This window comes from Apiospora phragmitis (genome assembly GCF_038363925.1).
Source record: "Apiospora phragmitis strain CBS 135458 chromosome Unknown utg000010l:1.0-9815664.0:1.0-9183399.0, whole genome shotgun sequence".
NCBI lineage: Eukaryota > Fungi > Ascomycota > Sordariomycetes > Amphisphaeriales > Apiosporaceae > Apiospora > Apiospora phragmitis.
In genome coordinates, this window is record NW_027117409.1 from 8,152,040 (window position 1) to 8,382,664 (window position 230,625).

Below are 230,625 nucleotides of genomic sequence, written 5' to 3' on the forward strand. Positions count from 1 at the left end.
GGTGAAGAAATAATCGCGTATCTAGATTAATAATATATCGAAGAATTAATTCCTCTTTAAAATTAGAAAGCTTTCGAGAGTTTATAAAGATTTCGGATCGTGATCGAATTCCGCGTCGTCGGCTGCGTAACGTCGACTCTAAGACATAATATATCGCTATAGCTTTTCGTATACTTAATTTCGGGTTATTTTAAAACGCTTAAAGCGTTAAATTAAACCTTTTTTCTTTATTTTTTAATTCTATACTTATAAAAGGAGAAAAGTTAATATAAAATTAATTATAAGAAAATTAATTAAAAATGCGTAGCTCGCTTATATGCGCAGCTCGCTTATAAAGTATATTAATATTATTATTATTAATAAGTTATAAACGTTAATTAAGTAAAGTTAACTTATATTAAGTCTCGTATATATTTTCAAGTATTATAAAGCTATATTAAAAGTAAGTTTAAGTTATATAATTAAACTAAGTTATAATATTATAATACATAAATATATATATATAAAGTATATAATAAAGTAACGAATTAAATAAAAAGTAATTTTAATTAATTTAAAGTATTATTATTAAATATATTTATATAAAAATATTAAAAACATTAAAAATAAATAAAATAATAATAAACTATATTAAATTAAATTATATTTATTATATTATTATATTAGAAAAATCTTAAGTATAAATTATAAATATACAGGCCATGGTGCACAGACCACCTAAGTAGAGCCGTAACACTCTTAATGCTACGCCGTGAGCGCGTGATGGCGGTACTGTACGAGCTGAGCTCGCAACTGCGTCGGTGAATGAACAATAACGATATCCTATTACAAGACGCCAGTGGTGCCTAACTCGGATCTTTTCGATCTTGTCAAGATTGGGCATGGTCTTCCGTGATGAATATGAGGTCGTATTTCGTATATGGACGGGTTGCTCGGAGGCTCATGTCATTTGCGGCTGACACCTAGTGTCTGTAAGGCACTGGTGGTTGCGTCCAATATAACGGCTTATAGCTTGTGATTCGGTTCCGACGCGTGCCTGATTGGTAGGAAGCCGTCAGCTCTAGAAAACCCGAGTATTTACGTGAACTTGGGGCATAGGAGGGAATTGGTTCTTCCCGACTCGGAACAGATCAGCGACTGTTGCTTACTTGTTCTCGCCCAAGGTGTCTATCGCTCTCGGGAGCTCATACTGTAAGCACAAGCAGAGTATCTACACACTATATACACGCAGCGTAACTCCTTGAAAAATGGTAGCAATGTGGAATTCTTCCCATATGGCATAACCTAGGATAGGGGCCAGTTTTAACAGTTTATAAACCGTAGGGCCTCTGAATCATGTAGTAACAGAAACCATCGTGTGACGCAAGCCAATTTGTCGCCCAACGCTTACATGAAGCAGGACGCTGACCGCGTGTTTTCTGGGAAGGCTCATTGAGCCCATTTACTCAACAGTCCACACCTTCATGACTGGATTACCCCGGTGGATGGAACTTTACAACGCCGTACTGGGTGTAACCAGCCCCCTATAGAGCCTTTCAAGGTTACTGGAAAGCGGACCTAGAGACAAAATGCCCGGAATATGTAACGGGACCCGTCAGAAGTGCTTATACTCGATTGACTCAGCTGGCGAATGGGTATGGGAATGGACAGAAGGGACCTCGCTTCGATGTTGAAGTAATCAGGGATGGGGGAAGTAGTGGGAGTGGCATCTTGACTAAGTAACTTTACTTCTCGACGGCAATATCTATATGCCAAAAGCGAGAGTCCTTTTGGTTCATGCCACACTTATCGTGCGCCCAGATAGCGCTGCGGTTAGTGGTGTCACGAAACGGAGGCATGCACATCGAAACTTACGAGATGCTTTATAATAAATACTCTGGCTAAGCCCAACATGGCGGTGCCTGGCAACTTCATCCACAAGTTCTGATGTATAATGAGAAGAATGCGAACTATCATCCAATCTCAAAGTAGATATCTATCTACTTGGTTAGCCCCTTTTCTTTAAAACAACAGGTTAGCAAAAAGGCAGCATACTGCCATACCAGTAGCTGAATGACATGTTGAATGTTTTGATATATGGGATGATCAGAAAACTTACGGCCCTGGACAGATGGGATGGAATTTAATGCGCGAAATGTCCAGCTATAGGCACTGGAGACCTATACCGTTAGCCTGGCCTGTACCTTACTGATATGATCTACACCTAGGATCAATCATTGCGCCTGTAACCCTTCAAGGAAAGGGAGTATCACAGTATCTCATGCCAGAAATCCGAGGCGTCGACGTTATACTGGCCTCCGACTAGATTTGTTGTGATATACACAATACACATTTGGCCTATACACGGGATTTACGCTAGGGAACTAGCTTGGCATCTGAGCCACGCTATAGCAAGTGAGTGGGTTATATATGGAGGATTCTGCGCGTGTGGGAGAGCGTGCGGGATACGGTCGACGGAGTAGGGAACAGCCCGTCTGACGAGACTCCGTGGGGCCGAGATTGATTAAACGAGCTCCGCATTGATCGGCTCACTTATTCGGACGAGCGATGTTGTGTTCGAGTATAAAACATAATCATGTCCTCCTACCTATTTAAGCCGCCATGAATATTTTACATCAAAGACTGACTGACTTGTTTTGTTGCGTATTATTCCCCCATAGCCCCTTAAAAGCACGGCAGAAGCAAAGCCATCCAACATGGGTGCCGAAGATCTCCCCATCATTTTATACCATTATGGCCACTCGCCGTATGCGAGACGGGTCGTATGGTACCTGAATCTCCGCAAGATACCATACACACAATGCGTACGTAAAGCTGGCCCCAGCCGTAACTCGCGAGCACCGGACTGACCGTCGTCCCACATTAGCTCCAACCCATGATCCTGCCGCGCCCCGACGTCGCGCAACTCGGCGTGGCGTACCGGCGCATCCCCCTCCTGGCCATCGGCCGGGACGTGTACCTAGACACGCGCCTGATCCTGCAGAAGCTCGAGGCGCTCTACCCCGCGAGCGCGGCGCGCCCATCTTTGTCGGCGGCCGCCGCCAACGCCGAGGGCCGGGCGCTCCATAGCGGCCTGCTGTCGGCCTGGACCAACGACGCCGGCGGCCTCTTCTGGAACGCCGTCTCCCTGCTGCCCGCGGACCTCCCGGGGCTGAACGACCCCAAGTTCCTCGCCGACCGCGCCGAGATGATGGGCCTGCCACGCGACGCGCCCTCGCCCCTCGCCCCCTCGGCGCGCGCCGCGCGCCGGCCCGAAGCCCTGTGCGAGGTCGCCGAGGCCATGTACCTGCTCGAGTCGACGCTCCTGGCTGGCGGCGGCGGTGACGGCGGCAAGGACTGGCTGCTGGGGACGGCGCGGCCCACGCTCGTCGACATCGAGGCCGTCTTCGTCTTCGTCTGGCTCGCGGCGCTGCCCCAGGACACCATGGGGCCCGCGGCCTTCCCGCGGCTCCACGCCTGGGTGGCGCGGTTCGTCGAGACGGTCGAGGCGGCCGAGAAGGAGAACGGGGCGCCCAAGACGGCCGGCGGCGACGAGGCGGCGAAGACGGTCTTTGGCGCGGCGTTCGCGGAGGGGGAGGGGCGCGTGGACGATAGCAATCCCATCGTCGTGGCCGAGGGGCTGAAGAAGGGCGATTGGGTGAAGGTGTGGCCTGCGGACACGGGCTCCGGCCACAAGGAGTCGGGTAAATTGGTGAGCATGACCTTAAAGGAGATCGTCGTCGAGGTCCAGGGGAATGAGGGTAGTGTCAGGGTGCATGCGCCAAGACATGGATTCAAGGTGAAGAAGGATGTCGACACGTCTTCCAATCTGTAGAGGAAGGCTGCGATGCAGAAGATCGACTAGGTCACCATGTCTGTTCTATGTCGCTATGGAACATCCAGGTTTGCCCATGGGATAGCCAAGTATCCATATCAAAATGTAGACATAGTGAGTAACAACTTACATTCGTCCAGCTAGACGTGATAAAACCCCTGAGCTTCCCATTGCGAGGAGCAGGATATGGTGGACTCTTCAAGCGTATCCTAGACCATGCCACTTTGCAACTCTTGGATCTTGTCATCCTACCGGTGTGTAGTCAACTCAATGACGCCGAGTTGGTTGAATCGGCGTTTCCCATATTGAAGGTGGTGTTAATATGACTTGCTCGTTTCTTTTCATGAGTTTGCAAGGCTGCTGGTGTTTCTCACTTGGTAGGTGGGTTCCACAGGAAACTACATACTTCGTCTATCAGCGGACTGTAGCGAGTTACTGGAACTTGTCATCTTTCTACGAGTATACTCCGGATACCAAGCTGATCATTTAGTGGTTGCTGATGTGAAACCCAATCCGGCCAGATCTTCCCGAGTAATAAGCAGGCCGGAATTGGGCCGGTAGGAGAGCTGTGACATGCCCCCTGAGGATTTTATAGAAGTCAATTGGATTGCGACAATCGACAACTCTCTACTTATTCAGATATGCCGAATTGATTGTCCGCGCCAGGAGCTAAATGAATGTCATGACCCCTTGCATCAACCCCGAAGTTTGCTTTGTTATATGACTTATGACGGCGGGAGCGCGCACGAATCGGGTACGACTACATATTGTGGACCCCTGGAGACATCCCAGAACAATGACAGGGTGCCATAGATTTGCGACACAAAAGGTACAGTCATGCATTCGTTTCGGGCGACTTTCCAGTCAATTACACTGTCCTGCACCTAACATGTATCCTTTTCCAACGTGTGGACGTGAAAGGGGGATGCAGGTAGCAAGCACTGACAAAATAGCGAGCCTGCGTGTGCGAGCAACGTAAAACCATTCGACTGTGCGCATTATCGCATCAAGCAGCAGTGAAATGGATGATTATGTAGCTGAGGTTAGTAACAGAGGAGACCTGGACGGCCAGCCAAATACCCAAAGGAGCACGTGCAGTATCGAGATAACAGATCTGGCCAAGGTGTACTAATAAGTGGTACGGATGAATATATGTATGCTGTCTTGGAAATGCTACGGAGCAATCGTTACGGTACAAGGCAATACGGCAGACGGCAGTTGGGGGAGGCCAAGTTGCTGATCAAGCGGCCCGGAGCGCCAAAGCAGGGGGACAGATACCGTAAGGCTCTTTTCACCAGGGTAGATAGAGAGACAGTTTAGGTAATAATGTAACAAGAGCACAATTGGCATCTTCAGCCTCACTCAGATCCTCCGCACACAGCATCTAACCGTGACTCGGAGGACTCGGGTCGCGTTCAGCGCTAGCCGACGTGACGGATGAAATATTAGTAATACAGCAAAGGCGTGCTCAATTCAGCAATCGGCAACTTATCTCCGACGATCTTCGTAGGAACCGCCTGGAAGAAGCCACTTTTTGCTTGGGTTCTGATGACTTCTGAATCCGAGTTAGTGCATTTTACTAGGATCTGCCAGGTCATGTCGTATGACGCTCATGTCACGTGCGATTCTGCAGACCAGAACCTTGGTTCTGGACCTTATGTATGCCGATGCGAGGTCAAACTGCCTGGGACCACAATCGAAATATCGAGGATTCGAGGTATGCACTGCGAGCTTCGAGGGAAGCTTATTCATTCGGAGCGACTGGGTCACTCAATCCAAGCAATCGCATGCTTAGAAATCGCAATTCTTCATTCATCGAGACACCTCAGGCACGCGTCGCTAGAATGAAAAGGCCCGGAAGCACGCAGCCGTCAGAACACGCTTCGGATTCGTGATTGGGTGGAGAAACACTAACAAGAGTAGAACACACTATGCACCCCCATGCGTCATAATTGCTGGCAGCCACTGATGGTTACCCTTGCTAAAAACATTATTAACATGGGATGGGCATGACATAGCGCAGACGCCAAATGGAACCGTTGAGTTTTCTCTTTATTTCTCGTACTCGGTAGTAGTTGTTACAGCTGGCCGAATATGAAGTATAAGATCTGGTGGAAGAGAGAGCCTCGGTCTGGTATGAAAGGCTGGGTAAACGACAGAAGACTAGTTCTCGAAGAAACTAGGATCTGAAAGCTAGGCTTCTTTTGCAGCGACGATCAAAACGATCAGCACAGCAGTTTCAAAGGAGAAGATTTGGAAATCAAAGATTCGTCAGACAAGCCGCGATTGTTGCGACGAAGTAGGGAGACACAGTCCACGCTAGTAAGCAGACACTGGGCGAGTGACTTGGGAGACATGGATCACAAAAGAATGACGTAACTCTGGCGATATTATTCCGACCTCCCTGACATGGAAATTTTCTGGCTCTCCCCCGACTGGCCCGTCTGATTGGACAACCAGGCCTACACGAGCGGATTCCCTAAGAAAGGCTCCCAGAGGCCAGAGTCCCAGGGGTACGCTACCGGTACCGTATTGGCCATGATTGATCAAAATCCCCTCCCAGAAGAAACTAAGCATGGGTGCGTCATACGGAATAACGGGCAACGGGGCGTAAACTGAACAGCAGCGACAGTCAGCACATCAGAGGTGAAACTGTAGAGATAGAAAGGAACGAATAAACCGTTCGGCATGGTGTGGTCATCGCGTGTCTTCTGGCGTGCCGACTTGTGGTTGTGTCTCCGTTTTGGCCTGCTTTAGTTACAGACGAGACACGGAGACACGCACACACACGTGTGGACTCCAAGATTAGGTACATACGGAGTATGGACGTGTTCTTTGCCAAGCCAAATCCTCCGCCCTGAACTTTACCCGCCGCTACGTTACTCCCCAAGACGCGGCTGAAAAGGCAAGCCGGCCATACATAGCATAGACGACTGAAGGAAGGACAAAAAAAAAAAGATAGAAATGCTGGTGGGGAGTGGGCTTGTCTGCCGGGCTTGGCAGTGATCTCATTTGAGGAACAATAAGTGGACTTTATCATTACAAACCTGAACGCTCGGGTCTGCCTTTCACCTTTCAATTTCGATGTTACCAACTTGGCACGTCTGTCACATTCCCTGGGGAGCCAGACGCTCCTTTTTGTTGGCATCGTAGCATACTCATATACAGCACATACAAAATCTGTTTAGGGACATCAAATGAATGGCCGCGAATTGGGTCGAGTAATCCCCAAGCTGCCGGTCCTCTAGCGGAGTCTGTAGGAACCCGCAGCTTCGGTTCATGATAGCCCGCAAGGAGGTTGCGTCAACTCTGAATCACTCGGGTCAATAGCAAGTCTCCTCGACGGAGAGCACGGGGAGAGTTCAGCATCAAAACGCTCCGCAGATAAACAATACCTGTATTTTTATATATACAGGAGGTTTCATCCCGGCGTGAATTACCTACGGTAGACTCGTAAGCTAGTTCAGTGGCCCGACCCACTGGCTTGCTGGTTCGGTGGCTAGCAGCTAGTGGTAGTCGCCTGTTTCGGGGCATAGTCTTGTGTTGTTTTCTAGTATCACGATTTCTCGTATCGAAGATGATTTAGACACATCTTGTCAACGCAATGTCGACGAAACAACTTGATCATTGTATGCAGAGAACCTCCAGATCATGGAGCTACTAGTCCGATAGATCGCAGCAACTAGTTGAATAGATCGAGCTAGAGTCGACACAGATAGGCGATGGCCTTCCGTGAGTGCCGTCACGTCCCTTTTCCCGCACCGGATGCCGTGCCCATGCAAAGCCGGCCGCATGTGGGTGTGTGGTGGGTGGGTGTCTATACAAGCTGTAGTATTAGTAGTATTAACCCTTCCGCAAGTGTTTTGAGAGTTGACCGGCTCGACCAGGCTCTGTCCAGGGCTACAATACTTGGTAATAGCATTTTAGACGGTGGCCGAAACGACGTGACGAGAGCGCGGTCGTAACAAGAAGGGAAGGAAAAGAAAGAAGGGAAAAAAGAGATTGGGCGGCCCAATGGCGGATCGCGATCGCACTCTATACTCGCACTGTCTCGGTACTTTGGCACGTCTTTGACCCTGGTCCAGCCTGAACATGCGCCAATCAAAACGGGGCCCGCCTTGGCCACCATTTGGCTCCAAGCAGCTTTCGGGGGCTTTTACGTCTGCTGTGCCTACCTTTTTCCCAAAATTCACCCCTTATGTCACTTCTTCTCTCATGACCTCATCGCCAGCCAACTCAGACCTTCCCTTCACGAACTACGAACCGCCATCCGCAACGCAGCCGTCCGTACCGTACCGCAAAAAAAAGAGGACTGCAGCCAGCAACAGCAGCAGCAGCATCCCATCTATCCCCCTCCCGATCCCCATACTCACTGGCTTGCCCAATCGAGGCCCCAACAAGCCGAATAAGCCAAGAAAGGAAGAAGAGGCCGCAGAGGAAGAGCAGTAATCAACGTTTTGAATCGTACCTGTCCGATTTCAATTGATTGAATCAAGAAGAAAAATCCGCCACTGCGGGAACTTCCCTGGGCTGTTCTTGTCTTGTCCGGTCTTTTGTTGCGTGTAACCTCCCCGAGCCTAGAGGTGGTTTGCCCTTTCGCAGACTGCCTCCGAAGTGCGCTGCCAATTGCTCTTTGGTCTGCCTTGTTACATCATACTCCTTCTCCCGCCCGAGTCAAAAACACACAACCACCACCCAGTCCGCTCCATAAGACCACTCCGTCATCATGGCTGCCACTGAGACGAAAACGTCAGAGAAAACATCGCCAGGTGAGTTTACGTTATACTCTGTCGCGCGCACATTTACCTCGTTGCCTGCATGTACCCCAATGCCTGCCTGTCCTGTCCCTCCGCAGTAGCAGTCTACTCTATGGTCACACGTCGTCGCCCATCATCGTCATTGGATCGACCGCCACTCTACCTTTAATGCACACCACCGCTATTGACATCATCGCTAACTCACCTGCCCTTTCGTCGCTACAGTTACAAACGGCGACAAGAAGGCAAGCGACGCTGCTGCTAAGGCCGATCCTGCCAATGCTGAACCAGGCCAACCACTTGCACCACCACCTAAACCTAGCGAGACAGGCGATAGCTATTTCAACAGTAATCTGAGCCTCGAGCCGAACCCATTTGAGCAATCCTTTGGCAACGGGGGAACCGTCGAGACGCCCGGAGGAACAAAGCTGCCCAGCGTGGCTGCATTGACATCTCCGTCCTCGCTATTACCAGGAGGCACAGGAGGGACACCGTTTAACTGGGGTGGAGGCTCTCTTAGGACGGGACCCCTCAGTCCGGCGATGCTCTCAGGACCGACTGGCGATTATTTTGGCGATACTTCTCATACTCTGCGTGGCGGTTTTACGCCAAATGAAAGTTCGTTGCGCACCGGTCTAACACCCGGCGGAAGTGGTTCTATGTTCCCTGCCCGAGTCCCAATTCTCAAGCTCTTTATGCCCAGCTTGCCAGCGGAGGCGCGACTCCGAATACTTTGGACTTCCATCGTACTGCTATGAATGCGGCGGCAGCAAAGGCCCGCGAACAAAGCAAAGCTCCTGTAACTTCAGCTCCGCAAGAAATGACCAACGGAGTAACTGTCAAGGCGGAAGCGAAAACTGCCTTTGATCCCCACGATAACGACGCCGCCAACGGTCTTTTCATGCTCGCCCAAGGAGCTCAACAACGAGACGCCGCCCCAACAACAAACCAACAGCAGCAGCAGCAGCAACAACAGCAACAGTATCCTGTTGGTGGTACACAGCCTAGTCACGCGCACCCAGCACCTGCCAACTCAGCCAGCACGTCTCCACAGATGAATGGTAACGGGACAGCAGTATCGGCTCGGGGTGTGAGCGAAGCAGCAAGCGGTGCGTCAGATGAGGTCGAGTCTAGTCGGCCTGCGGCGCGGGGCAAAGGCAAGCGAGGCTCGAACGCTTCTGCTGCGGCGACAAATGGGAGACGGAAGGCCGAGGAGGCACCCGCTAAGCAGCCTGCGAGCAAGAAGGCTAAGACGGCCCCATCTCCTGAAATGGATGAGGACCACTCTTCTGATGAAGACGGTGATGAGGATGGGCACGATGCCGACGGCAAGCCCAAGTCTAAGATGACTGACGAGGAGAAGCGAAAGAACTTCCTTGAGAGGAATCGGTATGAACACCACCCCTTTGCACACCAAGTCGATACATGCTAACTCTTTTCCAGTGTTGCCGCTCTCAAGTGTCGCCAGCGCAAGAAGCAATGGCTTGCCAATCTCCAGAACAAGGTTGAGATGTTCAGCAGCGAGAACGATGCATTAACAGCACAAATCTCGCAACTACGCGAGGAGGTTGTGAACCTAAAGACACTACTGTTAGCACACAAGGACTGTCCCGTCACTCAACAGCAAGGCCTACATGGTGCATTTATGCAGCAAGCCATGGAGTCCTACAACCCTCAGATGAACCCTTACGGCATGGCGGCACCCATCCCGAACCAACCGGTCATGGCAGGCCAAGGAGTGCAACGGCGTTTTTCATAGGAGGAAGACGTCGCCCCATTCATTCAGGACCCTGACCTTTTGAAGACGGAGACCAATACTGATGACTAATCAGTGACATGAGCCAAGATTAGGATACGGATTAGAAGAGCCGGCCTCGCCATACCATTTCGAGCCATGGCGGGGTTGGCTCAGCTCTTCAAGGCTCCCGTAGCTTGCTACTGAGTGCGGGGGTATTAATGGGTATGAAATTTTGAACGGTCCGGGGGTGTTTGACCCTCGGGCCTGTAACAACATTCTTGAATTGACGAGAATGACGGAAATGGCGTTTGGGTTCGATGGCTGTATAGTAACAAAAGACAGCCGGAGGTGGCATCATGGGGGACTTGAGACATCCTCGGGATAGCTGATTGCCATGGTTCCTCTGCGAGATATTGACAGACATGGCATATACATCAAAAGTGGTGTTTCGGAGTCGAGGAATTGTTTGTATTGCTTTGGTAGGCGTTGATAGGGGACGAAGCGTTGTGAAGTTTTTGGTGCGCAATAATTGCCGCCAGATTCTTGAGACTTTTACAAACACGCCGTTCTAGTTCAGTAGCTGAGATACGATGAGCAGTATTATACAGATAGGCAACAACAAATATAAGACGTTAAGAATTCTTTCTACCTTGATGCGTATGGAACAATGACTGAAAACATGGCCATGTTTTGTGTGGCTTAAGTTATGGTATTTTCGTCACGATTTCTGCTTGTATGAATTACCTAGCTGGCCAGATGCGATATGATACTCGAGATCAGTACATAAAACCGCAGCCACTGCATACAGTAATTGAGAATTGAGCCCAGGATGGTTTAGATATCATTAGGAATTCAAGTCAATTGACTGAATGATGTGCCAAGGCTAAGAAGCATGAGGACCATAGGGGGATCGCGAAGTGGGGCAAGTCATGAGGGAGTTTAAACGGTGTGTGGCCCGTGCACTTTTTGGTGGTCGCTGCCACTTCTCCAAAGTAAACATTGGAAAGACGCCTCGCAGCCTCACCTCTCAATTCGCGCCTCAATACCGCCAGCCCCACCTTGGAACGACTCTACGATTCGGAGCAAATAGCAACATTAATACCAATGCCCGGCGATATCCATGCCTTCGAACCAATCGACTGAAATACATCTCCGACACGTTACTTAATTGACGACGCGACTGCTTCATCTTTTTTTTCCGCGCGCTACAACCATACATTCGTGGGTTTCGAGGGGGTCACCGCATACCGAGGGATCGCGACTTGAGAGCTACACCACCACGACAACGCCGACGACACCGAGGTCGCCCCCAGTGACGCGTTTATAATCGATCTTTATGTTTTCCCTTGGATTGAGCGACATTATCTTTATCCATGACGACGCTTGTGAAGACACGGCAGCCGCTACAAGTACTTAGCATGAGCAATCAGCCGGGCAAGCGACGCCGCAGCTCGCGCCTCGCCTGTATGTCGCGTCTTTTTTTTCGTCCTATCGGCTTAGAGAAGGAAATACAAGCTGCGGGAGGAATGGATTGGAATGAGTGGGGTAGATGTGTTGGAACTATATGCTGACCTTATCGCTTTTGCAGCATACGACGAGCAAGACGGCGATTTTCTCTTTACGCGGGGGCCGAAGAAGGCGAAGACGGCGCATCCAGAACCGATCCCTGAGGATGAAATAGCATCAGTACCGGCTCCGGCGCCGAAGAAAGCCGGGCGGCCCAGGAAGACCAAGGCTCCCGTGGCCCGTGTGGTGGAAGAGTCGCCACCCGCCCCCTCCTAGGAGAATATCTACGCGAAGGTCGAGTCAGCAAGCAGTCCACCTAGAAGAGCCCGTTGCAGCTCCAGTTGCACCGGCTACCACGCGATCCAAACGGAGCTTGCAGGGACGGCCGCGCTCCCCAACACCACCTGAGCAGCCGGTGGAGGAACCGAGACCGAAAGCTGCCAGGAATGGAGTGACAAAGAAGACGAAAACACGCGAAAAGCCGCCGCCACTTCCACCTACACCACCACCGCCAGCGGCACCGCCAGCAAAAGCGACATCAACGCCGATGGAAGTCGATGGAGTGGAGGACAGCGCGCATACTAAGACATCAGACACCAAGAAAATCGCGCTGCCCTTCAGCGACACGCCCATAATCAACCGCAACAAAGACATGCGAAGGAAAACAGGCGCGCGGCGTAGCAGTCTGGGCATGCGGGGGCGGAGAGCCAGCTCTCTAATCGATAGCGGGCATAGCGCCATACCGCATCGTGAGGTCGCTCCGAGCGAGTTTTACAAGCATATCGAGGCTGAAGGGCTTAGCGAGCCGCGGCGCATGAAGCAGCTGTTGACTTGGTGCGGGGAGCGCGCTCTCAGTAGCAAGCCGCCGTTGGGCAATCCGAATTCTAATGCTATTCTCGGTGCCCGGGCGATACAAGACCAGCTCCTGAAGGACTTTGGGTCGAAATCGGAGTTCTCAGACTGGTTCACAAGGGAGGATGCTCCGCGGCCCCCGGCGATTGAGAAGCCCAATCCCGGAATATCGAGCACGAGGAGAAGATTGCAGAGTTGGAGGAAAGGATAAAACGGTAAGTGTTGACCCCCAATCACAGTGACTCTCATGATGTCGATCTAACACAGGCTACAGATTAAAAGCCGAAAAGAAGACATGGCAATCTCTAAAACAAGCTCCTCCGGAATTGCCGCCCCTTTTCCCACCGTCAGAAACTTCGTCTGAGCAGCAGCCGCCAGACCCATCTCTGCTCGATGCGGAAGAAGCACAGATACTGGCTTCCCTGACAGACACGACGACAAACTTTGCGAATCTGAGGATCCAGACGCAATCACGGGTGCAAGCGCTCCAGGCCTCCTTGGAGTTCAAGGTGGACCACCTGGGCGACAGCATTCACAAGGTAGAGCAGCGGGTCAGCACGGCCGGGCGCGAGGCCGACCGGATCCTGGCGCTCAGCGCAGTGCGGCTGAGGGAGCGCGAGCTGAAGGAGAAGACGGCCGCCGGCACCAAGGAAATGCCCGTTATGGAAGTGTTGCGGAGTCTAGGTAGGATATTACCGGAGGCCGACGATGATGGTAGCTGATCGATTGATGGATGCTCATGAGGCATAAATGCCATACTCTCTCTCTCGTCAGTTGGCTTCCCTGGGCGGGCGGCAAATAGAAAGAGAAGAAAGCATTTGCACACACACACATTGGACTTGGCGTCGTTTTTGTTTTGTTTCTGTTTCTCTGGGATGGGGGCGAAACTGCTGCAACCTTTTTTAACTTGGAAGATACCACTTTTTGTTTTCAACCCGAACTTGAAGAGAACAAGCTTGATGGAGAAGAGGGAGAGGAAGTCGAGGAGGAGAAGGAGCAGAGGCAGACACACAGTCATGAGATGACCTACCTACTCACTCACTTGGTGTCAAGAAGCAGTAGAGTAGCAAGGTGGTTGGTGTTGCTGTTGCTGTCGTTCATCTTGTCATGTTTGTGGACCGTATATGAGATAATGACGGAATGAGAATGGGACCCCTGATAACATTCTAGACTCCTCTCGAGTAGCCCTTTTTCGCCTTTGCTCCATGTGTACAGCTCCTTCTTTGCCAAACTAGTGGTGGGGAGAGATGGGCTGCTTCGGTCACGTTCTCTCCGAGCCGAAGCGCTACCCAAATTTATGCGACAATGCTCATGAACACCGGGCGGTCGGTCGGTCGGTCCATACAATGCCAGAGAGGTATGAGATGACACCACGAGTCCTTGAGGTTGCTTCTGCACACATCGTATGACAAGGTCCTCCAACTTGGAAGCGGTGTTGTATAGATACACCAAGCCTTGGACCAGTTCTGCCCCAGCAAGACGACTGGACCATCCGAGTGCTGTCAAATTGCAAGGCGTCGCCGTAGAAAAATAACCAGGTACGAGGCCGTTTTGAAGGCCGACGAGGACAACAACTACAACAACAACAACAAACCGCTTGCCATTGAAACTAGTAACATCCTCCTACTTTTCAATTCCCACTGCTCTAGAAAAGAAGTGTGGCTTCGAAGGAACGGCTACTGCGAAGAAGTGCAAGCTACCTCGACTCTTGCGGCACACCACAATCTATACTTAGTAACAGTAGAGTAAGTCTTCCATATGATCGTTCGTTCACTTGACCTCAATCCGGTGTTAGGTGGAGGTGGGATAATTAGGGACGAGATAGCCGGCAATGGGATGGCTGGCAATGGGTTACTCAGCCTGTGATTATCAATGGTCTGAACTAGGACACAGTAATTACATCAATATGGAAAAGTCTGGTTTATTTGCGTAGGGTAACTATATTCATTAATGCCCGCCTATGTACGGTAACCGTGTCTAGGATAAGTAGTGAGCCCAGGATTCCGACTCGAACAGCCAAAACAGTGGTATCAACGTTCCAACCAATTACTTCCGCTCCCTGATATACTTCGAGGCCTCCCCATCGCTTTAAGGCAAATCGAATTCGAGGTTCTCGTAAGAATCGTTGGTGGTGTCAAACACCTTGTTGGAGTGAAGGTCATAGTTTTTAGGGCCCGTGGTATAGTTGTCTGGAGCATGGAAATACGACCCGTGGCACAGTAGGAGGTAGTTGACAGTACCTAACACACCGTTCTGGACGCATCCGCGCTTGCTATATCCAGGGTTGGCAACTTGGCACTTTCCCATGAGTCGGTTGTCGAGGTCCCAAAGCCCGTGATCTTGGCGACTCCCAAAGGTGTCCCGGCGGTAAGCTTGTAGGCAAAGAGAGACAAGTCAGCAAGTCGGTTTATTGAGGTCTCAATGAGATGAATGAAAGGAGCTTGTTCGCTTGATAGAGAAAGGCGATTGAGTGAATGAGATGGAGAGGGAGAAAAACTTACTCCAGTGCCTTGGCCCTTGCCCCAGTTGACCTCAACTGCTTCGGGGTCCGTATAGTTGCCAACGACTCGGACGCCGACGTGTTCATCATCGTTCACAGTTTCCTTGTAGTCCCAGAGTTTGCCTATCTCGCAGGGGTTGGGGGCGAGGCCGGCTTTGGTGACTGGCCAGAAGAACGCACTTCTGTTGCGGGGATCGTTTCCGTCCACAGGTAGAGGCGGTACGTAGTCCACCATGACGAAGTCAGTGCGCTCGGGGGTCTCAGCACCTGCGACCATGAGGGCAGCCGAGGTGGCAATGAGCACGGCAGACTTGGTGGAGAACATTGAGAACATTGTGACGAAGAGTTGTTGGTTGTGTCTGTGGAGTTGTGGCGGAAGTAGACTGGTGAGAGTGAATGAATGACGTGAGACCTGAAGAGCCAAGAAAGAAAGAAAGACAAGAAGAAGTTGAAGTGTTGATGCGGTAGTGGTAGTGCTGCTGTGATAGTTGTGTTTGGTGTTTTGGGATGAGATGAAGAACGGGAGTCCTGAGAGCCTGAAAAATGGGAGAATAAGGGCCCTTTTATATGGCGGCCCAGAGGGAGGGAGGGAAAGCTGATTTGTATACACACCCCAATGATGAGTACCTGTTGGGAGTGTTGAGCTGCGTTGAGGGCATGTGCCTGCTTTCGTGAAGCGAGTAGGCATGCGTTTCGTGGACTGGATGGAAGTTGCGTTTGATAGAAGACAGCAGGTAAGAACACCACATTCGCGTCATGATGCCCTGGGCTCTGGCACGTGCGGCACCAAAGCAAAGAGCCAGTAAGTAGCTGAGGCAAGTGGCAGCAGTCCGGATGGATACGTCTGAGTCACTGAGAAAGGGGTGCCTTCTCTTTCCATCCTCGAGACTGTGCCAACCAACCACCAAACCCACCAGGTCATGGTGGGACCTGGAGGCAGTTCCTACTGCACTTGCAGGTAGGGCGTAGACTTCAACATCCAACATTGGGTCGGCAGCAGGTGGTTGGGAGTGATTTTGTTAGTCTGGTAAGAAGTAGGCAAGTAGGTAAATTTAGGTAGATGATGTCGTTGCACATGAAAAACCAGCGTCATCCTGGGGAAGGTGCTTGGTATGGTCAGGTCTAGACGCACGTGAACACCTGGGTAAGGGGCACCTACCTTCTGTGTTTTGTTTCAGTGTTAGGAGGGAGAGTATGTGTCTGATGTCACTGCATGTGAGTGTTGGTGTGGATGCAAGTGAATCGCAAGTTGATATCGAGGCAAGCACTGGCAACATACCTCCCAGACTAGAACAGTCTGCAATACCCGTCCACCTGGTTTGTGGACATTCACATGAATCAATGTGCCTATATGCAATGCAGTTGGACTGGAAGCTGGCTGCCGTTTGGGCATGACGTGTTCAATGTGCTCATGCTGTTTCCATCTAAGATAGTCTATCGTGGTAGAGAAGGCTCGCTTCCACCGACTGCCTTTTCATGCGTTTGGTATGTAATCGAATTGACCTAGAGAACCATTCGCATCATCGGGCACTTGGTACCGCATCTCAACGTTTGGGAACATAGTATATGACATAATGCAAATGTAGCAATGCCTCCGTCGAGTATGTAGTCACTTCTCTCAATGTATACCTTGGATGCCGTCAAGCAGGAACTGTAAGGCCATATGAAGTTGCGTCATTTGGTACCTGCATCAGGCTCGCCCGTCATGCCATCCGGGCATGTTCTGCATGCCTATGTACCTAGGTAGTCGCCGTTCATCTCCAGCCCCCCTATTCATAACCGGAGTAGAGTGCACGGCTGGTCTCAAACTGTGAATCCCCAATCCATCTGCGGCAATCACGGATAGCCCGCCATCGATGTTCCGTAAGCACTTCCATCCTCCCCTCAGACAGGATAGGCCACATGACTGCGTACGTAGCAGCCCTTCGACTCGCGGTCCTGGCCACAGCAATCCCACACCCAGACCCGACCACTGAGCGGTAGGGTATGCCGGCGGCGGGCTCTTCTTCTACCCCTGGGCGGGTTGCGCTGATAAGGCCGGTTGATGAGTATGCCTATGAGAAGTCTGCTGTCACTACTTGCTTTCCAAGGGGGGTTGTGCGATAAGAGGGTGTAGGTTGCAGCGTGCGTGGACTTACCCCAATGGTAGACACAGGCGCTGGGAGCATTGTATTTCTCCAAGTACCTTTGTCCACATTCAAAACACTCCTTCGGCTCCGGCTCGCATGCCGAGGCTGATCCGGAACTGTCGTGGTAGAAGTAGTTGTGCTTGCTCTTGCTTGGGTTAGGATCCGATCGAACAGCTGCCTTGACCTCCGATGGAGCAGCCTCGATCATGTCAACCTTCTGGCCATACTGGGTGGTATGGTCAGCACACGAATCTCACACGAATAGCAAATGAGTTATGAGTTACCTTGGATGCACCATAGTCATCGCCAAGTTCAGCCTTCGTGCCACAATCAGGGGTGGCGGGCAACTCCTTTCCACATGAAGGGTCAAAGGGGGTCGGCGTGAAGGTGTCAGGAAGACTGGCCTGCTCAACAGCGTGTGACGGACGCAGGGGCATATGATCCTTGCGGTAGAGGAGCTTCGATTCATGCCGTGTCTTGCATCCATCACTGAGCGACATGTTGGCCATTTTCTTGATCAACTGTTGGGGAGACAGACATTTTGGCAGATGGTGGTTGGAGAACGCAATAAGTGGTGTTGAGATAGTGAAGCCAATGTAGCTCGAGATGCTCTCGGTTCGCGCTTATGGGATATTGAGTGTTGCTGTTTATTCCGCTGGAAACCGACTCGAGAGCAGGAAAACGAAGCAATAAGAGCAGGATGCCGGTGCAAGAGTGAAACCGAGATATTGTGAAGCCAAGGAAAAGGCAGCGATTGTTGGGTTTAGCAGCACGATGGTGTGAAAGCTGTGTGTTGGTGGTGGTAGGAAGCCAGGAAGCAATTGAGTGGCACAGAAGGAACTCTTGATTGATGGATCTGCTCCTAAGTGGTGCTATTTGTACAGTCAAGGGCAGGAATAAGAAAGTGAATGGCATCTGAAGTGATGTTGAATACAATCCGCGATTGATTGTTATGCTGCCGTTGGCTCCTCACTTGGGTGGCACGCCGGCTTCAGATCGAACTGGCGGCGACATTGAATACAGATCGAACTGGCGGCAACATTGAATACAATCAGCAGGTATACGCTTGCATGAGAACAGACGAACAATAGATACAATGGCTTCTTCCTCTGCGCAATGTCGATGTGATCATACAACTTGTTCTTTGTAATTTAGGGAAGGGGTTCACGATGCCATTGAGATGAACACAAAACTGCATGAAGCCGGCACACTCATACATACAGTGGCCACTCTCATGATATAGACGTGATAGGATCAACACAAACATGATATTCTGTCAAAGTTGAAGTCAACAAGGAGACTTTCATCAATGGCGTGCGATTGCGACAGGCCGATGAAGATACCCCCTCTTGAATCTGTTCAATGAGTTCGATCCACAATTCAGGATGAAAGCAAGCAAAATACCAGGCCAGGTACACAGCTGCCTGAATATACATTCTAATATCTCAAGGTCTGTCCTGTGAAATGGGCAATATCAGCGTACAATATCTTACTACACCATGATAGGCCTTCCGTTCTATCTCCCTGCTCTACCCATTCCGCTGTTTTACAAGTGCTAATACACAAGACAACATACACAAATCTCTTACAACTCCAGCAGTAAAAAAGTCCTGCTGGCACACACTTCCCTTTTGACCTCTATCAGCTTCAATGAGCAAACAGAGCGCGGTAGATAGCCCTCTTCACAGGCCGTTCCAAAAACCTGACTGTGCCGCCACATACCTCCTTTCCCTCAGCTCAATTTCCTTAGTCACGCCCCCATCAGTGCTTCAAGCTGGGCATGAACCCCATCCCACCCCCCTCAGACCCGCCCTTGCTCCGCCGCTTGACGTGCTCCCCGCAGCAGCCGCAGCACCTCGCTGTCGCGCCAGCGCGCGGGCACGGGCCGGTACGCAGGCTTGAACGTGCCGACGGTGGCGGCCCACTCGCCGTTCTTGGGCTGCGGCGGCACGTTTCCGCCCTGCGGCGACTGCGCCAGCGTCCGGCCGCTGCCGCCGTACAGCTCCTCGCTCACGGCGTCCGACGCCGCCGCCGCGTTCTTGCCCGTCTTGCCCGACTGAATATCGGCGACGGCCTCGGCGAACGGCGAGACCATGGGCTCCCACGTCGACTGGGTCGTCGTCGCGGAGTTGGCGGCGTGCTGGGCTTCGACGCCGCTTCCGTACGAGGCGGATGAGGTGTCTGCGCTGTCGTTGGAAGGTGCTGCAGCCGCCTCGTTGGCCGGGGACGGCACTTCTTGCGTCGCCCAGTAGTAGATGTCCCAGTCGTTCTCGTCGAGGAACATGTCGTACTGCTGCATCTGCTCTTTGGTCATCTGAGGCAGGTAGGCATCGGCGAATGTGGAGAGAAGGAGGTCGGACTCCAGGGTGCCACGTTTGCGACTCTGGTCTATTGGATCGTATTCACTTCGGTCAGCAACACTGTTCTTTGTAAAACCGCCAAGATGTCGCGTATGTGGTGCAAGGAAAATGGGAGAGTATAGGAAGCACATACACATGAGTCGCGCCCTCATGGTTCTGTCGTCCTCGCCCACCCGACGCATCGGCTCGATCTTGAATTTGGCACCCTCCAGCTCGCCGACACCGATGTCAGCCTTCGCTGGGGGGTCGCGAGGCGGCGCATTGCTGACGCTGGCACGGAAAGCGGACGTGGTAGAGAGAGGACGGAAGAGCTGCCGGGCGAATGCGGCGCGGCATGCTGCGGGACGTAGGACTTTTTGCAATGTGGCCATCTTTTTTTTCTTTCTTTCTGTTTGTTGCCAAAATGTGAACGAGTAGCAACGGATTGAAGAGAAGAAATCAGAAGATAAAACCAAGAATTGGTATATTTCTCATCTGTCAAAGCCACAATGGATGGTCGGGTAGATGAATCGTTGACGTAGAGGGATTGGTTTTAGCTCCAGTAGTCCCCGAAATCTCCAGAATCCAGGGTGCAAGCTCCGGTCTTCGATCGCCCAGGGATTGCCGAGGGATGCCGTTTCGGCCCACATGCACCGGCTGGTCGGGGGAGCAGAACCCCCCTTGCCGTAGATCTTGGCACCTCTTCTAGAATGGCCATTATGAAAGAAAAGCAAAAATGCAAAGTTGGCCGAACAGTCATATGCCGATGACCGGATTTCATATATATATATATATATATTTTGATTATAGTAGATGCGTGCCATAATTACGCACACATCGAGAGTGTGAGGGACTACCAAGCGTACCGTTCATGATCCCTTATTTTTATTCTCTAAACCCGTAATATCATGACTCCTGTAGAGGCTATGCGTACAATTACATGAGTTCCAATCGGTGCAGGTATAAGTCATCGGAGAGCCCAAAGGATTTCCTAGGAGCCAGACCAGGTCCAAAGCCCATCCCATCAACACGCCCCCATGCCCAGCCATGCCATTCTCCATGCCTCCCCCAGTTTAGATCAAGTGCTTCGATCGGAAGTAGGCGCGCAGGTACATAATCTGCCATCCCCAGAGGCCGATGAGAAGCATGGTGGTGCCGACGCCGAACCACTTGACACGGGTGTTGGTGCTCTCGTTGGTGTCACGCAGCTTCTGCTCGCGCGAGCGCAGGTAGTCCATCTCGCCCACGATCTCGCCGATCATCTCTTCAATGCGGCGCAGCTCGGTTTCGACGGGCTTCAGCTTCTCGCTGGCCTGAATGGCCGACCAGTCCTTAGCGTCGGCGCCGATGTCGATGTCGAGCTCGATGTGGCGGTTGGGGTCGCCAGGTGTCCGGGCTACAGAAGTCATCGTGTTAGTTTGGGGGGCACAGTATATAGGAGGAAGGGAGGCTGATACATACATCCAGTCAGAACGTTCTCGAAGCACACATCGAACGCGGCATCGGCGTGCGAGGTGAAGACCTGTCGCTGCTCCCCGGCGATATCCTTGGCGCGGCCGTAGTCGTTTCCCAGAGCATCCCGGACCTTCATGTTCACCTGCATGCCGTCGTTCTTGTACCCACCCACAATGGCCGTCACGACGACCAGAGTGTCCTTTGCGACGAAGTTCCGGATGCAGCGCTCCTTGCGGTCATGTTGATGGGATGCTTGCATGTCGAACTTGAGAGCCTGTATCGAGCTGACGAACAGCACAATGCTGCATAGGTAATGCAGCAGTGACCGCGAGAACGCCATGGCTGCGGTGTGTATTGTAGTCGTGTGGTGAGGGGAGTCGAGGGTTGGCGTTTGCTGTTGCGAGTTGAGTCGAATCGGGATCTCGAGGTGATTCGATCAAGCAAGGAGAGGCCAGAATACGCCCGAGTCCTGGTCTGGTGCTACACTTGTCGATTGCTGGGTTCTGTTTCCCACTTGGAGCTAAAGTCACTTAATGGGGCCAGCGTGGCTTCGCTGAAGCTCCGTGGCCAATCAAAAGCCACAATTCAGCAGCTGTGACAGTAGCCTTGCAGGACGCTTGGACACTTAGGGGGGCTCCAGCCTCACTCAGCCTTGCCAGAGCTTAGGTACCCTCCCAAAATTCATTGAGCACCTGCGAGAGGCAAAAAGAGGCGCGACATTGGCCATTGTATCGCGCGTTCCCTTCCTTTATCCGAGTTTCGACACCACACTGCGCGTTGCATTGTACATCTCCAAACGGCGCATCATCCCGATACTTGACTACCCATACTTAATTAATATTGTGTGTATCACCATCCGTCAAGATGCCGAAATGTAAGTCCTCAGCTCCCTTTGCCTTGTCTCTGCTGGCTGTCCCCCAAATGACAGGCACCCAGATCGCTAACTTCTCGCGCTCTTTGGTACAGTCTTCTGCGACTACTGCGATGTCTACCTGACGCACGACAGCATGTCGGTTCGCAAGGCGCACAACAGCGGCCGCAACCACCTGCGCAACGTCGTCGACTACTACCAGCAGATCGGGCACGAGAAGGCCCAGTCCGTCATCGACTCCATCACCTCGTCCTACGCCGCCGAGGGCCAGGCCCACGCCAACCCCATGCTGCCCCAGAACCAGCCGCACGCCACCCACCACCACCTGTCGCACCACGGCGCCCCCGGCAGCGGCCCCCGCCGCCGCCCCCGGGAGTCAGCGCGCCCGGCTTCCCGCCCATGCCGCCCCCGGGCGCCGGTGGCCTGCCCTTCCCGCTGCCCGCCGGCATGCCGCCTCTGCCCGGTATGCCTGGCGGCCCGCCGCCGCCGCTGGGCGCCTTCGGTGGCCCAGGAATGCCTCGTAGTACACCACCTCTCCTCCCTCAAAGCATCGCCACCGTCGTCGTTTCGATCCCTACCCGGCGACGGCGACGACTACGTCAAGACCGCGTTCTAACGCTTCGTTCTCTAAAGCTCCTCCTGGTGGTCGCGGTATGCCTGCCTTCCCCCCGCCAGGTGGTCTGCCGTTTCCTCCTGGTGGCCTGCCTTTCCCACCTCCTGGTGGTGCGGGTGCGCCGCCCTTCCCCTTCCCCGGCATGCCACCGCCAGGCCAATTCCCGACGCCCCCTGGCGCTCCCCCCTTCAACCCTCCAGGACAGCAAGGCCCTCCCGGACGTTAGAAACGGCACAACCCTCCGGATCGAGATGGACGTCCTCGACGCCAGAAACCGTACAGCCCACCGGATCGAGATGGACGTCCTGGACGTCACAAACCATACCCATACTAAACCCTCGATCAGAAACCTCCTCCTTCGCGCCGGGGAAGACTGCGCGCATTGGTAAGACAGCTCTAAGAGACCCGCTATCTACCCTCGACCTATTCCAGGCAGCGGTGGCACGGAGATATATCATGTAGGCTATAAGGATCCAGAAAGGGGGGTAGGTATTATGTGCTTTTACGCTTTACAGCTTGGCGTTGCGGGGGAAAACTGATGAGTCCATAGCTCATGACGGCGTTGAAGGGGTCTTTTTGAGCTTCCATCAAGGCAAGCGAAGTATTATTCAAGTTGCTTACGGCACATCAGACGAGTGTCAAACTTCTGCTGAAAACTAGAAACCAAAGACATACTACGAGGTGCGACGACATATCTAGTCCTCAGCGTGTAAAGATAAGAAGTATCCTGCGTTCGATAACGGGACAAAGGTCAACTAGAATCAGTGGCATTGCATTCTGTACAAAAGCGGCCTCGAGCAGGGCTATAGTGATCAATTCATTACATACCTACTATCAACAGACTGAAATGCATTTATCCCGGCGATTTTGTAACCTCCTAAAGCCGGCCTTCTTGTTATGAGGGGATATTGCCTAAAGGTGCAGCTGGTTAACAGGCCCGGGGTAAACAATCTGGGGGAAGCAGCACTGTTAAACCCTGTTCACTGAGACAAGAGCTTCAGGCCATTAGCCTCATCGGGTCACCTTCGTCTGGCTACATTAATCATGATGGCAGCGCAGTTCCTATGAGAATACATTATCATGCATCCTCGATATGCTAAACATACTAGTAAAAACAACTTCGGCAATCTTATCGATATGGTATAGACGTACTGTTTAGGTATATGAGGAAAAGGGGGTGGAGGGCAACTGTTCTTGATCATTAAGTAGTCAAGTCCGACTTTGGCTGGACTCGACAGAGAAGACACAATCGTGAGAAAGCAGCAGCGGAATCATTATCAACGTATCGGATTAAGATGCATGGTATCTAACAGCAAAGTCGCCGGTAGTAAAAGCAAGAATCCAAACATGTCGTTTCTATGAGGGTACACAGTCTGGAAAGGCAGCGCTCGTCGTAAAACAAACCCCGTGCTACCTCTCTGTTCTGGGCGCACACACACACACACAGGAAGAGAGCCACTATCATCATGTTCAAACTTCCCAGAGAGGAAGAGCTAGAATCCATACCGCCGTGAGACTCCTTCTGCCTTCCATATCTCCCTTCAGATCTCTTTGGTGGAAAACACCAGTGGCAAGATCACAGCCCCATAAATGCAAACGCCGGAAAAGAACCTCAAGACTAAATAGCGCATCTTCTTTCTCTGTCGGAGATCTCGGAATAACGTCGAACCTTTCGTATAGCGTTTCGTTTCGTATGATTGCGAATGGTGGTAGTAGGATAATAAGTACAATATTTGTTTCTGGATGGCCGTGGCTCATTTCGTTGTATTGTTCATTTCGTTCATATGCGTCATATCATTCAGATAATGTGTGCCACTTTTGGGGCACACCGTTTTTTCCCATCATTCCTCTGCTGTAGTTGGTCGTATAAGTCAGGGCAGGAGACCTTTCAAGCGATTCGAAATGCGACTTGCACCCTTCGGAAAGCTTGCATAGGGAGTGCACAAGCTCCGTCCCCCAACCTCTTCATTCATCTTGTTGCAACGAGTTTCTCTCATCCGTTGAGTCCATTCCAAGGGTCCCTAAACCTGAGCCTGAATCTTAGGAGTTCTCTCGATACCTCGAGGTCCTGGTTGTCGCTGTTGCACCTGCTGCTGCTGTCCGGAAAGGCCACTATTGACAGCAGAATTGATGCGAGGGGTAGCCTGGTAGCTTGGACCTCTGTAGCTGTTTCGCTTGATCACTTCGCCGACACCATCTCGAACCTCGCGAGGTCCGCTAATCTTGCTGCGCAATTCTTGGCTCCTCTTCTGCCGCTTTCGTTCGCTGAGCCGACGGCCCAGTGCCTGCGGACTGTAGCCTTCAAGCTTGTCTTGCCAGCTGGGAAAGAACCGACGGCCTTGTGCATCAAAGCGTTTCTCAACACCCCAGGTACGGCGACTAGGTTTTGAAGGAGACGGACCTGGAGCTGTCGAGGGTCTTCCATCCTCACTAGAGCGACGACCCCACCGCATACTGCTGAGACTATCGCGATAGCGCATGACTCTCAGGCTGCCCGAGGGCGTGCGTTTGATGGTGCGACGCTCCGTACCACGACCGTCGGTAGTCGTGTAATGCGCGTCATCGGTGATGGGCAAAATGGCAAACGTGCGCTTCATTCGCGAGGACAAGGAAGGGCGCCGAGGCGACGGTCGGTTATCAATAGGAGGGTACCGGTAGACGGTACCCATGTCGTCGTCGATATCACGAACCCAGTCCTCGTCCATGTCCGGATCCCATTGAGATGATAGTGGCTGCCAGTGTGGATGCAATCGCCCTTCGTCCGGGATCGAATCATTGGTGGGATATCTATAAAGTGCTGGTCTCTGGCCGCTTGCCGACGAAGAAGAGTTATCAACGCTGCCCTTGCGAAGATTTCTCGATAAAGAAAATGTGCGGGTCAGAAAGCCTGGGTTGCGTGCTGTATCATCACCATCGCCCTTGCGAACACTGAAAGCCCGTTTGAGAACAGAAGGCCGCTTTTCTGGCGGTTCCTCAAAATAGTTCCCTAGCATCTTCATCTTTTCCGCCGCTGGGGTCAGACCGGATGGGGTTGCAGGAATGAATTTGATGACTGGTGGCTCAGGCGGTGCTCGTGGGTTTCGCAGCGGAGAGTCAACGTCTTCAACAGTGAAAAGAGGTTGAGGCGGTGTGACAGGGACGCCATCGGGAGCTGTTGTGGTTGTGTCGGGCTCTTCAGGAGTACCATCCTTGGCGCCAAGCAGATTGGCTGTTTGCAAGGCATTTGCATCGAGGATCTTGGAAGTATGGTCTACCATGACGACCGACTTGTTTTGATGCGGGTAAATGTTCACCGCCATGGCTTCCGGAAACCTCGGCTGCAAGTGTGTGCCGTTTGTCTCGATGGACGCTATGGAAAATGGCGTGTTTTGCGTAGCAAGTCGTTTGCCAAAGAACGGGTCTCCGTTGTGGTCAACCAGTGATCTTTGATCATGTGCGTCTCTGTGCGACTCGACGGACGGGGCCGGCTGCAGTTTTCTTTTATCATGGAAATCACTCTCGGCTGGGATGTATTCCACAGACGGCGCACGCTCCACTTTGACTCTGGGAAGGTTCTGTAATGTCTGCTGTAGCTGTTGTTGCCTTTGCTGCTCCTCGTGTACGAAAGTGTTGTGGGCTTTCAAACTCTCGGAAGTCAAGGAGCCAGAACGTGAGCCGGCCCGCGAACCAGCCACAGATCCGTTCCGGCTAGTCGGGGCCGAAAGAGAAGAGTTGCGAACAGGGACAATGGGTGGGTAATCTATGGTTCGTTGATCGCCGGCGAGTGACCCGTCAGATTCTGACATAGCTCTGCTTCGTCTCTGGGCACGCTCAAAGACAGGCGTGGAATCTTTCGCCTTGGATATCCCTGACAAAGGGACCGAACCCAAGCTGCTGCTCCTCTGCGATCTTCGACTACTAGTCGACCTCAAAGACGGAGTCGCGGCGCCCTTGACGGACGCCTTCCGGTCAGGTATGACCACAACAGGGATCGCTCCGGTTTTCCAAACATCACGGCGAGCTTTGCGGCTAGACAGAGAGTTAAGCGTCCCTGTAGACGCAAAACTCTCTGATCGTGCTGGCGGGGGCTTGTCACGAGGCCTAGGTCTCCTCGATGATTCTTCCAATCCCGTCGAGTTTGCTGCAGAACTTGACTGGGATACATCAGATCCCGAGTCCCTGAGAGTGATTTGTTTCTTCACATGTCGCAGCGTCTTCTGCCTTTGCGGCGGTGCATCTACAAGGATGGCCTCGACGATAGTGGACACAGTAGATTTCGAAGACATGCCCGAGAATCTCTTGACGTCTGTGCTTACCGAAGATGCTGAGGCGGATGGCGCAGCCCAACGTTTGCTGCGCTGGTCAACCGGTTCTATTGAAGGGGAGGATGCCACGTGCATTCGCTGCTGTAAGGGCATCGTGCGTAGAGCCTTTGTCGCGTTGGTAGGTGTGACAGTCTCATCCTCGATGACTTCGGCAGGCTTGTCTCGCCTGTCCTTGGTGTAGTTATTGGACTGTTTCCTTCGTTTCCTCACTATGACATTCCTATTGAGATTGTTGTCCCATTCCTGCTCGACCTCGCTTCCATCGCCCCATTCCCCGTCGAAAGTGAAGAAATCTTGTTTCGACTTCGGGGTTGAATTGTCGTCTGATTCCAGTCCCAGTCCGAGGCCGACGGTTTGACTCTTCTTATTATTCCTTACATCGGAGACCTGTCGCACCGTGTTCTGCGACGAGGTTCTCTCCGAGGATATTTGCCGTAATGCCGCCCTTTCGTCCTCCGATGAGTACGGTGTCTCCCGTGCCGTTGTAAAGGAGGCAGTTCTTGAGTCGTTTGTCGCCTTGGAAGGCATGCGATCGGCCAAGCTCGGCCGAAAAGGTTTCGGTTTCTTGGCTGCTTGCGGGGGTGTCACATCAGGCGTAGGCGGGCTTCTCTGATTCGGCGGCGTTCCCGGCGTCCTCTGTGCATCCGAGTTGCTCGCGACGCTCTTTACGGTGGTCTCGACATAGGTTGGGCTCGACGGTTGCACTGACTGGCCACTGGACGACGTGCGGGAGTGCGCCGGTGGAGTGGGTGGAGGATCAGGACCGCCGGATGCGCTAAGGTCGCGTCTGAGAGGCGCCGGGCTCGCGGTTATTGTGCCCGAACGCGAAGACGATGATGACACGGAGGATAACGTACTGTCGACTGACAGAGGATGTGGCGTGCGCAATTTGGGATTCACAGGCAACGGGGATTGTTTGGGCCGTGGCAGATGTTTATGTTTTTTGAAGGAAGGCTGAGGTTTTAGGCCCGCAGTGAAAGTCGCGCGTTCCAGTAAAGAAGGATCGAAATATAGGCCAGCTTGAGTGGGCGGCGACATGGTCTCAGTTGAAGCCAGCATTGTCTCCGATGGTGGGTGTGGGATATTATTGCACCACGTTGCCGCCCGCGTAATTAGCAATCCGTTCATAGAGCGGTCGACTCCGTCCAACCACAACCAGCTTCCCTCTGCATCCTGATAACGCCAATATCGGTTGGTGTGTGTTGGGGAACGATGCCGGAGTTTTGTCGTGCAGAGCGAGATTGTCACATCGATGGCGCGTTCCTGGTACAACTGTGCAGTGGCGATCGTATCACGAACCAAGTGGTTTCAATCTCCCTCCTTCGAAACCGACCGGGCGCCAGTAAGAACTCTCGGAGGGTAAACAAGTGTCAAACCCGATTTAAGATGAGAGGAAGTGAGACTCGCATCGAACAGGACGGCGAGGCGACTCAGCTCAGGCAGATCAGAAACCTGCAACACATGGCGCAAGATAAAGATAGGCTTAAAGAATAATCACTAGTTCGGCGACGGGCTGTTCATTGACCAACCCGAATTGGACTATCGGATGACACAGCTTTTTGCGCAGGCGGGTGCGAGTGAGATGGATAGGTTCAGGTCAGGTCAGGTCAGGTCAGGTCAGGTAGGTCAGCGTGGGATGTAGGCCGTTTCATTCGAGAAATAAGGCAGTGCGGGAATCCAATGACAATGACGGGTGTGAGAGTCGAGAAATCGTGGGTCAGCGGTTACGAGGTTCTGCTTCCCCCTCTATGGTCCCGGTCTTGGTCTAAGGTGTGCGGAGGAGAAAAGTGGAAGAGCAGACCAGAGGCAAGGTGGGCACACTGGAAGGGCGGGCAAACAAGACAAGACGTCAGAGGAATTGGGTTGGATAAGTAAAACCGGGATTGGACTGGGACTAGAGCTGCTTTTCCCCTTCCTTTTTTCTCAGGTGAAGGCAAGCAAAAACATGGCGGCATTCTGGCGTAGATTGACTTCCCGTCTACGTACAATGTAAGCTAATGCTGCAGTCCAAAGCGTCGGGGCGGGTCTATTGTATTGGACGGAAGAAGATGTGAGTCGTGACGAGGAGGTTGGTTTTGGGGGCGCCATACATACTACTACTGTACCATGATACCATCAATACGGCGAGGTCCTCCGTACGGACGCGAGCCATCTGTGCCAAAAAGGAGGAACTACAGTTCTGATCTATTCAGTGCCTGGCCCTGGCCCTCCATCCTCTAACCAGTGAGTGTTCCATTCAAACCTTGACATTATGCGATGCTGGGAGTCAAGGAACTCGACAACCTGTCACCTGTGCCTACTAAAGCTTGTAGAGGCTAGCTGCTATAGGTACAGTACATAACGCACAAGGTTAGTAGTATAGGCTCGCCGGAACGGCCCCCGCCTCCCGCGGCCAGATGAAGCCAGAAACGACAAGATCCAACTAGGTTGAGAGCAACGAGTGATGGCAGGATGACTGCTTGACTCGTTCTATTTTCAGGACGTACTATGGTGGTTTGGTGTCAAAGGTCAAGTCGGTCGCAGCATGCCATGATTTAGGATGATACGTGACGTTTCCCATGCTGGCAGAGGGGGCCGTTTTCGCCAAATCTCCCCATTCACGACACCGGAACACCGAGACTTGTCACGGAGCACTGCCTGCTTCCTACATACACCATGTCTGTGTCGTGTCCCCTCCGTTCGCCCCCTCTTCTCCTTTTGGGCAATGCGTGTGTGGTGTAAGTGCACGCAGGCCTTGACAGACTAGCGAATGACTAGAAAAGGTCTACAGCACTATTGCGTCGAATGCACTGCAGATATACACGACGACAGACAAATCAGCTTCTAGAAGCGAATAAGACGGTCCTTCCTTGATGCCAGACGCGCAGGGAGCAAGGGTGGTGAAACGAATCAAAGGCCAAACCATGAGCAGTACTAGTCCGAGGTGCGACCTCGGGGACACCACACTGCAGACCGTGGTGCTGCAGGTTTGTTGCACTGCACTCTTCCATACCTTATGTACAATAGGGCTCGCATGGCCCCACAGGTATTCCAATGCGTACGGTTAATCTATGTCCGCCGAAGCAGGTCTGGTGGAAGAATGCCAAGGTCAATATACTGTATGTTGCCATAGATTGGATTCCAACCGATAGGCTTGCAATCTGGAGGAAGACGTCTATCTAAAGGTCGGGTATTTTAAGTATAGTATATGCTGGATTAGGCAGGTGGGGTGACCCCGAATTTCCAGCGGACTCGACTCGACTGTCATTGAACCACACCCACCGAGTGCACCCACTACCACTACAGAAGATCGCCATTCGAGTCAATGGCTCTAGCACAGACCTTGCTCGCCATGATGCATGCTTGTGACTTTACTCGATACAGATGCCACCAAACACCAAAGTAACATTACCATGAGGGAAACGAGCTTCCTATGTCAGTCAAGTGTAGGAATGCAGGGCGGTTACTCGTGGCCTGACGTTTCGTTGTCAGTTGGGGGTTTCAGCCACGACTGGTCTGGTCTGCTGCACGTCAGTCGGTTGTTGCACCATTTGATCGGTTTCCAGTTTCCTAAATGGTCGTGGCCAATCGACATTGTCAAGGCATGTCTGCCTTGGCAAAGAACAAATCCCTCAGAAGCATAGGCAGAGGTGATTTTGTGAAGCGTACCTACCAATCTTGGACCTGATCTAGCGATGCTTTTGCTGAAGCTGTTAGGAAACGACCGTACTCTCTGCAGCACGCTCAACGGCAGCTTCTTCACTTTGCGAGCCCATTGCCAAGTCCTATACCAAGTAGGGGTGGCCCGTAAGGGCTTGCCGTTCAGTGGCCGACGGATTCTCGGCCCTTATTGTACTATAGACCGTCTATTCTATAGAAGTGAGACAATGTTACCTATGGTATCGAATCAGCAAATCTATCCAGAGCGATGTATATAGTTGCAGAAAACGACTATATATCCCGCTTTCGGCCTCGCCGCCCTTGCAGATACCCTTGAGTTTCACCATGGCTTGATCCCCCACCGATTTCTTGGCATCATGATGACTTCGCCTGGCGGTGGCGGCGCGCAGCTGAGGTGTAACTTGGGCTGGCCAGACTCGAGCAAACAGCATGAACCCCCAATATCAGACTTTGGGTAATTGATCACCCGAAGAAGGGAAAGACGCGCTTCTCGCGTTACACCGAGCGGAGGACCACATACAATCACTTCGCTCGGTTGATTAACCGACTTCCTACAGATCTGTATCCGCCACTTTTCCAGCTCTTCCTGGGTCCATTCGTAAGTGGACTATTGTTGACAATGCCAGCAAGGCCAAACAGAGATAGTACTTTGCCCAGGAAAACACTAAGAGGCATGTGAACCTTTCTGCTGCCACCGCAAACGCTCCATGGTTCGTCACAACGACACCATCATGACAACCCAGCAACAACATCAGAGTAATCAAAGCGATAGTTTACATCATCGACGTGGCAAATAAGGGAAAGTATTTTTAATTGACATACTACTAACGTTACAGCATGTTCGATTAGATCATTACACAAGCCTCCAAATTAAACCACAGCCAATCAATCTCCTCTTCTCAGTTCTCCAACGCTCCATGCTTATTTCATGAAACCCGCCTCACCGTCTCCAGTAGAGTCGGTCATGGGGTTAAGGCGGTTCAACAAGCCCGATTGCTTCCTACCACCCTCCTCGTGTGATGATACCTTCTCCGCGCGGCCATGCTCCCCGGCGCGGGTGGAATCGTAGGCGCCCGGCTTGCGCTTGTCGTACATCTCTGAGTCGTCCATGAAGCCCTTGCCCGAGTCCGAACGGGCGTGGCGGGTTCCCGACGACGTCGCATTTCCGACGTCTCGGGCGGACGTGCCAGTCGTGCCGGAGGTCGTAGTGTTTGTGGTGCGACCAGCAAGCCCAGCGAGGCCGCTTGTGGTGCCACCTGTGGTAGCGCCGGTGGTGCCGGTGGTGGAAGTGTTATCGCGACCGCACCTCATAGCCATCGCGGCAGCCGAGGCGGCGGCGCCTCCGGTACTTCCGGTGGCGCCACTGTCGTGGCTGATGCTTGATGAGGAAGACATCGGGTTGCGGCCGCCGGTCATAGACTCATCGACCATGGCAGTGCGACCCGTGGAGTACGTGTTGCCGCCAGTGGTGCCCATCTTGGTTGAGGAGGTGCCCACCATATTACCTGTGCTAGACGAAGACATGGTGTTTTGGTGACTGGCGTGGTGGGTACGATGATCCTTCCGGCCGCCCTCTTCGTTGAAGTCGCCGTGGAAAGTGTGTCCCTCAAGCGGATCCTTGTTGGACTCGTGGCTGCGGTGCAAAACCTTCTCCACGCCGCCGACATCCTCGGGCTGGCCCTCGAAGTTGTCGTAGCGTTCGTCACGGCCGTGGAGGAGGCCGCCCTGGCGTTGCCAGTCGGACATGGTGACGGTGGGAAGCGTGGTGGTCTGGTGGTGCTGCGCCTTGTTGTGATGCGTCTCATGGACGGGCACGGTGGTGTGGACGACATGGGGCTCGATGGTCTCCTTATGGACTACAGGCTGGATGGTCTCGTGGAGATGGCTGTAGGTTTCTATGTTAGTAAAGAGTTCATCGAAAGATGTACTGATGACCAAGGTTTGGGTTAACATACTGGTGAACATGCTCTCCCTCGACAACAGGGGCGTGGGCCTTGGTGCGAGTGGTGTCATGGACAACCCGCTCATCGTGGAAGCCCTCGGTCTCGGCCGCGAGCCGGCATCTGGTCTCCTCGATATTGCGGTGGTCAAACTCGCGGTGCTCTACGCCGCCGAGCTTGTGGTGGTGTTGCTCGGGCAGAACCTCTTGGGCCTGGACCGGCTGTATCGTTTGGTGGTCTAAGAACATACTCTGTCAGCAAATGCGTTTCATTAAGGAGTATTACAGGGGCTCGCTCGTACAGTGGTCTTGGTGTACTTCTCGGTCAACGGCTCTGTTGATGTTTTCATGTTGCTGGGGCTTGACCGTCTCGTGCTCGACTGCTGGGGCAGTGGCAGAGTGGACTGTGGTGTCGTGGTGGCCCGACTTCGAGGTGAAGTCGCGGATCGCTTGCTTGGCCTTCTCCATTACTGCGGGTTTGCGAGATGTTGGTGTTTGTGTGTGTGTGGAGGATTGGGTATTGGATAAGAGAGCTTCGGTTGGATCTTGGTGGCAAAGGCGATGATGGAAGTAGGTTATATGTTCTGATTGAATCAAGGGTTCTATCTGTTCCTCCTCCATGAGCCAGCAATGCTATCTATATATTGACAGTGTTTTGACGTATCCCTTTCGTGTAGCTCGAACAAGCTGGGACGTCATCTCCCACCCATAGCGCTGATTCGATCGAACTAATTGGAAACTGACGCAAACACTCTGGCGATGATGACAGATCGAAGCCAGTGGGAATCCTTACGGGTGATCCTACACAATGACTCCTTCATAGAGGTGCCAAAGCTCACCGGGTATCCAAACGACGCCAGAAAGAAGTCGGCGCGCTACCCCGATCGACGATCAGGGACTGCTGTTGTCACATAGCTCCAGCACCATCAGCCACCAGACGCCCAGCTCAGGGGCTGGGGCTTCTCTTGTGAGCTGCCAAGAAAGCTTGGTATCGACGGGATATATGAACCGATGTCGACATTTGCTGGTCGACCTGGCTAATCCGGCAACCCACTGGAGTCCGATGAGCCATGGGGTAGAGATGAGGGGGGTGGATCTACATCTACATAGGGCCAGACGCTATTGCAAGTGACGATTCTATCATTTAATATGGCATTTAACAATAGATCGAGTGGGCCGTCAAAAGATCCGGTTCTTCCGGCTGTTTCCCCGGCTCTCTAGTGGTATTATACTTCGAGCAGAGAGCAAAGATAAGCACGGTGATAGCCCCGTATGAGATATTCACGTGAAATTGATAAAGACACATAAACTCGCTGACACCTCATCAGATACCGAGTCGTTGAGATAGATTCTACAGTAATCGTGGCACGAGTACCAGGCTGATGGCATTCCGACGGAAGCCTGTCTTATGCTCTCTACAGTACGTCAACAAACAGACATAGCTCTTGATCCTCTTGTTGCGGGTGCGAACCAAGCCTCATCATCATTCCCGCTCGGGGAGTAGTCCGAGACCTGGTAGTATTATGCCCAAGACGTGCCTGGCCAGCTCCATTGGCAACCACGGACGTATGACCGTGTGATCTTGTGGCGTCCGCCCTCCATAGGAAGATTATCGCGTGGGACTAGCAAGATACTACGTAGAATATCCGTCCAGTAGAAACTCAACAGTGGCCTCTCATCATGAGGGAGTCTGGCCCTTCCCCACACTGGTCGCTGGTGGCGTCGACGCTTGATGGGCGCCAGTAGACGTTGAAGCTAAAATGCTAAGTTCGTGCCAATATATGATCCCCAGATGACGCACAGAGTTAGTGGGTTATGTAGTAGTAGATAGGTAAACCGAGAACCACGGGCTAAACCTTCCTCGAGGATCCTTGAACTCTCAAGACATCATAGGAACAGCATCATCATAGCTCGCTCTTGGATTTTGCTAGAGCATATGGGCATGAACCGTGGGCCCACCGACAAGAGCTAACGGCTAGGAACTACCGTTACGTCCGCATGCCTTCTCCTCTTGGGCACTGGAAAACACACCTCATTCGAAGGTAATAGCTGTGAACACTCAGGTAGGAAGCTTCAAACATCATATGCAGGCCATACTTTATCTCTCGGAAAGGCCCACATATAGCATTGAATATACACGCTGTTGCCGAACCCTTTTTGAGCTCCATACTAACCAACACCAGACCATCTGGAACTATGAAGCGATTTCTGTCTACTCACTTGGGAAGCCTGAGGCGGAAAAAGCGTGAACCCAAGGAAACGAAAACAACCCCAACAGCGACTGACCCGTTTTCTATACCAAGGAGTGTCTCCTATAGGAAGGCCAATCCATGTCTCCCCGAACCACGGAAAGTGTCCTCGCTTGGGTCGGTCCGGAGGCCAAGTCATAGACATCACGAGCATGAAAGCCAGCCGGCCGAGCAGTCTCAAGAGGCCGAGCGGCCCCTGGGGGCGAGAAGGGAAGATCCGCCCTGGGCCATTGCGGCTGGTCCTAAGCTGAAGCAGAAAGTCCACTCTCATGAGAGTGACTCTGGACAGCATCCTGCACTCAGAAAGGGTGCATATCAGACGGAACCGGAAAGCCAGCCGGCGAAAAAGGCCCCTCCGCGGCCACCGAGACCTGAGGCAACAAGTTCCAAGTCTCCGCAGGATACACGCTTTAAGCCTCCGCAGGACACAAGCTCGATCGGATATGGGCAGACCCTCGACACCGCTAAATTCATACAAAAGCAGAATGCCCCTACAAGCCAGGTTCCGGCGGAAAGCGCCGACGGTGAGAGGGGGCTGGCGAGCTCGTCTGATGAGCACAATAAAGCCATTGTCAATAAGATGGAAGACCTGTCGTGGGCGGTCGAGGCCGGCCTCGATTTGACGGATACGGTGGATCAAGACCAATCCATAAAACGTCTTCCAGGTACGTGATCGCACCACCCTCAAGGCCTCATGAGAATATTTGTGGCACACTGCTGACAAATTAACAGCCGTTACGCATGAACATGTCCGGCCACAGGTGCACGAGGTCCGCAAAGAGCGCATAGAGCGCCACATCCACAACTACGACATCTACCCGCAAATCCAGCCCATCTACGACCTCGAGATCCTCCCCGCGCGCCACTTCATCGAGGACGCCGACGGCAACAGGGTCGAGGTCGCGGAGAGCGACCTTCCGTGCTGCACGGGCGACAACCAGCGCTGGCGCGTCGGCTTGGAAGCGTTGAAGCACAGGTCAGCCCCGTTTGCCGCTCCGGCGCCGCTGAATCTCCAGAGAAAATCCGAGATGATCATGAGGAAGGAGAGGGAGACGGGCGCAGAAGTCCTCCAAACGACGAGAGAGGAGTACCGTAGAGGGTCGATAGGCCCCAGTTACTCTCCCGCTGCTGCTGAGGGTGTGCCTGCCATCCAGGGCGAAAGGTTTCGTCGAGGCTATCGCCCTCCTTACGAGGGCCTACAGACCGTCCCAAGGATTCTGCGCCAGGGCAGGGAGTCGTTGCTGAGTGACAATCAGATGGAGGCAAACGTGGCCGCAAGTGGGACTACGACGTTTGCTTAGATGTGAAAACAGGATACACGACAGCATGGCGTTGAGTCTGCATTTGATCAAATCAATATGGTTGAACCAGAACCAGAACTTCATAGCCCGTGGCCCGGAGTCCAGTGGAATTGTATTTTGCCGTCGTGACTTGTTTTGATAAGTGCCTGTCTAATGTAAATATTCTTCGATACCAACAGGGTAAACAAGCTTCGTGGAAGGATGGAGATTCGACCACGGATACAAGACTGCGCAATAACAACATTTGGCAGCATACCTAATTGAGCCGGCATATTATTCTTAGAGTATAAATCAGTACGTAATTACATGTAGCCAATTGAGGTTGAAAGGGAAGCCGAAAGAAGAGACGGGAAGGACAAAAGCAACAAAAGAAAAAAAAAAAAAAAAAAAAAAAAAAAGAAGCACCGAGGAAGACCAACGGCAAAGAATCCTACCAACTTGGTATTTAGCAGCATCAACGGGACGGACCTTTTTGCGGTGGAACTAGCGCTTGTAACCTTAACTCTCCCCTGTTGAAAATATTCACAATAAATCCTTCGTACTTAGATTCAATGGTGGAATATCTTCCTGGATATGATATAATGCTCAGTGACACACCAGCGAGGGCCGGCCCGAGTCGGATCCAACACCATCACGTATCTTTCTACTGGCACATTTAGATTACCATACAAATCAAGACCCGATCAAAACTATCTTTCCTGGGCAACGCAGGATTGCCACGTCAAAGGTTGCTTGAGAGTATATCCCCGCACAAGATATGCATCTCTGAGCGGGTAAGGCTCGGAGCCGCGCAATTGCATCCATCACCCTCTTCATACCTCCTCCACCTGCATCAGTGGTGACAAGAGTTTTTCTAAACATAGACAAGAATTCGGGCGGGCTCTCCGCTCCCCTACTCATGAATATCGTAGGAACTAGCTTTGGGCGGGCATTTCGGGCTTGCTGGCGTATGCCATGCCAGTCAGGCAAATGTCTTCCCAACCTTATTGTCCTGGCTTGGATGTACGGGAAACAGGCCAACAGACACTTGAAGGAAACTGGACCCATCTAAGACCAAGAACTTGCCTGAAATCGCGGCCTATCGTTCAGGACAAGACGGAGAATGACGGGGTAACCAGCAAATGCACAATAAGTCAGCAGCGCCAGGTCAAGTTCCCCCGCGAGGTCTCTCAAGCCATCTTTCACGTGCCTGCCCGACAAGAGGGGAGCGAGATAGGTCCCATTGTGACGTGTCTTGAGGTGGTATAGAGCTACGGCATGCGTCCATCTTTGCGGACGCTTTCTTCTGTGGATGGCTTGCAAATCGCCCAAGCAGAGGATCAGAACTATGGCCAGCACCAAGCGTCCTATGTAGCCTTTACCCCGGAAAATTCCCATGTCGGCTGGCTTCGAAAACGCTATGCTGATTTGAGCTTTGCGTCGACCGAAAGGCACAGGCTGCCCTGAGACATCGAGCCTTCTCCACTCCAACGGCTCGTCAGTTAACACAAAAAGCCAGAGCCTCTTGGATGTCTCGCCGATCAAAGCTTGTCCAACGACCCTGTACCATAATAAGAACATGCAGTGCCGTAGAGGGCTCAGGCATTGATGTGTAATCTAACCTTTGTGTCACGTTTCATACTGCCTGCACTCTGGGAAGAAGGTATTCTTGCGCCGGCTGAGTGTTCGTCAGTTTGCCTCAGATAAGGTTCTTCACTGAAAACAAATGATGCGGCTACATCATCCTTCGAGCTCTATACTAGAAGCATACAACAGCCCAGGTTGCCTATAAGTCTCCTGGAATCTCGCCCGAGGCCAAGTCAAGTTATCCTGCAATATCAAACCAAACCATCTTTTCTCATACAAGACGTGCTAACCACTCAACCCCTGAATCATACCAGTTCCAAGCCTCAAGCATCTTCCACAACTCCTAAACTATTCTTTCACCGATATACCTCTCTCTCCGCTAAAATGAATTCCTCCGCAGTCGCAATGGTTGTGGCCGCCACTACAGTTTCTGCTGATTACCCTTTCAACAACAACACCGCGTTCGGCACATTTGCCTCGGCATACTCCGGTGATAGCGTAAGCCCCCTAAATCCCTTGCAATCCCCCGACTTAAAAATACACCCAAGGCTGGCTGAGTTGCTGACCACGATCACCTCCCTAACAGTGTGTCTTCACCAAGGCCAACGGAGGCGTTTACTCCGCGCCTTCGGGCAAGTGCACTCAGACCGAGGCCATGGCCACCATCATGGGCAGCGGCTCCGCTGCCCCCGCCGCCGCCACTTTCGGCGGGTCCTCCTTCACGCCCAGCGGCACCTACGTCCTCACCGGCAGCTCGTGGACGACGACCTTCACGGGGTCCGACTACGGCGCGTGGCCCACGTCGGGCGCCTCGGGCGCGTTCAGCTCCGACACCACCGTTATCTCGACCGTCAAGGGCACCGTCACCGCGACTTTGCACAGGAGCGCGGCGCCCACGGGCGCTTCCTACTCCTCTGGCGCGTCTTGGGACTTGGCCTCGTCCTACGGCTGGGCCACGGTGACGGCCAGCAGCCAGCCCTCCGGCGGCGCTGGGGGGTATAACGGCACCTTTGGTTCGAGCTCCGCCGCGGCTACCCCCAACGGGCCCTCGAGTACCGGCGCCGCCAGCCCTACTTCGCTCCCGATCGACAGTGCAGCTGGCGCCTTGACCGCCATGGGCAGCATGCTGGCTGCGGCTGGCATGTTCGTCATGATCGCTCTCTAAATCCCTGGCCGCAGCAGCAGCAGCAGCAGCAGCAGCAGATATGGAAAGAGAGTTTAACCACCAGGTTTTCTTTCGGCGGGATCTAGCTTCATATCACGACACTTGCTACTTCAATAATGCTATGGTGCCACCTAGAAGCATTTTCGTTGGAAGCATTGATGACCTTTTCCTTATTTTAATGTCGCTAATGAGATTTTCCTTTGTCATTTCCTTACCGTCATTGTGTCTCTGGGCTCACTCTCGAGCTGCTGTTTTCGTTCCCATCAGTTTTCGGTGAGGCCACCCGTTAATGTCTGAGGGTGGTAGCATAGCCATACAAGCAAGGAAGCATAATGTTAGGGTTTGGGAGGTTTTCGATTCATGTAAATCAATCATGTAGATTTACCCACATTTACATTCCTTGATTAGACCCCCATGCATTTTAGGTAGAAGAAAGAGAAGAAAAAGCATTTGTGTTTCTACTTGAGATGCACCAATCGGATCATGCGAAGTGACCCTGGGACTGGGATACCTTCATCGTGTCGACGAAGATATTAACTTGTTTGGACTGTCTTTAATCCAGGGGGTGGAGGGCTTCGTCTAGATAGTTCACACAAACCTGAGCATATATAGGACCAAAGCCCTTCTTTACGCACGGGGAATTTAAGCAAAAGATCTGGTACGCTCCCGCTACCTTGTATCGAATCCATATGCATCCTGGGGAACCTAGTTGTGGCAATACTAGGGACATACGCCGTGAAGTAGAGAGTTTAGGTTCGGTCGGGGAAATTTATACATTGATGAGCCACACGCTCCCGGGGTTATTCACAGTGATGTTTAACAGACGGGCCACCAGGGAGTCTGCAAGGGGTTACTTTCAATTCACGATGTTCTAGTTGCTTTGCTTGCGTGGTCATATAGCCGGTGGTTTCAATAAACTCGATAACTCATAATATGTAAATGCCACTCACTGCCCCTGGAGTGTGGCGATATGTACATCTTCTGCCGTTGACTGTGCCCGCGCAAGCACCGCGGATTCAATATATGCTATCTTGTACTCATGGCTCGTTCTTCTCATTTCATCCAATACTATAGAATCGTCGGTGCGGCCCGCTAACTCTCCCTGAAAACTCCATTAAATGTAAAAATGTCGTATGCAGCCTCATTCGTTTCCTTTTCCACATAAACCTCCTCCTCCTCCTAGTAGAGCATCCCCTAAAGTAACACAGCCCCAGCAAGTATACCGCACGCCGACCAAAGCAAGCCCAACCAGATCGCCGCGCCGCCCCCGCTCTGCCGGTTGCCAGCGCCGGGGAGCTCCTTCTGCACCGTGGCCGTGGCCGTCACCGCGCTCAGCGTGCAGCTGGCGGAGCCGCAGTCATAGCCGCTGGGGCAGCACCCCGCGACGGGCCCGGCCTCGCTGGGGCAGAGGAACCAGCCGCCGGCGCAGGTGGCCTCGGCCGGCGGTGCCTCGGGCACGTCGGTGGCGGGCAGCACGAGCGTCATGCCGTTGGACGTCAGCGTCGTCTTGGCGATGGGCGGGCACGACGTCGTGACGCAGTCCCGGCCCGTGCGGCAGCAGCCCGAGCCCGCCGTCGCGAGGCAGGCGTAGAAGCCCGTGGGGCAGTAGTCGCTGGGCGGCGGTTCCGTCGTTGTCGGCGCGGGCTCGTCTGTGGTTCCCGGCGAGTCGGAGCCGCTGGTGGGCCGGTAGGGCGGTTGGCCGCCGGTGCTGGTCGGGGTGGGCGCGCCGTCCGTGGTCGTCTGCGTGACGGTGCTCGTCGTCGGCTTCTGCGAGGACGGGCTGACGGTGACCACGACGGTCGTGACGACGGTCGTGGGAGACGGCGCTGCTATAACCGTGGACGAAGTCGTCGTCATGGTGATGACGGACACCGAGCTGGCGACGCAGCCGATCTGTGCGCACATGTAGCCCGGTATGCAGCATCCACCGCCCTCTTCGGCCGAACACGCCGTGCTCCCGCTCCCGCAATTCCCTACGGTGCCGCCACAGTTCGCCCCGGTCGGGCAGCATCCCACATTCCCGCATTGGGGGCGTTGTTGACCTTGAAGCACGTCTCGCCCGTCGCGCAGCAGTAATTCGGCTGCCCGATTGAGTCGCAGCTCTTGGTGTTCTCCGGGCACGCGAACGCGCGGCCCTGGAGGCGGGCTAGGGCGTCTCGCCTCCGCCGGAACAGCGCCAATGCGAGGCTCGAATCCTCGAGGGCCTCGCCCCCGCTGTAGTGTATGCCGAAGGGCGGGCGGAACGGCAAGGTGGCCGAGGCGTTGGCGGCTAGGAGCAGCTCCTCTTCCGGGTCGAGGACGCGGCGCGCTTCGACGGGCGATCGGGCGGGCTCCAGTTCGGGAGCAAAGCGCAGGAAATGGGGCATGAGCTTCTCGCCCTCGTCGAGCGACATCTTCTTGACCTCGGTGGGTAGCAGTTGCTGCGCGTGGAGCTGGTTTGCGATCAGCAGCAGTAGCGACGCGGGCAGCCCCAGGAAAGCTTGCTGTGGAGAAACCATCGTGGATGAAGCTTGCGTCGTCAAGTGAGCTGTCTATGTGTTCCGAGTAATGGCGATGAAGATCTTCTTCTTTGGGTTCCAAGCAGTATGGCCAAACTAGTATTGTTTTGCGACCAAGCGCAACTTTGTTTTGACTTGGTCCGGTGGGTTGCTACGACGGTGTGTCGTTGTCCGATAAGACAGTCTAACGTTATTTCAGGGACGATTGTGCGATTCGAATTCGGCGCAGTATTTCTGTTGTACGACAGAAGCAATTTGGTTTCATTATGGCAAAAGCTGTAAGGTACAAGATCCCTTGCGTGCACAGAGGAGTAGGTAACCAAGGCGGTGACCACTGAGTGGCAGGAGGTGAAGCCCAGAAAGTGAGTGGCTGGGAGGGGAGCTTGATGAAGTCAGTGTTGAGCTGTCTGGTGTCCACCTCGGCCCAAATCCCAGGCACACCTGGTTACACTATCCTCACCGTCTCTGAGTTAATGCACAAAGGTGGTTACCGGAGTCATCATTTGTTGTGAGACGTGAGTAGGTATTCATTACAGTTTCAAAGACACGGCACATACAGAAGGTTGTAGTGCTTGCATCTGTCTTTAATGCTCACTTTAAATACAGGGTATCATATGGCGGCACAAAGTCAGTTGCATCCCAGGTCGGCCCCTGCATGCTAACCCGTCTGTCGGGCCAGGCACACCCTGTAGGTTAACTCCCACTGGCCCGACCCCCCTCATTAACATCCACACTATCAATCTGATGGATCGACATAGATGCCATAAATGGCATGATTACACAAAGATATCCGAGGGTAGATAATGATGAAGACAGAAGTGCTGTAAGTAATTTCAACTTCTATTAGGACTGGCATGTCGAACACTGTTCAAAAAGATAGATCAAAACGACATTACCAAGCTTCTTGCAGGTAATAAATACCATATGGGACCTAAATACATACATGTATCCTGGCAGCTCAAAACGAGATATCCGCAACAAGCCCCCTTACAACTTTAAGAATCTCCTCACTTCCTTCTTGATGAACTCAGTATCTTGCTTCGAACCTATGCCGCCACCGGCGAAGTGTCCCCACACCGTCTCGATAATCGCGAGCTCCCCATTCTTCAGGTGCTTCACTTCCTCCTCATTGTCCTCGGGCGGGAAGTATTGATCAGTACGACTGGGCATTATCAGACACCTGGCTTTGATGTTTGACAGCGTCTTCGCAAGATCTCCGCCATCTTCGGGGTGCAGCAATGAGATGTCACCCTTCTGCCAGGTCCAAAGCATGGCCAAAAGATCGTTGGCGTCAGGCCCGGTAGTCCATCTCGCTTCGAGATAGTCCTGAAGGGTCTCAAACGCAGCTTCTTTCCAGCATTGTTGCCGGAACCAGCCCTGGCTTAAGGCCCATGTTGCGTACACTCTCTTGAAAGCCTTGACGCCGTCGACAGCTGGCTTCGTGTAGCTTCCACCGTGGAAATCATGAGCTGTAATCAGCGCGTGCTTAGGTCCTTCCAGGAAAGACCAGTTGTGCCAGCTCGTTCTCGCGCTGGTTGCGAGCCCAACAATGTTCTCCACAAAGTCAGGGTATAGAGTGGCCATATGGTAGGCCTGCTGTCCGCCCATAGAGAAGCCGATGTAGGCGAAAATCTTATTTATCCCGAGCTCCTCCGTGCACAAGGCATGCTGTAGGTGAATGTTATCCTCGTAACTGACCCTTGGGAAGTTCGGGCCTGCAAAGCATTGGGGTTAGTTCTCTTCTCGCTCTTGCAGATGGCCTTTTTATTATCTTTGCAGGTCTAAGGACCGCCACGGGCCAAAATGCATGCAGTCGTGGAATATAATCATTACCAACCCAGGTACGTATTAGGAAATATTGAGCTCCAAAAGACGCTTACCATCAAAGGGGGGCGGCTGATTTGACGGAGAGGACGATTCGCCGCCGCCCATCAATCCCACGACAATGACGAAGTATTTCTCCGGCGGGAAGGGCGGATCAGAGTTTCCGTTTTCGTTGCTGTACAGGAAAGGCGTTGTGCCCTCAAGGTCACCCCCGAAACATGTTGGCATGAACACGGCCGGGTTTGATGGCGAGCCGAAAGTCCAATACGTCAGTTTTGCCGGGAACTTCTGCCCGGCTGGCTCGGACCGCGCCGAAAGGGTCAACTCCTTATGGAAGTACTTGGTCTCCGGCATGATGTCTGTTGTCTCTTCTCTATTGCTGTCTGGATAGAAGATGAAGAGGGGTTGTTGGAGCGGGGAAGTTGGAGAACACTTCCTATTTATATAGCTGCATCATGAGGACCTTAGCGGGTCAACTCAGTGAGCTCAACCTGGGGTATTGCCAGTTTACGACACACAAATCGCCCTCTTGTAGGAACAGTAGTAGATAAGACTGGCTGGAGTATGGAGGAGCTGATAAGCGGAGACGCCGAGTTCAATGATATACCAAGGATTATCCACAAACGGTATTTTCCGTTAGAAGCTGCATACTTGTCTCGACAGCGAGATCTCGTGAACTATATGGGTAACAGAACAGGACGATGACGATGGCTATGTTGCTACCGAGTTGGTGTGGATGCATTTTGAAGATGCAATTAATTTGATCAGTTGTGTGCTTCTACATAGGTAGGTACGTACATTGGGAAGCGTATCGACCTCCGTCAGGGGAAGGAGCGATTTGATGGAAGGTACGCCCAACAGGGCATTCAGATGCGTACCTTCCTCAACTGAGAGAAGACACCAACAAACCACCAAAGCCATTCAAATCCATTGAAGAATCTGGGAAATTTACGCTTAAATCCACCAATGGAGACAGTACTTCGTCGTTCACTACTTCGAACCTTCAAATTCTTCAGCATAATTCTTCAATACGGCGTCGGTAGACGGGCCCTGCTTTCTTCCACTTCGTGCAATCAGCGGCCGTAGACCTACCACCATACCCTCTAGAATCTGTATCGAATTGCAAGAGTGGTGTTCCAACTGCGCCATGTTATCACCTACGAGGGCCAGTCCTAACGCTTCCCAAGATGAAGAACTCCTTCGCACGGCCAAGTCTCTTAGGCGCCGTTTTGCCGAAGCCGAACCTGTCAATATCGATACATCTCCTTCACAGCGGGCGAGTGCTACCAAGCAGCACAAAACGATCGCATTTGCTCCATTCAGAGCCTCGCACAGTAATCTTCCTGGGCCAAAGATGCGAGATGCTGTCAAACAGGACCTTCAGGACTACAGCGTCTTTGACTACACGAAGGAGCATACTGGTGGCTTTGCGTCATACGCGAGAAGTGCGGTCCCCCAAAACACGGGCTACATTGAGGAACTCCTCAGGAAGAACGGCAGCTACAATGGAGCTCACATTAGGAACGAGCCGAGCCCCGTCGGCATTGAGCGACAATATCGCCACGAGCGCGGCTATCCTCAAGTCTACCATACACCACAGCCGCAACAACCCTATTACCGCTCACCACAGTCTTATTCCCATGCTCAACGGCACCTTGTTGACCCACGTCAACTTAATGCCAGCCAACAACAATCCTATTCCGCCTGTCGTTCGCGGTCACGATCTCCCTCGCCTGAATCTCCTGTAGTGACCGAACTTGAAGAGCGCTACCACAAGCTACGCCTTGCTCTGCACTCCAAGGCTATGAACGGGCTCGAGAAGGTTGAAAAGGACCTGGTTGGCGAAGTGACAACATCCATCAACGCTTGCATCAACCCAGTCGCCCAACTAGACCAGCAGTTTTGTCAGGTTATTCTCCTCTATCTGATGGCGAAGCACAGCTCAGCATCGTGTCCACCCAAGACAACGGAGAAGATAGCCAACGCTCCCAGACTATTCAGATCAGCACCCTGGTCTTGGATTTCGAGAGAGTGCTAGCCAATGGAAAGGACGAACTCTCGCGCCTGCGACAAGACTAGGAAGCAGCCCAGGCCGAGATCGAACTTATTGGCAAGGAGCTTCTGGCCAGGCCACCGTACGGCGAGGTTCCCGGCTCGTCCAAGGAAGGGCGTCGCGACAAGGGGACCAACGGAATGAAGTCCAGGCTCGACGGCCTCCTAGCCGAATTCAGTAAAGATCTGGAGTGTATGAGCAGAGATGTGGTCGAAGAGATGAGCAAGTATGAAAAGGTATGTGATCCTCGTGCCCGGACTGGCTGGTTTACTTCGCGTATATCGTAGACGGGGGCGACGTGCTGATTCAGTTCTAGAAACTTTGTGAGAAAGTGGATAGCGAGTTGGGCAAGATTATGGGCGCTTTCTTGGCGGGGTTCCTGTGAACTCTGTGTGGGCGGTTGTGGTTGGGGTTGTGCTGCTACTACGCCTCTCAAGCATGGCAGCGGTTTCTGTTTATCGAGAGTACGACGGATCTGATGTGCTGAGCGAGTGAATGCTTTCTTAAGCAGGCGGATGGCGCGTATGGGTCTAAGGTGGTGTCGGTGCATCTTACTCATCTCAGAAGGATTGTCTGCAGCAGTGACACCGAACAGTTCTAATGGTAATCGGTAGGAGTGAAGGGTGGGATCTTATATGCCCAACATGTTGGCTGATATACCAAGGGGCCATCTTGCTTGCACACTGTTGGGGAAACCGGGGCGTCCTACAACGCACAATAGCTATCTTAGATTGTATAGTAACCGGTTTCATAGTACTCTTAGCCATGTAATGAATGTGCCGCAGTATGATGGACACTGGTAGTGAGTGAGGTGAGCTGCATCGCCACCGATCTCGTGCGCATGTGGCTTCTGCATGCAAGCGTCACTGACAAAGTCCGGCACTAGATGCACATGTGTTACCGAATCCATCCTATGTCCGGAGTCAGCCCATGTTCTTGCAAAAATAGACGGGGTATTATCATAATCGTGGTCAATAACAAGTTGCGAGACAGACCAATAAATCAAAGTGCTATAGGTCGGTCATATTATGTGAGAAATTAAAGAATCTCTATTATTGTCTATAACGACTCTCTAGCCCAGCGCTCGCTCTTTGATAAAAGGTGGAAATCTGAAGTTCATACTCGTCAAGATAAATAATAAAAACACTCCAAACGCCAATTTGCTCCAACGATGCAGATCCGTAAAGAGTGCATCATGCTTGTTATCCCACCACCGTTCTGATGCTAGCAAATAAAACAGAGATCTATCGTCTTTGCTTTCTCTTTTTCCTCCCCGCTTCTGATATCCAGCTAATTCTGCTGTCAGCCAACGCCATGCAGCAGCAGCAGCAGCCAACGGGGATGTGGCAGTTGGGTGCCATAAGTTCGCCGTATTATGTTTCATTCTTCCCCCACTTCGAACTCCGGTGGTGCAGAGCCAACATGCGGATATCATTGGCCGGGGCCAACGACACTCCATATCCGTCTGCCTCCAAGCCCCTAATTGGATATGACATACTCAACAACATAAGAAGAAGGATGGCGGAGGAGGCTTGCTTGTTTGCTTGCGACTTGCTGCAATGCGACTAGGCGTGGTGCGGGTTTAGGACCTTTTCTGGAGGACCCGAGGGGCGCATTCTCCTCGAAAATGTGGCTGCGAATCATACGAGACGGGCTGCTGTACTGGAGATGGCGCTCATGTCTCACGTCGAACTCGCTGGCCCTACTGCTCCTCGGGCACCACGACGCCCCACGGATGCTGCTCGCCACCGTACATGATGTCCTTGAGCCAGCCCTTGACCTTGAGGGTGACGGCACCGCCCTCGCCAGCCTTGCCCATGGGGGAGGGGAGGTCTTGGCCTCGGTGGTGGATCAATGAGATGGGCATGACGAAGTATTACGAGGTTACACATTAGCAAGTGTGTGTTGTGGTTTAAATTTAGATGAATGGATAGTTTGGACGGGCGGTAATCTCCATCTGAAGTCCGCCCTAGGACTCAATCTGAAAAATAGGATGCCGAGCGTGCACCAGCAGATGGGACGAAAAACAAGAAAGGAAGAAAAAGAAAAGAAAAAACTTACAGCAGTGCCAGAAGCGAAGCACTCGAGCAATCGACCTTCGCTCTCGGCCTCCATGACCTCCCCAATCGTGTATTTCCGCTCGACGACCTCGACGTCGTCGGCCAGCCGTTCGCGGATGAGCTGCAAGACGCTGCGCCGCGTGACGCCGTCGAGGATCAGCCGGTCGTCCAGCGGCGCCGTGACGACCTGGGTCTTGCCCGACGCCTTGTCCTTCCAGACGACGAAGAAGTTGCTGGCGCCGGCCTCGGTGCAGTAGCCCTCCTGGCCGTAGAGCCAGAGGATCTGGCCGAAGCCGCGCTCGCGGGCCTCCTGCGTCGCCAGCAGCGAGGGCCCGTAGTTGGCGCCGACCTTGGCGTAGCCGAAGCCGCCGACCCAGGCGCGCACCATGTCGTCGGGCGACGTGTGCAGGCGCATGCCGCCGGCCGGGTTGTCCATGACGGGCATGTAGCTGGCGATGATGTACAGCAGGGCCTCGGAGGGCGCCTGGACGCCGAGCGCGGCCTGGGTGCCGATCATGGTCGGGCGCAGGTAGATGAAGGTGCCGGGCCGCTCGCCCGGCAGCCACTTGGGCCCGTCGACAGCCATGAGGGCCAGCACCAGGCGCTCGAGCTCGGCCGGCTCGAAGGCCGGCAGCGAGATGCGCACTGAGCTCATGAGCATGCGCGCGGCGTTGCAGTCCGGGCGGAAGAGGCGGAGCTTGCCGTCGAAGCCGCGGTACGCCTTCATGCCCTCGAAGCACTCGGTGGCGTAGTGCAGCACCGAGGCCGTCGGCATCAGGCTCAGGGGCCCGTACGGCTTCAGCTCCGGCGTGCCCCAGCCCGACCGGGCCTTCCACGGCACGCAGATCATGTGGTCGGTGCAGATGCTGTTGCCGTCCTCGCTCGTGACGCCCAGCGCGGGGATCGCGCGCGGCGCCGTGGTGAACGAGTAGGTTAGCTTGGACGCGTCGAGCCGCGGCAGATCCTCCCGGTGCACGCCATTGGTGATGTTGGACGTGCCATTGGCCTCGGCGGTCCCGTTGGTGCGGTGCTCGATGGCCGCGGATGTGAGGTTCAGATCTGGCTCACCAGCGTGGGTGTTTGCCGGAACAGCCGAAGGTGACATGATTATGATGATGATGATCCTCTAACGAGTTGTGTATAACAGCAAGTGTGACAGAGACGGGGAGACTGAAACCAGTGTTCAGACAGACACTCAGAAACGGGACAGAGTTCAACAGAGGGGGTTTATTTTAGTTGGCAGTGGTGGAAATGAGTGGCTTGACCACGAGGCAGTTTTCGGTTTAATTTGCTGGCAACTAGAGTAGCCGATGGAATAATAAGTAGAGTGCAAGCAACAAAGAAGAGAGCGTGACATGAAGGTAGCGCAATAAGTTACTTAAAGTAGAAGTATAAATTTCCCAACCGTCGGCCGCCCCCTCATAACCCAAGAACCAATTCTTCTGAGTCATTGGTCAATCCCTGAGCGTGTTGCGGGTGCTGCACGCGGTGGGCCCAGCCCAGGGCGAAAGTCACTTGAAGGGCGTAAGTCTGTTGGTAGACGATCCCACATCCCACATACCCCAAGGCGACGCAATCGACGATAGGCAATGGCCTGGGTCGGTTCCAACAAAATCTCTGCTGGGGATGGATCCATCCCGCATCCAGACGGAGAGGCAGCGCAAAGGCCGTCGAATGATTGCTCTAGCTTCCTCGTCATGCAAATCCCTTATCTATTACTATTGATCAGGTGGGACATCCGGGTGTCAGCTAACACCGAACAGAAAAAAAGGTCTTCGACTTCATGACTGCCTTGGACTGTATCAAATACAGACAAGCTTATATCGCATCCCCCAGCTGTTACGTACAATTCACCTACCTGAGGGCGTAAACGGCGATTGATGGGCGTTACGATGACAATTGGGGGTCCTTGTGTTCTTTCCAAGTCCATTGCTCGGTTGCCCGCGGCCGTTCCTGTGAGACCCGCAGCTAAGGGCGACGCGGAACTACGAAGGCGTTGCTGCAGCAAGTCTGAAAAAATTCCATGGCAAAAGTCGGTCGTCGGTGTAAAGTGGAACTTGGCTATAAGACGGAAGTCCTTGTCAGACCTTGGGTCTCCACTGAAAACGGAGGAACCGTTGAATCGAACATGTAGCGGTGGTAGTAATCAGAGTAGCAGTGCGTCACCGCATACGGCTACCCTCGCTGGTGTTCTAGCCTTCTGCAGCGGGAATTATTGTGTTCCCTCCTCTTGGGATGGCCGGAGAGGACTGATCTATTATATACCTAATGTATAGTAGTAGTCTAGCAAGATATAGTTACACACTCCCGTCTCTATCAAAGAGCCGGGGGATCACTTGCTGTTTCACCGCCATCCGCCATCCCGTCAGGAAACGAATACTGAACCTCACCACAAAATCTTTAAGCCGAGAGCCTGTCCACCGAACCTACTAGCTATATGCATCGTGTAGGTTTTTCCATGACAGCCGAGACGGGGTGGACCTCCCAACTAGTAACGGACATGTGTGTGGGCTTTTTATTTGGCGGAATTGGGACCTTGCATAAGCCGAGAATATGCGGCTCTTTCCACCTGCCCCCAAACAATCATCGGGTTTGCCTGCTTTCTCAATCAAGGACTCGCGGCCAATAAGTCACGTTCGGATGCAGAACTCGTGTTTCCTTATCACAAGGAACCCGGCTTCAACTGATCATTGGCTCGACTTGGCTTCATGCACCCTGGATTGCCACGATACATCGATATTTTTCGACTCTACCACATCTGGCATCTGCCGAAAGCCGAAAGTTGTCATCGCTATCAGCCGATCTCCATCGACCGGATCTCGATGCACCTTTTCCCCTCCTATCATGAATACATGTTAATATTGTGCGCCAGCGTCGCTCGTGGGGGCAATGCTCAGTAAAGTAGATATGTTGCTGACAGCAGTCCCGTGCCATCAATTCAAGTTGGCGAGGTGAGTGCAAACCCACGATGTTGCTGCCAGCAGTCCCGTGCCATCGATTCAAGTTGGCGAGGTGAGTGCAAACCCACGACCAGCGCTCAATACGAGCAATTGGTCTTTCGCCCGATTTACCTTGAAGCGTACCTATTACTAGGACTCGCGTTGTCAAGGATAGCTGCTCGTCGAGAACTGGTGCGCCTTGACAGCCTTGCGTCTTACCCATCGGGTGCTGATCATAGTGAGGATTTGGGGATATCAATGTTCCGATATTGCGAATGGCTGCGGAACCGAATATTGCGGCCGGCGTTCCTCAAAGTTGCATGTTCGCCGAGGGTGACCTGCTAGGACCTCCTCGAAGATGCGCGGCTGAGTTCTTGAAGAGGCTTTGCCAGATGTATGCTTCGCTCAGCAGAAGCTCGATGTCTTTCTCCGTCCAATCTTTCGTAGGCAGAGCCTGCAGAAACATCATAATCTCTTGGAAGTCCATTTTCAGGAGTTTGGCTGACCACTTCACAAGGAAGGCGGCGCACACATACAGATGGAACTCCGAGAACCCCTGTTCTTCAGCCTGTTTCAAGTTAACAGTTACTCCCTACGCGAAATGAATGGTTATCTGTACCAGATATGTATCCCACATGCGAATCGTATTTTTGACACTGACTTCCCTCATAAGAAGACAGTTCATCCACCGGAAGCTGAACTGGATGAACTCCACGTGCTCATTCTCCAAATGCTTTGCTAGATCGCTGTCAATCCGAGCGGTGAGATCCCTCAGCGCGGCAACCTGACGCTGAATTCCAGGCTGTGCAACTATGTAATGGTCTTGTATGCCGTCAAGTAGTTTCGTCAAACACCAAAATGAGTCTGCCTCGACCGCATCGAGGACTGCTTTGGCAACTGTCCAGGATCCATTCCGCTTTCGATATTGCAGTCGGTGATGTAGCTACCCAAGAAGACTTGCCAGAAAGGCGATACCAAGTCGTTGATGCCTTGGACGTAGCCACTTGCGGGGTGCCGGATAGCCCAAAGGTATAAGATCCGTTCGAGGGACCGCTGAGTCGCTTCGTATCCATACAACTCGATGTGGGGATTTGTTCGGGCACATCGATGCTGATTTGGTGCCATACGGCCTCATCTAAGCCCCTGGTCCGACCAGCAGAGGAGGGGGCACTGCCACCGCGCTCGAAGGCTTGCCGCACTCCGTCCAGATACTCTTTCCTCTTTCTCTCCAATGTCGCAACACGCCTCTCACTACTTGTTGGCAGGTAACTGAGCAACAGTTGCCATGTCATGGCACGGACCTCTTCGGGCACCCCGCCCCATGCCAAAGCTCTAAGGTCCGTGATGGGTATGGTTGTTGCTTGAAGTAACTTCTTGAACTTGTTGATCTTGGTGACGCGCGAGTTCATCACGTCAATCTCCTTGGGGGTTGCATTTGCTGGGATCGCTGGGTGATTAATTAAATGTAAAGCATTCGCCGGGTCTGAAGATGAAGTGTTAGCTTGCGAAGTCCGCAGGGAGCTGCCGTCAGCCTACCTTTCAGTATGTCTTTGTATTGTGGTCGGAGAATCTTCCCCTCGCTTTTCTTGGGCATCGGGTATGTGGTTGACGGCCTCTCAATCGCTATATCGGCGCTATCGGAATAGCGTCGGGAGTGGCCAAACGCATCATCCATCGGTGCATTGTTTCCTTGAGACGCTGCACTGCCCTGCGCTGCGGCCTTGCGCCTTGATTTTCTCTTCATGTTTGAAATACTGGGCAACCCAAAATCGTCTCCATCGTCGTCGTCGTAACCATACATATCTTCTCCTTCAGGGTCCTCCGTATTCCAGTCTTGATTGGTGTTGGAGAGGAAACTGAAATAAGTCTTGAGTGGGGGTGAAGACGTGCCCGATGATTGTCTTCCTGGCGGCGGCGGCGGCGAAGAAACGTCGCTGAGCCGGGGCTTCTGCGAGCTCGACGAGGGAGGTCTCGAGGATATATTCGACAAGCTCCTGATTCTTGTTGTTAGCTAGACCATCAACCCAGCTATAGGTGAAAAAACGACGGACATAGAATCGAATTTGAGCATATCAGCATGGGAATATGCGGCGCCAATGACCTTATTGGGATCTCGACTACTGTTGCTATTCTTCTTCGGGGTGCCGTCCCGGGAGGGGCGCCAGAAAGGCGAAGCCGACCTGAATCCATACTCAGCGCCTACTCAACCAGCACGAACAATAGGATCTCGAGTCTTGGGGGTGGAAGAGGTCTACATCTCGGATCTGTCTATTGGCAAGACGATAGAAAGTATTAGTTCTCGAACAAATCATGTCGCATCCCAAATACCAAAATTGCGTCGCGCGCGCAGGAAGATATCGCGGCTTTCAACAACGTACCAACTTGGACCATTTCCTACGTCATTTCACGATCAGCAACCAAGATCATCGAAGCCATGGACAGAAGCGGAGGGGCGCAACACTCTTACCTGCTGAGGAGGCGGCTTCTTGCCGCTACCCGAAGAAGAGAACATGTTTTTTCGGGTGTGTTTGGAGGGAAAAGCAGCAGCAAATTACATGTTCGGTGGCGTTGTAAGGTGTCTCTGGGGGGGTTTGGAGTGTGTCCGTCTCTCCCCAAATTGATACAAGTCCACCGATCGCCTGAGCAAAACCCGGCCCACTTGTGCCACGGGATGGATCAATGATGGAGCTTTGACGAGCTGCCCGCCACAATTCAAGGCAAGTACTGGGCGATATTGACCAATCATCTGACAGCTGTGCCTGGCCTGCCTCCCTACTGGGGGCCGACAACCAGACGACAGTACTGAGTCCTGTTACTCCCCACATGCTCAGAAGAGTCAATGAGCGGCTGGTAGGAAATATACTATTATTAACCAGTGTTTAAATATAATCAGTAAATAGGCACTCTGCTTGATATTTGGGCTCTTCTTTTAACTTGATTCCTGTCATTGTGATCCATTGCAACAGGTAGGATCATTGAATGTATGTACTCACAAAGCGAGCCGATCATCGCTTCGAGTGCTTCGAGCCCCACGTTCATTGCTTACATACTTCAAAGACCGTATCGCGTGCATGCAATCTCTTGCACGCTTGCGCTTCTCAATAGGCAATTAAGTAAGTAATGAGAAGGTTTCTATGGTATTAAGCATCTTACGGAACCGCTCAAGAGCTCAAGTTCTATTGTTTATTGTATTCGTTCCACCAAATGGAAAGACCTCCATACGGCCTGAGAACGGGGATTGAAGACGTGCATTGTCCAGTGTCCACTTACAGCGTGTTTCGAGCAGTGCACCACAAGTGGCTGACTTGCTGATTCAGAGCTGCTTGACCAGTGAATCAGTGACCCAATGGCAGTGTGGCCTGTGCCACAGCCAGTATCCATCAGCCGCCCCAAGACCCCACTTCATTACAAAAGTAGAAAAGCACCTTCTTTCTGCCTTCTGGGGGACTGATGCGCGACTGGAACCTCCTGCTCCAGCTCGCCGATTCTTTTTTATCTGTATCGGCTGCCTGTCCCATCTCCCATCTCCATTCAACAACCACAAATGCGACATCCACAACAATAGACCCTGCTGGTCTTTTCCCTCTAGACTTACCTTTCTTCACAGTGCTCTGGAATCTCTCGCCCCCAACATTTCTTGAGGGGTCCATCTTCTACGAGCGACTGCCTGGCTGTTGTTTACCGTTGCTCACTCGCTGCCTGAAGTATACTCCGTCCTTTAGCAGCTTCACATAATAGGTGTATTTCACACAAACACACTGCCCATCATGACTGAACCCGAGAACATGGAGGACGATCTCTTCGCCGATCTGTGAGTGCCTCCCTTATGCTGGACACTGCTGCAGCCCGCGCATTTCGTGGTTGATCCAATCGCAACCCAATCGCAACCCAATCGCAACCCATTAATCGCGACTGACCGCAAACAGCTACGATGATAACGAACCTTCGTCCGCTCCTGCCCCAGTGAAGCAAGAACAGCCAGTGGAACCCCCTGCCCCAGTTCCTGCGCAACCCGAAGCTCATGTTGAAGACGAATCGGCCTATGACCTGAATCAGAATGGCTATAACGACGACTATCAACAACAAGCCGAGTACGAAGATGACGACGACGACGATGTTGATTTCAACCTGGGCAACAATCCACCCAGGGATGTCGATACGTCCACACCCATGAGAGATGAAGTCTCTACTCCCAATTACCATTCCACGCGAGGCCCTAGTGCCAAAGAAGACGGGTAAGTTTGATGCTTTCCTCCATTGCTATTTTGTTGTCCCTCCCCAAATCCCTGCCTCGTGATCTCCAGAGAGACACTTCTGCCAATGTGGTTGGATCGGTCGTACTCGGTGTAGGTATGCGCGGTTGCTGCTGCGCGGATGGCGATTGCTGGTATGGCCAGGGCCACATATAAGAAGCTTGCTTCAGGTCCCTGGGGGCTCGAATCCAGATAAGATTGGACAAAAAGGAGATAATCCCGGGCTTGTTGGCTTCAATGGGAGGCTTGTCACAGTTGGGTTTCGAAACAGCCCGTGAACCAACCTATCGCCGAGATCACTTCAGCCTGTCCAAAATACCTAGTATCCATAACGATACACCCTGAGAGACTTTGGAAGGGTTGAGATGCAGGCAGTACAAGCTTGGCCCACAGATTTACTACCTGAGAAGAGGCCACGATATGAACATCATCGACTATAGTCAGTACAAGGTCACAGACACTGCCTTCCATAGCCGTTCGTCAAGAGATAGGCTCATAAAGCTAGACGAGACCATGTCTCTCTCTTTGATGGCTTGTAACAATCAATGGCAGCGAATAGCGCTCGAGGCCATATGCTAGCTTCACGGTAGCGAAATCAGCAAAACAAAGAATTCCGACAACAATATGGCAACTCCGCTACATAATCTTCCTCCAAGGAATATTTCTGTGTGTGGTGTGCTCTTCCGGACCCAGTCCCTAGGTTCGGCCACATCATCTACGCTTCCTGAAGATCGGCAAACTCTCAGCGCCGGAGATGCTCTCACAAAGTCCCAAGGCAGACCTTATACCACCATTCCGACGGAGTTGTATCATTGGCTATCCCGTTCTCAGCCCTGGGGCGTGGAATTTCATAAAGCGGCTGCTCGCATAGACGAAGAAAAACCTAGTGCGATGCTTGGGTCCTCTAATCACATTTCGCAACCTCATTGGCACACAGCCGAGACAGGCTTCGCATGTTTGCTCAAGTGACAACAGCTTAGCTAGAGTGTTGTCCGCCCATGTTCGATTGATCTCACATCACGCTGCAGCATCAGCACATCAGTTTGTGTCCAGGAGGCTGACTAACAATGTTCTTGCCACAGAAAAATGTTCATCGGCGGCTTGAACTGGGAGACCACAGACCGTAAGTTTTTTCTAGGCCCATCGCATGAGTAGCTATCCACTAAACGTCCTTCCAGAGTCCCTCCGTGAATATTTCACCCAGTTTGGTGAAGTGACGGAATGCACCGTTATGAGAGATAGCGCGACCGGTAGATCACGAGGCTTCGGGTTCCTCACCTTCAAGGATCCCAAGACTGTGAACATTGTGATGGTCAAAGAGCACTTCTTGGATGGAAAAATCGTAAGTCACTTCCGCTCCCGCTCCCACCCCTGGGCAGCACACTAATCTTGAGCTTAGATCGACCCCAAGAGAGCCATTCCGCGTGACGAACAGGAGAAGACGAGCAAGATCTTTGTCGGTGGTGTCAGCCAGGACACGACTGAGTCCGAATTCAAGGAATACTTTGCTTCGTTCGGGCGCGTTGTTGACGCCACCCTAATGATGGACAAAGACACCGGGCGGCCCCGCGGTTTTGGATTCGTTACATTCGAGAGCGAGGCTGGCGTGGATAACTGTCTTAGCGTCCCCCTGGAAATCCATGGCAAGCCCATTGAGGTGAAGAAGGCCCAGCCGCGTGGTAATATGCGTGAGGAAGAAGAGGCATCTCGACGTGGCAAGTTCAGAAAGGGCCCTGATGAACAGGCTAGCCCGCAAAACCCGATGGCAAATCCGATGACCCAGGGTGGCATGACGCCGCAGGTAATGGCGCAGTATATGCAGCGGATGCAGCAGTACATGACGATGATGCAGCAGCAAATGGCCATGAACAGGGGCATGGGTATGGGCATGATGCCTGGCGGTATGAATCCAGCCATGATGCAGCAGATGATGCAGATGCAGATGGCCAACCAGATGGCCCAAGGCGGCGGCGCCGCCGCTAACCAGGCCGGCCAGAACAATCCCATGGCCGGAATGAATCCAGCTATGATGCAACAGATGCAGCAACAAATGCAGAGCCAGATGAACCAGGTTGCTGCAGGCCAGGGTGGTGGAGACCAACAACCGGGATTCAACAATAACCACCAGCAGCAGTATGGTGGTCGTGGAGGCCGACGCGGCGGCCGCGGAGGCTACGGACAGGGCGGTTATGGTATGGGAGGAGGTGGCGGCGGTGGCGCACCCGCTGCTGCTGGCGGCGATCCGACGTCGTGGGAAGGTATGTACGACGATGTTCCGCAACCGAACCCAGGTGGCCGGGGCGGCTTCCGTGGAAACAGGGGCGGCGGTCACCACAGCCCAGGACCTGCTGACCCTAACCACGCTCCGCCAGCGAATGCCCCCACTGGCCCCAAGAACGCAGGCCGGCCCGGTGCCAACTACCGTGGTGGCGGCCGAGGAAGCAGCCGAGGATTCCACCCCTACCAGCGTTAGCATCGCTAGTTCAAGGTCCGTTGGTGAAGACTCAGCACCAGCACCGAAAGACTGTTACCTCCACCGTATCTCACATACCGTCTGCATCGCCGCTCTTCCTGGCGACTCCAGCTGAGCCAGATTGGAGATGTCGCAGCCTTCTCTACAGCTCGAGCAAACTCGTTCGAGAGTCTTCACTCAACGGGTTTTCCCCACGCAGATGACCAGAACCACCTGCTTGTATTTTATTATTTTCCCCCTTCTCGTTGATATTACGACAGCGACGCCGGATTCTCACTGGACAGTATGCGGCATCGGCATTGACCAAAGGGTTAGTAGATGGTCAAGAGCAACGTCATCCGACCGCGCAACCAGCGGGATTTGACGGGGTCATGGCAGCTCATCCCCATTTACACAGTGTTCTATGGATATGCACGCAGACTGCAAACAAAATGGATTGTACATCGCCTTGATTCTAGTATGGATCCGAAAAGTTGATGACCATCAATATAATTGTACGCACAATCGTCTTCTGTCATTGGTTCTGTTGTGAGAAAGGTATCCAGCGCCTCGTTGCTCGTCTTCTTCCTCTGCCCCGAACCACTACTTCAAGTAACGGTCCTGCAATAAACCCATTTATAATCTTGTCTCGTCAGCCTCATCGCACGCTGTCATCGAACGACTGTAGGTACAGAGTCAACCCGTCAGACAAGTCCCAGAAGTAGAAGTAGAAACTCAAATCTCATACCAATCCCTAGCGTCCCCTCCTCCTGGGTCCTCAGCTCCTCCTTTCTATCCTTGGCTCTTCAGGCTCTCATCATCCGACTCTCCTCCTTCGACCTCTCATCCTTCCCCATTCCAGTCACTGTCCGGGATCGACTTAATGGTGGGCATTGATTTCCTGGGCAGTGAACTCTGTAAGACAGCGGAACTTCCGGGATCCCTTGAAAGAAATGCAGTCGTAGTCGCCCTCTGGGTACACCATGCATTCGCCGTAGACTTTGCCATCCACTTTCAGGGCACCCAAATTAGTAATGCGGGCAAGGAAAGAAAGAAAGATGGAGGGGGGGTTAATTACACCCAACCATCCTGTAGCCCTGATCTTTATACAAAGCTGCAGCGCGGCGTTAGCATCCCCTGGCACTCGGGTATGTCGTGACTGATACGCACTCCAGTGGTAAGTTGGATTTGTCCCGAAGTTCATCTCGAACACCTCAATCTCTGCCGGGGAGGCCTTGTAAGTGGAGTCGCAGCCAACGCATCGAATTCCCTTGCTCTTGCTGACATCGTCACGGGGATCCCATTTTCTCCCGCCCATGGGCATCACCGCAATTCGCAGGCTCGGCCTCGAAAATTTGCCACTGTCCCAACGCTTGTGAGGTACTCTTGATCTCTTGGTGGTAGATATCGAAGTTGGCCATGGCCAGTGGCGTCAACGTTGCCAAGGAAGTGAGATTAGAGAAACGCATATTGTCTGAGGGAATGACGAATGGGATATAGAGGTTCAAAAGTCCTAGACTGTGAGTTCCTGAAGATGATGGTGATGAGATTTCTGGATTCAAGATGAAAAGCAGTCATCTTTAATTTATACATGTTCTATGTCAATTATCAAGAGTGAGGCCCCCAGGCTCCACCGCCTCTCTCGTATACACTCATCCGTGAATCCATTCAGCTCTCTCCCAGCACCGTCAATATTGTTGGCGATGTTGCGGTTGAACCATATGGCTGATCACATCCATGTATGGCTGACGATAGCCACACTGTGGTGCAAATATTCAGCCTGGCTCCTAACAAACCTACATGTGGCCCAGCTAGAAGCGTAACCTACCATGCGTCAGCCTGTACTTCAAGGGAGGCTCTGCAGAGCAACAACTTACTACCCCAGCAGGCAGCCGAAGTCCGTCTAACACTATTCCGGAAAACAAACACATGATACCTTCGTATATAAGCCTTTCCTCGATGACAGAGCCGGGCCAGAAGTGGTCCCGACGGCATAAAACCCCCTAGCTTACGGTAGATGACTGCTGCCTTACACCCACTCAACTCCTTCGCGGCTGAACTATTACTTGGGCTCCAGGGGAAACACGATACCTTGATAGATCTATGCCGTTCGGCCGTTTAAGGTAGCTCAGTTTTATGACAGGGTAAGCTGACTGATAGACAAAATTCGTGATCGATACACTAGAACGGTACCAACAGGGGCCGACACACAGGACCGCTGCAGCCCGCAGTCATAAGCATCGGCACTGCTTGCATGCTGATGGACATCAAGATACACGCGATACAATAGGGGTGCGATATGGTGTATCTTTAGATGGAGGAAAGAAGAATAGGAGCTGGTTTCGCGATACCAACCGCTTTGAAGAAGACGACGAACTCGGGGGAATAGCATAACCAGTGACCTGGGGATGACTTCGCAATGACGGCCTGGGTTGTGATAATAATCTACTTGGTTGACTTGGCTTGCATAGTTCAACAAATTACTCGAGATGCGAAACTCCTTTTCGATAACGTCGCGCAGATATGCGCCATGATCGTCGGACCCTCCGACCCGGTGTCCGTCCCACTGGTGACCGGGTGACCCCTGTGCCGTCGGAGCAGGCTCCGAGATTGTCTCCGCCCCGCTTGCGGATAGTTCCAGCGGTCAAGGGGCTCCAAACCGGTATATAATGTGGCCCGCCGCTTGTACGCGCACCTTCATCCTGACCTCCAGTCTTGGCGCGTACCATTCTGCCGGTTTGGGGCTCGAGATGGCTTCGCTACTGCTACTTGCGCCTATACTAGGCTTTCTTGGCCACGTAACAGCAGCGGCCGTGGCAGGTTGCGCTTCTCTCAGCGGCTGGGCTTTCTCAAACGATACCGCCAGCGTCTATCTCGCGACGGATGTGCCGCAAGGGACAAACTTTTCCACCAGCGATGGCCCCCAGACCAACGATCTGCCCGGCTTCTGTCGCATCGCTCTCAGCATAAAGACGAGCCCGGAGACCTCCGCCAAGGCCGAGGTCTGGCTCCCGGAACCAGACGAATGGAACGCACGGCTTCTGACCGTCGGCAACGGCGGCTTCGCGGGCAGCATCAACTAGGCCGACGTCGCGTGGGGCCTGCGCAAGGGCTTCGCGACCATGTCGACCGACACGGGCCACAACTCGAGCAGCGGCACCGCCGCGTGGATGCTGCACGAGCCCGAGCGCGCCATCGACTGGGTGCACCGCGCGCTGCACCTCTCCGTCATGGCCGCGAAGCAGGTGGTCGCCGCGTATTATTACCCTACTACTCAAACCGGGCCGCACCACTCCTACTCCTACTACGCGGGCTGCTCGACGGGCGGCCGGCAAGGGCTTGCGGCACTGCAGCGATACCCAGCCGACTTCGACGGCGTGCTGGCCGGGTCGGCGATCCCGTGGCAGACGCACACGAGCGCCTGGCATACCTACGCGGCGCTGCTGCAGTACCCGGCGTCGCGGTCGACGTTCATCCCCGCGGACCTGTGGGCGAGCCTCGTCGCCCCCGCCGTCCTGGAGCAGTACGACGCGGCGCTGGACGGGGTGGCCGACGGCGTCATCATGGACCCCTCCCGGTGTGCGTTCCGGCCCGAGGTGCTGCTCTGCGGCAAAAGCGGAGGAGGAAAGGCGAACGCCACCAGCGGCGACTGTCTCACACGAGACCAGGTGCTCAACCTCAAGCGGCTGTACCGCCCTGGCTGACGAGCGACGGCCAGCTGATCAACCCAGGCATTTCCCCCAGCGGCGAAGCCGGGTTCGCCTCGCTGATGAACTCGGCCGAGCCCCTATTCGGGCCCGAGTTCTACCGCAACGCCGTCTACAACGACACCGACTGGGACTGGCGCACCATGTCGGCCGCCAGCGTCGCGTTCGCCGACGCCGTCAATCCGGGCGGCGCCAACGCGTACGACCCGGACCTGCGCCCGTTCGAGGCGCACGGCGGCAAGGTGCTGCACTACCACGGCTACGCGGACCCGCTGATCCCGTCGCTGAACGCGGCAGCCTGATACGACGAATTCAACGGCTTCTACGAGCGCATCGTCGGCCGCGCGGGCGACGTGGACAAGTTCTACTGGCTCTTTATGGTCCCCGGGATCGGCCACTGCTCTGGCGGTGTCGGCGCTTGGGTGAGTCACAACTAAGCCTCGACCTCTTCTCTGTGGATAAATATGTGCTGACAACTCGTTCTCTTTTTCTCAAACAAAAAGGCTCTGGATGGCGCAGGCCAAGGAGGCTTCCCCCTGCAAGTGAATGGTTCGTCGCACTCGCTGCTCTCCTCGCTAGTCGATTGGGTCGAGAGCGCCGCCAGTGCTGCCGGGAACAAGAGCTCGGCCGTGAGCAACCCCTGAAGCATCCTCGACGTATGACAGTGGGTGCACCGGAATCCATTATCGGAACCAAGTTCGTCAATGACACGCCCACTCTTGGGGTGAGTTTCACCAGGCCTATCTGTCGGTGGCCGCAGACGGCGGTCTATGATGGCGTAGGGGATGTGAATGATGCAGCGAGCTGGTCGTGCCCTACTGCCGGAATTTACTAGAGTTTAGGCGTCTCGCAGCACTCGGACGATATCCAAACCCAACTTAGCCATTGGTGATGAAAACGCATACAGGTGTACCTTGGTCCATATTGCTCAACACTTCACTTTAGCTTTCCACCGCTGTTTATACCTAACTAGCTAGGCCACTCCTGAAAGCGATACGGACGCCTCAGCGCGATGTTGGAGATGGCCTGATTCCCCCAGTTCAGCAAAATTATTAGATAATGTCTTGTTTAATTGAGAACCCTCGATAATCTCTATATAGATGTCGATCTGATACTAGGGTTTACTTTATGCAGTGTGTCACACACCAGTGCCGTATGTGTTGCGCCAAGGATCTTCATCAAGATACGATATACGGAACCTGCATAGGTCTATCGGAAGAAAGGGGTGTGCCGAAAGAGAGCGAGAATTTAGTGTCATAGTTCTAGCCCTAACCCCGAAAATCAGCTTCAATAATATCATACAAATAGACCCCACGACTCCCAGTGACGAACATGGCTGTAAGTTCACTTAACACACTATACCAGATTGCAACTCACACCGTAACACCCGGGTCTATTGGTCCTTCTCGGTCTTTCCAATAGTACCAGCCCTCCTCATCCCTATGATACTTATAATCAGCACGCTGGCGGTGCTCGCAAAGATGGTCCAGAATGCGGTGCGGTAGCCGTCCATCGTTGCCGTCTTTCCCTCGGCGTGGGAGTGCTCCGTAACCGACGCTGCAATTGCAGCAGTCACAGCAAGCCCAACAGCATTGCCGAACTGCGCGACTTCGTTGAAGACACCGCCAGCAAGCGACTGGATCTCGGCAGGGAAAGCGTCGGATATGAGCAGATTGGACACACTGAAAAGGACTGCAAAGAAGAGTTAGATGAGTTCATGTTTCTTTACATTTCAGGTTTCGCTTCGCTGTGAAAAGCAAGATTCTTACCCCAGGATTGACCGGGCAGAGAAACAATGCCCAGAATGGTCTAAACCAGTAGTTCTCGTGCTCACCCACGGTGGCCATGAGAGCTGGCGAAATGAGAGTGATGCAAGTGGAGACGACGACAAGAGTTATGACCTTCACCCGCGAGATGATGTAAACCAGGACGACGTTCACGGATGTACCCATGACAATCTGTGAAAAGTATCGGATAGAGGACTGGAGGGCAGATAATCCCTGTACTTCCTGGAAACTGGAGCGAGGGGTGCTGTGTCAGCGAGTATTTCCACGGCACAAAACAAGTATTATTCAGAGACAGCGAGACATACTATAAAGTAGTGAAATACTCGATGCCGTTCAGCGAAGACCAGCAGAAGAAGACACATAGGCAGGCAGATGTGAAAGAGGCCTTACGCCACAGTCTGTTGGGTATAAGTGCCGGCTTTCCAACCTGCACTTGGTGATGCATCCAGAAAGGGAAAGCTATGAGAAGAAGTATCGACACGATGAGGAGGACTATTTGAGCAGGCTTCTGCACGTTGCGCCAATCCGATGTAATCATGGCAAGCACATACACTGCAGGTTTCCGATTAGCTTGGTCCCGTAACTGGGATGCTGGGTCAAGAGGACGGGCTAACGTAAGGAGTCAAGAGGGTTTTTTTCTTCGTTCCACAGACTTCACTTACTCAATAGTGCCAAAGCCACGCTGAGGATAAGTACCCCTATCCAGTCGACATCTTCTCGCAGTCGACGCGCCCACGTCTTCTTGGACGGATGCCGGACGTCGGGGAGGGACCAAAGCGAGATGACGGAGACGACGAAGTTTACCATGGCCATGATCCAGTAGGCCCAGCGCCAGCCGATGGTGTCGGTGAAGATGCCGCCGAGCACGAGGCCCAGGGCGTAGCCGAGCGGCTGGGCCATGCCGCTCATGGCGAACGCCGTGTTGCGCCAGTGACCCTTGGGGAAGGTGTTGGTGATGAGGCTGACGGTCGTGGGCAGGCACATGGCCATGGCGATGCCCAGGCAGGTCCGGAACATGATGACCTGGATCCCCGTCTCGGAGAAGCCCAGGGCGACGGTGAAGACGACGAACAGGAAGCTGCCCACGACCCAGACGCGCTTGGGGCCCAGGATGTCGGCGAAGGAACCGAAGACGTGCAAGAGGCACCCCGCTGCGAGTGCGTAGACGGCTGCAGGCCAAAGCATCTGTCGAATCTCGGCGTTAGTATTGCTGGTCCAAGGAATACACCATCTTTTCAGGAGGCGATGCAAGCAACACTGCGGGAGGTCGCATGCTCAACCCTCCCAAGACACCCCATAAGAAGTAACAAGACTTGAAAGTTTCTTACTAGACCATTGGGCAGGCCAACATCGTCGGCGATAAGCGGGAGTGCCGCGATGAGGATTCCCGAGCCCATTGTGTTAAGGAAGTTGATACCAGCGAGGGTGGTGATGACGCCCACTCCCTTAGTCTTGGATACTCTCATCTGGAGAAGCGGGGGCGAGCCATCCTGACCGGAGGGTTTCGTTTGGGCCTTCTCGTCCGAGGTAGTTCCTGGGTGTTCATTATCACTCGACTGCGGGTTCGACTTCTCCGTTATAACGGGAAATAACTCGCCTTTGGATGCCTTCTTGTCCATTTTGCTGTTGAAGCCTTGATGAAGCTCTGTGAAACGATGTACGAAAAGCTATAAACTGAAGAACTACAGCTGGTTGATGTTTCTTTTCTAGCACTCATCGGGATTTCTTGGCCACATGGGGGGAAAGATGATGCTGCCTCCTTTATGACTAAAGGTGGCAAGCTGGGCCTTTATTGCCCCGTCCTCTCCTTGTGGCCCTGACCCCCCATGTTCAATGTCACACAATATAAAAGAGCGAGAATAACCAGGCGACGTTTCTGCTCAAGGAAGGAAGGAGGGGGCATATTCTGCTAAGGGAAGGTGCACAACGAGGGGCAAAGACTAGGTGTCCATCGCTGGCCAAGCATGAATCTATTGGCAGTGAGGAGTACAACCACTTCGAAAAGCGACATACACAGTTCGGGTTGAGGATCCATCAGTGGATAGAAGCATGTTGTGGTGTACACCATCAGGCGCCTTCCTTTGGTGATTTCGTATGTGATAGGCATACATTGCATGCAAGTGAGCGACGCGGTCTGGTTTGGTCCAGATACGTCGTCACAAGGCGGTTGGGTCGGGCAATGGAATGGGCCCATTCCTGAAGATACTCTGGCTACGGAAAAAAAACCCGGTGTGATGGTTCATGTACGATTTCAGGAAATGAAATCTAAAAGCATGCTGCATGCAATTGTGCAACCACAGGCATGACTATATGTATGTATCAGTGTAACACACAAGTGCAATGGTACATGTATGCCCGCACTGCATATATCACCGAAATAGTTCACTATCTTACCTATACATCGATATACTAAGTTGCATTGGTTTATTTCACATCGCCACGATCAGGGGAAGTGGGATGTTTTCTTGGCAGCTGCGCTAGGCTGGAGGTACGATGATGCGAGGTAAGAAGAACAGGGGGTTGGATAAGTGCATTGCATATGCACCTTCGGAATCTCGTATCCTCATGCAACATAATATATAAGCCAAGCTGAGTCATCCATGATGACGGTTCCGGCTCATGACGAGAATACTTAAAGCCAACACATTGTAACTCCAGCCTGCAGAAACCAGGACACCATCACGATTTGTATTAATTGCCTTATTCGACCCCAAAATCATCCGAAGAGCCCACACAACGTACAAGGCCGACACAACATCAGATCAAAATGGGATCAACCGGCACCGATAAGATAGTTCTGTATACGAACCACACATGCACATGTACGTCGCCGCCCCATTGTATCACTCCCTTCCCGTTCCGGAACGTAGTAGCCTGACTCTATGTTGGACCAGGGGCGAACCGCGCTGACGTCGCACTGGCTGAGCTGGGGGTCCCCTTCGAGGAGAGAATCATCAACGTCGATGGGCCGCGGCCCCCGGCGTTCTTGAAGATCAATCCCCGCGCGCTGGTGCCCGTCCTGATCTGGAACGACGAGATCGTCATCGAGTCGGCCATTGTCTGCCAGTTCCTCGTGGACGTCTACCCGTCGCATCTGTGCCCGGTCCCCACGACCGCGGAAGGGGCCCTCCGCCGCGCCCGCATGGCATTCTTCACCGATGCGTACTGGGCCAAGTTCCACACCATCCTGTTCGGGCTCTTCGAGTCCCCCACTGCAGCCGATGAAGAGAGGGTGGTCGACCAGGCCGTGCAGGAATTGGTCCGGGAGGTCGAACCGCTGTTGGGGGACGCCGCCCCTTTCTTCGGGAAGAGCCAGCGGCTTACCCTTGCCGAGGTGAGTGACACCCCCAAGCACAGAGATGGCAGGGGTCCTTGTCTTGATTACTTAAGTACACACCTTAAGTCAAGTTCCTCCGTCAAGTCCCTCCGATGTGTACCATTTTGCTGATATTGTCTTCATTCTACCAGGTAATCACAGGCCCATTCGTCATTCGGGCCGTCACACTGTCCAAACACGGGGTCTATCCCACCAGTCTGAATCGTCAGATTGAGGACAAGGCGCCCAACTTCCACAAGTGGGCGATCGCAGTTTGTAACCATCCCAGCATCACCGCCGTCTTCGACGAGCAGGTCCACGTCGCTCGCTCGCGTGCTAAGCGCGAGCGCATGAGGAAGGCTGCCGGCCTGGCCCAATGAGGGGTCTACAGACCGACCTTGTTGGATGGTCAACCTACATTGGGAACTTTCCTAAAGCAGCTCTCTGCACCTCGGGATGGCAGACTCCCCGTGCCGTAACCCGTGTGACATACGGATACAGTACATAGGCAAGCGGTATTGAAGGGGGGTTAGTAATAAAAGAGAGTTTGGTGATCGCTCGTCCTTGTATTTGCCGCCTCTATACGATTGGGAGACTGTGAAGCCTACTTACCAATGACTAACCATCGGGAATATCCACGGCATCGTTACATTCTTAGCCCCCATCACCTGCGCCTTGCCTACCTGCCTACCCGTACGATACGATACATGCATTATACCTGTTCTTCCTACTTACTCGGCAACCTCGGGAAGTTGCGCCCGTGGCTTTTCCCCAAGGCTGTCCCGAATCTCCCTCTCGACTCGTGCCAGGTCACCCTGGTCCCGACCGCCCCACACGATATCAGCCATGTGCGAACTACTGTCGTTGTCACAGTCGCTTTCATCTATAGTCGCAGTAGCCGTGACGACGACGCGACCGCTCTGAACCAGCGGGTACAGCCGCTCGTAGATCTCGTCCGCGTGCCCCGCTTTGTACTCGAACGCGGCGAACTGGGCCAGCGGCAAGCCGCGGCGCTCCCAGAAGTGCCCGGCCATGAAGCAGATGGGCATGGACCCCGTGAAGCGCGCATTGAGGTCCACGACGAACTGCCCGCCGCCGTGCCGGTCCACGACGATGTCGATGCCGGCCCAGCCCACAAAGGACGCCGGCAGTTTCCGTGCCGTGTCCCGCAGCGTCGCGCGCACGTAGTCCGCCAGCCGCGCCTGCGCGCTATAATCGATGTGCCCGCCCGTCCACTTGCCGCCGGCCGTCAGCGTCTGGACCGTGACGCCCAGGATCAGCGGGTTGTCGCGGTCGTGCGCCGTCCCCGGCGCGCCCACCACGAAGTGCACCGCGAGGTCCTCGGCCAGGTCCACGTAGTCCGTCACGAGCACCTCGCCGACGCCGCGGCGCCGGTACGTCGCCAGCGCGGTCAGCGTCGCGGCGCGCTCGGGTTCGCTGCGCACCAGGTAGGTGCCGAAGCCGCAGCCGGCGCGGCAGAGCTTGACGACGAAGGGGACGGGCCGGGTGTGGAAGAGCGAGGACGACGAGGAGGTCGGGGACAGGTCCGTCGTCTGCAGGTCCGTGATGGTGGAGGGGGGGGTGCGCATGCCGGACGTCAGGAGGTACTTCTTGGAGTTGATGTCGTAGGCCTCTTGCGGGTCGAGGAGGCAGTCGTGCTCCTTCATCCAGCCCTGGGGCCGCCAGAAGAGCAGCTGCTTGTTCTGCCTTTCCGCGCCGCTTGCCGCCCCCGTTGTAGTCATAGTTGTCATGCCTCGAAGCTGCTCAGATACAGGGCCTTTGTTTAGATCCACGAAGCGGGGTATGTGCCGCTGGGTCGGGTGCAGCTGGGAGAGCGCTGTCTTCACGCCCTTGGCGGTGATGTTGGGCCCGAAGAAGAGCACCTCCATGTTTCCGAGTCCCCAGGCCCGCCGCAGCGGTTTGAGTCCCAGAATGACCTTCCTCAGACGGTCCTGCTCCGACGGATCGTCCGAGTACGGCACCGGCTCCTCGTCCTCGGGCCAGGTGAGCTCGCGCGGGAAGTTCGCGTGGAGGTCCAGATGGCCGAAGACGCAGTACATTGTCACGATAAAGGAGCCATGTATGCCATTCTCGCGGTACAGGTCCGCTAGCGTTGTGTCTAAGTGCACGACGGGTAACTTCGGAATGATCATGGTGGTGTGTAACGTTCGTTCCACGTGAGATCGAGAAGGTGTGTTGAGATGGAAGTTAGTTCTATGACAAGCAATCCCGTGCCAGTTTAGTTGACAAGGTTTCTGTTTCCCCTTCACTTCCTTTAAAGGATCGTCTCCTGAGACCAACTGGATCATTCTTGAGAATCTGTGCCGCCATGGTGCTTTTGCCAGTCATCCTGCTTGACGCTTACATGACAGTACGTCAGTTTCTCTGTTCCCATGACCCCGGGCTCGCTTACATCACGTCAGCTAGCGACGATATGTCGGTGAGGCTCAAAACTGAGATTCCGAGGTCTCCCACTCACCTTCAAAGTCAAGGCTCGTTACTACTGCTTGATGCTCGTACCCGAATTTCGAGGATTGTGAAATTTCTAGCCGTCGATCGGCCTGTGTTTTCCCGGCAGTACGGTCCGAACCCTGGTTTCGCAAACTGTTGCCCTCCTCCGGGAGGGGGCTTGGCTCCAACGTGGGGCCAACCCCTGATTGGATCGCATGTGCCGGGGTCGATTATAAGTTATCTGCCTAATGCGGCAAGACTTTTAGTGAACCAGGTTTGCGGAGGATCTGCAAGACAAGGGGGGTGCAGGTAAAGTATGCCAGGGCCCCAAATCCGACTCCCCTATCGCTCCATAGAATTCGGGTAAGGATATCCAATCTGCCTTCATCCGGCGAAAGATCGGCAACTGCTGCAGGCGCCTCTGTCCCGATATGAAATGCGCAAGGCCAAAGAATCCTCATCACATCTCAGTATTGACACCAAGCGAACCGTAGCATCCATCTCGCGTGTTGGTTCAGCTACATATCCTACGTCGTGGCGCCCCATAAATAGGATTCAATTCCCCAACTGAACAGCCCAGATGGATACATACTGTATAACCACTCTCGCGAACTATTTCCCCAGATTCGTGACCGGGGTTGCTTTGTTGGTAACTTGTTGGTCATGCCTCTATTTGCATGTTGGTTCACAGTGCAAGGGGCAACTTGCATATGCATCTACCCCGAATCGCACCCACTACCCGAGCAAAATCCGTCAGGCTCGATAATGTTGGCACTGGACCCAGTGCCATGGGTTCGCTACCATATCTAAGCGTGCGCATATATCGTTTGATAATACCTTTCAGGTAGGACGGTTTGATTAATATACAAGGCTATTAGGTGTGTCTGTGCTGGTTGTGGGTTTGACAAAACTATTAGAATAGGGGCCCCTTTTCTCTAGTTAGAGGGTTGGCACATCATATTTCCAGCCCGTTATTCTGATGAACTACTGTCAAAAAGTTCCGAATTAGAAATACTATGAGTCTGTTGCATCGGTACTGCTGGGAATCATGATGCTACTTCCGACGACTTTATAATATCAAAAGGAGGGTGGGAACTGGGGTAGTCCCGTGGCAGAGCTGAAAGCGAGCGTTTATACCTGATGCAAGACCGGGAGACAATTCCTTTGTACAGAATGCCGAGTACGAAATACATTTTCCGAACCTGCCAAGGTACTGATACATCATTTCGGATGAAATAATTCCAATCCGTGGCTACCTCTCGGGCACCCAAAACCATGTAGAGAAACCCCAGTCAATATCGACTCAACATTTGCCCTAGGGGAAATATGGATCTAAACCATGCTGTTTTAACTGCTACCCCGGAAGATAAAAAGAAGGATGAATTGTCCGAAAGAACATATTCTCTATCCCTCACCGCTGTCTTGGTCCCAGACTTGCCAACATGCCTGAAGGACACAAGCACACCAGGACGGGTAGATGTTGGATGTGAATCACCATATCATCGAACTTTTCACAGAATCGGCTACAAGCCGGTTACATTATTAAAAAGCGTTCCGAGTCTAGTTAACCAATCGCGTATTCTGTGCCCAAGATGGCAGGTTTGTGAAAACACAGCCCAAACATTAGTAAGCAGCTTAAGTATGGCATCCTCACTTCCGCTCTTCCGGATAGTGAAGAATTCTGTCTTCTACTGATTAATATATGAGTAGTTGCTAAGATCAACACCATGCTATTAGGGCTGGGGTTTGGGCTTCATATACGGAGTCTCGTATAGAGCTTGCGTAGTAGATATTCCAGTATGCATCTGAAGGTGTTGTATCGAGATTGTTATTACACCAAGCTAGAAAAGTCATGTTTGATATCGTGAGCCACTATCAAAAAGTGTATGGTTTCAGACTAATAAGTTGTCTCAAGGTAACGTCAAGATCACACCGTGTAAGAGCCAAGGAGATTTCCAAGCTACGCATTGATCTCTAGAGAGTCCAATCAAGGACATATTATAATGTCTCAGCTCAAGACTAACAAACTGACTGCTCCATTCGCAGCTTCTACAAACTTAGCTTCCACTTGAAGTTTGATCTGGTTCTTGGCGGAAAGATCATCTCTTGCAAGCTGGTAGGGACGACGTGCGTGTCAGCCACTCCATTTGGAGGTAGCAGAGCAGCGACGCCAAAATACATTTGAGATCGTAAGTGTATTGTTAGCATACTCGCGAGTCCCTTTGATGATGCAGAACTAGTCTACCATATATACTGTCTTTCATGGACGTACAAGGCGAACCGTCCGAAGCGATACCTAGGACTGCTACGTCGCCCCTAACTCCTGACGCGGACAAATAGGACGCGACCACAGCTGCCAATGGGCATCACAACCCATGCATTTTACGTCCTGAGGCAGGTTGATGTTTGAAAACCGGTGGATGGCGTATACGAACCTTACATATACAACGCAAAGTAAGTGCTCCTACTTACGCATCTGCAGACTTGAGCGTAGCAACGGTGCAGACACGAGCGATTGCGTATCCATACGTTCAGCAGACCAGGCCGAAGCGCTCTCCACAAGTTACCGGCCTCCTTGAGGAAAGCGCAGCTCACAACTCACGCTATACGATGCTTTCTTCTCCATACTACTACTGTCTGTATGTTGGCAGGAGGTCGTAATTCATTGTCTCTCATACACTTCGTCCAACTAATCACTACACGCAGGCTAAATCCCAACAATCAATCAATCTCGAAAAAGCTTTGTGAATCCATCCGCTGGGGGCTGCAGCCAGTTCCTCTCGTCGTACTTGGTGCCCTCGCCCTCTATCACGTGGAAAGTGTAGATGATGCGACCCTTCTGGCTCAGATTCTTCTCGCTCTTGTGCAGCAGGTTGCCGTGTATCAGGACCAAATCACCGGCCTTGACCTCGCCCATTACGTACTGATCCGTCTCCTTGGCCCCGCCCTGAAGGCCCTCGCCGTACTCCTTTGCGTTGGGGAACTTGGGCCCCCGGTTTTCCACGAACGTCGTCCCTTGCCCTCGGCGTCCCGCACGAAGCGCTGCTTCACGGGCGCCCAGCGGTGGCTGCCGGGCAGGAAGCTCAGACAGCCGTTCTCGGCCGTCGCGTCCTCGAGCGCGTACCAGAACCCCACGGCGCTCGGCGGGTCCGTGTAGAGAAAGGTGCTGTCCTGGTGCGGCGGGACGGCGCCGCCGATCTCGGGCTGCTTGCAGATGACCATGCTCTGCAGCACGCGGGGGTCCTTGAAGCCCAGCGCGCGCGCCGCCGCCGCCGGGTGCGACTCCTTGCGGCCGGCCTCGACCGAACCGCCCGTGGTGCCGGCGCCTAGCAGGTCCGGGTTGTAGACGGGGTCGAGCAGGGCCGCGAAGGGCGGGGATAGGGCGTGGAGGTAGTGGCCGATCTTGTTGATGGCGCGGGCCTTGGGCTTGGCGAGCTCACCCGTCTCGGGGCTGAAGGCGTCCTCCTCGAAGAAGAAGCGGACCTTTTCGCCCGAGTCGAGGAAGTAGTCGTCGCCGACGTGGGCCGAGCGCTCGCCCGTGCTGAACTTGGTCATCGGGTGGTCGGCGAGCGAGAAGCCGTCGAGCAGGGTGTGTGTCTCGTCGAGCAGGGCCTTGACCATCGTGGGCGGCAGAGCGTTCGGCAGGATCACGTAGCCGTCGCGGTGGAAGGCCTCGAGCTGCGACGGCTTCAGCCCGCCGTAGGGCCCATGGGGGCTGTCCCCGGCTATGGCTGTAGCTGGCATGGCGGCGGGATCCGAAGGTGCTTCCTGGGAAGAGGGTCTGTCGGAAAAGCGCGAAACACCGCCGAATAGTAGATCGTCTTGCATTGGTTTCTGGGTTTTCTGGGGAATCTGAGGAAATGAGTGAACACGCCGCGCCGTAGGGGACCAAATGCTTACTTGTGGTATCAGATGTTCGTACTTCGGGGGTTTGACTGGCGCGGGGCAGGCGGTTATTGTGCAAGGCAAGTCTGTTTCTCCACTGAGGGGTACTACTTGCTGTCCCCCTGTAACCTCACTCTTCGGTACAACGTATGCGCCATGGACCAGACTGTGCCCGGATGGCTCTTGCTACGTGTTGTTGCACAGTGCTAATCAATGGCGATCCCATACTGACTGCTTAATCCAACTTGCTTCATTTCATTGTCGGTCAAGCCGTTTGATCCTGTTTCTGTACTCATTCAATATCTTGGACAGGTTAGAGAATCATTTTGATTACCGACCGAACGTAATCTTATCTTTCAAGAGTACGAACATCCAAAGTTCACGTGCATTCTTTGATAGCATTCAGTATGGCGTCAACCAACGAGATCCTCGCAGGTACCCCAGCCCCTGAGATCTTGGATGACCGCATATGGGTCGATGGTTGTTGGGACTTCTTCCATCACGGCCACGCCGGTGCCATGCTGCAAGCTCGTCAACTTGGTACTGAGTTGTACGTTGGTGTCCATTCGGACGAGGACATCCTCGATAACAAAGGACCCACGGTCATGACTTTGCAGGAACGGTAGGGCAGCCTCCTTTTGCTTGCAATTCCCCGTGAATGTCGTTACTGATGATCTGTGATTTCTATGCGCTTGAAGACTAGCCGCAGTCGATGCCTGTCGCTGGGTCACTAAGTCGGTTTCACATGCGCCTTACGTGACGCAGTTGGACTTCATCAGCCATTACGGATGCAAATACGTGGTCCACGGCGATGACATCACGTCGGACAGCGGCGGCGAGGACTGCTATCGATTTGTGAAGGCAGCTGGACGATTCAAGGTGGTTAAGAGACCCCGAGATCTCCACCACCGACCTGGTCGGCCGGATGCTACTCTGCACCCGAACGCATTTCATCAAGTCATTGGAGAAGGTCCTTGCCGGCGATGAGGGCCATGGGACCGAATCCGAGAGGAAGGCCGAAGGCGACGCCATGTCCAAGCGCATCCAGCAGTACGCCACTGACGCATCTGGCAAGAACCCGGGTGCCGATGTCTGGTTCTGGTCGGCCTCCCAGGCCGCAAAAGCCGAGGCTGGGGAGGAAGAAAAGGGATCCTTCCGTCAATTCCTGAAAGGAGCCGGACCTCAGCCAGGACAAAGAGTCGTGTACGTTGACGGTGGTTTCGATTTATTTTCCAGTGGACATATCGAGTTCCTCCGTCTCGTCGTCGAGGCTGAAGAGAGCCTAGCCCGGAAGGAGGGGTGGTACGACCAGCAAGCTGTGGATGAGCGCAAGGGAAAAGGCGGCGACTATGGCCCGTGTTCTTGGTGGCAGGAGTGCACGATGACGAGGTCATCAACCAGTGGAAAGGGGTCAACTACCCCATCATGAACATCTACGAACGAAGCTTATGTGTCTTACAATGCCGCGTATGTTTGCCAAAATCCCTGTATCATGCATAACCCACCGAATAACTAACACATGGATCTTAGCACGTCAATGCAGTCATCTATGGTGCTCCTTTCTCGCCTACTAAGGCCTACCTCACCGCATCCCCATGGGGAACACCCGACGCAGTCTACCATGGGCCAACATCCTTCATGCCGCTATCGTATGACCCCTACGAGGCTCCCAAGCAGATGGGCATCTTCCAGGAGATCTCGCAGCACCTTTTCCAGGGTGTCAATGCTGGTACAATTGTTCAGCGCATCATGGAGAGCCGCGCCTTGTACGAAGAGCGGCAGAGGAAGAAGGGCATGAAGGCCACGGTTGAGGGTGCTGCACGAGAACGGGAGATACTGGAGGAGGAGCAGCGCCGTAAGGAGGAGAACATGTCAAAGCCATGAAAGCGCACCAAAATTTAGGGGCAACCAACCGGAGACTCCGACAAGGATACGAAGACCCTTCAACAGGAACACATGGCGGTAGGGATACAGATCCGAACCGATCAGCCTTTCAACCAGTAATAGAATAAACAATATCCCCAGGCTTCTGCCTAGCCCCCTAAACTGACACCAGAAATGCTTGGGAAATGCTTGACCGGCATCTCCGCGGTTGGGACAATGCTCAAGTTGAAATTATGCAATCTGATTGATGGAATCCACTCGTGCTTTTTGGGAACAGAATAGATCTACAATATTTGGAGTCACATGCGCCTCGTAAATCTTAAAAAGAAAACATTATAGCACCTTACACTGGATTGCTGTGTTACTTGCAAAGTTCGGCCTGATTGCATGAGAATGAAAATTGTTGAAGAGCGACGGCTGAAAAAGCGAGTCCATCCTTTTTCCAGTGTCTCCCAGCTGCTTCTTCCAGGGATTCAAGACAACGAACGTCAACTTGCAGCTAAATTTACAGTAGGCGCTAGGCCTGCCCGAAAGCACGGATTTATAGCTGCTCAATGCATTTCCCGAGTGCTACCTACCCTAGTAGGAGCTTGGGCCATTGTCTACGCAGCTCAACACGGGAAGGTAAGTGCAGATCAGCTCATCGCAGAATCACAGAGCAGAAGATCCAATAACCTCATGGGGACCGAGGACCCTGTGAATTGGAAATGAAAATGCGATATATCGAACCGAGATTGGGCTCGCTGGAATAGCTGCGTTGGCATTGGCAATCAATTCGAAGCTGGACTCGTCAAGGCGCACCGAGGCAGCGGCGGAAGCTTGAAAGGGGCTGCCCTGCCTGCTTTGTTCATGCACAAACGTTGCCACCAGGGGTCCCTGCTGTTAGTAAGAACTACCTGGCACTTGCTGCCGAACTCAGGGCTGGCTGGTCTGTGCACCAGACGGGTGCAGTGGATTTGTTCTAGAAGGCGTGAAGAAGTCCGAATCGAAGTTTGGAAGCGGCAATTGAAGGAGGGGAAGCAAGTCCTGAATGCAGAGCTGGCCGGCTGGAGGATGAGTGATTGGCCTGCAAATACGTCAATACAGGCAGGTAGTCAGTTTTACCCCACCACCATCACGACACACTAAGTTGTACGTACACACGCAGACAGCAGAGGTCTTCCAATCGCCCATCGTGGATCGTTCCTTGGGGTTCGGATCTACAAGGCTGTGTAGGTGCGTGTGGTGAGATGTCGTCTGTGCCTGCCACCTCTTGGTCTTACTAGATAGAAAAGTGAAGGCCAAGGTCAAAGAAGATGGGCCTAGGTTGAGACTTGAGTACATGCTTGATTGGGAAGAGAGCTTGAGTGAGCGACCTGCATTGCATTGCATCAAAGAACAAACAATGGTAAACAATGGTAAAAAAGACTTGTCGTCCATTGATCTGACCTCTTTCACGGGCTTCCCCCCTCCCCCTCCCCCCAATCCCCAAAAGACAAACCTCGCAATTCCTACCATTCTCTGCTGCAGTTTGCCAGGTATCAGTTTGTCTATATCATATATACCTATATTTGATCCGTCACCTTGCCCAGAGTCTCACTAAGATATCCTTCTGGAAATACCGAGACCCTTCGTCTGTCCTCTACCTACCCCTCCCACCACCCCCCTCAATCAACTGCTTTCCGACCATTGGCAACAGAAACCCGACGCATTGTAAGAACAGGCAGAGCACCAATGTGTCTCCCTCCTACTTGAAATAAACATCAGCTAGTTGTTGCCTATCCAAACTCTGTGGATTGCGGAGTAAGTGACGCATCTCTCTCTCCCCCGACTTCAACGAACCTCAACTGAATCTATGTAATTGTACATGGTGTCTGACTTGCCTCTGTCTCAAGCTTTCCCTGCTTTCGCTTGATTCACACTTCTTTCTTCCTACCATTGGATCGTCAGTATTAACATATCTCGTCAGTTCTAAAGCAATTTGAGAAACGTACGTTAGAAACAACGTTTTTTGGCATCTTCCCTAGCAAGTTCAATCTCCTGGCAGGCCCGGTCGTTGTCCTTCCCCTTCCCACACCCATTTCCGCCGATGGTCGCTAGTGCAGTTCGCTATCTTTGAAACCTGATGCGGATCACTTCTGCCTCTGCTTCAACTCCCCCCCAACAACACACATCTTAATGACCCAAGCAATACCAACAACACCCCTTGGATGCTGTCGCACAATTCGCAATATACCCTCGTCTTTTCCAGTGCCCGTCCCAATCTCCGCCTGGCCTTGCGTTTCTAAATGAAGCGCACACGCACCACCGATTAGCGTCCTGCCCACTCAATTGCACTCTCCACAGTCGGTAGTCCACCAGTTGGCATACCCCAGCTGGAACCAAACTTCCAATTAGCCACTACTTCTTTCTCCCTACTTTACGGTCATATAATAAGTCGCCTTGAGCCACCAGCCTCGAGCAACGCACCTACTACTAGGCACTGAGCCGTTAGCCCAAATATATTCTTTCTTTCTCCCCCTCTCTCTCTCTACCCAAGTTGCGACTCTGCATAACTTCATCCTTAATTGCTTGCGACGTCGCTGTCGCCATTCATTGGTTCTTGCATTCCCATCTGCTCAGTTCCTTTGATCACAGCTTTGTCTTCGCGGGGACTGTGTACCCCTTTTGGCGAGACATACTCGACCCTATACCTGAGAGCCTTGTGCTACCCTGCGCCACTCCCTTTTACAGCTCCTCGTACATCCTACGCCATGTCTGACACGGCCGCTTACCACAGAGAGTTGCAGGCGCTTGAGCAACGTCTTCTGCAAGACAAACCCACCGATATACTACAATTCTGCTCCGATTATTTCATCCGACGTCTTGCGGACGAGCGAACACACCATTTGTCAAAGAAGGCGAAAAAACGGGCATACCTCTGAGCCTATGAACATGTCTGGAGCAACCTTCACTAGCCCCTTTGCGGCCAATTCAAATCCGTTCGGTGGTGATAGCAGAAAGACGAACATTGGATCAGGGGCACCCGCACCCAACGAGATGCTGAACATTATCGAGGAGGACGAGAACGATGCGGTCGCATCTCCCACAGAACCATCCTTTTCGCTCTCCAGTTCAGGCAACGGCGGCGGCCATTCGCGTGGCTTGTTTGGTGGTGATGCTCCGACAGAAGGTCCTCCGCCATCAATGAGGAGCCCTCCGGACCCGAACTCGTATCCTCCCCAGTACAACTTTGGGAGGCGCACGTCAGTTTCCGCCGAGTCGCTCAAGCCGGTGGCGGATGTCAATGACAACTGGACTCCTCCAACCTTCCCCAAAACAGCCGAACAACTAGAGCGTCTGAAGAAAGCCATTTCAGGCAACTTTCTCTTTAACCATCTGGACGACGAGCAAAGCGCACAGATCCTCGGCGCGCTAGTCGAGAAGCCAATTCCTGCCAAAGACATCAAGGTTCGTAAATCAATCGGGTGATAACTAGATACTTTTGACTCCATTTGGTTGCTAACATTGTTGATTTAGGTCATCACACAAGGCGACGCCGGCGATTATTTCTACGTCGTCGAGAAAGGCAGCTTTGATGTGTACGTAAACTCATTAGGTGCTTTGCAGCCGGGCCTCGATGGCATGGGAGACCGAGTTGGTACCATTCAGGCCGGAGGCTCGTTCGGTGAGCTTGCGCTCATGTACAACGCACCACGTGCCGCGACCGTTACGTCGGCGGAGGCTGGCTGCAATCTCTGGGCGCTCGATCGCGTCACATTCCGCAGGATCCTAATGGAGTCCACATTCGCGCGTCGACGAATGTACGAAAACTTCCTTGAGGAGGTGCCGCTCCTCTCCAGCTTAACACCGTACGAACGCTCCAAGATTGCAGATGCGTTGGAGACGCAAAAGTTCCCCGGGTCATGTGATCATTCAACAAGGCGACATCGGAACGTCCTTTTACCTCTTGGAACAGGGTGAATGCGATGCTTATCTTGACCAGAACGGGCAAAGGAACCATGTCAAACACTACAAGAAGGGCGATTACTTCGGCGAGCTGGCGCTGCTTAACGACGCGCCCGGGCCGCAAGTGTCATTAGCACTACGGACGACGTGAAGGTGGCCACACTGGGCAAGAGTGCTTTCGCCAGGCTCTTGGGCCCTGTTGAGGGCATTATGAGGAGAACGAGGTACCATGGAGTGAAGTCGGGCGTGGAAGACGCAGATCCCCTTCAAGCCGCGGCGAGGGACTAGGACTTGGATGGGTTGATCAAATTGGGATTCGAATAGGTCAATGGCGCATAGCTTCGCGGTAGCTGGGGTACGAGATGGCAAATTAGAAACAAGCCGTTGGCGGCACATGTTCATGTATGGGTAGCAGTTTTACCATTACTCGGTTGAGAAGGCGTTCAAAGATACCTTCGCTTTCTAATTAGATTAACGCCTTTACCAATGCAATACGACGCGACTAGAGATAACAAAACTCCGCTCCTGCTCTCCGTGTACACATGACGGCCCCATGCTGGAAGTATTGTTGCCTATACAGACCCCAGGTCGTCATTCGCAATAACATTGCGTACGCGGAATTGCCCCTATATTCAGATTTTGTTTTCAATTACTAACCCAGCCCATATTTTAGTTGCTGGCGCTATTCCTCAGCGCCGTTTCCGCTTGCTACCGCCTGCCTTCGCTGCTCGATGTCGTGCCGTAACCTCTCCACGGCCACCTCGGTCTCGAGGACGCGGCCGACGCCCCGGCGCCAGGTGGCGTCGAGCCCGCGTAGTTCCTCGCCGACCTCGGTCTGCATCTGGCGGCGGCCGTGGTTGACGAGCTCGATGTCGCGCTTCACGGCGGCCAGGTCGCGCTCGAGGCCGGCCAGGTCGGCCTCGGCCTGCCAGTTGCCGACGAGCCAGGCGTTCTTGCCGTAGCGGTCGAGCAGGCCGAGGTGGGCGTGCCGCGCGGCCAGGTAGGCCTGCGCCGTGTAGGCGCGGCCCAGGGCGGCCTCGAGCGCGCGCGGATCGGCGCCGGCGGCGGCGACGTCGTCCTCGTCGACTTCGTAGCGCGTCAGGTCGATGGCGGACAGGGGCTGCTTGGCGGCGACGCGGGCGCGTTCTTGTTGGAGGAGGGGATTGGCGGTGGAGAAGGGGGATTCGGCGAGGGCGGTAGGGGAAGGGTGTGTTGTCGTGCTGTCGCCGTCGCCTTGTTGTTGTATGGAGGCGAGCTCGGCAGTTATGAGGTTCTCGGCGTGGGAGCGCTCGTCGGCTGTGGGCTCTTTGTCTACGTCTGGATTGGCTGTTAGTGGGCGATACGGATAGAGTAGTAACAGGAGAACCAAGAAAGAGGAGATAATCGAGATAGGGAGGGTTGCTGTTGGCTTACAGGGTAGAGACTCATGGACGGTGGTTCGGATCGACATGTTGACTGTCCTTGTCTGTTGGCCAACCACCTGATTGTACTACTGGAGCTGCTAGATCGTTTACTCAAGTATTGCTAGCAATTGCGTATTCTTGTTGTACAATTGCGATGCCGTCGTAGGTGGTGTAAGTAGTCTTCTCGCCGTATTGATGTTTGCAATTGGCCGTGAGCGCATCGCAAGTTGACCGTACTCATAATCCTACTCCGATAAGGCTTATCGGGGAATGCAACTTCAATGTTTCCCAGCAGGTGCCCCACTTGAAGACGACAGCCCTAGAACTGCTGCATGTACTGGCTGCAAGGGCCCTGTTGGCTCTAAGCTTTTAGAAGCTTTTAGGCGCGCAGCATTAACGGCTAGGCGTTCAATCGTCCTTATGACGACACTAGTTGGGGTAGCACCGGTTGTACCGGTTGCCAGCTGCTGCAGTTAGAGGAGTTGAAGCTCAGTCGTGGACAGAGCTGGCTGGCTGGCTGGAGAGCTTCCCGCCATTCGTTAGCCGTGTGTAGATGGATCTTGATCAATGTTCACTGGTTTGACTCATGATCGCGTAACAGCTGCACACGGCAATCGATGGACACAGGGAACATGAAGTTGAAATAAGACCTTGCTGTCCCTCCTAAGCGTCTTTCTTGGTTCGAACCCATTTCAGACTCATTTAACCTACATACTGTACCTACCAAGGAGAACCTTCAATTCTATTTATTCACTTTATCTTCAACTTTGGTTCCCCCACACCCGTTGACCCGCCGGGCCATGCCCGAGGTTGATGCTAGCTCACTCAACCTCTACAATCAACTAACCTACAACTACAAAAGAGAAGTTCCCCGGGAGACACGCACATCCGAATAGCAGGCGCCGTAATACTGTGCAAGTTCGTCGAGGCTGGGCCCCCTCTGCCAACCTCGAAATGGAGAGTCCATCTCATCCCAGGACGCCCTCTCGCAAAAATGCCATTCTCTTTACTGTTGTTGTGCTGTTAGTTTCCGCGACGACACTTGTCTCATTATTTCCCAGGAATTTCTCCCACAGACTTCCGTGGATTATACCGTCTGGTGAAAACCACGGCACAGAAGGAACCGGCCACTTACAAGACATTCCGGACTCTGCGCAATACGCAGGCACAGAAGAACATGAACATGGAGACGAATATCTGATTGGTGTCGGAAAAGCCGACATTACTGGTCCTTGTGTAGAGATCAACCTTATGGGCTATGCCGACCCGAATCAGATCGGTACCGGGCTGCGGCAAAGACTACATTCGCGCGCCTTTATCGTTGCTGATCCGCAGCACCCTGATGAGCGCTTCATCTATCTGGTGCTGGATACACAGTCCGGAGATACCGCCGTACGCTACGGCATCCTGTCTGGTCTGCAAGAGCTCGGGTCCGAATATGCCGGCTACGGGCAACACAACATCGCCGTAACGGGAACGCACTCCCATAGTGGACCCGGGGCTTGGCTCAACTATCTTCTTCCGCAAATCACTAGCAAGGGCTTCAACCATCAGAGCTATCGCGCCATCGTAGATGGTGCCATCCTATCTATCCGCAGGGCGCACGAGAGCCTTGCTCCCGGCTATCTGAGCGTGGGCTCAACCAAGGTGTTTGGTGCCAACATCAACAGAAGTCTGTTTGCCTACCTCGCAAACCCGGAGACGGAACGATCTCAGTACAACACCAGTGCTGAAGACGATGGCTCGGTCGAAAAAGGCCTGACCCTTTTGAACTTCCAGAGAGCTTCCGACAAGAAGAATATTGGAGTCTTGACTTGGTTTCCCACCCACGGAACCTCAGTCTATGGCAACAATACCCTCATCTCTGGTGACAATAAAGGGGTGTCAGCAACACTTTTCGAGAACAGCGTGAAGGGCGACGAGGATTCCGCGGAAGGCTTCGTAGCCGGTTTCTCACAAGCCAGCGTCGGCGACACGAGTCCCAACGTTCTCGGCGCTTGGTGCGAAGACGGCACGGGCCGAATGTGCAGCTTCGAGAATAGCACCTGTAGCGACGGCAAGTCACAGAAATGCCATGCCCGCGGACCCCTTTTCACTACAGACGACACCGGGGCCGCATCATGCTTCGAAGTGGGAAGGCGACAGTTTGAGCCCGCTAGGAACCTGTACAGCCAGCCGCACAAGCTGACTCCGATCCGCGGTCGCTGGGTCAAGTCCTTTCACACCTTTCACGACATGTCGAACCACAAGTTCGCGCTGCCAAACGGCACCGAGGTCACCACGTGTCCGGCGGCCTTGGGCTATCCTTCGCGGCCGGCACTTCAGACGGCCCTGGCGCTTTCGACTTCACGCAGCACGATGGCGGGCCTAACACGACCTCGCCCGTGTGGAGCGTCGTCTCGGGCTTGCTGAAGGCGCCGACGGAGGAGCAGAAGGCGTGCCACCACCCCAAGCCCATTCTCCTCGACGTGGGCGAGGTCCACAAACCCTACCTGTGGACGCCCAACGTGGTGGACATCCAGGTCTTCCGCGTAGGGCAGATGGTCATCGTCGTGAGCCCCGGAGAGGCGACGACCATGGCCGGTAGGAGGTGGAAGAATGCCGTCGCAGGCGAGGTCGAGGCGAGATCCAGGCGCGCCGAGTCTGGACCTGGGCCTGACCCTGAGGCACCGGTTGTGGTGTTGGGTGGTCCGGCGAACAGCTACACGCATTATATCACGACAGAGGAAGAATATGGGTATGTATTCAACTTTACTTTACCTCGCTCAAGTCCGACACATTCATTCGTTTATACCGTTTCTCTTTTTCGGTTTTACTTTTTCGTTTTTTGCTAATGCACAATCCAGCATCCAACGCTATGAAGGTGCCAGTACTCTATATGGTCCTCATACACTACATGCTTATATTAACTTGACCCTGTCCTTCGTGCCATATCTGGATGCGACTTCGCACCAGAACCCTCCACTTGGTCCCGAACCACCAAACAATGTCAACCGCAGTCTCAGCTTTGTGCCAGGCGTCGTGTACGACTCGCCGGGGATATTCAAGAGCTTCGGAGATACCATCACCGACGTACCTGACGTTGTTCAACGTGGTTCAGAGGCCACCGCTGTCTTTGTGGGTGCCAACCCGCGGAATAATCTAAGGCTAGAACAGAGCTATGCCACTGTCGAGAGATTGGTTGTCTCCGACAGTGATACCAGTGATGATGATACGACCACGGAGCTCCGTACCAAGCAGAGAGAAGAGGAGAAGAAGTGGCTCGCCGTCCGGGACGACAACGATTGGCATTTGGTGTTCCGCTGGCGCCGGACCAGTGAGCTGCTCGCGACGAGCGAGGTTACCATCACTTGGGAAACGGAGACTGAGACTGAGCCTGGCGTCTACCGTATACGGTATTTCGGGGACGCGAAGACTTTGGGTGGCAGCATTACCCCCTTTGAGGGCGTCAGTAGGGAGTTTACGGTCACTGCTTGATCCAGTTGGATTATTAACAAATTTAACAGGATCTTTATACATTCCAGTGGCTAGTAACAGACATTTAGTATTTACATATTGCTTTGATATGAGTAAAACACCTTCTCTCTACTTTCTCCTGGCTGTTTATAGCGTGATGACTGAGTGCTGTCGCCCTATCCTTTGCCGTCCCTCCATCTATGCTTCATTCTCAGAACGATACAAAAGCCTTGCCTCAAATAGCTCACACATGCTGATGATGCTATGATACACTGAATGTGTACTTTAAAAGGAGAACAGTATAAACCACCAGCTCACGGCTGACTACTATTCCACATCCTCATGCTTTATGATCATCTGGATGGACGACCTCGGTGAATGGGGCGTGTCGAACAAATTGTCCGGCTTTGACTCTCTCCTGTAGAGGTTGAAGGGAAAGGAAAGGAAATAATGATAGAAAAAGATGAGGAGCTAGGATATGAAGAGACTTGCCAGTAGGTACGAGCAAGAAGCCCCGGAAACCCATATTGCACGTTCAGACTGTTGAAAGCCAAGAGTGTTTTACTTATATATGAGGTATACACTTCATATCATCGAGACGACCAATTTCTGTTCACGCGAAATTCGCACATGCGATTCTTTGTCACTCCCGCGGACGCTGCATTGTTTGGTGGGCTCATAATGAGACGCTTTCGAACATGTTCCCCCCAGCTCGATACATGCATGTCAACAAAGGGCTTTATATACGTCTAGCGACCGACCAAGTAGCCTAGTATAGCCGTTCTATATCTCTGGCAAAGCAAATCCCTATAAATTTGCTTGCTATGCTATATATTCCATGTATTGATATGCAACGCGCCCGCTTACCACCTTACTCGCTTGAATGCCTGTAGTAGGGCATTATGCTAAGACAAAAGTGAAAAATAAGAAAACAACGATACAGGGAATTAGGGATCGTTTTCTCAAGCTCCAAAAATGGGTATCATCTGGCTTGACCGAATGGCCAATAGGATTCACGAAATGAATATGAAAATGTGATGTCCAACGGTGGAAAGCACCGCTTGGTGTTGAAGGCTGACCCCTCCCTAGCTGGGTAGTGCCAGCAGTGCGAAATGGCCGCCCACAACGGGCCTGGCATTAAAGGTAATACCGGGGAAGTCGCCGGTGTTCCCGTCGTATAGATCGGTGAGCGGCCTGTTGGTGGGCGTCGCGCTGATAAAGTTGGCCAGCTTCTTGATGAACATGTCTCGAGTGTCGGAGCTCGCGATGGCGGCGGCGAACATCATCCAGTCCGACTTGACCCACGAGTGACGTGTATCGAGGGGGACGCCATACTCGAGCGCCACGGTGGGGTAGAATGCGGACTGCATGTCATACACAGACTGAGGGACGAAAGAGGTCCCGAACCCAAGGAGGCTGTTCGCGTAGAGGTTGTATAGCAGTCCGTGCGAGTCACCGTCGCCGTAGGAGAGGGTTGTATGCGGCGGGTTGGCAGCCTGGTTGATGCCTAGGTTTTGCCATTGCGAAATGTAAGAAGTCGCAGTGTCGCCGAAGCTCTTCTCGTCATCCGAATTGCCCGTCAGTTTCGCAATCTCCGACATGGCCCGGAGTCCGATGATACCCTTGATGGCAAGATTGGTCTGGTTGGCCAAGGGGCCGGCGAAATCGTCCGTAGAAATCTGGTTCGCGGGGACAAGGGAGTCATTAACAAGGTAGCCAGCCCACTGCTTGAGTAATTTGTAATGGGTGTTCAAGTAAGCAGTATCGCTAGTCCGCTGGGCATAAGCCAGAGACATAATGATCATGTTGCCACACTCCTCAACGGGCATTAGTTCATCGTTCCCGGCTGGGTAGCCTTTGGCATTGGGGAAGGTACCCAAGTCATGGATCGCGTTGGTGTTGGGGTAGTGGCCACTCTCTTGGTTAATATATAAGGGGTCCATCAGATAAGCAAGCAGCTTCGGGTTTGTGTAAATAAGAAGAGGTATTGACGGGAATATTACGTCGACTGTCTGGATATCACTGTTGGAGCTGATCTCTTTGAGGAACACCAAGGGAGCAGAGTCAGTGCCACAGAATTGCAAGGCACCAAACGTCTGGCGAACGCTTAGACTGGTGATGGTGAGGTAGTCCTGGCCAGCAGCAGACAGAGAGTCACTGGCAACACGGTTGTCGAGATCCGTGGCAAGGCCCGACGATGTGGCGTAGTCGTTGTAGAAGAACGTCATCTAGTCAAAGTTAGTCCAGAGATCTCGCTTTGATCTACGGGTAGTATACATACAGCATCTAGACCGTTGGAAAAGTAACTCTTCCATAAAGACGGGACCGTTGTCAGTCCCTCACCCTGGCCTAGGAACGAGATGGCATTCTCCTGTGTCAACCCAATGGAGAAGAGGGTAGACACGCTTTCGGTACCAACAGATTCGAACCCTTTGGTAAAACCGAAAACTGGCCTGGTTGATAGCTTAGTATATGCTTCAAGGTTGATAAATAATTGCCACATGTGACCACTACTTACCACTGGTTGTTGACCGCGCGAAAGTTGGTGTCTTTGCTGTTTGCGAGGACTCCGTTATTGGCAAAACTACCTCTCACGTCCACATCTGACCCGCTCTGGTACGTGAGCTATTATAGATGTTAGCAATGGGCTACATGAATTATCTCATGACCGGGCTAAATGTGTTCTGCAAAGACTTACACTATCACCATCTGCTGTAGCCCAGTACCACGTACCCCAAGCTGCTTGCTCATTATTCTCGGCAAACTCATTTTGCTGCTGCCGACTGATTGTGTGATAAGCGACACCGCTGGCAGTGCTGTAGTCCCATTCAATGACCGCGCTGTCGTCGCCCGAAGCCCATTCTAGAACCCGGTTAGTATACCAAGAAACTGTCTGGCTTGTATATAGTCAGAACTCACCACCACTGATATCGGCGTAAACCTCAACATCGTGCGTTGAGCCATCCAAAGAATGCACAGCGACATCGAGGTACGAGAAGGTCAAGGATTGCCTTTTCAGGTCGTTGGGCGTCACAGGGGACATGAAGGTAATATTCATCCCGACTTTACCGCCAACATTCATGATGAAGGTGCTTCTGGTCGAAGTGTAAGAAAAGTCTGTCTGATCTACAGCTGCAGGACCATCGGCAGCAGCACCCATCCACGTGTAAGGAGTGCCATCCACGCGAATCATTCCAACCCAGGCGTTGGTGTGCTGACTGTTATACTTCGTTAGCTTCGGAATCCATATCGTCATTAGTAACATCGTGAACAAGATCGCACCTCCAGAACTGTGGCCATTCCCCCGCAAGATAACCACCATTACCGCCGTCCTTTCCTACAGGCAGCCAAGTGTTGATATATGGTGACCGGACTGCTAGTGGTATGGCTGGTGGCCGTGCCGGAGAGAACGTTGAGGCGGCATGTACTAGTCCGCCAGTCAGCGCCACTTGGGCAACTGCGGCAATACTGAGCCTCATTGTGGGAGGTGCAGTTTCAACAAAATTGCCAGGAGAAGAAGGGAGCAAAAGTAGCTCGACAAAGATGATGTCTGCCTTGAGAATATAAGGAAGGGCAGAGAGAAACCAGGACGGACTGAAGAAGTAAGTTTAGGGCGATCTTAAACAAGGGCGGGAGGGAGTGAGAGTAATTATATGAAACTGATTCATAACGGGGAAGGGGACCCATGCTAGTATCCGTGGTATAGTCGACCGACTAGGGGAAAGGATCTTCTCAGTAAGACCAGATGCTGCTTCTAAGCAGCCAAGTTTAGAGGTTAGGAGTGTGTAGAAGCCGGAGAGGCTGCCAAGTGGGTTGTCGGGGTGGCATTGCATATCGAGTCGGGGGCCATACTCATCCACCTTGGGGTGAGAAAAGAAATCAGGAGACTTGCGATTTCGACGTACAACACGGTCCTATTCGTCGGCCTGACCGCGGAAGCTGTTGTGTTAGGAATGGACTAAACTCGCATGTCAGGAGGGCCATCTCGCATGCATGCGAAGAAGGATTACTCGCGGCGTAGAGTAAGGTAGACAGGCCGGTGGGGATGGTTCACCTCCTGCGAGATCTGCCCATGCGCTCTCCATCGTATGAAAGTCTAGCAGGGGGCGCCAAAAAAAAAAAAAAAAAAAAAGGATCTTTGACGACACGAGAGTCAACGAGCCGTCCAGTTCCGTGAGGGAGGCGGTCGGGTGAGCCAGGCCCAGGTATGTGGGTTGAGTTTGGATATCTGGACACGCGGTAATGAGACCCTCATCAACCCGCTTCGTTATTGGGCCGAATGGTGGACATTGCAAGGTCTGAGAAACAACCCGAACGGGGCATTGTAAGTGGTGTAACGATAATTAGAGTACATGCATCTGTCTGTCTAATGCGTGCAACCATACGGTGGTAGAGTTCGATACGGGGCCAAGCTAGGAAAGTGATCTGCCAGTCATGGGAGGAAAGAAAGAGGTAGCATCATAAATCAAAGACAGACGGGATGGGTCACTCGACACGACAAATGCGTTCCGAGGGGTGTCAGCTACTACCCGACCTTGCAACTTCCTGAATCGACGAGGTATGGTGAGTGGGCTGGGGAAAAGGAGCTTGGCCGGTATTGTGTTGTTCTCGCCCCGTTATGGACTTGAAGGTTACATCGCAATGAAACAGTGGGCGAGGAAGATGTTCAGCACAGAACCTTGGAAGTGTAAAAGAACATGATTGATGAGGCTAGCCCATGGTACGAGCCGGCGAAAACGGGCTCGGGTGTCGGCCGCATTTCCGGACGAACACAATACCGAATAAGCCTTATTAGGCAAGCCACACCCATTTTCGTCGACGGCGTCATGGACGGCCTCCAATCTCCCCCAAGTACCTCCTCCATAGGTCAGCAAGTAAGGCACCTCTTCAGCTGCTGTTCGTCTGATCGAAAATTGTAGGACGTCCGCACGTTCCTGGACGAGCTCGCGACTAGCGTGTACTTGACGATTTGACCGCCTGTTTTACATGTTGGTACTACTTGAATCATGAGAGCGCATGATTAGGTGCATATCTAGATCACTTGGACGTTGGCATTCGCGACTCCGTAAGTCCGTAAGTATGTAGAGATGTGAAGAAGCAAGAAAAGGTCCCGCACCTCTCTGATTTGTCCAGTCCAGCTTGCCAGCGTTGCCTTAACGAGATGACCCTGCAATTCAAGGTGTGTCCCGTTGTCAGCATTTCCCGTTTCAGCATTAGCAATGCAGCGTGGCTGATTCGCATCGACACGTCCACAGCTGTTTCTCTGTAAGATTAGGCATATGGGTGAAAAAGAATGTCGCCTCTGCCAGACGAGGCATATATCACAACTTTGCCTACATGATGTAATTACATGGCACCTCAAACAATCTCGCCAAGGATTGGACGTGCAGCTAAAACGAGGTGCACCTAATCATGCCGGACCGTCTCAGGGTTCTTGTGGGGATGAGGCAATTCCCTCCTTCCCTTCCTTGATTTTTCAGCGCAAGGTAGGTACTTACTGAACGGACACACCAGCAACCCGCCAAGGATTGACCGGATCCACGAGATGGCTCAGGCGGGTGTGTTCGTGTCTATTGCCGCCGCCAGTTCTGACCCTGCCTACGGCTGTGGCGGCATGCATATGCGGGCGTCTAGCGATACATATATGTACATACATGCATCTTGACATGCTGCCTATAACTCGGCCGGCTGTCGATATTGGTTAGGCGTTGTGCTAAGCGTCCGCTACCCACCCCAAGCCTAGGTACGTAACCTAGATTATAATCTCATCAGACTGGGACAAATAAATGGAGTTACGTTCGATTCCTAACAGCGCTATTGGCACACCGTTGTCTTTTTCATCAGGGCCGGCCTGAAGATCCTGGGGAATCCTAGTTAAGTGGGGTCGAGGTGGGGGGCTTTTATGTACCACGATCTTGTGGAGGCGTTGGAGAAATGGCGCCCAGTCTTCGGCTAAGGGCTACATGCAGCCCAAATGCAGTGTCAAAGTGGCCTCGGCGCAGACACGAAGTTGCTTGCTGCTTGCTGCCATACAGTATCGCCTAACATATTTTTAGTACGCGACCGCGTTCATCTGTCGCCGATCGCAATCTAGGGCCCGGTGCCTGGTGTCGTCAACTTCCCAGCCTGCTGCCGGCTTTCTATCTAAGTAATTGCCCGGTGCACGCACGACCCGGTGACTGGCTGGCGTCTTTGCCTGGCCATTCTTGATCGACAACCCCATCGCCAGCTAGCATACAAAAACAATCGATCTAGCAGCATGGGACAGGACAGTATCGTACGCTAAAGACATGTCGACAGGCTAAGAGCTTTCTCCGCACATTCCACTTCAAATGATATGATACAGTGAGTGCCCCCGCCCTCCCTGCCTATCAGGCATCGTCTACTCGGTCACCTGCCGGAGCTAGTTGGATCACAAGCACGTTGCGTAGCTCCATTTCGCGGACTCAATTCCGTGACCACTCGTGAGAAAGCCGCGCCGACACCACGGCGGCGCAGACATTTAAGCAATAATTAACAAGTACTTAGCGACGGGAACAACTTGACAAGCTCAGTCAAGACGGTGAGCCAAGAAGCTTCTACATAGAAGGATTTGCGGGCTGGGCATGAAAATCCCAAACCCCAGCATGATCCATCTATCGCCATGTCATTGTTATTTTTGGCGACTCGGCTTTCCGTTTCGACTATATATGTTTCAAGCGAAAGTCGCATTTCATTGCTCGAAGTCGCTATCTCTAGAAGCCTATTGTTACGTAACATCGAATATCTTGGGCTTGTTCCTCTCAGCACGTGGGTGCTTTCCCAGCAAGAGGCTGCGATCCGCTTCTCATGATCTCATTTGTCCATGCCTTCCGGATTAGGAAGGCGAGCACGGTTGAGCTGTCAGTGGTATGTGTAAGTGGTCACTGGGTCGGCAGCTTGCTGCGGGGTGACGATCATCCAGACATCCCTACTAGATCCCCGGGCGCCGGGACTGCCCTCTTCACGTAAGAATATCAGATCCTCGAATGTGGTAGGCGGGCTCCAGAAGCCCGGGCTATTCAACGGGGGCCAACGAAAGGCGTACTCGGATACACTAATGGGTCAGCGTGACAGGAAGAATTTTGTGTGTAATTTCCGCTATACCTTCTCATTTTCTCCGCAGCCTCGCCGCAACCCTGCGCCCATCTTCCTCACCGCCGGGCGGGTCTATTTTGGGAGATGTTGGGGTAAAGAAGCAAGTACCCGAGATCGAGTCTCGGGTTCTAAGCCGAACGCCAATATGGAACGATGCCACTTTACTCAGCTGACCGCATGCATGTTTGTTAATGAGTTGTGTGATCAGCGACTATAGATGAACACACCCAATCTTTTGGGTTTTGATCGCGTTTGCTTGTAGCCCTATCCAGCTTATACCGAGGCTGCAGTAGTCGGGTATTGCTGGCTTTTCATCGTATGATGCAACCACAAACATGTAGTTCCTCACGAGGATTCCACAAGAGAGAGGCTGTCCACAGTTGAGCATAGCCTTGGCACTTCAGTGATTCGTCTCGGTATCTTCGAGGTGACCGAGATTGCGAGGCTTCTTTGGACTCATGCCCATGATCTTGAAGGATTTGGTTGGCGTAAGATACCATCACCTCTTTCCACCCCAACTTCCCAAGCTCTGCTTTGTACGCTGGAATCAAAGCGGTGTTTTGTTGAGCTGGCGATCATGGTGGCCATAATTCGGCTGCAGTATGTCATGCGGGCGGTGCCGTGCCAAGTGCAACATGAATAATGCAGTTATAGAGACGAAGAAGCTTATGCTGCTCGTTGGGTAGTGTGAGCCGAAACCGGTGTTTATTTGAAAGATGATGATCATGTAGTTCCAAATACTGTGCTGCCTCGTGATTTCTTGACAATCGGGATGTTTATGTCTCAGATACCCGGACCTGCAGATCGGCGCACGTTGTTGGTGCACCTTATGCCGACTTCACTTCTCCAGTATACCATGGGAAGATCACTGAAGATCACTGATCGGCTATGTTAGTGGCATTTCGAGTCCTGTTTTCGCTTAAAGAAGCACAGCCTGACTTACGTTGGATCTGTGAGGTGTGAAGAATAAGTTTCACACCTACCCATGGAAAATTCTCATCATACCTCTTTTCTCAGCCTCCAAGGCTATGAGTGGCGTCTTTCTCAGTTTTTCGAAACGACGCCAATGCGGCCACAATAAAAAACCTACAGCCGCAAGATGCGAGATAAAGCCAAAGTCCATTCATAGTTCTGACAGCAAAACCTCTCCCACAAACGATCGTCAAAGGCCAGTCTAGCCTTTTGACAGAAGATCGGCTTACCAGATGACGTGAATGGGTCCTGGCGAGACAGCCTGGCTTTGTAGAGCATGCACCCGTACATGGCCCTGTTCTGTGTTGGCGAACGATGACAGCTCCTAAATAGAAAGTCGGACATTACCACTTAGTACTTATAGAACCATCGCATCGGTATGGTTCTACATGAAACCACATCACGCACGTAGCGTAGTTCAAGCCAGAGAGAACATACGTGGATGGGTTGTTATGAGATGTTATGAGATGGAAAGTGCTATTTCCCAGGTAGAGTGTAGATTCGTTCTTTTTGCTTGGCGCAGGAACCGTCACTATCCAAATGAAATGAATCAATCAATCCTAAGCGGCCAGTTGAGTCGAATGACGGTAATTGCGATTCCCAGACCCGAGTATGTACTCACGAAGGCCCCATCAAGAGGTAGCGTACGTCTGCGTTTCAGATAAGCAAATAAACATGCGTACTCATCTGAGCGCCTTTGGTAGTGCCCGCCATTCATCAGTGATCGTGAAATGTCTGGGTTAACAACTATCGGGACATGGTGGGGCCACGAACCAGGTTGATATCTATCCCAGACTTGATATTAAATATGACGACTCGCCAAGGCAGCCCTTTTGAGAGGTTGCGCCGATCTCTTTCGGGATCGGGCTTACGACTTCCTAATCGTCGGGTCTCCCAGTGGGACGGGCGGCGATGCGTGCCTAGATCTGGTCTGACCGAGTCCTGAGCTTCATCGGCCCAAATGGAATATGGGGAATCGGGACAGGATGAACCCCTCCTTGAGGACGTGTGCTGTCGGCGACGAGATGAGTGTCAACCAACCTGAAGTAGCCAAAGAGATGAATTTGTCAACAGAGCGCAGCCGTATCCCGGCGTGTGCAGTCGGGTAAGCCACTTGATTATTGCAGGCAACATCCTGTTGTAGATAGAGCCAGGCCTTTTGCCGTTGTTAAACTTTGAACTGTTCATCCCAACGCTTGAAAAGGTTCTTCGGCTTTTTTCTTCATGCTCCAGGTTCGACTTGCCAAGTCTACATCAGGAGGAAGCGGAAAGAGTGCCAGAGGTGGTAACATTGTGAGTAGGGGTGCTGCTCAGCCGCGCTCTTTAGTTGGGGACAGGGGTTGAAACGAGGCTTAGTGGTTGCAGGGATTTGACTTCAGATATAGGTGGCACAGACAGAATACCTAATGTATTCTCCGTGATGGGACGGGACGACGGAGAGGAGGGAGACTTTGTTCGAGGACTGATGCGTGCGCGTCGAGTAATCGTCGGCGTCTGACTCTATCTTCAATGTCGTCAAGATATAACCTTAGAGAGATCCACTCTTACTGTTGTACAGTAAATGGGAAGACTTCCATGACTGACTCTAGATGCTTCTCCCTACTGGCGAATGAAGAGTAATCAGCGTGCGACTCCTCCGTGGTCGAGTTTTGTTAGTGCGCCAGATGGGTATGTATCTCACTGGCGTATCGCTGACTCGCTGAGTGTCCGAGTTGAGCATCAACACCCCTCAAGTTAGCCGTGATGCCCACTTCGGGACAGGTTGCCGTCGGCGATGTTGTTGAGGGCACTGGCGTGATAGGGCCGTGGCAACTGCACACAATGCATGTTCCACCCACCGAGAACGAACATACATAGCCACTGGCACCATTGAGTGATCAGCTCCAGGTAGGCGCTGCCGGCGTCTGGCTTGGCAGTTGAGGATTTGACATGTTGAAGGGGCATTAAGTCTGATTTCCCCCGCTCTATAAGCATACAACACGGTCTAAATGCCAGACAGCGAGTGGCCATGGACCATCTAGCTAGACGCGACTGTTGTGGACTCGATTGGGCGGCGGATGTTTTACAATGCGAGAACTGAGGCTAAGGGGGCTTGGGGGGGGAGTTGGTGGATCTGGCCAGGCACAAGAGGTCCTGTTCAGGTCCTGTCCAAGGCCTGTCCAGGGTCTGTCTTCCGAGGCGCCAGTTAATTCCCATTGGCTGCTTCATCTCTAACGAGAGCCCCACCCAATCGTGAGCCCGGCGTCAATTGCCGTAAGCTAAACCAGCCAGCCATCCTAACCAAGTAGGACCCTTGATCAGATCGTACCTTAGTTTCCGCGGATGCTCGCATGAATCCGCCCAAACCACCCCTGGCCCATCAATCATCTACCCACGGCAGTGTTGCCGGACCTCTGTCCAGACCTGGCTAGAGCGTGAGAGCTTCCTCGCTCACTGACTCTTCCAATCCCCCCAACTGCAATGTGACCTGAGGGAGTCCAATCCACTTCCAATCAATCCTTGGCAGGGGTAAACAAGCACCAAGCACCATGCCGGCGTTCTAGAAGACGCTCAGCACCAGGTTTCCAGCCTCGATATTATCCTTGCGCGATTGCAACAAGGTATGATCATCGTCCTGGCCACCGGCGGCCAACCGGAAAGCCGTCTCGAGGTAGTATTGCTATCGTCAGCAGTAGGTGAAATCCGCCCGCCGTGTTTCTTGATTCACATCTGGTTTGGTAAAGCTTACTGACCCTAATTCAAGTCCGTGATCTCGGCACGATACAGTAAGGCGTGCCGGTGCAGATGACATTCAATGTCAACCACAGCCTCCCAGCTCCTTCTCGACGCCGTCATGTCGTTGACGGAAGCTTAAAGACGCCGCAAAACTGCTGGTTGCCGCACGTCCGTTAGTGGCTGCTCGTAACATCTCTCTACCGGTCTCGCACCACGACCCCACGCTGTTCTCCTTATCGACGGCAGCGATTACTCAAGAAACCTGGTCAGACGAAGGCGCAGCCATGGCTCCACTATGGTGCCTGGATCGATGGTCAGGATATTGGCGATCTCTCACACAGCTTCTCCTGATCAGAACCCCTGATAAGAGCCTTTTGGGAAACACCCTGCCCTGGCGAGAGACTAGCCGGGGCTACCTACTATATACTAAGATCCACTATAGGGCTTTTTGGCGCAACTCAGCCGCCTAGCACGGGATGGAGATGATTACAGGGGTAATGGAGGTTCTCTGCAAACCCGACTATCAACATGAGACTTGTAGATGGCAGGCAATGAGGTCAGGAGTATTAAAAGAAGGCGAGTTGACCTCATCAGTCTCACTTCTTTCCCCTCCTCATCGCCTCTTGTTTCTACAACACTCTTTCTTGGTTCAGGTTTCCTGCTTCTATATCTGGTGTGCTCAGTCACCCATTTCTCTCTTTCTCTTCTTCATCAGCTAGCTTGATCTTTTGGACTTTTCCAACCCCCTCACTCAAAATGTTGTTCAACACTCGCAGCGTTTACGCTGCCCTTTTCATTCTTTCACACGAGGCACATGCCGCAGTTCAGGCAAACCAGACCCAGGCTGCCGCTCCCGGCGGATACCCTGTGGCACCTCCGCCCCCCGCCGCCGCGGCTCCCACTTCTCTATCATCGTCAGTGGCTCTGACATCTGCCGCCTCTCTGTCAGCCTCTTCTAAGGCTCTGACATCTGCCGCCGCCGCGTCTCTTTCCGCCTCTTTGTCGTCCTCCAAGGCAGTGACATCCGCAGCGGCATCTCTCTCCGCCTCGCTGTCATCCGCATCAGTAGCCGCCACCACACAGTCCAAGTCGCCTTTCGTTCAGCCTCCTCCCCGGCAGCAGCGAAGAACGAGACTGCCCCGGCCGACAAGGGGAAGCCCGCTCCTCCACCATTGGCAGCACCGGGTGCCTCTTACCCGGTCGCCCCGGCCCCTAAGGCCAGCGATAAGCCGGCGCCTCCTCCCGCTGCTAACCAGACGGCTCCCCTGCCGCCACCGCCTGCTGCTGAGGGTGCCGTCAAGAACGGAACCGCTCCCTCGCCACCTGCTGCCGCCATCCCTCCCCCCGCCGCCGAGGGTGCTAAGAATAACGGCACTGCTCCCCCGCCACCTGCTGCTGTCGTCCCACCTGCCGCCGAGGGTGCTGCGAAGAAGAATGGCACTGCTACTCCCCCGCCACCACCTGCTCCGATTGTCGATGCTAAGAACCAGACTGCTCCCCTGCCTCCTCCCCCCGCGGTTGTTAACGGTGCTGCCAACAAGACCTCCGCCGTCTCTCCGGCTGCCACCAGCTCTGGCTTGTTGTCTGCCAAGCCCTCTGCTGGAGTCGCAACACCTGCGCCTGCTGCGGGTGCTCCTTTTGCCAACGGCACAGCACCTTTCCCCAACGCGACTGCTATCGCGCCTGCTGGAACAACGACTATGGTTGTTGGCGTCACGCAAGTGCACACTGTGATCTCCTGCGCGCCTACTGTCACGAACTGCCCTGCTGCTACGCAAAGCGCGGCCGTGTCTAGCGCTTTCGCCAGCTTGCCCGCGGGTGCCATTTCTAGCGTTGTCATCACCAACGTTATTGACCTGACCACCACCGTCTGCCCCGTCTCGAACGCCGGATCTATCTCGTCGGCCATTATCTCCAGCATTGCCAGCAACAACCCTGTCGTGACCACAACTGCCAAGGATGGTTCCAAGGTGACTGTCACTGTTACTCCTGGTATGGGCGGCGGCGTCCCCGGTATGCCTGCTCCCACTCCTGGCCCTGGTGCTCCTGGTGCTCCCGGTGCCGGTACTCCTAAGGGACCTGGCGCTCCTGGCGCTCCTGGTGCCCCCGGTGCTGGAAACAACGGTGGAATTTTCCCTCCTGGCGCTCCTGCTGTGGTCACCACCACTCTTGCTGGCGGAGCCCAAGTCATTGTCACTGTCACTGAGGTTATGACCCACACTGGTGTCGTGACTGCCACCGCTACGGACGGCAAGGGCCAGAAGATCACTCTGACTGTTACGGCCAGCCATGTTGCAAGCACATCAGCAAATGACGCTGTTGGCCAGAACCCTGCTCCTACTGCTCCTGCTGGAGGCAACGGAGGATCTACCCGGCGGTTCCAACGGCGGCTCCAACGGTGGTTCCAACGGCGGCTCCAACGGTGGTTCCAACGGAGGAGCTGGCCAAGTCCAGCCTCCTGCAGCCCCATCCACTGTCTACATCACCGCACCTGCACCTCCCGCTGCTGTGGCTTCTACTGTCTACATGACCGCACCCGGTGGAGCTCCTGTCCCGGCTGTCACTGTCACCGCCCCAGGAGGCCCTGGTGCTACTGTCACTGTTACCGCTCCCGCTGGCTCTGCCGGTGCCGGCAAGGTCGTCACTGTCACTGCCTCTGGTGCTGGTGGAAGCGTTGTCACCGTAACTGCCCCTGCCCAGACAGTCGTCTCCACTGTCACTATCAGTCCAGTCGCAGGTGGCGTATGCACCTGTATCCCGGAGACTCCGGGAAGCGCAGCGCTGGAGAAGCTCGCCGGTCCTCCTGCCCCGAGCAAGCAGCCCCCTCGACCTATGGCTCGCCGCTCGTTCGCTCACCACCGCATGGGGTACGCCGCTTAAGGCTGAGCGAGGGCTAGTCACGCAGTACACATCTAAAGGGTTTTCTCTAACTCTCTGTATCTTTTAAAGACTAACACGTTCATTATGATATTCTCACTTTCACGACTCTCTTTGATGACAACTTTTTCACGGGATCTTTTGGCGTTTTTGATATACACGGTCTTTGCTTGACAACGAGAAAAAAAAGATGACAGGTTTCGCGATTCATTGTACATTATACTGGGAGAAATCCAGAACACGAGCCATATGGGGCAGGAGGATTCAGGAAACTGGTCCAGTCATTGGGCATCGCCAGGGGCGGGCCAGGAGTGCGGGAACGGGAGGCATCAACGGGTGTCGACCACTCGCCTTGTTTCTTCATAAATTCAATTTATCGATACCCATGCAAACATATCTTGGCTCATTCAATGTGTGTCGTGACCTGGTTTTGACTTGTGACACCTTAGCCAAAGTAATGCTCGTAAATAAGACATCATAGATTCTGTCTGAACATTATGGGAAGAGACGTGCTAATTCTAACCACCCCTTCCTTGTAAGTGCTCACTCACGTTTGCTTGGTTAACCAGCCTGCCAGGCCAGTTCGTCTGGGCATTGATCGGCTACGGTGCCGAGGATCAGTTCATATGAAGGCTCGAAGGCTGTGCTTCCCAGTTCATGCATGCCTCGTGGCCCCATAAGAGCGTGAAACCCGAACACCGGGCTCTAGCGAGGTGCTAGGCTGTTCCACGATGTGATCAAATCTCAATTTTCAAAATACTGATCCCCGAAAGTCAGGCTATATCTCAGGTCTGGCTATTGTCAAGGCGGCTTCATTCTCTCTTGCTTTTTCAACCCTGTTGCGGGTGGCCACAATAATGGCATGACGTTGGTTCCAGAAAGAGAAAGAAAAAGGAAAGACCAGGGTTTTTATGCATAATGAACCCTGGAGAGATTTTCGTCTCTTGGCAGGTTCGTCTTGCCAAGGATGAGACGAAGGCCTGGGCCGACCTGGGGAAAGCCGGGATACCGCGGCAGATCCCGATCGACGTCGGCTGTGGTCATCTGTTCTTCTTCTCCTGCTCCTTGTGGCATCATCTGCTTCACTTGTCTCGTTTCCATCCCCTGTCAATGATGTGATGAGTCTTTTTCTTCGCCTCAGAAGACTACCGGGTTGGGAAACCGGTTCGAAATGCCATTCCTCGATGCACACAAATCACCCGTCGTAAGGCCTATTCTCTCATTTGCGACACCACTGCGTCAGAGGAAAAGTATTCTAAAAGATGGTAGATCAGATACGACGGAAAACCCGCCGACAAAAGGGGAGCCTCTGAAAACTTAAACCCAGTAGCACCTGCTGCTGAATTTCCTGTCAGTCCTGCTTGAACCCTCTGCGAAGGTATGTCGAAGCACCCAGTTAGTGTTGGTCAGTAGAGAGGCAGGAAATGAATCAATCATTGCTGGTAGTTATTGACCTATCTGTGTCCTTGAGGGAAAAGCCCCTGGTTCCCGCCTAAATCTAGATAATTAAAGACTAGCTAAGCACCGGGCTAACTGATCGGTAACGTTCGCGGCGAATGCCTTATGAAACGCCGCCGGATCATCTACGCGCCCGGCAACCTCCTCAAGCTCGTCAGCAAGGCAAGTTCGCACGGCGGTGCTGAACCGGTCGCCGGCTCTGTGCCGCAGATCCGCGTCCGCGGTCAGGACGAGCCGGTCGTGGACGGCGGTCTCGTCTTTGACGTCTTCAAACCCTCTTCGGCTCGGGTCGAAGCTGGCGGCCGGCCCCAGCGCGCCGGGTGCGCGTACAGCTGCTGCGGCCGCCGGAACTCCCGTGTGACGTCGGACGGGTCGGTGCCCGGCCGCGACATGTCGAAGCCGAAGAGGTGCGGGCGCGAGAAGTCGTAAGGGGTAGGGGAATGGCCCGCGGGTCTGTCACCCGGCTCATTACCTTCAGAGTTGTCGGCTTCTGGGTGTTCCTGGGATCGGAAAAAGACAATGTTCTCGCTCCTGATGCTCTTGTGCAGCCAACCCACCACGTGCAGGCTCGAAAGGGCTCGGGCCAGCCTCAGGGGCGATGGTGACTCTCATGTTCAGGGAAATGATCTTCTCGCTTTTGTAGGCGTCCTTCAAGGTCATGAAAGGTACCTTGGTATTGTTACTGGAAGCCACGTGCCCCGGGACCGTGAAAAGTAAGCCGATTCGGTTTCGCGTAGGCTGGTCAATGTATCCTACGTAGGGCGCAATGTGAAACATGGGGTGCGAGACCTCCCGGAGGAGCCGAGCAAGCTTTTTTGCTTTGGCTACAACGGTCTCTTTCTCTTGTCTTCCCTTGCCGTAAAAGCGGCTCTCAAGTATAACCGAATTGTTGCGATATTTACCCACCGCGTACTGCCGAAACTCGTTAATATGAGTTACCGAGTTGAATGGCAACGCCGAAATGGTGGAATAATCGAAATTTCCAGCAAGCTTCTGGTTCAGCAGCTTTAGCGTTGCTGACTCGGCCAGGCCGATCGGACCTGTTTTAGGATCCTGAGAGAGTTCGTAGGCGGTGTTGGAGGAGAAGAATGAAGGGTCCAGAAGCAGGATTCTCTGAATCGCTTGCTGTACTTGCTCATTCCATTCCTGCAAGTCTCCGAGGGCTAATTTGGCCCTTGAGGGCTCCGCTTCATCGTCTTTGACATGAAGATCGGTATCGAACAATGGTGGCTGGAGTTCCACGGACTCCTTTTATCCCCTGGTATGCAAATCCCTGGCCACGGCAGCGTGAAGCTTAGCCTTCCGACTCTCATGTAACCAGGCCTGGACCTGCTCTGTTTGAAGGAAGACTTGGTCGACTGTGATTTATGAGATATCTTTAGGGAGATGCGTCCGCACCCACTTCTGGAACCTCTCCATGATAGTATTATCCGAGGGGCTCGAAATCGACACAGTCAGGGCCAATAGGGCCAATGGTCTAGAGTCGCCCAGTGATAGGCCTGCGTTGGAGCCGGACTTCAGAGGTTTTAGCTCGATGCTCTGCTCGCCTCGTAAAAGGCTCGGTGGGGAGTCGTATACACTTTATCATCGCCTATGAGACAAATCAGAGCCTTCCAAATGTCCCCTATCGTCATTGATTCCTTGGCGCCCAAATGGGATGATATGACCTTGATAAGCTTCGCTGTGAATGATCGTTCACCCGGCGGCGGCGTCCTCTCAGAGACTCCACATGCAGCAAGAATCTCAATAGTGTTAGGGCCTCTGTCGCGGAGGGCGTGGAGCGCGTAGCAGCAGTCGAGGGCCATGAGTACGTCCCCTTTCCAATGGTTTATTCTGGGTTGTACATCATACCAGTTCAAAGTCGGGCGGCCATGACCGCGCCTATGGGCATGTCAGAACTTCAGTGGCTATCTTGGATTTAAAAGAGGTATTCCCACGCAGCCCAAATTGCCTTTCCCTCGTCTGGATTTGCGTCTCCATGGCCGGCATAGTAGAAAATAAGCAGGTCGTTGGCGCCGTTTTCCCTATTGTACGACCTGCAAATTTCTAGGAGAGTGCTTTCGAGGTGCAGCTCGGGGTCTTCGGACGGTATCAGGTATTCCGAAACATTGAAGCCGAACTGCTCTTCGAAAAGGGACCTAAAGAGCTTGATCTCTTTCGCGATCCCATGATCGTCAGCGTCCGCCCAGGAAACCAAGATCGCGTGTGCCGCATTGTATCCCTTGTTATTGATGACGATGTTGGAGAGAGATTTATTCAACTGGCGTGATATATCACTCTCACTCATTCCAACGATGATACTCCAAGGTATTGTAGATTATCTGGTCGTGTTTGTGGGCAACGTCCCAGAACGAGCCGAGTGAATTGGCTCCATGTGATAAGACACTGCCCTGGCTCAAGAACACCATGATGCAGTAGGTAGTCGCAGCTAGATTTCTGAACCGGAGCTTCTACCGGTGTCGTCGTACTTTCTTGGGTTATACCAGTCTCCGAGTATGTCCTTTTCGCCCCATTGACTTGGAGCTAGTCTAGCCCAGTAGCGAGAAACATCTTGCTCCTCCTGGGAAATATTCGTAGGCCCTTTAAAACTAGCTGAGCCGACCAAGAACCCGGATATACGTCTCAACTTCATGCTTGTATTTTTCGACTCGGCGGTGTCCCTGCTGCGCAATCAGCCACGGCGGTTGTTCCAATGCTAGCTGCGCCAGGCCCGTCGTAGTGACAGTTGTGCCCCGAACAGGACAATCTGTGGCGCCCAAAAGGAGGAGGTTCTCGACGTTGGCACCACTGCTCCAGATAACCGCTTGGTGAAGAGCTGTGAGACCCCTATCATCAAAGTTATCCACTACACGGTCAAATCGATTGCAGAACTCCTCTTTAATTAAATTCATCGTTAGCTCGCTCTCCATTTGTGAAGACGTGCCTGCGGTAATTTCGTGCAGAAGTGTGGTTTCAGACTGTGTAGATGGTAGACTGAGCAAGCTTGCGTCTCGTCGCAGTAGAACACCAAGGGCCTTCCGCTTGCAGAATGCTGCCGCAGCTGCCGCGGGTGTACCGCGGGTGTCATGATCGATATTGGCCCTGTGCTGAAGAAGGAGCTCGATCATCTCGGACTGATCGTTCTCTGCAGCGAGACGTACAAGCTCCTCTTCGCCTATAACCTTTCCTGCATCTGGGGAGAGCTGCGACAGAATTACCCGTCCAGCAGCGATCGTGCCATCTTGTGCACAGGCTCGGATGGTTGCCCTGCACTCATCCATAAAACTTTCTCGCCTGAGATTCTGAGCGTAGTAGTCGGACATAAGGGTCATCTTTCGAGAGCCGGCGTGATCATGCTGAAGGGATAACGCTAACGAACGCAATAGAGAGTGGTCCAACGGGGCCGGGTTAAATCGAAGAAACGGAGCCAGGACCAAAGTAGAGTCGCTTGGGGAGTATGTAATAGCATACAAGGGATCTGGTTCTTCGCCTTCATGGCAGTTGAGGTCGGCGCCCGAGTCCAGCAGTACTTGTACGGTTTCCATCACCACGGCTTCGATAGAGCTTCCGTGGTACATCCACAGTCGGAATGGGTCTGTACAGTCGCCTATATGATGCAGTGGCATCTTGCCTTCGCTCCTCTTATCATTCGACCGAGCACCGAGGCGAATCAATAGTGCGACCACCTCCGGCATGAGTAGCGTAACAGCAAAGTCTAGGGGTTTAGGGCAGCCTTCAAGGCATTCCACCATCGGCCTCGGTATCTCCGTATTCACATCGGCTCCGAGGCCGACCAACACCTCGATTGCCTCGCACGTTGCGCGCCGCAATCGCCCAGTGCAGGGGACTGCCCACTAGTACAAGATTGAAGTCAGGAAAACTTCCGACGCCGACTCGCATCAAGTCTGCGCTGGGCTTAACTAGAGCTTTAGCAATATCTTCGATTTGGTCGTCTTCGAACATAAAGAGCCAGTGGAGAGGAGATACCCCTTCCGAGTTCCCCTGGACGCGTATTCCGGGCACTTGGTCAACAGGAGCCTCACCAAAGTGCTTGACCCGGCCGCACAAGCAACGATCAACATGGACATGAGATTGTGTGTGCGTCTTAAGGCATCACAGCCCCCTTCTAGCAGTGACTTGCGAGAAACTCATGCGTCAGGATTAGATGGTGCATCAACGGCTTACTGTGAGTTTTGCCCTCCAAGCTGATGTTGACAGTAGCATCGTCTATCTCGCCGTTACTGTGCCCCAGAAGGACCTGCTCTAAATTGGCCTGGTTATCCAGCACGATGAGGTCACCGCCCAGAGAAACTGTGATGGGCGCCTGTGCTAGCATGGCGTTTTGAAACTGATAGAATTTCCTGAATTGGTTGGCGAACTTTTTCTCCTGGGGCTGCGGCCATAACTCGGATCCAATGCTCTCCAGAAAACGACAAATGATCAAGGTTTATAGGATCGCAGGGAGGTGTGTTCGTCAACCCACCGGCCAAGAATGTGCTGCACAAGACTGTTGCTGGTAGATAGCCAAGAGAGCTTGATCGTTGAAGTTCCTTGAGCGACATGGGGTAGTCAATCTCACAGCCAAAGCCAGCAGCCAAAAGAGCAGCATTGTTGAACGCATCCTGGCCTTGAAACTCGTTTGCTTCATCGGTAGATCCGGATTGAAACCCATCTTTGAGTTCTTGGCGGGAGCCCCATGGGAGAGGCGATGCTGCAATCTATCGGGGCTTCAGTCTCGGAAGATGGAAAAGTGCATGTTTTACATACATCGAAAATTGAATAACAAGGTGTTAGAAGAGGATTTGCTATTTCTGGCTCACTTCTGCTAACTATTAGACAACAGGGGCATTAATACTCGATAACGGGGACAGACGTACTCTTCGGAAATGTCCAACTCTAAGCGGAATTCCCTAATATCGCATCTGTCTTCCGGGTCCCGGACAAGCGCCATCTCCAAAGCAGAAACCATTCTATTCCTCATATACGTGGGCATATCGAGGTTGCGGATAAATTCAGCCGCATAAGGTGTAATCTTGGCCTCCCGTGAATCCAACTGAGCCAGAAAGTCCCTGGCGAATTCGATTTCATCTTCTGTGGCCGTTTTACAAATAGAAGGGCTGTGATAATATCGTCCTCCATCATCCATAACCTCCCACATTGCCATGCCATAAGAGTACACGTCCGCCTTCTCGTACGCGACTATGTCTCCGATCGGTGCTTTCCCGGTCCGGACCTCGGGCGCACTTACGAGATGAGTTCCGCGAAAGTCCCTACTGCCCAAGGCGGTGAAACAACTCAGACCAAAATCGGCCAGCTTCGCGTCAAAGCCCCTTTTACTGCTGGAGAAGGCCAGGATGTTCTCCAATTTGATATCCCCGTGGATCACCTCACAGGCGTGGAGCATTTCCAACGCCGATGCGAGGCCTACCGCTAGCCTGTTCTTCTCTTCCCAACTCTGCAGATTGGCCTGTAGAAATTCTCGCAGCGACCCCAGATCGGCATATTCGAGGACGAGATAAGGCAGGGGACCCTCATCCCAGCCATAAGCCAGCAGGCGCACGAGCATTTCGATGGTGGAAGGTGTTCAGGTGCAGAAGTACTCTTAGTTCGAGAAGAACGCCATCGAGGATGACGTCTATACCCGCCGCAGCAGAACGACCAACGTGCGATGGGTTTCCTCGCCTGTGGACATGCTTGACGGCGACAAGCTTTTCCCCTTTAGCTTCCTTGCGCTCCACGGAGAAAGTAGCGCCGGTTCCAAGAGGCGCACCGATGGACGGGTAGATGCGCTCGTTTATGGATACGTCGGCCAGCTCACTACATGCGAGCGTGATGAGAAGGTTCTGATGCACGTCGGAACGACGGCTTGATGACGAGCTACAGCTTGAGGGATGGCTAGAGGTGCTCTCATATCGATAATTCGAAGAGTAATACTCCATGGCGACCGATTAAACCCATCTGGGGAGTCTAGATTAGTACCACTATAACGGGGATAGGCACGCGCGTGGAACTGAATACTCTTAGGCAAGGACGAATAAAACTGTGTGCGGGGAAGTGGGATGGCGCCTATCGAGCCGTGTATGAGGTGTACAGCTAAGACAAATCAAAGGCTGAGAAATGCACGGTGTCTGCAGTGACCGTTAGCCGGAAGCAATTGCAGACTCGGTTCTTTGAACGACACGAAAGAGTCGAATCAGAGGAGCCGGCACACCACCATCTTCTCGTCTGCCTACCTTTGAAAGGAGGCGGGGATGGGAAAGGCCCATTTGCCGGCCAGGTGGGATGGCATTCAACCACGGGCTCCTCTCTACGTTTCTTGCCCGTCCATTGTGCGTATCGGACATCATGTTCCAGTTATATTCAAGAGCTCCAGTGAAAAGAATTATATTTGGCTCATGGCAGAAGCTGCGCTGGGGGCTCTAGGTGCCTTGTCATCTATACTTCAGATCGCCAACAGCCTGATTTCTTCCGTCAAAGAGTTACGGGAGACCATTGTAACTGCAAAGGCAGCTCCTAAAGAAATATGTTATTTCTACACAGAGGCGTCAATTCTTGCGATGCTCATTGGAACCTTCCATGAGCTTGCAGACGGCGCACCGAAACCCACCGAGGCCAAGCCTCGACGTGAACGTGATAGCCTGTTGGGTGCTATAGAGCAGCAATGTTTCATTTTGCAAAATGGCGTGGACGTACTGATCAGCAAGTTCGGCAAAGCATATGGCACTGATGAACCGCGGATCATGTCAGTATGGGCACGCGTGCTCTGGGTGATCAGGAGACCCGACATGGTGGAACTACGGCTTGTGATGAACGAGATCAAGTTGACGTTGAGCCTTGCTACAGGCCAGCTTCAATTGGAAGAAGCAAGGCGCCAGGGAGACAATGCTAAAAGAGTGTATGCCTGGATTCTAAGCAAACTCACCCACTCCAATGACTAATTATATCGTAGTCGACTTCTCGAAAGACAGCTTGAGGAGATGACGATAGCCTCGAGACAAGCCAGAAAAGAGCTACAAGAGCATATAGAAAGACATCAATTCAGCGCCGAGAACATTTCGAATACGAAACTAAGTGAGATACTCGACAGTACTAGAAATATTGAGAAATGTGTCTCTCGGGCACTCAAGGCCGGAGAAAGATACCAGGAGCGAGCACGACGGGATGAGGAGAGGACATCATCCCAGGGCCGTGTGATTCCAAATACAGGAGAACGTGATAGAAGGTCGCCATCTCCTCCGCCGGACGATCCAAGCGAAATTGGTACCAGACCTCCGAGGCCTAAAGGTCCTGGCCCAGGGCCTCCAGGGGATATTGGAGAGGACGCTATCAATTCTGATCCTAGGTATTTTCCAGTACCACCAGCAGCCGAATGTAAACCCGGAGTTGCACGAGCTCGAGACCTCTCACACATGTCACATCAATTCCTGCAACATTCGCATGCACCATCACCATCACCTATAATACTACGAGGGCCGTCACCACCGCCGCCTCCTACGGTCCCATCAGGTAACGATATACTTCAGGACGAGTTGGCCGAAGCGCCGCAATGTCGAGGATCCCCAAACACGACCCCTGGAGTAAGGCATCACTCGCCTGTACCGCAATCTGTTGCAACCCAACTAGCCGATGATCTGCTTAGGGATGAGCTGATGGAAGAGGCGCGGCCACCAGGGCATTTACGCTCATCGCCTGAAGTGAACCAACACTCGCCTATACCATCGCCGCCTCCACGGCCCCCACCACCCCCGGAGCCGCGCAGGAGACTTCGACGGACGTTGATCTCGGAGGAGAAGAGCCACTGGCCGACCGACGCTAAGAATTCTACTACAAACACAACGAATGGCGTCCCGCCACCAAAAATCCACCCAAGAGAGGAGCAGCAGCAGCAGCAGCAGCAGCCACAGGGGCGGTCAATGAGACTAGCTAGAGACCAAAGATTGTGGAATTCTCATACTCGAGCGACGCAGATGTTGCGGCAAGCCTGGGAAGAGAAGGTGCCCCCGAGTTCGCTGCAGGAAGAGACAAGACCCGAGGCGATTCCGGAGGATAACCGCCGGCGGGGTTCGAGAAGACGCAAAAGGAAAGGAGCGTCATCATCGTCGCCTCCTAAGGACGAGAGGCCTGGGCGGGAAAGCAGACCGAGAGAAGATAACCGGAGGTCTGGTCGCGATGCATATACTGGAAGCGACGGGAATGGAGCACGTAATTATTGGTCAGGCTCATCTTGATGGTAGACTGAACATTGCTTTGGCAGTTGGCCAACTACTGCGTCGGGGCTTTTCAAGTACGGACATCAACTGAAAGCTATGTGGCGGGATAATGGCCAAAACCCCTTCAAATGTTATCATGCCAATTCAAGTTGTCGAAATCTAATCAACGGAGATTCAGCCGAAGTAGATCTAGGGTACGGTGGACTTCATAGACCGAGCCCCTTTTCATCCTATATTGTGCTATTTACTGCAGAACACCATTCCTGTAACCAAAGAAACTACTCAACCTCCATTGCATCCAATAGCCGGTCTGCTCTTCGGTTGACGAGACAAATGCAATGTCTTTTCGGATACAAAATCTTGGAGATGCAGCTCGGTCACAGCCCACGTTCCCACTGGACTGTTCATATCGGACCATCCAGAATATTACTCGAAGCTTCTTTCTTCCATGTCAACCAAGAGGGCCCCCACGTCACATCACTTCATGGTGCAGCGTGCAGCACAAACAGCAAATCATGAGGGGGTGCTCTGCCCCGATACGACATCGACAAAGCCAATGGACACATATCCGTCTGCATGATAAATGCAGTTGGTTAACACCGCGCAAGACTGTTGCATTCCAGCCGTTGAGGGCATATGCCAATGCCGCCCACACCACCAAGGCGTTTTGCAAGGCGTTCTTTTCAGGCCGCAATGAGGTATGCTTGTCGTTATAGGTCGTCAAGTTGAGGAGATACAAAACCGGCATGAGGCGACCACGATTGTTTTCGAGGTTGGTACATAGCATGCATGTTCAACCCTCTGACTAAAAAAGTGTTGAATTTGCTAATCTTGCTATAATTCTTCACCAAAGTTGAAAGAAACTTCAGCAAAATGGATCCATTCTCGGGCGTGACTGCTCTTATACCCATTGCTATTATGCTGCTGAAAGCAGGCCATGAGCTGAAGGTGTTTGTTGGAGCACTCCGTACAGCCCCCGAAGATGCTCAACATTTCATGGATGAAATCGTTTTTTACTCGAAATTCCTAGAAAAATTCGACAGGACGGTACATGAATCAGGTTATAACTCTGAATCCGACGATGGTGAACCCTAGGAGCTGGTTGAGCACGTGGTCAAGCAAGCCGCCATTGTGATGAAGGGAGTCAAGGAAGATGTCTTCCCGATATTTGAAGCTGTGCACGCTGAAGAGAACCTGGCTTCTACCAGTTTCATGACGCGATGGAAATGGTGCTCGAAGAAGTCAGAGGTTGCAAATCTGAGAAGGTGCCTAGCAGAAGCCAAGTCGACTGCGCAACTACTCCTAGGCATGTTCAGTTACGACATGAACCGGAGGAATGAACCCTCTCCCCCCGGTCTTGCAAACAATTTGGAAACCAGACCATTTTGCGCCGAGTTTGTAAGTGGGAGAGCAGCCCAGTATTCAAGCCATTATGCTACTATGTGCTGACCTGGGTAGAACAATGCGAGCTTTGCCGGAGCCTCGGCCGCGGCTACGAATCGATTTATCGGCGACACATCTATTACCTGTGAATACTGGACACGTATCGGCAATGAATTCTACAATCGGCCATAACCGCCATGATTCTATAAAGAAATCTGACGCACCCAGGAGACCTAGACGCAATCAAATATTTACCTGGCTAGGGGTGCAAAAGGAAGACAAGGAGAAAAGGGGAGGATGCAGAGTCTGATGATAGTGACGGCGTTGAAGGTTATCAGAGTAACGACCGGCGTACAGACAGGTATGTTGTTTTATTGTACACATGAGGTTTCCACCCCCCTTTTCATCATGGCTGACGGGTAAAACCTACCTACCAATTCACCCGCCCCCAGTACTAGTACGCTGAGCTCCCTCGAGTCTTTGGCGGAAGATGGCGCTCGGCCGAGGCCAGAAGGCCGGTCGAGCCTAGCTAGCCGACTGAAATATGCCATTCGCAGCAGCCGGAGCCAGCGCAGAACCGGGCTTACGAGGTCACCTTCGAGATCCATGAGCTCCTTGGACTCCGACGCGTCTTTAAGAAGCGCGGTGAGCACGAGATCGGTCAGATTGGCTGCAAATCTGGCTCCGAAACAGCGGCCCTCGCGGCTGCGTACTTGGCCCTTCCGAAAACGACGAAAACAGTCTCGGGAAGTAAACAAGTCCAATAGCTCGTTGGAATACTATACGTCAGATAGTGATTGAGCTTCCTACTTGCAAAGCTTCTTTGGCGTACTCAGGCGAGGATTAGGTATTCATTAGTTGGACGGGATGGACTTGAATCCTACTGGTTGAGATGATTGGCATGAATAGGAATACATACTCGCAACGGCCTCTAAATATGTAACTTGTCGCGTGTTCTGGTCTAGGCGCATCAATTGGATTTCAATTATGCTTTACCCCAAGTGCATCCATCTGGCGGTGATGAATCATGATGGAACTACTGACAAAAAAGCTTAGCATTCAGGGCATTGGCTTGATGTGCTGTCAGGTACCCAATTCATCAGCGGATAAAGATAGCGTAGCGAGCCGGCGCTATTTCACTAATACTGGTGATCCCTGCACCTGCTGTACGCCGAGGCAATTGGCTCTGCAAGTAATCTTTTTCTGCCCCTGGCCGGCCCATCCATATAAAAATTTGGGCCCTCGATAGCCTATCATTCGGGGGCGGACAGGAAATTGTTGTATATTTATTGTTTATTATTGTCCTTTATTATTGCTTCCGCTACTCTCTCTTCCGTTTCCCCATCTCACAAAGTATTGTACATTATACTATCCCTCCTTTTGTCCCCTCTGGTGCGCATCCCTTTCGTCAGACGCGCATTGGATTGCCCGTCGTCCATTCCTTCTCCTGTCTCTTTTTCGGAGCATTGCGCCGCTTGGCTTATACGAAAAAAAAAAGTTGCCCAAGATGTCGTCGGGTAGATACTCCTTGCGGGAGACCCCTCGGTATGTGCATGACCCTCTATGTTTTCCTGGAATTGACTTTGGGTTGACACACTTCAAAAATGCTTAATTGGGCACGGAAAGTGTCAACCAAAGGTGATAAGTGTCGCCGTTGCAGCTGCAGTGCAGCGGACACGATTCGTTGAAACCTTTTTTTTTCGTATTCGAAAAATGTGGTGATGTGGCTCCATCATGGCTAGAGCAAGCAAGGCATGGGAACACCTGCCGTACCATGCAGCAGTTCTCTGGTTCACGTCGCACAAAAAATCCGAGACCTGCAGCTGCTGACGACAAGTATCATAAACAGCAAGAAGGAGTTGTTCGAAGGCATGGTCCAAACCCCGGGCCGCCGCACCTCGCGGCGCAAGTCACAATTCCCCTCGGTCGATTCCGACGACGGCGACTCTAGCTCCGCCGCCGAAACTACCACTACCACTACCACTACCACTACCACAACCACCGCCGCCGCCAACGGCAGCAAGAGGGGTTTGCGCCGACGTGGCACCAGCAAGTTCGCCGAGAACCTTAGCGAGGATGATGAGGTAGCTACGAAGGAGGAGGAATTCAGCCCCGTTCCGGACGACAAATTGTCGACCATGTTGAACGGCGACGCCAAGGCCGGCACGGACGCTCCTCAAAACGGCCACACCAATGGAAAGGCCGGCGTCAAGATTGTCGATGGCTGGGCCGAGGGCCAGGACCCCAAGGTCGATTACTCAGGAGAGAAGGAGTTTGGCGGCAGCCTTGGGACCCTGTGCCTCATGATCGGCTTCCCTGCGCTGATGTACTACATGTGGATTGGTTCCACGTACTACGATGGCAAGCTGCCTTTGCCTGCCGAGGGCGAGTCCATCACCAACTTTTTCAAGCATATGGGCAACCTCATCTACACCGGTGCCTTCCCTCACCTCCGCGCGTGGCAGATCTACTGGACATACTACGTCTTCGAGGCCGCTTGCTACCTCTGGCTGCCCGGTTTCTGGGCCTACGGCAAGCCCCTTCCCCACGAGAGCGGCAAGCAGCTCCCCTACTACTGCTCGGCCTATACTAGCTTCTACTTCACCATCATCGTCATGGGAGCTCTGCACTTTTCTGGCTACTTCCGGATATACACCTTCTTGGACGAGTTCGGCCCCATCATGTCGGTGGCCATCCTGTCCGGCTTTCTCTGCTCCTTCGTCGCCTACTTCTCCGCCCTCTGGCGCGGCGCCCAGCACCGCATGACCGGCTCGCCCATCTACGACTTCTTCATGGGCGCCGAGCTGAACCCGCGCATGTTCGGCATCCTCGACTTCAAGATGTTCTACGAGGTCCGCATCCCCTGGTTCATCCTCTTCGGCCTCAGCGTCGCCGCGGCCGGCCGCCAGTACGAGCAGTACGGCTACGTGTCCGGCGAGGTCCTGTTCCTGGTCATGGCCCACTACCTCTACGCCAACGCCTGTGGCAAGGGCGAGCACCTGATCGTGACCACCTGGGACATGTACTACGAGAAGTGGGGCTTCATGCTGATCTTCTGGAACATGGCCGGCGTGCCGCTGTCGTACTGCCACTGCACCCTCTACCTGGCCAACCACCCGCCGGCCGAGTACGCGTGGAACAAGTACGCCCTGGCCGCCCTCTTCGTCTCGTACCTGGGCGTCTACTACGTCTGGGACACGTGCAACGGCCAGAAGAACTCGTTCCGCATGATGGAGCGTGGCACCTTCGTCAAGCGCCGCACCTTCCCGCAGCTGCCCTGGCAGGAGATCAAGAACCCGCGCGTCATCGAGACCGACTGCGGCGACCGCCTCCTCTGCGACGGCTGGTACGGCCTCGCCCGCAAGGTCCACTACACCTGCGACGCCTACTTCGCCATCACCTGGGGCCTCGTCACGGGCTTCAGCAGCCCCTTCCCCTGGTTCTACCCCGTCTTCTTCTGCGGCATGATCGCCCACCGCGCCATGCGCGACATCCAGCGCTGCCGCACCAAGTACGGCGCCGCCTGGGAGGAGTACGAGAGACAGGTCCCGTACCTGTTCATCCCTGTAAGTTCATCATGCCCTTTGTATATTTTTCTTCTTCTTTTTCCCTTCCAAAGATCAACCACAGCTAACATCTGGCCCCTTAGTACGTCTTCTAAACTCAAGAAAAGGCACACACGCCAAGAGATGACAAGGGCCTGAGCAATTGCTGTGACCACCCCCAAAACGGATCATATTTTTGGAAACATGCTTTTTCTTGAGCAACATCCATTGGCAGGCAAGAAACCCATTGGGGCATAACATATTTGCTTGCCCGGGGTTAGGGGGAGGGAAACCCCCTTGTATAAAAAAAGCATCACTTCTCTTCAATGTCTATACTTGAAACAGCACATATTTGTCTGCAACTTTATCCCTCTTTTAATAGTCCCCAAGGCGGCCGGAAGGGCGCGAGGAAAAGGGAGTGGCAATGGCCAGGAGGCCGGGCTAATGGGCTACGGTGCACATGAAACGGACAGTATATGTTTTTTATTCGTGTCCTGGGAAAGTGCTAGTGGACCTATAAGTAGCCATTGATGTGGCATACGATGAACGTAATAAATACAAAAGAAATTCAAACACGGCATGTCATCTGCAATGTATTATCGCTGTCTAAAAGGCAAACCAATCATGTAGAGCAGCTAGAAATCCTGGGTCGTTGGCCTTTGTCTGGGTATTGTATGAATATATGCTGGAGAGAGCAAGCATTTATGGCCAAGGTTGAAGTCTGATCTACTAAATGCATGTGAGAATACTCACCAGCTGAGGTATCGTGTATAGTCTCACCATGTCGTACAAATGCGTGATGGACGGAATTCTCACTCTTCATGAGCTCTTTGGATAGCAAGGCCCACTGGATGACCACATCGAGTAGAACAGAGACCCGAGCTCTTGGAAACTACCATCCGTACATGAACGTGGTATCACAATGATTGCGGAAGATCCGAGACGCTGTAAACTTCAAGGGAAAAAGTTCAATTACCAGCCTAACGTACAAACCTTTCCCCGTCCAAGCGTTCTATGATGAGACACCGATCCGAAGTGGTAACAATATGCAACAACAGTAATACATATGAGCTTTTACTCATCACCACGGCACACCTAAACACCCTCTTGTCTTTCCCGCCGCATCGCACACATAAGAGACGGCGTAACAACCGCTCCTAAGCCACTCCCCCTTTATTCGTAATATATTCCGAAATCTGCTTCCGCGATGATTCAGTCCCAGATTTCCTCCCCTGTTCGCATCGATCGCCTCGGGGGCGTTGATAGCGTTTTATCGTCGTGGATACAACTTGTCGGGATCAAGTGCTTCTTTCCTCTCGAAACATCGTGCATGCCGCAGTGCAACATATATTACACTCCCGACTTGTTGTGCAATCCTCGTTGCGCTTAGCAGCTGGAGTCGAGGGTGGCCTTGGAGTTCATGAGAAGGGCAACAATGAGGCCGTAAAGACCCAAGACTTCGGCGAAAATGAGAATCAAGATCATGCCGACGAAGAGACGGGGCTGTTGAGCAGTTCCGCGGACACCAGCATCACCAACAATACCAATGGCGAAACCCGCAGCCATACCGGACAGGCCGACGGCGAGACCGGCGCCGAGTTGGACGAAACCAGTGTAGAGGGACAGTTCCTGCTTCAGACCGTCCGAGATCAGGACGGAGACGACCAGACCGTAAATACCAATGATACCAGCCATAATGACGGGAACAATGTCTGGAGCGGTGTGTCAGCGATGAAAACAAACCAAGATGGATTTCGGACAGAGGATTCGTACTCTTGACGATCAGGTCAGGTCGGAGGACACCCATGGCAGCAATACCGACACCAGACTTGGCGGTACCGTAGGCGGCACCCAGGCAGGTGAAGACGATAGCGGCTGTGCAACCCATCGCACCGAAGAACGGCTATATAAACGCGTTAGCTAATCAAGGTTCGTGATGATGTCGCGAGCCCCCGAGGCATTTTCTTTCTTTCCGATCGATGAGACGTCGTCGGGAGAGAGAGCTTCGATGGCTCGGGACGTGGTAGGAGCGAGCGAGTACTAACCGCGTAGACGGGGCTAGAGAGCAGGAACTGTTAGCGAAAAAGCTCTATCATGATGAAAACCGAGATGGAAAGAACATTTCCAGGCCTCATAGCGATACTGCGAACTCGCGTGGATGGAGCTCGAAGCTCGACAGGCCATGGGCGAAAAAAAGGCGCGGATCGATTACGTACCATGCCTCAGAGAAGGTTACCGACGACATCTTGACGAGTGTTGTGGGTTGTGTGAATGAGGTATTTTGAAGGGGAAGAAAATGGAAGAAGAGGAATGGAAAAGAGAAGGACTGGCTTCGCGACAACAAGTAAACCGGGGAGGTGGTTTCGATGAGTGGTTTGGTTGGTAGATGGGAGAGGTTTTGTTGTTGTAGGTAGCTTCAACTGAAGGCGAGTTGCGGCTTGTGCTGGGAGAGCAGAGGTCAAGTGTTTCCAATGCGTTGCTCTCTGCCTTTGCCTGGTACGCTGCTGGGCTCTCTCTCTGGCCCTGCCCGTCCTTCCAAGCTTTGCCTGCAGTTCTGATTGGGCCGCAGGGGGCTTCGCTCGAGTCATTATGTCAGCCCGTGGAGACCTCGGAGGCCCGGAGAAATACTAGGCCGACTCGAGCGACATTTTTAGCGGGAGTCCTCTGCATGACTAGCCTAAGCGTGACCTACTGTAGCGTGACACTGCCAGACACACCAGCCTCGCACAGCCACAGCCACATAGATACGGCCGCCCCACCCCCGATTGCTGGGACTGGAGCTTTATCGCTAAATCTTTTTTTTCTGTCGCGAGAAGAAGTCACGAATCCACCAAACGAGCTATTCAACGTCTTTCAATCCCTTCATTTCCCCGTGCAATTCCTACAGGGCGAGCAATCGCAAGGAACCCTGACGATATACTTGTCCAGCGCTTCGGTATATTTATCTCCTCCGAACTCCAACAACATCAACATGTCGGCCGACCAGAACACCTCTGCCGCCTGGCCTTTGGCCTCGCCCCAGCTCGCCCAGGAGCTCCTCGACCTGACCCAGCAGGCCAGCCGTAAGTTGTATCTGCTGCTCCTTTAACATTAAGATGCAAGCTAACCAGTCCTTCGCGCAGATTACCGTCAATTGTATGCCCTCTCCTCGCAACTCTTCGAGACGACCGATCGTACGATTTACTAATAGGAATAATTCAATAGGAAGAAGGGCGCCAACGAGGTGACCAAGACTCTCAACCGTGGTATTGCCGAGATTGTCCTGTTGGCTGCTGATACCAGCCCTCTGGCTATTCTCCTGCATCTTCCTCTGCTCGCTGAGGACAAGAACGTTGTCTACGTGAGTGCACCAGCCTGGCCATAGAGGCATGCTTCCATCGTGTCGAGAAATGCCTACTAACGTTCTCCCGCAGGTCTACGTTCCCAGTAAGATCGCCCTTGGCCGCGCCTGTGGTGTCTCCAGGGCCGTCATCGCTGCATCGTAAGTCCATCCCGTTCAGTTGGATTCAGCCTAAACGGAGTTGCTAATGTCGTCCTAGAATCACCTCCAACGAAGCGTCCGATCTCAACAACCAGATCCGCTCCATGAAGGACAAGATTGAGCGCCTCATGATCTAAATCGCCAATTTATGACTGGTAATAGGCATATATTGTGATGACTTAGAGGAGCAGGCTATGCAGTCTGTGTACGGACCAGTGGGCTATGGCCCCCATCTATACTCTATAGGCATTAGTTGATAGCTGCTGCAATGGACAAGGAAATTGCCTGAACCTCATGCTACCTATGTTCGTGACGATCTCTTCTGCGCCGTATTGTATGAGAGGGTAACAGTGGTAACAATACCTTTTGTAGTGGCACAAGGTCGAAATGTTACATGTGACTGGGTGGTCTGCAAGCCAGATCCTGATTCTTTCCCAACATTGATTGAAACCTTGACCCCCCACCATGCACGCCATGCAGAGGAAGTTGACGAGCCGAGCATCTGCCCCACCATGGCTAAAGATCGATCGTTATGTCATCTGGCGCTATGTAGTAGCACCCCATCCAAGACAACATCATTCACTGCCTTCTGCTCAACACCACCACTCACTCTTTCACCTCAACTCGTCGGCTGACATCCCATTGGTTTTCTTTAATATACACTATTGTCCAAACCACTGCCGCCTTATCTGTTGCTCTCGGCCTATTCCTCGAGACTATACATCATACTAGTATAACTGTTTAGACGTCCGAACCTATCCACCTCATCCAAGAAAACATACCATGATCAGCCAGATGAAACACCAGCCCTCGCCCAACCGAGTTTAGAAATCATAGAACCTCCGGTGGTCATAACCAGAAGGCATAAATAATCAAAATGCCCGCCCCCCTTGGCACGAAAGCTCTTGATATGCGCCGCCGTCGACGGTCTGGTTATCCAGCCGCTCGCGCAACAAAAAGGCCAGAGAGCACCCTCACCACCTGTCAAAGTCCGGTACGGCGAGGCGGTGACATTGTCTTCTCTGCCGCGAGACCAGTTACCGGATGTTTCACGGCCAAACTCCTCGTTTGAGGCTTTTGGTATTATCGGTATGAGATCCTCACCTTGTATTTGCGGGGAAAGCGCATGTAGTCCTTTAGGCGCGAAAAGGATACTTAGGCCCTGGCGCATGGGCGGAGGAGGAGGGGCACCTCTCGAACGACTCTGCTTTGGCTGACCAGTAACTAACTTTCCAATCCCCAGGGCTCTTCACGGTCTCGCGACTCTCGGTATCTCATCACCATCACCGGCCGCCAACAGGTTGCGCAGATCCGTGGGTACCCCGTCTACGTCGTCACCGACGTGGCCCTGACGCCCTGCACCTCCCAGACAGAGGCCGAGTCCGCCATCCGGCATACGAGCACCCAGATCCGACGGGCGAACCGCGCGCGCGAGGGCCGCCACGAGGGCGACGGCACGACCGACGACTCGGACACCGATGCGGCGTCCATGCTGGACCCGGGAGGCGAGGATGACGTGCAGAGCGACAAGGAAGACCTGTCAGGCAAAGACAACAACAATGGCGGCGGCGCCCACGCATCCGAGGCGAGCCGTGGGCGCAAGAGCTCTATCGCCCAGGACGTGATCAAGCGGCGCGGTACTTACGGCCGTTTTGCGCAGCGGTGGTTCAGCCAAGGCGGCTGGATGGAGGACCAGAAGCGCAGCTTGGGCGTCAGCGACACTGCGCCCGCGCCCGCACCCGCACCTGCTGCCTTAGAGGGACGATCGCAGCAGGCGGCGGTGCCGGCCACGAGTGCCGGCGAGACTGATGAGCGCTCCAAGAAAGAGGAGAAGGAAGCCAAGTCGGACAAGGAGCTCGGCAAGGCCGTCGTGGCCGAGACGGCCGACAAGGGCGTCGCGACCGCCGTGTCCCCGGCCGAGAGCTTGCTGCCCAAGCTGCTGCGCATGGCGCATATCTGGTTCGGCGAAAGCAGGAGCTTTTATTTCTCCTATGACATCGATATCACGCGGAGCTTGGAGAAGAAGGGCACGCGCGTGGCAGAATCGCCGCTGCACCATACCGCCGACCCCTTATTCTTCTGGAACCGCAACCTCCTTCAACCATTCGAAGAGGCCAACGAGAGCGCTCTGCTCCTGCCCGTGATGCAGGGGTTCGTAGGCCAGCGCTTGTTCGTGATGGACCGTGATCCGCCCCAGGTCGACAGCGACGCCGCGCCCAACTCGGTGGAGCTGAGTGAATGGAAGCCACGGCAGGACTCTTCGCTGGACCCGGACAACCCGCCCGCGGACGGCGACCTGCGGTCGAGCGAGAAGAAATTCCTGCTCACCGTCCTCTCGCGCCGCAGCACCGAGCGTGCCGGCCTGCGGTACCTGCGACGCGGCATCGACGACGAGGGCAACACGGCCAACGGCGTCGAGACGGAGCAGATTCTGTCCGCCGCGGACTGGGCCGACGGGAAAGTGCACAGCTTCGTCCAGACGCGTGGCAGCATCCCGCTCTTCTTCACGCAGTCGCCCTACAGCCTCAAGCCCGTGCCGGAGCTGCAGCACTCCGAGGCGACCAACTTCCGCGCCTTCAGCCGGCACTTCGAGCAGCTCGGCGCGCGCTATGGCCGGATGCAGCTGGTCAACCTCGTCGAGAAGCACGGGGTCGAGTCCCTGATCGGGAACGCCTACGAGAAGAACGTCGAGGCGTACAACCAGGAGAAGAGGAAGCAAGGGAGGAAGCCAGGAGGAGGAGCTGGCCTTTGAGTGGTTCGACTTCCACGCCGCCTGCCGCGGCATGAAGTTCGAGAACGTAAGCTTGCTGCTCGACATCCTCGGCACCCGCCTCGAGGAATGGGGCAGCACGGTGGAGGACAACAACAAGGACGGCGGCGACTTCACCCAGAAGCAAAAGGGGGCGCTGCGGACCAACTGCATGGACTGCTTGGACCGCACCAACGTCTGCCAAAGCTCGTTCGGCAAGTACATGCTCGAGCAGCAGTTCAGGGAGGAAGGCTTCGACATGGGGGCCCAGCTGGACCAGCAGACGAGCTGGTTCAACACCCTCTGGGCCGACAACGGCGACGCCATCTCGAAACGGTACGCTTCGACCGCCGCTATGAAGGGAGACTACACGAGGACGAGGAAGCGCGACTACAGGGGCATGGTCAACGATCTAGGCCTGTCACTCACTCGATTCTACAATGGGTAGAAACATATTTTCCTCTGATCAAGAAGTCAAATGGATGGGCGAGAAGCTAATATTTACTCGTAACAGTATGGTCAACGACTATTTCAGCCAGGCCGCAATCGATTTCTTCCTCGGGAACGTCACATCGCTGGTCTTCGAGGAGTTTGAGGCTACCATGATGACCAAGGACCCAGCCGTCTCCATGGCCAAGATGCGCGACCAGGCTGTTGAGACCTCCAGGAAGATCGTGGTCGAAGAGGACAAGGAAGACTTCATCGGGGGCTGGACCTTGCTGAGCCCTCACCATTCGGATACCATCAAGAGCCTTCCCTTCGAAGAAGTTGTGTTGCTGCTAACGGGCACCGCACTATACCTGTGTCGCTTCGACTGGAAGCTCGACAAGGTCTCCTCCTTCGAGAGGGTCGACATGTCCCACGTCCTAGGTATCCAGGTTGGCGCCTACATCACCTCGACCATCTCTCCTGCGCAGGCTGACGAGTCCAAGAACATGGGGTTGGTGGTGACGTACGAGCCAGGGGAGAAGGATATCCGCCGCGTAAATACGCGATCGCTGTCCAGCGTGTCCGGACCGCCGCCACAGGATGGCGGCAATGACGACGCCAGTGGCACGCCGGCTACTACTTCTCCCACTTCTACTTCCGGCGGAGGAGGAGGGATCCTTGGGCCGATCTTCGGCGGAAGCCGCAAGCAGCAGCAGCAGGAGCCGAGACAGCCGCCCAAGAGGATCGCGCTCAAAGCTCTATACGCACAGTCTTCTTTCGCGGACGCGGCAAGAGCCAAGTCCAACAGCCATAGTAGGGACTCCAAGGTGCCCACGGAGGCGCAGCAGGTCGACATGATCGCGGCCGAGATCGAGAGACTGGCCTTCGCCAACCAACCGCTCGCCAGGGTCCAGGGGGAGGCGGAGCGGAAGAGTATCGTCGAGAGGAAAGATATTATTTCGCTGGCGGAGGCGAAGCGAAACACGGGGTTGTTGGAGCAGCTGGGTCATTCAATCAAGAAGCTGGTTTGGGCGTGATGATCCTCTCTCGTAGCCAGTTGGTTCAAACAAGGAGGGAAGGGGGCAAATAAGAAACGACCTGTAATCGCAGACATGGCATACAGCAGGCGGCGTACATATACTAGAGGCAAGGAGCATAGATACACATGGGTGGGTACCTGGGTTCAGCCGATTGCGGTTGTGTCATTTCCTTCCTCTTGGGAAGTAGTAGTACTGGCAACGGCCTTGTATAGATGCATTTGATACCGCATGTTCTCCAACTGGAACGGATACCGTAGTTCCGGTACCATGCGGAACCAGATCGAATCGTGTGACTCCAACCTCTCCCAGCGGCAACGACGAGCAGGCGTGGAACTGCTACTTGGCTGTTGCTTCTTGTCGACAGTAAGCAGCGTGTGGTCCATTAGCCACTGCATCGGGTACTTCTTCTTCTGCGCATCGTCGCCCTTCCCCACGGCGGCCTCGGAGTAGCTCCCCGGGCTGTCGACAACGAGCAGTAGCGAGCCCTCGGGCACGCAGGCCGTGAGGTTCCGCAGGAACGCCGTAGTGCGGGCGATGCCGCCGCCCGTGTAGAGCTCGTTGAGCGTGAACAGTAGCGTCACGAGTACGGGTCCGGGCTTTTCTGCCTTGCCTCCTACTACTGCCTCGGCGAGCTGCTCCGCCGTCATGCCCAGCGCGTCCTGCTGGGCAAAGTTGCACGAGAGACGTGCGGCCGGCTCGACCAGAGCCCGGTTCGCCTTGTGGGCGGCGGGGCTGGCGTGCATGGACAGGCGCGGAGGCGTCGTCAGGCTCTGCTGCAGCTTTGATACTACCGAGTCCCAGGGGCCAGTGTCCACGAGGTGAAGATGCCCATGGAGTGTTTTTTCGCTGCTATCGCTGCTGCTCTCGGGTGCATCCCCTCTGTTGTCGCCGCTATCATGTCTCAATAACGCCGCAAGGGCAACGATCTCCGCCGCGCCGCCGCCAATAGACAGCATTCTAAGAGGCCGGCGGCTAGCCTCTTTAGTGGTAGCAGTAGTAGTAGCATCAACATCATCACCCTTGGCACGAAGACGACGAAGACGATCCCCATCGACAACGAGATCCTCCAGCTGCTCCCGGATCCCTTCCAGGACCTTGGCGTAGCACAGCGCCCGCGTGGGGCTCCACCGCGCGGCGTAGACCTCGAGGTACTGCTCGTTGCCAAAGGCCTTTTCGAAGTCCCGGTTGTAGAGAGCCGACTTGACCTCCTGAAGCACCGACGTGAAGTTGTCCAGGCCCAGCACGTCGGCGAAAGTGTCGCTGAAGATGTTGAGCAGAGCCTGCTGCTGCTTGAGCTCTGCAGGCGAGATTTTGGAGGCTTTGGCTTTCGCTTCAGGGGCTTCCGAGGCTGATAGATCGTCTTCTTCCTTCTTGAGCTCCTTGTTACTGGGTTTCTTGGACTTGTTTTTCTGTGATTTAGACGACTTGGGCGGGGCGTTCTTTTTGGCCGCCGGCGCCCTGTCTGGTAATTTGTTGTGTTCTCTTGCCATGCTGAAATTGATGAGAGGTCAAAAAAGCGAAGAGAAGACACTGGCCTCACAACAAACGGCAAGAGTGCATGTGGTTGTTATCAAGAAGCTCGTTACAGACCGAAGAAGTTTGAAATGGTTCTGGAATTTCCTTAACCTCGACATAAGTTTAGTGGCGGTGGGGTCCGGCAAAAATGAACAATACGTCAAAAATGGAAAACAGGTAAAAGTCAGATTTATTGTGGTTTATCATGGATATATTGAATTGCAGTCTGAATTGTATGTGGAATAGATTCATAGTCACTAAACTGTCTCGTATAGTGCTTAAAATGTAACCTCTACTGATTCCTGGACTCTCGTCGAAATTCAAAACGATTTCTCGAATGCAGGCGCCCAGCAACGGGTCGATATAATCAATCTCTGCCAATAACCAACACACTCGCACCATAGAGAAGAGGCTGCGAGTGCCATGATACGCCGAAGCGTGTTTTGGCATGTTCAAAGAACATGGGAACATCAAATCACAATCACGAAATATCCTACATAGCGGGAGCCCAGGAAGGGGCAGCAGGAACTGCTTGTCAGTATTGGGGAGCTCTAGTTCCCTTGTGATACTACCTGAAGTTCTACTGATCTCGTCCATTTTGAACGGATCGAGCTGTCTGCAACAGGATTACACGTCTGTTGCTAGTGACTCTAGAGCCGGCCATCTCAGTCTGGATAGTGAGAGCCGATAGGCAGTACATACGGGGCCATCTCAACCGAGCGCCAGAGGCTTCCGGTACGTCCCCCTGGTATAACGCTCTCAGCACTACCCAGGGTTTACAGTTGCATAGAGCAACGAACGGCCCGATAATGTCATCTATTACCAGAGTCAGCGGTAGCTCTCTTAGTTAGTTTCCAGGAATTGAGGAAGGATGACGGACTTTCAGAAGAATTGAGAAGATTGTTGGATATGCGGGTTTCATCGGCATCTGCACTCGAGACACTAGCAAGCTAGGTCTGAGAGCACTAGGCTGGCCCCCGCGTATCTCATCATGCAAGTCGAATCAGGACGTATAAATAAACGTACCTTTCAGACAGTCTCAGCCTTCTTGGGTGGCATTCTCTTGTGTTGGACGGCATGCCCGACGCGGTGATTTGTTGTACTCGAGTGTTTGTAGAAGAGCCACAATACCTCAAGTGTCTGGCTGGACCTTGCGCCTCTTTTCTCGCATGGCTCTCAACTTGTTCTTGTCTTCCTCAAACTCCCTCAAGAAAGCAGCCTGTTCGGCCTTCTTCTTCTCCCGTAGCTGCCAGCGGTAGAAGTTCTGGGTCTCGTTCTTCCTCTTCTCTTGCCTCTCAAGCATCTTCCTCTTGGCCTCTTCGGCCTCGTCCATACGTGCAGGAGCCACGCGACCACCACGAGTGACTGTGACGAAGCCATCCTCGTCGGGTTCGTTGCGTAACTCTCTGGCCAGTCGTTCAGCTTCGGCCTCCTTCCTGTTGTAAACGGTGAAGAAGGCGTCAACGACGGCTTGCATGGCGTCATTGCCAGGGTACACGAGCTTGTTGTGGGCCTTGAGCCAGTTGGAGCCGAGAGCCGGTGCCTTGTCGCCGACGCCTTCGCCCCAGACAGGGTATTGCTTCGTCTTATGCAGCTTCTTGACTGCTTTCAGTACGATATCAACGCTACGTTCATCGGCGAGCAGGACGACAGCCGAGCCGCCGCTTCGATGAAGCGGCCGACTCCAAGTGGAAGGCATCTCAGCAGCCGCCTCATCTTTTATCCGCTGGGCTTCCTCTTCCTCTTCACGCTTCCTCTTCTTCTGATGCGAAGCTAATCGCAGAGCCTGGGCGGGCTCGATGGAAGACTTTGCGGCCTTGGCATCGCACTCGAAGGTGACGGCCTCGAACTTTCCGCCGCCTACCAGACTAGTGAACAGGGAGCGAAAGTGTGGCTCGGTGCTGTCCACGGGCGCATTTACAAGGAAAAGACTTCGCTTGTCGTCTCTGGTGAGAACCTTTGCATTTCGGCGCAGGTAGATGTGATGTGTCGTAGGAACGGGGAAGGATGGCAGTGGAGGGATCGAGATGGGAAGAGTCAGGAATTCATCCTGTGAAGAAGCTGGCTGTTCAGCCATGGTTGATGGGGGGGGCTTAACGATCACGACAGCTCAAGCATGTTGTAGGTGAGACGATTGGAACGGGGACGTTGCAATGGGAAAAGGTTGGAAGAGAAAAAAAGTTCGGACATGGATCAAAGGTTTTTTAAAGCTTCGGGGTGGGGCAATTGATTAGATAGGATGATAGGTAAATAGTGCATAAGTTTATGCACAAGCGCGGCAACACGCATCGATATATGCATGGGATCTAGATGGTAGTGCTGCATTAAGTAACCTTAGACTCCGGCTTTTGTGGCGTCTTGGTAACTACATGTAGGATATCTCCATTCCATGTCGTCGAAACGCAAAAGTGTCAAACGTTTACAAGATCTCGCGATGTTTTACTTGTTGTCGCCGCGCCTTCGATCCCCCAAACGCGACAAAAAGTTACTTGTATGTGCACTAGGACCCCTGGTGTGAGAACCCGGCTTCCCCTGCTGCCAAGACTGTACCCAGCAGTGTTAGCTGTTAGAACCCAAACTTTTTTGACCCCCTTGTCAACTGATACCCCGTTAGAACCAACTCCACCAACACCGCCATGGTGAAGAAATTGATGACTCCGAGCCCGAGGCACGTACTTACCGCTGATGGTTGCCAACAATCGGGCGGGCCCCGCGGGACCGATGTATGCTTATATCAACCAAGTAGAGTACTAGGTTGCAATACGGTTGGGGTTGACAAGTTGGTTCGGTCTGATATAACACTACCTTCGCATCATCCATTTTTTGATCTGCACTACTCAAACGGACGAGTGTGTGTGCTTGTATGTGTATATTTGAGGATAATATAGAGAGAACAACAGACTTAACTTCTATTATCTCACGATTCCGCTCTGATGGCTGCTTCATGAAAACAAGACTACGGTTTTCAGGATAATACCATGCGTGTTCTTGCCACCATCTGGCAGTTCCTGTCCGGCGCGCCCCAGGCGGGCGCCGCCTCCAAGCCACCCTTCCTCCTCGAGCAGCGCTCCTCCTCCTTCACCATCATCCTGACCGTGTGCCTGGCCATCTTCACCGACATCTTCTTCTACGCCCTGATCGTCCCCGTCGTGCCCTTCTCGCTGACCGTCCAGGTCGGCCTCGGCGAAGACCGGGTCCAGGCGTGGACGGCGATCCTGCTGGCCTGCTACAGCGGCGCCCTGTTCGTGGCCAGCCCGCTCGCGGGGCTGTACGCCGACCACACCTCGTCGCGGCGGTGGCCGCTGCTCCTCGGCCTCGTCGCCCTGGCCGCCTCGACGCTGTTGCTCTGCTTTGGCCGTGCCGTCGGCCTCCTCGTGCTCGGGCGCCTGTTGCAAGGTGTCGCCGCCGGCATCGTCTGGAGCGTGGGCTGTGCTCTCCTAGTTGATACCTTGGATACGGCCATAGGTGTCGCCATAGGTTATGTCGGTATCGCCATGTCCGTGGGCCTAATCGTGGCGCCGATTGTCGGGGGCGCCGTTTATCACGCTGCCGGCTATTATGCCGTATACTATATTGCTTTTGGTATTGTGTCCCTTGATATCCTGCTGCGGCTGTTCATGATCGAGAAGAAGGTGGCGCGGCAGTGGATAAAGGATGAGAAACCAGATTCTGCCACTGGGAGCAACAGAGATATAGAGCAGCAAGCAGAAACAGCCGGCAATGTTGGTGTCGAGCCCCCAAAGACACAAGTAGGAGCGACCAGCACGGGGGCGGGGCCGACGGAGCCTTCGGTAGACAAGGAAGGTAGCCAGCAACGGGACGCAGAAAAAGGCGAACAACCCCCAGAAGCACAAAGTCCATCCGCTGGAGCAGCACCTTCCTCCGAGCGGTCTAAGCTACGGCCAGTTCTGGTCCTGGTCAAATCGCCACGGCTGCTCGCGGCTCTGTACGGTTTGTTTGCCCAGGCTGGTATCATGTAAGTCTTCAATTTCGGTCTTGCACTGCGAGGCTACTTATTCTCTATTCTGAAGTGTTTGCTAACCAATCGACCGTAGGATGGGGTTCGATGCCGTACTGGCACTCTTCGTAAAGGAGACGTTTGGGTGGAACTCGACCGCGGCCGGCCTCATGTTCCTCGCCATCTTCCTGCCCGGCTTCATCGCGCCGGGCGTCGGCTGGCTCGCCGACCGCTACGGGGCCAAATGGCCGTCGTTCGGCGGCTTCGTCGCCTGCGTGCCGCTGCTGGTCTGCCTCCGCTTTGTGACCGAGGACACCATCGGCCACAAGGTCCTCCTCTGCGTCCTCCTAGCGGTCCTGGGCTGCGCGCTCGTCTTCTCGAACACGCCGCTGATGGCGGAGATCACCTACGTTATCGACGAAAAGGAGGCCGAAACCCCCGGCATCTTCGGCGAGAAGGGCGTCTATGGAATCGGTTATGGGCTGTTCACCATGGCGTTCGCCTTGGGCGGTACTATTGGGCCATTATTCGCAGGCTATTTGCACGCAGGTCCCGGCTGGGGCACCATGACATGGGCCGTTGCAGTGTGGGCTGCATCAGGAGCTGCAGTCGTGTTTTTCTGGCTCGGCCGCAAGCACACAAAGTTGGGAACAGACACAAACCCTCCTACTGGAAATGCGTCAGAGGAGCCGAGTGCCTTAGCATAGCATTAGAGCAATTATAACATAATGAGATCCGGGTCGAAACCCAAGAACAAATATGAATTCGAGAGCTTCTAGAAGAATCTATGGCAATGTGATCCTCGCCCGTCCATTCTCCCTTTAGTGGTAATTTAACTCCGGGTTCGCCCTGAGATTGCATCGGCATCGACACTCCGGCACTGGGCATTCAACGTGACGTGTGAACCACTGCCGCGCATGATCCAGATGTAATACGTGCTCGCATTTCAGGCAGAAGGTAGGGAACCTAGCCGCTACCCTCTTTTCGGGATCTGTAGCAGCCTCGGGCTTGTCGCTACGAGAAACGCCAACGACCTCGAGACATACAACGCAACGGGGCAGGTGTCGACCACAATTTGGACACGCCACGCCGGATTTCATACTAGTAGTCATCAGAGGGTTCCTGAGGCCTGTGACTGGTGGCTGGCTAGCCCCTGTTTTGGAGAGTTCGTATTCGGCGTCACAGTAGACACAGCGAAGCGCGATCTGTCGCGATGGCGGCTTTACTGTGGGGACGCCATCACGTTTGCTCTTCTTGGTGCTCTCAACCTCGAACTTGGTACGGTGGTAGAAGGCTTTGTGACGCTGCAGGTACGCTCTGTAGGCATTTCGCCATGCATGGCAACGGTAGTCGTCGATATATCGAGGCGCACAGATCGACGTAATCAAGGTTGCCGTCTGAACATCGTTAAACTTCTCGACGTACTTGGCCATGATATCCACTAGCCTCTCCGTGATGCCCGTCAACACAATTCCCTCAACATCGCCTGTGTGCACTGCTCTGGCAACTTGTTTGTCGAGCCATTTGGAGAGGGTCTCGTCATCGAAGTATCGGAAGGCCACGAATGTGCGCTCTCTCAACGGCAGCGAATCCTGGTTGGCAATTGTTTCCCAATTATTTGTGGCGATGAGGGATAATATAACCCGCAGATACGGATCCGTTTTTGGACGCGACGGCATCGTCGAAATCGAGTTGTTCCTTGGCCAAATCCACATCACCACGCCCAATAAGTTGTAACGCAAGTGATACGAACAGAAGTTCTGGGTACTCTGTACTGGCACGCTTCAGAATCTGAATGGCCTCTTTTGAATCACCCCTGAATAACGCATGAGCAGTTGCCATGGTATGCCACGAGGAGGTACGTTCGGATACGGGCGTCTTGGTAAAATCAGTAAAATCAGTCTGGTTGGATCTGCCCCAGCTGCAGATGCGCAAACATGCTTGTCGATGGGCTGGCCACTTCGTCTCAGCGCCCTCGTATTTCGGAACTCCAAATTGCTTGATGATAGATTGGAGGCACCGTTCCCAAGCTGCCCTATCAGGCATAGCCATTCCTTCAGCTAGTCTTGTCGAGCTTCGTTGCCCGAGATCATTGGCCCAGATGGTGCGAGTTCCCATGTAACTTATATCCATTCCCATGGCCATCATACCTTCGTCCTCTGCATCTTGCTCCGCGCCAGTAATCCAGTCCCATACATCTCGAATCCAAGGATCATCTGACACTATATCTCTGTTCGCTGCAAAATTAAATAAGTACTTGTCGCTCGCTCGAAGTAACGCAACATGATCCAAAAGAACCTGGGCATCTTTGGGAAAACCTGCGGTCTCCTGTGTCAGACTGAGCAGTCGCTCGTGTATGTGCCGATTGGAGGGCGGCCCAGGGCGATCTGTCGATAACTCATCCATCTCCTGGATTATATCGTCAACGGCGGGATGTCGTTTCCCATTTTTGCCGGTAGGTCTGCTTTCCCTCGAAATTTCTTTGGCAAATTGCCTTAGAGCGCGCATTTTCTCCGCTGTAGACGAGCCGTTTGTGTACGCTTTGGGCAAATCCTCGTTACTTGCCTCTACATCATGGGTTTTATGGTACTCTGAAGGTTGCGATGACAAAGTACGTTTCACTATCGCGTCAACATCCGCTGGTGTGTCTCCGAATATCGGTATGTCCGAAAGAGCCTCGTTCACAAGCAGCGGGCCAACCATCTCTGGGAATTGCGATGCTTCGAACTGCATGAGATCATGATACGAGCCAGGCTCTGTTATTCGTCAGCGGCGCTTGCTTACACGATGGGGGACCATGATACTGACCTTCAACATCTCTGTATGGCGGTTGCCAGGGAACCATATCATATAAATGGTCAGTAGTGTACGAGGGCTTCTCAAGGATGTCGAAAGCACCGTTCGCACGTAAGACGATAGCTCTTGGCGTTAGAGCTGGAGAATCGACGGTTACCCAGTCGAAAGACACTATCCGATCATTCCTCTTGTCGTGGCTAGAGTAGCCTAGATCAAGCTCGTACGACCTTCGCACCTGCAACAGTTCAGGACTACCTTCATGTTCCATATCAGGCGTCGTGAATTCTCTGTGCAAGTCTAGAACCTTGAGCTGACCAGTGCGAGACAATACACCGAGCAAGCCTCTCTGATCCCGACAAAAGCGTAAAGAACGAATTAGCGAGTGCTTATCTGCAAATTGTTCTGGCTGAACGTCGATAGCCTGATCTAGCTTCAAAGCAGCACCCCAAGGCAAATCATCGGAATCCACGGCTTCCAGATACGACGGAGACGACGATGGTCGAGATGTTGCCCGTCGATCCCAGATAACCACACTCGGCTGATCCAAAGCCGTTGATGCGAAGTAATTGGGATCTCTATAGTCAATAGACAAGTTGTTGTTCATCTTCGTCGGGTATGTGATGACGGCGCCGGTGGGATCTATAAGAATGTCAGTACTCGGTGTTGTCTTCCAGTATTTGGGAAGCAACGTACCACGAAGATCATATATACGGATGCCTTGGTTTTTTATTTCCGCGGCAAGCGTCTGAGGCGAATCCTCGAAGAACTTTACACTGGAGACGGCGACGCTTGGCTCTAGTCGATGAACAGGCTCGAGGATGCTGGAGTTGTCCAGGGCGAAGCCTGGGACATTGGCATCAATAGGGGAAACACGGCTGACATCCCATATATGAAGACATTGGTCATTTCGGACACGCTCAAGACCGACGGCCAGTAGGCTGCCCGTATTGAAGGCTACCGCATGGCACAAGCGAGATACACGAAGGTTTAATTCCATGTAAGCGTTTGAGTCATCGTCCACTCGAAGCAAGTTGACGACGCCCGAGGAGGTTCCGACGGCCACAAGGCCTGGTATGGACGGCGACCAGTCATATGTGGTTAGGGGAGGGGAAGTCATCATGCTTGGTGCGTTTCTTGAAGTCGAAATGGCTACGCTGTGCATGACCGGTAGCTTCATAAAACTGGACAATACGGTGTTGCAGATTGACGTGAAGGAAACTGTCGTATGCCGAGTTGGGCGACCATTTGATGAGTCCTGGCTCTGGGCGATCCATGGTTTTGGTCTTCCGAACCCTCCAGGTCTATAGGGTCATGTAACAGCTGTGAAGACCAGCGCGAACGTTCAACAGCTCGATTGCCTATACGATGCAACTCATATGGCCTCGGAAATGGTTGAGAGACTCGATTAGCATGTTTCTTTGGCTACAAACAAATAACGAGCCTCATGAAGAACTCGGCATTTCGCATATACTTGTTGGACAATTCAATTGAGCTGCAGGCTTGCAGTATGAGAGCTATATATCAATCATCCACCGCCGCACAGAAAGTACCTGGCGAGTGGGTGCGTGTACATTGATGGGGGCGCTTAGTCAGTCTCTCTGTGGGGCTATTTCTGTACCTATCAATTCCAAAGGCATCACTACCTCGCGCTCCCAAAATAAAATGCACACACCTCAGTTCCTTTCTACTTGGTCGATTGAGTAAAAGTTATAGATTAAGCTCGGGTTCGTAAGAGTATCAGTTGAATATATATAATCTGTCGAGGAACTTGTAGAAGTCTCTAAGACTGATGGATTAACTTGAGGTTTACGAACGGCGATACTGGAAGCTGTCCCTCATTGGCCAAGTAGAGCTGGGGTTTTGCAGGACCATGGCGGCAGCAATTGCTACTTTTCTCCGGGTCCGCCAAAAAATTCCCAAAAGTTCAATGTCCATGGGCAAGTGCGATTTACATGTTGAAAGAGACCCCTCCAAATTATCGCCGTAGACTTGCAGCAGGACCACCAACAAACAACAACGAATTCCGTTTCTAGTGAAAGAAATTTGCCGCCAAACACAGCCACCATCAGAGGATTAGCAGCCATGGGCGGCTTCAAGAGAAAGCATTTCGATGGCGACGCCGGAGAGAGCAGGCCCCGCGAGCATGCGCCCGGCTTGCAGGCACCGAAGCAACGCAAAAACACGAACAACAAAGTAGTCAAGGCCCGGCCAGACCACCTCAATTGGGTCAAGAAGCGCGCAAGAGACATCGAACGCCGCTTCAGGACCGGCCAAAATCTGCCAGCAGATAAGAGGAACGATCTCGAGCGGGAACTCGCGCATTACAAGCAAAAGATTCAGGAGGCCAGCGGTGGAAAGCAGAGGAAGCAGATGATCAAGAAGTACCACATGGTACGGTTCTTCGGTAAGTCATGGCTCTCAGCTTGGACCCTCAGCTGCCTGTTCGAAAGCATGGGCTGATTTCATCCATAGAGCGGAAGAAGGCCGACAAACTCGCCAAGCAAATCCAGAAGCAACTTGAAACATGTGAGGACGAAGAAGAGCGAAAACAGCTGGAGAAGGATCTCCACGTCGCCGAAATCGACGGCCAATATGCCAGGAACTTCCCCTATCTTGAGGCTTACGTCAGTCTTTACCCGGTCAAATCATTAGGCCTCTCGACACAAGGCGGCGAACAACCAGAAACGGCGAGCACAGCGGCGAAAGCTTTAAGAAACGAGAGGCCACCGCTATGGCACGCGATAGAGCAAGCAGTGAAAGAGGGCATACCCGCATTAATTGCAATCCGAGAACGCGACATACACAAAGGAGAGACCCCCAGTGCTTCGAAGAAGGCCCAGGCCGCCGCGTCGTCTTTGGCAGACGGCAAACAAAAGGACGTGAAAATGAAGGACGCGAATTCTACAGCTAAGTCTGACGACGACAGTAGCGATGATAGTGATGGCGGGTTCTTCGAGGGCGCGTGAGGAAGCGCTGACAAGGAAAACCCCCAGAAAGAAATCTGTATGCATGAAGATCAATTGATACCCCAAGCATCGAAGGAGGGAGCCTGCCGTTACAGTAGTCTGTAAGTATGGTCTAAGAGACGTGTGGTGGTGACGACTACGACGTCCAGGTTCAGAAGGAACCTGTCCTGCAAGGACTACGATATTGGCGAATTCATTCTTAGTTGAAAGCTTGTCCTTCCCGACCCTTTCTTGCTTGCGTCTGGGGAATGACGGACGAATGCAAGTGTATAAGCGGCTATTAGATGTACATGCATGTGGCCAACATACTGGATGCAAAGCGACCTCACCTCAGCTGTTAAGTGGCTATGTTGAAGCCGGCCTGCAGAAGTTGAGAAATCTGCCTCGTTGCCTATTGACATTGTTCGCATTTCCTGTCGGTGGACTCTTGAACAGTGAGTTGAGGATGAGAAGTGGTGGGCCTCCTGCCGCATGTCAAGATATAATAAGCGCCTGGTAGTGGCACTTGAATACAATTTCCTCCCATAGCAACTACACCTGCAACTTCACAAGCCGGGTTAAGAACAAATCTTGTCCCGCTCATTCACGATCTTCAAAAATAATCCCTTAAATCCCTTCAGGGCTTTCTTCTTTTACTTCGCGACGACCCATGCAGCCTGATCGCCGCATTGCAAAAAAGAAGCCGCATCTCACTTTCTGAAGGTAGGCACTTACCAAGCTTAACCCCACCAAGCAACTTTATATGATACCTTCGTACCTTCTGACTTAATCTCTTCGTTCGGGATACAGTAGATTGAATCGAATGTGACCCTTAGTGTCGACAACATCGTGGAAGTAGTAGACAAGAGAGAGGTAGAGAGCGTTGCCAAAATGTCTCCTTCGTTCGGCGTCAATGTCTACAATGACATCCTGCAATGGGTCAACACGCAGCAGCAGCTGGAGCTCTTGGGCCAGCCTCCCACCATGACGGTTGCCCAGTGCAAAGCCTTCAGGGAACTGCACCAGCTCATCAAGCCCCAGCCGCCGCCAGTGACGGAGCCTGAGATGGGAAGACAAGACTGGATCGGATTGCTGAACAGTGAGTTTCTATTTACTTTCTTTCACAAAAAACCGCAGTCAAGTGTAGCTGTATACACGATGGTCATTATGTACTTACAAGCTCCTAAGGCTACCGTCAACTCAAGCCCGACGTGCGCCGCACCCAGTTCAACGACGAGGCCGTCGAGGACCCCCGGAGGCCCCTGCGCTGGCGATGCTACTGCTTGATCGCCGAGCACCCGCAGGCCTTCCCCTGCGCGGCGCGGGGCGTCGACGCGGCCACGGGTCTCGCGCCGTCCTTCGCCAAGAAGCAGACGGCGAAGCACTACGCCGCCCGGTGCGCCGTCGAATGGCTGGTGCAGCAGGGGCTCATGCCGCCGAAGCTCGCGGCCGAAGTCCCCGGTGCTGCCGCTCTAAGAGGAGCCCCGCCGCCGATGACGACGACGACGCGGCCGTTGCTGGTCACGTCGTCGCCGTCATCACCCGAGGCCAAGAGGCAGAAGTTGACGGTGTCGGAGCTGGTGGACCAATTGTCTGCGTCGATAGCAAAGGCGGAGCAAGGAAGCATCGGACCTACTACGGCTACAACACCATCGAATTTTGATGGTGCTAATGATGCGGTAGAAGGATCATCCACCAAGACGGCGCAATGTCGGTCTTCACTGACGAACGATTCCGCCGTCACCAAGGCCCCACAGAACCATCAGCATAAGCAGCCCATGATAAACATGCTCGTCTCCTCGTCCGCCGACAGCAGCGCCAGCAACAGCAGCGGCGGGACGCCCATCGTACCGCCCTCGGAGCCCCGCACGTCGCCACCGGCCACTACCGCCACCAACATCAACGCGGCCGACGAGGAGGCGGAGGACGGCGGTGGCGGCAAAAAGGCCACCGCGCAAATGGCCGAGCTCTGCCGCGCGCTGGGAATCGGCGCGCCCCGCTGCGAGGTGACGCCCGACCCCGAGAACCCGACCTACTTCTCGGGCCATCCCGTCTTCCACTCGGCCCTGGAGGCCGGCCACTTCCCCCACGGGACTGGCCACGTCGAGAACGTCTTCGGTAAGAGCAACGCCAAGGAGGAAATCGCAAAGCGCGTGCTGGCGGTGCTGCGTAAGATCAAGCAGCAGCGCGACGACGTCAAGGAGCTGATGGGGGGCCTGGGTCCGACAGTCGGCTGAAAAGGAAAGGTTGTCTGGAGGTAAGATCTTTTAGCAGTCTGCTCTTTGATTTTATAATAAGGGTTTATGGGGCCCGCTTGATAGTTGTAGTAGGGTTTTCATGATGCTACGATGGATATGATTTTGATGACTAGGGGGGCGGCGTTCCGAGGTCTGCTACCCGAGAGATACACACTTGTTCCTTATACTAGCTGACTTTATGGGGACAAATCATGACCCGTCCGAGGCAGTTAGAGGTTTACTATAATTCAGCAATGGTACAATGGACACAGCTCAGGCGATTGATGATGTTAGCATTAAAGCTATTGGTTCTGATCTGTTGTGATTCTTGCCATAACCGTGTAATCCTGATCTCATGCAATTGCCAGCGAGGAAAAGTTTACCGCCCACTCCCCTCCTATGTATCACGTGTCGGCAAGCCTTCCAGAATCTTATGCAAAACCAAAGTAATAGGTAACCAAAACAGTCTATTCTACCGGGGATTCCTGCAAATTCGTTGTCGGTCTGGGAGGTCGAACATACATGACTTGCTCATTCTCGCCAAGCATTTGTGTTGTTGTTGTGGATATGCTCACTTTGCCTGCTTCTTTCCCACGTCGATCTTCCAACTCATTGCGCCGCGTATATGCTTGTAGCTCGTAAAATCTGGATAATCGTCCATGGCGCCAAAGCACTGAAAACCTAAAAGCGGTCTTTCAGGGGTATCATCGTCAAATCAAGCATCTCGAGCGCCTTGGGCCCTTGCACCTTTATTGTCCTTTCCTGCCAAGTATCCTCCACCCTCCAACCCCCATCTGCGTCGTTATGCTAGGCCCAACCTGCTCCAGTGTTCGTCGTCTACTCGTTCATTTGACACCAAGGGTGGTCAAGTACCTGCGTAATATCGTAACGCTGCGAGACGTCTCGGTTGAGCATGCAGCGTATGAGATCAATACTCTCATCGCTGATCGTGTAGGGAACCCGCAGATCACGGTCCATGATCTCATCAATGCTGTAAAACGGGTTCTCCTTATAGATGATGGTGTAAAGAAAGAATACCAAGAGCCCAGACATCTTGTTCTTTGCCACCGTAGGGTTTACCTGCCAAGACTTCGGGGGCCGCATAATCTGCAAGCTGGTTTAGCACATGCTTGAGTAACAGTACGGAGGAAATCAGAGTTAACATACCTATGGTGCCTACAAAGACATCAAATGGCCCACTCTTGATGTATGCTGCACTCCCGAAGTCGATGAGCTTGATATGACCCTCACCATCCAATATCACATTCTCGTCTTTGATATCACGATGCACAACCTTGGCCTTGATGTGAAGGTGGTGTATAGCTTTGGCCACCTGAGTAAAGATGCTGCGGCATTCGTCTTCTTCCATGTTGGCGCGCAGCTCGATGTAGTCGAAGAGATCCATCCCCGGCAAACCGTGAGGTACCATTTCAATATAGTAGTTTATGTCGTCCTCGAAGAAGTCTTCCATCTCCTGGATGTTGGGATGTTTGAGTCCGTCCCTGCGAAGGTAATCTAAGACGTGAATCTCTAAAGGCACCGTACCCAGGCGTCGATCTCTAGTCCATGTGTCGACAAGGATACGCCGCTTGGTGACGTACTTCAGGACAACTTTTCGGCCATCGCCATACTTATAGCGGGCTAATTTGACTTGGCCATAAGCACCCTGGCCCATTTCCTCCAGTATAACAAAGTCGTCGATCGTTTTCTTGCCTGGGTGTGGCTCGATAACCTGTGGCACCGGTGGCTGCTCTGATTTCGTAGTGCCTGTGATTTTAGCTGCTGCAGTCTTCGCAACCTCCTTGAGTTGTTGCGCCAACCCTGTAGCCACAGAAGACTTGCGAGGCTCGTCTGAATCAGACCCGGCGTCCTGTGGTGTCGGTGCCACTGTTTGTCCGGGCGAAGGCTGGTGCAATGGTGTCGCTGTGCCAGATAGAAGTGGTGAGCCAGTTACGGTAGCAGTCGTTCTCGGCGCATGGAGGTGTCTGGAATAAGTTATCCACAATGCATACACTATCTCCGGATCGTGTGCGGTTATCGCTTCCTCTATTGGACAAGACTCATCATCACTCGCACCACTGTCATGGCCGGAGTGCCTCTCGCTTTTGACGACTCGCATTTGGACGTCGATCTTGAGCGATGTCCCATCCCTGTGCTTCGCTGGCAACCCTTCGGGATTGAGGAAATTGGTTGCGGCATCGGGCCGCCCATCTCGAACAGCGTGGAATATGGCTGCTTTTCGGAAACTATGCTCGGGTATGACGATACCATCGTGCAAGTCGACACCTTCTTGCTCGATGAGGGTTGTGACAATTCGGTCGAAATCGGGAATTAACGTGTTGATGGGGAGGCCCTCTGATTTCTCGTAGCCGAAAAGAGCGCCACAGAAGACCGAGTTTGAGCTCTTGATCTTCATCTCATCCGGCTCAACTACCACGATACCCGCAATGTGAGGGGAAGCTCGACACACGCAGTTCCGGCTCGCCCATAGTCTGGTGGATTGTCGCCGGAATGTTGGCCATACCACTATTGCGGCAAGTGAAATATCTACGTTTTGCGATTTGCGCATAGTCAATAGCGCCGTGGCGAGGATCGATCCCTTGGCGTGGTATTCGAGGTATAAGCCTGCCAACGTCCATGCCCGGTTGCAGCATCTCATCGCCAAACAGGGGTCCTGTCTCGCCTCTGATCTTGATAACGGTACCCTCTTCATCCAGAGTCAGAAAGGCGACATCCTCGTGGATCTCCTCGAGAACCCATATTAAACCCACTCTCTTTTCTTTTACCCAAAGACTTGCTGATCCGGTCGCACCGTTTCGTTTTTGGATTGGCACCACATCACCGCACAAGAGAACGCCTCTTGATTTGGAAGAGCCGTGACTATTGTCTACCCGCGGCTTGGACGGCGTCGTATCTCCGCTATGGACAGTTTGCGCTCGGCGAACTGGTGCTTTTGGCGTTTGCGATCTTGAATTGGGCTTGCTCAATAACTGCGCAGTAATGCCGCCACGCCCCCCTAATAGGCTTGATCCGCTTGTGGGCGGTGGTGATGTGGGAGTTTCTTGCGTCTGGACTTTGGTCAACTCAGGTTCGGCATGCGATAGTTTGCTCTCAAGCCAGGCCCGCCTCTCCTCTTGCACGACTTCCAAGATGCCCATCTTCCGAACCTCGGCTTTGGTGACACCAAATACAAGGCAAGCTAGGTCATTGGCAGCTACAATAGTCCACGGAGGCTTCGATTCGGTGGTGAAAATGGCCTGCGCAGCAGGAACCCATCTCGTAGAGTGCCCATGCACCGCAGAGCCAAGAGCAGGAGGACCATTGAAACTAGGCTGTGCCGACAGCATCGGAGATAGTAGTGCCTCGGGATATGCCGATACTGTCGACCCAGCCTGGCCCGGTACGAATGGTTGAGCCATGGCGTCCATCAGCTTTTGTTGCATTGAGACGGGAGCCACGTCTGTGTAGGTTCGTTTCAAGCTCGGCTTTCTGGAACATGGCGGCGAAGTCTTGGCGGTGGTCGCAGTGGCGGCGCTTTCGTTTGTAGGAGTGCGAGATGAAGCTTCGGAATCTGTCTGGTTTTTCACTGAGGGCAGCGGTTTCGAATTCTGTTCGTCGTTGGTCTTGGCAAGCGTTTCCGTTGCCGATTCCTCCACGCGAGCTCTTAAACCGACTGGGGACGCCATTGGGGTCCCGTACGAGTCTGGACTACTAGTTCTGGGAATGAAGTCCTTTTCAAACACATTCTCCCCGGCCGTGAGAGCAGGTCCAGTCAAAGGGCCGGGTACGAAAGTTGAGTCCGAGGCCGATAGGTTACCGGCACCTACCAGCTGTGCCTTTGCCAGCAAATCGAGCATGCTCTGCATCTCTACATCGCCGGTCAATCTAGCCTGTGCGCTCGCCATTGCAGCATTCGATGCTGCGGCCCATCCCATTTTATCTCTCATGAATTCTAACGACCGCTTCAGGACGTTCTGGCGATTGTGAATGAAGTCTTCGGACTGGTGTGCAAACGAGAACGAGTGCAACGATTCGGATGGGAAGCGGGAGAGATCCTCGGTGAAGCTAGGAGAGGCCGGGCCGGATGATAGGCCTGAAGGCATCATGGAGATCATAGACGACGACCTCGGAATGCCAGCAGAGGGACTTCGGGAAGATGCAGCAGAGGAGGGCAAGGTGGGAGTACGCATGGGCTGGTGCTGGCGGATGCGTCGCAGACCAGAGAGACCGAGGCCATGATCGTGGTCTGTTATGAGGGAAGACCTATACTCGCAAATCATCAATACAACATTCGTAAAAAGATATATTTATTTCTGTCTATGTGGCATTGGCATGGCCAGGTGCGTAAGGTAATGGCAGTGCAAGACGTGGAATGTGACCAACGTAAGCAAGTGCAGGTAAGGGACCTGGTGCATGTGATGTAACCCAGGTGGTGAAAGGACGGTGTACAGACGACTAACACCGCTGAGCCAGCAGGCACATGTCTGCCGCTCCAAAGTACAGTGTACGGTGTGCTTCGGGGGAAGTCAAGGTCGGGGGATAATCGCTCGGAGGGGCGGCAATAATAACGAAGTTGGAGGGGGGAATGGAGACGTATTCGCACCTTGTAACCGAGTCATAGTCTGCACTAAGTCCTGATCCCGCGTCAAACGAAAAGCGTACTCTCGATGTTGACTCCTGCTGCTGCCTCTCGAGGGCCTCTGCATCTTCGGTGACGACAGCGAGATTTCCGGTGCTTCGGTTTTTGGGGATTTGCAAGGTAGGCGAGAGCTTGTTCCGGCCGCGGCCGCGCTGTGGCTCTCCGTCATGAGGCTTGTCGTCGGGGTCGGCGCCTTTTATCGAACCATTTCCATCAGTTCCCATTCCTAAAAGCTGCGAAGAAAGGCAAAGTTCCTTAGGAACGGTGCTGGGACCAGTGTGGAAATTTGCAGTTGCCGAAGGGAAGGTTGAAAATGGTGTTGGGAGTTTGTAGGTCTAGAGTCGCAACGATTCCAAAACTCACCGTGTCCCTGGTTCCCCCCATGAAAATGTTTCATAATTGATCGCAAATAGAAGGATTATACAAGGAGGCCGCGTGGAAGCTCAAAGGAAGAGCAAGCAGCGGGGGGGGGGGGGCAAGTAGTCTTTCCCAAGGAGGGAGGAATGGTCGATGAAGATTAGTAGGTAGGAATCGCTCCAATCCAAGCCTCGGGAAAACGACAATGGCGCAGGCAGGCAGGCAGGTTTGGGGTTTGGTCCAGTCAGTGCGCTGCAAGACAGGCAGTCAGGCCAGTAGGTCAGGCGGATGCAGCACTGACACCGACGAGAGTGGCGGCTATGTACCGGGTGATGGACGTCAAATGCGCGGGGTAAAAGTCAAGTAGGTTAGGTGTTTGGGTGCTTGGGTGCTCAGGTTCGTTCGTAGGTTAGGCAGGTAACCTTCCTTTTAGTGGTCGGGGTGACAGCGACGGAAGCCTTGAAGAATACGCTGGTTGTCGTACAAGTTTAATAAAAAGAGCTGGTACTTGAGCTAGACGCAAGTAGTTCCAGGAATGGAGTCAGTCTGAGGCCCAGCCAGGTGATTGAAGAGGAAGAAAGGTGCTCGCTCTCTTTTCACACTTAAGAGAGGTAAGCTTCGCACCAAGAGAGAGCAGGCCTTCCTTCGTAAGGCAACTCAATCCCGAAGGTGGTCACCTGTTGAGGGTATTTCGTATTGCAATAAGAAAAAGCCTTGCAGGCGGGTAGGTACCTACCTTTTGAATATACGTTTTTATATATATACAAAAGAATGTCCACGAACACGACGGACGGTTGATACAAATGTTCTTCGAGGTTGTTGGCTTGTTGATTCGTCTCGATTTTGTTCGTCTCATGAGCAGTCTCGGGGAGTTAAGATTTCCTGTCGGAGCTATGATTGGGTCCCCGATGTGTTAGTCAGGTGCTTTAAACTGCTACACGATGCCTGTTGCTTTACCAACAGAGGGGTAGCTCGCGGAACCTATTCCTCAGACTCACTCCTCAGGTCAGAGTTTTCCGGTCCCAATTCCGGAGTAGCAGATGCACCAAGGTAGGGGATCCTATTCCTGATATACTTGGCTTCTTTTCTTTGTGTCCGCTTAACTGCACGTACAGCGTACCTTGTAGTAGGGTTATTATTTGCTTTACTTCGCAAAGTAAAAGATTGCAGGTGCCGGCTTTTCCGTCTAACACCGTACGCTGTTGGGTGTGCTGCACGTGTAATGTAATGTAGGTCGTATTAGTCCACGGCCCAAAAATCTCAGGTTGAACAACACACGGCTAGAGCCGCACCTTGTGTCATGAAAACACAAAAGCTCACAGAGTGGTTCTATATTAATAACTTCCGGTTGCGGGTTCGTAGGTATGTTTTGTGTGGCCTCTTGCAACAAGTGTCCAACAGGACGAGGCCTGCAGGAGGCATCCAGCGCAACGTGGACCTAAATTGCTAAACCGTGCCTCGTATTAAGGCCTTGCCTGCCGTACTATTTAGTCGTTCTCCCTCCCGTCTCGTCTCAGTGGGGAAAAAGTGAGGCTTGGGAAAAAAAAGACGAATAAGTTGTGGAATCAAAGGCTTTGCGGTCCAGAGTGGAATAGAGGAGTCAGGCACAGGAAACCGATTTTTCTGATAGGATAGTAGTGTATCGACTATATGTGCTACTGAAAACATTTATTATTAGGTCAAACAGGCAATGTATGCTGGAAGTAGTTTCAAGACAGCAAGCAAAAACAGATGCCTTCGTAGATACTTGCAGTATATCCATTCGCACGAAAGGCCTCTATTGCTGCTTCACCGACCACAACATCCACCCGAGAATGGAAAGCCGTCATCTTGTGTTATGATGTCACACTGCAAAAGGCTAGAGGTCTTCTTCCCTTCGGTATCGTCTTCTGCTGGACCCGCTTCGCAGGTTGATGCTAAGTCAGTAGGGGTAGGCGGCCTTCGATTCCCCGCTGCGAACCCTTCTCGAAAACGTGCCAAGACGCGCGCCACAGGCGACTTTCAGGGTAGGATCCATATGGAGTAGATAGGGCAGGTCAAGCTATCTCGGTGCTAGGTGAATGCAGCAGTGCATCATTGTCACTTCTGGTTTGTCCGCGGAAGGGTGCTTCTGCAGCTGCAGTATTGCTCAACACAGTCCGATAGACGGCGGTATTGCTTAACACAGATCCAATGATCTATGTCGGTGGTGCAAGTGAGCATCATAGTTGGGAGTGTGGGGGGCTAGGAGTCCAGCATAGCTCACGGACAGTATGCGCTTTTATCCGAGCTGGCCATGGTTGGTGGGGTTGTCCTGATGTATGTATCCTACATATAGCTGGCCTACTTACTTCGAGCAATCGATCTTCGCAAATCTCATGATTGAGGCAAGTCAAGAATCATATTGATTACAAAGTCCCGAGTGGCCGTTGTGGTAGGAAAGCCAGTTGATCACCTGATCAAGCATCATAGGCAAGTGTCAAGTTCAAGCGTGACAGCTTCCTAGTATGTTTTCCCAACATCAAGGCCTTGGGAACTCCTAGATTGCATGTGGGCATCGATAGGAATAAGCGAAGGTAACTTCCTATGATGCAGAGAAAAATCGAATTTAGAAGACCCGGATCACTTATTACAGGTATGGGAACACTTGGCGTTTCGATGCCGCTCGGGGCCACATGTACTTCATGCTGAGTGCTTGTTCTCAGGGGTATTAGTTAACCCTAGGAAGCACTGCCTAATAGTATAGGTACGAAGTCCACTATCACATCTCTATAAAGAAATAACCCGAGGTAGTAGGTGTTCGTTAAGACGGAAGAACCTCGCCGGCTCGATACACTATTGAGAAGTTTACAGGTTTACCGGGTATGCTCATACTTGTCACTCTTGTCCTTATTGTGATAGCGGTCTGAGTGCTTAGGCATATAAGTTTATACTAAGACCCGGGCACGTAATATTACCTGTTTACCCAAAATAGTGTGTAGTTAATAGTGTGCCGTTCTCGGCCACATTGCACACGGTCATTTAAATTTAAGGGGAAGGGGCGGAAACATTTGATCAATATTTTGCTATATCTTCCTACTACCTTAGGCAAAGTCTCTACGAAACTGTGCCCTATGGACGGGCCATTGTGCGCTCACGATAGTTTGACTTTAGATATTTAAACGTCTGTTTGCCCTTCTGCTGGAGCTTCCGTACCCGCATCTTCGCAATGCCCGTTTCAAGCTTCAAACTCATTGCGAGTGAAGGTCACCAGGGCCAACCCAGCTGAGAACCCATAGGTTGGTACCCTTTCGATAGATCATTGTATACTGAAGCACTCGAGCGGTTAGGTTATAAGCACGAGTCATTTGAGTTAACAACCTCGTCTCTGAGCAGGTAACAGAAACAACAAACATGTTGTTCTTAGCGGTTGGCTAGAAATACTGCTCTGAAATTAACCTAGGCAACGCCCCTAGAGCGAATTCCACTGCTTGGGATTATGCCAGTGAGTGCATGGAGCTCTTGTGCCGTCAAGATGTATGTACGATTCTACGATGTAGTCATCGGGTGGTCTCGCACATTGGGCATGCGCAACAACGAGCGCAACTTTACCATTGCTTCAACCAATATATCGGAAACAACATTGAATGTAATACACTGAGAACTTACTTACATAGAGCCGACCTCTTTGACCCTTTGCCCCTAGAATGCTCCTATCAGATAGAGGCCCCTTCTGGAGGCTCCAGGGCCCTGTTTACTGGAATGGAGCTAGCTGAGAGAAACTGGAGAAGGAGGTGGGGGGTATTACATTTATGTAATAACCGAGGTATTCGGTATAAGGATAGTATTTTACTGGATATAATTTTAGTGATTTTTATTTAATATCGCTTTTTTATACGCCGTCGCTGGGCCGTCCAGAACGCCAGGCAGCCAGGCTCGTCCACATACTTCGTGGCTTTAAAGCGCTGTAGGTAAGTCGGGGTTCCGAGTCCGAGCCTGCAAGGTCAGCAAGCATATCACATCAGACCAGCATGGCGGGCCGTACTTCTTGCCGTACGGCTCCTTTTGGCACATTGTTTGAGCTGATAACTCTATGCCCATGAGGAAAGTCAGAAGGGGCGTATCTCGAAATGGTGAGACATGTTTAAACCGACGTTGCTTTGGCGTTTGTCCTGATGACAAGTCCTTGTGCAGGTGGTTTGATAAGAGCAGAAAGATAGCGACAGTCGATGGCCGTCCCGGGCAACACACATGATCCAACCCAGCCTTTTCCTGACCATCTGAACAACTGCCACCCGCCCCTCAGCTGGACAAACAGAGTAGCTGGATCGGAATTAGGAGCAGCCAGCCAGGTCGCTGGCCAAGTCAAGCGCACATCTCGCATCACATTCGAACGATGGATGTGTGGAGGGCGAGAAGCGCCAAGACACACCATGCATGGAATAAGAACATTCCTTCCCCTCCGCGCCCTCTAGTGGGCGTTGGTTGCATAGGCTACCCCCTGTCCATCCTCTGGCTCCCCCTCACGGAAAAAAACAAGGGTCTCGGTTCTGGGGGCTCACTCACCCCACCATTTGGTGTTCCTCCTTTTGCTGCCCCTCTATTGGATCAGTGGTGTTTGTTTTCTCCACGATAACGCCCGAGGTTCTGGACGGTTGGATGTTTCCCGTCTGAATTCTAGCATGGTCAGATGGGCAGAAATGGGGCCGTTACCTGGTGTTCCACCAAACATTGCCATGTTGATTGTACGCTTCTCGTGATAAGCCCGTTGCATCTTGGGAACCATCACTGATAACCCTTAACCTTACCGCTTTGCTTTGCTTCCACGGAGCTTCAACAAGGTGCGTTCTGAGTGTAGGAGAAGGCTTATCTTGAACCCGCAGGCCTGCTCACTCACTTCGTACATATAAGCGGGCGAGTCAGCCGGAAACGAGCCGACCTTCGCGTTTGAACCGACCGAGTCAACTACTAGAGCACAGTAGCTGCCACGCCAGACTCTAACACGAGGAGACAGGCAGCTCGTTTCCCCGGGCCTGGCCAAGCACCCAACCATTCAGACCTCCCCATCAGTGGATCTGCTTTGAGGTCTTTTCCAACCGTTTTTGGCTACTATTTATCCGTCTGCTACTAGTAGTAGCCATCTTCCCACGCTCCATATGCACCTCGCCTCGTCGGAATTCTCAGCCTCTAGTCTATACAAGTCTCAGGCACCCCGACTTTCTCCATCCTATCTTCCCTCATAGACGTTCATTCTTCCCTCTATCTAGATATTTCAGGGAATGTTCCTGCATCTAGAAACCTAACTGGGACAGCGCTGAGAGACACCAACAGCTTTTGACTCGTTCGTAAACGTCAATCATTCGCTTTTAGACTCCTTCGCTCTCCAAATACACGACCGCCCCGCATTCCACCCACCCAACCCTTCTGAGTCTGTCCTACCGACGACAACAGCATCATCTACTGCTGACAATCCAGAAGGGGATGCTGCTGTGAAAGGGCTTGCTTAGTTGATCCTGTCCTTATCAATTGCATCGGGCGCCTTGCTTTTGCTACATCACATCTCTGTGCACACTTCTGTTCAACACTGCAGCTATGGCGGATATCTCGGCAGATACGCATGTGCCTTCAAGCAGCCTGGTGGAGGGGTTGGTGAACGAGGAATTACCAGGTGTAACTCAACCTGAGGGCCCTATCAAAGGAAAGCGCCGGCAACGGCTACTGCGAGAAATCCAGCGTATCTCTTCGTCTTCTTCGTTGCGCCAGTCGAAACGCTCTCGCTCATCTCAATCACCCTATGCCATCCGGGGTAGCTTGTCGTGTGTCAGTCTTTCGGGAAACTCGCCGTTTGCTCAGTATCCATCGGGTGCGGCATCTCCTGGATACCTTGCCCATACCTCTCCTGGCACTCCGACGACCGAATTTCCTGAATTTGAGGAACACGACTCCCGACTTGCCGTCCGAAAGCTTGTACATGGATCTTCGCCATGTCTGACACCAAGCTCGATCGCACTGCCTGCCGACTTAGTAACGGCCCGCTCCCGCTCCGGCACTACGCGAAAGCCGCCTTATGACTTCTGGGCTAATATGCCCGACGAGATACGGGTGCAGATATTGTCCTACTTGGAACCAAAAGAGCTCGTTCGCATGTCTATACTCAACAAGGAGTTCCATGGGTATTGCTTTGACGGCCAGTTGTGGACCAACCTTGATGCCTCGGACTTCTACGAACATATTCCTGCCGAATCCCTGGTCAAAATTATCACTGCCGCCGGTCCGTTTATCAAAGATCTCAACTTGAGGGGCTGTGTCCAAGTCGAGCACGAACGGAAAACAGAGGTTGTTGTTAGGGCATGCCAAAACCTGATCAACGCAACTCTTGAAGGCTGCCGTAACCTTCCCGGCGCCACTTTGCATTCTTTGATCAAAGCCAACCAACGACTCGCAAATCTCAATCTTACTGGCCTACCTGCAGTGAGCAACAGTACCTGCAAAATCGTCTCACAGCACTGCCCGCAACTGGAGGCTTTGAACGTGTCCTGGTGCAAGTCAATGGATGCTAAGGGCATTAGGATGGTGGTCCTTGGATGCCCCAAACTTCGAGACTTACGGGCCGGGGAGATCAGGGGTTTTGATAACCAAGAAGTCGCCAAGGCCATTTTTGAAACGAACAACCTCGAACATCTGGTCCTAAGTGGCTGTACGGAGCTAAACGATGTAGCACTTCGAACTATGCTCCATGGTGTCAGACCTTCTGTGGATATACTCACAGACAGGCCGATTGTACCGGCTAGAAAGCTGCGTCACTTGGACTTGAGTCGTTGTAAGAGCTTGACCAACCACGGTGTTGAGGCACTGGCCCAATTGTTACCAGAACTTGAAGGGCTGCGACTCAGCGGCTGCAGTGCTATAACCGACTCCGCACTTGAGCCCCTCGTGGCCAGCACCCCGCGTCTTACCCACCTTGAGTTGGAAGACCTGACTGAACTTACGAACAGCTTTCTGTCGAAGCATTTGGCTAAAGCCCCTTGCGCGTCAAAGCTTGAACACCTGTCCGTCGGCTACTGCGAGAACATCAGCGACACGGGCATGATACCGGTCATCAAGAACTGTACCAGCCTCAAGAACATTGAGATGGACAATACCCGCATTGGCGATCTTGTGCTCGCAGAAGCTTCCGCCATGGTTCGATCCCGTGCTGCCCGCTCGTCAACCTATGAGGCTCGGCCGTATGTTGGCCTGCGCCTGGTTGTTTACGATTGTTCCATGGTATCTTGGACTGGCATTCGTGAGGTTCTCTCCTGGAACGCCGAGATCCGTCAGCCCTCCGGGACTACCCCGACCTACCCGACAGAGATTATCGGTCTGAAGTGCCTGTACAGCTGGCAACAGACTGTGGACCAGCACACACAGAGAGTTCTGCGAGGCGATTTCCTCGCTGCCGGCAGGCTGGAGCGAAAATGGGCGGACTACATGCAGGCCATTGAGGAGGCCGGCGCGGGTGGAGCGGGCATCCGCCGCAGGCGACGCAGAGCTCGGGAGGCTCAGCAGTTGCATGCCGATGAGGAAGGCGCCGGTGCTGGACGGCGGCGCGCCAGGACGATGGCATCTTCTTGTGCTATCATGTAAACTGGGTAAGCTGGCTGGAAACTTTCCCAGAGGCTGGTTTATGGCGCAACGGGGCGGATATGATACATATAGGGTGGTTATCGGTGTTGTGGGTTTCAATATGATGAGCGTTACGCAAGGAGTTATCATGTATAGGAGGCTATTTTTGGAACTACTCATTCTCTTTCAAGACAATTTGCGAGGGTCTTTTCAGGGTTACGTATTTTAGGTAGCTATGGAGAATTAGATTGTTCATATACGACCTTCATTGCCAGCAACACTTGGTGTCTTGTTACGTTTCACTGCTGTGTGCTGTATGTGTACTTACTTTATACGACTTACTACATGCGGACTTGAAGATTCAAGTTTATTGGTTGGACGGAGCCGAGGTCCGATCCCTTGTATTCGCCCACGTGATCCACTTCTAAATGAACTTCTTCACTTCTGGAACGCGGAGGCCGCTCCGCTCAAGTCGAAGTTAGAGGGACCGAGTGTTATCTTCTTTCTGTCTTCCAAACTATCACTTGCCGCCGTCATCATCGGGGGCGTCGACTTTACCGGACTACAGCCCAACAAACTAGGGCTTTCTTCCTGCTTAGGATAGCAAAGGTGCTACTACTTATCCCTGACGATGTTAGTCGAGTTCATAGCGCAACCACAGAGACTTCCAGGCTTGCCGCAAGCCTTCTCCGCCCATCCAACGTATTCCACTCTTGCTTCTCGAAACTGACATTGGGCAACAAAGTTTCACCGGCTTTGTCGACGGGGTTTTCGACCTGCTTCCTCAGATCAATATAGCGCCCTTCTCGAATGTCTCTAGAGGTCATATACGTGACCCGGCATGGGGTAGGTAAGATGATAGGGGCTTTAGAGAGTTCGTCTCGGATGTACCCGTTCGTTTGTTCGTTCAGCCGCAGAAAAGCTGCATACTTCACCACTACTCATAATTTCCCCATGTCTCAATCGTTGCTGGTATTTCGCCTGCAGAGAACCCGGGCTGAGACCGCCGCGAGCCCCTACAAATGACATGAGCCACCACTCAGAAATATTTGGCCGATCTTGGACGGAGAAGCTGACTACTTTGGGCAGTTTCGTCCGGCCTTCAATGTCGACCCGGCCACAGGGGCCTACTCATTGGCGATACGGTCTCCCACTGGACTGCCCACCGATCCTCCCCTGACTGCGTATGGCGTCGATCAGGCCAATGATCTAGCCCAGCACCTACTTCGGGTCGATCCGCCAATAGACCAGGTCTATTCTAGCCCTTACTATCGTTGCTTGCAGACAATTTCCCCCTTTGTGGCAAAGCTAAAGGAGGTGGGCGTTACAGCTACAGGTAACGGGCAGCACCCCCAACCACAGTCGATCTCCTCCTCAGGCTCAGGGGGGAGGGAAAGTGGAGTGGGAGGAATCCGCGTCGAGGCAGGCATCAGCGAATGGTACGGGCTGGCCCCATGGGAGCACCCTACGTCCGCGCCCCTGGCCGAGCTAAGAAAGCTGTTCCCCAGCTCCGCTCTCGACGCGAGCTACACGTCCCGCGTGGTGCTCCCGCGGCACGGCGAGTCCATCGCGCAGCTGCACGAGAGGGCGGCGGCCGCCATCGCGGCCCTCATCGAGCAGAGCGACCGCGAGGGCGCCAGGGCCATCGTGCTGAACACGCACGCCGCCGTCATGATCGCGCTGGGGCGGGTCCTGACGGGGCGCATGCCGGCCAGCGTCGAGGAGGAGGACTTTAAGGCGTTCACCTGCGGGCTCAGCGTTTATCGCCGACGGCGAAGGGTATGTCTAGTAAAAACGCACACACAGAAACACACAAAAACAAAAACAAAGAAAAGAAACACCTTCCCGCCGCTCTAACCAAATGCAAGGTTTCATTACTATGTTACTCTTCGGGTGACTTGCATATGGGATCTACACATTGGCGATCTGGGGAAACTGTTACTCTGACTAATATGCTTGTATGTAGGCAACGGACAAAGCAGCAGCGGAATCGATCCAAAGCACCAATCGGATTACCTCCTGGGCTGATGGAGTGGGCGTATGCGGTGGCTGGGACTGCGAGGCAAATGCGGACTGCTCCTTTCTGCGAGGAGGCGAAGAGCGAGGGTGGTAAGTGTGCTATTTTTTCCTGTTTATTCATCTTGTTGTTTTTCTTATTCTACACCTCGACGGTCCAATGAATGACAGAGTTCCTCTAACGTCACTTGATCACTTAGGCGGTTTTCCGGCGACGAGGATTTCATGTCTCTTGGCAGCGGAACGCTTGAGGACGCCCGTGCAGGACTCGGCGTCGTTGTCGAGAAGGGGGAGAGCAGCAGCAGCAAGCCCCAGGGTGGTGGTGGTGCAGGAGACAACGGGAAATCCAAGCTTTAGCGTGCTATTAGAATGTTGAAATGGGGGGAGCTGCTCTTGTTTCCCGTGGCGTGGCGCTACTTGGGTACGACGTGAACAGATCGGTCGACCAACTTCATGGGATGACTTGTGGCGGAAGATCCGGCGGCTGCCAGAAGCTGCAGGTCATTCTTGTCCTACGCTAACCTACCTGCTTTCTTGGGTAGTACACTGTCTTGGCTTTTCATTTGAGGCGTTATGCCCCATCCTTGACGACTTTGTCTCAGCTGAGAGCTCTTGGCAGGCAGACACTTTTTCGATGTGGTAAGGTGACGAGAAAACCGATCTGATGAGATCTGGAAAAAGGGGCAAAGATGGGCTCACAATGGGACCGCAATCAAGGCTGTCTGTCATTGATCTATCTAGTATCCGTACTACAGGCTCAAATGGCCACTACCAACTACTGGAAGTATGTAGCCCGCAATGTCCTGCCGTTTCGAAGACTGATCCTCCGATGGCTTTTTTCCCTGTCTAAGTATCTATCTATATTCCTTCTGCAGGTTGTGCCACCGGGCACTAAATAGTCTTGTGTGACAGCATTAGACCGTTGGGGATAAACGTCGTACGTTTGTGGTTTTGTGCGACGGAGAATAAGCACTACACCACAAGCCTGACAAGATGGCTTGTAGCGGACGCTGGCATCTGAGATACGCATCGAGTCTTGTGGAGATGATGAGAGGAGTTGATGGGTGAGGCTCGGGGTGGACCTTATTAGCCAAAGGTACTTACCCAGTGGCGGTAAACGTTTTGTATAACGTGCAGCAGCGTTTCGTTGATCAAACTCTGTAGGTATTTAGTGTTACCCTATGTCTATTGATAGTGTTGATACGGTATCTGGTCCGTTGGGAAATTGGGACTTTCGTTTCTTTTGCTTCCCCCCTTGTTTGCGTGTAAGCAACGGCGTGACTTAAGTACTTAGCCATTTGATCGACGTTGCGTTGTTCTTGCCAGCCGGGATTGCCTAAGTACACCTTTCGACCTACACACTATGTTATGTTAACCTTAGGACCACGATCCACGTCACGATGCTGGTTCGCAGCTGGTTCGCACTCTATCCAAATTCCGCGCAAGATCTGACCTTGTAGAAGGGAATGGAAGGCCAAGAGGCAACGCATATGGCTTGGGCCAAATCTTCGCTTCTCAACTAGAAAACGCAACCACAAAGGCTTGGGGTGCATTCACCTGCCGCTGGCAGTCACGATCTTGGCATATTGCTTCTTCCCGATTGAGGGCGGGATTGGACGATCGATCCGGATTGTCTGGATGTACAGTAAGTATCCTAAGGCACAGTCCATCTTGTACTGGCGGGGGAAGGTGATGAATTCTATGACTTGTCAGAAATTGGTCAGAGGGCGTCACTACCCTGGCAAACATGCCTAACCAGATTCTGCTTGGCTGCAGATAATCTTCATTGGAATGGGGGTGTGAGAGGGGGGAGAGGGGGGTGGAGTGCATGAAAAAGAAGACGGGCGCGACAAAAGAAAAGGGCTAGGGGGTGGGGGGCCGGGGGCGGGGGGAGGGGGGAGGGGGGAGGAACCGAAATTGTCCAACCTCCCGTCACCTCCCGCCAGCCCGGGCCGAGTCTCGACAAGTCCAGACCTCCTCACTTCGGCTGACCAATAGGCTTCCCGTCGGCTGCGCTTATGGCTGCCCTTGCCGCGCGCTTTACGTGGTCATGGCCGTGGTCGTTCGACGTTGGGGCTCAGTGTTGGTTGCACTGCACATATTTCCTGGGCTTAGACGCTGTCGGCCAGCAAATTGCGAAATGAGCCACGGTCCGGATTGAAATGACTTACCGCCCGGGTCGCTCTTCGCGGGGGCTGGCCAGCAAGGCTCATTCTCTCTTCAGGGAGGGTGAGTTGTCCTATCTCCTCCTCAGGCTCGAACCAACTGCATATTTTGCCCTCCCCAAGTTGCAGAGTCGCAGAGAAACTCCGGCCCGTCCTTTTTTTTCACTCATTAAAGACATGCACACATATAACCCGCATACGAATGCTCCCCCTTTCGGACATGTTACCAGGGCTGCGCCATGTCTACGCGCAATCCTATTGGTTACCGCCAACACGGGCAGCTTTTCTACAGGCCATCACCCATCACATCGCAGGATCAGGATACCTGCACAGTGTAAGCAGCTCCTGCCGGGAACTTGAAATGCGGAGTGGTATGATCGGTGAAGGCATAACAATACTGCAACAACCTCTTCTCTCGAGCTTGGCTGCGCAAAGGGAGGGGGAGCCCTATTCATCGTGGTTGCAGTGGTACGCTACGGGCAGCGGTAAGGATCGTGCAAACAGCAATAACCGTGATTCCCAGATGAATACCCATGACTGTCACGTACATGGGAAGGCGTTGATAAGCATACCCAAAAAAGTGTCCGCTATCGATATGTTGCATGGGGGGGTGGGATTGTATCATGTCGACCTGTGCCATTCAAGACAAGGGTCTCCTTCGGCCCAAGTTTCCCCCCCTTGCGTGAAGATACATGGATCTGGCACATGCTTAGTCGCTTCGCGTATAATGCCATCTCTCCGCTGGGGTGTATCCATGACTGTGGGCTGCTCTCACTCGAAGTCCCTCCGCGCAGCAACTTCCGCTCCAGCGCCATCCTCCCACCTTTGCCTGCTGGTGCAGAAAGTGGCTCGACCAATCCAGAAAAAGAGGCTGCGACATTTTTCGATCATCGGTATATTTCACCAACGATGTGCCCTCTGTGCTTCTTTTCCTTTTCCTGCTTCATGTACGTACCGCTGTCAGATCCCGAACCTGAGAGTACGGAGACATGGTTACCGCTGTCATTGTGCTGTCAGCACCCCCGGGCGTCCTACTTTGTTTTACCTGGCTTGGTCGGATTTGACAGGCTTGCCCTCCAAATCGAGTCACACACCCTCTCTATAGGCGAACCTTCCTGTCGGTAACATTGTTGGCAGTCTATATTAGGCACTGGGGTCTGCCATCCCCATTTGTTCCACTTCTGTCCCTCTTCCGTCCCATACCACACTTGCTGTTCATAAATACCCCGATTCCTCATCATCCTTCACCTCATCTATCGGTGTTGGTGTTGTTCATTGTTTGAAAACTTTCCTCATCTTGTATCCTTTGCAAGTTTCCTGGCTCTATCTCTACAACATGGTTATCGTGCGCTACAGCAGCTCAGCAACGATGAGCCCGGAGCCCACTGTACAGAGTCTGCCTCTGCACTCAGCTTCATCTCTACGCCCACTGGCTCTACAGGCTATGCCAAAAAGTGGACGAATCCAGCGCGGTGCATGAATGGGGGTACAGGCGCGACTCAACACTCTCCCACGACTTCTCAGATAGCTCGTCCACAACCCCGGGATCGTCACAGTCCTGCTACACTGAATCGGAAGCCGCATCGACAGCGCCCTCCTCTCCTCGCACACCACGACGGAGGTCAGAACTCGCCGAGTTGGAGTTTTATGCCCTGCCGCTAGACACAGCCCATTATAAGCCATCAGCTCAGATGTATTCCAGTCCCGGACTATTAGGACCCCTACAACCAGAGCAACAGAATGCTCCCTTGCCTGGGCCTGCTCAACTCCTCGGTTCTTCTGGACGGACGCCATGTTCGTCACCCAGTTTGGAAGATCAGCATGGCCGGCGCCATAGCTCGACAGTTGTGTCAGTAGCTGAGAGGGCCACCGGAGGCTCTGACCTGGATCAATCCACAGACCCAATCGCAGCCGAGGCCTTGTCGAGACTTTCACTAAGCGGCACTCTTCATCCGAAGCCCAGGCATCGTGTGTACGACGGTGGGCGCCTCAGCCGCCGCAGTTCTCCCTTGAGCTCGATAGTACATCAGCCGTCCCGCTTTACTAGAAGGGAGAGCTACAGCAGTCAGCCCTCGGAGTATGACCACTACCATCTATTGCGGCACGTCGTTGGCGGATACGTCAAAAAGGAAAGACACCCACTATCACCGCTTCACCGGGATGTTAGCAGCTGCGGCGGGAGAAAGCACAAGAATCAAGGCCACTGCAACAAACCGTACCCATGGGAACAGACCTGCTGGATCCGCTATCAGCTCGAAGATCTGAAGAAGCCTTGGAACGTGGTCGAGGAACTTTTCGAAATCACGTTCACAGATCCGGACTTTGAACGTACCAGGCAAGGCTTGCAGGGCTCCTTTTATCGCCAGAACAAGGCACTGCCGCACCTCGAGCAAGAGTCAGAGCGGTACATCGGTCTGCCCAACGGACATATTGCACTCGAGGTCGTTAAGAAGCGTGACCAGAAGCTGCGAAGGGAGGGCTTCTTCAACTTTGTGAACCTCTACCCCGAATGGGCAGTAATCTACCCTTGGGTATCTCAGGAACACAGGCAAGACGCACTGCGGCTTCGTATGTACTCTCCTGTCCAGCCTCGAGTCGGGCTATGGCATTCCCAGCAAGCTAACATGACCTTTCTAGTGGGCAGAGGACGCGGGACCGCGAAACGATCAAGCAGAAAGCCATCGACGCTGGCACCTACGTCGAGAAATTGGGCAAGGACGAATGCTCCTGCTGCGCCCCGATGAAGTGGATAGCCAAAGACGAGGCTAACCAGCGAACACGATCTACCACCCCTCCTCGCCGACAAAGCCGCCTCTAGGAGCCATCAACGTCTTCGGAACTACGCCCGTTTCATTCAACTTTTCCTTCTTCGATTCTGCCATATATGGCTGCTACTAAGCACATTTGAATCTATATATAATTACAGCTGCGGCATCCGTCCATCTAGGACAATCATGCTGCTTTCTCTCACTCACTATATTTATCACAACGACGATCTTGAACTTACGAAAGGATCTTGGAACTTATTTCACACGGATAATGATGGACTTCTTGTACTACTGGAGATCTAGGTAGGGTATGACAAGCCCTTGGATATTCGTCGGTTGGCTATTGGTTCTACGGGTATACTTATTCTTCAACACCACTTTCCTTTGTCAAGCTCTAAAACAAGACTCATTCGATGCGTGAGGAAGCGCGTCAGGGAGGAATGAGTAAGTTTTGTCTGGTTTCTAGCATGGCGTCGTTGGCCCAGGGGGAAAGGAAATAACGGCCCCCTTCAAATTACGAAATAGTTGAAATGGGAAAACGGTGAATATGTGAAATGAGCAGTTAGTTGACTTGCCATATTCATCAAGTATGTGAAAATGCAATACAAAAAAGCAATGGTACTACTACTACTTCCCCTCCAGATCCTCGAGAGGATAGCCAGAGGGAGTGACAAACAACCTTCAACACGCCCAGCCAGTAGGCGGCAGGCACTGCGAATGTGCCAGGAGAACCAAAATCTTACCCGCATCAACAGCGCCTCTGCAGCGGTTAGCAATCCAGTCGATCATAACGTATGTACCTGGTCCCAGAACGCACGGGCAGGGCAACCTTACCTCCGGGGGTCTCTCCCTGCCCCCTGTCCGTCGAGCCTTAAGACGATCCAGGAAACCCGATATATGGGCGAACGGGGCAAAGTTGGACGTTCCCTGAAGCAAGGAGTTTCCCATTTTTTCTCCACTGGCGTTATTCCTAAGCAAATGGGCGGACAGAGCACCGCCAAGTCGGGCGGGCCTGAGAGACGTCTCTCCCAGACAGGCATAGACCCCCGAGGGGGGGGAAGGGAAAGAAAGCAAATAGAAAAATCCAATCGCCCGTCCGCGCCTCCTCCCAAACAGAACAACAACCAACATGCCATTTCGACGCGAATCCGGCATCCTTGCTGCTGGGTCGTAGGATCATTATAGCAAACTACATACAAGTGACACTCTCAACTCAGCCGACTGCCCAAACCCACAGACACAGCAGAGAACGAAGATGGGGTTGCAACTCCCTTTCTTCACATGTCTATCGCTCTCTCGCTACCTATCACATACCCCTGCCCACTGCCACTTCGATTGATCCCATGTTCAGGACGTGACCTACACGCCCAACCACAAAAAAGACAATTCCTTTGACTGACCCGATGGAGAAAACCCCCCCGGAATATAGAAGAATAAGCGAACACGACCACCCATCCTTCTGCAAGGCAGGTTTCGGAGCAAAACCAACACGGCGCTCCCATAGGGCCGCCCGGAGCAACCCTCCAAGGCTCTCTCGGGGCAAGTTGCCCATCGTAAACTGCTGCGCATTTCCCAGGGGAGATGAGGGGGGCGGCCGTCCGTCTGGGCTCCTTCGGCCCGGGCTCGCACACCGCAGTCCAAGGCAGGAGGGCCAAACGTCCCAATCTATCGAGCCGAATGCATAGAAGCGAGGTTAGATGATTCAAAGAAGAAGGCCCAGTTGTTGTGGTTGAAAATGCCATGCTGGGGTTATGATGTACTGCCCATGCGACCGACCGACCACCCCTCCCAATGCAACCATCACACGCTCAGAAGCTTACGGGCACGCGCATACATTACTTCACTCACGCACGCATGCGAATTTGTTTCGCCGCCATGTCTCTTCTTCTTCTCCTGCACTGCTACGGGAAAGCAAACAGTCGTCCCTTGGCCGCCAACTGAGTCCTATGACATGACATGACACGATATGACATGCTTTGATTGATATACAGTAAATATACTCACAATACAACGCGGCCGGTCGTGGCCTGTTCAGGTCCTATAAAACAAGAGTTTCTCCAAGCATATGACATGGGCGGCTTCCCATTTGCTTGCGCAAGCGCGCTCTCTCTCTCTCTCTCTCTCACCCGCTCGCTTGTTTCGTCATTTGTTTCTGATCCTTCATCCCTTCCTTCATGACTCCTCCCGGCCCGGGGGGTCAAGTTTCTCTCTCTCTCTCTCTCTCTCTCTCTCTCTTCGACCAATTTGCCCTCCTTGTTGAAAAGGAGTTTCGCAGAAGAACCAACACGATATAACGACTCCTCAGTATTGGCCAGAGATGCAGGCAGGATTGGACTTCGTCCTACACACCTATAGTATGTAGTGCTTATGCATGCGCGTACCTTGTTAACCACGTTCGCGGCAGGCTTTTGCAGATCACCGAGAAAATGACAGCAACGACGTCCATGACCATCAAGCCTGTGGCTGGCTGGCTGTGAGTGCGTGTGAGAGGGTGAGCCTAAGGAGCTAGCTAGAGCGATATTTTCTACATGACCTAAAACCAGCCGCTGTATGTCGCCATTACAGAAACAAAACCAACGCAGGTACGGCGTCTCTACAAGAAACAGCACGAAGTCATATCAGGTTATTTTTGGCGGAGGGGGCGAAGCCTTCCTCTTTCTCTCTCACCCTGTTGCCCCCCAATACAGGTAGGTTTCACCGTTTTGAGGGGTTATTGGATAGGGGTAAGCATGATCACTAATAAACAACATGAAAAGCTGAACGTCAAGCAACAGGGAGTGAAAAAAAGAAAAAAGTTTAAATGAGAATTACCTCTTGTTCCGTCTTGGCCTCGTCGTGTTTGACATGGAGGAAAACCAGAATCAGAACAAGTCATGAAGCATGTTTGCGTGACACTGACACTCACTCTCTGCAATCCAATTCGCAAGTAAGAGAATACACATGCATATGATGATGGCTTTTCATAATCCGGCAGCAACTTATGAGAAACACTTACTCATGGGTTCGATCTGGACCCTCCCAGCCTAGCATCCGAGAAATAGACAGGTCATGTCAGTAAGTGGAATAAGCAAGCAAAGTGTGAGGTGTGTCAATGGCTTTCAAGACAGTCAAGGGTCTCTCCCGTCCTGGGGCTCGGAATCCGGGGGTTAGTGTCGTTTGCCAGCGTTCCGCTCCCAGGCGGAAAAAAAAAGAAAGGAAAAAAAAAGCGACTCAAGATTTTGATTGCTTTTTCGGTGCATCCACGTATCGATTAGCTTCGATCCTGCACTCTCGACCTGGAACTGCGTAGCATCATGCGAGATGTAGAACGGTCTTTCGACATATTGCTTATTCCTCTTCGTCGAAAGCCACTCATGTCTTGTATACACTGCTGAAACATATCGTATGTTTTCATTGTGTTGAACGTCGCTGCTATAAAGTTTTCCTTCCTCTCTCTGCCCAGCTGAATAGGTTCTAAATAGGCACTGCCTAGCTCCCGAAGATGGGACGTTTCACCCGGTACTTACTTCTGCTTCTTCAAAGGACCTGTCCTTTCGGTGACACCAATGCCCCTTACGAGGTCTGCGCTAGACAGGGTTCTTCAAGTAGTAGACTAAATACACAATTAGAAATAACCCAATGCGGTGGCAGTCCGCCGTTGTTAGCCCACTTAGCCTCCTCTCCTATGCTCTCCCCCTCGAATTATCGGTGGGCCAAGGTAGGTAAGTACCCAAGTCCAGGTGCTTGTTCTCGCGTCCAACACATGGAAGAAGGAACTGTCGATCCACTATCGGCCTAGGCAACATACATGTATCCAAGGAAAGAACAAGTGTCAGCTGGAAAAGAAAAGCAAAAGCAAAAGCGTACTTTGCTGTTTATTGCCTTCGTTCATCACGCAATACACCCTTTTACTTCGGACAGGGTCAATCAAGTGGCGATCCCCTCGTCATAACCACCGTCCGAGAGACCCTGAAGATCCTCCTTATCACGTATCAGGTGTTAAGACTAGCCAAGTAAGACACATATACAGACAGAGAATTCGGCCCGTGAGGCCATCAGCCAGAAGGATCATGATGGACTATTCCATCAAAAGGGGCGTCCAGATGCCATATGCTGTTCTCTTAAAGGTAGATGCCACCAAATGACAACTTTAGGCTGAGACTATGAAAGCCAGTCATCGGCCACAGGAGACAGGAGAAAAGGAGCAGCATGGTGCATAGTGTGGACAACATAAATAGAACAGGCAGACAGACCACGCCAGACAGCCAGGGATATTGGCCAATTTGGCGCATGGAAACACGCGCTCCAATGGTGGTTGAAGCAAGCAAGGGATGAAGAGGGTGGAGAGCGACAGCGAGAGAAGCTCTCACCCAGTAAGAGGTCCATGAGCCTTGTTGTTGAAGACATAACACCGCGGCACTTTCACCAATCAATATCCCGTAAGGCTACTGTCCCTATGACAGGACGACACGCAGTGCTACCACCGTGGTCAATCTCGCGTACCGTATTACCCAATGAACAAAGCCACCCAGGGGTATTTTTGTAACATGGCGAGGCACATCTCGGGACTGGGTTTTCAACGAGGACCAACAGACATATTAGCTATACATACCATCTTCTCAAATTAAGAAACGGTGACCATGCTGTCGTTGCCCTTGAGATCATCATTCTTGCATTAAGAACGAAGTTGCAAATCTGAAGGGTCAAACAGGAGATACACACTTACATACGTCCATCAGCCAACTCACCCCTGACATCAAGCTTCTCCAATGCATAACCCGATTGCGACTTAACTCGCCTAAATTGAGAAGGATTGACATATGTAGTTCCATGCAAGATATAGATGGGGTCTTCCAAAACACAAAACCAACCGCATACGATTTCATCCCCGTGACCTTGAAATATGGGCCGGGATTAAAACTCCATGCCTAGTATCTACCCTCGTCTCTTTGAAGAACCAACTGCTCTTTTTTTGCCCCCCCTCCAAGTTAGTCTTCAGGAAAAGGCCCCGTGCCCTTTACCGATGGGTTGGTTGACCCCTGAGCCGAGAGGGAGGCCACGGCATAATATAATCATCAAGGGGTCTGCTAACGAGACCCTCAGGAAACAATGATCGTGATACTCTCTACTTCCAACAGCACCATCGTGAAATAGATACCGAGTAGCTCTTTAATTGTAGTCAAGACCAGCATGTGCCGTGACTGTGGCAAGGGGTTACACCAAACCACCCCCTAAAAAGAACCTAGGAACAACATGGGAATGTCAAGTACAGATTACTGTACCTCGCTAGGCTAGTCCTATGGTAATAATCGAATAATGATAGTATAAACCTAAACAGTGTCGTACTCGTTATGTGGCCTTCAGCAAGATAAGAGTAGGCAGCTAGTGACAGGATCGTTAGCCATGAAATAGCTGAAGGCGTGATTGATAATCAGCAACAGAATGGACAGTACACGAATTGACCAATAGTTGGATAACTATTGTCGAATTATAAAACAATTGGCCATCTTAAATTAATGTTAAGTAGGTAGTGACCTCAAGTAAAGTAGCACGTTTAGAGTGATACCTTCGCTGTATGGCCATTATCAAGATCGCTGCGACGAACCCCTCAGCTTACAGATGCTTCGATATTAGACCATCTGGTCCCCGGAAAGACTTGAAGCCATCCTTATCAGCCTCGGAGTCTTCGTCGTCCAGATCGTACTCCTCGAGGTCTGAAGCGTTGCCGTTCCTGAACGAGTAAGGATTCAGGCCGAATTCATCATCTGAAGCCACCTCATCATCAGGGTAGTCCGCCGTATAGTAGTTTTCCGCTATTCGTCAGAGTTAGTACCAGCTCACTAGGTGCTTCCGTGGATAGTTTTAACTCACCATTCTCATCTTCGTCGTCCTCAGCCCATTCGTTTTCGCTATCAGAGCCCTCGCCATAGAACAGCTCCGAGTCGGGCTCATCATCGAATACTAGAAGGCCAATGCTTCCTGGGGCCACATTCTGCTTCTTCATAGCGCTGAGCGGGACGCGGACATAGGTCTCAATGATGTAGTCGTCATCATCCGTATCGCTGAATTCGGGCTTGGCGTCCGGCATATCCTCGTCAGCTTTCACCGGCTCTGGATGGCGTTCTGGATAGCGCTTCGCAGGCACCTTAGGCCTGTATTTAAGTTGTTGGAATCGTTTCGCAGTCGCTTCCTTTTCTTGCTCGGCCTGTTGAATATTAAGGCCAATTTGTTGCATTGTCCAGGCGTTCATGTCCTCGGTAAACTTGTCGAGCTCAACATTCCGCCTATCCAGCATTGATGCTGGCAACTCAGTCTTGGTAGCAGCATTCCCGGTCTTCTGTGAGAGCTTATTCACCCCGGGCTTCTTGTATTTTCGAGGCTCTACCGCATCCATGTCCACATCTGCAGAGGCTTGATCGGAGGCTGGATTGGTTGATTGGACCGTGGCATCTGTAGCCAGAGTTTGGGCGATTCGGTCGACACTCTTGGACGGCAACCGTTTGATCCTGCGCTCAACGAAGAGGGCGGGTGCAGGGCGCTTTCTTGAAACGCCGCCATTGCGGGAAGTAGGGTATTGCGAAGCAGCCAACATCATCTCTTTTTTGACATATGAAATCGTCGAGGCTCGAGAGCCGGAAGATGCACCAACAGCGTCGTTGGGCGCCGTATCGGTGGCAGGCAGGTCCTCATCTTGTCCATTCTTGCGCTTGTTGTTTGGCTGGCTGCCTCGCTGGAATGCGGCCCCCTCCTCCCGGTTTGTTGGCTTGGGGCTGCTGTGAATGATGGGTTTTTGCAAGGGACGGGGGGATTGCGGCGAACGCTGGCTCCTGGCGTTGGCGCTGGTAGACGTAACTCTCGCTCCTGTGTCGCTTGGTCTCCTGTAACCCTTTAGCAGATATGTTAGTAGTTTGCCCATAGTATGCGGCGGGAGGACTTACGCAAATACGACACTGGCTCGTTTTCAGTTGCCTTTCGCTTGACGCGAATTGTCTGCGGAGGGACCGACATGGTTAAAGATTGGTGGTGATTAGAACCTGGTGGTATGCGAATGCACAGTGTAGGTAGTATGTATGATCCCTTGAAGTTGTCGGCGTAACTGGAAATAAGGTGACTGGCCTGAAAGAGGTATGTAGGTTCATTTTAGAGTGATGCAATAACTGGCACTACTCCAATGCCAATAGCTACCAGGTACTCCGTAGGCATGGTAATATTCTCCACGCACGAGCCAACGGTTGTTCTAGGTACTGTCACTCGAATAGCCACCTGGCCTGCCAACTTCCGCAAGTTGAATCAATGTAGAATAACAGGGAAATCCTGAAGCGTTGATCCTGACTTAATTGTAGTACAACGGAGATATAACCAATCGTCCTAGCTGCCTTACCTGGTTAGCATTGAAGTTATTGGGTAGGTAGTCTGGAAACGTTATGCAATAAGTGCAGGCATTGAGCTGAACCAGCTGTAACTGTTGATTGGTTCCTTGCGCTTATTCGGCGCCATTATGTACCTAAGTACTGACTGAATAATGAGTTATGCCGTTGAGCACCGCCTTGCCCAAAATGTCCAAGAATTGGTGGGGTTTAAGCTCAACGTGTGTACGCCATCTCAACTTCCCACTTCTAAACTCTGCTCTGTTTTCAATCCCATTGGTAAATGATCAGGAACCTGCCATCTGTGACAGTATCTGACTTAATGCTATGATAGGCAGGACGAGTCAGGCATTCAATATCTTATCAAGAGCTGAAATCGTTTATTGTCGGCTCACGTATCTCTCAACGTGTTTGGGCCGTTCAGTGATCCGGGTACCTACCTAAGGCTAACTGTGGGGTAGAGAAAGCAGCGTGCGGGGGAGCGTTGGAGCTGATGATCCTCCCTGCAGAGATCCGATTGACCGATTCGAGCCGATGCAGTGTAACTGCAAGCTCGGCAGGCAATAGAGTAATCAGCAATAGAGTGAGTGTTTCTCAACCGCGATAATTGCGCAAGCATCACCGCGGCATCGATATAAATATCTCATGGTTTCCTGAATGGCTGCTACATCTTTCTGCAACAGCTGATAGCTGTGATTGCTTGGTTGTAGGAGGGGCGTTTCCACTAACTTCGCATCTAACTTTGGCTAGAGCATGCATCTTGAAGACTCGAACAGGAGATAGTAGGCGGGTACTGGTTGGGCAGGCTCGCGCCCAGCGCCCAGCAAGCCAGTATGCGGGGTGTGTGGGCTCTGGGCCACTTCTTCTTCAATTCAACAACCACCGGCTGGCCGGAAGTTCGTGGGTCTGTGGGGACGAGCGACTCTGACGTCCATAGCAGGATCCCATAGAACACGTCAGATTGTTGCAGATCTTTGTGTTGGGTTGAGGTTGTCGCGACAAATAATGTCTGGCGGGACAGGACTACCACGCAGTAGAACTTCACAACTCGACCGAGAGACCGATTCACGCTTTTCGAATTGCCTGGGTAGGTATCAAATGAAGAGGCTCAAAAGCTCCGGATCATACAGGACAGAAATGGCACCATGCCGTCATCCCCGGGCCCCGCCGTCGTTTCATTGTGGCGTTATGTATTGGGCATCTTCACGTAAGCTAGGTTGGGGAACTGCTGCAGCCGTTGACATATATCTATCCTAACCCTGTCCTTGGCCTTGGCCTGTTCGTAGATACCGGTTCTAGATTTAGAAAACCACGCAATCTCGATTTGTCCCTAGCCGCTGGCTTTTACATAACTTATGTATTTGATATGAAAGGGAAGCTCCCGCTGGCACCCCATTCTGTCCTTCCCCATACTCTACACGTTGGTCTCCCGTGCACTGTCTGAAGCATCTATCCAACAGACGCAGATTGCCAATATCTCCGAGGGAGGAGTAAATCGCCCGCATTTCCTACGTACATTCTTCTAAAACACGCCTATGGTTTCTTCGGTTTATTCCACCCAATATCATCATTTGCCCTGGAAGGCAAGCTACCTGAAGTTTACTGTTAGTCGCATCTTCAGGTTCCGGACGAAGGAACATCAATCCCGAGGAGCCCGCCTTGTCCGCTGAAAGTCTCCATTTTCAACAACACGACACGCCTGTATCCTTTCGTCGCTACGTGTCCACTTGTTTTGCGGGCTCTGGAAGAAGGTTCACGCGAAGCCTTTGGCCAACTGCCAACGCCCAACTGCAGCCATCTTCTCCAACTCAGCCAAGCACTCAAAACCTTGAAGCCTCCTTCAAGTTGACAGGGCAAAAACATTGCCGAAACATCCATTCCATCTGTCATGATTGCGTAGTAATTGCGATTTAATGAAGATGTCCACCATGGCTTCAACGCAAGTCCCAGTCACCATCACATACAGCAAGCCCGGCACTAGCCCTCCTGTGTTTATATCAGGCACTTTCAGCGACCCCCCATGGCAGCCCAAGGAGATGTCATCTGTGGTTGATAACGACGGTAACCACATATTCCAACTGAAGACGTCTGCTCCTGAGGGGTCCAAGGTTGAGTATAAGTTCAGACTCGGCCCTGGTGACTGGTGGGTTCTGGACGAGACAGCAGGCACCGGTGAGATAAGCGATACCCCGATTTTCACTGTTGGCAAAATCTAATATCACCTCGCAGTATCGGATGGCCTTGGGAATTTGAACAACGTCATGACAGTCCCTGCTTCAAAGAGTGGTGGGAAGGTTGAAGATGGTTTAGAGGATCTCGCCGATGAGGACGCAGATCCGCCAATGCTATCTCATGAGAGTTACAAGCCTGATGAAATTGAGGAATGGCCCATAAAGTTGCCGACTACTGATCAGGAAGTATTTGGGATTCCGCGGAAAGACGAAGAAGAGATCGACAGCAATGACCCACGCTTTGAACATTTTCCTTCCGAGAACCGCCGCTCTATCATTGCCGCTCTGAGGAAGATTGAGGGTAGTGTGTCAGAGGATGGCACTTCGCTCGCAGAAGACTCGGCCTCTCACGGCAATCCACTGTCTCCGCAAATATCCCCAATGACTCCAGACCCGTCTACATCGCCTAAGAGCCAACGGCGGAGCTCTAGGTCGGATCTGCCGGGTGACCATGCAACGGACCTTCCGCGCTCGCCACGATCGTTGGCTTCTCTTCAGTCAATAGAGGAGACTCTCGAGGAAGAGCCAAGTGACACCATCGAGACCAGGATTTCTGGGAATGGTCCTGAAGAATCAGTGCTGCAGGACAGAGGTCATGGCAACACAGTGTCGCCCTCAGTGTCGCCAGGCACTGGAAACACCCAGACAATCAAAGGGCCAGTAGTAGCACCACCAGAAGCGCGCGATTCTGCCTCCAGTGAAGATGAGGGCATTTCGATGGCACCAAGTCGCAAGGAGAACGACACGAATGCTTTGCGAAACCGGAGCAATGCGAAGACTCCCACCGACAGTCGGTCTAAGACGCCTTCTAGTGTACACTCTACGCACAAAGCCAGCAACAACAACGGCAACTGGTACGTGAAGAGTTTCACAAATGATGTGCAGGGCCGTGACTGATTCCTACGATGTATCCAGGCTGCAAACGTTCCTCCATGTGGTTTTCGTGGATTGGGTGGGGGGTTTCTTTATCCATTTCTGGAATCGATTTCTCCGCGGAAAGAAAGGACAGACGTAAGGCAACAAACCAGTGAGAATTATACACCCCTCCCTATTTCCACTAATGTTATACAACAAACAAGATCGCCTGGTGGTTAACATTAATGTCACAGCGTGCTGGTTGTGGGCACGGCTGGACTACTTGTAGGAACGCTATCGAAGGAGCGCATTCTGAAACTGACTGGTTCTTGGTGGCATCGGTTGAAGAACTCGATGTAATTTCCTATACAAACACTCGCTTCTCTTTCTTTCTGTTCAGGGTGTTGCGAGAACAGCAGAAAACAGATGGTCCCCGTCACGGCTGTGACGAAGTGGTGCCTGACTGGATAAAGTCACCTACACTGTATTAATAGAAAAGCATACAGCTTACCGAGTATGAATAACATTCGATGCATTTCTTTGGCTGAAGGTGATCCAAAATCTGAAACAAATTATGGATGATGCCAGATGTGTCCGTTTTGCCCCTTTTCTGAGAACATTGGTGGCACATGTATCCCATACTCTTGATTCCACCGGCTGACCTTCTCATCCTCGTGTTCTTAGTATGATATATTGTATCACCGGAACAATGTACACAGCACTGCGCATCTGAGTTGGCATGTCCTGGCAGATACCTAGCTCTAGACGCACGTGGGTTGATCTAGCACATCATGGTTTCTTTATCCTTTGGCTTTTTAGAGGAGTGATGATAGCCAATCATCTGGTCCTTTCAGGACCTTTCTGATATATGACTAGATCAGTTATCAACATGAAGGAGAGGGCATTCGTATGGAGTATAGCCTAAAGGCTCTCGTGGTATAGCAGCTGTTCTCTTGCGAGTTATTCCACATAGTGGCTACTGTGTGCAAGGTTCTCTGGACGACGAGCTTTCATCATTTACCTATTCTAGGAGCACATCTTCCAGAATGCTCCTTAAACCGTTTGATATGAGGAATCCCTTCCGGCGCCGTCAAGAAGACCAAAAAGACTCAACAAACCTTACTTTTACCAAGCATTGCAAGGTGTACGCCTCTCGCTGCCGTGTATCCTGGCCAAATCTCAAGCCCCTGAAACACACCAGCACCCTGGAATCCGTCGAAGGTATGGTGCACTTCAAAAGACTAAGGTCGCTATTCCAGCAGCAGCCTCGACAAAGCAACGTCTTGGTCATAGGCTGCAAAGCCATTGCAAGACTGGTCTGGCGCCGGCGCCGCCGTGCGAGATTCAGCGGGGTGGCAGCGGAGGAGATTACGATACCCACGTTGGTCATTGGGGTTGGATTCGACAGTGTGTCGCCTGGGAAAAGCAATGCGCACTTGAGCAACCGGCAATCGCTGGTGGTAATCTTTGAGGCTGTGAGGGATGCTTTGGTGAGGGGAGACATCACTGAGTACGGCCTGGAGGTCACGCTTTTGGGTTTGCTGCCGGCAGCGTTTCTGAAGGCTGGCGGCGGACTGCTTGGTCATGTCACATCTGTTTCATACGTATCCTACGAACGGAGCAGTTGACGATGTAGAGCGAATACGTCGTGGCGGTTAGCGGTTAGGTACATCTGATATGTATAAAACGGAGGAGTCATAATCCCTGCACAGACCCCACAAGCGCCCCCGTAACGTCATATCCAAACGGAAAGCCCTCTCAACTTTTTTTCTTTGCCGTTCTGCGGGCCGTAGGCGATGGGAATTTGATTTTTTCGACAACTTTCGTTCCTTCATTTCAAAACAGTATGCAGTCCATTGCCACGGCGCGAATATGCCCGCTATGCATGTCCACCATGGTCACGAGGCCTGCGCAAGCCCTGGGCCGGCCATGGCTTGCGCCGAGGATACTACGGAGCCGTGAGCGGCGGAGGTCGAAATAACCGGCGAGTCTCGAGCCCGTCCCGCATGGTACTCTCCGACGATGTCTCGAGATCCCCGAGTTCGCGCTTCGGCCGCGGCCGCGACAGCGAAAAACCCCGGCGCAAGGTCGACGGGCCCTTCGCCGCCATGAACCAGACCAGCTTCCGCGGCAGCAAGGAGGGCGCATTACCGTCGCCGGCTAGCCGATGGCAAGGGCGCGGCGGCGGCGACAGGAAGGAGGATCGCAGGACGAAAGCCATGAAGATGCAGAGCTCGTTGACCTCGGTCTCCTACGGCCACAGAACGCGCATGAAGGAAGACATCAGCTCGATCGAGTCCTTCGACCAGCTGGACCTGCTCCCGGCCGTCAAAACGGCCATCACCGACGAGGTCCTCCAGGGCATGGTAGACATCAAGCCCACCCCAGTGCAACGGCTTGCCATCCCTGCTTTGATAGGGCAGGATATAGGACGGAACAAGAAGAGGAACAAGACCGGCGGGCGGGAGGAATTCCTGCTGGCGGCGGAAACAGGATCTGGCAAGACTCTGGCATACCTCGTGCCCGTTGTGAACGCTCTGAAGGAGGCCGAGGCTGCCGACCCAGCGATCCAGAAATACCGTGCGTACTTTGACAAGCAAAGAGCGGCCATGCAGGAGCCGGACTACACAGGGCCGCGAGAGTTTGATCCCCATCCGACCGCTGCGCGCCCCAGAGTTATTGTGCTGGTTCCTACGGCGGAGTTGGTCGACCAGGTCGGCGTGGTGGCGAAGAAGCTGTCGCACTCGGTCAAGTTCAAGACGGATCTCTTCTCAGCAAACGTCCCGGCCAGGATCATCCAGAGGAACATGTATTCGCCCGGAGGCATCGATTTGATCATCTCGACACCGCATTTACTGTCATCGATGGCCGATTCGGACCCGAACATCCTGTCCCGGGTTACTCACGTGGTCATCGACGAGGCGGATTCTCTTCTCGACCGGAGCTTTTCGCCAGTGACTACGTCTATATTGGATCGTGCGTTGCCATCTATGAAGCAGCTGATTCTGTGCTCCGCCACGATCCCGAAGCGATTGGATAACTACATGGCAACCCAGTTCCCCGACATGGTCCGCATTACGACACCTAACTTGCATGCCATTCCACGTCGTGTGCAACTCGGTGTCGTGGACGTGACCAAGGATCCTTACAGAAACAATAAGAGCCTTGCCTGTGCTGATGCGATCTGGACCATTGGAAAGGACGCCGCCCGACATGACGGCTCCGTCCCAGGGGAAATGGACGTCAAGCGCATCATGGTCTTCGTGAACGAGCGAGAGAAGACGCAGGAAGTCGCCGAGTACCTGGTTTCCAAGGGTATCGATGCGGTGGCGTTGCACCGCGACTCTTCCGAGCAGCGCCAGTCCGAGATGATGGATTCCTTCACCACGAAGGACCCGCTCAAGACGGATGCGAAGCCGTTGAAGACGCCGGCCACTGGAGGGAAACGCTCGCTGCCCAATACCAAGGTCATGGTCGCCACGGATTTGGCGTCGCGAGGTATCGATACCCTGGCCGTTCGACACGTTATCTTGTACGATGTGCCGCACACTACCATTGATTTCATTCACCGCCTGGGACGTGCTGGCCGTATGGGCCGACGAGGAAGAGGCGTTGTACTTGTTGGCAAGGACGATAGACGGGATATTGTCGCAGAAGTCCGAGAGAGCATGTACATGGGACAAGCGCTGATTTAGTAAAAGAGAGAGAAGAGGAAAAGAGAGATCATTACTCTGTATATCACCTCTCAAAAGTTCTGTACTGCATGTTTGTACGTTATTGTGTACGAGATGAGATATCCGATACCCCCCTAGCTATGTAGATATGCGCTTTATGATAACTGTACTACCACGAACTACGCAATCTTCACTTCCGAAACCAGCAGAAATCTAGTATTGGATATGGCCTATCAGTAGCTCTCATTACCTTTAGGGTTTTTGATGGCTTTGACATGGTGGTGACTTCATTGAGTCATCCAACATGAAGGTATCATCGATCGATAGGTTAGGATCATAGCTCAATTGTGGGGGGGGGGTTTGGGGGGCCAAGGGGGCCTAGCGAGGGTAGCTTAGCTTAGCTTTCCAGTGGTGGTAGTTCCCGCACGCGTGACGCGACTTTGCACTTCCTTGCGTGTTTCTCCCACCTTTTTGTCTCGACAGCCCACCCCAAACCAAGCAACAACAATAATAATCCTGCTACAGGCTGGCAGCTCGGGAAAATCTACATGCATGAGTAGCCCTGCGCCATCGCAGCATATTTCGGTCAATAATTTGTGCAATTTTTTGTCAATTGAGAGATACCTACGACCATCTATCATTTTTCACACACGCGTACAAGCACAATGCCGCGTCCGAAACGAACTCGGGTCGCGTCGGCGCGCACCGCCGCACCAGTCGCCCAGAAGGAACCAAGTTCTGCACTGCTGCCCACCAAGCAGCCGTCTTCCAGCCCCAGCACCGACATCTACGACGTAAGCGATCGTGAGAAGCAGACAGGGAGGCGCTCAACGCGTAGTACGGCGGCGGCCAGGACCAGGACCACTGTTGTTGCATCAACCACCACCGCCAACCCGCGCCAAGCGGCCGCCCTCAACGCCTCGAGGAAAAACCGTGACTCCGCCATGCAGCGTCTGGAAAACATCACCTCCACCATGACGGGGACTACGGACACCACGGAAAACGAAGCAGAGGAGGACTCGGAGGTCTCGGTCGAGATCGAGGTGGGCCGGCGCGCCGATGAGACGCCTCCACGCGCTGCTGCTGCTGGTGGGCGGCGGACCGACTTTTCGGGCTTGGACCTGGACGATAGCATGTTCGATGACCTGAACACGACGATAAACACGGCAGGTCCTGCTAGTTCGCAGCGTAGTGCGCAGCGATCGCTGGAGTTCTCGACACTATCGGCCAGCCACTACAAGCGGCGACCGCGTGGCAACAGCTTCTTGAGCCGGAATGACGGGCCTATCCGGCCCAGCAGTCGCGCTGGTCCCAACACGCCCGCCTTCAGCTCGACGTTGAACCTTGGCAATTTCAAGAGACGCGTAAGGGAGCCCAGTATTCTGGGCACCGCTCAAAAGGAACGTCCGCAAAGACCGGAGCCGGAGAGCGACAGTGGCGAGAGGCCGGATGATGAAGACGATCTGGAAAGCGAAGAGGAGGAGCAAGTGCCCGCGGAGGACTTTGCCCCTGAAGCAGAATCAACGACTCCCCCGAGACGCTCTTTGAGGCGTTCTGCGGCACTCGCACAGGCTCGAGAATCTTCCCCAGAAGTCTCGGCCAGTGTGAATCCGCGTAAGCGCAAGTCCACCGAGTTGCATGAGCATAGGCCTCGATCGTCTCCCTACGCAGACAATCCTCTGGCTGCAGAAGAGTCCGAGTCTGAGACTGAGTCGCAGCCTAGCAGCCTGCCACCCCTGGATCTCAGACCATCAACCCCCTTGATGGACGAAGAAGAGGTTGCTCCGCCATTAAGCAGTTCCTCAGAAGAAGCAGCTGAGATATGGCCGCCATTGAAGTCTCTGGCCAAAGGACGCACGAAACGAGCTCCCTCCGTCCAGCGGAGGACTCCTGTACGCGATATTGGCAGTGACAACATATCTGACCTGTCATCACCACCCTCTCTCACCTATTCTCCGAACTACGACGAGCCGTCTCCACCACCACCGCAGCCCACTGTCAAGACGCGCAAAGCCGCAAAAGCGGAAGCCAAGCTTACGACCGCGGACCTGCAGGGGCTGCTACCACGTCGTCGTCAGCGGAGCAACAGAGTCGATCCCTTCGCGGTCGATGATTCGGAAGAAGAGGCGGTGGATGCCACTGGACTGGGCAACGATGACGAGGAGCTCTATCACCTGGGCGCTCGGTCAACTCGGCGGCGACCCGCGCGTCCGCTGGCCCGCGCCGGCAACAAGGATCAGAACGAGGCGCCCGCTGGCAAAACCACGACGGCGGCTCAGCGCAAGGGCAAGCAGCCGGCCGAGCCCATCAGCAAGAGACAAACGAGGAGGCGGACCTATGGAAGGAACTCGGATAAGGAGAATGAGGGAGATGAAATTGAGAACGAGAACGAAAACGGCAACGAGAACCAAGACCCGTTTCGTGAGGAGGCAACCACAGAGAACAGCGATGAGTTGGTGGCGCGCGTGGGCGTAGAGCTTAAGAATGCGTCCCGCAAGTTTGCCGAGGTGGACAAGTGGGAGCTGGCTTATGAGGAGATGACACAGAGTAGCTCTCCGCGAGATGCTCGGTGATCTATGGTGGCACAAAGGGTCACAAGAAAAAGGTACAGCGGCACAATCGGTCGAAGGAGGGTTTGGGTCAAAGCTTTTTGATGATACATGTTCCTGATTCTGCGTTTCTTGGGGAAGTGTTCTGTATGATGCCCCGGGTTCTAGCACAGTGTTCTGTTCTGTTTGGTCAGCATGATGCGCAATGGATAGGGGATAAGAAAGCGGACGCGGAGTTGAGGAGTTGAACATACCTTTCTATGGTTTAGCCTGCCTGGCACGTCTGTGCCGTATTTCAATGCTACAAAACGGCGACTTAACAAATGGGGGCCCCTGGGCCTGATATCCTATTGACCCTCTCGTACCAATGCTACCTCATATTACGCTTGACCTTGTGTGCGTCATGATCGCCCAGCTGTAGGTGGTAATACGAAGTGCCGCTGTCCTTCCTGCCGGAGGAACCGTGGCCATCGAATTTTAGGGCGGCCTAAGTTTCTCGGAAATGGGCAAACGTGTGTCACTTGTTATCTGGCGTGCAGCTCGAGTTTTCGTTCTAGTTTCGTAACTTACTGCCGCCATTCCTCATTTCAGGGAAACATGTTCAATGGTTTGGTCGATGATCGGCAGCTGCTCAGCGACCTTGTTCCCGTCACGCAGGGCTACTGTGACACCATCTGGCGTCAGGCCGGACACGCGGAAGGCCTATGAATATGTCATCGTTAGAAACAGTAACTCCTCCGCCTCCCCTTCGAGGTTCTTTTTTACTCACCTTCTTAAGATCCTCGTAGCTCCCCTCCTTGACCGTGTACTCGCGGATGACCTCATCCGTGTCGAAGTCGACGTAGACGCGGGTGTCGCGCACGCGGGCGACGACGTGGTCGAGGCGCATGAAGAGGCGGCAGAGCAGCAGCATGCGGTGTTCGTGGACGCGCGTCTTGACGCTCAGCATGCTGATGCCATTGTCGTCGAGCTCCGACTCGTACAGCACCACGTCGTCGAAGAAGAGGATCGGGTCCCGCCGCTTCAGCAGCTCGAGCGGGATCTGCTTGGCCGGGCGGGTCGGGTCGTCCTCGGCGGGGCCTACGGGCGTTAAGTTCGGTGTTTCGTTGTTCTCGCCGTCCGAAGTATTAGTAGAAGAAGGTGGAGTGGTGGTGCCTCGGTACGTGGTGCTGTAGGACCAGTCGTAGGGCTTCACGACCTCCTTGATGCCGGCGCTCGTCTGCTCGCGGCTGGCGCTCCACGACTTGGCGTAGGCGACCTGCAGCATGTTCTTGTCCGTCTTGTCGACGGCGTCGAGGGCGTCGTAGGCGTTGAACTCGATGCGCCAGCCGGTCGGCGCGTGGCGCACGGCCACGACGTTGTCGCCGAAGATCATCTCGGGGACCGGGATGCCCAGCCGCGCCTCCATGGCCGCGATGGGCGCCGACTTGGAGATGGGCAGCTTGCGCGTCGTGATGGCGAAGCGGCCCTGCGTGTGGCTGTTGGTCGCCATCTCGAGGGCGTCCGGGCTGGGTACGGCTCCTGCGCCGAGGTGACGTGGCCCGGCGGGCCCATGCCGGTGGCTTGCATGGTGGTGGACGCTGGGGTGGACATTGTATTGTTGCTGTTTGTTATTGCGGATTCGGTTGTGGGCGTTGGACTATGTGGCGTATTGGAGGGTGCCGTCTCGTCGGTATGGTGGTACAGTAGAGAATGCTCTGGTACTGTTTGTTGCCCGAATCGAATGCAGAAAGAGTTGAAGGTGGGATGAAGTTGGAAACCGGAGCTCCCAGAAGCTGAGCTGCGTTGGAGGGTGGAGGATGGAGGGGTAGCTTGGCCCGTTTCCAGCTCCGACCGACAAGCTTGTCAAGTCATTCTGGGGATTCCTTCCTCTAGAATGATAGCTCTATTCTTCTCTCCTGTCACAGTCCGTGAGTACTTGCTCACAAAATCCCTTGAATAGTTGGTTCAGGTGCAGTATCAGGTTGATTTCCATGCTATCTAGAAGTACAAGGTAGTAAGTAGAGTACCACGACTAACTGATTCCTCCGTCCACTTTCTCATATGCCATAAAGCAGGACGCCAAGTTGTACCCTGTATGGGGATATACACCACCGCCCACTTAATGTACGCTTCCTAGATATTTTCTTGTTTGCTCCGAAAGGACCGCTTGTATGTTTTATATTGTTTATTCAAATCCCCAACGTATTTTCTTCATATCTACTAACTGGTCGAAATCCCCTTTCGGTTCCGGTGCAAAAATATTCTGAAAACCGGGCGGCGGCTCCTGTAGCGCCTGGTCGAAATACCCTCTCGCTTCGGGCGCACAAATGCCCCGAGGAATGGGCGATGGCTTCTGTAGCACCTGGTTGAAATACCCTTTCGGTTCCGGTGCAAAAGTGTCCGGCAGTATGGGCGGCGGCTTCTTTAGCACCGAGTAATCGCGGATCTCGATGAATTCCTCCAGAATTTCCGGAGCATAGTAGCCCCGGCCACGGGCTTCGTCGATGAACGTCTCAAAGCGCTTTGATGTTATCGGAGTAGGGTAGGTAAAACCGTAATGGTCTATCATTGGTGAGGCAGCAGATAGAGGTGGGCAGCTGGAGTAGAGGGCGGCGTCGAGTTGGACGAAGTTATTGGAGTGTAAGTTGGCCAGGTCCGGAAGCCACTGGCGCAGCAGACTGGCATGATGCGGGTGCGCGTCATGATATTGCGTTTGCCCTCCCAGGAGAATGCGCTGGTGCGCTAGCTCGAGCAGATGCCAGTCGCCCTCGCGCATCTGGCCCGCCGCGTTGGGTTTTCGCCGCAGCAAGATGGGTATCCTACGGTGACCCCCATATAATTCAATTTCCTGCCAGACCCGGTCGACCATGATCGTGAGGATTTTGAACTCGCGCTGGCGAGCCTTGATCCGCTTCTCGTGGGTCTCCATTCCTGGCGGGTGGCGCGTTTGCCTGTTGTTGGAATTGGCGTGCCTCATCGAGGCAGCCATGGAGAAGTAGCAGAACTCCAGCTGTTCCTTCAAGTCCGCCGAGTTCTCCTTGCCAAGCCAGGACCTCAGGAGGTGGCATCGGTGGAGAGCGTCAAGCTGCTCCCGCCACTCGTCGAGGTTCGGGTTTCTCTGCAGGAAGCTCAGGTCGCGGATGCCCATGCCGTACATGCGCACCAGGAAGCTGGTCCCCACGTTAAAGGGTTCTTTCTCGCGCAGGATACCGTGTTCGAATATGAAAGCGTCTAATGCGATGTTAGGACCCAGCCAGGGCCAATAGCAACGCCCTTTCCGCGCAAAGTTGATCAGGTCCTCTAGTGGCAGGTTGAGCAGGTTCAGCCCGAGCCCTCCATCAGGCGCCATGGCCCGAGAGCTCTCGATGATGTAGCAGCAGCGCCACAGTATCTCTGATATGAACTGCAAAAAGGGCAGCGCAGAGATGGGGCCCCTGCTTTCTCTTCCCAGCAATGCCCGATTTGCAACGATCACTCGCCCAAGATTATCCTGTGAGAGGTCACGGATGACACCGACCGGCCAGAATATTGGTTGCCGCTCACGCCAGTCCGCCAGGTAGCTCGGACTCGTATGCGAAATGCCTTTCAAGGAGCATCGGTAGATGAGATTTCGGAAAACGTCGGCAATGTCTGGATCCCCCCTCTGTGGCGAGTAAATATAATCGATCGGAAGAAACGTCTCCTTGGCATAACGAATTGCCTCGGACATGCCGCAGTCTAGTCTGCCAAGGGTGACTGCACCAGCAGGCAGGTGCTCGCCATGGAACGACCCGGGAGCGAATCGTATCCCTTTCAGGCCCATGGCTGCTTGAGCAGCGACCCAGGCGGTTTTTGGGTTGGGCGGGAGCTGCAGGCCCAATGTTGTCTCAAGGCGATGTTGTATGTCTGCCCATGGTTCATCTCTCATATCGGGTAGTTGTTGCAACCGTTCCAGCCAAAGCTTTAGGCCCAATATACCTTCAAGCCGATTTGCGATCTTTAGCGTCTCTGGCAAATTGCTTTCGATATTTGGCGTCGAGGTGACCCCTGAGTTAGGGGCTGGGCGGTAACCAATGCGCTCTGGGTTGTTTTGCTCGTCCTCTGGTTGGCTTCTCCAAGAGCCTTGTAAACCTCTTGATTGCCTTACACTGCCATGTAGTCTTGGCCGATGAAAGGAGCCATTGGTAGCCACTGTGCTGCCGTTTTCTGGACAGAAATCTGATGTGGTGTTGTTGGTGTTTACACCAACTGCGAAGTACCCCGATTCGTCGTTTAACATTGTATTGATAAATGAGCGTAGATGGAACTGGAAATCAAGAAAATGGCACTTTGCAATATACCGAAGTACATTGATTACGTCTTTCTGATAGTATATATAACAGTAAGTAGACATCGTCTCCGATGATTTCTACTGATGATGCGTGCCATACTTTCGGAGATACGTTGGTGTCTCAACCTGGATACATTGATGCCATAGAGTATTGAGATCAGAGATTCCTTCCTGTGTAGGAGTATAACAACAGGAGATAGAACACCTCACAGATGATCACCTCGGACTGTATCGCCAGTGGCTTGGTGGACAAACAAGTATTATGGAATATCACACCAGCCAAGGATCTGGTACAAGTAATCCTAACGCACAGAGAATAGACTTTACCGGGGCCACATCCAGGCCCACGGTGTGTCAAAACTTTCATTATCACAATATCTTCTTACAGCCACCAAATAATAATGCATATGAATGGCTGATTGGCGAGCGTGTTGCTGTATTGATACGCCTGAAGTTCGCTGTGCCATCCTGGAGGAGACGGCGTCAAGGGTCGAAGAGCTGGAGCTGTTTTTTTCGGATGGCTCAGCAACCCTGAGGATGCATGCTTCTCTCTGTGCCAGCGTTCTCATTTGCGTTGCCGCATGGCTTTCATTGATTCAAATTGCATCCGCAAATGCTGTCAACCCATACACGGACACCGAACTTCCTATGGGCATGATAATCTACTGATTAATGATGTTGGTAGATCAGGCGTAGAATATTACGCCCTTATGCACATTACAGCGCAGATGTTTGAACTGGATGGGCAGCGTATACCTTGGTTCGATTGGTATAGGTGATGATTGAATGAGTCGAACCCCCTGTCTGGCATTGCTGCAATCTCCTGGCTGGTACTTTAGGCAAGAACTTTGAGTTATTGCAGCTTGCAACGAGCTTTGCTGAACAGAACACCGATCCTCGAGGTTGCGAAGTTTGAAGGGTGAAGGACCTCACGCTGCCCTTGCGAGGTTGACGGGCGAAAGGAAGCCACAGAAGGCATGCTTTTGGATGTTCAGCGCACTAAAACCTCCAGATTACTGGCCATGCATTTCCGCCGGGCCCCAGCCAAAAAATGAAAATGGACAGAAGTGGTGGTATGCGAACACTGCTAGCGATCTCACACACGTTGGGCCAGACGCGCCTTCCGTGCCTCGTCGTCTCTCTTGGCATCGACTCTGGCCAAGAAATCTTGCCTGGAAGTATATGACTGTTTTGACTTCCCTGCCAGCTGGAGCTCGTCTTTTATACCGGCCTTGTCGACGAAGCCTGCCCAGTCCATGCGACTCTTCTCGACCACGTTGAGCTTCTTGGCCTTCGCTTGCTCACGTAGTTGCAAGCGAGCGGCCACGCCGAGGTTCAAGTCACCGCGCGCTGTCAGGCCTTCAATGACTGGCTCGAATACTGACCTGAACGCTTTCCGTGGCTGGCGTCTTGACGGCTCTTCGTCAGCGTTAAGAGCATCGTCTGCACCTGGCCCCAGTGAGTCGAGGTAGACTTTGGCTTCTGCCGAATCTCGCGGCACCATCTTCTCTTCCGTGTGGACCTTGCCGGCGAAATTGTAGGTTCGCTTGATTTTTATCATCGCAGGGGCCTCAGACTCGGTCGCGTCCTTGTTTGGAGGAGCCTTCGCGGCCTCCGTTGGCTCGGTGGCCTCTTTGGCGCCATCACCCGGAAGTTTGTCGTTGGGGACATCCTCGGCGGTAGACTTCGATGACACGACTGGGCCTGCCATCATCTGCGCCCATATATCATTCACATCCACGGTAACGGGGCCCGTCACGGCATGGGATTTGCGCTCTGCTTTCTCGGTGGCCCGCATACTTCGCGTCTTGATGAGGCCGCCCTCACCACCTTCGTCATCATTCGCCGCTCCATCTTTTGCTTTGTGCTTCTTCTGCCATTTCTTCCCTTTCGATATGATGAGTTCGTCGCCAGAATTTTCGTTGTCACCTTCTCCGTTGTCGGGGTCAGCCGCGTCGCGCTTCCGCTTCGCTGTCGCACCGGGTTGCACGCTGTCGTCCTCGGACTCTGAGGCCTCTTCTTCCTTCTCGTCTGCCGCCACGGCGTCGGGGGAGAACCCGAATCCTCCTCGGATGCGTAATCCTCGTCTAAAAGTGGCTCTGTAGCCATGGTTCTGTATTCGGTTGAAATGAAATCCGTTTGGGCGGCTAGGAAAACGATTGGCGAGCTTTTGCTGGCACGTTGAAATGCGACAAGCAGATTAATGCAGGGATCAATTTACAGATGCTTAGCGGCTCCGCGGGGAGCACTGACGGGCATCAAACAGCTCGAGATGACCGTCGGGCAGGTAGGAAAAGTTTCGATTAGGCCCGGCCAATCAAACCCAGTAGCTTCAAATTCCTCCCAGATTACTGCTCACCTGCCACGCGGCGGTGAATTGAGTTGAGTTGATTTGAGACATTACGATTTGAAGATAATTCAAGGGACTTGAGAGATAACAGGTGATAGGAAGGAGACTTTTTAGACGACATAATTTCATTTCTAACGGTTCTATGGCCCTTTCGTTATTCCCAATTGCAATATTCCCATCGGTCGGTGCTGAGGTTTAAAGCTGCAACGCGTTCGACCAATGGGATATTTCTGCAATATATACATAGTGGTGACATAAATTACAGTACGAGAGGACCACGGTGCCGAGTAACTTTCTGGCTTCCAATTGACATAGCTCTCAGGAATGCACCCGAGTAGCTTCGGTCGCTCTGGCCTGTCTATTGCCCAAACTCATTTTCTTCGTAGACTTCGTGAGGCTTTTTCATGCAGCCTCAAGCGCAGGCCTGCTCGTGTTGTGTTTTTTAGAATCCCCAGAAGCCCTTGACGAGGAAGGCGGCGTAGCCGGCGAGCCCGAGCATGGAGGCCAGGGTGCCGTAGTAGCCGACGGGGCGGCCGACACCGAGGGCGTCCTCACGCTGCATGCCGAGCTCGGCGTGGAGGACTCGGAAGGCGAAGAGGGCGCCGAGGGCACCGGTGAGGATCTTGCGGTTGCCGCCGTTGAGCTCGACGACGGCGGCGAGGGCAAAGGCCAGCGGGACGTTTTCGGCGTAGTTCTGGTGGGCCCGCGACGCCACGAAGAGCTTGCTGTCGGACAGCTGCTCGCCGCGGGAGGAGGAGCCTCTGGAGGAGGTGGAGCTTCTGGAGCTGGAGGAAGAGGAGCTCTTCCTGTTGTGGGAGCCGTCACCCAGTGGCTGCTTGCCCTCGAGGCGCTGGCGCACCACGCGGGCGCTCAGGAAGGTGAAGTAGGCCGTGAAGGGGACGGCGAAGCTGCCGGTGATCGGCAGCAGCGGTACGAGGACCGGGTTGTTGAGGCCGAATTTGAAAGACATGATGTAATGATTCTCTGGAGTATGGCACGATTGATTGGGTAGCTGTGCTGTGTCTGTCAATTGATCTGATCTTTGTTTATTCTGGTAGATTACTCGGTGAGTCTGGAAATGTCCATGCTTCAATTGTGGTTCTTTGCCGTCGGCAGAATATTGTTCCCGCCTTTGGGCAGCCATGAATTCATCATACGGTCGAGAGCCGCGATGATGACACTAGAGCATTAGAAGAATCCACATGAGCTATTATGGGGGACTCTCGATTTGGTTTATTCCCTTAACAGATCTGGAAACCATACCAAACGAAAACCCATCCTGACATCATTCAAGAATTACAGTCCCGTGCAGCCGATTTGTGAATTAACAAGCTACGAGATTGAGACCCGTATGTGTTCGACAGGAGCAGATCAACAAAGTTGCAGGCTGGTACGAGCCTTCTTTGAGATCAGCCCAATGCTGAAACTAATGGAAGCCTATGAAAGAGATCGCCGTTGTTGTCAACACGAATTAACACATTCAACATTTATCTTGGACCGCATATCAATGCAAGGTAGCTAGATGTGTGGCAATTTTTTACCTAGTACGGATACTCGATGTCGGATGCATAGACATGTACTGTAACATATACTTTGTTGCGAGGTTGGAAAAGCTGCTCTGAATCGTAGTGAATAGAATTGCGTGTCCATATAGCACGTTGCAATGCCATCCAATAATACGCAATGAGCAACAGTACGCTGTCCCAAATAATTATACAATTGTATTACCACAGATAGGTTAGATAGAACTACACAACTGCAACCTGCTGCTAGGATGCCGAGCAACTCGCGCTCCTCTGTAGCCCGAACAGGCTCCACTGAAATACCGTCAACACAGATTGCCGGTATATATGACGTCAGATTAGCATATACTCCTACGTCATGACCCTTTGGGGGTCGCATAGCGGGCTTGACAACGAGTCGCAGCTCACACTGGCAATGCATTCTACAACCATCGGGCCATCAAACGAGTCGTATATCCCGGAAATACTGTAGCATTTGATTCAATCGTCAAACACCCATATCACATCACGTCAATCAGGTAATCATCATGCCCTCCAACGATAACAACAAAGCGCAACCCGGCCTTGTGGCTGGTCATGCCGAGTATGTCAAAGGCGCTGCCGAGGTAAGTCCGCCATTCCGGCGACACGATCGTGACGATCCAAGACCTGGAGTCTTATCCAAACTCAGTTTGCTGACTGACCCTGAAATCAGTCCACCATTGGAAGCGCGACCGGCTCCACCGCTTGGCAAAGCTCAGGGGAGCAGGCCAAGGCCCACGCGGTCGGCGTCATGAAGGCAGCGAGCGAGGGTCGCGATCCGACGCAGGGTTACGGCAAGATCGAAGAGACAGCGGGCAAGGTCACAGGATGTGAGGGCATGCAAGAGGAGGGCGCGGCGAGCAAGAAACCGGAATAGATGTCTCCATGGTGGCTCTCGACATCGGCAATGTCGTGCCGCGCCTTGTCGTTGCTGTTACGGCCCTGAATGGACTGACTCGTCGACGTGTCCACGGATTCGAGACAAATGTATGTATTCTTGATGGGTCGGTCTTAATGAGTCGGAGACAGGAATTTTTTCTACAAATTTTATACCCGAGTGCAACATTGCATCGGATGCGTTCCGATACAAATTTGTTTGTTACGGCCAAGTCTTGATATCTGGTAACCAAGTTGGACCATCGCATGGCATGGATTACCTGTGCTGTCAGGTACAATTGGGGCTTCAGACCCGTGCTGATTGATGCAACAAGGACAACTTACGTGTTGGCTTGGGAATAATACCCACTGACAAGCGGCGCATGCCGTCTACATACATACCCAAATCCACGATACTGGCAGAATGGCTCGCCGATTGCTGGGCAGTTCACATGCATGTTGGTCCTCCTTGACCTCCTTGCGTGTTTGGGACAGCTCCAGACGAGGTCAATCGTGGGATAACTATCATTGTGGCATTCGTCAATAATGTCCAACCAGATTCGTGGGTAGGAAACAGATACCGAATCGAGAAAACGGAAAGTCCCAGTCTCCGTCCCAGTCGTAAAGTCAGGGTGGACACGAATACCACGTAGGCAAAGACTATGATGACCCGCAGACGGTACCGCCAATTTGATGTCAAATCCTCACTTGGATCCTTGAACCCAGCCGATTCATCGGATCAGTCCATTACCCGTTAGATGGCTTACTCACTGGTGTGCTACTAGGGCAAGAGCCCAACCTAGGACCATGGTAGCCCAGGGCTGGCTCTTCAGGCTTCAGCAGGTTGGCTGGTGTGAAGGCGTGCTTGAAGGCTAGCAAGTCAGATAGGTAGCCGACAGGTGGTCGGCTTTTCCTTCTTCTCCCACGTAGTCGTAGTGGTAATAACACTCGGGTCCATGTGGCCGGCGCAGAGCTCTCTGCCGTCTAATACTCTAAAAAGACTGGCTCTATTACATCGGATCATCTACTCCTTTATTAGTGGTAGATAGCGCTAGATCTAGTGCGCCCTTGCTCCCCTACAGCAGCAGAAAAAGGTACCTGGAAGTTGGAGCATGCGCTCCACGACACACGATACAACCCAAAGGGTCGAGAGGAAGAGGCAAAAACACAGTTACGAAAATCTTCGTTCGCAATGAAACCAAACAGAAAACAGGTCAGGAAAGGCTTTGGGCTGCAATGGAGTGGAATTCCCCAGGCTGTCCGCGACGACACAAACGTCATCATCATGAGTTCTATGTCATTTTACCCAGTAAAGATGTTGCCGCCAATACAATACCTGTCAGGACCCTCCCCTCCCCCCCCGGTACCTGGTAAAGTAAGTACAGTACTGTAGCCTCTTTGGGCCCCTCCTGCTCGTCACGTGGGAGTGGCAGCCCCTGCGCTGTGCGGACCCTGAACATCAGCCAAGTGCTGGTTCGCTCGTTCGGCAGACTCCGCAGCCCACACAAGGGTCTTTTTTTCGGCCGCCCTTTTTTCCCATAGAGGACCCGAGGACCCCTAAAAGAAAAATCCGATGCTGGGATGGGCAGGTGCGGGCGACACAAGACTGCGAATTTCAATCCCGCATCCCATCCCATCTGCCATTAAGCCCCCCCCCCCTTCCACGCCTCTTGGCCGCCCCCATATCTTCCACGCCCCCCCTTCCTTGAAATCGCATCCTGGGAATCCCAACACCGCCTACATACCCAGTCCTCTCCTGATTGCTCTGCACTACCCAACTCCCAATACTACTTACATACCTGCACTCCCTGCTAACCTAGTCGATTGGTTGCCCTTTTCCTGGTGCACGTCATAGGGTCTAGACATTTTTAGTTTCTGTTCTAGTTTATCAACCCTCGGAGAGCCGCTCTCTCCAGTTTCGATGCCCTATTTTTGCCATGGTGTCTTATCTTACTCTTTCTTATAGCACCACCCTACCTTTGTGATCAACATCAGACAACTCCCGGCGCGCAGCGCGTGTTTATTCGCTCTGTTCCAGGTTCGCCTGTTCCACGAGACGCTCCTTCGACACACCCGGCGATACTTAGCCCCTCCTTTTGCGGGAGGACAACAGGACCCCTTGAATGCTACATCAAGACTTCGTCCGCTACTAGGCGCTTTGGTTTTCCACTTGTTTGGTTTTCATGTCTGTTGGCGCTCAAACCACTCCGGTACGAAGAAATCCTGTTCGAGTCGGGTCTTCCCGAGCTTCTACCACTCAGCGAAACAAGCATTAATACCCCGTTGGAAGATTTTTTGCTCGAGTGTTCACCCCACCAAAGTAATCGAGCAGCTATACGGTACAGGCTCCATCCAATACGGTCGATGTCCCCAGTCATAGCACCAACCCACTCGAATCAGACCCCTGCATAATGGATAGCGAAAGCAACCAGGACAGCGACTCCCGAATTGAGTTGCTGCTTGAGGAACGTCAGCAGCTGACTGACGAACTTGTGCGAGAACCCTATGATTTCATCCTCTATCTTAAACGCGCGGTTTGCTACACGCACCTGGCTTACCCAGATCTGGCAGCTGGCGATGCTTATAGGGCATTGATGCTGACGGACGAGGCGCGCGATGAGAGTTTTGAGTATCATGAGCAGGTTCTCGAGGCTCTGCAAAAATATAACGTCGACAAGCTACCCGAAGTTTTCGACCATGGCCTGCTGTTGGATCTGGCCCAGGATGTTGCGCACGGGCCGACACTGCTGGCCAACCTGGGGGCAGTTCGGAGCTATCAAATCCTAGCGATGGGCCTGCTGCTTTGTGGCAGTTTGCAGAGCGCCTACAAGTTCTGTGAGCGCGGCCTCCAGGCTGCGCCTACGAATTCGGAGCTCCGCAACATCCACGGCTACATAGAAACTGTCGGCCAGCGGAGGATACGCCGCAAGATCACGAGCCTGCACGATCTACCAGACTGGGGCATGGTTCGGAGGGAAGTATACCCTTGGAACCAGTACGAGCCCGACCGCTTCTCCCAGGAATCACTGGGCTTTCTAAATGAAAGACTATCGGCCATGGCCCCTAAATGCGCGGTTCGAGTTGCGACGCTCCCCGTATTGCTCGATAACGCCAGCAACACGGATGGCTACGAAGTGATTCCAACTTGCAAACAGCTCGGCGTCTTCGCTACACAGGATATTGCTGCCGGAGAGACGGTTCTTGAGGAATATTCACTCATTACTGCCAACAACCGTCTGAAAGACACTGTATGCGATGCATGTAGTGGGGAACTCCCCCCACTTGGCTGCAAATCCGAGGCTGTAAACTGTCCCGAGTGCTATGACACAGTTTTTTGCAGCCAATACTGTTTCGAGCAGGCACAAGAGCTGTACCATCCCGCCGTGTGCGAAAAAGGAGGTGGATTCCATTGCGAAGGATACCGATGCAAAGGACGCAGACGAGGCTCTCCATTTGCTGCTCCTTGCTAGAGTGCTCGCCATGGCCACTCATCAAGGAATCCACCCTCTTGAAGTCAGCCAAATAAAGTACATTTGGGGCGACTTCGTTCCCACCAAATGGAATGAAATCGATCTATCGCCGAATGCTGGTCCACCGCCAGACTGGACCCTGCCGTTTTCATTTAGTTTCAACATCGAAACACCTCTACACATCCTCGAGAAGATGGATATTGACATTTACGCTACCTTGGCCGAGCACGATCTGTGGGTTTTAAATACGCTCTACAGCAAGACTCGCGGAACCGCTTCTGCCCGCAAGAATCCCCGCGATGGCCGACCAGATGTTGCAGCTGTGCACCCATTTTGGTGCCTAGCCAACCATGACTGTGACCCGAACGTCACCTGGGAGTGGGGGGGGCGGATGGTGCTTTATGCCAGAGAGCAGCGCGTAGTTGGTAATCGTCCAGGCGGAATCAAGAGTGGAGAGGAGATTTTGAATCACTACTGCGATGTCACACTCCCCGTCCACGATCGTAGGGAATGGGCCTCTGGTAGTCTAGGGGGCTGGTGCATGTGTGCAAGGTGTAAAAGAGAAGCAGGAGAGTCTGCCCCCAACGGAGTCGCTTCACAATAAAGTATACCCACTGCCCACCCCCTAGCGGCATCGGCATCGGCTAGATTGCAAAGCCAATGCGCATGCAACGACTGCAGCTGTAGTAGGCCCATGCAGAGAAGGATGCGATGAGAAAGCGTTTGGAGGACAGCGTTCCGATTGATTCACCAAGCCAAATTTCCTTCCGTACACGATACCCAATCTTTACATAGGCTTTTTGGATATGCGGGTGACGCTGGAAACGCAGAGGCATATACGAGATCAGGAAACACGACAGATAATAACACCATCTCGGTGAAAGAAATGCATTAGCAACAAAGATAGTTACAACAACAAACAAACATCACGCAATACTACTTGGGTCCCAGAACTTGCCCTGCAGGGGACAGGTTGTCGTTTAGTTGCGGGATGCAGTCATGGGCTAAGGTTGGCATCAACTTTGGCGACTCGCAAGCCGACTCATCCCGCGTTTGTGAAGCAATGGAGAATGTAGGCGCTTCTGGTAAAGTAGGCTACTTATGCTCTGCTGGAGGCTCGGATTGCCCATCCCCTGAGTATGTTCACCATTAGATTTTCTCACGTTGCCCATGGAAAGAGAAAAAACACGCATAGCGTGTTTATATGGATTTTCGACTGCTCCTCTCGGCTCCCTTTGATCGGGGTTCGCAGTTGCGTTGTGTCGAGTACGTCTAGTCCCCCAGTGTGGGATCGCAGAAAAACACAAGGTTGAGAATACGGATAAGTATCAAGGATGCCCCCTATATAGGTAATGACTAAGTCTTCAAGTTACAATATCGTGAATATTTTCTCTTAGCTGTTCAGCACGGGACGCCTCGCAGGCACATGCATCATCAGAGAAGATCAAGACGAGTTGTTATTGCTAGCTTGTGCCGCACTATATGGGTTTCTATTTAGAGTTGTCTATTCTTATGGGTATCATTATTACTATGCCTTCGCCTTCGCCTTCGCGCGGACATCTGACCACAGTTTGTCGATGATCTGGAAGACGGCCGTGACGTCTCGCCGCACATTCTCGTCGAACGCAGGCCCGAGCCTCTGCCTGGATCTTGTCCGGATGCCATCGGAACCGCTCCTCCTTCAGCTTGGCGAGGAAAACCGATTCGCCGATCTCGATCGGGTCTAGCCCGTTCACGAAGAAGTCTCGCACGGTCTCGGGACTGATCTCGGCTCGTTCTGCACTGCTGCTACTGCTGCTGTTTTTGGCAACCGGCCAGCTCATGCCCTCGAGAGTGCCATCCCAGGAGGCCCAGGCCGCGGCGTACTCCTCGTACTTCTCCCGCCAGCTCCGCCTGCGCTGCCTGTCCTCGCCGCGCCGCAGGCTCTCCTCCATCTGCCGCGTCAGGCGGCGGGCCTCGGCCTCCTTGTCGTCCTTGGCCTTCTTGGCCTCCTCGCGCCGCGCGCGCTCCTCCAGCAGGCCCTGGTGCGTCTTCTCCCACATCTTCTGCCGCACGTACGCCGCGTACTCGTCGTCCGTCATCTGCTCCAGCTCGCCGCCGCCCTCCGCCGAGGGGCGCGCGTTGGCGTACACGTGGATCGGCTGGCCGTAGACTCCCTCCCAGTACGCCGCGCCCTCGTCGTCCGCCATGGCGTCGAAGAGCGACTCGCGGAAGGCGGCTTCCGGGTCCAGGGGTGGCGGCTCGTGGGGGTTCGGCGGGGTGGGCGAGCGCGTGCGGGTGCGGTGCCGGTGTCGCCGCCGCTTGTGCTTGTGGTGTTCACCGTGGTGGTGGCTCCTGCGATGACTCCGTCTCGACTCGCGGTCTAGATCATCGTCTCTCACTTCTTCCTCCCTGTCGTCTCTGCTTCGCTCAGAATGTCTCCGGCCTTCTCGGTCCCGGCGGCGGCGATCATCATCATCATCATCGTAATTTCGTTCGCGACGGCGCGACGAGCGATGTGAGCTAGAGTGTTTTGACTTGAAGCGGAATTTTGTGGTCTTGCGATTGCTATGTCTCTTGCTGTCGTTGTTGCCGCTGTCCGGGTCTTTAGAGCGTGCCCTCTCATCGCCGGCGTCATCTGCAAGATGCGGCTCACTTTTTGGCGGGGCAGTGTGGCTGTCGGCGCGGTCCTCCTCTTCGGGCGACAAACGAGGGAGGTCCGGATTGATGGACGACAGGATGTGTCGCCTCCTGGGAGACGACGGTGCGGTGGTCATCGCGGTTTGTTCATCGTGGGTTTAGCCGGGTATTAATTGGCGATGCGACGACTGAAATCGTACGTAGAGCAGGTATCGATTTATGTTGTTGAATGGATGGCGGACCCCTGCGAACAGTAACTCCGATAAGCTTTATCAAGTCAGACCACCCCCTGCAATTAATTGTCTTGTCATTCGTGTGGGTCTCGGTTTTTGGCTCTCCAGGTTAAACAATACCTCCCGCCGCAAGTAACCTTTCCCTAATCTACATCATTATAACATCTCCAGTACCGTCGCAAATCAATTTACGCCATTTTCATATACTCTCGCCAATATGAGCAAACCGGGATTGTCATATGGATTGAATCTCAAAAAGACAACAAACTCCAAACCTGCGCCGCCTAAGAGGAAACCCATCTTCGGAGGCGATGACGATTCAGACGACGATGGGGCCAACAACACCGGCCCCCAGGCCACCAACATCACCGAACTCGACGATGATGATTTCTCGTCCAAGCCGGCGGCACTGAACACAAAGGGCTCCAAGTCTCAAAATAAAGCAGCACTCAAAAAGAAGCCGCAGATGACCATGTTTGGCGATTTATCAAGCTCACTGGAGTCGCGCAAACACCAAGAGGCCGCAGAAGAGCTGGATCCCTCGATTTACGACTACGATGGCGTCTACGATTCGTTAAAGCCGGAACAGGTGGCCGCGCCCGAAGATGTCGATCGACGGCCCAAATACATGAAGAGTCTCTTACAGTCGGCTGCTGTGCGCCGGAGAGATGCGCTGATTGCCGAAGAGAAGAAGGTCGCCCGGGAACGAGAGGGAGAGGGCGAGGAGTACGCAGACAAGGAAAAGTTCGTCACGGAGGCCTACAAGAAACAGCAAGAGGAGAATCGGCGCATAGAAGCCGAGGAGCGACAAAAAGAGGAGGAAGAAGCAAAAAAGAACAAGGGCGGTGGTATGACGGCCTTCTACAAGGACCTGTTGAATCGGGGCGACCAACGACACGCCGAAGTCATGAAAGCTGCGGAGGATAAGGCAAAGTCAGGCCCGCAAGCCCCCGATGACCAATCGCAACACCAAGAAAAGACGAAGACCGAGGCCGACCTCGCAAAGGAACTCAATTCGAAAGGAGGCTCGGTTGCTGTCAATGACGATGGCCAGGTCGTCGACAAGCGTGAATTGCTCAAAGGTGGTCTCAATCTGGGCGCAAAGAAGAAACCCGAAGTTCGCCGAGACCAACGCGAAACCGAACGCAGACAAGACTGCTCTTCTGCCGGGTTTGTTGGCTCAGGCGGCAAACAGAGTATGCGCGAACGACAATCACGCATGCTGGAGGCGCAGCTCGAGGAGTCACTCAAACGAACCAGGGAGGACGAGGCGGAAGAGAGAGAGAAAGTCGAGCGTGCTGCAAAGAGTAGGAAAACGGAAGGCGAGATCTCGAGCGCAAAAGAGAGATACCTTGCTCGAAAAGCCGCGGCGGCAGCGGCTGCAAAGGAGAAGTAGCGTGCAACTTCAAGATACCCAGAGCCGTTACCCAGGCAATGCCATAATATTCATGTTGCCGCCCGAGACGAATGTGATAGTACATGGCGATCTATGTTTGGGGATTCCGGTGCCCGGAAATACTCAATGGTAAATCCTGAAAGTCAGCCGATGACCTCCCGCTGCAGAACTGCAGCCATAATATACAGTATAGCGCGGCGCACCCAATGGTATCTATGTTCTCAATCCCGGCTCTATTGTCCACCTTCTCGCCTTAATCGGGTAATGTATGTGGTGCTGACCTGGTTCCATGCCGACATGTACTTCTCCATGCACTGGGTGAAGCAAGCCTGCTCGCCGCTCGATAGGGAAGCACCGGGCTTCGGGACACACTTCTGGAAGCAATGCTCGTTGATTTTCTGCGCCAAGTGGGAATATCAGTTTCTGGTCTACTTGGGAACCAGCCGACGTGACTGCCTCATACCTCAATCAGCTCGCGCGCATTGTTCATGGCATATTGCGTCTGAACCTGCTTGATGACTTCCTGCTTGACGCTCTCGGAATCCATGGTGGCGGAGTCGGGTTGGGTTGTTTGGGTTTCTATAAACGGGTGGATTCTTCTGATCTCTTTATTTCCCCAAGCGAATAGAAAAAAAGGAGTGGTGGCCGACGGAATCAGTCTAGAAGCAATTGATGCAATTGGAGGCTCAAAATGTGACTTTTATTATTAGAGAGGTGAGCTATCAATGATGCATCTTCGGGGCTAAGATATTTATTCCAGGTCCTCTAGCGCATCCGCAAAAGCCAAGCATGCCCCGAGCCGTCAATGTACCGCCCCCACTGTTCCCAGCAATTGATCTGTGGCTGCTACAGTTGGAGTGGCTGAATTTCTCCCTCTTGGGGGGCCCTATGCTAACGACTTATAGATCTTGTCACCAATGTCTATTGTCCGCTAACTGGTGGCAAGCTGGAGGGTCGGCTTACACACACGACCCAAAGGAAACATGCCAATCAAACTTGTTATCTTTGATTTCGATGGAACTTTGTTCGATACGCACCGTTCCATCTCCCGCTGTATCAAACTAACTTTCGACGCGCTGCTGCCAGCCCAGGCTCCGTCCGAGGCTGAGGTGCATCGGTTAATCTCGAGCGGAGCTGGACTGCAGGACACGTTCAAGGCGCTGCATCCCGATGCGCCCCGCCACTTTGACGAAGAGGAGTGGACGGCGACGTACCGTTCGCTATACGCGGAACACGGCCAGCCCCTGATCACGCCCTTCCCTGGGGCAGCGGAACTACTGGGCACGCTGCGGGCGCGCGCCATCTCTGCGGCCATTGTCAGCAACAATGGCGTGGCGGCGGTCCGGACGGCGCTCCAGAACAACGGCTTGGGCGGTACCATACGGGAGGACATGATTGTCGGCGACAAGACCCCCGGCGCCACGAGGAAGCCGGACCCGGGCAGCTACGTCAACTTGCTACGCCCGGCGATGAGGTCATGTGGCTATGCGGATCCGGTTGATGCGTCGGGTGTGCTTGTCGTCGGCGATACGGAGGGTAGACATTTGGTTTGCGACCAATATCGGTGGCGCTATATCGGTCTGGTGTAGGTATGGGTACGGTGATAGAGCTGAGTGCGAGAAGCTGATGCCGGGATTCACGGTGGATTCTCTACAGGAGATACAGGAGATCATCAATAGTACGTAATGATAGGTACTAAATTCCTAATGGTCGCCCTTATACAGCCATCCGTTCTCTTCTATAACTTCAGGGTTACATGAATAATGTGTAGTATGAAAAGGTTGTTTCCTGCTTAGTCCTCTTTGACAGGTCGTACAATCTGCCATGCAATCCTCGCTTTATCTCCTTAGCTACCTTGTATTTATGGTGTAAAACATTGGGATGAGCTACGTCGCGATCATTAATTCCTCTTACATATTGATCAGTTAGCGGAATGCCACTCAAAACTATAATATTTTTGTCGTCCCTATAAGGGAAACTCTTTGTTCGTTTTCCAAGAGCTGCCCCTGGATTTTGACCCATCCACTCAGTAGCCTCGATAGATACTCACCAGAACATCCACTCTTTAATAATGCAGAGAGAGATAGAGAGAGAGAGAGAATCCAGCTTTTAGAGCTTATTAAGGGAGAACTACTGGACAGCATTCTCGAAGGATACCAGATCTACTCCAGCACAACTGCACCAGTAAGTTGCTTGACGTCCGGACATGATACGCATTGGGGGGTTAGCGCACTGCCACCTGAGCCACACGTGGAAACCAGGTACCTTCAGGCCAGACCCAGGTCAAAACCAGCTCAGTTAGCAGGTTAGGGGACGGGGTAGTTTTAGGGGAGAGTTTGAGACAAGCTTGGACACTGGCCATTGACAGTCGCACGTTCTCTCCAAAAGGCCCAGTTTTATTTGCAGCTACTGGTGCTTCAATGGAGGACAGGCAAGAGGCCAGCTAACGATTGATAGAATTGATCGAAGCGGTTTTGTTCCAGTCCTCACACGACCACAACAACTAGCTGGCCATCGTCGCACAGCACACGTCTTTCTAGGGGCTTTCTTGTGCGGCAGACGCTCAACTTCCCTTCCTAATATTATTTTGCGCCCATCTGTCTTCCTTGCTTACGGCTCCTCCTTAACAACCCTCTCCCTCGGCTCAGCCCACAATGAGGTGGCACACTTGGTTGTCGGCCTTGTGGCTGGCAGCAACTGCTCGCGCTGCAGTGAGCCACGATGAAGATGGAAACATTCGCAGCATTTCGGTCAGTTTCATTGCCCTTCCACAGGCCTTGGCACCCTCAGCATTGAGCTAACATGGCGCGCTCCAACACAGCTGCGAACGCACACACTAGTACAACCGTACCTCGATTCGGATATGGCCAGTCGGTGGTACGAGTTCGGAGGTGATACCATCATCAGGACAGATTCGTATGCCACCCGGCTCCGCATGCCACTCCGCATATCTCGACAAAGGCTAACCCAAGGCTAGATACGTTCGCTTGGTGTCCGACCGTCCCTCGCAAAACGGCTGGCTGTTCTCCCGCGTACCCCTGACGGCCACGAACTGGGAAATCGAGGTCGAGTTCAAGATTCATGGACAGCACCAGCTCTACGGCGATGGATTCGCCATGTGGCTTACAAAGGAGCGCGGAAAGATGGGCTCGGTCTTTGGGCATGCCGACAACTTTGAGGGTCTCGGCCTCTTCGTCGATACCTACAAGAACAACCGCCCGGGTGTCGTCTTCCCCTACGTGATGGCCATGTATGGAGATGGAAAGACAAGCTACAACAAGGACAACGACGGGAAGGACCAGGAATTCGCCGGCTGCTCTGCCCGTGGCATTCGACATGCCAGCGTCCCGACCAAGCTCAAGTTGACCTACTTCCAGGACAAGCAGCTGAAGCTGGAGCTGCAGTACAAGTCGGAAGATGAGTGGAGTCTGTGCTTCGAGACGAGCGAGCCCCGGCCATCCCCTCGGTCACCTATCTCGGCTTCAGTGCCGAGACCGGCGAGCTCAGCGACAACCACGACATCATCTCGGTCAACGCCAGGAACCTGTACACGTCTGGTGGGCAAACCGGCAGCAAGTCCTCTCCCGGAGAACGAAAGAGCAAGCAGCACAAGCCCGAGAAGCAGGGCGGCGGCTGGGGCTGGTTCCTGTTCAAGATTGTCATGGTTGGCGTGGTGCTCGGAGGTGGCTACGTTGGCTACACTGTTTACCGAACCAAGAACAGGTCTCACCGTTTCTAGATTTGACGGGTCAAGGCGAAAACGGGGGCGGTTTTCTTCAGTTGTTACTACACGAAACGAATCGTATATACCACTCTACATCATTCAAGTCACGGGTCTCCAGATGTAGTCAAGATACACCCAGTGTATCTTAAGATATGTGCTGCAGGGCATTGGGTGCAGGATATATGCACTCAGGACCAGGCCACCAAAGATGAATCAAAATCGAAAGCTTGCTAGTGCACACACACTTATTTGACCGCTGCCAGAAAATGGTTTCTGAAATAGTCAATGATATGAAACATGGCTATTACAGGACACAGCTTATGTAAATTCTCAATTTCGTAGTTGATTGGACCGGGCCTCGACTCTCGATAGCTCAACAGGAGAGCGCTATGCGGCGCCTCGGAATCCAGATGACCATGAAACGAATCAAGCCCAAACATACATTGATCCAAGTACCGGCAAAAACCATGGAACGCATTGAATGGGTGGCTGCTGCTGCGATGCCAGATGATGTGGTGCAAGAAAGCACGTCAATATTCCTGCCATGGCTATTCACAAGGGTGTTGGCTATAGGCCCGCCTAGATCGGTATACTGCAGATATCCATCCTTAATATAGAACACATCGGCTAACCCCAACCTCCAACTTCCAATGACGCAGGGTTGAGGGTTAGAGGAAAACTACTAACTACATGGTACCTACATCTACTGTACCCCACATTCACCCACAACCCATACAGTCAATCATGCGTACCGTTTATGCTCAAGCATTGCCATGATGATGTACCATGTCCGTGGTTAAGCTATCATGAATTGAGGGTGCAACTGGCAGCGGATATATCCCGGTTGTTGCCTGTACGCCATCCAGGTTGGGGACTATGTATCTATCATGGACCCAACGTTACTACGAGGCTGGCTACAGGCTACAGCCGTCGGGAGAGAATTGAGCAGGCCGAAGCGGGATCAGCATTCCTTCGAAGCCGATTTGGAGTCAAGACTCAAGATGACCCAATCTGTCTGCATGTTTGTCCCTATCAGCGGTATATTCCCCATTCCCGCGCCTATCAAGCAAGACCATATGCTACCTCGATTGCATGTCAATCTACGATGGGGTATTGGCAGGATCTGGTTGTTGCGTAGAGAGAAGAGCGCTTCCTTCAGCTCATCCCACGGCAGGTCCAAGGGCTCTCTATCTCTCCCTCCTTGCGCTTTTCCTCCCTTTCTCTCTCTTACTGCCTGAACGCTCTTTTTTTCCTTCCTCTCCCTTTCTCTTTCTCTATCCTCAATGGCCAATGGGAAAGTCGAAATGTGAGGGTCATTTTATATGCTGTATGAGGTATGCTAGCTCAAATTGGCAGAGCTGAGACTGTCAACTGTAGGAGTTGCTCCCCTCCCCCCGCCCCCCCGAATACCCCACCCTTGACCGTCCACCCAGCCAATTCCCTACCTAACCATCTCGTCACTTTTGTAGCCCATGCTCGCCGTATTTGAGGCTTCTCTTCAACTATGAAACCTTAATTCAGTTGAGCTGACTAGCTGATTACTGCTTTCTTAACCCTAAAGAGCCTCTATCGTTGGAGCCCATTGGTCTGTCTGCCTATACCCTCCGGCAGACAAGGGGGGGAAAACCCTGTCAGAACCCTGGAGTTGTACCTATCGTTTCAAGACACCTTGCCAATTGCTTGCTTCTTTCTTCCTTCCGCCAGTCTCGGTCTGTCTCTTCTTGACTGCCTCAATCGGATCCAATTGCAAGCACAGATCGATACTTTCGAGTAAACAGAAGCCGCTATATACTGCCAATCTCCGTCCTGGGACTCCTTTTATCATTGGCTCTCCAACGATAACTTTGGATTCCAATTGTATTGGCAAGCGCCCGCCCACTTACCTTAGGTACTCTGCGGGGAAAGGCTTTGAAGGAACAAGGGACACGACCTTTGGAACTACCTCATTTGCAGCCCACACAACTAACCTACTTTATCTACTTTACCTTTCCCTATATACCGTACCTGCGACACCTCTTTGTCTCTGTATTTCAACTTCTTTCTTGGACAACCGCTCTGGCTGCTGAAAACAACCAACAACCTGCGCCAATTCCTCCGACCTGGCCAGTTGAGCTTCTCACCGTTGCACCCAAACCTTAAAACAACCTATGCTAGACTCGACACTACCAGCTTCGAAAACCATATCGACATATCCGTCAATATACTAGGGCGTGACAATAGCAGCTGCAGAAACTCCAGAGTGTGACATCGCGGTCGTAGCAGGTGCCCGCCGTCTTTAAGCTGCTTACTTGACTCCCGCAATCGCGTTCGGCTCCAAGCGCATCCGCCCGGCTGGTTCTTGATCGGAGCTACGATCCATCACATTGGCACATTGGCGACGCATGTAGTGCCGCCCTGCCCGAGCCAAACCCACCGCTCTTACCCACACTGTCGCTCGCGAACGTTAGCTTCCTACCACACAACACAGGCGCCAATTCCTGCTTCTCTCCAGTCCCTCACACGACTCTGCCAACTTCCCAATTGGACGACTGACACGGTTGCTCTTGCGTACATAGCTGCTTAGCTTGGCAGTCGTCTCCACCGACTACATACACCGAGGCTCTGACCCTCTATTACCTTCGCAAACAAAACACATGCCGAGTCTCGGATTTCTTAAGAAGAAACGGACTAGGGAAGACAAGTCAGATCCCTCTTCCAGCCAACCTACAAGTCCGGTCACTCCTATCACGCCGACGTCCGCGAGGCCATTCGATAATTCGCTCTCGCACTCCTCGACCCACACGACTACGGGCAGCTCCCTCTCGCATACGCACACCAAGTCGACGTCTGGGAGCTATCAAGGGCTCAAAGAAACACAAGCTCCCGCTTCGGCTGGGGGAGGGTCGCAGATGAATTCCATATCGAGCCAGCAGCAGACTCCCTTTGGGATCCAACATACCCCAAGCCCTGGCCATGCCGGTCAACCACAAAACCTCCCCAGCATCAACAACCTGATACACCCTCCCCAAACTGATGGTACGAATGACTATACACAGGTCCCCAACTATCCAGGCAATTGTCGTGCTAACCAATGAACTAAAAGGCGCAGGAAACAATGGCGCGCCTCCGGTCCCGCAACATCAAATTCAAGCTCCGACCCAGCGCCAACCGCATCACCAGTCGACACTCTCGGAGTCCAGAGTAACAAAGGGCAAATACTCGCTTGGCGACTTCGACATGCTACGGACATTGGGCACTGGTAGCTTTGGGCGCGTCCATTTAGTGCAGTCGAAGCATAACCAGCGGTATTACGCTATCAAGGTCCTCAAGAAGGCGCAAGTTGTCAAGATGAAGCAGGTCGAACACACCAACGATGAGCGGAAAATGCTGAGCGAGGTTAAACACCCATTCCTCATCACGCTGTGGGGCACATTCCATGATTGCAAGAACATCTACATGGTCATGGACTTTGTCGAGGGCGGCGAGTTATTCTCATTATTGAGAAAGTCTGGCGTGAGTTGGCCCCCTCCTACATTGACTATGGTAAGGCGCTGTTCGGCTGACCAAATCCGATGAAGCGATTCCCCAACCCGGTGGCCAAGTTCTATGCTGCCGAGGTGACTCTGGCGCTCGAGTACCTACACACGAAGAACATCATCTACCGAGATCTGAAGCCTGAGAACTTGCTACTGGACCGACACGGCCACTTGAAAATAACGGATTTCGGGTTTGCCAAGCGCGTTCCAGACAAGACGTGGACATTGTGTGGCACACCAGACTACCTGGCCCCTGAGGTTGTCAGCAACAAGGGGTACAACAAGTCGGTTGATTGGTAAGTCTTTGGGTCGTCGGTTCCATGGGAAGTACCCCGCTAATGACGAGTTGGCAGGTGGTCTTTGGGCATTCTCATCTACGAAATGCTCTGCGGTTACACCCCTTTCTGGGACAGTGGGTCACCCATGAAGATTTATGAGAACATTTTGAGGGGCAAGGTCAAATACCCGCAATACATCAACCCGGATGCGCAGAACCTACTTCAGAGCCTCATCACGCCGGACTTGACGAAGCGCCTCGGCAATTTGTACTGTGGGCCGCAGGACGTCAAAAATCATCCGTGGTTCGCCGAAGTCACGTGGGACCGGTTGCTCAGGAAGGATATAGATGCTCCTTATACACCGCCCGTCAAAGCCGGGGCAGGAGACGCGAGCCAATTCGATCGGTATCCCGAAGAGCAGGAGAAGTATGGCCAGGAAGGAACGGACGAGTAAGTTGGAGACGCCGATTGATGAGGAGAATGTTGCGCTAACACGGTCTAGATTCGGACATTTGTTTGGTGACTTCTAAGTGCTTACACGTATGGCGCAAACGGGGGGCTAGTAGTATTTTGGTGGACTGGAGGCGGTGTGGTGGTGTAGGATGGATGTTGACGGAGTATACGAAAGCAAGAGACATGGATTAGGGATAGAGATTTTGGGTGGTCAGTTTGGCCCGGCAGGCACAAAAAAGGACCAAAGGTGAGTTTCATCGGGGGCTGCATTATTATACTCGTATGCTCTATTATGGGACGAAGGAGTTCATCCGCTAGGGACGAGGGGTGTTTGGCAGCTACAGCCTACAACTATGGAATAGCGCTTACCTCGAAGTATTTGCTTTCCAATAGCAAATAACGAACAATTATTATTACATGATGGTACCAGTGCGGATTGGACCACGGCACTTCTAAAGATATTAATGAAACGAAACCATACGATCAACGAAACCCCTGGAGAGACGTAATAGGTTAAATTGGAACCGTTGAAAGAAGCTTCAGGTAAACAAGCGAGGTTGCGTTGCTAGGTCCTAGCCCAGTCTGCCAGTCCCCCCACATGGTGGTGGTGGACCAAGGCGATTCAAACAGACGGGTCGGGGGGCCGAGGCTGCGAGGACCTCGCCAGGTTTTATACAGATTGCGAGCTCCGTACGAGCGATGGCGGTTGCTTACTGGGTCGATGGAATATAACAAGATTGAGGGAAACACGTCAACTAGTTTAGCACTGGAGTTCGATCGAGTCGGCTTGCTTGCAGCTCGGGCGGTTCCATTCTTCCATTATGCCCGTCACCGACTTACCGGTCTGACCGTCTGTATGTATCGCATCCAGACCACCCCCCGCGAAGGACATAAAGTACGTGCATACCTACAGTACGTGCATATGCATGCATAATACCAGCAAACTGCGGCTCTCTCCTTGGCCCCCAAGGCCCCTCCCCACTCTTACCCATGCCACTGGGGAGAGGTCTTTTCGCTTCGAGCTCATCGACCCGCCTCGTCCATTATTGCTTTCCCGCTTATTCTTCTTTCTTGGGACCATTGGAAGACGCGAAAGGAGGAGGGAAGCAGAAGAATCCTCATCTCAACACTCATCATACCTCTTTCCTTCACTGGCTGGCAAAGTGACAAGTCTGTTTTGGCCGTAGGATAGCTGGAATAATTGTCCAGCTTTTTTATACTGCATCTTTTCCTTTCTTTTCCCACTTCTCTGCATATCCCCGGTCCCGATATACATACAGAAGCGGAGCGTGGCCTTCCTACTACGGCGAATGATTGCTTGATTGCTTGTTGGTGCTTCCCTCCAAGCTTTCTTGGCCATCAATTGGATCTAATTAATCCGGGTTTTCCTGCTGCACTATTCTTCTCGCTGTTGGGTGTTTATATCAATCGCTGCGACGGTTTTGCACTGGCAAGAATCCAATAGAGGAAGCACAGCCCACGATGGATGACTATATGTTCATCGCCCATGTCAACCAGACCAAGGTTGTCAGCGAGGCGACGAGCTTCCTGGAAATCTTCAACTATGCTGTACGCTCGTTCGCTCTCCTTTGCCCTGTCCTCTACTACTGTAATCTGGTGGTGACGCAGTTTCTGCCTCCTTCAAGGCTCACGACCACTGAACTGACTGGCCAATTCGCTACTACAGGATCCAGCCTATAATACGATTGAAGAGCACCCGCTAGAAGCCCTGGAATTTGAGAACTTTCTAAATCGCCGGGTAAGTGCCTCCCGTCCCATCGTCCCGGTCTTGGCTCTCGATCGTTACGGGACCGGCCCAAATCTTGTTTGGACATTGGTTATGCTCGATCGAACCGGTGCCGGATTGCCGGCAGTGGAGCTTCATCTTGACCTTACCTGCACCCGTCTTCACACACCACCTCCTATCTCATCCCATCTCCCATCCCACATCCCATCTCATCTCATCTCGCCCCCCAGCCCATCCATTCATGTCTGAGATCGAGATCCAGTATTCCAGAAGCCTTCCACGGCTAGCTAGGCACACACCAGTCAACGGCAAATCAAAAGCCACTGAAATTGACACATGTTTTCCGACTTCTACAGGGCGCCTTTGAGGCACCGAAGAAACACGATTCTAAACTTCTCAGCGGAATCCGTTTAGTGTAAGTGAGCTGCCACGCTATGCCACGCCACCGCCCTCCCATGTGTGAGATATGGAAGAGATGTCACCACGACTGACTGAGACGGGCCACCAACAGACTCCAGAAGAATGCCAAGCATCCCGAGACATTCTCTCCTCATCACATCTCGTTGGAGCAACATGAATATGCTTCCATGGTGAGGACCATGCGCCTGCCTTTCCGTGCCATAGAGGGCACGAGTGTGGTGGGCCCTTTTTCTGGGCCTCTTATGACCACGATGCAAACGATCCTCATCTACGTAAGACTTTGTCGATTGACTCCATCCTCCTATGTTATGTTATGCATCTTGCCAGAACGATCTTCATACTATGCAAACTCATGTGGCTGACTTCAGTGATCAGAGATCATCCATCGAAAGTCGGATGTCCGCAAGAAGGGCAAGACCCGTGGCTGGGAGCTGATGCTTTCGCACTCCTTCAATACCAATATTACCACTGGATACGTGAAGGGAACACCCTCGTCTGACATCAACGATGCCATCGACCACCTCAAGTCCTGCGCCGCCCAGGTGGCCCACCCCTTTCTCTTGCCCATCATCATCTTGTCACATGATCTGTCTTCGCGCTCGGATCAGAAGCAGCGCGAGGCGCGTGCCTGGCTGAGGCGGCTCGAGAACGCCGTCACCATGCGCAACGAGATCGACGAGAAGGAAGGCTACATGGACTTTGATCTCGACGCCATCAACCGGGACCTGGTCGAGTGCCACTCGCAAGTGCTGTGGCGGCGCCCTCAGGCCTACCAGGAGATCATCAAGGAGGTCCACACCGGCATGGACAAGTACTGGCAGATGACCGACCACAGCCGACCGGAGATCTCGGCGCTCCACGACAGCCTGATCAGTCGGTTGGACTTCTACCGTATTAAGCTGACGGGTATCGAGCATTATGTGCATACGACCTTGGAGAGATTGAACATCCAGCGGCAAGCAGTAAGTCGTGGCCCCCCATCATCGTCTCCCTGCGATGTACAATGTGGCTTGGCCATTATACCGATGCGTTGAAAGGGCATGCTGATCTAACCAACCCCCTTGTAGCTGTATAACATTATTGCACAGAAGGAATCCAAGTTAAACCTGGAGATGGCCGCTCAGCAGCGACGTCTGGCCCACGCCAGCAAGCGCGACAGCACGGCCATGAAGACGCTCTCTCTGCTAGGCGCCCTCTTCCTGCCGGGGACGTTCTTGGCGTCGCTCTTCAGCATGAGCTTCTTCGACTTCAACGTCGGCCCCGAGTTCCCCGGCATGGACCCGGACGACTACTCGGGGAAGGGCGCGCAGGTCTCCGAGTACCTGTGGCTGTACTTTGTCGTCACGATCCCACTCACGCTGGCCATCGTCGGCGCCTGGTGGTACCTCGACCGCCGGCGGCAGAAGATGTACGCGGCCGAGGACGTCGACATCGAGGAGGGCATCGGCCGCATGGAGACGGAGATCATGGCCGTCATGCGTAAGAAGACGATGAGCAAGGCGACGACGTGGAATTGGGGACCTCGCCGGCGATTCAGCTGGTCAAGAAGTCCGAGGCTTAATGGGCCTATTGCCTCCCTCATTTGGGAAAGCTCCTGGCTGGCTTACGACCCCTGTGCTGGCAACAGGTTCAGGGACTGTCGGCCCGGAAGAAGACGCTTTGCTTGAGTCTGAAGCTTAGGACAATATAAGACACGGGAAGACAACATCAACAAAAGTCAAAATCGTGAGGGCTACTAGCCAACATGGGGGAAAAAACCTGAAAGGGAAATGGAGAGACGAACCCAAATCTTTGTTTTTCTGGATACATCTTTATGACACTTACGATCCTCACGAACGACTGGTACGAAACCAAAGAATCATCATCATCAGCATCGATATAGAGAATATTTATTAGCAGCACGAAATATTTGTAATACATTTGCTTAGATATAGTGTCAACTAATATACTTAGCGTTACCAACCCATCATCCATTCTACTACTTACTACCTCAATGATTCTGGCAGCAGCGTGGCCCTTGTGTACACGTCGGGCGCATGAAGGCCGACGGTGCTAGAGCAGCAGCGCCATAGTACCAAGCAAGCTGACTGCCTTGCTGAGAAAATCATGACAGCGTGGTTTCTTGTGTAAGTCTGTGGCACAGGCAAGCTGCTGATGGTGAGAGCGGTGTGCCACTTCACGAACCCGAGTGGTTCTTTGCATCTGCATGGTGGGCTATGGGACCACAAGCAACATGCACGTACATATGTACATATGAATGCCAGCTCTTTCCTCGACGAGGACAGAATGGGTAGGTATCCAGAGCAGCATCCCCGAGGAAGCTAGCAGTCCACCCCAACTAGGGGCCGTCGTGATAGAACTTCTCTAAACGTCGAATTATTGTCCGCGTCACTTGCTGCCCCTCAAGTCGTCGCGCTTTAGTTGTAGTAATAGTAAATACATAGACATGAGATGAGAGGCATGGCTTCTTCGCCATACACATCCAGCCAGAACCGCAAAGCTTCCTGTGCTTTTCCTTTCCTCTCGCCGGAAGTAGTAGGGTTCGGAATTTCCGCATCCTTGAAACAGCCAGGACCATGCACACACACACACACAAAGGAGGCCTCGCATTTCAGACGCGAAACACGTGCGTACCTACATTCTAATATGTGTTCCCACGATATACTTCCAACAGTACCATCACGATCGAAGTCGACGATGACGATCGAGCATAGGGTTTCGATACCCTATACACGCACACCAAGCGACCCCCCAGCGTGGAGAATGGACCTTTGTTTACTTTACCCACAGCACGAAGGATGTTTACAAATCCCGGCAGCTGCCGTGGAATAGAGGAATGGAGCGCCCGACCGGGATGGGCCTGGCTTTTGACAGCTCAGGCATAAGCTGTTGGGTATAACCAAAGCAGGTAAAACTGCCCGATGGCGCTTTGTTAGTTGGGTGGGACTACAGTATAGTTTTATCATCGTCAAAGAAGAACGGCTAGCTGTATATGCATTCACAACGTGCGAAGAGAAGACGGATAAGCTTGTCGAACAACGAAATGATATATGTGATTCCTCAGCGCGAGTATCGAGACTGGCCTCGGTAACACACGAGTAAGAACAAACTATCTAAGTCCGAACACAGAAAAAAAAAGTATTGGTCTTTTTTCTTATTTCTTTTCCCCAGTGCCGGTGGTGGATCTTGGTGTGGGTGGTACAGCTAGATAACGTAGCTGCTAGTCCCCCATCGGTGCACATGTCCATGTACAGTGACATCGACGTGTGCTTTGCCGATCCAGCCCGCTACTGGTCTTTAAAAGCCCATTATACCATGCGTATATCGTGGGGCGTCTGCCTATCATATCCAGCACAGTGTAGGTAGTATATCAGAATGCCAATCTGGATTGTCATTTCTTTGTTTGTGTCTTTGCCAAGTCCTGGCTCTCTCGTCCAAGACGTGATTATTAAAATGTGTATATGGGTTGTGTTTGCCAAACGGTTGCTACCCATCGAGATCTTCTCGATCAGGATATGTAGCATGTCAAAAACCATAAATATAGTTCCTCCAGGATGTTGAAGTGGAGATGACCCTACCTACAACAGAACTTCGTTTGTTGCAAAGTATGGGTGGGGGTATGTTGCAAAGGGGGTATAAAGTTGAAAGAAAAACTGCTGGCCGAGACTGTCCAGAGACCGAGCACATGCAGTAGCATTAGGACTACCGGCTCAAAGTCGCCAAAAACCCTCTCTGTCCATAGCAGGAGTTCCGTATGAATCCGTTTAACGTGCAACCTCGTAAATGTCGTGTGGTGATGATGGGAGAAAAAGAAAACGTCGCTAAAAGTCCAAAGGGGCCCGTTGCCCGGAAGCGGCTGTTGAGCAGAAACCTCCAGAGCCGTGGGCATATGCAATGCCGTGTTGTCGCAAAGGGGAGATTGTCGCAACGAATAAAACGGGGGGGCTTCCGCTAGAAGAACCACAGGACGCCATGTGTCGAATGAGAACACCAAATAGAATGCCGATCAAGAGGAACGCCGCCTCGATCATGCCGTGCCACGCAAAACCATTCCAGCCAGCCAGCCAACCGAAACCAAACCAACCGTCCAAGCCGGTGATTATCCCCGTCTCCAAAACGCCGTCGATGCAATGCAGAATTATACAGAACCAAGTTGCAAAAGTGCTTGGATGGCCTCCCGCTCCTGGGTGTTGGGCGACGCGGCCAATGCAGCCAAGTCGATGTTATCCAGTCGTGGCTCGCGTAACATGCCAGTGCCGGAGAAGCTGCGGTAGGCTCCGGTGCTGTTTACACGGGATGAAAAGTCGCGATGAGCGTCGGCTGGGGTCGAGTAGGAGCCTGCGCGCAAAGCAGCAGCTCCAACTGCTGCCCAGTCTTCGTCATCGGTGGCATCTTCCGGGTCGTCATTCATGGTCATGTCGTCGTCGCCAGCTTCCGAGCAGGAGGCCGAAGCGGGACTACCCATGGAGTCGAGAGACATCTTGTCCGCCTCGTTCTCCATCATGTTCACATCATGATCGTCATGCGAGAAGACTGCCGAGTTGCCAACACTAGTGGCACGAGTGTTCAACCTGGACCGATCGTTCCGTCCAGGGGCCTTGTGGATGGGAATCCCTCCAGCAGGGTAGGATGTTGGGCCGTTTGCTTCGGGAGACATCCGAGACCGACAAGGCTGACCTCGTCGCCTCGCGTTCCATCGCCCCCAACCGACCTTCTCAAATATCACGTCACCGTTCGCACCTCCTCCTGTTTGGGCTCCGTGTCCGTGTCCATGTCCTCTTCCTTCGAGCGCCGCGACCACCAACCTCCGGGCCTTGGGTGGCGGGATGCCAGCAAAGCCAGGTACTGATGTTGTCAGATAGCCCATGATGTGACGGATGGCCAGAGGGCCGTGGTTCAGCACGATCTCCGGGAGATGGTACTTGGAGAGCAAAGCCGGAGTAATGGCGCCGGCCGACTCGAAGGTTGGGGACCCTACCGAGTCGGTTTTGGTTCCATCGTGCAGATCCAGATCCGAGTCGATGGGCTCGAGGGGCTGGTGTTTGTGGGCCGTCTGCAGCTGGGCCTTGAGCCCATGGGGAGGCAGCGCAGGGGATATGGAGTTGGGGGGAGTCGGAAGAGGATGGTTTCGTGTCACAGGGACACTCCGTCCAGCCGCTACAACAGTCAAGTTGTCTCGGGGGATGGAGGCCTTGGGGATATCGCGGGCAGCAGCTGATGCCGGGGACGCCATGTTGGAAATGTATAAGTGCTTCGAGACGAGTCTGGATGTTGTCGCGACACAGTATTAGTATATATGGCTGATGCAGAGAAGGGTTTGCTGTTGTGTGCGACGGGTGAGTCAGAGGCACGATAACGACTTACAAAGCGACAGGTCCGGAAGTATACAGGAGATCAGCGACGTGGGCTGTCTTTGCTTTCGGATGAGGAAGGCAAAAAACGATTGTGGCGAGATGTTCAGCGCTGGCGCGATTATCTTGACCGTGACAGGAAGATAACTCTTGGTTTGCAAAGAAATGCGTGATGTTGTTAATTGTTGTTGGTTGTGCTTGAGGAAGGGGGAGAGGGATCAGGCCGAAGCAGGAAGCGAGCGACAGTCGGGTCTAATGTATGGCATGTGTGACTGGACGGGATGGACTGCTGACTGGCGGACTGACTGTGCAAGCCCAAGCCCAAGCCCAGGTGTGAGATAAGTCTGGTACTACAAGTACATCACGGGAGGTACTTGGGGTAGGTTAGTCTTGAGTGATAATAGCCTGGGGTGGTGCTATTGTCACTGTGAAAGCTATCAATGATGCTTGTACAGCAGGTACCTACCCGGGAACTAGCCTGCTCATTGTGCTGGTATATGCCCGTACATAAGTTGCGTGCACACCTGCATACTTGCGCGCCGACAGAACGTACAGTATGCAAGTGCGGTTGCTGGACTTCCAGTTAGTTTGTGCTGCCACCACACACCACACCCAATCAACATACAACACACACACCACTACACTCAACGGCAAGCACAGTACGAACATATATCACGTATATTTCTAGACACGCAAAAACTATCGGTCAGAATTTTCACCGTTGGGTAACCAAAAAAGGAGGAGCGTGTGTGTGCGTTGTAAAGGGCGGTGGCTTCTTTTCTTCTTCTTTCCTTCTCCCCTGAGCAGGTGTCGCAAAGGTCGCTGTGCGCAGGTGCGCTGAAGCACTTACACGGAGCCAGGCCAGATTCCCAATTAGAGGAAAAACCGGGGCGTTGGCCTAGCAAAGGCCGTGTGGTAAGCCGTGGATGGGCGAATGATGGGCTAGAGTGGCAGCAGAGGCGCACATGGACCAATCTGCGGACTCGACTGGCCCCTGGTAGATTCTGTAGATTTGCGCGACGGGTGAGAGGGATGGGGGGCCGGAGAGATGGATGGAGCTGATGGATTGATGCGCTGGGAATAACAGCACCGGGCGGTCTGTACAGTGCACACTGTGTGCCATCCGTTGATTAGTTTAGGTAGCACCTTCATCCGCCTCTCATCAGCCTTTGTCGCGTTCCTACGAGACGGTCGGAGCTTGGTTTGGTTAGGGAGAAACCGGGAGTGTGTCGTTGTCAGCTAAGGCCACAGCGAGGGCGGGCCACTCACTACCTTTCGCCAATACCGCCGTCACTCATATCAATGACAATTGCATGTACATATCTGAGCTACTTGTGTGTGTGTGTGTGTGTGCGTCGCTGTCAACCTTTCGTTGATATCCTGTTTCCGCTCGCACCCCCTTCTCAGCAAGCAAGCCTCATCCATCATCAAACATACAACCTTTCCTGTCCCGTCTCTGCGGATTGCACTGCAGCGATTGCGTCATGATTGCGAGATATCACATCGGTTTGCTTGGGAATTACTCCTCTCTCTTCCTCCCTCGCTCTCTCCTCAATAGGCATCGGATGTTTCCCCAGACTATGGCCTTGTATGGTACATAGCTGCCAGTCCCCAATTTGTGTGTGCAGGTAAAGAGGTAGCTACTAATGGTAACTGTTGGCAAGTGGACTTTTATAACGTACGCGCGTCTCCATCTGCATTGTAGTCTGCTGCGTCAAAGACAGCCAGCTTGCTGCCGGTTTGTTTGAGAGCTAGAGATCCTATGTACACGTGCAGGCATGTAAGGTGTTGGACTTGTTTCGGCCGCGCATCTCCCACGCATTCCCGCAAGCAGCACAATCCCCAACTTGAGGTACGCTGCTTGACTGCCAGATCCGGACCTGAGAAGACGGCGTGTCTCTAATGCGCCAAAGGGGCGCGAGCCTAATAACATAGCGACTCACCTCACCGTAATGTACAGTGTGGCTGCAACTGTCTCCGACTGGAATCCCATGACCCTCAGTTCATGTACCTACAGGGTAGCCATTCTCCATTTGAGGATCCCGACTGACTTGGATTACTGTACAACAGCGCATCGGAACGAACAACAAAGACTCATCTTCGTTGACCACGAGACACATATCCATTGCTACCATCAGGGAATTTTGGATATTCTTTTTGATTTTCTATTTTCCTGCGCGCCATTGTGTGAGATGAATTAAGTGTAATATCCACCCTCCAATTTCGGCATTGCCCCTTGTGTGTGTGAGTGTGAGTGTGTGTAATTAAGGGTATATCAGTATCAAGGAAGTTATTGGTATCAACCTCTCCTTACTAGGTTAGAGAGTGCAATGGCCAAAAAGTATGCCCCCACGGCGCGGCGCCGTCGTTGATATCTAGGGATTACCATGGGCCGCACCAACCCAAAACAAAAAACGGCTTTGCTCGTACCTTATTATTATTATTATTATCATTATCTATGTCTAAAATAGTGCATAGTCGAGTCAAGCATAGCAGGATAGCATAATAGCGAGGCAAGCTAGAGATGATCTCACATCATTCTCCAACCACCTGAACTCTACTACAAGTAGATAGTGCTGTATGTTGATTCAGGGGCCAAACGTGGTCAGACTCCTATGATACGATATCGTATAGGATTCCGATGTCGCAACCCAGCCTCATCAGTCGGATAGGTCGGAATCCGGTCAGGTCAGATAAGAAGGAGACACTTTATCTAACTCGGTTTCGTCGTCGCACAACTTTCCTACCCTAATCAGATGCGATATTGCATTTCTTGCATTTCAACTTACTCGTACCTTGCTTTGGTTCATGTCGATCTCTCTCGTCGCATGTCTAGGTCCGTAGGTCAGGCTAGTCGAGCTAAGCATGTAAGTACGACGTAGCTAGGTACCTGTCAGCGCGATATGCTTTCTCGGCCGATGCGCGCGTGGCGGCGTGTTTCGGATAGTCCTCCCAAAGAAGCAACTTGCACGTTTTGGGAACGCGTCCATCTGATTGGTCGCCGCTTTCGTCGCTGTTGGCTGTTGTTGCCACTGCAGATCCAAGAAAAGACTAAATGCCAATGTACATACGTATGCGGGGGGTATACATGGTAATGGAGTATGTATGTGTGTGAGTGTGTGAGGGTGCGACATACGACATATGCAAAGCCAAAGACCCCGCGTTGTTGAAAAAGGCAAACCAGCAAATTGGGTGAACATGTGGCCTGGACCATTTGCTGGGAGCTGGTCCCGCGACCGTTATTATTACCTAACCTTTTCGCCTTCGCCGCTGAGGCCGCCTGGAATGGCAAGGCAATCGCTGAGAGGGAGCATAGAGTTCAGCTGCTGAGTGTCCTTGAGACGGTCTCGTCTCAGTTTTCTTCGAGACTCAGATAGTCGAGCGAAGGAGCCAATCAGCGGCCTGGCTGGGGGCACAAGACAACCTTGTTTAAACCAGTGGGTACAGCTGGGTGCGACTTTCACACAGGTTCGTTAGAGTATTACATAGCCCTGTGGTCTATCCCTTTGATTCAAGAAGGAAATATACAGGGTCGGATCCTCAGAGAATATATATCCATTCATGTTTGGCGTATACTCACGTACTAAGGTTAAGGTGTACATATGATATGTACTTACTTACTCAATTAAATCACCCGGATCTGCGGATAGCCGTTTGGCTGCCAGACTCACTAGCTCCACCAGAGCCGGTTACTGGGATATATTCGCACATCGTGAAATTCGGACTTGATAAGTAGCGCAAGCATCCTTGACTAACACATTCCAAGATGGAGGGCATTGCCCTAAGTTGGAAGCTAGAATGGCCAACACCATAGCCATGGCTGTTGAAACGCAGAGCTCCTGGCGCATGTTCACGATATCTGCTGCACAAGGATCTTCTCGATGTGTGCCGATCCCCAAGGTGTCCAGAACCATGAGCATCGCTTCACGGCTGCACCCCAGCACCCTGTATACTCCGGCAATTACATCAGCCTCGCATAAGGTAGGTGGGCTCAAGGCAAGTGGACAGGTTTGGAGTCGATTGGCCTTGTCGTAGATACATTCGGCCGATATAAAGTGCTCTCTACTTCAATAAGCAGACTACCTACCAAGTCACACATGACGTAGCAATCGGATACTATAGATATGCGGCTGTCATATTCGGCCTTTTGCGACATAACGATCATGTCGCGGCCATCCACTTGCAGCCCAATACGGAAGGCCGATTCGATCGAGAGATCTTATCAGTCCTAGTATGTATATGATAGTTACTATGTTGCTGAGACATGTGGCCTTGAATTTGGTGGATCTGAATGCGTGCTCGCTCCATCGCCAGCTACCAGAAGAAGAAACATCATCCCGTTGTACCGAATGGTACGGTAGTAGCCGCCGTATGTAGGTAGGTAAATAAGCTGCTCGATTGGGGTGCCACATTGAGGGGTTTCGCGTCCATCCCCGGCTTTCCCGTACATAAGCCCGAAACTCGAGGCGCGGCTCGACTAACTGTACCTACCCCGCTGCTGCTGGGCGACAGACACCATTATCTCCTACCGGTCCCCCACGTTGCCCAACCATGCGATGTGATACCATCCGGTTGCGTTGTATTTCTCGCGATTGGACCGAAATCCCCAGCCATGTTCACGGCATGGCAGCTCCGCATGCGCACTCCCTCCCAAGATAGCGCAGGTAACCAACCCAATGACGCTTCAACCGCTTCCGTTTCTTTCCGTTTGGTAGCCTGATTAGCCTCCAGTATTCGAAACCAGCTGGTTCAGGATATGCTTAATCCCTCACTCGAAAAGAGGCTTTTTGATTGGAAAATTTGGTATCGCCAGAATTTCACCGTTGGCTACATGTGCCTGTCGAGCGGACACAGAGTATCGTGATATATTTCGATCCAGTAGGGTTTGCCCTAATGCCGCAGATAGTCCCAGGCATTATCCTGCAATCATACCATACACCATACATCAGACGTTCCTCATACTGGTAGACTCCCTGATGGATGTTGAGATGAAGATGGAGTCTATCAAGTTAGCTGCTGCCAGGTAGCTGCTAGAGACGAGGCCGTGACCGCGGTTTCTTTCATACACACCTATTGCCGATGGTGGAATCCAGCCCAACAGCGACCTGAAGCAACGCCCTTACGCGAACTGCCAATCACGGGGTTTCTCGTAGCTAGCCTGCTGCACAACCTTTTCGAAACGGCAAAGATGATCCGTAAGAGGCTCAGGATCAACCAGCAGCATTGTCGAATATGTATTGTCTACAGGCCTTAAGTAACGTCAGTTTCTCGTAGGTCATACAACAGAAGGAGGGGGCCGTGATGGGATGTGCTCTCACAGCTTTGAGAACATTGAGTTTCTCTTGTGATTGGTTGTAAACCCGTCGGTACTGGCTGATACTCTCATGCAATACGACCTGTTTGGTGGTATGCCCGTCGCATATAGCCTTCATCTTGAGTTCCATCTCTTTCCTCAGGAAAGGCTTGCCTAAGCTGGTCTCGAAATTCATCCTGTCGAAGCCTTGGATTAGGGCCACCCCCAGGCGAGTCGGGATGAATTCTATTACCCCTCCCCTTGCTTGTGGTGTTGCTCGCCCTCCGCGCCCACGGGCACCACCGCGGCCACCGCGACCGCCACGGCCCCCTCGGGCGGCTGGAGCCTCATCGACGTTCTCTGCGTCGTCTTCTTCATCGCCCTGCCGACCAGATCGAGGCACTGTGCGCACATAGTCGCGATCCTGTATCTTTTGGATATGCTCTGCCATAGTAGCATCCGTGCCAATACCATTCGCATCCATTAAAGCGATAAGGTCAGCTTCAGTCAGATAGCTTGGGGAGCTGTCTTTCCTTCCGTCATCATGGCCTCGTTTGGCACGAAGCGCTCGCCCAATGTGAACTTTGGCAATTCTGCAGTCCCTGTCCACTTTTCGTAGACGTAAACCTCCAAGTAATTACGCTCAAGCACAATAACACCATGAGCGTGGAAGCTCTCCTCGCCGTAAAGTATGTCAACATCTGTGGCCACTCCTTTTGCATCCTCTGAGCAGCAAGCCAGGAACCGTCGGACTACAAATTCGTAGATCTTCTTCTCAAACTCATTTAGTGCTGCCGACGGCCCTGCGTACGTGATGGGATGGATGGGAGGATGGGCCTTATCGTCATGTCGACCCTCCCTTGGCTGTTGAAAACCGCCATTCGTCAAGTTTTGGGCGAATGTACCCCATCGGTTATCTTGGGCCTGTTTCTGGACCAAAGCCCGCAGGTTCATCCCTTTGTCAAACCTGTCTGTTTCTGTTCTAGGATAGCTTATGAAGCCCTTGTTGTAGAGACTCTCGGCCGCAGTCATGGCTTGTTGTCCAGTCATGCGAAGAAAGCGTGTAGACATCTTCTGCAGCTCTACCGTAGTCAATGGCAGCGGCTTCCATTTTTTGGTCGGCTTCTCCTGTACCTTGGTAACCACTGCTGTCTTTGCCGCAAGACACCGCTCATACAGGATGATGACGGAGGCTCGGTCAAAAAGTCGATTGCGCGACCAGGAGAAGTTAACATCAATGCCGTCCATTTTGTGTTTCACCTTGATGCTCCAAAACGTTTCTGGCTTGAAGTTCTTGACTCGGAAGTATCGATCAACAACAAACCCCAGAGTCGGAAATTGGCAAGATCCTGTTTTTATAAGCCCTGGTTGCCTTATTGATAGGGTCAGAGTTGCACTCACCATAACTGATAACCAAATTTGCCAACGGGCCACCAAGGCTTTTCAGATTGTTGGACAAGAATCGTGTGAAAGCATAGCCTATCCTGAGGTCTAGCTCAATTCTAGCAGCGACAGCATTGACTTGCTTATCGTCCAGCATGACCAGGTGTCGAGCTGCGTGCAATATGTGCCTTGTGATGGATTAGTTTCACATCCTACAGCGAGGGTATATCCTTCACTCACGCCCTCTCGATGTTGCTGAATCTAGCTCTCTTCACAGTGAGAGCCGCGTTTCCCTTACGAGCCGCCTCGCGGATCTCGTGACCAATATGCTCGCCTTCTCTGTCACAATCGGTCCAAATGCACAAGCCCTGAGAGGATCTAGCTTGCGTTTCGATGTTTTGGGCGATATCCTTCTTGTCCTAACGAGGAGGTGAGTCAAAATGGTCACACACAGCAGGGGCGCTGGAAGCTTACATCGGCAATGACAGTATTGACAGGGGCGTCAAACAGGCGTTCCGGGGTGGGTGCCTCCAGTCTTTGTACCCGGAAGGGAATTCAACCGCAGTGATGTGCCCAAGGACCGAGGTCATGGTGACTGAGCAATTGCCCCAGGGCTGCCCGCCGAAATCGTAGTCAAAGACATAATTTTTTATATATTTGTTCCGCGTGTTACGCTAGCCAGTTCTCAGTCAGGGCTTCTGAGAACCATAAGGGCTTGGGATAAAAACTCACCGTTTCTGAGCGGCCGCCAGAAAGATGTTCAGCAACGGCTTTGGCGATTGAAGGCTTCTCAGCCACACAGAGAATCCTCATCTTTGAACTATAACGCCGCTGGGTTGTGCTGAATATATGCCGAACTAGTACAGCGTGCCCTCGAGTGGGAGACAGAAGATAGACAAATCCCGTCATTGACGAGGATATAGCTTGAGGTGTTGTGTGGAGCTGTGAAAGTGGAAGCGGTCTTCAACTCCATGTCTATCATGGCAAGCTGGACATCGATCCGAGTCAAGTCGTGAGTGGGCAAATCCTGCTATGGAGCATGAGAGCGTTTTCCAAAGCGTTTCTTAGTGGACTTCAGCCGTGCTCTCGTGCTGATTACTTTGTGAACATGTGCCTTCGATAAACCGGGCAGCATTCGCTCGCTAATTTTGATAATGCCTCATTGAGGCTTCGTGGTAGTTTAGTAGGCAGGCGCCTGAAATACATAGGGTCAATGTTTTTAGTGGTTCCTGCCCGTTGTAAAGTCAATATTGGATTGAGACGCGGCTAGTGCTAGGCAAATGCAAATGGGCCTGTGCGCTTACTGCAAATGAATTAGCTCAGGGTCCCGAACGGACACGACCGCATCCGACGTATCCATGACGTCCTACGATCCTTCGCAGGCATATATAACTCTCACGACAACATCATATTGCACATGAAGAGAGGTCTGATTGCCTATATCAAAACAAAACAAATATCCTCTATTCGGTTTACTTTCGAGCTACTGGCGTAACAATGGGTGTTCCTCTGCTCCAGACGCTTGAAGAGTGCGCCGACTCTTCGAAAACAGTCGAGCCATATCTTCTTCAGCTGTGTGAGTTGCCTGCAAAACTGGCTCAGAGCGCAACTAGTTTGGATGCCCTGTTTGAAATCTACAAGAGCACGAATCCGCTGGTCTCGGGTTTTGCATTCTCCATTTTCCTAGGGGCCATCTTCCTCGCTGTGTCGGAATTCAACAGGAACTACTCCCAAGTAGATCGCCTGTGGAGTTTGCTGCCAACCATCTACAACGCCCATTTCGCCGCGTGGGCTCATCTCAACAACCTACCCACCCAGCGCGTCGACATCATCCTACTCTGGAGCGCTATCTGGAGTGTAAGTTTGGCCCCGGTACCGGTGAAGGAGGTGGGGCAGACCTCTTACTAAAAGTTGGGTTTCAGGCACGTTTGACCTTCAACTACTGGAGAAAAGGCGGCTATACTGTTGGTTCCGAGGACTATAGATGGTGAGATTGGCTGTCTTACAAACAGCATCACCATGACGCTTAGCTGACGCTCGTAACAGGGAGATCATTCGCAAACAAGTTCACCCTGCCTTGTTCTTCATCTTCAACGTGACTTTTATCTCCTTCATACAGAGTATCCTACTCTTTATGCTGGCATCTCCAACCTACGTCATCCTGTTGACGACCCAACACGAGTCCGATTTGACGACCGCGGACCTGGTCTTCACGTCTGTGCAGCTACTCCTGGTACTATCCGAGTGGTTCAGTGATCAGCAGCAATGGGGTAGGTCAACTCACATTCAACATGGTTCCAGATAGGAAGCTTACAGTTGCAGACTTTCAATCAGCGAAGCAAGAATATCGAGAGTCGGCAGTGGTGCCCCAAGGATACACGCAAGAAGAACTTGAGAGAGGCTTCATCACATCTGGCCTCTGGGCGTACTCACGCCACCCCAACTTTGCTGCAGAGCAGACGATTTGGTTCATGCTGTACCAGTGGAGCTGCTATGCAAGCAAGTCGCTTTACAACTGGACTGGATTGGGTGCTCTGTTCTTGGTCATGCTTTTCCAAGGATCGACATGGCTCACCGAGCTCATCTCGTCGCGCAAGTATCCCGAGTACAAACACTACCAGCGACAAGTCGGCGCACATATTCCCGGATTCACTGCGTATAAAACGCCAGGGCCCAAGGTGCTACGGACCAGCGAGTTGGCCAAGAAGCAGGCGGCAAAGCGGAAGTAGTAATAATGTCCACGAAGCGGCGAACGTAGCGGCGCCCCTGTCGCAAATGTATTCGCTTCCGCGATGCGCAATGATGCAATTGTGCAGCTTAAACATGCCCAGATGCAAAAGGAGCTTAGCTGACCAACCTGGCCGTCATCTCGGACAATTGTTTGGATGTTTGAGTTGCCCGATTGAAATGAGATCCTCTACCCAGGAACACTGGTTGATATAAATCTCACTCGAAATGAAACCGATTCGCCTTGAATCTCGAATTTTTACACAAACGGACCCATTGATCCGTTTGGTCGCGGAACATGAAATGGTGATGAGTGCTTCGTGGCACTGGACTTGACGGATGTAGCAGAGGGTGTATCATCCGAGTCGAGCAACATTAATAATTGATCTTTGACAACTCTTCGCACGACGCTGTGGACACGGCCGGCATGTAGAGAGCAGATTTGAGTGGTGAAGAGCCCTATGGCTTACTGTAGCTCCAAATATTCATGAAGCCGTCAGATGTAGGCGTCCGTTATATACTATGTGTTCTGCATGACCCCTCCCTGAGTGATCGTCGTCTACGAATGAAAGCGGGCCCACTTTAGTTGAACATAGATGTATTTTCGTTTCAACAGCCCGAGGCTGTTGCCATGATGTTAGAAGCCGTGAGCACGCGGGGTCTGACTACCACCCTTGCCGGCATCTGTACGTACTGAAGCTCGCCATAATTTGACGTCGTGCCCCTAGATTTGGGCGAAAGGCCATGGGTCACAGATATCTGGTTAGTGAGAGAGAAACCATTTCACAGCTCCCGTTGCGATGTCGGTGGGTCCATTCACTAAACGGGACAAGGACCCAGGACCCTACCTGCAGCAGCAGCACTGCCTTGCATATGCAGATCATAAACCCTACCCTTGCGGCCTCTCCCGTCCTGCGTCCGTCTCAACAACCGCTTCACTCAACAACAGAAAGGCCAGCCGGTCCTGTGCAACTCGGGACAACCTGCTTACACTACTACGTCTCGACGACGGGATCTTGTGTAGGATGGATGGATGCTTCTGCGCTGCATATGTTGATCCTCTTGAATTGCCAGATGGGTACCTAATCAGTTGAGTGGGCACCTGCTTGTGAAATAGGTAGTGGCGGATCGTAACGCAAAGTGCCCCGTCCCCTGGCTTGTAGTTCCACCTGCCCCAATGTGTTGAGGCTATCGTGAGAAATTAATACATAAAAAGGTACATATACCCTCACTCGCCCTTTCCTGTTCCTCCCCATTTCCCCCTGGGGTTGTGACCTTCTAGACTTTTACATTCAGTGCACTTGCCCGTTACCATCTCCACTCCAGTTCCATTTGTTCGTTCTTCCTTTTTGCAATTCTAACTCTCTGACTTGAACATTGCACCAAAGGCCGTTGCAGAAGTTCCTCCCTTCCTTCCTTTTTCCGAAACACGGAACACATTCACACCTGACTTATTTGTTCTCTACAACTTTCTCAACCAGGCAGGCGCTCTCTCAAGCAGTTGCTCGCTCAAGAATTTGTCGAATGGTTGCTTGTCAATTCGCACATACGATCTGCCAGTACTACCATTGTCAATCTTTCAACTACATTTCACCACTTAATCATCCTCATCACGAGAAGTCGGGAACATATTCTCATCCCACTATCCCACACAAAAAAAACACACACAATGTCTTACATCGGCGGCGCATTTACCTACATTACGGGGCTCTTAGCCTCACCCTTCATCGCCTTGCCCTCTGCCGCTGCTGAGCCCAAGCAGCCCGCAGAGGAAGGCACGAGCTACTTCCCCAAGACCGCATCCTCGTCGCGAAGATCATCCATCTCGTCGACCTCCACTCTGACGAGCACCGTCTCCAATGACTCGGCCGAAGCTCTTCAGCGACCGGCTCTGATTCGATCCTACACGGGCACCAACCCGCTCCCCCTCCCTGGCCTACGACTTCCCCGCGCCCAAGGAGGACCTCGACATCGCCACGCAGCTGGCCCGCACGCCCCCAAAGCGCTCTCTCCACGACTCCCTGCGTCGCGCCGCCATTGCGGAGCCACGACGCCCCAAGACTGACAGCCCCGAGACCAAGGCTATGAAGCTCGCGGCGGCCAAGCAAAGCATGCTAGCTTTGGCCGGACGCCACTGAAACGTGACCCCAACATGACCCCAACATGAAATAACATTTTCGGGACTCAACGTGGGCCCCAGCACTACACCTTTGGGAGGTGGGCGAACTGGGCTAAAATGGCTGGCGTAATGGAGTTTAATCACTGAACATTGAGCTGGCGGCGCTTCGGTTTCCTTGCGACACATAGACGGTGGCGGCGTTTTACTCGTGTGATTACCGGGTTGGGGGGAAGCATCCTTGTATTAATACCATACCACACGGCCTTGACTGCTGCTGTTCCCTTAATTCACCAAAACATTGATGCAACATATGCACCTTGCTTCGTCCTGCAGTTTCCAGTCGTATGTGCCGTTCCCACACTGTATCCCATCCTTACTGGATCCTCGAGCCTAGGTTGAAGCCGTATGCGAGGATCGCGCCGAATGTGACCATGTTGAGAAGTGAGGAGATGCCATGCAGCTGGCCGAATTTCTTGTTTAAAGCGGCCATTTCCTGAGAGTGCGGCGGGGCGTCCCAGCTTCTCTTGCCGTCCTTTGTCTCTGTATTTTGGCACAGCTGTTAGCGAACCGCTCGGCGGGCATAAGCAGCCACCCGTTCCGCTTTGACATTTGTGCTTAAAACTTACCCTGATCCCTGCGCTTCGCAGTCACCGCATTCGTCGCCGGCAGGTAGTAAGCCCAGTTCACCAGCCCCGTCGCAAATGCCGTGGCCAGCGGTACCAGCACGCCCCAGCGGTTGTACTCGTCCAGCACGCCGCGCAGGCCGCTTGCGCTGACCCGACTGCCGGGGTAGGTCAAGGCCAGCACGACGGGGAAGATGGTCTGGATGCCGAAGTAGGCGGGGGAACAAGGCGCGCTGCAGGATGGCGAACTGCGGGCGCTCGAGGACCTTGAACGAAGCTGTGGCGTTGATGAAGGACTGCGCATGGTTGAAACAGAACAGGTTAACATATATAATAAGTGAGTGGGGTAGAGGGGGGTGTAGTAAGTGAAGTTAGCGAATAAGGCGAGAACGGCTTACGTGAAAGACGGTGGTTCCTAGAAGGGTTCCATAGCTAGTAAGGCGGAGATGTTCAGTATCCAAGAGCTCCTTCTGCTGAGTACATATGACATATGATAAGCTCCAGCGGGTTGAGGGACCTTAGACGTACGACATGATATGATACGGGCCGGGCTGCCACAGGGGAGACGCCATGTTTGGTTGTTCACTGACTATAATAGATAGGTAGGTGTTGATATCAGGTCCAAAAGAAGAGAAGAAGTTGGATTAAACGTAGGATTTAGCGGGTCTTTGGGCTATTGATATATGCCTCTTTAAACATCAATACTGGAACCCCTAACCTAGGATATGCACTGTGAGAAAGTAGCATTCTCGATCTCCATGACGCTACGATGGGGAAGCTGGGCCCCTCTCAAGCTTCCCCATCTGCCATACAGTGTACTAGACACGACTAGCTTCCTGCAGCTTTAAGTGCTGGAGTGCTGTGGTGGTCCGACTTTGAGTGGAGTAGACTCGCCAATGATCGAATCGAATAGGTTATCTGAAGTAAAGGATGCGAACACCGTAGGTACCTATGCAATAGACATTGACATCGATTTCTTGAGTGGTGATATGTCTGTCCTGTAGATACAGATGTACTTGCTGGTTACCACTGTTAGTTTTTTGATAACTTCAATGTTGTCGGGTCCCGGTCGGCTCTGGACCCAAGCTCCCAGCCATAACCATAACCCGTGAGTTCGCGTAAAGTGGACCCACTCTCGCTGCCTCTCCCTTGACGTCTAGTCGTGCCGATGGACGTGAACCGTGCCGCGACTGCCTAATCATTCCTTGTCTGTTCCTGGGGCAGAGCACTTACAACATAAAAGACCCCCGACCTGAGGGACTGGCCCAATGTTTGCATCCTCTTGTCTTCTCTTGTAGTTCCGCAGAGACTTATTGGATTCAGCCCCCCTCCAAAATCTGCAATTGCACACTACTGAGCAAAACATGGCGGACAAAGAAGCTACAGTCTACATCCTTGACCTTGGGTCATCCATGGCCGACTGCCATAATGGCCGAATCGAGTCGGATATGAGCTGGAGCATGCGATATGTATGGGACAGGATATCCACCACTGTTGCTGCCAACCGGAAAACATGGAATGTCGGTGTTGTTGGCCTGAAAACGGATGAAACTGACAACCCCATGGCCGAGGAGGATGGCTACAACAACATATCTATCCTACGAGAAATTGGTCCCATGGGCATGGCCGAGCTTCGAACCCTGCAAGAGAAGATTCAGCCTAGCTCAACAGATGTGGGAGATTGCTTGTCCGCTATTGTTATTGCCATTGAGATGATCCAGACATTCATCAAGAAGCTCAAGTACAACCGCAGGATCATTCTCGTCACGAATGGGGAGGCTCACATTGACGAAGATGAAGACGCCGTAGCCGAGATCTCCACAAGGATGAAAGACCTGGGTATTGAATTGACAGTGCTGTGGGTAACACGATCCACGCCCCTCGGAGGGGAAATGCTAATAAGAATCTCAGGGGTGTGGACTTCGATGACTCTGAGTTCGGCTTTAAGGAAGAGGACAAGACAGAACTAAAGGCCACCAACGAGGGTTTGCTGAAACAGCTTACCGATGCCTGCGACGGCCAATTGGGAACCATTGCTGAGGCCATCGCAGAGCTCAGCGTTCCACGTCTAAAACCGGTCAAGCCGTACAAGACATACGAGGGCCCCCTGACCCTTGGAGACCCTCAGCAGGGTGCCATGAGTATCGATGTCGAACGATACTTCAAGACGCACAAAGCCGCCATTCCAGCGGCAAGCAATGTTGTCCTGCAACAGAACCATGCGACACAATCTGGGGACGGCGGCGCGATGGAGGGGGTTCAATCGAGTGGTGGAGACTTTGCTGCAGTGAGCGCAGAGCGGACATACAAAGTCAACGACCCCGAAGCACCACAAGGCAAGCTGGAAGTCAAATTGGAAGATCTAGCCAAAGGCTATGAATACGGTCGAACTGCTGTGCACATCAGCGACTCCGAGCACAATATCACCAAAATCGAAACTACCAAGGGTTTTGCGATCATTGGTTTTATCCCCCAGGACAATTTTGAACCTTTCGTCAACATGGGAGGTAGCTGCATGATCGTGCCTCAGAAGTTCAACGACGAGGCTGCGATAAAACTATCTTCCTTCATCCACTCCCTTCATGAACTTGAATCCTACGCCGTCGCTCGGCTGGTTATGAAAGACGGCAAAGAGCCCCTTCTCCTCATTCTGGCGCCCCACATCGATTTGGAGTTCGAATGTCTGTACGATTTTCCCTTGCCATTCGCAGAAGATGTTCGCAGCTATAGGTTTCCCCCTTTGGACAAAGTTGTCACAGTGACTGGGAAGGTCCTGAACGAGCATCGACAGTTACCGTCGCAAGATCTTTTGGAGACCATGAGTGAGTATGTGGATGCCATGGACATATCGACGTACGAAATGGACGATGACGGGTATGTGAATTGTCTTGGCTATACAATACCTCTGCAATCAGAATACTAACGGCGATGTAGGGAGCGAACACAAGAATATGCTCCCGTAGACGACTTATACTGCCCGACGTTGCATCGTATAAATCAAGCTGTTCGTCATCGTGCTATCTACCCTGATCAGCCGGTGCCGCCGATTCCCCTATCCTAGTCAAATACGCAAAGCCGGATGAGAATTTGGAGCAAGCGGCCAAGTCAAGGCTTGACGACCTGATTATGACTGCGGAAGTCAAGAAAGGTGAGTTGCCCAAACATGTCCTGGTCTTGCATTATACTAAATTGATTATTCTAGTGCCATCCAAAGCGACTGGCAGGCGACAGAGGGATAAAGTCGTCCCCCGCTCTGGGCTCGATATCGATGCGCTCCTCAAGCAACCAGAGCACAAACGCGCCAAGATCGACGCCAATAACGCAATCCCAGAATTCCGCCAGATCATGAACACCAGTGACAATGAAGATGTTGTCAATGACGCTGCGAAGCAATTGGGCCAGATCATACGAGATCTCATCAGCGATAGTATGGGTGATCTCAACTATGAACGTGCCATAGAGGACCTAGGCGTGCTCCGCGAAGGCATGGTAGACTTTGAGCTTGCGGCTTTGTTCAACACCTTCCTGCTGGATCTAAAGAATAAAATCATCTCTGGTGAGCTGGGCGGTGACCGGCGCGAACTGTGGTGGATGATGAAGGGAAAGAAACTTGGGTTGATCGACAACCTGACCGTGGAATCGTCAAACGTCACGCCTGAAGAGGCTGCTGAGGTGAGCACCGCCTGATTTAACCCTATGATCCTGGTTCAAACTGACCTTGCTTGATATAGTTCTACAAGAAGTAGCGTCTCGAGTAAGCCCAAGTGGTTGCGGTCTGAAGGCAGGACTGGTAGCACGCAAAGTGCTAGACCGACGTCGCGAGGAAGGGGTTTGGCAGCCATAACGCCCCCCACCACTGTATCGTAGTTCATGATACCAACTCTCTGGCAATAGAATTTGATATACAAACAATGTCGACATATACGTCACATGGAAGTTGTTATCTGCTGCATGGCTCATACAATACAAGCAGGGCTGCTATAGTACAACGAGCCAATATATCTGGCCAGACGTAGCACACCAGATAACGCAAATGTATTCATTGCCCGCTTGTCTAGATGTCCTAAAATTGATTCATTTCCATATTATCGCCAGTAGTACCCAAACATAAGCAGAAGGTTTGAGATCAAACCGCTACTGCGGCTAAGGGCTTAAATTCATTTGTTCCAGGCGTATGTTTTCTGCCTGGTGGTGGTCCTCGCAACAATTACACAGATTTATTTTTGGCCACCTTTTCACTAAACCCCAGAGTATTTTCTGTTCATACTGAGACCAGAAATAACGCAACTGGTACGAATGGGCTCTCGGCGAGTGAATTGGCATCCATCTCAAGTACTTGGTTGAGGTCTGGGCCCGAAGACACATCTTGCCTTGTCACGCCTGCCCGTTTGCCATGCGCTGAACATCGACTTACTTTTCTTTGACTGATGGCAGCTGCGACCCCGTGCCACAATTCCCTGACCCATTGAAAGCATATCGAACTATTTATTGCAGTCAGCATTCAACTTCATCCCCACCCTACGATATTCCAGTAAACATCACAAGGGACAGCACTGGTTTCGGTTCGACTTCCGAAAAGCGCGTGAGGTAGATATGTCGTCGAGAGCACACCATACCCGGGACTCTCCCGAGCCTATTACTCTCTATGCAGGCGGCGCTAGTATCTTCTGGCCTTCCGCTTCAGACACAGCGCAGCCTTCTGGCCAACATGGATACATGAGCAACGAGGATGAGCAGGGAAGGATCTTCGCCCACCAACCTCAGCAAGAGAGCAAGAAGAAGAGATCCAGACGCCATCTTCAAAAGGAAACGGGTACATGACGGTCCCCCATCTCAATTCACTGTATATACACTGCTAATTGTAGTAGCCCCCGCTCAAGCTGCAACCACCAGTGTCCAGATATCGTCGGCGACTGTGGGTCTGAAGGAAGATGACATTGCTCCAGAGGGCCTGCTCCTATGCCCCTTCAAGCTCGTCAGGCAGTATCCTTACAAATATGTTGGAAACATGAACCGACAGAAGGTACATTTACCAAGAGATCATGATGACAAAGCCCTAACTTGGCTATTAGGTGCAACAGTTCTTCGATAATCGTCTCTTCCAGGATGAAGGCTGGGACATGTAGGTTGTCTTACTTGCTTTCTACTGTTATACTATACTCACCTGCCTTGTCCTTGTTAGGTTCTACATTTACGATCCCTCGTCCCGTCGGGAGCCGCTATTGCTGGGGTCTACTGCTGACTTCGAGGAATTCCTTCAATGTGCGAATCGAGAACTTCGCACTCTCCTCACAATACCCAGTGGGAAGGAGCAAGAGAAATTCAACCTCCGATTTCTTGGTTGCCCTCGCCCGCAGTTTGCTGGTAAAGCAGAAAGCCAAGATGCATATAATACATTGAAGAGCAAACTCGCCCAGTCCAGCTTCAACTATATCAATCTCCAACCTACAGCTTTGACTTTCTTCAAGGACGAAATGGACAAGATCTATGAATCCGTCAAGACGCCCAAACCTAAGAAGGATCCCGCAGTTCAGCGAGCCAAGACCGTTGCAAAGCAAAAGAGTTTCGGTCAAACTACAAAGCGCGTGCAGCGTTATCTTGGTCTGCGTACCCGTACTGCGTATGCAGTCGGTCAAGGTAAAAGATCCCTTATCCGCGAGAGGATTTGCTATAATTGACTGCGGTTTGGAACAGATAAGTGGTGGAACATGTCGATGCCACCGCCCTTTAAAATTGAGAAGGCTGTTCGGTTTGTATGCATAGACGTGGAAGCTGATGAGTTCAATAACAAGAACGTCACAGAGGTTGGCATCGCTATACTTGATACTCAGGATATAGTTGAACTGCCTCCAGGTGAAGGCGGGAAGGACTGGTTCGGCAAGATCCAGGCGCACCACCTTCGCATACGAGAAGTAGCTCATCTGGTAAACCGTCGCTTTGTCCAGGGTTGTCCTGAATATTTCGACTTCGGGGTAAGTTTCTTACCTGCAATATTCATTCATACCAATACTTACATTCTAACATCTTTTTAGTGACAGCGAAATTGTTCCTCGGAAGGACGTCGTCAGGAGAATCGAAGCCATTATCGGAAACGGTTATAATGACGAGAGTCCACTTGTTCTGGTTGGGCATGATATTGCTTCCGACATGAATTACCTCAAGGGCATCGGGTTCAACCTCTGGAGATCCCCTCTCTTTCTCGACGAAGTGGACACCAAGGGCATGTTCCAGCGTGTTCAGAGAGATCCCAAGGTCCGCAAGTTGGCAGTCATGTGCAACGAGCTAGGAATTCCGGGCCGCAATTTCCACAATGCTGGGAATGACGCGATGCATACTCTCAGAGCGATGATTAATATGGCCGTGCTAAGAAAGACAGGATATCCAGAGATCGTCTCGACCAAGGAAGACCCTCGAGAAATCCCAAGGTAGGGTCCTACGCTAGATGAGGGATGAGACTCAATACTGACGTACTACAGCGAAGCAGAGTGGACCGACGGTGAGGATCAAGATGGTGGTTCATATTCCAGATCACGGGAACCTGAAGACCGTAAGTAACTGACTCGCAGCTTTCATTACGAAGAGCCTTCTAACCAGGACCAGCACGACAAGCCCCTTCGGTATCGAACTCAAGCCCGCAGGCCCAGTGGTGGTAAAGGGCGTGGGCGTGTGCCAATTCACTAGATTTTCGGGAGCGTTGGGGGGGTATTAGTGATTGCGATGTTTTGCTTTTTCTATGTCAACTCGGATCAGAGGAGAGATAAGCCCTTGAAGGGCTGTCCGTGGTTGTATTCCATAGAATACGGACCCCGAACCAACCAAATGCGATGGCCGCCTGCCGAAAATGTCCCAAAATCGATTCCCAAACGCCGTCGCTTCGTACATGCCGTGGTGATTTTGTACATTATTTCTATACATGTGTCGCTCTAATCGACATTAGGGGTTCTTCTCGAGAAACTCCTTAGCTTCGTTGACCTTGGTGGCCAGGTAAGGACTGCCTCCTCTATCAGGGTGGTTGAGCAGCATGAGGGTTCGGTGGGCTTTTCGGACCTTCTCTTTTGTCACGGCACGTTCGCTACACCGAGTTAGTTTGTGGTTATCAGGCTTTTTCACCGACAGAGATCAGCCTTACTTGAGAGATAGAATCAAGGATGCCTCCCGCTTCGTCATCCGAGACTCAAAGCCGCCCTTGTAGAAAGCCTTGCCCATAGCCCCAACACCACCTCGAGATCGCCTCCATGCGACAAGTCCTGCACGTCCCTGGAATGGCGCACGTTAGTCCAAGGTAGTCGCTCAGTCGGTTCCAAAGCGACGACGGCAGTTTGCACGTACCAGAAAAGCCGCGACAGCGACGCCACCTCCGAGGGCAAGCATAGAAGCCATGATGGTTTTTGGTATTTGATTTGTATGAGGAATGAACTGTACGGAATCTCGACGGGAACAGGGAGAGAGGGCCTTCTTAGGTATTGGGCAGGCGAATGGTGAGATACTTGCTGTCGCAAAATAGTCGCCGCCGGTGTTCAAGTTTTGATCAAATGACGGTTTGCACGGCGGCCCCGAGCCCCGGGGACGACCCCTGTCAAAAGTCAGCCTCTCCCAGACTTTTCCTCCCGGCCAATCAAGACCTGCGATAAGACCTCCCAGGCCCCATAATAAGTCACCGCTCGTTTCTTATCTATGGATTGCAACAAAAAAGTTCGAGGGGCGGCTCCCAATCGTGACTACTGCAACTCCAAGATCCCAATCGCAACTATCACACCAGTTTACGGCAAAACCACAGATCGTGGTCAATCGTAATCATGAGGTATGCAAACCGGCAGAAATCCCAATCCCTTTTGAAGAATCATTTACTAACTACTCTTCATCAGGGTCGAGACGTGTCACTTTTGCTCAAGGCCTGCCTACCCAAGTAATACACCTCCGAATTGCCTCCTCGAGCGCTTCAGTCCGGCTTCGTTCCCCGAAAATGGTCGCTAACCCATGGATGAACTACAGGCAAGGGTATCACCTTTATTCGAAACGACGCCAAACAGTTCAGGTTCTGTCGCTGTAAGTAATCCTACCTCATTTGTCCTCGAAGATGGTCTTCGAACATCCGCCGGGCTTTGACCTGGCTCAACATGCTGGCTGCCTTCATACTGACACCTACCTCCCAGCAAAATGCCACAAGAACTTCAAGATGAAGCGCAACCCCCGTAAATTGCAGTGGACGAAGGCCTACAGAAAGGCGGCGGGCAAGGAGATGACGGTCGACTCTACACTACAGTATGCAAACACCAACCCAATTACAGGTCACGTTCAGAGGTGGTGGCCTTCTGTGTCAAGACCCAATACTGACAAGTCTTACCAATCATACAGATTCGCCGCACGCCGCAATGTGCCTGTTCGCTACAACCGCGAGCTCTGGCAGAAGACGATGCAGGCTATGTCGCGTATCAGCGAGATCCGAAGCAAACGCGAGAGGGTCTTCTACAGGAAGCGCATGGCCGGAAAGAGGGCGCGCGAGTTGGCCAACGACCGCAAGCTCGTACAGACGCACTCTCACCTGTTGCCCCGCATGCGCGGCAGCGAAAAGCGTCGCCTCGCTATCGAGCAGGGCCTGGCCCAACAAGAGATCAACCGACTCGAGGAGGAGAATGTCTTGCCCGCCAAGACCAACAAGGCCTTTGGCAAAGAGAAAATACGCCAGAAGGTTCGCATCGACGGTGGAGTGGAGGAGGAGGCCACAGACAATGGAATGGATATCGATTCCGAATAGAGCGTTCGTTCCGGACCGGATGTTATTGGTCAAAGAAACTGGGGGTGCTTATGATTTCGCACGGGAATGTGGAGGACTGGCGGCCAAGAATGACGGTATTATTCATTCACTATGGCGTTTACTGCGGTTTCTGCTTTCGTTTCTTTCCGGGCATGTGTCAAAGGCGTTGGTGGGCTACCCTTCTGGGAACCAAAATTCATGGACGCTTGATTTCCCTGCGATGATACACCATGTTGAGTGAATAACACGCTCAATCCCGTTGCAGTGTCCATGGTGAAATACTACATTGAAAGATCGGGGCTGAGAAGGCGACTTCGTACCAGCAGCCATCGCGGCGCTGTCCACCTTGACCGGTACGTGCATCGGGGCATGTGCCCGTGGTATGGGGGTCCCGAATGCTTGCCTCTCCCAACTGGCAGCAGCGGCCCCGAAGGCATTCCTTTTGGATGCGTAACCTTCCACCGGCTCGCCCCTAGTTCCTGCCGCAATGTAGTAATTGCAATGATGTGCGTTATCCGAAAACTGCCCCTCTCGCTTGTTCTAGGCTGGGTGGGACATCGAAAAAAAAGTATAATAGAAAAGGGGTGTTTTTGGTCTATGAATAAACCGCTTGCTCTACTCATATGTAAAGGGGTCCTGCCTTGTACTTATCCCTTTCCCATGCCTTTCTTTCAAATCAACCTAAGCAGATCATACCCGCGCCTCTTAGGTAGTATGTATTGCTATAGGTGGTTATGTATGTATATTTATAGAGGATCATGGCTGTGTAGCCCTTTGGTTATCGCCCCATTCCCCGTCTCATAACTCCGTAAAAACAACCTCTTCTCTCCGACTACTTAAATACATTACTCAAATATCTGCCCCGTCCACATCGCCGCCGCCCCCTTGGCCGGCTACCCCGACCCGGCCCCTGCCCACCTGGCCTGCCGGATGCAGCTGGTAGGCCTTCGGGGGTTCCGCGAGAATGGTCTTTACGTCATTGAACACTTTGGCGTCGAGCGCGGCCTGGCGCCGCCGCTTCTGTTCTTCGTCGTACTCCTCCTGGGCCAGGTCCTGCGTCCAGTTGCCCCCCCCGCCGCGGCCCGAGTACCGTACCTGCTGCTGCGATGGCTGTGACGGCGGTGGGGCGTGGGCGTTGGCGTAGGAGGCTGCCCGCGACGACGACGCCGGGCGGGGGGAGGGGAGTTGGTGGTTTGCTGGTGGTGGAGCTGGAGCTGCTGCTCGGCTCGCTGGTGTTGGTCGGCCTCGGCCGCGGTCACGAAGTTCCCGGCGCCGCCCCGGCCCGATCGCGCATATCCACCGGCGGAGGAGGGGAGGAGGCGAGGAGACCGACGGCGGCGCGGCGGCGGGGTCGGAGGGGGGTGGGTCGTCGCAGGCGGCGGCGAGCTTCTGGGCCTCGAGGTCCCCTTTGCCTGCTCCCTTGGTCGCCTCCTCGATCTGCTGCGGGCTGTAGTAGTTGCCCGCGCCGCCGCGGCCAGCACGTTTGTAGGCGTCCATTCCAGTATGGCGGGCGGTGTGCGCTGCCTTTCCCCTATTTTTTTGGTCTTCTTATTTCGTTGAGGACCCCGTTTCTCTTCTCCTTTTCTTCTTCTTCCTGCCCCCTTTATTTTCTCGTTGGTTGGACTTTGTACTGGCTGGAGTGTATGTATCTTTCCTTTCAGTCCCCCCGTACTATGTAGTAGAACGATATGCACTCCGCTTCGGATGGATGGATGATTGGCGGCAGGCGCCTCCTATTACGACGGAAGGGGGAATCCGTATCGCAGACGGCTGGGCGGACTTGTCCCGAGGCGGAAGATTGTGGGATGTTTGTGGGTAGGTGGTGTGCTCATGGGTGGGTAGGGATGATTTCGGCAGTTGGGGAATCTATTGATTGATTGCTCGCACCGCTTCGCTCGCCCGTGGTTTTTGTTTCTACGTTACTCCGTATCGTATGCGACAATGTTGCAGGGGTAGGTTGTTGTTCGACCCAGTTGTTTTATGTACAATTGAATCAACTACCTTCCTACCCACTACCTCCTAACTTTACACGTTGTGTACATGTAAGCATGTTACATTGTCCAAGGCTGCACGCGATTCTGCTTTGTTAGGTCGTTTCAATCAGAGTAGACGATGCTGGTCGGAATGAGGGACATATCAACCAGACTAGAAGCAAAGATACATACAGGAAGGTGTGCGGGGCTGCAATGCTGCACGAAAACATCGTGCACTCTTCCATGCTAACGATTCAAGCGGCTGGCTTGATTTCCGCCATCCCAGCCTTCTGCTCAGTCAGGTACAGTGATTTGGTTTCCACCCCTGCGAAAGAAGCTATCGACCGCATTTCGAAACAGCGTTCATACCGTTGGATGGGTCCCCCGATGGGAACTGGCTTCGCACGCGTGGCAGGCACCGGGTATGGGTTGCAACCGTACGCGGCCGCGTCAAAGGGGGAGGATCCTCTCGATTGTGGGTGCGAATGGATGGAGCCTCTCTGCAACACATCAATAATTCATCAGGCGTTATGACGACACCGGATTAGGGAGACGAGAAACGACAAGTGCAATCACTAATAATTTCAGGCGTAGAACGTAACTGACGTGTACCTCAGTTCTCCCTACTCCTGAGGTAAGGTAGACCTTGCTAGGACGAGGGGGAATAGTCTCTTGCGCTATTTCATCTATCCGGACAGCGCCGCACCGCGAAGAAGCAAGCCCGAAATACAGGTTACTTTTTTTCTTCTGCTATGGGAAGAGAGCAACGTCATTGAGGGGAAATTGGTTTTGGGGCCTACTTTGGTGAAGACCCACCGCGAGAATAACGGTGAGGTGATCGTGAGTCACACGAGAAAGCCCTCAAACCCGTCGTAGTCGAAATGAAATCCGTAACGGACATGGCGGGAGCGGAGTGGGGAGTAACAGAGCATGAGACTATTCACTGCTGCATGAACGCTTTGATACATACGAAGTAGTCCGTAGTGTTATTGATAGCAGCCATGTTTATCGCTTATCTACACTGGCCTAGCCATTTGGTTAGAGCCAAACAGATCGCGGGATACATGGCAAAGAAGATCAGATCGCAAAATATAGATAGTGCACTTTTCGAGCAATGAAAGGGTAGGTGTGTGGGATTCTCACATGGGAGTTGGCGCAACTTTACCATTCAATACTGGATGGGGGCGCATGGTAATCTCGCGATGGTGGGAGAGCGAGTAGGGGTCGTCGTCCGACCAAACGTGTGTACCTGCAGGCAGCGCCTCGAACGACATGAACTCTCCGAAGGTCCCGAAGGCCAGGTCGGCCAAGCCTGTCAGCTCAGCACGCCCAACAAAGGCCCCGAGATCTGTGGTAGGATGTGTATTGGGAAGATCTACTGTAGTACTGGGAAAGCAGCCAAAAAGAGACAGGCAACTCGCGATGGTGGGCCAAGATCGGACTTTGCCTTGCTGCAGTAGAAGCAGTCAGCGTATCACCAACACCAACAACACCACCACCACCATGCCATGTGCGCGCGCTTACTTTATTTAATCCTACCTGATCCCCCTGGTCAACCTCAACATAGGTGCAGCTATGTTGAGGTGAGGTTGACCCGTTTAATTCTACGACCTAGAACCCTGCCTACATACCTTGCTCTACATGATATCGAAGAAGAAAAAAAGTACTTGGTGCATGTAAAACAGGTACAGACAGAACTGACAAATAGCATACCGAGGTGTGCGTTTCATAGGTTTTCTTTTCCCGACTCTTTGGTTAGGCTAATAAATGCGCCCGGACACCGACGAACGATAAAAACGGATTGAGCGGGTAGCAGATTGGGCCAACGCTGATCCTTCGACTATTTCTGGTGTCGCTGTCAGGAACCGAACACTGCTCACTGCTATGTATCCGAATACACGCGACCAGACCGTTCTGTGCGCGACGGTGGAGGGGTAAGTACAGACTGGTCAGACAGAGTCGGCTGGCCGGCGAGACTCATTGGCTCCATACACGTACTGGCTGTGAATAATATTCGAGATGCCAATGAGACAGGGTCAGTCATGACAGGCTGTCAACTGGACTGGGAAAGGTTTAGTGACATTCCGGCTGTCTCGGTCGATCGGGAGGCTTGCTCGCTACTGACTCTAAAACATGAGAAAGCAAGCAGCTTGATGATGGAACAGCTGTACATACAGTACATGCACACTTACAGCCAAGGTGCCAAGGATAATTACGGTAGGAAGTGTTTTCCGCTCGTATGTACTGTGTGGTGACGAGTCGAATCCAAGTTCCAGGCGTGGTGGAGAGAGTGAGGGAGAGTGTGTGTCACTTGATCCAAAAGTCTTGGCCAGCCGCGGCCTCGACTACATAATGACTGAACTGGTCTTATGACTACTTATTATTACATAGTATGTGATATTATCCTTGGACGGAGCTTCACCTTCACTAGTTCCTACCGTCACTAACGGTGGTCGCGAGATTCCATTTATCTAGCCCACAATAATCTGGATCTACGATCGCGATCTCGTCTTTGCCTGCAAGCGCCGAAATCTAAAAAGGCAGGTAGGTAGTAGTATACAGCTGGTATACTGGGAAATGGCTGCAGCATCGTCAGTATGCGAGGGCGGTCAGGCAGTGCCCCAATGTCTACGTAGTGTAGGTTCGGGAGGCTTTTAAGGTATGGCTTGGGCCTCGTAATAGGCTACATGCTCGCTATACTCTCCCAAGTATCTACATGTAGTATCGGATCAGCACCTTGGCTGCGGGATCACCCGACTGTCAACAAAGTGGCAGCGAACGGCGGTCTTATCCTTTTTACATAGCGGGTGTTCCAGTTCTAATTCAGCGTACTCCGTACCGAGACAACCCTATGGGTTTTGAATTCCACTATTAATCACTGCGATTACTACGGAGGATACGATTAGAGTTTTTCAAGTTTTTCCAACGGTCCAAAAACGGATACTTAGTGCGAAGCCCACGACGAGTGTAATTATTACTCGATAGGAGTTGAGTGCCGCGACAGACCCCGTGGGCAGCTTCAACCCTACCGAGGCCTAGATGCATCCTCCCCCTCAATTTTAGAATAGAAAATTGTTGGAAAGCCCCATGACTGACTACTGTCTAGAGAAGGATGCCATTATTGAACCTCCAAGTGGTGTGAAGTCGTACATGCCATGTCCGTATTCAGCTTACTTACCACACTAGCCGTCATCCACTCAAGGTCATGTATCAATAGCTCAGGACATTATCTGTAAGCTTTGCTTTTGGATTTACCAGCCCTGGTTCCTGCCTGGCCTTTGTTTCTGCTTCTTTGCTTTCCCTCAAACGTCGGATGCCGAAGCCAAGCCAAGAACATGGAAGTAAGCACGCTTGCTGCCTGCGTTGTTTTTCTGCCTCAAGACTGGTCTATTCGGTTTCTGACAAAAGTCATTGCTCGCACACACATGTAAACTGGAGCATGGCCAACAACAGTTTGATGGCCTTCCGGGATGGCAGGTAACTAGGTTAGTGGGTAAAGCACATCCGTGGCCCGCGATAGCACTGGAGGGGGATGGCTGGATGGATCATGGGTCTAGTTTCCCATGCAAGATCAAAAGTTCGGACACCTGAGAGAGAGCACCAGGCCACGTTGAAATAGTACCTGCGTCCCAAAGAGTCAAATCCGCTTGCTGATCTCTTCCAACCCTGGCCTCGTTGCACCTGCAGAGTGAGAGCTGGTTTGTCCAGACGTAGTGGTATCCGAGATGACCGATTCCGGTTTGGCAGTTCTAGATCACACTTATTACCGGGCCTCATAAATAAGTTCGGGTCAATGTGAGCCACGACAGTCCCCATGAAGACACATTAATCGTTCATCCCGTTCCGTGTTTCCAAATTATCAGAGCTCTGAAGAAGCTCAGTCACGATAGCGGCGATCATTCAGGTCCCATGCCATGCCCGGCCCCGGAATTGCCAGCTGATTGCTGAGGACGCTCCACTGCTTGTAACGACTCGACCTCCGAAATGTGGAGATATACTGTTGCACCAAGTTCTTGAAGTTGCATCTGAAAGCCGCACTACCCTCCTTGAGATTCAAGTATCCTAGTCGTGATCTTTTGACCTGAATCGGATGTACCGACGTAGATTGCGCGCACTACCTACCTGCGAGTACACATTGTCGCGGTATCGTGATACGGAGCTAGATCTATGCGCGTTACGACGCTCGACGTATGTAGGAATTGGTTATCCGTGAAAGGAAGGCCTGGTCGGAGTGTTTTGATTTTGCTGTTGAATCTTGTGCAGTTCATTCCCAGAACTTTTTTTGTTGTCCTGGGTTGCTGACTGGCATGGTGGGTGAAGATCAGCGTCACCCGTGGCATGGACAGGGTTTCCCATGGTCGGTTTCTGAGCCCATCCTGTACGTACTGGTAGCAGCAGTATGGCAGTGTGGCCGATACCCCGATCGGAGTTTCTTGGGCGGTTGCAAGAAACTCGTACAAACAAATTTTGAGCTTTTCTTTCGCGATCATATCATCTAAGGCTCATCGTTCCCCAGAGTACCCAGGGCAGATGTCTTCACACTATCGTCGCTGATCAAACATGGGAAGGCAGAGCCAATATATTCGACCAGGGAAGATGGGTAAAACAAAAAAGGCTGATGTTCCGACCAGCAAGCCAGCTTTGCCCTTATCAAATAACAGTGCCGGAATCTCTAGTGCGGGGCCTCCCCATCCCATTGTTCATTTCACGCCCAGCCGCCCCCTAGTTCGACCCCCTACTATTTATTTCAAGCGCCCACCAATCACAGCCACTAGAGGAAGGCGTGGTATCGCTAAGCAATTGCTCGCATCTGGCAAGGTCTGGCGGCATCGCATCGCATTGCATCGCCAGCCATCGCTACGACTTGTCTCTGGCTTATGGCGCCCGACATTGTGTGGTTGCTCACGTATCTGGGCTAACCGCGATTAGGCGAGACACTCAGCTGATATAGAAAGTGCTAGAAGCAGGAAGGGAGATACAGATTGGGCAGATAGGTGAATCAACAAAGTCAATATGCCCGTGAGGAGAAAAGGTGAGCTGGCGTCCCGAAAAGCGGAAGAGCACTTTCTCTCGCCTATCACGACATTGACCGAGTGCATGATGCATTAGGAAACCACTGCAAAGCCAAGATACACGCATGTCTACTGTGTAGGTAACTTTCCCCGGGTCCCTTCTCGTGCGAAAGCCAGCCTCGGTAATATGAATCGCCGACATGACTATGTAGTCAAGAAACGAATGAACCTAGCTTGTCCTTTCCCGGCCAGCCCATTCGTTCATTGCTTTAATGTTATTCTCCGTTCCGGGCCAAGTTCAAAGTCTTGTCTCCAAGAATGTGCGAGCATTAATAACAACTAGGTCAAAGGCGAGACCGTGATATGCCCTGCCCTTGTGTGCAGCTCTGGCCACTGTCCAATCACAACACCAACTATACGTGTAACACCTAGGTAGGATAATTATCCGGATCACAATGGGTAGGCCTACGAGCAAGTATGTAATTGGTCCTGTCGCCAGGCACAGCATGACTGTTAATCGAATCGAATGGTCTCGATCACTGCTGTACCTTATTCACCTTATTATACCTGCATAGGATGGAGGGAGTCGAATCGAATCACGATCTCGCCCGCTCCTTATAGTTTATAATCCACATTACCTCCTTGGAACTTGAAATCATTCGAAACGATGAGCCAGGGAAAATTAAATTTGAAATGTCCAGTACCCATAAACCCTATCTTATCTCGATGTTTTGTTTTCCGGGAGCCGTTCCTTGCCTATCCGGTGCAAAACATTGGGCGTCTCGAGCGGTAATTCTATGCTCGTGTAGCAGTGCAGTACCACTGCCTACCGTCCAGTGAGCGAACCGTTTCAATCTTGGAGGGGTTTCGCCATTCCACAAGTCCCAGCACCGTAATATGCAATAATTACCATACCACCACACAATGACAACAACTCGATATACATAATCACGCCTGAGTATATCAAATGTAAATCACTACTATATACATCTACTATGCAATGTGTGTAATGGACACACGCACACAATCTAGGACACGAGATACATCAAATGTATGACTGTTGAGTTCCTTCCCAAGACTTCTCCTTTATCGCCAGGTCTCCTTTTTGAGCACGTACCGTAAAGCAGGTGCCTACCTGCCTCCAGTGCAGGCTCGCGCTGAGATAATCCTGACAAGATTAAAGTACCTGCCCAGCGAGCTTTCAAGTGTCCGGTGGAGTCTGAGAGAGGGCTGTGGGAAAAGGTGGGGAAACTGAGGACCTGAACTGAACAACTGAACCCGGACCGAAAGTTTGGGCTACATACGTATGGTCAGGATGGCTAAGGATACGCAACCGAATCATGAACCGCACGCCCCCTTCTCCCTCTCTCTTCTCTCCCCATCAGAAACGGAAATAGAAGTGGCTAGGTCAGCTCCATACACTGTGCTTCTGCACGTTGCTGCTGCTGGCTGCGTCGTCGTATGCTCAGGCAGGTGTTCGGTAACCTACCTACCTAACCTACGTCCTCCTCCTCCCTCCCCCTTCCTTGACCACCTACCACGCCTACAGTATCATGCCATGCCTACAGTCAGTGTGTGCTGGGGGGTATGTACTTACAACCTACTTGCCTAGTCCAGGTAGTAGTTAGCTCAGGCTGGACACGGGCTCTCTCTCTCACTCAGTTGATTACTCCAATGTACCCGGCCAAATAGAAGCCCAGCAGACAACGGCGGCGCTTGTTGCGTATCGATCAGTGAATGGACTGGGACTGATACGTCCCGTCTGTCGGGTGGGTATTCCCCCCCTCTCTCTCCTTCCCACGACACCCCCTCCCCCCCCCCCCTTCTCCCCTCTGCCTGGGCCAGCATTGGGCTTTGGGGTAATAATAATAAGTAATCCAGGTAATGTACCAGCATGTATGTACATCCTCCATCCGTTGATACGTGTGTTGGAAGGACAGACGGGCACTATCGCTACGCTGAGAGGCGCGAACAAGCCCGGTGCATGGCAGCTGCCGCTTTGTACACATTCAGTACCTCCCTCCCTCTCATTCCCATTCCACGCTTCCAAGGCATACCATTATTACCAAGCGTAGTCCGGTCCTGGACTGTCCATGCCCGTCGACCACCACCACCACTAACCTACCACTCGAGTCTGACCTTTGTCTCCCTCTCTCCCTCTCCCGACAAAAAAAAAGAAATTATTATTATTGCTACAATTATTTCTATCCAGCAAAGGCACAAATTAGACCTGGGCTTTATTCCACCTCTTC

At 52.7% G+C, this 230,625-nt stretch overlaps 79 protein-coding genes across 79 annotated transcripts; 45 read left to right on the top strand and 34 right to left on the bottom strand.

The window, feature by feature from the left end:
* Positions 1-2,696: 2,696 nt before the first annotated feature.
* On the top strand, positions 2,697-3,814 carry PG994_012238 (glutathione S-transferase; the record flags this gene model as incomplete). The annotated part of the gene is made up of 2 exons (XM_066863647.1): positions 2,697-2,804; positions 2,867-3,814. The coding sequence occupies 2 exons, from the start codon at positions 2,697-2,699 to the stop codon at positions 3,812-3,814; spliced, it is 1,056 nt and encodes a 351-aa protein (XP_066712757.1).
* A 4,092-nt stretch (positions 3,815-7,906) lies between these two features.
* PG994_012239 (uncharacterized protein) lies at positions 7,907-8,263 on the top strand (the record flags this gene model as incomplete). The annotated part of the gene is made up of 1 exon (XM_066863648.1): positions 7,907-8,263. The coding sequence occupies one exon, from the start codon at positions 7,907-7,909 to the stop codon at positions 8,261-8,263; it is 357 nt and encodes a 118-aa protein (XP_066712758.1).
* Positions 8,264-8,471: 208 nt separating this feature from the next.
* Positions 8,472-10,330, top strand: PG994_012240 (uncharacterized protein; the record flags this gene model as incomplete). The annotated part of the gene is made up of 4 exons (XM_066863649.1): positions 8,472-8,583; positions 8,797-9,245; positions 9,275-9,960; positions 10,015-10,330. Exons 1-4 carry the CDS (start codon positions 8,541-8,543, stop codon positions 10,328-10,330), a joined length of 1,494 nt encoding a protein of 497 aa, XP_066712759.1. The 5' UTR covers positions 8,472-8,540.
* A 1,352-nt stretch (positions 10,331-11,682) lies between these two features.
* On the top strand, positions 11,683-13,389 carry PG994_012241 (Mis12-Mtw1 protein family-domain-containing protein; the record flags this gene model as incomplete). Its single annotated transcript, XM_066863650.1, has 4 exons — positions 11,683-11,773; positions 11,898-12,069; positions 12,092-12,861; positions 12,935-13,389. 4 exons carry the CDS (start codon positions 11,683-11,685, stop codon positions 13,387-13,389), a joined length of 1,488 nt encoding a protein of 495 aa, XP_066712760.1.
* A 1,366-nt stretch (positions 13,390-14,755) lies between these two features.
* PG994_012242 (uncharacterized protein) lies at positions 14,756-15,501 on the bottom strand (the record flags this gene model as incomplete). The annotated part of the gene is made up of 2 exons (XM_066863651.1): positions 14,756-15,039; positions 15,165-15,501. The coding sequence occupies 2 exons, from the start codon at positions 15,499-15,501 to the stop codon at positions 14,756-14,758; spliced, it is 621 nt and encodes a 206-aa protein (XP_066712761.1).
* A 1,550-nt stretch (positions 15,502-17,051) lies between these two features.
* On the bottom strand, positions 17,052-17,796 carry PG994_012243 (uncharacterized protein; the record flags this gene model as incomplete). The annotated part of the gene is made up of 2 exons (XM_066863652.1): positions 17,052-17,522; positions 17,581-17,796. 2 exons carry the CDS (start codon positions 17,794-17,796, stop codon positions 17,052-17,054), a joined length of 687 nt encoding a protein of 228 aa, XP_066712762.1.
* Positions 17,797-19,097: 1,301 nt separating this feature from the next.
* Positions 19,098-20,027, bottom strand: PG994_012244 (Succinate dehydrogenase assembly factor 2; the record flags this gene model as incomplete). Its single annotated transcript, XM_066863653.1, has 1 exon — positions 19,098-20,027. One exon carries the CDS (start codon positions 20,025-20,027, stop codon positions 19,098-19,100), a length of 930 nt encoding a protein of 309 aa, XP_066712763.1.
* Positions 20,028-20,708: 681 nt separating this feature from the next.
* On the bottom strand, positions 20,709-21,430 carry PG994_012245 (endoplasmic reticulum vesicle protein 25; the record flags this gene model as incomplete). Its single annotated transcript, XM_066863654.1, has 2 exons — positions 20,709-21,031; positions 21,097-21,430. The coding sequence occupies 2 exons, from the start codon at positions 21,428-21,430 to the stop codon at positions 20,709-20,711; spliced, it is 657 nt and encodes a 218-aa protein (XP_066712764.1).
* A 524-nt stretch (positions 21,431-21,954) lies between these two features.
* On the top strand, positions 21,955-22,577 carry PG994_012246 (uncharacterized protein; the record flags this gene model as incomplete). Its single annotated transcript, XM_066863655.1, has 2 exons — positions 21,955-21,964; positions 22,057-22,577. The coding sequence occupies 2 exons, from the start codon at positions 21,955-21,957 to the stop codon at positions 22,575-22,577; spliced, it is 531 nt and encodes a 176-aa protein (XP_066712765.1).
* Positions 22,578-24,595: 2,018 nt separating this feature from the next.
* PG994_012247 (uncharacterized protein) lies at positions 24,596-27,937 on the bottom strand (the record flags this gene model as incomplete). Its single annotated transcript, XM_066863656.1, has 1 exon — positions 24,596-27,937. The coding sequence occupies one exon, from the start codon at positions 27,935-27,937 to the stop codon at positions 24,596-24,598; it is 3,342 nt and encodes a 1,113-aa protein (XP_066712766.1).
* Positions 27,938-31,459: 3,522 nt separating this feature from the next.
* Positions 31,460-32,945, bottom strand: PG994_012248 (uncharacterized protein; the record flags this gene model as incomplete). Its single annotated transcript, XM_066863657.1, has 3 exons — positions 31,460-32,423; positions 32,494-32,716; positions 32,780-32,945. 3 exons carry the CDS (start codon positions 32,943-32,945, stop codon positions 31,460-31,462), a joined length of 1,353 nt encoding a protein of 450 aa, XP_066712767.1.
* A 1,728-nt stretch (positions 32,946-34,673) lies between these two features.
* PG994_012249 (uncharacterized protein) lies at positions 34,674-36,027 on the top strand (the record flags this gene model as incomplete). Its single annotated transcript, XM_066863658.1, has 2 exons — positions 34,674-35,391; positions 35,459-36,027. 2 exons carry the CDS (start codon positions 34,674-34,676, stop codon positions 36,025-36,027), a joined length of 1,287 nt encoding a protein of 428 aa, XP_066712768.1.
* A 1,971-nt stretch (positions 36,028-37,998) lies between these two features.
* Positions 37,999-38,758, top strand: PG994_012250 (uncharacterized protein; the record flags this gene model as incomplete). Its single annotated transcript, XM_066863659.1, has 2 exons — positions 37,999-38,091; positions 38,195-38,758. The coding sequence occupies 2 exons, from the start codon at positions 37,999-38,001 to the stop codon at positions 38,756-38,758; spliced, it is 657 nt and encodes a 218-aa protein (XP_066712769.1).
* A 1,194-nt stretch (positions 38,759-39,952) lies between these two features.
* On the bottom strand, positions 39,953-41,256 carry PG994_012251 (uncharacterized protein; the record flags this gene model as incomplete). Its single annotated transcript, XM_066863660.1, has 2 exons — positions 39,953-40,651; positions 40,747-41,256. The coding sequence occupies 2 exons, from the start codon at positions 41,254-41,256 to the stop codon at positions 39,953-39,955; spliced, it is 1,209 nt and encodes a 402-aa protein (XP_066712770.1).
* A 987-nt stretch (positions 41,257-42,243) lies between these two features.
* PG994_012252 (homoserine O-acetyltransferase) lies at positions 42,244-43,434 on the bottom strand (the record flags this gene model as incomplete). The annotated part of the gene is made up of 2 exons (XM_066863661.1): positions 42,244-42,971; positions 43,137-43,434. The coding sequence occupies 2 exons, from the start codon at positions 43,432-43,434 to the stop codon at positions 42,244-42,246; spliced, it is 1,026 nt and encodes a 341-aa protein (XP_066712771.1).
* Positions 43,435-44,227: 793 nt separating this feature from the next.
* On the top strand, positions 44,228-45,518 carry PG994_012253 (uncharacterized protein; the record flags this gene model as incomplete). Its single annotated transcript, XM_066863662.1, has 3 exons — positions 44,228-44,989; positions 45,160-45,369; positions 45,450-45,518. The coding sequence occupies 3 exons, from the start codon at positions 44,228-44,230 to the stop codon at positions 45,516-45,518; spliced, it is 1,041 nt and encodes a 346-aa protein (XP_066712772.1).
* A 1,317-nt stretch (positions 45,519-46,835) lies between these two features.
* On the bottom strand, positions 46,836-48,298 carry PG994_012254 (branched-chain-amino-acid aminotransferase; the record flags this gene model as incomplete). The annotated part of the gene is made up of 2 exons (XM_066863663.1): positions 46,836-46,972; positions 47,191-48,298. 2 exons carry the CDS (start codon positions 48,296-48,298, stop codon positions 46,836-46,838), a joined length of 1,245 nt encoding a protein of 414 aa, XP_066712773.1.
* Positions 48,299-50,442: 2,144 nt separating this feature from the next.
* On the bottom strand, positions 50,443-52,644 carry PG994_012255 (GTPase-activating protein; the record flags this gene model as incomplete). The annotated part of the gene is made up of 7 exons (XM_066863664.1): positions 50,443-50,700; positions 50,794-51,048; positions 51,137-51,615; positions 51,669-52,126; positions 52,184-52,331; positions 52,511-52,526; positions 52,600-52,644. The coding sequence occupies 7 exons, from the start codon at positions 52,642-52,644 to the stop codon at positions 50,443-50,445; spliced, it is 1,659 nt and encodes a 552-aa protein (XP_066712774.1).
* Positions 52,645-53,899: 1,255 nt separating this feature from the next.
* PG994_012256 (heterogeneous nuclear ribonucleoprotein HRP1) lies at positions 53,900-54,371 on the top strand (the record flags this gene model as incomplete). The annotated part of the gene is made up of 2 exons (XM_066863665.1): positions 53,900-53,943; positions 54,059-54,371. 2 exons carry the CDS (start codon positions 53,900-53,902, stop codon positions 54,369-54,371), a joined length of 357 nt encoding a protein of 118 aa, XP_066712775.1.
* Positions 54,372-55,616: 1,245 nt separating this feature from the next.
* PG994_012257 (uncharacterized protein) lies at positions 55,617-56,858 on the top strand (the record flags this gene model as incomplete). Its single annotated transcript, XM_066863666.1, has 2 exons — positions 55,617-55,727; positions 55,785-56,858. The coding sequence occupies 2 exons, from the start codon at positions 55,617-55,619 to the stop codon at positions 56,856-56,858; spliced, it is 1,185 nt and encodes a 394-aa protein (XP_066712776.1).
* Positions 56,859-59,587: 2,729 nt separating this feature from the next.
* PG994_012258 (feruloyl esterase B) lies at positions 59,588-59,920 on the top strand (the record flags this gene model as incomplete). Its single annotated transcript, XM_066863667.1, has 1 exon — positions 59,588-59,920. The coding sequence occupies one exon, from the start codon at positions 59,588-59,590 to the stop codon at positions 59,918-59,920; it is 333 nt and encodes a 110-aa protein (XP_066712777.1).
* Positions 59,921-59,959: 39 nt separating this feature from the next.
* Positions 59,960-61,188, top strand: PG994_012259 (tannase and feruloyl esterase; the record flags this gene model as incomplete). The annotated part of the gene is made up of 4 exons (XM_066863668.1): positions 59,960-60,525; positions 60,546-60,837; positions 60,874-60,966; positions 61,048-61,188. 4 exons carry the CDS (start codon positions 59,960-59,962, stop codon positions 61,186-61,188), a joined length of 1,092 nt encoding a protein of 363 aa, XP_066712778.1.
* Positions 61,189-61,937: 749 nt separating this feature from the next.
* Positions 61,938-63,950, bottom strand: PG994_012260 (uncharacterized protein; the record flags this gene model as incomplete). The annotated part of the gene is made up of 5 exons (XM_066863669.1): positions 61,938-62,236; positions 62,379-62,575; positions 62,637-62,940; positions 62,994-63,516; positions 63,660-63,950. 5 exons carry the CDS (start codon positions 63,948-63,950, stop codon positions 61,938-61,940), a joined length of 1,614 nt encoding a protein of 537 aa, XP_066712779.1.
* A 1,148-nt stretch (positions 63,951-65,098) lies between these two features.
* On the top strand, positions 65,099-66,027 carry PG994_012261 (uncharacterized protein; the record flags this gene model as incomplete). Its single annotated transcript, XM_066863670.1, has 3 exons — positions 65,099-65,153; positions 65,226-65,665; positions 65,800-66,027. 3 exons carry the CDS (start codon positions 65,099-65,101, stop codon positions 66,025-66,027), a joined length of 723 nt encoding a protein of 240 aa, XP_066712780.1.
* Positions 66,028-66,378: 351 nt separating this feature from the next.
* Positions 66,379-67,800, bottom strand: PG994_012262 (ATP-grasp domain-containing protein; the record flags this gene model as incomplete). Its single annotated transcript, XM_066863671.1, has 1 exon — positions 66,379-67,800. The coding sequence occupies one exon, from the start codon at positions 67,798-67,800 to the stop codon at positions 66,379-66,381; it is 1,422 nt and encodes a 473-aa protein (XP_066712781.1).
* A 3,023-nt stretch (positions 67,801-70,823) lies between these two features.
* Positions 70,824-71,926, bottom strand: PG994_012263 (Phytanoyl-CoA dioxygenase domain-containing protein 1; the record flags this gene model as incomplete). Its single annotated transcript, XM_066863672.1, has 2 exons — positions 70,824-71,081; positions 71,135-71,926. 2 exons carry the CDS (start codon positions 71,924-71,926, stop codon positions 70,824-70,826), a joined length of 1,050 nt encoding a protein of 349 aa, XP_066712782.1.
* A 464-nt stretch (positions 71,927-72,390) lies between these two features.
* Positions 72,391-73,867, top strand: PG994_012264 (Ethanolamine-phosphate cytidylyltransferase; the record flags this gene model as incomplete). Its single annotated transcript, XM_066863673.1, is given in 5 exon segments — positions 72,391-72,605; positions 72,682-72,862; positions 72,942-73,341; positions 73,359-73,450; positions 73,514-73,867. 5 exon segments carry the CDS (start codon positions 72,391-72,393, stop codon positions 73,865-73,867), a joined length of 1,242 nt encoding a protein of 413 aa, XP_066712783.1.
* A 2,913-nt stretch (positions 73,868-76,780) lies between these two features.
* Positions 76,781-77,945, top strand: PG994_012265 (cyclic nucleotide-binding-like protein; the record flags this gene model as incomplete). Its single annotated transcript, XM_066863674.1, has 3 exons — positions 76,781-77,296; positions 77,366-77,782; positions 77,805-77,945. The coding sequence occupies 3 exons, from the start codon at positions 76,781-76,783 to the stop codon at positions 77,943-77,945; spliced, it is 1,074 nt and encodes a 357-aa protein (XP_066712784.1).
* Positions 77,946-78,476: 531 nt separating this feature from the next.
* PG994_012266 (pre-mRNA-splicing factor SPF27) lies at positions 78,477-79,244 on the bottom strand (the record flags this gene model as incomplete). The annotated part of the gene is made up of 2 exons (XM_066863675.1): positions 78,477-79,111; positions 79,208-79,244. 2 exons carry the CDS (start codon positions 79,242-79,244, stop codon positions 78,477-78,479), a joined length of 672 nt encoding a protein of 223 aa, XP_066712785.1.
* Positions 79,245-80,151: 907 nt separating this feature from the next.
* PG994_012267 (uncharacterized protein) lies at positions 80,152-82,674 on the top strand (the record flags this gene model as incomplete). The annotated part of the gene is made up of 4 exons (XM_066863676.1): positions 80,152-80,219; positions 80,274-81,327; positions 81,369-81,934; positions 82,044-82,674. 4 exons carry the CDS (start codon positions 80,152-80,154, stop codon positions 82,672-82,674), a joined length of 2,319 nt encoding a protein of 772 aa, XP_066712786.1.
* A 1,064-nt stretch (positions 82,675-83,738) lies between these two features.
* On the bottom strand, positions 83,739-86,132 carry PG994_012268 (glutaminase; the record flags this gene model as incomplete). The annotated part of the gene is made up of 6 exons (XM_066863677.1): positions 83,739-84,881; positions 84,935-85,106; positions 85,172-85,278; positions 85,352-85,515; positions 85,573-85,871; positions 85,936-86,132. 6 exons carry the CDS (start codon positions 86,130-86,132, stop codon positions 83,739-83,741), a joined length of 2,082 nt encoding a protein of 693 aa, XP_066712787.1.
* Positions 86,133-94,212: 8,080 nt separating this feature from the next.
* On the top strand, positions 94,213-96,336 carry PG994_012269 (lustrin a-like protein; the record flags this gene model as incomplete). The annotated part of the gene is made up of 3 exons (XM_066863678.1): positions 94,213-94,370; positions 94,475-95,679; positions 95,744-96,336. 3 exons carry the CDS (start codon positions 94,213-94,215, stop codon positions 96,334-96,336), a joined length of 1,956 nt encoding a protein of 651 aa, XP_066712788.1.
* Positions 96,337-97,896: 1,560 nt separating this feature from the next.
* Positions 97,897-98,220, top strand: PG994_012270 (uncharacterized protein; the record flags this gene model as incomplete). Its single annotated transcript, XM_066863679.1, has 1 exon — positions 97,897-98,220. The coding sequence occupies one exon, from the start codon at positions 97,897-97,899 to the stop codon at positions 98,218-98,220; it is 324 nt and encodes a 107-aa protein (XP_066712789.1).
* A 2,159-nt stretch (positions 98,221-100,379) lies between these two features.
* Positions 100,380-101,102, bottom strand: PG994_012271 (uncharacterized protein; the record flags this gene model as incomplete). Its single annotated transcript, XM_066863680.1, has 1 exon — positions 100,380-101,102. The coding sequence occupies one exon, from the start codon at positions 101,100-101,102 to the stop codon at positions 100,380-100,382; it is 723 nt and encodes a 240-aa protein (XP_066712790.1).
* Positions 101,103-102,595: 1,493 nt separating this feature from the next.
* On the bottom strand, positions 102,596-103,336 carry PG994_012272 (uncharacterized protein; the record flags this gene model as incomplete). The annotated part of the gene is made up of 1 exon (XM_066863681.1): positions 102,596-103,336. The coding sequence occupies one exon, from the start codon at positions 103,334-103,336 to the stop codon at positions 102,596-102,598; it is 741 nt and encodes a 246-aa protein (XP_066712791.1).
* Positions 103,337-103,460: 124 nt separating this feature from the next.
* PG994_012273 (uncharacterized protein) lies at positions 103,461-103,640 on the top strand (the record flags this gene model as incomplete). The annotated part of the gene is made up of 1 exon (XM_066863682.1): positions 103,461-103,640. The coding sequence occupies one exon, from the start codon at positions 103,461-103,463 to the stop codon at positions 103,638-103,640; it is 180 nt and encodes a 59-aa protein (XP_066712792.1).
* A 381-nt stretch (positions 103,641-104,021) lies between these two features.
* Positions 104,022-105,998, top strand: PG994_012274 (uncharacterized protein; the record flags this gene model as incomplete). The annotated part of the gene is made up of 2 exons (XM_066863683.1): positions 104,022-104,665; positions 104,720-105,998. 2 exons carry the CDS (start codon positions 104,022-104,024, stop codon positions 105,996-105,998), a joined length of 1,923 nt encoding a protein of 640 aa, XP_066712793.1.
* Positions 105,999-106,853: 855 nt separating this feature from the next.
* PG994_012275 (uncharacterized protein) lies at positions 106,854-108,210 on the top strand (the record flags this gene model as incomplete). Its single annotated transcript, XM_066863684.1, has 4 exons — positions 106,854-107,027; positions 107,076-107,378; positions 107,924-108,113; positions 108,158-108,210. 4 exons carry the CDS (start codon positions 106,854-106,856, stop codon positions 108,208-108,210), a joined length of 720 nt encoding a protein of 239 aa, XP_066712794.1.
* Positions 108,211-108,870: 660 nt separating this feature from the next.
* Positions 108,871-111,024, top strand: PG994_012276 (ERG4/ERG24 ergosterol biosynthesis protein; the record flags this gene model as incomplete). Its single annotated transcript, XM_066863685.1, has 3 exons — positions 108,871-108,908; positions 109,147-110,929; positions 111,013-111,024. 3 exons carry the CDS (start codon positions 108,871-108,873, stop codon positions 111,022-111,024), a joined length of 1,833 nt encoding a protein of 610 aa, XP_066712795.1.
* Positions 111,025-112,294: 1,270 nt separating this feature from the next.
* On the bottom strand, positions 112,295-113,153 carry PG994_012277 (vacuolar ATP synthase 16 kDa proteolipid subunit; the record flags this gene model as incomplete). Its single annotated transcript, XM_066863686.1, has 4 exons — positions 112,295-112,620; positions 112,682-112,811; positions 112,954-112,966; positions 113,125-113,153. 4 exons carry the CDS (start codon positions 113,151-113,153, stop codon positions 112,295-112,297), a joined length of 498 nt encoding a protein of 165 aa, XP_066712796.1.
* Positions 113,154-113,879: 726 nt separating this feature from the next.
* On the top strand, positions 113,880-114,526 carry PG994_012278 (uncharacterized protein; the record flags this gene model as incomplete). The annotated part of the gene is made up of 5 exons (XM_066863687.1): positions 113,880-113,970; positions 114,019-114,043; positions 114,113-114,248; positions 114,322-114,389; positions 114,448-114,526. 5 exons carry the CDS (start codon positions 113,880-113,882, stop codon positions 114,524-114,526), a joined length of 399 nt encoding a protein of 132 aa, XP_066712797.1.
* A 740-nt stretch (positions 114,527-115,266) lies between these two features.
* On the top strand, positions 115,267-118,604 carry PG994_012279 (uncharacterized protein; the record flags this gene model as incomplete). Its single annotated transcript, XM_066863688.1, has 4 exons — positions 115,267-115,383; positions 115,633-117,075; positions 117,143-117,582; positions 117,653-118,604. 4 exons carry the CDS (start codon positions 115,267-115,269, stop codon positions 118,602-118,604), a joined length of 2,952 nt encoding a protein of 983 aa, XP_066712798.1.
* Positions 118,605-118,750: 146 nt separating this feature from the next.
* PG994_012280 (uncharacterized protein) lies at positions 118,751-120,097 on the bottom strand (the record flags this gene model as incomplete). Its single annotated transcript, XM_066863689.1, has 1 exon — positions 118,751-120,097. The coding sequence occupies one exon, from the start codon at positions 120,095-120,097 to the stop codon at positions 118,751-118,753; it is 1,347 nt and encodes a 448-aa protein (XP_066712799.1).
* Positions 120,098-121,254: 1,157 nt separating this feature from the next.
* On the bottom strand, positions 121,255-122,199 carry PG994_012281 (ribosomal small subunit assembly protein; the record flags this gene model as incomplete). The annotated part of the gene is made up of 1 exon (XM_066863690.1): positions 121,255-122,199. The coding sequence occupies one exon, from the start codon at positions 122,197-122,199 to the stop codon at positions 121,255-121,257; it is 945 nt and encodes a 314-aa protein (XP_066712800.1).
* Positions 122,200-123,100: 901 nt separating this feature from the next.
* Positions 123,101-124,787, top strand: PG994_012282 (uncharacterized protein; the record flags this gene model as incomplete). Its single annotated transcript, XM_066863691.1, has 2 exons — positions 123,101-124,098; positions 124,178-124,787. 2 exons carry the CDS (start codon positions 123,101-123,103, stop codon positions 124,785-124,787), a joined length of 1,608 nt encoding a protein of 535 aa, XP_066712801.1.
* Positions 124,788-124,901: 114 nt separating this feature from the next.
* Positions 124,902-127,993, bottom strand: PG994_012283 (WD repeat domain-containing protein; the record flags this gene model as incomplete). Its single annotated transcript, XM_066863692.1, has 4 exons — positions 124,902-125,672; positions 125,734-126,836; positions 126,889-127,515; positions 127,570-127,993. 4 exons carry the CDS (start codon positions 127,991-127,993, stop codon positions 124,902-124,904), a joined length of 2,925 nt encoding a protein of 974 aa, XP_066712802.1.
* A 965-nt stretch (positions 127,994-128,958) lies between these two features.
* On the top strand, positions 128,959-129,842 carry PG994_012284 (uncharacterized protein; the record flags this gene model as incomplete). The annotated part of the gene is made up of 2 exons (XM_066863693.1): positions 128,959-129,280; positions 129,349-129,842. 2 exons carry the CDS (start codon positions 128,959-128,961, stop codon positions 129,840-129,842), a joined length of 816 nt encoding a protein of 271 aa, XP_066712803.1.
* Positions 129,843-130,712: 870 nt separating this feature from the next.
* Positions 130,713-132,058, top strand: PG994_012285 (uncharacterized protein; the record flags this gene model as incomplete). Its single annotated transcript, XM_066863694.1, has 2 exons — positions 130,713-130,920; positions 131,010-132,058. 2 exons carry the CDS (start codon positions 130,713-130,715, stop codon positions 132,056-132,058), a joined length of 1,257 nt encoding a protein of 418 aa, XP_066712804.1.
* An 837-nt stretch (positions 132,059-132,895) lies between these two features.
* Positions 132,896-137,094, bottom strand: PG994_012286 (uncharacterized protein; the record flags this gene model as incomplete). The annotated part of the gene is made up of 5 exons (XM_066863695.1): positions 132,896-133,165; positions 133,239-134,488; positions 134,529-136,304; positions 136,519-136,923; positions 137,061-137,094. The coding sequence occupies 5 exons, from the start codon at positions 137,092-137,094 to the stop codon at positions 132,896-132,898; spliced, it is 3,735 nt and encodes a 1,244-aa protein (XP_066712805.1).
* A 5,510-nt stretch (positions 137,095-142,604) lies between these two features.
* PG994_012287 (F-box domain protein) lies at positions 142,605-144,638 on the top strand (the record flags this gene model as incomplete). The annotated part of the gene is made up of 1 exon (XM_066863696.1): positions 142,605-144,638. The coding sequence occupies one exon, from the start codon at positions 142,605-142,607 to the stop codon at positions 144,636-144,638; it is 2,034 nt and encodes a 677-aa protein (XP_066712806.1).
* A 933-nt stretch (positions 144,639-145,571) lies between these two features.
* PG994_012288 (histidine phosphatase superfamily) lies at positions 145,572-146,990 on the top strand (the record flags this gene model as incomplete). The annotated part of the gene is made up of 4 exons (XM_066863697.1): positions 145,572-145,589; positions 145,707-146,396; positions 146,584-146,726; positions 146,834-146,990. 4 exons carry the CDS (start codon positions 145,572-145,574, stop codon positions 146,988-146,990), a joined length of 1,008 nt encoding a protein of 335 aa, XP_066712807.1.
* Positions 146,991-150,134: 3,144 nt separating this feature from the next.
* PG994_012289 (uncharacterized protein) lies at positions 150,135-151,616 on the top strand (the record flags this gene model as incomplete). Its single annotated transcript, XM_066863698.1, has 3 exons — positions 150,135-150,270; positions 150,323-151,370; positions 151,436-151,616. 3 exons carry the CDS (start codon positions 150,135-150,137, stop codon positions 151,614-151,616), a joined length of 1,365 nt encoding a protein of 454 aa, XP_066712808.1.
* Positions 151,617-157,158: 5,542 nt separating this feature from the next.
* On the bottom strand, positions 157,159-158,553 carry PG994_012290 (uncharacterized protein; the record flags this gene model as incomplete). Its single annotated transcript, XM_066863699.1, has 3 exons — positions 157,159-157,358; positions 157,417-158,423; positions 158,480-158,553. The coding sequence occupies 3 exons, from the start codon at positions 158,551-158,553 to the stop codon at positions 157,159-157,161; spliced, it is 1,281 nt and encodes a 426-aa protein (XP_066712809.1).
* Positions 158,554-160,840: 2,287 nt separating this feature from the next.
* PG994_012291 (uncharacterized protein) lies at positions 160,841-162,040 on the top strand (the record flags this gene model as incomplete). Its single annotated transcript, XM_066863700.1, has 2 exons — positions 160,841-161,084; positions 161,142-162,040. The coding sequence occupies 2 exons, from the start codon at positions 160,841-160,843 to the stop codon at positions 162,038-162,040; spliced, it is 1,143 nt and encodes a 380-aa protein (XP_066712810.1).
* Positions 162,041-163,044: 1,004 nt separating this feature from the next.
* PG994_012292 (uncharacterized protein) lies at positions 163,045-163,626 on the top strand (the record flags this gene model as incomplete). The annotated part of the gene is made up of 1 exon (XM_066863701.1): positions 163,045-163,626. The coding sequence occupies one exon, from the start codon at positions 163,045-163,047 to the stop codon at positions 163,624-163,626; it is 582 nt and encodes a 193-aa protein (XP_066712811.1).
* A 378-nt stretch (positions 163,627-164,004) lies between these two features.
* PG994_012293 (DEAD/DEAH box helicase) lies at positions 164,005-165,693 on the top strand (the record flags this gene model as incomplete). Its single annotated transcript, XM_066863702.1, has 1 exon — positions 164,005-165,693. The coding sequence occupies one exon, from the start codon at positions 164,005-164,007 to the stop codon at positions 165,691-165,693; it is 1,689 nt and encodes a 562-aa protein (XP_066712812.1).
* Positions 165,694-166,337: 644 nt separating this feature from the next.
* On the top strand, positions 166,338-168,245 carry PG994_012294 (uncharacterized protein; the record flags this gene model as incomplete). Its single annotated transcript, XM_066863703.1, has 1 exon — positions 166,338-168,245. One exon carries the CDS (start codon positions 166,338-166,340, stop codon positions 168,243-168,245), a length of 1,908 nt encoding a protein of 635 aa, XP_066712813.1.
* A 558-nt stretch (positions 168,246-168,803) lies between these two features.
* PG994_012295 (uncharacterized protein) lies at positions 168,804-169,713 on the bottom strand (the record flags this gene model as incomplete). The annotated part of the gene is made up of 2 exons (XM_066863704.1): positions 168,804-168,923; positions 168,991-169,713. The coding sequence occupies 2 exons, from the start codon at positions 169,711-169,713 to the stop codon at positions 168,804-168,806; spliced, it is 843 nt and encodes a 280-aa protein (XP_066712814.1).
* A 675-nt stretch (positions 169,714-170,388) lies between these two features.
* Positions 170,389-172,110, bottom strand: PG994_012296 (uncharacterized protein; the record flags this gene model as incomplete). Its single annotated transcript, XM_066863705.1, has 1 exon — positions 170,389-172,110. One exon carries the CDS (start codon positions 172,108-172,110, stop codon positions 170,389-170,391), a length of 1,722 nt encoding a protein of 573 aa, XP_066712815.1.
* A 1,498-nt stretch (positions 172,111-173,608) lies between these two features.
* Positions 173,609-174,913, bottom strand: PG994_012297 (uncharacterized protein; the record flags this gene model as incomplete). Its single annotated transcript, XM_066863706.1, has 2 exons — positions 173,609-174,625; positions 174,872-174,913. 2 exons carry the CDS (start codon positions 174,911-174,913, stop codon positions 173,609-173,611), a joined length of 1,059 nt encoding a protein of 352 aa, XP_066712816.1.
* A 391-nt stretch (positions 174,914-175,304) lies between these two features.
* On the bottom strand, positions 175,305-175,832 carry PG994_012298 (MAPEG family-domain-containing protein; the record flags this gene model as incomplete). The annotated part of the gene is made up of 1 exon (XM_066863707.1): positions 175,305-175,832. One exon carries the CDS (start codon positions 175,830-175,832, stop codon positions 175,305-175,307), a length of 528 nt encoding a protein of 175 aa, XP_066712817.1.
* Positions 175,833-176,912: 1,080 nt separating this feature from the next.
* PG994_012299 (uncharacterized protein) lies at positions 176,913-177,283 on the top strand (the record flags this gene model as incomplete). The annotated part of the gene is made up of 2 exons (XM_066863708.1): positions 176,913-176,990; positions 177,080-177,283. 2 exons carry the CDS (start codon positions 176,913-176,915, stop codon positions 177,281-177,283), a joined length of 282 nt encoding a protein of 93 aa, XP_066712818.1.
* Positions 177,284-179,693: 2,410 nt separating this feature from the next.
* On the top strand, positions 179,694-181,356 carry PG994_012300 (uncharacterized protein; the record flags this gene model as incomplete). Its single annotated transcript, XM_066863709.1, has 2 exons — positions 179,694-180,530; positions 180,613-181,356. 2 exons carry the CDS (start codon positions 179,694-179,696, stop codon positions 181,354-181,356), a joined length of 1,581 nt encoding a protein of 526 aa, XP_066712819.1.
* A 924-nt stretch (positions 181,357-182,280) lies between these two features.
* Positions 182,281-183,508, bottom strand: PG994_012301 (uncharacterized protein; the record flags this gene model as incomplete). The annotated part of the gene is given in 2 exon segments (XM_066863710.1): positions 182,281-182,367; positions 182,378-183,508. The coding sequence occupies 2 exon segments, from the start codon at positions 183,506-183,508 to the stop codon at positions 182,281-182,283; spliced, it is 1,218 nt and encodes a 405-aa protein (XP_066712820.1).
* Positions 183,509-183,821: 313 nt separating this feature from the next.
* PG994_012302 (uncharacterized protein) lies at positions 183,822-185,000 on the top strand (the record flags this gene model as incomplete). Its single annotated transcript, XM_066863711.1, has 1 exon — positions 183,822-185,000. One exon carries the CDS (start codon positions 183,822-183,824, stop codon positions 184,998-185,000), a length of 1,179 nt encoding a protein of 392 aa, XP_066712821.1.
* A 233-nt stretch (positions 185,001-185,233) lies between these two features.
* PG994_012303 (Tim10/DDP family zinc finger-domain-containing protein) lies at positions 185,234-185,547 on the bottom strand (the record flags this gene model as incomplete). Its single annotated transcript, XM_066863712.1, has 2 exons — positions 185,234-185,398; positions 185,464-185,547. 2 exons carry the CDS (start codon positions 185,545-185,547, stop codon positions 185,234-185,236), a joined length of 249 nt encoding a protein of 82 aa, XP_066712822.1.
* A 436-nt stretch (positions 185,548-185,983) lies between these two features.
* On the top strand, positions 185,984-186,589 carry PG994_012304 (phosphoglycolate phosphatase; the record flags this gene model as incomplete). Its single annotated transcript, XM_066863713.1, has 1 exon — positions 185,984-186,589. The coding sequence occupies one exon, from the start codon at positions 185,984-185,986 to the stop codon at positions 186,587-186,589; it is 606 nt and encodes a 201-aa protein (XP_066712823.1).
* A 1,065-nt stretch (positions 186,590-187,654) lies between these two features.
* On the top strand, positions 187,655-188,739 carry PG994_012305 (uncharacterized protein; the record flags this gene model as incomplete). The annotated part of the gene is given in 4 exon segments (XM_066863714.1): positions 187,655-187,750; positions 187,822-187,916; positions 187,978-188,426; positions 188,441-188,739. The coding sequence occupies 4 exon segments, from the start codon at positions 187,655-187,657 to the stop codon at positions 188,737-188,739; spliced, it is 939 nt and encodes a 312-aa protein (XP_066712824.1).
* A 2,618-nt stretch (positions 188,740-191,357) lies between these two features.
* PG994_012306 (uncharacterized protein) lies at positions 191,358-193,047 on the top strand (the record flags this gene model as incomplete). The annotated part of the gene is made up of 5 exons (XM_066863715.1): positions 191,358-191,739; positions 191,807-192,216; positions 192,282-192,535; positions 192,593-192,967; positions 193,020-193,047. 5 exons carry the CDS (start codon positions 191,358-191,360, stop codon positions 193,045-193,047), a joined length of 1,449 nt encoding a protein of 482 aa, XP_066712825.1.
* A 1,405-nt stretch (positions 193,048-194,452) lies between these two features.
* On the top strand, positions 194,453-196,804 carry PG994_012307 (uncharacterized protein; the record flags this gene model as incomplete). Its single annotated transcript, XM_066863716.1, has 6 exons — positions 194,453-194,579; positions 194,665-194,729; positions 195,074-195,132; positions 195,342-195,409; positions 195,513-196,099; positions 196,205-196,804. 6 exons carry the CDS (start codon positions 194,453-194,455, stop codon positions 196,802-196,804), a joined length of 1,506 nt encoding a protein of 501 aa, XP_066712826.1.
* Positions 196,805-199,275: 2,471 nt separating this feature from the next.
* On the bottom strand, positions 199,276-200,370 carry PG994_012308 (uncharacterized protein; the record flags this gene model as incomplete). Its single annotated transcript, XM_066863717.1, has 1 exon — positions 199,276-200,370. The coding sequence occupies one exon, from the start codon at positions 200,368-200,370 to the stop codon at positions 199,276-199,278; it is 1,095 nt and encodes a 364-aa protein (XP_066712827.1).
* Positions 200,371-205,607: 5,237 nt separating this feature from the next.
* Positions 205,608-207,977, bottom strand: PG994_012309 (DNA topoisomerase domain-containing protein; the record flags this gene model as incomplete). The annotated part of the gene is made up of 7 exons (XM_066863718.1): positions 205,608-205,729; positions 205,770-206,363; positions 206,423-207,130; positions 207,183-207,352; positions 207,405-207,583; positions 207,639-207,692; positions 207,897-207,977. 7 exons carry the CDS (start codon positions 207,975-207,977, stop codon positions 205,608-205,610), a joined length of 1,908 nt encoding a protein of 635 aa, XP_066712828.1.
* A 684-nt stretch (positions 207,978-208,661) lies between these two features.
* Positions 208,662-209,893, top strand: PG994_012310 (uncharacterized protein; the record flags this gene model as incomplete). Its single annotated transcript, XM_066863719.1, has 4 exons — positions 208,662-209,021; positions 209,087-209,151; positions 209,211-209,434; positions 209,487-209,893. The coding sequence occupies 4 exons, from the start codon at positions 208,662-208,664 to the stop codon at positions 209,891-209,893; spliced, it is 1,056 nt and encodes a 351-aa protein (XP_066712829.1).
* Positions 209,894-211,560: 1,667 nt separating this feature from the next.
* Positions 211,561-211,956, top strand: PG994_012311 (uncharacterized protein; the record flags this gene model as incomplete). The annotated part of the gene is made up of 1 exon (XM_066863720.1): positions 211,561-211,956. One exon carries the CDS (start codon positions 211,561-211,563, stop codon positions 211,954-211,956), a length of 396 nt encoding a protein of 131 aa, XP_066712830.1.
* Positions 211,957-212,383: 427 nt separating this feature from the next.
* On the bottom strand, positions 212,384-212,937 carry PG994_012312 (uncharacterized protein; the record flags this gene model as incomplete). Its single annotated transcript, XM_066863721.1, has 2 exons — positions 212,384-212,550; positions 212,637-212,937. 2 exons carry the CDS (start codon positions 212,935-212,937, stop codon positions 212,384-212,386), a joined length of 468 nt encoding a protein of 155 aa, XP_066712831.1.
* A 1,060-nt stretch (positions 212,938-213,997) lies between these two features.
* Positions 213,998-216,320, top strand: PG994_012313 (Ku70/Ku80 N-terminal alpha/beta domain-containing protein; the record flags this gene model as incomplete). The annotated part of the gene is made up of 3 exons (XM_066863722.1): positions 213,998-214,491; positions 214,545-215,455; positions 215,668-216,320. 3 exons carry the CDS (start codon positions 213,998-214,000, stop codon positions 216,318-216,320), a joined length of 2,058 nt encoding a protein of 685 aa, XP_066712832.1.
* A 3,246-nt stretch (positions 216,321-219,566) lies between these two features.
* PG994_012314 (mitochondrial import inner membrane translocase subunit TIM14) lies at positions 219,567-220,013 on the bottom strand (the record flags this gene model as incomplete). Its single annotated transcript, XM_066863723.1, has 3 exons — positions 219,567-219,705; positions 219,763-219,890; positions 219,963-220,013. The coding sequence occupies 3 exons, from the start codon at positions 220,011-220,013 to the stop codon at positions 219,567-219,569; spliced, it is 318 nt and encodes a 105-aa protein (XP_066712833.1).
* Positions 220,014-220,710: 697 nt separating this feature from the next.
* PG994_012315 (ribosome biogenesis protein RLP24) lies at positions 220,711-221,388 on the top strand (the record flags this gene model as incomplete). The annotated part of the gene is made up of 1 exon (XM_066863724.1): positions 220,711-221,388. One exon carries the CDS (start codon positions 220,711-220,713, stop codon positions 221,386-221,388), a length of 678 nt encoding a protein of 225 aa, XP_066712834.1.
* An 849-nt stretch (positions 221,389-222,237) lies between these two features.
* PG994_012316 (uncharacterized protein) lies at positions 222,238-222,885 on the bottom strand (the record flags this gene model as incomplete). Its single annotated transcript, XM_066863725.1, has 1 exon — positions 222,238-222,885. The coding sequence occupies one exon, from the start codon at positions 222,883-222,885 to the stop codon at positions 222,238-222,240; it is 648 nt and encodes a 215-aa protein (XP_066712835.1).
* Between the last annotated feature and the right edge of the window lie 7,740 nt (positions 222,886-230,625).